Below are 239897 nucleotides of genomic sequence, written 5' to 3'. Positions count from 1 at the left end.
ATGTGCTGACATTTTGCTGATATTGTTATGAGTTGTTGCATTGTTCATGTGTAACTATTGAACAGATCTTTGCACTCCCAGCACATCCATTGATGTCCTTCGGCATGTTGCCAGAGTGGATCCAGACTGTGCTTCAACATTTCTTCAGCTTCTCTATGATTTGGAAAAACATCATACCATCTACCAAAACCTTTGATAGTGTATTGCCAAAATCTGAAATGCTATTTTCCCCTGTACATCAACCAAGCTTAAATATGGCTGTTTCCAGAAAGGTTAATGTTTGCATGGTCTTAAAATGTATGTGCATGTTGAAATACCCAAGGTTTATCTTCGTACTTTTTGATACAATGTATTCATTTTTGGTTTGATTTTTTAAATGACCTTTGATATGAAAGTAGGGGATTTGTTGAAATAAAAAAATAATAATTGTTGAAACATTTATAAATAAAGGAAACAGTATTGAACTATGTTGACAGCTCCATCCATGCTTAAGAGCTTGGACATCCTTGATTTGAATTTCGCTGTTGACTAGTTTGTTGCCCGATTTCTGTTCCATGGCCAGACTTTGAAATCTGCAGTCGTTTCTACTATAACATTTTGTATGAGTTTAAGTCCTTAAATAAAAAATAAAAAATGAACTCAAATGATACAGATTTGTGGTTTATTAGATATTTCAATTGTCCTGGAAATCTGCATGTTACGTTTTAACTACACACATATCAACAATCTCCTTAAAGATGATGATATCTACAGCAGCATGTGTTTTCCTTTTGATTGATGATGTTACAGTCTTATATTGATCAAAGCATGAAACTACAGGAGAGGCAAGGTGAATCAGGGTTCCACCTGTCTGGAGGATTTCTGGGATCTGATTGACTGGTTCGTGTAATGTGGGCGGAGTTTAATAGGATGATTGGGAAGAGTGCACTTGCAGCGAGAGCAAGACTTCTAGAAGTAGACTGATAACAGATATCACGCTCAGTACTTCTGTAAACTTTACAACACCTTGCACATGATATTTTAGACTATAATTTATTTGAATGTTTTTTTTCTTTTTTTTTCTCAGTATTTTCAACATCTTACTGCTATTTGAGAGTTAACTGCATTGGAAGAACACTGGTTTTAAAAGATGTGGTTCATTTTATCAATTTTTGCACTGGTTAAAGCTTTACATGCAGACTTCTCTGAAACAGGATCTGGTGCTCCGGACTCAGGTAAGAACAGAACGGAAACACTTCACCTGCCGTTGCGTGTAGTGTAAACAAAACATTTAGCATTCTCATATCATAATAAGTTGACGGTGTTTTAATGCAATTTAAAATCAGATTAAGGGGCATTCACCTTACTAACTGACACACTTTACTTTTTATTAACTAATTGACAAACTTAAATGAACATACAGGTGATGAAGAACCAGACTTCTGATAATTCGTGGTAGGTCTGAAATTCGCTCATAATGCAAAAGATGCTCTTATGCACAATCGGTCCTTGCATAGTTTATGGACATGTTTGATAATTTCAATATAACATTTTAACTGTTTGCATTCTCCAGTGCAGTTTTGTCGTGTAGTACTATCCACATTATCCCGAGGGGGCGATGTAGTAACGCTTATAAATGTTGCTATTATTCTCTAATTGTACATTAACTTTTTTTTTTTTTTTTTTTTTTTTCGTTTTGAAGCTAAATCACTTAGTATTAAAATATAAAAACTATTACACACTAGACTATTCCAAATAATATTTTTGCAGTTTGTACACTCTGTTGTTGGTAAAGCTCATAGCACGATTGTCCTGTCAACAACTGTTGAACATATTTCTTAGTGAAAGCCATAACCACATTTCTATAATTTCACATTTCAAAGAACCACAAGTTCTTTAAATTTTTTCCAGATATCCGTTCCACAGTCCTATACCACCATGTCACAATTTGTGCTTAAAAATGTCCATATGTGAAAGGAATCTGATTTGGTTTTTCCAAATGAGCTTGTGTTACAACTGTTTCTCATGGGCCCTATTTCAGCCACCTGTCTTCTCAATGGTGGGAGAACGTTACAGATAATCTGGGGATTATTAGAGTGGGTCTGCACAACATAACTGAAGAGTTCAGAGATGATTGAGAATGGTCAGGGCTCTGTATTATTGTTTTTGGGACATGTTCTAGTTTTACTTGAAATTTGGAACACATTTTGCTTTTATTTGGTCATGTGTACCACTTTGATCATGTCTAACTTTCAGAATGTGCAGATGTCTTTTTAAAAGCCCCATCTGATCACAGAACTGTCTTGTCTATAGGCAGAATCATTTATCTTGTCATTTTATAGTCTCAGCCTCAGACGTCACGCCCACGGAACGTTGGCTAAACGTCTGATGCATATGGTACACTTAACTGGAAACACTTCAGGAATGTCGAAGTCGTCATCTGATTGGTTGAATTTTATCGGATTTCCGGGGGGCGCGAGTGTCGCGTTTATTTTCGGTCCGCCTGGAAACAAAGCGCAGACGTGTAATTGCGTTTCCTACTGATTTACTCGGTGTTTTGATCAGATGTGGTAATGCAGACGCAATTGTTGTTATACGTGCACAAACAGATCAATGACTTACTGCTTGTTTTCTTCTCCTTCTTTGATTTTCTATGCTGACTGACTTGTTGCAGTCTATGGTTGCACGCCGATCTGTTGTTGTGGGGACATTTCCACGCAACGAAACGTGACACTGAACGAAACGAACTGTAATTGGTTGTTTGACATGTCGGTCAAACGGCCTTATGGGCGGGCCTTGGCCAAAGAAAGCTGCTATGAATTCCAGACCTTCAGCCATCAGTCTGAAGGTCTGGCTACGCGAGACTAGTCATTTTATGACTTTTTGGCAAGATCTTCAACAGGAGGTCAATTACTGTTTGATCTCAAACAATGAAAATTAAAAAGTAAAAAAAAAATACAATATGTTTAATTTGTACAATATGTTGAACTTCTACCAAAGCTGAATAAGTTCAGATAAATATTTAATTCCCTCTCATGTTAAAATAAAAATGTTTGGGGTTGATTTTTTTTAAGGATTCTTTAAATAGAATGTTCAAGAATAGAATTTTTTGAATGTAACATTATGTAATGTAATGTATTTACTGTCACTTTTAATCAATTTAACTAATTTCTTTTAACTAATAACATTTATTTCTGAAAAAAATCTGTCTGACCCCAAATGTTGGATGGTAGGTTATACGTTATACTCCCATTGAAAATGATTAGACAAAGAACCGCAGGGTAAAGAAAAAGGTCATAATATTGTTCTAAACATATTTTTCCTCAAACACTGTGTAACATCTTTTACTGTATTCTAATATCTCTCAGCCAGTATTATCCAAGCATGTCCCTACTCCATCATTACAGTGAGAACATCAGCTGTGTGCATGATGTCACAGTGTTAATAGACGGATTGCCTGTCAAATGCGAGGTTATGGTCTGTTTGCTCTGAACACAGTGCTTTCTTTCTTTTCATTTTGACTGTAAATCAAAGCTCTGGTACGTCTGTCTCTGTGAGGTGGCTTCAGGCAGGGAGCCATAGTGGCATATATAATTAATGTTGTCCCTGATTGATAACCAAGGCTTTTGGTGAGCAGCCAGGCTGAAACAAGCCGCCTAAACCAGGCCGTAGCATTACTGTACAGTAAGGACATTGCAGGCTGGCAGTCTGGGCTGCAGCCATGCAGACTAGACCTAATCTGGACAAGTGTTACTCTTATCACATCACATCAGTAGCCAAGAAGTAGAGAGCTGAATCTGTGCCTTAGTAAAATAGCACATGATTTCACTTAGCTATGGTTTTAAACTATGAGAGATTTCTGGATTTTATCACTGTAAAAGCTAAGAAAAGATTCCATTATATGGAATTAGAGGTTCGGATTTGTATAGATTTGCAGCACTCTGAGTTGCTCTCTATAATATTAAGTTTCTTTCTTTCTTTCTTTCTTTCTTTCTTTCTTTCTTTCTTTCTTTCTTTCTTTCTTTCTTTCTTTCTTTCTTTCTTTCTTTCTTTCTTTCTTTCTTGAAACACAAAACAATGTGATTTTAAGATCTTGCCTCTCAGAATTTTAACCTGCTTGATATGAAATATCTACATTAAAGACAACTAACATTATGTGCTCTGACCCACAACTGTTAACTTACGTTATCCACACCAGTATTTCGCTAAATATTTGTTTCTAAAATCATTAATGTACAGGAAGTATTTTGTTTCTATTAATTTCCTTCAGAGGCATGAACAAATCTTAAATAAAGAGCCTTGAACTCTCTCTCTCATGGTGAAAGCACGGGATTGCAAAGACATTGAGTATGTGGGAGTGAGCAGTAACCTTTGCAATTTCCTTTCCCATGGAAACAGTGACTTCTCCAGTTCTTCAGGATTGTGGGTAGTGTAGTGCTTGTCTAGTAATTTGGAAATTAAATACGATTAAAAAAAAATAAAAAAATAAAAAATGAAATTGACCATGATGTCATATGCAGAATCATGTACTCTACCATCATTTAACATTGTCAGAGTTTATAGTATATGTTTGTTTTGGAAGGACTATACATTATTGCTAAAAATCAATCTCTCAATGGAGAAAATGTTTAGGCAGTACTAGGTTTGTTGCAGTTGTTGCGGTACTAGGGTCTAGGACAGTGGTTCTCAACCTTTTTTACACCAAAGCCCCCAGTTGCCCACAACAGTATTTGAGGGTCCCATGACTTTTCCTGTTGTTTGTGATTTAATGAATAAAGATAAAGAAAAAAGGTTTTGCCCAGAACAGAACCATAACGCCAATCCAAACTGTATGCTAATTGTCAATCATCTTTGATGAATAAAGTCGCGATGAAACTGAAGAAGTGATCTATCGATTTAAATTGTATATCTAAGTGTAGCGTATTATCAAAAAAGGAAAAAATGTAGGAAGTGGCCATGGTTGCTTCTATGCATTGGTTGTTGATTGGATTTTGAGATTGCATTCAGAAATGGAGACAGATGACCATGAGCTTTAAGCGGACTAAATGATTGGAGAAATCCTGCTTACCTCACCAGAGAGAAGTGGAAGATATGACATTTTGATTAAAAATTAAGAATTTAAATAATAATAATAATAATAAAAAACATACATGGATGAATTGTTCACAATAAGATCTATAACAGAAAATGAATTCATTTCATTTCATACCGACTTCTGTAGCCTCAGTGGTGCTTTGATGGCTCACAGGTCTGTATAGCGATGATGTCACATTTCACTAAGATCATTTGATATGTTACGGTAAGTGTTGCGATATGTTGCCAACGTCCCTATTAATATAAATGTCAAAATTGTGTGGGTCCCGCTTATTTTTTTCCTTCCACTTACCATGGATTGGAATCCTGTGGGCGCCCCTGGACGTTTCTGACGCCAGTCATTCGGCTCTCAAAACACTGATTTGATTAGTGAGAAATTCACTCTTAAAGCAACATTTGGCAGAATTTCAGTGTGCGGTTGATTTGTGGCTGGTGGACAGGAACAGGCCTGTTAACTCTGTAAGGAAAGTCAGAGTGGATAATGACGCTCTTTGGGGTTTCTTGGCACTGTCTTTCCTTCAGGGAAGCCTTTAAGTTCTGTCTTCCATGCTGCTTTGAGATTGCTTTATTACATGAATCCATTGAGACATATGCCTATCAGACCTGTCAAGTTAAGTCAAGTCTGTTTCATGTGATGTAACATTTTTTGTAGTCTGTGTACTGCATATCAGTTAGTTACTGTGGATTTGTATTCTGGACAATCCATTTCTCTGAGCCGATATATTACCTGCTTCATGTCGACTAAAGATCTTGTCTTGGAACATTTTGAGATGGTGCGATAGTTGACGGAAAGCAAATGCTCTCACCTTAAAAGAATGACATTTTGAGCGTTTTCCATCAATTCCAGTTGTTTTGTCATGACTTGTCTGGCAGTTGGAGAGTTATTGCGTTTGTTTTGAGAACTGCGAGAATGAGAGATTCATGTCTAGAAGGGCTTAAGTTAGGGCAACAGTGGTGTTAAAGTAATACTTAAAATATCCCACTATGTGACACATCAGAGACATTATATTTGGCAGCAAAATGCTTGCAATTTCTTGCAGCACCTGTAAGTATTGTGAAATCTTTTCTCATACAACATTCTGGATCATATTAACCCTTGTGCATCAATTAAAAAAAGTTAGGTCCAACTGTCATAAACATTTTAAGCTTGGGAGCACAGACTTTGGTCTCATTTTAAAGAAGACCCGTGGCAGATCTTGCTGAAGTAAAAAAAAATTAAGTAAAACCCCAAAAAAGTTATATAGGTTTAAGTTTCTGAAAATGATTTATGAACATTATTTTATATAAAATTTATATTTTATGAAACATGTTGAACTCTAAAACGGCTAGAAAATCAAAGCCTTAAATCTAAACATGTTGTGTTCCAAATTTGAGGTTGATAATCTTTCGGCAAGATGTTGTTTGGGTGCAGCAACAGATTTTCCCCATTAGAGACCAGCAAAACTCCAGTGGTGCACACAGTGGTTGGATTTGTTATTTGCAGTTGAGTTTTTCTCTCTCAAATATTACAAACACACACGCACACACACACATTTTTTTTTATTACACACATACAAACCACACTCTGACATCCATACCAACACACCCACACAATTATCGTTGCATAATTTATCCAATTGGCTCTATAATATGCCAAAGCAAAAAAACAGGAATAGAGTTAAATGGCCCTGGGATTAAAAATTGCAGTTTAAATGGGTTTCAATGCAGACATTTTTGTCCAAAAGGCGCTAAGAGGAACTATTTTGTGTACCCAGTGCAAAATAGATTTTTTAAAGGAAATGGGGGTGGAATAGTAAAATTCTAATAAAAATATATACACAACTGTGCCAAATTTTATGCAGTTAGCATTAACACAGACAAAATGATAAAAAAAAATAAAAAAAACTGAAAAAGACAAATATGTCCATAAGGATGCACAAGGGTTAACTAAAACACTTTATAACACAATTATTATTATTTGTTTGTCCCTTTATTTTTATTATTAATTAATTATACTTCATAATTTAATTAAAATATTTTCATCATTATTGCACAGAAGTATGGCGCACTTTTCTAAACTTTTTTCAAAGAACATTACAACACAAACCTAACCAATCGAATAAGAGAGGGGGAGAAAAATAAAGAAAGAAACGGATTATGTATAAAAGAAGAGCATTACGATCATACCATATCAAAAAAATAAAAATAATAATTACCTAAAGGAGTATCAATATTATCAAGATATTGGGTCCAGATACAGTATGATGCAAAGCTTCAGTTAACAAATGAATAAAACAGATGATTTTAAAATGTCTCTTTGTGTTTAATATTGCCATGGTGAACATAAAGGCCTGGTTTCACAGACGGACCTTAGATTTAGCCAGGATTAGGCTTTAGTTAAATTAGGACATTTAAGTTACTTTTATAAATGTGCCTTTAAAAATATTATTGGTATGAATCTTGACAAAAAACTTGACATTTTTTAACGTATATCAGTACACATTGCTTTCAGTTAAAACAGCTGTCTGGGAATATTTTATGCCTGGTCTGTGAAACCGGGCAATACACTTCCATACATATTTAGTTAGCATTTTATGCTTTTTAAATAATTATGATTTATTGCATATTTTAAAGATTATTCTGTGAAGTTTAGCAATTTTTCAAATGAATTCACATTACATTTTCTTAAAATCTGCTTTTCCATTGTAATTCTGTTCTTTTAAATTAGGCCAGATGGTGATATGTATAACGTACCGTACGATGTCCTGTACTATGCGACATTTATGAAAAGCCCTTCAGTTCTTCACTTCTATCCTTTGCGCTTTTATTCATCGTCAGGGTCGATGCATTGTTGAATTGAATCCAACAAGATACCAATCCAAAAGGGGTTTGGGATTGATGTTGGGCAAGTGGCCAGGAGTCTCTTTGATAAACTTCTATCAGCCTGTATGCATCCTGTGTGTTCATTAGGAGCTGGAATGTGTACCTTACTGTAACTGTACCACATCCTATAGAGAGCTGATACCTTGTCCTTCATCACAGAATGTGCCCAGACTAACCTACAGCCAGAGCTGTCACCACTGCAGCGCAGCAGAGCTCTGGGGTTACTGGTCAAGGGGAACCATGTATGAAAGGACACTATTTCCTTATTTCAATATCATCCAGTAGTACTTCTTTTTTTATAGCCATCAGTGTTTTCTGTAATGAGTGCGTTGTCTGTGTGGAGAAATGAATCAAATGACACAAAATTGTTAGGGATAGTTTACCAAAATAATAAAAGTTCTGTCATCATTCACTAACCCTTTTGTCTTTTTGAAATGTTTGTGATTCCGCCCTGGCGCCCTCTTTTTATGAAATAAGATGATTTAAAAGTTTTGCTGGAACATCTTTGGTCTTTTGATCACACAAAGCTATTGAATGGTTTCAAGAAAATGAAATATAGCAAATGTGTATGGTTTATGGTGTTTGTTGTTGTTGTTTTGTCCTTTGCAAAGCTTGACAGTCAACGTTCCTACTTCTGTTAGTTGTATGGAAAAAAGAGGAGCCTGGGTATTCTGATATTTCTGTGAAATAAGAGAAAGTCATATGGGAATGCAATGAGGTTGTGTGGATGAGGACAGATTTGAACTTTCCTTGACAATGGAATGCATAGAAATCTGGAGAAATGCATTTTCTACAGGTTGACAAGGTAAATACTGTGTAAGAGTGATAATGAGTTGTGAATTTACTGCCTGATGTCAGTAAGTGTTTTCACCTCGGCTTCCTGCCGTGCAACATCTTGAATTCTCTTCCATTCTGTGTGTTCTGACATGAATCCCTGAGGAGTTGGGGAAAGAAACTAGAGTAAACAATTTATCACCTTGATTTTTCAACCATCGCTATAACCAGGTTGTTTAGCTTGTGTTCAGCTTTTGTTCACAGTTCTATAAAATATATTATTCCACTTGACTGATTGAGTCTCACTATTTTATGTTTGACCAACATTTTCACAGCTTAACATGGAAACATGAACTCAGAACTGCTATTAAAGTAGGCTGATATCAAGACGTTTGTGACAAATTCAGAAATAAATGATTGTGTGGAAAAACTGAAAGATTAACTAATTACTGTCATTATTCACAAAAGGGAAACTATATCTGTGTGTAATGCCACCTGTGAAAATACTCATTCGATCCCTCAGAGCTCAGACATGACCGTATCAGAAATTGCTCCTATTATTTTCTTGATTCAGACTCAAACTGTCATTACAAATCTGACATTGAGATTCATGTAGCCCAAGTTATTTCCACATAATCTCCACCACATAATGCTATTAAACACAATATATATTGAACTGACATTTCTATAAAGTCCACAATACCAAAGTTCCCATTGTTGAAGAAACAGCCACAGACGAACTGAGTGAAAAACTGAGGCAAAGACGTTTCTCTGATTTAGGCGCCCCAGAGGAACATAATGCTATCAGCACAGGCCAGCATGGAAAAAGGAAAGATTGAATGCCTTTCAAAACATCCTGAAACTCTGTGAATCTTGATCATGGAGCCATTCCTAATTCCTTAATGTGTTTCCTAATTGCCTTAACAGGATAGAGCTTACAGTAAGTGTGTTTACGGAACAATGCTTCACAGGTTTTAATGAGTCTTCCTCACTCTCTGTCTGCCACACGCCAGACCCCATTTAATATTATGTGGGCCAGTTCATGTTTTTAGAAGTTCATGCTGTTGATTTGCCAATCTTCACTCATTCAGAAGTGTGCATCATTTAGCCATTATCCCTGCTGAAATAATTGTTCTGCTGGCCCAGACTGGTTTTTGTTGTTTTGGTGTTGGGCGAACAGCAGTCTTTCTGATAAATATGGTTGACATATTGGAATATTAAGTAATTACTGGTACTTCTATGGTTGCTTTTCATTTTAAGATTTTGATTACCCAGGGTCACCCTGCAATATTAAAATATTTTTCCACCTTCAAGAGGTTAGTTTTAGGTGAAGGAGACAGAATGTCCTGAAGATGCCAATGTGGGTTAGGATGCTGTTGATTTACCATTGTTCGGTGAGCTTTCATAGGCAAAATCCAGTCATTTCAATAGGAATCCACATGATCTGGAATTTTGCATAAGGGTGAAAGATTTCCCCTCACAGATTTCGCAATGGGTTTAAGTTGGTCATGTGGATTCAGTAATGCAGAGGCCATTTTCTAAGAAATCACCACTATAGTGAAATTGTTTACTTTTAAGAATTAATTTGGGTGTCAGGCGGTGTCCCATCTTCAACCTCGTAATGAATGGGATAAAAACTCTCAGTCCTTCTCTGATTACACTTCACAGTACAATTGGAAGAAAGGAAACCGCTTAGGAAATGGAGTCTCATCCCTCTTTATTCCATAATTGCTACCGCAAGACTTTTGTTAAGCGAACCGTCCATGTAAATGAAACACAAACCCGCACAAGGGGGGCTAATTGGACATAAATGGGAAATAAATGTAGCCAAACAACAGACCTGAATCTGGGTGCACGCTATGAATGGACTTTTGGAAATTACAGATTGGCATTCAACATTCAGTTCCTGTAGAAACAACAGAGAGGAAATTTGAGAAGGAAGGGGGAAAAAAAAGTTTTAAATAGTGTTTCTTATTTTTAAAAGTGTTTCATATATTTTTTGAACACTAATGCAACTACAGTTAGTTTCAGTAAGCCAAGTGATGTTTTGCTGACTCGTACAGTAAATGTGTTTTTGTTGTCATACAATGTAAACATATCTTATTGTATGTGTGTATGTGCAACTTTTAAAGGCTTTTTATTTTGAGGGGTGTTTGTGACATTTACCAGCAACTTTAAATCTTCAGACATTAGTAAAGATTTTCCAGTTTTGTCTCAAAGAAATCTTTGCATCTTTTTGTTGACTAATATCAATGTCATAAGTGAAATCATAATAAAATATATAATATAATAATAAAATAATAAAATATGTTAGTGGAATTAAATAGTATATTTGATATACAAATCTATCTATGTTGCATTCAATTGTTTTATGGGATTTTTAAGAGACTTTAACTTGTTGAACATTGCACACAAGTGAAATGAAACATTTCATATGTTTCATATAGTATGACTATATAACAAACAATATATAATTTTACAAAGAGGTAAAATATTTGAGATTATAATATTTATTTTCATTTTTGATGTTATGACAGTCAAGCGTAATTTTCCCTGTGACAATTCTCATAACTGTCCAGATTTTTTAAATAATTCTCATTATTCTTATTAGAATTCTCACTAAAATACTGTAATGCAATGATTGTACAAACAATTGTAAATACTTCCGAATTTAATTTTTTATTTTTTTTTTACAAAAATGCCTGGATGAAATCTCCCACGGATGTCACATTTCATCCTTTGTGTAAGCAAAACAGAACACTGATATGTACATGGATATTAATGACTGTGTCTGATGAATGCTTGTTCAGCTGTGCTCTAGGAGGAGGCACTGACCCTTTACAGACTTCATCTTAGACCATTTTGTGGCTTTTCTAAACATTAGAGACATGGTGTGGGGTGAGTTAGTCATAGATCATCATACATTGGGGAGAACAAGTATTTGATCCACTGCCGATTTTGCAGGTTTTCCCACTTACAAAGCATGTAGAAGTCTGTAATTTTTATCATAGGTACTCTGCAACTGTGAGTGACGGAATCTAAAACAAAAATCTTATCCGGGAGGACCTTCTCCAGATCCTTCAGGTTTCGGCGCTGTCGCTGGGCAATACGGACTTTCAGCTCCCTCCAAAGATTTTCTATTGGGTTCAGGTCTGGAGACTGGCTAGGCCACTCCAGGACCTTGAGATGCTTCTTATGGAGCCACTCCTTAGTTGCCCTGGCTGTGTGTTTCGGGTCGTTGTCATGCTGGAAGACCCAGCCACGACCCATCTTCAATGCTCTTACTGAGGGAAGGAGGTTGTTGGCCAAGATCTCGCGATACATGGCCCCATCCATCCTCCCCTCAATACGGGGCAGTTGTCCTGTCCCCTTTGCAGAAAAGCATCCCCAAAGAATGATGTTTCCACCTCCATGCTTCACGGCTGGGATGGTGTTCGTGGGGTTGTACTCATCCTTCTTCTTCCTCCAAACACGGCGAGTGGAGTTTAGACCAAAAAGCTCTATTTTTGTCTCATCAGACCACATGACCTTCTCCCATTCCTCCTCTTGATCATCCAGATGGTCATTGGCAAACTTCAGATGGGCCTGGACATGTGCTGGCTTGAGCAGGGGGACCTTGCATGCGCTGCAGGATTTTAATCCATGACGGCGTAGTGTGTTACTAATGGTTTTCTTTGAGACTGTGGTCCCAGCTCTCTTCAGGTCATTGACCAGATCCTGCCTTGTAGTTCTGGGCTGATCCCTCACCTTCCTCATGATCATTGATGCCCCACGAGGTGAGATCTTGCATGGTGCCCCAGACCGAGGGAGATTGACGACATCTTGAACTTCTTCCATTTTCTAATAATTGCGCCAACAGTTGTTGCCTTCTCACCAAGCTGCTTGCCTATTGTCCTGTAGCCCATCCCAGCCTTGTGCAGGTCTACAATTTTATCCCCGATGTCCTTACACAGCTCTCTGGTCTTGGCCATTGTGGAGAGGTTGGAGTCTGTTTGATTGAGTGTGTGGACAGGTGTCTTTTATACAGGTAATGAGTTCAAACAGGTGCAGTTAATACAGGTAATGAGTGGAGAACAGGAGGGCTTCTTAAACTAACAGGTCTGTGAGAGCCGGAATTCTTACTGGTTGGTAGGTGATCAAATACTTATGTCATGCAATAAAATGCAAATTAATTACTTAAAAATCATACAATGTGATTTTCTGGATTTTTGTTTTAGATTCTGTCACGCACAGTCAAAAATTACAGACTTCTACATGCTTTGTAAGTGGGAAAACCTGTGTATCAAATACTTGTTCTCCCCACTGTATGTCGACAATGAATACCTGAAAAACACAATTACCACAAGCCAAGGTGGGAAAGAGAATGTCAGTTTTGCACATGGTCTCAAGATGTTAGATGATTTCTCTCTTTTAACCTGCTCAAGTCACTCCATTTTCTTTGAAAGTGATGCACTCTTCTGATCTGGCTCCTCTCTAACCCCACAGAAATCATATTGAGCTGTTTAAAGTCTTGTGTTACAGCCATGTGGTCTGTATGTTATGGGGTGTTGCACGTATCTCTTTGAAGTCCTGCAAAACTGTCACTGAAAAAAAAAAAACCGTTAATCAATGTTTGCATAATCCTAAACTCAACTTTTTAAGTGACTTATAAACTATCTTTTTCCATTATATCAGTACAATCAATTCATATTTTACTCAATAAAATGCAAAAATGTTATGATACGAGTAACACAAACATTTGTTTGACTGTATTAGCGAGGACATCTCACTCATAGACTTCCATTGTTTTTTTAGTATGTAAGGTCACCTAACCTGACCCCCTACCCCTAAACATAAACCTAACCTAAACATTGGTTCATTTTTTACTAGTTAGGTCCGGCTAACTAGTTGGTGGTCAACAGGTTTCGTAATTTCAATTTCAACGTAATTTTTTTAATAGTGAGGATATTTTGGACCTCAAAACCAACCTCCACACACACACACACACGCACTTGTTGGGTTTTCATGTTTTATGGGGACTTTCCAGAGGTGTAATGTTTTATAGTGTACAAACTGTATATTCTATCCCCTACCGATCACAGAACGCTTTTTGCATCATTACATTTTCAAAAAACGTTTTTACTTTAAATGTATGACATTCTCTAATCTCTTACTCATGAAGACAAACACCTCCTCAGACCACCCAATCATAAGATTAAACAACAATAGCATTGCAAGAGCAAGGAAATAAATAAAATAAGTAATAAAAAAACATAAAATGTTTAAATGGTGAATCAAATAAAAATATGAATAAAGGGTTAATAATAAATTAAATGACTGCATAAATGACTAATGATTATAAAATGAAATCATATAAAAAATAAAACACAACACGGCATTTATGCATTTATGCATTCCTAGAGTAACACACACATGTTGTTATTGAATTCAATAATATCAATTATTGATATTGTAATCCTTAGATCCTACAAACTGTTTAAATACTTTCAGGGTCACTGTGCATAGGCCACATTAGATGTAGCTTCTGAAACACCTTTGCAGTGTAAAATAAAATAAGTTGCGTGACCCTTGTAGTGTGTGTGGCTAGACGTGTATTCTGGTTTAGTGTGCTTGTGGTATGTAGAGAACGGTGGCATGTGCACCTTTCATCAGGTTATCAGCTCATGTGTGAGTGGAGTCTGCTACTTATGGTCACGCTGCTTGCAGGACTATGAGTGATGACTGAAGCCTGAATGCAGTGAGCGTTAAAAAGCCCTTTTCACCATGAATGAAACAAGAGAAGAAGGCCACAGCTAAAGAGGAAATACTCTTAACGGAAATCTCTAATCCGGTTGTAAGGTCAATGTATCATGTCTTGAAATCTGTCTTGTGAAGATCAAATCATACAGTGCTTTGCCATATATGGCTATTGAGATTTGGTTTTATGTAGAGGTTAAATATACAGTGAGTTATTTCTGAATTCTTTTCAACATTCATGGAAATGAGCTGTCATTTTTTTAAATAGATTTTTTTTTTGTCTATTTGAATAGCGGGAACAACTTTGAGTCTGATTTCCAATGAAAACAGAAACATTGCGTCATCTTGCTTTTATAGTTGGTGTGTATTTTGTCTATCCAAGACCTTTTATTTTTTGGTTTGGAAGGATGACCTTCCATTGTTAGATGTACTTAAGGTGGAAGGGAAAATGAAGACTCTTTAGGGTTTCCTTGAACATGTTGTGCAGGCGAGGTATGGAAAGTTAATCAAGGACTTGCTCTCTTCACCCTTGATGTCCTATGGGGATCAGGTGGGGAAAATGCAGCCCTCCACGGGAATGCTTCACCCCAGAATCATCCATCAGCAATGGCCCTGACTGCGTCTGTGCACGATGGTGTAGGGTCGTTTGTGGATAGAGTTTCGAAGCGGAAAGTCACTTTACGTAAGCCCTGGAGATTTGGACAGTTTGAGACTTGCCCTTTTTCCCATAATAGGCTAAAACAAGTCAGCTAGAATGTGAATACATCGATGATGCAACATTTGAATGTCCTAATGTTCCGTCATTATTTTTCACTAATAAATGCAGTATCATGAACATGAATGAAGTGTGCCACTTGATTTAAGTAATTTGTTTCTGTGCAGGTCACTTGCTGAATTTATTCAAATGTCTTTAAAGACCTTTTTCCTTTTCTGTTTCGAGAACAGAAAAACTTATCCATGTAAACTTTGTGTCTTGTGTTTTTGCAGGGGGGTTCAACACACATCTGAGTCTCTTTACACAAAGGGTGGATTTACTTGAGCAGCTCTCAGGCTTAGTACCAGCCAGCAGGAACGTGACCCTTTATGAGGAGGAACAGGGATGTCCAGTGCTGGACATTGGCCTATATTCCACACTCACTATGCCCACCCAGAAAGCATTTGGATCAAGGTTTGACATTTATTTGTTTGTTTGTTTATTTAAAATGTATTTATTTAAAAATTAATTGTCAATTTTTCATTTAAATTAGATTAAAAGGTTAAATTAAATTATCTTAAATACATTTACACTTCTGTTCAATTGTCAGTATTTTTATTTATTTATTTATTTTGTTAGAAATCAATACTTTCAGCAATGATGCATTAAATTGATCAAAAGTGACAGTAAAGACTTTTGCATTGTTACAAAAAAATAATCTTATTTCAAATAAATGCTTTTCTTTTGACATTTCTGTTCATCAAAGAATCCTGAAAAATGTATCATGGTATACTATTAAGCAGCTCAACCATTTTAAACTGTGATAATAATAATACTACATGTTTCTTGAGCACCAAATCAGAATATTAGAACGATTGCTGAAGGATCATGTGACTGAAGACTGGAGTAATGGCTGCTGAAATCTCTAGGAATACATTTCATTTTAAAATATATTAAAATAGAAAACAGTTATTTTAAATTGTAGTAATATTTCACAATATTACTGTTTTTACTGTATTTTTGATCAAATAAATGCAGCCTTGGTGAGCATAAGACAAAAACTTTAAACAATTGTACCGATCCCAAACGTGTATGGTTTTTAAGTTCTCTCAATTATAATGAAATCGTTTTTGTCTTGATACTTAAAGTGTCCATGTGTTTTCATAGCTTTGCAGATGAATTCAGCGTGCTGATTCAAATGCGGAGCTCTCAGGATGTGGACCGAAGTGTGTTGACTTTGCTGAACTTCTATAATCACATTTTACTCCAGATCCGTACAAGCCCACACAGCATCACCTTCATCACCACCCAGCAGCGTGACTATGAGTACAAACACCATTTAACACATGGCGCTAATCACTAAGCTTTCCCCACTACTGAAATAACATTGATCTTATAATAGTGTACTTGAAACCCCATTATGTTGTCAGCTGTCTTTTGAACATCGGGTGTTTTCCTCTGACATCAGGTTTACAGTGTCAGGACTGTCTGACTCGCAGTGGCACTGGATCTCATTTGGGGTTGCATTTGAATGGCTGGCTGTGTATGTGGACTGTGTGCTGGTGGAGAAAGTGAGCTGGATGTACCCTTACATGGGCATCACTACAGATGGCCTGCTGATGGTGGGCGGCATCCTGGAGGGGTTTGAGACACCCTTTGAGGTATTGTTCATTTGTCATATGCAAGAAGAGTATGGAAAGAGGATAGACAGGTACTGTATGTCAGTGTCAAGACTGATGCTTGGGCAACCACCCTTTCCTAATGTCATTGATTAAAGACTCTAAATATGTCATACTACAACACAGTGGTTTAGGAGAATGTTTATTAAAGAAACTAGAGCTATCCTGCTAATGTAGGACTAGCAATGCGTCATGGGAAACATGTCTGCCTGCCACACCACTTTGCTTCACAGCTGTGAAAACCATCATCTCAATGGCTTTAACTTAAAAATGAATGGTCAAACTCTATGCCAGGAGTTACAGTAAGTTTTTTTTAATCATGGTGACTGTGGAATCAAGTTCACAATTCATCCTAAATCAATGAGGCATGTGAGTGAACGTTTGACCAACACTCTTGTGAAATCAATGCTCAGCTAATGGGTTGTTATGTGGATGATGTCATAGCCCAGATTTGTCTGTGAAGTCTGTGTCTGTCTTCACAGGGAGAGCTGAGACAAATGACCTTCATAATGGGAGATGCTAATGCTGCCAAGGATCATTGTGCTCTTCATCAGTATATGTGTGAACCTTTGAAAGGACGCAGCTTTCTTAAGACAGAAAGTAGCACTGAGGTAGAGTTGTGGACTTGCTGTACTTGAAAGCAGTTACATGAACTGGATTTTTGTAATATTCTTTAAGTTGATGTCTTTTTTCTTTAAAGTGCTAATCTTGTCAATGAAATTACTACTATGCATCATAGACAATTAAACAATTGTTATTAAAACATACTGTTAACTAAAATACGACAAGAAAAAACAGCACCAAGATATTAACAATGCACTAAAAATGTGTTAAGGAGAAAATTCTAGAAAGATTTGATCATTTAAAATGGTCAGTCATAGTCAGCAATGTTAGAGATAGATGTAAAATGTTTGAACCTTTGGTTTAATTTTGCCCTTAGCAAAATTGCAAAAAAAACTGTAATTTTAGTCAGTTTTTTTCTAAAATGCATTCCAAGATGACAAAAATATTGAACTTGACATGACAATATATATACTAAATTTAAAGGATATTTTTGTCTAAAGACAAAATATATGACTAAATGGGAAAAAAACTGCTCCTATCCAAATATAACTGGAAATACACAACTTTGCCTGAAAAATGTGTGAACTGATGCTCTGTTGGTCTTTCATTGCTCTGGAGTTTGTGGCGGGACAATCTGTGTCTGCTGACCAATGGTAGATGGGGGGAGTGTTTGGGAAGTCTTTTTTTTTTTTTTGTGATTGAATTTGGTGATGCTGTTGGAAAAGTAATTACTCGCTTCACCTTTAATTAAGGTAAAATCTTGACCACTGAAAGTAATGTGTTTTAGTGACATCTTGTTTTCCTCTGTTTACCTACAGAGCCCTTTGTTGTCCTCAGCTGGCTCAACAGTAGACAGAACTTTCTCATCAGATCCCTCCACTGGCACTGACGATACTGCCAATATTCGTTCAGTTCCAGGGTTCAGGCCTGATCCCAGAGAATCACATGGCTTGGTAAGAGACATTCCAATGTTAATTAGAGATTCCAAATAGTCAGTTTACAAGCAATATGTGTATGAATTATAGCATAAAACCTCAGATAAACACAGCCACAGTGAGTAATTATGTAGCTATGAATAGACAAAGCCTGTGTACAATATGGGAAGAATGAACATCAGCTGGACAAGAGAGATGGATGACTTTAAAGGTCAAGAAATTGAATAAATGAGAAAGAAAGGATCACTCTGACTTCTCATTTGTCCTCATAAAGCTGTTGCTGTATTTTCCTACACGGTGAGGGTGATGATGAATTATCATCATGGGAACGGTCTTTTTTTCAGCACGGTGCTGTAACAGAGAGGAGCTGTGCTGAGATGGTTGGCCATTTTTGATAAACGCCCCGTCTGGGAGAGTAAGACCGGGTAGCCTGTGAGATCGCTAGTGTACTTCAGGAACAGCTCCAAAGCTTGGGAAGCGTCTGGAAAGTCATTAGACACCTTATTTGCTTTTGCACTGTGCACTGCTGGACATTCTTTTAGAAGTTTACCAGGCTTATGTTTCACATACTGTACATTATGATTTGATTGTTAAAGACTGCAGTCTGCACCTCAAAAGCTTATGTTTAATATTCAACCTGCAGTATTTTGCTAGACACTGCCTGCATATTAACTGGCTGTGGGTGTGCGGCCACTTTACGTAATGTTGTCTGTTATCAGCTGAATAGATTTTAATACACTACTGGAGGACAATACTGCCACACTTGACAAAATACCTCCCCTAAACACCAGGCAATGTGCTGAATTGTGGTCGATATAATCCTAGATCTTTTTTTTTTTTACTTGATCATTCCTGTATGGAGTAATTATAGATGAGACAGAGGAACTGTGGGAGTTCTGTTCTGCACATGTCCGTCAGCACAGCATGGAAATGTTCCTGGAAATGTTTGTCATCCATTTATTCTGGCCTCATAAATGTTAGACATATTATTACTATCTCTGCACTGTAATTTAGTGCACCCCTCTGAAGTTTATTTTTTAATATACAGCCTGAGATATTCTCATGGTTTCATTAAAAAAATAACATAAACACATATACAGTGAGGTCCAAAAGTTCACAGTAAATTCTGAGATCATATTCATATTGTAACATGCAGTTCTTGTCTGTTTAGTTTAATTGTATTTTTTTGTTATGTTCCCTGATCTGCTTTTCCTGAGTTCTGTTCCCTAGTTAGTTTCCTTATTATTTAGTTATTAATTAGCTCTTTACCTGCTCTGTTTGACCTTCATTACCCTGTCTGTGTATTTAAAGTCCCCCCTGTGGTAAAAATCAAATGTTGTTTATATGTTTTCTATGTGGTGTTTTTAATGTGCTTTAAGACAAACCATGTGCAAATTCATAATACAACACCATTGCTGAGTATTTTCTCCTTAAAACTGCACTGAAAAAAAGACAAAAACGTGGTTTGAAATCGCTGGTGTTTCTGACGTCACAAACTACCTTGTAACCAATCATGTCAACGTGCCGCTGGGCTTTAGCATATCATTAACAGCGAACTAGCAAGGGAGTCTCGAGAGATGCCAGGTTATCCCGGTATATTTTTTTGTTGATATGAAAAATTGGGTAGTATAGTATAGTGGGTGTATATAATATATATTACAATCTTATGATGAACTATATGCCTTTCTCCTTTTATATGCCTGACGTTCTGAGTTGTTCAAAGCGTTTCTGTTGATTGTTAGAAGGCTGAGATGGCGAACGGGAACAGTTTTGTGTAACATTAGCAACACATTATTAGCTGTTTGATAACATAGTCAAGCAAAAGGCTAATCATATTAATTACCGTTATGTGTCCGACGTTGTAAAGAGCGATACCATTGCGTTACCTCAGTAAGTTGGCCGAGTGAATCTGTGAGCTGACATGGGTGGAGGTGGGACTAATTAGCATATTAATTGATCTGCATATACTAAATGAAGCAAGGGTGTAGGGTTGCATTCAAGCTATTTTAAGGCATAAAAAATTTAAATATGTAATTTTGGTCGGCGCCAATAGCCTCGACATGTAGCGCCGTTGTGCTTCGGGCGACCTGAGTTCGAGTCCCGGCTCGTGGACCTTTCCCGATTCTGTCCCCCCTCTCTCTCTCTCCCACCTCACTTCCTGTATAGCTACTGTCCTATCCTAATAAAAGGCAAAAACGCCAAAAATGAATCTTAATAAAAGAAAAAATGTCATTTTGATGATAAAAAATTAGTTTTAAGGGATACAATTATTGACTACAGAGGGACTTTAAGCCCTTAGTTTCCTCAGTTCATTGTCTGGTATTGTTTGTGTTATTATTGGTTGTATAATCTTTCTCCTGAGTTTTCTTGTGCCTGTTGGATTTAGTTATAAAATAATATTTCCTCACATCCTTAATTGTCAGATAATCAGATAATATACAATTTCAAATACAGTAATGTAATTTGTAATTTATAAGAAATAAATGCTAAAAAGCTTTCTAGTGTGAACCACAATATATACGTGCACACTGAATATGTTTGGTGAAGAGACCATCTCCCATCACTTCTTGTGGTTACTGCTGCTTGATTAATTAGGCTATGTGGAATCATGGCTTCCAACACCCACCACCAGTGAAATTGTGAAAACCTCAGAGTCAGGGTCCCACAGGAAAGTCAGGCAACAGAGTTTTCATCTGTGATTGATCTCCTTGAGTTACCTCTGTAACCATGGCAGCCATTACCACTAATCATCTCTGTTTAAATGACCTTGTGGTCACACAGCATCCCACTGCTTTGATTCTGAGAGCTGGAGGTCTGCTTAAAAACTTGCTTTGAATCAAACTAACCCCATCAAGTGTATTTCTGGAACAAATTGTCATTTCTGATGGATGGTTGTTCATCAGTGCTTTCATAAATCTGTCTCTTCTTTGCTGCTTTCTCAGTTGTCTGAATGTGTTTTTTATTTGTCACTGTTCAGCAGTGATGGAGAAATCATTTGTGTTTATGGAAAATCTAAAGTAGCTTCTAATTTGGTTTTAAAACTGGCTTTGTCTGATCTGAAGTTTCCATGCATGTCCTCTTTGCCTTTCTTATCTATCAAGTTATAAAAATGACAAAAAGTGCCATGAATGTAGTGCCATATTTGACTCATATGCTCATTTTCCAAGTCTTTGTTTGAGGAAAAACACTGAAATTTGTCCATTGGTATTTGGTAATCTTCTCCAACATAGCTCTCAAATGTCATTCATGTTCACATACTGTATAATATGGCATGTCAAAGGCTTGACCTCAATAGGCTAATGCCAAACGCTTTTGGTTCTTGTGTCTTATAACCAATTTGTGTATTTAAAATTGGTTAACTTGGATTTAACAGCTACAGCGGAGGGAATTTGAGCTTTCTGTTAGTAACAGAAGACTTATATTGCACATGGGTCATATGGAGCAATTTTATGCAATGATACTTTTATGGTGTGTTTCTGTCATTTTTGTACAACCTTTGCTCACCGTTGACTTTTGTTGTATGGAGAATAGCAGCACAAACATTCTGCTAAATATCTTATTTTGTGTTCCATGGAAGAAACAAGTCGTAAGAAAAGACACGAATTATGTTATGACACGAAGAAAGTTTCTTTCACTTTAAGTCATCTTTGAGCGCTCCCTCCTTAAAAGCCATCAGTTTTATCCAATTTTCTATTAATTTAAGCCAATATTGCAAAGAATGTACACTACCGTTAAAAAGTCAGCGGGATTTTTAAAAAAGAAATTATTTTTTCAGCAAGGATGCATTAAATAGATTTAACATTCTATAAAAATAAAAAAAAAGACTTTCAAAAGCATTTAAAAAATCTTAATAACCCCAAACAATTGGACAAATGTCCTCAATCTCCTTCAAAACGACCTAATAGCCCATTTTCTTCTGCAGACATAATTCAAATAGGACACTACAAGTGGCTATTGTACATTTTATTTGGATGCTGTTCATCTTAATGGCTGCCTGAAGGTTTAGTTGGCTTGAGTGTGTGAAGCCTGGGCACAGCTCCTGTGTCTGGGAGGTTCTCTCTCTGGGAGGGCACTTGGAGAAAGCCTGCACTGTCTGGGAGCTTTAGCAGGGATACAGCGACTGTGGTGCAGTGTGTATCTCCAGCAATCATGGTGTGCTGTGCCTGTATGGGATGTTACCTTGTACTAGATCTCCTTCTGCTTGGATTGCATGTGGAATTGCATGTGGAGGGCAAATGGAAAGCCATGGTATGAAACAAATACATGTCTTTCCTTTTGAATTGTGCTTCATTTCATTATTCATTATTAGATGGTCAGATTTTATTTGGATATTTTAGGGCAAGTATCACCTAAACCAACATGATGTTTTTGGTAGCAGTTTACTTAAAGTTTTTATGTATGTACATTATAAAGGTATTCATAATGTACATTATAACAAATTATATTTTTTCATAAATAATTGTAACCAAAGTTAAAATGCATTATAATATTTGCAGATTCCTTGTTTTTTTATGTGTGTGTGTGTGTGTTTTAATGCATTTTACTTTCTAAAGGTGTAACATAAGTATTATAATGTATTATAACTGGTTACAATTATTCATGTGACCATACAATGCATTATGTGGTACATTGCAAGGCATAATTAAAATATTAAAAATACTTTTTTAATGCATTATATATAAAGACTTTAAGTAAAGTGTTACCAATTTTTTATGTTCTGTTTTTATCTAATTATACATTTGTCTTCTTTAATTCTAAAGACAGAAAGTGCAAATGTATAAATCAGACTGTATTGTTTGAGCTTGGACGGCTCTTGTATGAGCTGACGTGTCTACACATAACTTTTGTAAGATTGGATTTAGATCTCTTTGCCCAGTCGCTACATGAATCAACAATGGAGACTTTCCCATGAACAGGGGTAAACTAAGAGGGTAAATGGGCTGGAAACTACAGGTTGAGTGGAAGTTTAAGGAGATTGTAAGACACCAATAAAATTGGAGGTCAACAACTTGTTAAGTGAGTGTTTATTGTTTTTGTCCAGATAATCTGATTGACCTGAGGTGCTGAGGTCATTGGTAGCCAACTAAACTGTATACTCTATAGTTGTTTTCTTCTTTACCAATTTCACCATGATTTCCTTTCTGATGATCCACAAAAACGTTCTGATTGATTTTCTTGATGGGAGTGTCTGGTTAGACCAGCTGGGTCCTTCAACACATGACTTGCAAGGATTTCCCTCATACCTGTGTCTTAACTTTTGATTTATGGCATCTCTTCTCATTCACTTTTGGTGAACACTGATAATATCCTGCTCGGGGCCTTGGATTCCAAGCTCTGACATTGTATTTCATCATTTTCCAGTCTCTGCAAACCTCCAGAATGAGTTAGTAGTTATGACTTCACTTCAGTTTTAGGTCTTTAGCACCATAGACTATTGGTTTGATTCAGTTTAACGGTCTTTGTCAAGTACTGTACAGAGTCAATGAAATCACATATAACCAGAAGTGTCATTGTTAGATAGCATATAAATAAATTATGGTAAAGTACAAATGACAGAGTAGTGCAAATTGTCATTGTACCACAGAAAAAGTTTCCCTCAAGTTTACACAGGTGTCCTGGTTCATACCTGTCCAAAGGTGTATTTCATTGCTTAGTTTGACAACCAAAATAACTTTTATCTTAATTTTAAACAATGCATCTATAGTTTGAAATCTTACAAGCATTTTTTTGTGAAATGTTTTGCTTGGAAAGTGAGTTTGTACTATATTGTGTGTGAATAAATATTAAAATAAATGTCCCTTGGGTTGATATTTTGTTATGTAAATGCAAATTTGCTGCTCAAGAAACATTTCTTAAGTGATAATTATCAATGTTGAAAACACTTGTGCTGCTACATATTTTTGTGAAAACTCTGATTCTTTGAAGAATAGAAAGTTTTAGAAGGGGGTAGCACCTTTTGGTGTTTTATTCTAGAAACGAATTAATGTAAATCTTTAACATGTAATATGCTCCTCCGTTACCATTTGAATTATCTAGTAGCTCACTTCCTCTCAAACATCCCACTGGCGTATCTTCTGAACAAAGTGTAATTGTGTCTTGTAGCATGTGGTTCTGCTCCAGCTTCTCTCACAGGAGTTGTTCCAGTGTTCGGTACAGTTCCAGCCAAAGATGTAACCTGTAGCACTGAGGAGGGTAAAACAATTATTTGGGGAGCTGTGTCACCCTTGAGAGGATCAAGTGTCCCTCTCATCTGAGGCAGCCGCCTTACAGTGTTAAGTGCCTGACTGCTCTTTCTCTGTAGCTTATTGTTAGAGGAAGAGAGGAGGACAGTGGGATGGAGCCTCTGGGTCTCTGAGCTCAGAATCACATGTAGGCCATTTCCCTTATCGTAATTGATAATCTTTTCATTCAGTGCATTATTCACTTAATTTTCATGGTACCTCATTTAGTGATCATCTGGCGCTTGTGTCCTGGTTTGAAAAGAAAATGCAGAAAGGATGCTCAACTGGACCGTGTCTGGTTGTATGCCCAGTTAAAATGCTGTTCTCCATAATTTGATGAATAACTGCTGCCATAATTAATAGAAAAGGTACACAGATATCTCTTTTAAATGGAATTTGGTTTTCCTTCTGCTTTCTCTTGACAGTAATATAGCAATCATTATTTGCAACAGCTAAGTAGCTCTGACTTTAGTGAATAAGGTGCAAGCATGTTTGTGCTGAAAGGAATGATAATGAATTGATTTAAATGACAGTGCAACATTGCACCCGGTTAAACTAGATTGTAGATGATTAATGAGGACAATGGGTTTTTGTGCTGAAATGTTTAATGGAATAGCCCCTTAGTGTTTTGCTAATGTATCTTGTATGCCATGCAAAAATGTCCTCACAGTCTATCTCTTGTATTATTTTGTTCTCTTCCAGAATTCCAGCGTCTCTTCCCAGAATGAAGATCTTCATAGTAAATGGGACATTTCGTCTTATCCGAACAGAACTTCAAAGCATTCAGTTCGTGGCTTTGTAGTGGTGGATGAGTCTGACCGACTCAAGTCTCCCACCATCAGCACACATAGCAGGTATAAGGACACTATTGACAAAAAGATTCAGTCCACCACCTTCAAATCATCAGATGAGAACTTCACCTCTCAAAAAATGAAAACAGATTTGGGTGAAGGCCACCTGGAGCGGCTCCCTTTGAAGCCCTCTGGGGACACAGCTGACCTGGATTCTGTTTTGAATGTGAAGACATCAGCCAGTCAAAAGGATCTTGTCAGGCCGACAGTCCATCCTGATTTAAACCAGCTGACTGAAGAAGGTTTCTTACTTCCTTCAAAGAGCTTCTCTGGGTACTCCCGTAAAGTAGTTAAACAGCCTTTGGTTGATGTTCACTCAAAAAAAGGGTATAAAATGCTAGTAGGCAGTGGACAAGCTGACTACAAGCACACAAGCAAGGAACAAGTTGCACTTAAACATGGTGATGTTATATTAGGCATGGATGGAAGGAGATACAGGCTTCTCAGTGGACCTCCAGGGCCTGTTGGACCACCAGGGAAAAGAGTGAGTTACCACAACTAAAATCCTGATGAAATGAGGTGAAATCACATGCTCTCAGGGCAGCTGATAATACTTAAGTGATATTCTTTCTGTAAAATGTGCCAAATTGAAAATCTGAATCCAAAAAACTTCCCCCTCATGGTGACTAAATAGATTCAACTTGTTTATATGAAGAGTATCATTTGTATTTATGTAATAGAAACAATCTTATGTTTATTATATTGGTGAATCTCTCTCGTTTAAATTAATTAGATGAGTTAATTAAGAGTTGAAATTATTTAATAATTTTACAAGTATATTCTTGAAAATAGTCCATTAGAATGTACAAAACAATTGGTTGAGCAATATAAGATAAACACTGCAACACAAATACAGTACACTAATATCAATACTGAAGTCCTCTGAGATCATTTTCACTACAATTGATAAATGAGACTAGCCTGGTTAAAACCAGACCATTCTCATTAGTAACTGAGTTATGGTCTGGCAAAGCTTCATTAATAACTCATTTCCAAAGGGGCGTCACTAACGGACGTCGCTCAAATGCCTCTGGGCGCAATTGGATAGACCTAAAAGCAATCAGAGCGATCGTCATCGTGTAAAGCCATATGCTGCGTCCCAATTCGCCTAAGTTACACTACGCCATAAAAGTATGTACTCTTTTTGTGAAGAAAAGGTATTTACTTTTGAATGTGTAGCAAAAAAGTAGGCAAGCTTTGGGACATACTACTTCGTCATCTTTATCGGACGGATCTGTCGCGTGCATCCTGTCACGTAAACTGCCCTGTCAATCATCTTGTCACAGTTAAAATCCTCTATTAAATCTAATTTAATTTCCTACCGTTTCAGAGAGAAATGTAGTAGCACGTTCATCTGCCAGTGGGTCTTTCATGGAGACTGTCCTGATGTGTTTGCAATTTGAATATAATAATGCATTTAAAAGTTGGTGCGCTTCACCAACGGACGTCGCTCAAATGCCTCTGGGCGCAATTGAATAGACCTAAAACCAATCAGAGCGATCGTCATCGTGTAAAGCCCGCCTCAGCGTTTCTGATTGGTGCCTCGATTTGGACGGATTCGAAATCGGCTTGAATGGGCTCTTTGCCAGACTACTTGCAGAGCAAATCTAAATTTGCCGGAAGTTTGTCTGGGTTTTCCCAGGCTAAAATGAGACAGAAGATGGCACCATTTGCGTCATTCTGCGTGGCGAAATGTTTCACCCCTACGTGAAATTCCCGATTGTGCCGATTCCTATTGAAATGACTGGATTACGATTTCTGCGCTAAATATGATTGCACCTTGCTGCGATTGACCAATCAGAATCAAGTATTCCAGAATGGACAATAGTCTTGGCAGTAAAATGAGCTAGGAACTATTTTGGAATACTTCATTGCCGAAAGCTGAATGTTATATAATCATTCCCTCTCTTAGTGGAGTTTAACGGAACATTCATTTGATCATCCTTCACATCAGTAACATTACACTACTACAGCTGCCCTTTTCTGAATTGTAACCTCCTTGCATGAAACCAAAATATCAGGCCTGTAGTTCTTTCAGTTCTAAAGCTGCTCTTTGCTTAAGGTTTGAGGTCTGGCAGCACTACGAATTGGCATGTCTAAGAGTGTCACATTACGTAATATACATAAGATTAAAAAGAGCATGGACCTATAAATATTAATTAACTCATGAGTCTTATGGTTTCACAAAGTCTTTTGCTTCTGCTGTTTCGTGATTTCCATGCTTATATTTGAAAATGAAAAGCAATCCTCTATAAACTTAGCATGATGGTTGATGACAGTAACCTCACACTTTTCTGTGGTGAAATGCTTTGATAAATGCCAAAGTCCCATGCTTCTGCTTCATATTTAGGACTCTAAGATTGCTGTTTTTGTTTGCACAGGGGTGTGCAGGTAAAAGCGGCTTTATTGGATACAAAGGCGATAAGGTGAGGAAAAACACTTCTTTAAATACTACATTGCAGTGTTCTGTGAAGATGACACTGATTTGACCTGTATGTCTCGACAGGGTTCTCCAGGACTCAGAGGAGCAGATGGGTCGAGAGGTATACCAGGACTCCCAGGTCCACCGGGACTCCCAGCCCTCTACCTTTGGAGGAACACAGAGGAGGATTGGGCTGCATTCAGGGTAGGCCTCAACAGTCTGACTAGCCTTAAAGATATAACACAAATTCTATGTGCCACAGTTTAAATGCCTGGTACAAAAATATTGAAGCTGAATTAGTATAAATTAGATGAATCTAGGTATTAGTCGATTATACTGCCCATCCTTACCAAAGCTGAACATGGTCCAGTGAGCCACCGCCCTGTGTCTTTGAAAGCTGTTGGAAGACCTAGTCTTTCTGTGTTCCTGCCAGACCTTGTATTCTATCTATTTGTGACTCTCTATTTTTGAGCATGTAATTAAATGTAATTGTAAAACCACAGGTTTGACCTCCCTGTAGATTCTCATAACTCGAAACAGTTGTGAATATCTGCTTGTGATTGTGCAGCGGCAACTTGGCATTATGTAATGTTTTTTTTTTTTTTTTTTTTTGGAGCATGTCCAAATGTTGTTCCTCGTCATTTGGCACAATCCTGGATTATGATTGATGAGTTTAGTCCTCCAAAGAGTCGTTGTGTGTATAAATTGAGCCATGGGTGGTAGGAGAGGGAGTTGTACCTTTCTGAAAGAGTGAGACTTTATGTACATTCTAAGATGCTGTTGCTTTAGACCATCTTTTTGTGATTCGTGATTTGGGGTGTTTTATTTTTAATAAAAAAAAAAAAAATTACATTCAATTTAATTATTTAAATGAAAAAGTCTTTACTGTATGTGAATTTTTTTTAGCTTAGATAATTGTGGAAACTATATAAGTGCTTCAATATGGATGATCATTTCCTATGGTGTAATGTATAATTTGGCTATTGTTTCGGAAAATTATGTCAATTTCTTTTGTACATATTTTTGGCAGAAAATATCGGCCCAATTTTCCATATAAATCTTCACTACATTGTCATGGTTTAATAAATATATAAATTATGTTTAGATATTTTGTTGGCTTTTTCCCTCAGATTTTTGTCACCATGATCAGTGATAAAAATTATTTGGAAAAAGGCCAAAACATATTTAAAGATTATTTAGTTAGTTACTTAGTTAGTTTAGGTCATTACATTTATTACAATGTCTAAATGTTCAGTGTACACTAAGGTTTTTGATGGTCATCTAGGCAAGTGCACTGGGAGGTCCGATTCCCCAGCTTCTCTTAAACTCACCTTCTCTGGACCAGGAGTGAGCCGAACCCTTGCCCTGGTGCCAATTGAGCACGTGCCAAGACAAATGTTGTATAAAGGCGGCCAGGGTGATTTAATAACAGTGTGACAGAGACTGTGTGTCTATGTGGGTTCGAGGCCTTTGCTTTTCCAGCCCACACTGTAGAGACAGCATACACTGTCCTTCAGTTCTTCTCCTCTATTTGAACAGGAGAGATGCCTTTCAACACTCCCTGGTTTGTTTTCTTATTGAGATGAATTGAAACATACAGGCATTAAGTGTTATTAGAGCTCAGATTGAGGATTTGTTGTTTAGAAGAGTTTTCTCCCTCTTAATACTAGTCAGGTACAGTGTTCCTCATCACCTCGCGAATGCAGTCTGAATTGTATTTATGCATTCGTGCAGAGGCTGGGTCCAAAACTGTTTGCTCATTTAATATTCACTACATAGTGAATGCCAAAATGAGTGAATTGAGACAGCTTAAACAGTCAAATAGATGCAAATAAATAAAATAAATTATATTTGGAATTTGTTTTGTTTTTTCAGTGTTCATTTTAATTTTAGTATTTTTTATATGCCTTTATAATTTTATTAGCTTTAATTTATCTTCATTTTAGTTTTTATTTTGTTTAATCTTTATTTAAAATTAACGAAAACAATTTTATGGTTTACTATTTAGTAATTTTACTTTACTATTTAACATATATGTTTGAAACTAGCAGTATGTATGTATGTGTGTGTGTGTGTGTATATATATATATGTGTGTGTGTGTGTGTGTGTGTGTGCGTGTGTGTGTGTGTGTGTGTGTGTGTGTATATATATATGTGTGTGTATATACATATATGTACTGGTCCCATATATACATATTGTATTTATATACAGGTGCTGGTCATAAAATTAGAATATTATCAAAAGGTTGATTTATTTCAAGAATTCAACTTAACAGGTGGAACTAATATATTATATAGACTCATTACATGCAAAGTGAGATATTTCAAGCCTTTATTTGTTATAATTTTGATGATTATGGCTTCCAGCTCATAAACCCCACGAAAACAGGATTTCAAAAAATTAGAATATTACATGAAATCACACAGTAATTACACAGTGATACCATGGTCATTGAACCAGGTTTTGGTTATTTTGGCAGTATGGGCAGGTGCAAATCCTGCTGGAAAATGAAGGAAGCATGAAGTGCTCTGAAAATGTCCTGGTAGACGGCTGCGTTGACTCTGGATTTAATAAAGCACAGTGGACCAAAGTCCTCTTTTCTTGATGAGAGCAAATTTTGCATCTCATTTGGAAACCAAGGTCCCAGAGTCTGGAGGAAGAATGGAGAGGCACACAATCCAAGATGCTTGAAGTCCAGTGTGAAGTTTCCACAGTCTGTGTTGGTTTGGGGAGCCATGTCATCGGCTGGTGTTGGTCCACTGTGCTGTCCACTCAACGCAGCCGTCTACCAGGACATTTTCAGAGCACTTCATGCTTCCTTCAGCAGACAAGCTTTATGGAGATGCTGACTTCATTTTCCAGCAGGATTTGCACCTGCCCACACTGCCAAAAGAACCAAAACCTGGTTCAATGACCATGGTATCACTGTGTAATTACTGTGTGATTTCATGTAATATTCTAATTTTCTGGGATTTTGATTTTGTGGGTTTCATAAGCTGTAAGCCATAATCATCAAAATGATAACAAATAAAGGCTTGAAATATCTCACTTTGCATGTAATGAGTCTATATAATATATTAGTTTCACCTGTTAAGTTGAATTCTTGAAATAAATCAACTTTTTGATGATATTCTAATTTTATGACCAGCACCTGTATATGTGACCCTGGATCACAAAACCAGTCACAAGTCGCACGGGTATATTTGTAGCAATAGCCAACAATACATTGTATGGGTCAAAATTAACGATTTTTCTTTTATGCCAAAAATCATTAGGATATTAAGTAAAGATCATGTTCCATGAAGATATTTTGTAAATTTCCTACCGTAAATATAAAACATTTATTTTTGTGAGTGAATGCAGCACAATCGTGAACATAAATGGACAACTTTAAAGGCGATTTTCTCAATATTTCGATTTTTTTGCACCCTCAGATTCCAGGTTTTCCAATAGCTGTATCTTGGCCAAATATTGTCCTATCTTAACAAATCATACATCAATGGAAAGCTTATTTATTCAGCTTTTCGTGATGTATAAAAGACTGGTTTTGTGGTGCAGGGTCACATATATAATATACTACCAGTCAAAAGTTTTGGATCGGTAAGATTTTTTATGTTTTTAAAAGCAGTCTTTTCTGCTTACCATGGCTGCATTTATTTGATTAAAAATACAAAAAAAATAATAATATTGAGTAATATTGTTAAATATTATGACAATTTAAAATAGCTGTTTTCTATTTTAATATATTTTAAAATGTAATTTATTCCTGTGATCTTCAACCTGAATTTTCTGCATCATTACTCCAGTCATCAGTGTCACATGATCCGAAAAGCATTTCAGAAAGCATTCTAATATGCGGATTTGATGCTCAAAAAAACATTCATTATTATTATAAATGTTGAACAGTTGTGTACAATTTTTTTTTTCAGGATTCTTTGATGAATAGAAAGTTCAAAAGAACAGCATATAATCTTTTGTAACATTATACATGTCTGTACTGTAACTTCTGATCAATTAAATTCACCCCAAACTTTTGAACGGTAGTGTTTAATGTTACAAAAGCTTTCTATTTCAGATAAATGCTGTTCTTTTGGACTTTATACGCTTCAAAGAATCCTGAAATAAACTGTTTTCGACATTGGCAATAATGAGAAATGTTTCTTGAGCATCAAATCATCATATTAGAATGATTTCTGAAGAATCATGTAACACTGAAGACTGGAGTAATGATTGAGTAATGAAAACATTAAAAATCTTACCGATCCAAAACTTTTGACCGGTAGTGTATATATTATTTGACTGTTCAAACTGCCTGTCAACCGAAGCTCTGATAAAGTATGTGACATTCATTCATCTGTTTGTTTTTTAGCGAACATCTTATTATCAGTTGCTAGCAGCTGGATGGCCTGTAAGTATTTTAAATTGGAATCAATTAGTAAAACATAATTATATAATAGGCACATGGTCTCTCTTACTAAACCCTTTCCTTCGGATGTCCCGCAGAGAGAGAGGGGACACCCTGGACCAATGGGTGAGACAGGGAGACCTGGTTTACCTGTGAGTAAACATAATCAAACACACAGAACACAATTAATGAAGACTGAACTGTTACAGTACACATTACTTGCCTGTGTTGCAGAGTATGAAAGGATATTACAATGACCACCAACTATATTGAGGGTCATTGTGCATCTTTGACTAGTACTGTTTATGGTAAGAATATTACATGTTGGAATATAGAGTTCTGTGGTTAATTGTTGTATTTCTGAAGGGATTACCTGGAGACCCAGGCCAGATAGGACCACCAGGACGTAGAGGCGATATGGTAATTATTCCTAACTAGTACAATATCTTTGCTTGTGTGCGTGTATATGTTCAGAATAGCAATGAAAGTTCTATGGTATCTTCAACAGCAGTTAAATGTTACTGAGGCACACTACTGTTCAAAAGTTTTTGAGAGAAATCTCTTAGGCTCACTAAGGCAAAAATACAGTAAAAAAAGTAATATTGTGTAATGTTATTGCAATTTAAGATGACAGTTTTTTTATTTTAATATTTTAAAAAATGTAATTAATCCTGTGATGGCAAAGCTGAATTTTCAGCAGTCTTCAGTGTCACATGATCCTTCAGAAATCATTTGAATATGCTGATCTGGTGCTCAAGAAACGTAATTTCTTCTTATTAACGATGTTAAAATAAGTTGTGCTGCTTAATATTTTTGTGGAAACCATAATGAATTTGTTTTTTCAAAATTATTTTATGAATAGAAAGTTCAAAAGAACAGCATTTATTTGAAATATAATTTGTTTGTAACAATTTTAAAGTCTTCTTTGATGAATATGTAATTTCTTTTAAAAAAAAGAAAAAAGAAACTATTGAACGTTAGTGTAGATTTATGCAAAGCGTCTACAGAGTTGAGTTACAAGCAAGCACTTTCTAACAGGGTGACATGGGACCAAAGGGTGTTCGAGGCCGAGCAGGGACTCAAGGAAAAGATGGAAAGAACGGGCCGGATGGGGTGGCTGGATCTCCAGGGGTTCCTGGCCTACAGGTGAGACTGAGGGCATGGGATGTCAATAGTATAGCTTTTGTAGTACCGGTAGTTGTAGTAGTAGTAAAAGTGCAAGTTGGGACACAAGTGTGGGTATGTTAGTGCTTTTGGATAGATTCTGTAAAGCTATAAATTGTGGCTGTGTAACATATGACCTTAAATTGCGGAAAACCATATGCAGTATATTTCTGGTTGTGGTTCAAGGGTCCTCGTGGTTACAAAGGTGACACAGCGCCCCCTGGTGACAAAGGAGATGAGGTACAACATGAGAATACACTCCCCTGTATCTGTCTCATACACATATTTTTTAATATACTTTTGTACATAAAGCAGTTTTCCTCCCTTCATGAGTAGGGTTTTCCTGGTGCTCCTGGCCCCAGAGGAGACAAAGGACAGGCTGGCCAAAAGGTAAGAAAAGTCTGCACCTGAAATATTTATAATATTTTTTTTTGTGTGTGTGTACAAATTCAACACACATTCTGCCCCCTAGTGGACCAGGATGGGAAACTACCACTAAAAGACATGTCTTGTTATTGACAAATGTGAGAATGGTTACGCTTTTGTTATTTTCATTTTTGGGTGTTGATTTTTTTATTATTATTATTTTTAAAGGGCGCAAAAGGAGAAATTGGGTTTACTGGATTTTCTGGTCCTCCAGTAAGTAAATTATACACCCCCACCATCACCCCCCCACACACACACGTACATTATTCTTGTACTGTTAATTTTTGTTGTTGTTGTTTTTTGTTTGTTTAGGGATCTGTTGGTTTACAAGGTGTTGAGGGGATCCCTGGACCACCCGGTCCAAAGGTGAGTTAATTGAATTAACTTTTGTAATAATCATCATGTCATCATGCTTCAATAAATAACAATTTATTAAAATGAATATTGAATAATAATAACAATAATAACTCACAATTTATTTTTATATTGATATTGACAGTATAAACCATTTTATTTTCTTAGGGTGATCCAGGAAATGATGGAAAACGTGGTCCTCCAGGGACAGTGGTGAGTCACAAATAATCTGTTTATCTATTTAGACATAAGTAATCTGTTCAACTTTAATAAGAAAGAATAACTGCTCCCAAATGAAACATGATTCAAAGAAATTACATTTTTCAAGATTTCAAATAGTCAGAAGTGCTTTAACAGAGGAATCACCCTTATTCAGCTATTTATGGATACTACTTAAGAATGCTCAGTTATGCATTTATGTGTCTTGCCAGGGAGCACCAGGTGCTACAGGATTCGTTGGCGCTCAAGGTGTCAATGGCTCAGAAGTAAGTGATTGAGATGAGACTTGCTTGCTGAATTTGTAGTGAAATCTTGTACAAACCATTAAAGTATGGCAACATTATCTGACTATGTCGCCTACAAATCCAGAGCCGGACAGTAACGGAGTACATTTACTTGAGTACAGTACTTAAGTACAATTTTGAGGGATCTGTACTTTACTCGAGTATCATTTTTGGGGAGTACTCATGACTTTACTCAAGTACATTTGAGAGGCAAATATTGTACTCTTTACTCCACTACACTTCTATCCATAACTGTGAGTACCCGTTACTACTACTTCTAAAAAAAAAAAAATTAAAAAAAAAGGAAAAAAGAAACATCTCGGAAACCCTCAATTTGTTGTTTCCCTCTCAAATGTGATTGGATTGTGCAGGCGCCACTGATTGGGACAGCCTATCAGCAATCACCTTCAGCTTTCCGCCAAAGTCAACTCCATGGTCAGATTTAGATAAGAGACGAAACCATGGATGAAACAATGGATGAAGATGCAGCAGGTCCATCCCGGGATGCAATATTTTTTTCCCCAGGATGGTAGGGGAAGACTCATGAATATTCATTAGGGAAGTCATCCCTGATTGGTCTTAACCCCAGTGACGGGTAGGTTTAGGGGTAGGTCATCAGACCAATCAGGGATGACTTCCCTAATGAATATTCATGAGTCTTCCCCTACCATCCTGGGAAAAAAATATTGCATCCCGGGAATGTGCCAACCCGTGGCCCCACCTCGCCAGACTATTTAAATTTTCTGAACAAGTTAATGATAGTTTTCGCTTCAAGTGTTTGCTGTGTTTACCAATGTAAGCACTGTGGCAGTAGTAATGCAATATTTAGAAAATGTACTCTTGATACTCAAGTACTTTTAAAAACAAGTACTTTAGTACTTTTACTTAAGTAGACATCTGACTGTAGTACTTTTATTTGTACTTGAGTAAATTTTAGCAAGGGGTATCTGTACTTTTACTCAAGTAATGTAGCTGTGTACTCTGTCCGCCTCTGTACAAATCTTGAAATCTGATTGGAAGCTGTTGATTAACCAAAACACTTTTGCTGTTACAGGGGGACGTTGGACCTGCTGGCCCTGTGGGGCGGAAGGGCCCTCAGGTATACTGACATTTTATTGTGTCATGGCTTCTTGAAGCCTGTTCTTACAGAATGATCAGAGGCTGAAATAATATGAAACCTGTTCTGACCGTTCCTCTTAGGGGCCTAGAGGGATCGAGGGAAATAGAGGTCCACCTGGTCATCCAGGGTCACAGGTCAATTTCACCATGTAGACTAGCAATGTTATTAAAGTAGAAAAAACATACAAATAGGGGTCTTTTGTGACATTTAACATTGTTCATCGGTGTTTGCTTTTTTTTTCACAGGGACTACTAGGTCAGGGTGGTCCACAGGGTCTCAAAGGTGACCAAGTAAGTTATGAAACCATGTACATGTGTGTATGTACAAAATGGGAACTCATTATCTGTCATAAACATAATCTGTCATGTACAATAACATGTTGTGTTTATGAAATGGATGCTCTAGATGGTTTTTGTTTGTGGACAGGGACCAGTTGGTCCAGTGGGTATCAGAGGGCTACAAGGCATTGAAGGGCCCATGGTGAGTCAGTTTCTCATATACTGAATGTAATCTATAGGAAAACACTTATAAACTCATACGACAGACCTTCAGCAACCAATATAACAAATTTAATGCACTGTATATGTGTTGTAGGGGTGGAGCCGAACCCGAATACGGTATTCGGAAAGGCACAAATAATGTGTTTTTTACGAATACTTATTTCGAACAAATACTTAAAAAATATTTGTATTCGGGAACAAGAAAAACTTTATATCAAAAAGCTGCGTTTCCTCCGGCTGTAAATCCACTTGTTGATAAGAAAGGAGGAAATGACACGGAAATATTTTGGATTAGGTTAATGTCACGTTGCCATAAGGGGTCGTTCACGTTGCCATAAGGGGTCGATTTCAAATGTAGGCGCGCGGCAAGCGCGCTCGTTTTTCCAGGCGCGCCTATGTTGGTTGCATAGCAACGACAGACGCGGTGCGAACTGCGCTCTCCATGATGACGAGGAAGTATCAGCAAAGAATTAATTGATTTCTAGCCCTTGCATTAGCTTTAGATATATTTATGGAGATGAGAAATGAAATAAAAAGCCGTCATCATGTCATTAATATCAGTCCATCAGAAAAGCTGTTCTAGGCTTATTCTTGGCTGGATAACTCTTAGCAGGTTTAAAAAGCCCTTTTAAAATTAAATATGAATGCAGTTTTAGATTAAATAAAAGTACAGCCAAGTCAAATAAAACACGTTTTATCTCCTGTATTTGGTAACACTACAATAAGATACCATTCATTAACATTACTTAATGTGCATCTAACATCAACACATTGAGTGAACAATATATTTTTACAACATTAATTAATGTTTGTGAATGTTATTTAATACAAACACTTGATTGGTCATGTTTGTTCACTTCAGTCATTGTGCATTAAATAATGTTAACATAAATAATGTTAACTTTTGATTTTAAAAATGTATTTTTAAATGAACCCCAAGGAGAAAAATTGCGACAGTATATAACTATTGTTTATTGTTAGGTCATTTTATCTAATGTTATCTAACAAATTGAATCTTATTGTAAAGTGTTTTTAATACTACAGTTTCCATCTTTGTAACCGTGATATACACTTTAATATATGTAAATTTAATCTAAATTAAGCTTTGGTACCGAAATTGGTACCGAGAACCGTGGATTTTCACTGGTATTGGTACCGAATACTGAAATTTTGGTACCGTGACAACACTAGTAGCTCTGTTAGCTCGGTAATTTAGACAATAGGCTGTTGACAGAGTAACGTTAACGTAGGTAATGGCTGTTATGTTATTTTCTTTTCAATGACATTCCTTGTTACATGTTCATTGCTGGATTTATGGAAAAACATCAACCAATATTGCATATCCATAATTATTATAATGGATATAATTAAATAATACTTACAATATAACGTAAATTAGAAGTGTAACGCAAAAAAAATGGATTTTTACACCTATTTTGAATTTTACTCGAATACAAATACAAATACAAATAGTTTTCCCCCCTCAACAAATACAAATACAGATACAAATACTGGCTGCTTTGCACACCCCTAATGTGTTGTATACATTTTAATTCTGATTAACATGCTAGAGATGTACATTTAGATTGATTCAAGTCACTTTGTCTTTAAAGGGGATCTATTATGCAAAATTAACTTTTACATGGTGTTTGAACACTGATGTGTCTCCACAGTGTGTGTAAACAACCAGCCTATAATGGTAAAAATCCTCCCACAAATCAGAAGCAGTGTCTGAAAATCCGCTGTTCCAGATTTCCCCCTACTGTGACCTCACAGTCGGGACAAGCCCTCCCGTGACTGGTGACGATCTGTCCTATTAGCATAGATCCTGCCCGGAGTGAGCCGCACATATTCCGCCATGTTTATATCCTCGCTATAGCACCTATTGATAATGTCTGCGCCACATAAACATGACAAATGTTCTGTTTTTGGATGTACCAATGAACATAAGCGTCTCCATAGATTTCCAGCATCTGAGCCACTAAGGACACCGTAGATTTATTTTATTTTTGAAGGAAATGTGCTGAAGAAATTAGGTAAAGTCTTATATGTCTGTGCAAATCATTTTACCACCAGACTGCATCACAAATGAGGGGCAGTTCAATGCTGGATTTGCACAAAAGTTGATTCTGAAAAATTGGTCGATAACAACATCCTACTATAGTTCCCACATGAGCACCTGTACAACAATTTATAGATGATGATAATGGAACATGCTAATCAATAAGTTGAATAAAGTTAAAGGAGCTGTATGTAAGAAATGTATTTCAATTAATCATAAAATGGCCCTGATATGTCACTAGACATTAAGAAATCATGTTAATTTCAAATACTTATATCACTGACAACAGTAGTCCGGCCAGGATATTGTCATTTAAAAAGTGAAGTTGCAGCCCTCAACTGATGTTGATGTTGTCATGTTGTGTTTTGGCCTGATGCCCCACCCTCCACCCATCTACCAATCACAAAGTCAGTAGTGTTTCAGCATCCGGGTTGCCAGCTCTGCTCTAGTTACCACAGCTGCAGCTACAAACGTTCCTGCTGGATCCTGCAGCCTATCTGGCAACCTCGAGTCAGGGGGGAGGGGGAGGGGATACACCGCTCTACAGTAATTTGAAAGTGATTGCAGTACCAGTTTTGGGCACAATCTTACATACAGCTCCTTTAACTCCACATCAACTACATAAATTCCTCAACTAACCATTCAGAAACATCCTGTTGCATTCTAAAATTTGTAACTTCTTCCCGAGTCTCTCCATCTGTGTCCAACTCCGGTTTGAACATACAAGGCCGAACATTTTGGCTGCGTGAGGATCTCCAGTTTTGTTGTTGTCTGTTGCTGGATTATCTGAAGCAGGAACTGTAAAGGCTCCACCCTCTTCTAGAAAGGGGGCGGGGAGCAGCAGCTCATTTGCATTTAAAGGTACACACACGGAAACAGCGTATTTTTGCTCACACTCAATAAGAGCAAACTAGACATGCTATAATAAATGATCTGTGGGGAATTTTTGGCTGAAACATCACAGACACATTCTGGGGACACAAGAGACTTATATTACATCTTGTAAAAAGGGGCATAATAGAACCCCTTTAAAACGGAATTAAATTTCACACAGCCATATTGCAATCCTAGCTGCTGTTGTGCTCTGGCAGGCTAGAAACATGCTTTCTATGCAGATGAAAAAGAAAAACTGAAACCATTTTTTGGGAATACATAATATAAATAGGCTCTTTCTATTGTTTTTTGTCTGATTATATTTCTGAAAAATAGCCTAGAATGCAAAAAAAATCTTTCAGTTAGGAGTCAATGATTACTATCTATCTATCTATTTATTCATTTGTATTAATTTGTCATGTTCCTCATTTTTTTTATTAATTTTGTTTTATTTTTTTTAGGGTATGACTGGACATCCAGGTCCAAAAGGCTTTCCAGGTGTCACAGTAAGATATCTGATTCAAATCTCACTGTATGTTTCTTTGACATTAAGAGTCAATTTTGTAAAATATGTTATTTATCATGTATTACCTCACTAATTAGTGCCTCTGATTCAGGGCTATCAGGGCCCGTATGGAGAGAAGGGTGACGGAGGACCCAAGGGGAAAAAAGTAATCTCTGGCAGCACCACAATACATTCAAAAGTTATGAAGATTTAAATGCATACTTGAAGGATTCATAAAATGTTCAATTTATGATTGTACTGTATGTCTTTAGGGACCACAAGGAGCACCAGGGATCATGGGTCCTCAGGGAGTGAGGGGCCAATCAGGCCTTCTTGGCTTACCTGGTGTCAGAGGTCAGCCAGGTGCTCCAGGTATCCAGGTACAATGGCAGAGAGACTTCCCTATAACATGCCTTACATCATATGCATTGGTGAAACAAGCAGATAGACTCATAGGCAGAACTAAAGCATTACAGGCATAATATTTGACAATTGAGGTTCAAAAGAAGATTTCATGGCAAATTACATCGTTTTTCTCTCACAATTTTCCCCTAAAGGGTATAGATGGTGAAGTGGGTCCTCAGGGAATGCTTGGAAAAGAGGGTCAAAAGGTCAGAGTGGTTTATGACTTTCAGGTGGAGATATCGCACTAAAAACATTCTTATAGCTCACCCTTTTACATCAACCCAACTGTGATCTTTCAAAATGAGAGCTACTCTTAAAAAACAATGTTGCCCAAAGGTCCTTTCATTGTGTCCTATTAAAACATGCACCTAAATCAATACCTATTCTTCTTTCTTTCTTTCTTTCTTCCTTTCTTTTTTAAACATAGGGCAGTAGGGGTGAACCTGGTGGTATTGGAAGAACAGGACCCATAGGATCCAGAGTAAATTTACTATTTGTTTCATATAAAGATGCATCAAATTGTATTTTTTTTTTTTTTTTTATAATTAAAATGTAAAAAATATATATATATATTATCTAAGAAAAAAAGTTGATGATGGAAAAAGTCACAATAATTTGAGAAATATGATTGGTGATATCCATATTATGTCATATACATACATTTATTTAATAAAATTGTATATACATTTATTTAATAAATTAATAAAAGCTTATATAAATATATGTAGTGAATTTGATATATATAATAAACTTTTATTAAACTTTTCTTAAATAAATGTACAGTTTTGGTCTCTGATTTATTCATATGTTTTATTTTATGGTTAAGTTAGATATTAAACACCGTGTATTATGAATAAGCTAAATTTGAAGTCGTTGTTCTCTATCATTTGATCACATTCACCTATTTTATTATTTTCAGGGTCGAGCTGGCCAACATGGTCCCCCTGGTATACCTGGAATAGTGGTAAGAGAATTGAATGAGTAAAAGCAGTCAAGATTTATACTTTTCATATATATCATATATACTTTTGCTATTTTTGCAGGGTTTACAAGGTCAAGTTGGAGCTGAGGGACCAGAAGGAAAGCCTGGTACACAGGTTCCCATTTCATACATTTAATATCAAGTTTTTTTTTTTTTTTTATATCAGTTATAGTGCTTTACCATTACTGCAAAGTAAGACATCACATTTTTGAGTTATAAATGTTTTTTTTGTTCTGTGCTGATTTTCTTTATGTGCCTTGCAGGGTGTTTCTGGTTCTGTTGGAGACCCAGGTGATAAAGGACCTGATGTATGTTTCTTATCAACAACTAAAATATTCTATGAATTTTAGACAATATAGAAAACTGCTTCTATAATAAAAGCTTGCAAAACCTGGTTAATAATAATAGCAGATGGTTGATACAGGCATGTCAAGGTCAGACTGACCTGAAAAAGGTTAGAAGATCATAGACTATTAAACTTAAAAAGGTCGTTAACAAGTCTGTTGGGTTGTTCTTTGTTTCAGCATGACAGCAAGAGTTGGAAACAGAGTTTGTAGTCAGATATAGTGTTAAAATGGTATATGTCCGACTTAAATTGTATATATTATTGCAAATTATAGCTATAATCTGCATAACAGTTTAAGTGAAAAGTTTAATTGAATAAGTAGCGTGAATTTCAGCATTAATTTAATCTCTCTTAAGCTGCATGAACTCTACAACTTTGTGTAAAATGTGATTATCATGTGATCCGGCATGATTTCAGAATGATCCAAAGATCATCTTGTGCTTCAGTGGAAGAAAGAATATTTTAATCTGAAAAGAGTCAACAGGGTCAATGTCACAAAATTGATTAGTAACCTAGAAATAGTGCAGAATCCTAAATATTAATTTTACATCAAACGATATTCACTGTGGACTGTTTCACAATTTGTTTTTATTTTATGTCATACATGATATTTTCTGTAATCTTTGTCATCTGAAGGGCCTGAGGGGCATGATTGGAGAGCCAGGAAAACAAGGCCCTCCAGGCTCACAGGTAAGCATAACAACAGGACAAACTGATCAAATTTTAAAAAGATTATTGCAAGTAGACTATGGAAGTTTGTTTCCGCCACAGAATAAAAAATAAAAAAGGTAATTGCAATTTTTTATCTCGGAATTCTGACTCTTTTTTTTTTTTCTCACAATTGCGATTTATAGTCAGAATTGCGTGATATAAAGTCTCATTTGCGTGTTATAAAGTCAGAATTGTGAGAAATAAACTCGCCAATCTGACTTTTTTTCTCAGAATTGCATGTTTATATCTCTCAATTCTGACTTTATAACACGCAATTGGGAGATTATAAATTCATAATTGTATGATATAAAGTCGCAATTGCGTGTTATAAAGTCAGAATTGCGAGATATACACTTGTAATTGCGAGAAAAAGTCCGGATTGCGAGTTTATTTCTCGCTAATGTGTGTGTTTATATCTTGTAATACTGACTTTATAACACGCAATTGAGACTTTATATCATGCAATTCTGACTTTATATCTCATAATTCTTAGAAATAAAACTCTCAATTGTGAGATAAAAAAGTCGCAATTATCTTTTCAAATGTTTTATTCTGTTGAGGAAACAAGCTTCCATAGTAGACAAACTCTTAAAATGAAATGTAAAATATTGTTCGTGTTTCATATTCCTTACCATCACATAATTTGAAATTCAGAACTATTTTTATTCTTAAACACATCACATCACAAGTTACGCTTTTCATTACTACAGTAGCTCAAGGTTTCTCCTCTCATTAGGGTCCACTTGGACGACCAGGCCAAGATGGCATCCAAGGCCCACCCGGTGAGAAGGTAAGCCTCAGAGCTTCATATTGCTGTCAGAACATTAATAATGTAAATAATACACATGTATCATTACTGTGTGTGTTTGTTATCAGGGCTTTACTGGAAAACCTGGCATTGCAGGTGCTCAGGGGCCTGTAGGCATGTATGTAAGTGGCACTATCCCGCATAAACCAGTCTGGACTGACTAAAAAATCATGATCTGTTTGTTGTAGCATGGATTTGATGATATGCTGTTCTTGCTCTCAGGGTTATCCGGGAGCCATCGGCCTTCGTGGGCGGCCAGGTCACATAGGAGAGAGGGTTAGAACTCTCTGCTGTAAATATTTTACAATGAATATTTCTCTGATCATTCTGGATGTTGTATCATGTATTGTGTGAATGTGCAACTGCAGGGTGAATCTGGCATCAGGGGACCTCTTGGTCCACCAGGGCAGAGAGGGCCATCGGTAAGTTAAATTTTATGTCAACTGATAAATATCATTAATGTTATGACATCTTGGTCACTTCTTCTCTTCTTCTCTAAAACAATTGTTACCATGTTAACCTTCTAAGGGTTTACCAGGCCTGCCTGGTGAGAGGGGCCCACGTGGACCACTGGTAAAGCGACTTCCCCATCACAGAGACTAGATGTATTTTGAAACTTTAATAACACTGTTTTTATATTCAGAGAGGTTATCCTTAATGTTTCCAACATTTTTTTAGGGTCGCCAAGGGGAAACAGGACCTGCTGGTTTGCAAGGAGTGCCTGTATGTAGCCCTCAGTTTGAAGCATACATTTAGTTTTTTCTGAAGCAGAAATAAAAAATAAAAATAAAAAAAACAGTAAATAAAGTGTGTGTATATGTTTTATAAGCCCCAAATCAGCATATTATAATGATTTCTGAAGGATTATGTGAAAGTGAAGACCGAAGTAATGAAAATTCAGCATTGCCATTACAGGAATAAAGGACATTTTAAAATATGTAAATACATTAAAATAGAATACAGTTTGGTAAAATTGTAATATTTCACAATATTTCTGTTTTATATATAATGTTGTACATTAATTCATGTGTGTATATATTTGTCAATTCAGGGGCACTCAGGATTGCCAGGGCCTGAAGGTGTAACTGGAAAGCAAGGCCCCCCAGGGAACCAGGGGCCTCAAGGGCCACAGGGAAAACAAGGACCAATTGGATTACCAGTGAGTGGGTACCTCTCATTTTGATTGCATTTTTAGGCTAGCTTTTAAAAAAGGATGTAGCAATTCTGAGCTTGTATCTGAGATTCTGATCACATTCTGCTATTCTTGAGGGCTCACCGGGAACAAGTGGAATGGTTGGTCGAGTAGGAGAAAAAGGAGAGCAGGTATTGTAAGCATTTCAGTCTCTTAAAACAAGTTACACAAAACATATGATTAAGCATTTACTTTATAATGCTATCCTTTAGGGATTACCAGGACCTCCTGGTGACCCTGGATCTTTTGGATTAGATGGACCACAGGTCAGTTCATTTCAATATATGCAGAATTATCTGCTGATATGAGATGTCTTGTTTGTGTTCCCTGTATCAACTTCTTGGGCAGATTTCCAAAAATGCAAGCAATTTGATCTCTGGTTCAGTATGTTTTTTTAACAAAGATAGGGGAATGTTTTGATATAGGGAACATTTACATAGCATAAGTGCTGGAGATCTTTGTTGAAATGCTATACATCAGCTACCCCTTCTTGTTTTAGTAAAATTCATAATTAATTAACAACGTTTTAACACACTTCTCTCTTCATAGGGACATCCTGGTCCAGTTGGTTTTGAGGGTTCATCAGGGCCAAAAGGGGGATGTGTAAGTGCCAAATATTGATGCTGGTTCATTTACATCCCACAAAACTTTATCATGGAGTCTATCAGCTTCCTCTCCAAGCTTTTTCAAGTCAGATGATTTTACTAGGGTATTTGATTTAAGGGATCACCTGGAGCCATTGGAAAGCCTGGTCCAAATGGATCTCCGGGAGAACACGGGCCTCAGGGCTCTCAGGGGGTGCAGGGTGCACCAGGACCACGTGGCAAAGAGGTCAGTGTCATACATTGATTACCTGAGGCTTCAAGTCCTGTTAGTAAGCTACACTACCATTTAAAAGTTGTTTATTTTGTTTATTTTTAACATAAATTAATCATTTTATTTAAAAAGAATGCAACGCGTTTATTCAAAAGAGTAAAGACATATATAAGATTATTAAAGATTTCTATTTCAAATAAATGCCATTTTTTGAATGTTTTAGGGTTCAGGTTAGTAGAATAAGTTGACGTACTTGCATAGTTACTCATAGTCAGTAGAATGTCTGTTGGGGAACCATCAAAATAAAGTGTTAGCAGATATTAAACAGACAATCTACTAATACTCTAAAGCAGAATAAAGTGTTACCAATATAATAAGCAGCTCAACTGTTTTCAACATTGATGATAAGAAATGTTTCTTGAGCACCAAATCAGCATACTAGAACGATTTCTAAAGGATCATGTGACACTGAAGACTGAAATAAAGACCGATGGAAATATAGCTTTGCCATTCCATTAATTAATTACACTTTAAAACATATTCAAATAGAAATAGTGATTTTAAATTGTAATAACTTTTCACAGTATTACTGTTTTACAGCAATTTTTTTTTTGATCACATAAATGCAGTTCCCTTTCAGTCGAGAATGTCACCGCGGTTGAGGGCGAAAAAGTGAGTGCTTCACTGTTTCAGTTCACTGAAACTGTGTTGCCGTGATCATTCCCTGTGTGCTCCGGCACTGGTGACGGGTCCCATTTCCTGAAAGAGCAACACGGGTGTGAGTGTGTCTTTTTCAAGATGCCATTCCATCCGTGCGTTTCTGGGTGCGGTAAGGCTCTGTCCCCCTCTGACGGTCATGAAAGCTGCATCATGAGGAGACAGCGTTGGTCAGCGTTCCCTCTGGGAGACAGCGTTGCCCGAGCCGGATCCAGAGATGTCAGCTATGCTGAAAAAGGCAGCCGAGGGGGTAGGGCTCGTGTGGAACGAACCACCGTGTCCCGAGCCGTCTCGGTTGGATGATTGGTTCATCGGAGCGGGCCGGTCTGGTTCTCAGCCTGCCGCTCCGGTGCCATTCTTTCCTGAAGTGCATGAGGAGTTGACGAAGGCATGGATGGCACCTTTCTCTGCCAGAAACCGTCTGAGTAGCTCCTCCCCCCTCCCTACCCTTGATGGAGGAGCGGCTAAGGGATATGAGGTGATCCCTCCGGTGGAGCGGTCAGTCGCGATGCAGCTGTGTCCGTCGACCGCTGCCTCTTGAAGGGGAATCCTCGTCTCCCCTCTAAGGCCTGTAAGTTCTCGTCCGCTCTGACGGGCAAGGCTTACAAAGCCTGTGGGCAAGCTGCTTCTTCTTGGCATGCCATGGCGCTCCTGCAGGTCCATCAGGCCCAGGCGCTCATGAACATGCACGAGGGTAGTCCAGACCGTGAACTCATGGGTGAGCTCCGCACTGCTACCGATCTTGCCCTCCGGGGTACGAAGGTTGCAGCTCACGCGGTCAGTCTGGCGATGTCCACCCTTGTGGTCCAGGAGCGCCATCTCTGGCTCAACCTGGCGGACATGAGAGAAGCGGACAAGGTTCGGTTCCTGGACTCTCCCATTTCGCAGGTTGGGTTGTTTGGCGACGTGGTAGAGAGCTTTGCCCAGCAGTTCTCTGCCGCCCAGAAGCAGACGGAGGCCATCCGGCACATCCTGCCCCGACGGCCTGCTGCTGCCTCCAACCGGTCATCGGAGGCAGATCCTCCGCCTGCTCGTCGCCGAGGGCGTCCATCTGCAGCCGCCTCCGCTCCCGCTGGACCACCGCAGCAGCCTCCACCCAGGTCTCAGCGTGAAGCCAGCCGCAGAAGGGGCGCCCCGTCTGCTTCAGGCGCTACCAAGCCAGGTGGCAAGCGACAGCGGAAACGCTGACCTGAGCGGACCACCCAGGGATGGAGGGTTGCTCTGGGAGATGGTCACTGATCCACTCCCTTCATCTGGTGGAGGGCCGGGTGAAGCTTTTTTTGTTTTATGTGTGTGTCTGTTCCGCCGCTGGCTCTCAAAAAAGTGGAGCCAGCCTTCAGCCCCCTCTTGTTCGGCAGCCGGCAGCTAGGTGCGTTCGAGGACCCAGTCATCCACCTTCTCACGCATCCCCTGCCACCCAGTGGAGTCAGGTAATTGTTGCACTGCACACTCAGATCCCGCTTCGGGCCGCCTTTGTGCCTCTCGAGCCGGATCCTGTCCTCTACCTCGCTGCCACACCTCGGGTACGTCTGTGGTTCCCTGGCCCCTGGTCCAGTTTTCTTGAAGTCTAAAACGCTTCCAACCGATGCCCAGCCTGGCCCAATTCGGTACCTTCAGACCCGGCTTGCAATTAATTTCGCTCGGCTTCCGCCAGGCTCAGTGATATTCATCATACCTAGGTGTTGAGCAGAAATGCTCCTAAAATAATTTTTTAGTGAGTTCCATCACACCAAGATGTTGAGCAGAGCTCCTGTCCTGTGTGTGTGCGCTGCAGTCTTACTGGCGAAGGACGCGTGCTAGCCGTTCCCTCCAGCCGGTATGGAGTTTGGCTTCAGAGCCCGTACTTCATTGTACCCTTATTATGTGGTGGGTTACGACCATCTTGGTTCTGTGCCAACTGATACGGGCCCTTTTTCGAAAGCCTCCGTTCACTTGTAAACACAGACTTGCATTTTTCAATGCCTCGTCCCCAAGCTTGGTCTGCAGCGTTCGACCTGAAAGATGTGTACTTCAGATCTCTATCCTTCCGCTCCACAGGCTTACTGTGTTCTTGCGTTCGAAGATACGAAGTATCAGTACATGGTCCTACCCTTCGAGTGCTCCATAGCCAGTTGGGTCTTCAGGTCAACTGTGAAAGAGTAATCTCGCCCAAATGCCGAGTATCTATTTTCTAGTATGCAGGTGGTCTCGGTCTAGCGCATCTCTCAAGTGAGGTGTGCCAGCTCAGTGCTATTCAGAAGTGAGAAAGGGTTCCACTGAAACTTTCAGAGGCTCCTGGGGCATATGGCAGACGCAGCCACACGGAGTCCCGAGGTGGCCGTGGCAGAGTGACATGCTCCATGTAGGAAAACAAACACCCTGGCCTGTCGCCAAACCCTCAGTCCATAAGCAGACCTTTGTTTCCCCGGGCTAGTGGCTCCTGGAACAAGTGTCCTCCAAATGTTGGCTGAGGGGCCACGTATAAAGGGCATGCAGTAACAGAGATCTGGGCGCCCTCTGACTGCATTGGAATTCGTTTCCTCGAGTTGCTTACAGTCCCTCGCTTCGAGACACTGCTGCTCAGCGAGCTTGTACTGTTCTGACAACATTGCGACCGTCGAGCTGCGCTCCCCTTGCATGTTGCAACTCGCCCACCACCTCCTCCTTGGAGTCAGAAGCTTCTAAGATTGCTTCATTCCACCTATTTTTTCTGGCCTGCACAATCGTGCCGCTCACAAGCCTCATGACAGCCTCCGGCCCAGATACAGTGGAGACTCCATCCCCAGCTGGCCAGCTGTTTCGGACCACTTCGGGGCTGCACAGCCACGTCTGTTGCCCCTCCGGACTCGTCCTACGCCAGTTGTTTCTTCTCTTGTCTGAGTATCCCTCAACAAAGACTCTGGCCACAGCTGGCCCTGGGCCCGCAGAAATGCGTTCCCCAGTGAGCCTTCTTGCACTATGGTGCTAAAATCAGGAAGAGATGGAACAGGTTTTGTTAAGTTGCTCCTCATTGGCCAACCAACCTCCTCTCGACAGCCTTCCTGACACATTCCTCTGAGCACATTCTCAGGGATGGGGCACGATGGCACCCGCGTCTAGACCTTGGAAAGTTCCAGGTCTGGTTCTAGTAAGAACGGGACGTGGAGGTTCTGGTCTATCGCAAGAATTGTTATGCAGTAGAGACCATCACTTCTGTGAGCACCCTCTAGAAAGACGTTTGCTCCTCTAATAGAAGTCGAACCTGTTCGTTGAACCGAGTCTTCTCTCTGTGAGGAGATCCCGAAGGTGTTCGATCACTTCAGTGCTCCCTTTAAAAACTGCTTGTGGTTGGAGTGAGGGTTGTCCCCTCCACCTCAAAATGTTGTGGCTTCTACATTGGCGCACATCATGAGGCAGTGGATTCAAATCCAAGTGGAGTGCGATTTGATCGTCAGGTCCCTGAGGCGAGCAAGGAGATATATCCGCCTTGCGTCCCCTCCTTACCCTCTTGGGTCTTCTTCTCTGGTGCTACTGCACTGCAGAGACTGCCCCTGAGCCATCGCAGGCAGTGAGTTAAAAAAATCAGTTTTTTAAGAAACAGTTCTCCTGCTCGCATGGTCTCCACTAGAGGGTAGGGACTTGCTAGCTTTCGGTCAACGAGGTGTGCCTGGAATTCGGGCCGGCTAACTCTCACAAGTTGAGACCCCGGTCTGAATGTGTGCCCAAGGTTCCTACCTCTCCTATGGACCAGGTGGTGAGCATGCAAGCACTGCCCTGGAGGAGGCAGACCCAGCCCTGGCTTTCTCTGTCCGTCCGCCTCAGTGCGGTTTTACATGATCAGAGTGCAAAGACTAGACCTTAGCATGTGTCGAACTGTTGCTTCCCGTGGGCTCCCTTCACATGAAGCTAGTTCACTGTAAGCACAGTTCGAAGTGTCGGCTTGCTGCGCCATTCCCCTCCTATGGACTGGATATGTGCGCAAATTTGCTCCAGTTGAGTTCCCTCTTAAACTGAACCCTGTTGAGTTCCTCCATACCCTTCGGCATCGGACGTGGCGGAGCGTCCGAAGCCAGGCCTATCACTCGTATGCACTGGTGGAACCTGTGTTAGGCTGGGTCCATATGTTGTGATCCCTACAGCGATCCCATATGTGTATTATTCCACGGTACGGCTCCCTGCGGTGAGCCCGTGTCTTCCCTCGGCAGAGCTTCCTCTGCCGTCACTGTTGGTTGATCCTCCCCCCTGTTATAGGCTGGAGTCATCCCAGTGACATTCCATATGTTGTACTGCCCGGTCATCTGCCCAGTCCATATGTGTATCCCCCACATGTTACCTCCCTTCGGGCAGGATGTGGTTCCGCAGCGTCCCTTCCTTCCTTGTCAGGGTATGCTTTCCCAGTGGTCCTGTGGAACAGCAGTCGACTTCCCTGGCCTAAGCCTCGCCGTTCTCCGCCTCAGAGTTGCGGGGGGACTTGAGGCTTTTACCCAGGCACTGGAAGGTGGCAGCTCTAGTGGCGTTTTCCAGGGTTGAAGATCCCATTCAGTCGACGTAGTCCCTTTGCCACTATAGCTGGACCACTGCTGACCAAGTTCTCACGGCTCCTAAGCATAAAGCAACTAGTGTGTGCATCCACTTCCGTATTTATACCTGCTCCGCAGGGCAGAGTGTGTGATGCAAATCACGCACGCAAAATTTCATTTGCTCGTGCTCGCATGCTCAAAGACAATTGGCTCCCTAGCGTGATCCTATTCAGTCGACGTCGACTACGTCCTCCGTTCCCTCCTTCAGGGAACGGTGGGTTGCATACGCAACCAGGACATTTTGGTGAACATAAAAAACGTATTTTCAAAAAATCATATCGACCCCAAATTTTTAACGGTAGTGTGTGTATCATAAAAGTCCTCATTCATTTAAAATGCATTGCAATAAGTTATAAGGAGTATGATATTTCATATCCAGGGAGGTATCGGACATCCAGGTGATATTGGAGACCCGGGACCTAAAGGAAAAAAGGTAAAATAATTTCAATATATGGTTATTAAGTAAAATGTCATTAAATGTACTGTAGAGGTCTGTACACTGACCAGTTGCTACAAAAAGTAAAGTAGCTACATTTTTATTCACTCAGGGTGACCCTGGACATCGAGGATTCTCTGGACAACAAGGCCCACCTGGATTTTTGGGGGATAGAGGAGAGCGAGGAGTGAAGGGGAATAAAGGCTACATTGGACCACTAGTTAGTAATTTCACTGAAAAAATCATGTTTCTGTTGGGCAGACCCTTCGTCTGCCTAGCTATTACACACTGCTAATATGTATTAGTTGTAATTCATAGTGTAAAGTCCTTTGAATAATGATCATCTCTTCACCAGGGTCAGAATGGTTTGATGGGAAAGTCTGGTCCGTCTGGTTTGATGGGTCTAGAGGTATGCATTTTATTTAAGATGCATACAACCTAAATCAACTTATGTGATTGTAGTTTTTGATGGACATGATTTTTGTAATTTTTGCTGTTGGATGATTGAGTCTATAAGTTGTCTTTAAATGCAGGGTTTGATAGGTCTTCGGGGACCACCAGGAGCAAATGGTTCACCAGGCCTAAAGGTATTACTTCCTATTCTTCCTTAAGTTTCTTTCATCAATGTTCCTTGTAATAGATCAGGATTACCCTTATACATTTCCTAATGTAACAGACTTGCTCTTTGTTTCAAAAGGGAGAAACTGGATCACCTGGGCCAACTGGCTATCCAGGAGATCAAGGCAGCCGGGTAAAATCAATGGCTGTTTTCCATATTAAAACCGTTTGGGTCAAATAACCTCTCAAATGCATATACAAGTGAACTGTAAACGCCAGATACACCACAATAGTTTCAATGCCCTTTTTTGCATACATATTAGCTGCTATCCAAGATTACAGGGACTGAGGGCAACCCCCAATGTTAAATTAAAGTCATTACGTTTTATTTTTCATCTACAGGGGATGGCTGGGCAGAAAGGCTTACAAGGGGTTATGGGAAAGACAGGACCTCAGGTTAGTACAGCTAACCATTTCAAGGTAAATTCCGGTTACATTGCTTTTTTCAGGGGATAAATAATACTCTTATTGCAGGGAACCATGGGTCCCAAAGGCCCCGTAGGCTTATTGGGCCCAAAGGGTACGCCGGGACAAGTAGGACCTAAAGGTGAACCAGGAAGACAAGGACCTCCCGGGCAGATGGTGAGGCTCTGAATTAAATGAAAACTTTTATAATGAGTGACTGATGTATGTTTGGTGTCAACTGATGACTCTCTCTTTTGTACAGGGACCACCGGGTCTCCCTGGTACTAAAGGACCCTCTGCATCACCAGGAAAGGAGGTAGAATTTCTAAATAAAATGGTCCAAATTGTTATTTAAATACAGAAACTGGCCTGTAGTTATATTAAAGGTGCAGTGAGCAATTTCTGAGAAACACTGTTGATATTTGAAATGCACACTCAAACAAACACACCTCTGCCATCATTGCTCCGCCCCCCAAAATAACAAACACGCTCTGCAACACGGGCAACCACATAAAGCTGCTGCATCAGACAGCTCACACAATATGAAAGAATCAGCTGTGATTCAACAGCAACAACAGCAGCATACAACAGCATATCTTGGTTCTGTGCAACAGCAAAATAACAATGTTACTCATACCCACGTATCGAGCAGAAACAAAGCAACCTTGACTTCGGTTTTCAGGCCTTCCTGCTCTCTAATGTCTCTCCAGCGCTAAAAAGCTTTTCCAATATTAACACAGGTTATAGCTCTTGCCTGATCATAACCCTTCTTCTTCCAAATATATTCCTCTGACCTTTTTCTCTTTGGCAATATCTCAACCATCTCTCTTTCTACAGACTTTCTACAAATTTCCTGCTTTCTCACTCTCTCTCCGCCCCTATCATGAGTATATACGCCCCCTACTGCTGATGGGCTACGAGAGTGTTTTTGGTGCTCCATAGATCGGAGATCCACTGTTTTTTCTCCTGTTTACACAGCCAAGACTATGTACAAACACAATACATTTTTTTCAGCACTCACACACAGAACAGACATCTAGCAAATATTCACAAAATTGTTTGTTTAGGTGTTTATTAAAATTTCTCACACTGTAAAAAAGTTTTTTTTTAATGATTTGTTATCACAACTTTTTATCTTCAACTTAGAAAATTAGTGTGGTTCAGATAACACAATATTTTGAGTTTTATTAAACCAATCTCCTTAATTGTATTAACTCAAATTTTTTTATTTCAATGAACTCAAAAAATGTAAGGAAACCAGGTAACTTTAAGTTAATTAAGTTAGTTTAATATTATGTTAAATATAAAATATATCAGTTTTTTTTTTTTGCATATTATCACAATTCAGCAATACACTAAATGTATATGTATGTATGTATGTGTATAGTATTTATTTCATGTTTTTTTTGTTTGTTTGTTTTGCATTTAAATGCTTTTCACTGTTATTTTCAGGGACTTCCAGGTGAAATGGGTGTTGATGGCCCTGTTGGCCCAGCTGGACCACAAGTTAGTATTTGTATTTGTATGAAAATATCTCTATCAGGAACTAAATGGTAATATTCTTTCGCTGCCTGAAGATCAGGTATTATGCATTATTTATGTTTAAATGCTTTAGGGTCCAAAGGGCAAATCTGGGCCTCAGGGAAGGGAGGGACCAAAAGGTCAGAAGGTCAGTGTAGTCTAAATCTCTTTTCATCATATGTTATGATTGAATTTGTAATCTAATACCATTACATTCACTCTGTTTTTTCAGCTGCTCTATTAATTATTCAGGTGCTCTATTAATTTCTAAAGTCTTATATACTTTTCCAATTTTTCAGGGAAATAATGGTCAAGATGGACCTCCTGGAAAGATTGGACATGCTGGGAAAAGAGTAAGTACTGTGAAAAGGTTTGTTAGGGTTTGAAGGAAACATTTTCAGGATTTAAAGTACAATTTGAGTCATTCTTTCACTCTTAGGGGAAAAAAGGAAAAGCTGGTCAGAGGGGTCTCAGAGGACATATAGGCGAGAAGGTACTCATTTATTCATTGCTCATTTTTAGATGTTAAGTAACCTGTAAAGGCATAATGCTTTCCACAATTTATAATACGTTAAACCAGCTTTTGTTTTATGTGTAACAGGGTCATAAGGGAGCACTGGGAAAGACTGGACCTTCTGGCAGACCAGGACAATATGTAAATGAATACACAAATTTCCCTCATCGGGTTTTATAAATTCATAAAGATAATGTGAATATTTATTAGTGGTCTACATGTATTGTTTCAGGGTTTACCTGGAATTCGAGGCGAGAAAGGAGAGAGTGGTGAAAAGGGCTTTGAGGTTTGGGCATTAATGAAAATGTCATATTAGACCTGGTAGAGAGTCAAAACTGAGAACCTTGAGGCTTACTCTTCTTTCTGTCCAAAGGGAGAGAAGGGGGAAATTGGGCCACTTGGTCCTCCAGGGGGAGATGGACTGAAGGTACCTTCATTCATCTCAATCAAACACTAGAAACTTAAATCATTTCAGAGGGGAGGGGAAACAGACTCAAGGCACCTAATAGTATTTTGTGTACATACTGTAAGTACATTTTCCTTGTTTGCAGTGGCTGAATATCTGTTTATTTATTTCAGGGGGAGCAGGGCCTGCATGGGGAGAAAGGGAGACATGGGCCAAAGGGAGAGCAGGTGACATTTTAGATATGCATGTAATCATACAATGAGACTGTTGGCATGTAGAAAATAGAGTAATTTGTGTCACTTTTAGGGGGATATTGGCCCAACAGGTCAAAGAGGAACCCCAGGTCTACCAGGGCTGCCTGTAAGTTATCATCTCTTTCAGGTTTTGATTTAGATTTTTTAAATGCTGCACAGGTTTGCACAAAATATTATTCTCAAATAATTGGCTAAATTCCAAAATATTGCATTGGTCTTTTAAAATGTCATATTTTTTACTCTACTGTTCAAAAGTTTGGAGTAAGTTTTTTTTTAATGTTTTTGAAAAAAAAAAAAATCTAATGCTCAGAAGATCAAATAATCAGTAAAAGCTGTAACATTGTGAAATATTAAAATAACTGTGTTCTATTTTAAATTGTAATATATTCCTGTGATGGCAAAGCTGAATTTTCAGTCGCCATTATTCCAGTCTTTAGTGTCACATGATCTTTCAGAAAACATGTCAAACATGTTTTGTTACAACAGGAAACATTTTTTCAGAATTCTTTGATGAATATAAAGTTCAAAAGAAAAACATTTATTTGAAATGAAAATCTTTTGTAAGAATGTAAATGTCAAGAATCAAAATCAATTTAATGTGTCCTTACCAAATAAATGTATAAAAAAAATCTTACTAATCCCAAGCTTTTGAACGGTAGTGTACATTTAGAACAAAGTAAATATTTGAAAAATGACAAAAAAATAATAATAAAAAAAGTGCATTTAATGCACTAAGATTTCACTATGTCCATTTTGCTCCCTCTACAGGGCCTGTTTGGAGTAAAGGTTTGGAACAAACATTTAAATACAGACATTCATTAATACAAATTGTTCTCTTATCTAGTTCACTTTTGCAATTAATATTTGTTGATGATGAAATGTGTTTTATTCAACTTTTTCAGGGTTTAAAAGGATATCTAGGACTTACTGGTCCAAAAGGAGAGAAAGGAACTCCTGTGAGTTTGACAGTACTCATTTACATTACCTGAGCGATATATGTAAAATATTTCATTAATGCCTGTGATGTAGTAACTATAATAGTGCTGTTTATTTTAGGGCCCACCAGGTCTTCCAGGTCCACCGGGCTTATCTCTAAACCTTACAATGACTCAGATAAAAGTAAGCAGCTGATGATTGATTTTACATTTTTTATTTTTTTTATTTTTTCAGGATCCATTCATCATATCACATGTATTTAAACCTAACATAACTAACAATTAACATAATTACACAGGTTTAAACTTGATTGTAATGTGACAATATTTTTTGGTTCTCACAAATCAGGACCTCATGTACCTCTCCGACAAGCACAACTATCCACTTATTAGGACCTTGCTAGACTCCCTTCAGCAAGATCTGCGATTCTTCATAGATCCTCCAGACGGCACTAAGCAACATCCGGCCACCACCTGCTTGGAGCTGATGCTCAGTCATCCTAACTTAACAAGTGGTCAGGGTCATTCTTACGAATGTTATTGCTAGTCTGTAGATATGGATACTTATGGTACTTATTGTTAATGATTTTTATTTGACTGTTCTTGTCTCAGGAATGTATTATATCGACCCAAATCAGGGCAGTTCTGCTGATGCTTTGCTGGTATATTGTAACTTCAGTGCAGGTGGACAAACATGTTTGTCACCCCTGCAGCCACAGGTAAAGTTACAATTTTCATCAGCATTTCGATGAATATAAAATGTCTTGTCACTTTTGATCAATTTAATGCATCCTTGCTGAATAAAACTATTATTATTATTTTTTTTAAATCTTACTGACCCCACATTAAAGGTAGGGTAGGCAATTTCGGACAGGCTAGCAATAGCAAGCTAGCCTTAAATGCATAAGATCCCACCCTCACTTAAGATCGCTCTCCAAAGCCTCTCCTCCTTCAAAACACATGAACACAGCGCCTGCAAATTGCATGAGACGAGAGACGGCGTTAAATTCCCTCATGTCTCAAAGCACATAACACTACAATAATAATGAACGTAAACAGAGCTCTTACTCGTGCCACCTGACTGCTGCAGATTCATTTCGGTGTTGACATAGAAATGCATAAATCCGAGTCCTCTCGTAATTATGGTTACGACATGGTGTGAACGCAGCATAAGTTCGTTGTTTTGGCTCAGGAGGAACTGTAAAAGGTAGCTCTGTTTGTTTGTGGCGCTCTGTGTCTACAACTCTGCATAGCCTTGCAGAACGCACTAGTGACGTGTGATGTCTGCGAGGTATGGAAATACATATGTTGACAGGCTGGTAGGACATCATATCATGGTCCTGTGACTTCTTCAGAAGCTACAGTATATGTATATGTATTATTGATTGCTATCAGGATGTGAAGAGAGTTTCAACCAGTATAACAAAATATATTAATTTTGGGGTTGCCTACCCTACTATTTAATCTTATGACAAGTTTAATTTTGTTTAATTCATATTTGGCTGATAATGAGACACCTCTCTGCTTTAGATACCCATGAGATCCTGGCTCAAAGATGCCATGTCAGACTCATTTACTTGGTTGAGCACTATAGATGGCGGCTTTCAGGTATGTTATTTGATCAGAACCAATAACCAGAATATCCTCCTGCCATCATGTCCCGCCCCTGAGTAAATCTTTACTTTATAGTTTGATTACACTGAAACTGGTGCGGTACAAATGAGATTCCTACGACTGAACAGCAAGATTGCCAAGCAGAACATCACATTTTCATGCCAGCCAAACACCCACCAGGGCTCCAATGAAAGAGAGATTAAGTTCCTTGCCGACTCAAGAAGACAGAGCTTCTTGGGAACATTACTGGATTGTGAAGTAAGACAACTGTAACTAAGTTATAATGGATTACATTGCTGGCCACTTAAATTTATTATGTCCCCTTTCTGTCTGTGTTTAGCATACAGAGGCGCTGGATACAGGCCCTCGGGAGTCTGTGTTCCAGTTTGAGACCGAAGACCTGGAGCTTTTACCAATTAGAGATGTGGCTTTATTTGGCCACAGCGACACAACAGAAGAGTTTCAGTTTACTGTAGGACACGTCTGCTTCAGCTAAAACATAAACAATCTCTCATTTGAGGGCTGTTCTGCAGAGCTCTTACTGAGTAGCTCTCTGCTGAGGAAATCAGGACGTTCTTTACTCTACTGTTCTCCATCTGCTGTGGGAATGGAGGTTCCTAATGAAGTTTTCACCTTCAGTTTACAGTGTACCTTCAGTACAATGAACTGGTTTGTTGTCTGTTGGCAACAGTAATCTGGTGCACAACTTCTCATGAGGAGTTGTAAAATATTGTTGTATATTGTTTGCAATGTTTTTTTTTTCTTCTTTTAAATAACTGATTATTTATATGATGTCTTGATGTTACTCTTGTCACATTCACTTCCACAAACCATGATTTCTTTAAAAAAAACTTTAATTCAGGTTTTGTTGCACCTTATGACAAAGATCACTGTGATATACACTGCATGGCCAAAAGTTTGTTTGACACTTTTAACACCAAGCTGTGTTGTCACTATTGGTCATGTGGTGTATGTGGCGCCCAAATCTGGTACTATTTAAACAATGTGCCTCAAACGTATATCAGGCACTGCTTGTGAAGATTATAACATGAATTACTTACAAAGCTGTCAGACAGTTGCTGTGAGCCCATTGCTCATGGTGGAATTTGTTATATCTCAATCAACAAATTATGATGACCATTATTAAATAAGTGTCAGTTGTTCTTGTGTGCAAAATACAAAAACAGTCCCATTAAAAAATACAATTTAGGTCATTGTAAAGTAACACATTGCAATCTGTTTTAATAACAAACTGATTTTATTCAAATGAGTGTGTTTTTTTATTATTGTGGAGTAGCCTATGCCAAAAAAAAAAAAAAAAAAAAAGTATAAACAAGTCCTGGAGGATTTTTTCTCCGGATTACTTTATGAATTTAGGGTGCATTCAGCTTTAATTATAATAACTGTATTTTTGAGCTTATACAGAAGGGAAGTGCATATCAATTTCTGCAGGACTGGTCTGGCTCATTCAAATGTACTGATTTGTACATGCATTTACTGAATTAGACTGCTAATGTAAAATGTTTTGCAAATACAACTTTACTAAAGTAAAACTAAGATAAAAACATAAATATATAGACGGCTAAATATAAAATATGAGTTTATTATATTATACACTACCAATTAAATAGTTATTTTTTGTTATCTTTAAGATTTTTTTTTAAATGCAAGGCTGCATTTATTTGATCAAAATACATTCATATATGTTCATTCACCTAAACTCCAGTGACCATTTCAGTGTAGTGTAAACCTGTAGGCTTGTGTGGTAAATAATAAATAATACCAAAATGAGTTTTTAGGTTTCTATGTTTGTCGCCCTCTGGAGGATTATTTGGAAAAGCCACAAGTTGCTGCTACTAGTGTAAGTGTACAGTTCAACACGCCTCCTTACAGCTGGATGTGTATTCGTCTCCAGGAAATCACTTGAAACATCAGCTAAGAAAATGGCTGCAATATGATCCAGTTAACGTTAATCCTTCACGGTTTTCAAACGTGTCTTTCGAAAGTCGCATGGTATTCGCCACTTAGGTAAAGTTGGTTTTATATTCGCACATTCGCACTTTCACATCTCAATAACAAGCGCAATAAAGCACATTTTTGCTAAATAAAAGCAGCTACATGATCTTTAGGACAAAGATGGTGAACTACAACACTCTCCACAATCAATCAAAACGGGCAAATATTGTTTTAATGGCATACAAAGTTGCGACTGTTCACTGAACATTCAATGTGTGTGGTAAAGAAGATTAGGGACCGTCTAAAAAGGTCTATTTTTTTCCATTGTGTGCAAACAGACAACTACATTTTTGCAAAGTACAGATGTACCAGCAAATCTCTCTCACATTATGTGTTCTAATGCTATTGATTGCACTTTAGCAACAATAAAAAATGCATTATAATTAGGAAACCTGCCTCACTTTACATAATGTACATAAATATTTTTAGAATAAAATTACATTAATTCACCAAAGGGATTTTTTACTATCCGAAGGTTGTAGCATGTTCCTAGTGACCACACTGACTTGCTACAGGTGAAATTTTGACAAAAAGTCCCTTACTGTACATACAGTTGACAAATATGTTTTTTTTTTTAATTACTGTAATTCACCCTAAGTATTTTTTCGTGTTCCAAAGGCTGTAGTGTTTTCCTACAGACCACACTGACCTACTACAGGTGAAATTTGGACAAAAAGTCCCTTACTGTACGTACAGTTGACAAATTATGTTTTTTTTTAAATTACTGTAATTCACCCTAAGTATTTTTTCGTGTTCCAAAGGGTGTAGTGCTTTCCTAGTGACCACACCGACTTACTACAGGTGAAATTTTGACAACAGTGTACAATTATCAAATATGTTTATGTAATGAGCATATTATTACATATGTTTATTACATGTTTTTGAAATAAACTGTAAATCACCTATAGAGTTTTTTATATATATCCCAAAGGTTGTAGTACTTTCCTACAGACCAGACTGACTTACTACAGGTGAAATTTTGACTATAACTCCCTTACTGTACGTACAATTATCAAATAAGTTTATGAAAAAATTACTGTAATTCACCTAAAGTATTTGTTCATGTTCCAAAGGCTGTAGTGCTTTCCTAGTGACCAGACTGACTTACTACAGGTGGAATTTTGACAATATCTCCTTTACTGTACGTACAATAAACAAATAAGTTTAAGAAAAAATTACAGTAATTCCCCTAAAGTATTTTTTCATGTTCCAAAGGCTGTAGTGCTTCCCTAGTGATCAGACTGACATACTACAGGTGGAATTTTGACAATACCTCCCTTACTGTACGTACAATAAACAAATACATTTAAGAAAAAATTACAGTAATTCCCCTAAAGTATTTTTTCCTGTTCCAAAGGCTGTAGTGCTTTCCTAGTGACCACACTGACTTACTCCAGGTGGAATTTTGACAATACCTCCTTTACTGTACGTACAATAATCAAATATGTTTATGAAAAAATGACTGTTATTCCGCTAAAGTATTTTTTCCTGTTCCAAAGGCTGTAGTGCTTCCCTAGTGATCAGACTGACTTACTACAGGTGGAATTTTGACAATACCTCATTTACTGTACGTACAATAAACAAATGTTCAAGAAAAAATTACAGTAATTCCCCTAAAGTATTTTTTCATGTTCCAAAGGCTGTAGTGCTTTCCTAGTGACCACACTGACTTACTACAGGTGGAATTTTGACAATACCTCCTTTACTGTACGTACAATAATCAAATATGTTTATAAAAAATTTACTGTAATTCACCTAAAGTATTTTTTCCTGTTCCAAAGGCTGTAGTGCTTTCCTAGTGACCAGACTGAGTTACTACACATGCATTTTTGACAATACCTCCTTTACTGTACGTACAATAATCAAATATGTTTATGAAAAAATGACTGTTATTCCCCTAAAGTATTTTTTCCTGTTCCAAAGGCTGTAGTGCTTCCCTAGTGATCAGACTGACTTACTCCAGGTGGAATTTTGACAATATCTCCTTTACTGTACGTACAATAAACAAATAAGTTTAAGAAAAAATTACAGTAATTCCCCTAAAGTATTTTTTCATGTTCCAAAGGCTGTAGTGCTTCCCTAGTGATCAGACTGACATACTACAGGTGGAATTTTGACAATACCTCCCTTACTGTACGTACAATAAACAAATACATTTAAGAAAAAATTACAGTAATTCCCCTAAAGTATTTTTTCCTGTTCCAAAGGCTGTAGTGCTTTCCTAGTGACCACACTGACTTACTACAGGTGGAATTTTGACAATACCTCCTTTACTGTACGTACAATAATCAAATATGTTTATAAAAAATTTACTGTAATTCACCTAAAGTATTTTTTCCTGTTCCAAAGGCTGTAGTGCTTTCCTAGTGACCAGACTGAGTTACTACACATGCATTTTTGACAATACCTCCTTTACTGTACGTACAATAATCAAATATGTTTATGAAAAAATGACTGTTATTCCCCTAAAGTATTTTTTCCTGTTCCAAAGGCTGTAGTGCTTCCCTAGTGATCAGACTGACTTACTACAGGTGGAATTTTGACAATACCTAATTTACTGTACGTACAATAAACAAATGTTCAAGAAAAAATTACAGTAATTCCCCTAAACTATTTTTTCATGTTCCAAAGGCTGTAGTGCTTTCCTAGTGACCACACTGACTTACTACAGGTGGAATTTTGACAATACCTCCTTTACTGTACGTACAATAATCAAATATGTTTATAAAAAATTTACTGTAATTCACCTAAAGTATTTTTTCCTGTTCCAAAGGCTGTAGTGCTTTCCTAGTGACCAGACTGAGTTACTACACATGCATTTTTGACAATACCTCCTTTACTGTACGTACAATAATCAAATATGTTTATGAAAAAATGACTGTTATTCCCCTAAAGTATTTTTTCCTGTTCCAAAGACTTGTAGTGCTTCCCTAGTGATCAGACTGACTTACTACAGGTGGAATTTTGACAATACCTCATTTACTGTACGTACAATAAACAAATGTTCAAGAAAAAAATACAGTAATTCCCCTAAAGTATTTTTTCATGTTCAAAAGGCTGTAGTGCTTTCCTAGTGACTTACTCCAGGTGGAATTTTGACAATACCTCCTTTACTGTACGTACAATAAACAAATAAGTTTAAGAAAAAATTACAGTAATTCACCTAAAGTATTTTTTCCTGTTCCAAAGGCTGTAGTGCTTTCCTAGTGACCAGACTGACTTACTACAGGTGGAATTTTGACAATATCTCCTTTACTGTACGTACAATAAACAAATAAGTTTAAGAAAAACTTACAGTAATTCCCCTAAAGTATTTTTTCATGTTCCAAAGGCTGTAGTGCTTTCCTAGTGATCAGACCGACTTACTACAGGTGGAATTTTGACAATACCTCTTTTACTGTACGTACAATAAACAAATAAGTTTAAGAAAAACTTACAGTAATTCCCCTAAAGTATTTTTTCATGTTCCAAAGGCTGTAGTGCTTCCCTAGTGATCAGACCGACTTACTACAGGTGGAATTTTGACAATACCTCTTTTACTGTACGTACAATAAACAAATAAGTTTAAGAAAAACTTACAGTAATTCCCCTAAAGTATTTTTTCATGTTCCAAAGGCTGTAGTGCTTCCCTAGTGATCAGACCGACTTACTACAGGTGGAATTTTGACAATATCTCCTTTACTGTACGTACAATAAACAAATAAGTTTAAGAAAAACTTACAGTAATTCCCCTAAAGTATTTTTTCATGTTCCAAAGGCTGTAGTGCTTTCCTAGTGACCACACTGACTTACTCCAGGTGGAATTTTGACAATACCTCCTTTACTGTACGTACAATAAACAAATAAGTTCAAGAAAAAATTACAGTAATTCCCCTAAAGTATTTTTTCCTGTTCCAAAGGCTGTAGTGCTTTCCTAGTGACCACACTGACTTACTACAGGTGGAATTTTGACAATACCTCCTTTACTGTACGTTCAGTATACAAATATTAATTAAAAATAAATTACAGTAATTCACCTATAGTGTTTTTTAGATATTCCAAAGGTTGTAGTGCTTTCATAGTGATCAGACTGACTTACTACTTGTTAAATACTGCCAATACCTTACTGTAAGTATAGTACAAACATATTATTATTAAAAAGTTACTGTAATTTCTCCTTTTTTCATGTTCCAAAGGTTATAGTATGTTCCCAGTGATCGCTCTACTCAATTAACTTTGATAAATGTATTAGGTAAAAGTATGTATTAGAACTGCTGTTCCTTGTACAACACAATTCTTTCATTGATTAAAAATAGCAGATATTTTAGGTTAATAATATTTTCAATGTTATAAATAAGCAACGCCCTTATTGTAATTATTCAAGTTACGTTTTTGTTATGAAGTCCTGAAGAAGTGGATTCTGGAACACACTGCTGCTTCAATGTATATCTAATGAGTGATTATAATCAAGGTATTAATCAATAGTTTTCCTTCTATATATCAAATGAGTTGAATGACTTCTCTAGGCTTATGAGATTTTACTTTTGTTATATACAGTGAGGAAAATAAGTATTTGAACACCCTGCTATTTTGCAAGTTCTCCCACTTGGAAATCATGGAGGGGTCTGAAATTGTCATCGTAGGTGCATGTCCACTGTGAGAGACATAATCTAAAAAAGAAAAACCAAAAATCACAATATATGATTTTTTAACTATTTATTTGTATGATACAGCTGCAAATAAGTATTTGAACACCTGTCTATCAGCTAGAATTCTGACCCTCAAAGACCTGTTAGTCTGCCTTTAAAATGTCCACCTCCACTCCATTTATTATCCTAAATTAGATGCACCTGTTTGAGGTCGTTAGCTGCATAAAGACACCTGTCCACCCCATACAATCAGTAAGAATCCAGCTACTAACATGGCTAAGACCAAAGAGCTGTCCAAAGACACTAGAGACAAAATTGTACATCTCCACAAGGCTGGAAAGGGCTACGGGGAAATTGCCAAGCAGCTTGGTGAAAAAAGGTCCACTGTTGGAGCAATCATTAGAAAATGGAAGGAGCTAAACATGACTGTCAATCTCCCTCGGACTGGGGCTCCATGCAAGATCTCACCTCGTGGGGTCTCAATGATCCTAAGAAAGGTGAGAAATCAGCCCAGAACTACACAGGAGGAGCTGGTCAATGACCTGAAAAGAGCTGGGACCACCGTTTCCAAGGTTACTGTTGGTAATACACTAAGACGTCATGGTTTGAAATCATGCATGGCACGGAAGGTTCCCCTGCTTAAACCAGCACATGTCAAGGCCCGTCTTAAGTTTGCCAATGACCATTTGGATGATCCAGAGGAGTCATGGGAGAAAGTCATGTGGTCAGATGAGACCAAAATAGAACTTTTTGGTCATAATTCCACTAAACGTGTTTGGAGGAAGAAGAATGATGAGTACCATCCCAAGAACACCATCCCTACTGTGAAGCATTGGGGTGGTAGCATCATGCTTTGGGGGTGTTTTTCTGCACATGGTACAGGGCGACTGCACTGTATTAAGGAGAGGATGACCGGGGCCATGTATTGCAAGATTTTGGGGAACAACCTCCTTCCCTCAGTTAGAGCATTGAAGGCTGGGTCTTCCAACATGACAATGACCCGAAGCACACAGCCAGGATAACCAAGGAGTGGCTCTGTAAGAAGCATATCAAGGTTCTGGCGTGGCCTAGCCAGTCTCCAGACCTAAACCCAATAGAGAATCTTTGGAGGGAGCTCAAACTCCGTGTTTCTCAGCGACAGCCCAGAAACCTGACTGATCTAGAGAAGATCTGTGTGGAGGAGTGGGCCAAAATCCCTCCTGCAGTGTGTGCAAACCTGGTGAAAAACTACAGGAAACGTTTGACCTCTGTAATTGCAAACAAAGGCTACTGTACCAAATATTAACATTGATTTTCTCAGGTGTTCAAATACTTATTTGCAGCTGTATCATACAAATAAATAGTTAAAAAATCATACATTGTGATTTCTGGATTTTTTTTTTAGATTATGTCTCTCACAGTGGACATGCACCTACGATGACAATTTCAGACCCCTCCATGATTTCTAAGTGGGAGAACTTGCAAAATAGCAGGGTGTTCAAATACTTATTTTCCTCACTGTAAATTATCAGTGTGATTATCGAAAATGTTATTTCATGTATCATTTAAATATAAGTCTGTATTTGATATCTGAGGTGTAACGTAAGGGTCTGGCCCATGCCCGGAATGCAGTAACAGTGCTTGCTCATTTAGCCTGGCTTCCAGAGATGAAATATGGACTTCTTTAACAGGTGTCACTACATCCATCTGCTTTTCTAGGCTACCCTGATAGCAATGGTCTCAGGAGTCATTGAAACCTATAGTTGACAGACCATTTCTTAGTTAAAGTCTTTACTTTACAGTTAGATTTAAAGTATCCTCTCCTTGAGATAAATGACATGTTATATTAATGTTTTGAGAAGACTCTCCTCCTCACCAAATCCAATCTTGAAGAAACTGTGTCTGTGTGTGTTAGTATTCTTGGTTACATGTTAAGGAACAAGTGGAAATATAGCTGCAAGCAGCGATACGGGGCCAAGCCCCTGAAGCAGCAGTAAGAGCAGTAATAGTAAAAACAGCAGAAATTGAAGAAAAAAGAGCTGGTTTAGAAGTATAGGTGAAAATGAACTCATAATGAACAGAAGTTCAGATGAGAATGAACATATAATGAAGAAGATATATATATTAATCCAAAAGGAAGAAAGATTAATACAACGTTGAATAATAAAGGAATCGACATGACACAACATTACACACAATTGTTTTTAAATCATCCCACGCGGGGCTCAAACCCATTATCTCTGGGTCAGATACCTGTCACTCATATCATTAGCCACTGGGAAGTTGCGTGTTTGGCAAGATGAAGAAGGTCCAGTAGTTCAAGTGAGAAGCAATTCAAAATGAATAATTTTTGTATAAATTTACTGCATGCTGTATTTATTGAGTTCGCTCACATATAGACACCATGTCTGGAACAGAAGCAACTTTTACACCACAATACCTCTTGCGGTCTGGGAATGAGCCACACAGGATTCAAACCCACAACCGGAATGGTTCAGGGCTCGCGGCATGTGGTTTAGCAGCTTGCACCACTCAGATGACGCTGTCTTACCAAGCTGCCAAGGAGAGGCTTAAGTGTAAGAATGAGCACACAAAGGCATGTTAACCAGATTAGTTAAGTTAGCAAGTTAAGTTAGCTTAATGCTAATGTAGTTTATGGTTATCCTGATAGCTGAAGAGCCACATTAGAAAGAATGGCATCAGGTTAGCATGCTAACCAATTAGCATGCTAAGCTAACTACCATAAGGCAACAAATACAGGTCAAATTTGGAGAAATGTATATCAGGAACGATAGCAAAAATAAAAAATCTGTTCAGTCACTTCAGTGTGGCTTGGTCCAAAGATCATCTGAGCCAATTTTTGTAAAAATTGAACAAAATTTGAATGAGGAGTAGCACAAAAAAATGAACACTGTACTTTTCAAAATGGCCACTACTGTAATCGGCAGAGTCTTAATATAAGATATATGACAAAGCTTAGACCTTGGTGAAGGGTATAATTGCTGTGATTTTTGTAAATGTAAGGGGAAGCGGCCTACTTTTGATCACTGGTTCTGATTCTTGACTTCTGCCTGATGAAACTGCAAACATTCTTCAGTAAAATTTCCTTTAATTTATTATAATTCTGACTCTTGTCTTAAATTGAGTGCACTTCTAACTCCTGGTCCTAATAAATCATATCTGGTCCTTGGGTCTTTAACTGTAAGTCCCAAAATACAGATATACAGTGGTAATCCATATTGAAACAAGGACAATAAAGCAGAAGTTTCAGCAGATATTCTTTTGATGTTCCACTGTTTAAGGTACACAGTGAGCACAACCATTGGGCATCTTTTTTCAGGTAGCTTGTCTGGTGATAGTCCAATGCAGCATACATTGGGTACCATCTTTGGCACTGTTCACGTTGGTAAACATGACAAGGATTAATTATGTAACAAACCACTAACAGTTATAGTTATGTGTGTTAACCAATTACATAATGCAATGAATAAATATTGAATAAAATGTTCAATTGCTTAAATATTTTTGTTTACCCAAAGTAGTCCTGACTGGAAACATTTGAAAAAATTGTATTCAAACACACACATTTGTTTTACTTAAACTTTTATGTCACTTCTCTAAAAGAAAATATAGTAAAGTAAAAAGTACTTGACAAAACAATCAGTTAAAGGGTTTATGATAATATAAGAACAACTTAAACCAAGAGAGGATCAACAACAGCAAAATTTTAAAGAGGTGATATTGAAATTTTACTCTAACCACAAGGAATTAATTAAAACTTTTATGTATAATCTCAGTGGAACAATTAGAAAGATAATAGAAATAAAACAGTGCACTGTACAGTATCTTGAATGCCTCCATGATCTTGCTGTTCGTTATCTGTCAGATTTGCTGCACCAATGCATACAGGTTCAGTCACTACTGTTAATAATAATGTAGCCCCTATTAATGTACTACAACCTTAAACAAACAAAACCCCCTTTAGTGAATTACAGTTAGTATATATATTATTATGTAAAACAGTATTATTAGGTATTGTCAAAATTTCACCTGGAGTAAGTCAGTGTGGTCACTAGGAAAGCACTACAATCTTTGGAATATATATATAAAAAACACTATAGGTGAATTACAGTTTATTACATAAGCATATGTAATAAACACATGTAATAATGTTTATTACATAAAAATATTTGATAATTGTACAGTAAAGGAGGTATTGTCAAAATTTCACCTGTAGTAAGTCGGTGTGGTCACTAGGAAAGCACTACACCCTTTGGAACACGAAAAAATACTTAGGGTGAATTACAGTAATTTAAAAAAAAACATATTTGTCAACTGTACGTACAGTAAGGGACTTTTTGTCAAAATTTCACCTGTAGTAAGTCAGCCTGGTCTGTAGGAAAACACTACAGCCTTTGGAACATGAAAAAATACTTTAGGGGAATTACTGTAATTTTTTCTTAAACGTATTTGTTTATTGTACATACAGTAAAGGAGGTATTGTCAAAATTCCACCTGTAGTAAGTCGATCTGATCACTAGGAAAGCACTACAGCCTTTGGAACATGAAAAAATATTTTAGGGGAATTACTGTAATTTTTTCTTGAACTTATTTGTTTATTGAACGTACAGTAAAGGAGGTATTGTCAAAATTCCACCTGTAGTAAGTCAGTGTGGTCACTAGGAAAGCACTACAGCCTTTGGAACATGAAAAAATACTTTAGGGGAATTACTGTAATTTTTTCTTAAATGTATTTGTTTATTGTACGTACAGTAAAGGAGGTATTGTCAAAATTCCACCTGTAGTAAGTCGGTCTGATCACTAGGAAAGCACTACAGCCTTTGGAACATGAAAAAATACTTTAGGGGAATTACTGTAATTTTTTCTTGAACTTATTTGTTTATTGTACGTACAGTAAAGGAGGTATTGTCAAAATTCCACCTGTAGTAAGTCAGTGTGGTCACTAGGAAAGCACTACAGCCTTTGGAACATGAAAAAATACTTTAGGGGAATTACTGTAATTTTTTCTTGAACTTATTTGTTTATTGTACGTACAGTAAAGGAGGTATTGTCAAAATTCCACCTGTAGTAAGTCAGTGTGGTCACTAGGAAAGCACTACGGCCTTTGGAACATGAAAAAATAGTTTAGGGGAATAACTGTAATTTTTTCTTAAACTTATTTGTTTATTGTACGTACAGTAAGGGAGTTATTGTCCAAATTTCACCTGGTGTAAGTCAGTGTGGTCACTAGGAAAGCACTACAGCCTTTGAAACAGGAAAAAATAGTTTAGGGGAATTACAGTAATTTTTTCTTGGACTTATTTGTTTATTGTACGTACAGTAAGGGAGTTATTGTCCAAATTTCACCTGTAGTAAGTCAGTGTGGTCACTAGGAAAGCACTACAGCCTTTGGAACAGGAAAAAATACTTTAGGGGAATTACTGTAATTTTTTCTTAAACTTATTTGTTTATTGTACGTACAGTAAAGGAGGTATTGTCAAAATTCCACCTGTAGTAAGTCAGTGTGGTCACTAGGAAAGCACTACAGCCTTTGGAACATGAAAAAATACTTTAGGGGAATTACTGTAATTTTTTCTTGAACTTATTTGTTTATTGTACGTACAGTAAAGGAGGTATTGTCAAAATTCCACCTGTAGTAAGTCAGTCTGATCACTAGGAAAGCACTACGGCCTTTGGAACATGAAAAAATACTTTAGGGGAATTACTGTAATTTTTTCTTAAACTTATTTGTTTATTGTACGTACAGTAAGGGAGTTATTGTCCAAATTTCACCTGTAGTAAGTCAGTGTGGTCACTAGGAAAGCACTACAGCCTTTGAAACAGGAAAAAATAGTTTAGGGGAATTACAGTAATTTTTTCTTGGACTTATTTGTTTATTGTACGTACAGTAAGGGAGTTATTGTCCAAATTTCACCTGGAGTAAGTCAGTGTGGTCACTAGGAAAGCACTACAGCCTTTGGAACATGAAAAAATACTTTAGGGGAATTACTGTAATTTTTTCTTGAACTTATTTGTTTATTGTACGTACAGTAAAGGAGGTATTGTCAAAATTCCACCTGTAGTAAGTCAGTGTGGTCACTAGGAAAGCACTACAGCCTTTGAAACATGAAAAAATACTTTAGGGGAATTACTGTAATTTTTTCTTAAACTTATTTGTTTATTGTACGTACAGTAAGGGAGTTATTGTCCAAATTTCACCTGGAGTAAGTCAGTGTGGTCACTAGGAAAGCACTACAGCCTTTGGAACATGAAAAAATACTTTAGGGGAATTACTGTAATTTTTTCTTAAACTTATTTGTTTATTGTACGTACAGTAAGGGAGTTATTGTCCAAATTTCACCTGGAGTAAGTCAGTGTGGTCACTAGGAAAGCACTACAGCCTTTGAAACAGGAAAAAATAGTTTAGGGGAATTACAGTAATTTTTTTGGAAACGTATTCGTTTATTGTACGTACAGTAAGGGAGTTATTGTCAACATTCCACCTGTAGTAAGTCAGTCTGATCACTAGGAAAGTACTACAACCATTGAATATAAATATAAAAACACACTATAGGTGAATTACAGTTTATTACAAAAACACATGTAATAATGTTTATTACATAGATATATTTGATAATTGTACAGTTATTGTCCAAATTCCACCTGGAGTAAGTCAGTGTGGTCACTAGGAAAGCACTACAGCCTTTGGAACAGGAAAAAATGATTTGATTATTGTACTGTTTGGGGTGGGGTACAGTTGTAAGACCCAAGACCAGATATGATGACAGAAGACCAGGAGTCGTGAAATTCAATCAAATAAGTAAAATTTTACTGAAGAATAGTTTGCAGTTAAATTGGTAGAGCCAGCGTCAAAGTCACGAGAAGGTCGCAAGCCAACTCTACCTTACAAACAAATCTCACACAATTATACCTTTTTCAAGGACATGCATTACATAATCGTTTACTTCTGATTGGCTAAGAGAACATAAAGTCTAAACAATAATACATTTTTGATAGCTAAGTGGGTATATCGCCGTTAATCAGAATATTTGTCGTCCATTTCCGAGATTTAAGTCCGTGGTAACCTTCTTCCAGGGTCCAAGAATGTTGTATATCACAAAGTTCTGAACCTGCAAAGAATAAAAAATGCACACACACACACAACACTGCCTGACAAACAACAGTTCTCTTTGAGGCTGAAGAAGGCCTGAGCTCATTATCAGAAGAGCAGTCCACCTAAACAGGCTGATAAAACATTTCACTCCAGGAAAGCAGGAACGATAATATGCCCCTTTACTCCACTCCCTAAAGAAATACACGAGATGTTCACTTGATGAAAATAAGGTGAAATTATGTATAAATTGACCCTCAAACTTATACAAGTCAACTAAGACAGATATATAGATGAAGATATGTGGATATTGTTGTGAAATATGCAATTATTCTATTGTAATAATGGCTTGTTGTATATGAAGTATTTATGGGTCATAGTAAACCACAATTGTAACTAATAAAAAAGTGGTTTTATAATGAAAGGTACCATAAGTAGTTGTTAAACAATTTATTAAGAAAGTGTTTACTGCACTGTAAAAAAAGAAAAGTTGACTTAACTTAAAATTATAAGGCAACTTGCTGCAGATTTTTTGAGTTGACTCAACTAAAACATCTCTATAGTTGAGTTGACTCGACTATAACATCTCCAGCTGAGTAAACTCTATTAGTTGAGTCAACTCAAAAAATCTGTGCAGCAAGTTGCCTTAGAATTTTAAGTTTAGTCAACTTTTCTTTTACAGTGTGTAAAACACTTGTATTAATAATCATTGTAACCATATATTGAGAAAATAGTTTATTAAGAAAAACACCTGAACTTGTTTTATAAATATTTTTATTATGAAAATGTTTTTTAAAGAAAAGCATACCACACTGAAGGTTGTAAGCATTTATTAAGCAGATGATGGTGGCAGAGTAGAGAGGAATTGAAAATGTATTAGAAAGAGCTTTGCAAAAGAAAGGAGAAAAATGCCATCATTACCGTCTATGTGTTGCGGACGAGATACAGAAGATACAGCCATGATGGAAAGGTCCAGAAAAAGAGGACAAAGAGACGAAGAGTTTTATATGTGAAAGTCCTAAGGGGTCTTCCAGAAATAATGACAGTTCAAGATTTTGTGTTTGACCAATTGGCTGTAAAACACTGAATGTATGCAGATGGAGTTTCCAGGAGTCCCAAGACAATCCCAAGACAATTGTCATCAAAAGGCCCCTTGCATGTGAACACAACCCAAAGGCACACACTGGAATGCACCTAAAAGAAAATGAATACAGAAATGATTAGGATACTACTTGATTGTTGAATTTTTAATAAGAATAAAGTAATCATTCAAAAGGATATATATAATTTAATTGAAGAAACAGGGGATTCTGACCCCAACCTTTCAGTACGTACAGTAAGGGAGGTATTGTCAAAATTTCACCTGTAGTAAGTCAGTGTGGGATAGTGTAAGTCAATAAGAAAGCACTACAGGCTTTGGAACAGGAAAAATACTTTAGGGGAATTACTGTAATTTTTTTAAAATTAATATTTGTATACTGAACGTACAGTAAGGGAGATACTGTGAAAATTCCACCTGTAGTAAGTCAGTCTGGTCAGTAGGAACATACTACAACCTTTGGAACATGAAAAAATCTCTTTGGTGAATAATTGTAACTTTTACATAAAACATTTTTGCGTACTGTATGTACAATAGCCTACACAAAAGTACACTTAAGCAGTCTAGGTGAATACACAGCAAATATCAAACCTGAAACTATTTTAATTTTTTTTTAAACTTGACTATGTTCATAGTGAAGGTCTTACATGATCAAGTCTGCAACTTGGGTATTGCTTTTTATATTTGCTTCGTATATTTGTGGTGTTCTGCGTTCAATATCTTGTGAGCTGAATATTGTTACTTCACAAATAACATTGTTTTAATATTTAAATCTTCTTCTTAAAATGAGCTTTCCTTCGGGTTTGCACTTTGCAGATGGTCCCTTCTTAGCAGCCTGCGCATAGAGATCAATGTATTTTGTCCAGTGAGAAGGAAAGATCGTTTTGAGGAAAATTATGTTGTAGCTTCTGATGTTTAATCTGTAGTTATATGTGATAGGTGTTTTGTGTAGCAACGACGTTTAGTTCACGAGTTACTGAACGCAGAAGTCCGCGAATGTGCGAATATGCGAATATAAAACCAACTTTACCTAAGTGTATTCGCCACAGGTTTTTGTGAGTGTGACTGATCGCCGGTGAGCTCTAGGCCCTTCAGTGATGCCTCGGACCGTCGTGAGATCCTGAGCCGACCAGAGCTCCGCTCCACACAGCTGGAGCCTCGACATACTTCAGGAAGAGAGGTGAACGAGTTTGTATGATGTCTGCGCTTAAGCCCACACAAGTCAGAGAAATGTAGCCAAGTGTGAGATTTATTGTGTCACTAAATCGAGAAACTGGACTGTTTTTGTTCTAAATAAAATATAAATACTTTTAAGGGTTATTTAGACCAGACGTAATTTTAAGTCAGGTTTTAGTCAGCGAGAAAGCGTTGTCTGACAGTTGGCTCATCTGGCTGCCGAGAACCGGTTCTAAATAACAGTTCCTCGATTCAGACTAATTTATATTTATGGAATTCTGCCTCTGTGGTGGAAATACCGTACTGAAATACTCTGACTTTGTTTTCTGAACTATTTATTCGCTCGACGATGATATGAGAACGAATGACTCTTTTAAGTCGGTTCTTTTGAACGAATCAAACATCCTCGAAGTGGTTGCTGAATAGAATCAATCAGTCAACGATTGAAATATGCTACCCGTTTCTGTTTGTTTAGTATTTTTATTATAATATAGTTAGATATTTTTATTATAATGTGTAGTTAGATAATTAGATTGGTTGGACAATATGTGTCTTTTGATGTCAATTATTAACAGGGTCTCATCAGCTGATGGTATGAAGCAGTTTTAGACTTGCTCCGTAAATGAAATATAAATATTTTATGTTAATTAAAATACTTAATAATTTATTTATGCCATCGACGTCTGTAAAGTGTCAAATGTGAACGTTATAAACGTTTTTCTGTGTCATCAGTACTGTATGTGCCAGTCTGCTGCCCACGCAGCTACTGTCAGCACGGACTGTGTCTCAACACCTAGTGAACTGCCTATGTAGACAGCACTTTTAAACGTTATAGTCAACCCAGAGATATTGTACAGGTAGGCAGCTTTCTTGGTTTTGAGAAAGCTTGTTTTCTCTCTCTGTACACAGAGACCTGGTCACTGAGTTTATGAACAGTCTGGAGAGAGACAGGGAATCATGCTTTCACCATCAAGAAGGGATTTTGTATCTCTGACTCTCAGTGAAGGCGGCAGCTACACCAACAGCAAGCAGTGGCGCCGGCAGTCCTGCTGGAGGGTGAGTTCAACATTCAAGTCATTTATTTATTTACATGATGGTTTTATCTATTAGTAGCTTTGAGGTCCATCTGTATAGTGTAATGTTTTTGCTTAGTAGCATTTGATTGCAAAGATCTGATGATTCTACGATCACCTCGGCTTTTTGTCCAGAAATGGAAACAGCTGTCCAGATTGCAGCGCAGCCTGATTCTGTTTACATTGATGCTGTTGCTGGTTTGTGGAATCGCCACATCTCCCACTCTCATTGAACACTGGAGAGGTGAGCCACTATACCCCCCCCCCCCCCCCCCCCCCACCCCCCCAAAAAAAACCCTATCGAAACTAATAAATTGTCTTTTTGAAGCTTTAAAATTGCAATGTAACAGAAGTAGAGAGAGATCTTTTCTTCCATTTTGTGTTGTACATCCAAGCAAAACAACAGATTATGGGAAAGAAAAAAGATTTAGGGCAGGGACTTGCTTCTATCCATCAGTTGTTGATTGAATGGAGGCCGATCTGAATGCAAGCTTTGCAGTAGGTTGTAAGAAAGGGATGGGGCTTAAGTGAACTAAATGATTAGAGGAAACCGGAATATGTCACCATAGAGAAGCCAGATCCAGTTTTGACATTTTGATTAAAAAAAATATCGTTCACAATAAGATGTATAACATGCATTTACAAAATGCCAACTTTAACATAATATCTCTATTAAGGTTTGATTGAGAAGCTTATTATACCTCCTCTGTGTTCATGTTTCTCAGGTGATCAAGTTGGGGGGAACAGGAACGATGGGAAACTGCAATTTGTTGTTGACCTGAAAAATGAGTACAGGTCCATTCTTCCTGAGCCGCCCTCTGAGGTTAGTGTGACCCATTTGTTTCTTGCTTGCTTTTTGGATGCCCTCGTTTTATGAGTAACCCGATAACTCAAGGTTACAGGCTGTGCTTTGTGCTGCTTTTTGCAGTTTGTGGCAGTAACCTATGTTTTCCTCCTGAAACACAGAGAAAGGACTACCGTAGACGTGGACCTCCTATCTTGCAGAACCGTTTGCAAATCAAAACGAATGTTTCAGGTCTGTTGGGAGAAGAAAATCATGGACCGGACCTGAAGAATGCAGATAAAGGATCAGAGGGAGGAAAGCCGGTCATTAGGTTTGATCATTAGATTTTAAATGTCAACTGTGCTGAAACACAACAGCATGTGCATTTTGTCTGAGTATAGAGGACTAGATATTCCTGTGGTTTGTTTATTATTATCATTATTATTTATTTCTTACATGATTGTAGTTGGCGTGGAGCAGTGATAAAAGAAGAGCAGGCCTCTGATACTGACACCAAAGACACAGAAAACCAAGATGGCCCAGCATCATTAGCACGTGGTTTGTTATTTTGTCAAGAGTCAGTTGCTAAATCTATTAATACTTTCTAAATAAAAACACATTTTATGTAGCTGATCTGCCTGAATGAATTTGTTTATTTTTCTGGATTGCACTGAAGCAGCTGTTTCCTGTGTTTTTGTTGCTTTTAGCTGAGAGCAGGCTGGAGGCTGTGAGAGAAGCTTTTAGACATGCCTGGAAGGGCTACAAAGACTTTGCTTGGGGTCATGATGAGCTCAAACCAATCTCTAAATCATATGGAGAGTGGTTTGGACTTGGACTGACCCTAATTGATGCTCTGGACACCATGTGGATCTTGGGTCTCAAAGAGGGTAATTTAGCTTGCTAGAGAAAATACATTACAGAAGCCTACACAGAACAATTTTTTTTTTCTGTCTCCTTTTCTCAAGATCCAAAATGCCTTGTGGCATGGACTGGAAAAATCCAGTCCAAGTCAAAAGGCATTAAATAAATAAATAAATAAATCTTATTTATATACAGTATATATTAGGGCTGTCAGCCCTAACGCGTTAACTTATGCGATTAATTTAATATTTCTTAATGTTTTAAAATAATTTAAGGCAAATAAATTACTTAAGCATGTGAAATTGCATCATTAACGTAATTTACGGCACACGGTTAGATGATCTTAGAAGTTAGGAGTTTATCACAGTGATCCAGTAAGCGAATTCATTAAAAAAACAATCAGTCCAAAACAGCGCTAATGTAAAGAAAACCAGGCTGAATACATCAGAGATGGCAGAGAGAATAGAGACTCACTTTGCGTTTTCAGTGAATTATTCATTCCAGGTTGTTTCACTTTAAAACATGAGCTCTGTCAAATTCTGTGATTGTTTCTAAAGAGCGCGAGCCCTCACACATCGCACTGTGTGAAATACAGACGGAACGTCAAAATATCCCACTGCTGTATGGCCAGGTGATGCGTAAACTACGTTTCTCGATTGGATAAAGCAAACCAGCGTCTCGCTAGTTACGTTTTGATGGATGAGGATTGGAATCAAGGTAAAGACGATTGCAGTGACATACAGGAGTCGTACAGTAAGTACTCGTGACGTGAGTCCGTTATATTTATGCGCAGACAAACCGTGCATGTGCGCTCTTGATGCACTGATAGCACGATGTATTTATGCACAGACACATTTCAGTACATTAATGTTGTTTCCACACACATTCAGGATAATGCTTTGATTTGTCATCATGTCATGTGTATGTTGATGTGTTTAGTAATTATGAATGGATCCGTGTACTGTAGTAGGTAATATATGCAGTCAGGTCAAGGTGTTTGGTTTATGTTTTTTTGGCATCTCCATGTGGTCCTGTTCGGTATTGACTTGTCTAAAATATAAACAAGCTCTTGCGCTGTACACGTATGTCTGTAATGTGAAAGTGATAGTGTGTAAAGTGATTCTCTGATAGCGTAACAGAGTCACAGTTTTTACACTTTTTTGGGAAATCAACCAACTGACTTAAAGGTACAATATGTAATGTACTTTCAATTGTGTACTTACATTATCCTAAATGTTTCCAAGAATTAGCAAATTCAGAGAAATTCACAATTTTAAATAGTGCCCGTCACTTGTCGCCTGTCACTGACGTAATATCCGTGTTATCCCTGGTTTCCGCTTGTACTGCCATAGTAACCATGGCGACAGACGTGGACAACTGCGTTACGTCTAGCGGCACGCTCACGCTGTTGTTTTTTCGTTCAAACATTATGGACCATGGCAAGCAGACTTTGGGACAGAAGTATAAATAAAACGAGGATCAATATCGGCGTGGCGTTTTCGCAATGCCGAGAGCTCCACAACAAATTTGGACTTGACAGAGCTTCGCGACTTGACAGAGACGCCGCTCTTGCATGTACTTTATTAGACAGGTGAGCAAATGTACATAAAACGAATCAATGTTATATAGCTCAACATGATGAAATGTTAGAATATGATCAGTATGTTATTCTAATGTTGATCTAGCTTCCTGCTAGTCTCATACAGCCAACAAACTAACACATAGAATAACATAACTTTCAACACACTCAAGTGCAGTTTAGTATGATAGTGTAGCGTTAGACCAAGTGAAACAGCGCTGTGTTACCTCACAAGTTTAATTTGACAAATAAACTGACCTTTGTGAGTATTAATTCAGCACTTGCGGCTAGTTCGGTAGAATGAAATGTCCTTATTCCTTTATATCCGTGGGACTCGCGTGTGGTGCTGATATCTGTCTCTTATTAGCAATCGCGCCCAGCTTCATAACACAGTCACGTTAAAAAACATGAATGTTTTCACTCATCCATAAACATTATTAGATCCTTCGGCATCACGACAAGTTCCATGATTCCGCTTATCACTGCGTCATCAATCTACGCCTTTGTTATTGTAAGAGGTTAGCGCCCCCTAGCGGCAAAAACAATTACATATTGTAGCTTTAATAATAGCTATATGTGAATGCATTTTTTTTCTTATCCCATCTTAAAATGAAGACATTGACATACATCGGAAAAAAAATACACTTCAACTTCACCTACTCATTTTATGATGTACCCTGAAGTTGTTTACTGTGTATGTGATGTGGCTTACTTAATTTACATAAATGTTTTTGACAGAGTTTGCAGAGGCCAGGGAGTGGGTGGCCAAAGAGCTCTCCTTCGATAAAAACGTGGATGTTAATCTTTTCGAGAGCACTATTCGTATCCTGGGTGGCCTTCTAAGTACTTACCATCTGACCGGAGACCTCATGTTCCTGGATAAAGCTGTGAGTAAGAAGTAAACCCCCACCCCCGGTAGCTCAAAACATCTCTTCTCCCTGTTACTATGTTCTGGTGATTGGATGCTATTTTTACCTCGTTAATAATTTTTTCAGAAAGATATTGGCTCCAGGCTAATGCCCGCCTTCAACACTGCCTCTAAAATCCCCTATTCTGATGTGAATATTGGGAAGGGAACGGCTCATCCTCCGCGATGGACTTCAGACAGCACCGTAGCTGAGGTCACTAGCATTCAGCTGGAGTTCAGAGAGCTCAGCCGACTCACTGGAGACACCAAATACAAGGTGGATGGATAATCTTTCACAATTAAGACCATTTAAACAATTCTGTTCTCATTAGAACAAGTGGTTTCTTATCATCCATGGCTTTCTTTCTGTAGCTTGCTGTGATGGAGGTGATGCAGCAGGTGCATAAACTGGACGGAAAGAAAGATGGGCTGGTGCCGATGTTTATAAATACCAACAACGGGCTGTTCACCCATCAGGGCATTTACACGCTGGGCGCCAGGGCTGACAGCTACTATGAGTATCTGCTGAAGCAGTGGATACAGGGAGGCAAGACAGAGAACGAGTGAGTCGATGGGTCATGTGTGTTTGGACGTTATAGTTTATTCCTCACGGGGTTGGGTCAATACCAGAATTTTGGCTTTGGAATGATGACAGCTTGTTAATAACACACACATACATATAAATAAATAAATATATATATATATATATTTATATTTATATATATATTTATATTTATATATATATATATATTTATATTTATATATATATATATATATATATATATATATATATATATATATATATATATATATATATATGCTTAATCGCATGCAATTAATTTTTTACAGTTTAACACGTAAAAAATATTTAACGCAGCATCCGTTTTTTCAAAGTCATCCTTTGGCTATATATATTTTTAGATATATATGCATGTTTGTATTGCTGTAGCTTTTTTATGTATTAAAATTATTTTGGGTTCCCATGTGTTCAGATTGTTAGATGACTACCTGCTGGCTGTGGAAGGGGTGAAGAAGAACCTGCTGAACAAGTCTATTCCTAAAGGCCTTACATTTGTAGGAGAGTTGTCCCATGGACACTTCAGTCCCAAAATGGTATGTTTGTTCTCGAAGAATAACAAGACCTTCAAGTTCAGAAGAGTCAAATAGCTCATCTAGCCCCTTTTTTCTCCTTTCTTGTTTCTTTTAGGACCATTTGGTATGTTTCTTACCAGGCACTCTGGCACTGGGGGCACATTATGGCCTTCCTGCTGATCATATGGAGCTGGCAAAACAGCTGATGGAGACCTGCTACCAGATGTATGCCCAGATGGAGACAGGTCTGAGCCCGGAGATAGTTCATTTCAACATGCATGAGGGGAGCACAAAGGATGTAAATGTAAAGGTGAGCTGACGAAGAGCTTTAAGTTTTCACTACTCTCAGCAGTTGTGAAACATATGTTTGTTTGAGTATGTGAAATGAAACGGTCTTTATGATTTTGTAATATCTTGCAGATGGCTGACCGGCACAACCTTCTGCGGCCAGAGACCGTGGAAAGCCTCTTCTACTTGTACAGATTCACCCAGGATAAGAAGTACCAGCAGTGGGGCTGGGAGATCCTACAGAACTTCAATAAGTACACAAGGGTATGTGAGACAGTGAGAAACTGTTGCCTTGAGGTGTTTTTAGAACATGCAAAATAGTGGAAGGAAGATGTGTCCAAATTTACATGTTTTCCATTCAAAATAGTATGCAAGATTCAAAAAAAATGTAAATGAATTCATAGAAAATAGTTTGCCAAAGGTGTCCAGACGGTGTACTGTTTCTGTTGGATTTTTGAAGTGTGTGCCTCTGAATTCTTTTCAGATAATATTGCCCACAACCCATCGCTCAGTTGAAGTTTTTCAACTATTACAGCAGGTTTTAAATGTATGTTTTTTAATGTAAATGTTAATAAATGTAGTTAAATGTTAATTGTTTACTGTTCAAAAGTCAAGTCGTTTTAAAAAAAGAAATGAATACTTTTATTCAGCAAGGATGCATTAAGTTGATCAAAAGTGACAGTAAAAACATTTTATAATATTAAAAAAGATATTTAAAATAATTGCTGCTCTTTTGAATTTTCTATCGGTCATATAATCATGAAAAAAACACACGGTTTCCACAAAAATATTGAGTAGCACGACTGTTTTCAACATTGATAATAAGAAATGTTTCTTAAACAGCAGATCAGCATATTAGAATGATTTCTGAAGATTTAAGTAATGGCTGCTATAATTTTTTTTTATTTTTTTTTATTGCAATAATATTTCACAATATATTAAAAAAAAGTCTGTATTTTTGATCAAATATGTGTTTTTTTTTTTTTTTTTAAGTGTAGTGTATATGCAAATGCAACAGAGGGTTTTTTAGTATAAAGATGCAGTTTTATGATGTGGCAGTTTGTCCCTGTACTTAGTATGCACGTTATCAGAAAAGTGCATAATTCTAGTGAGTAACAGAACTGTAAAAGAAATATCAGGGAATTTTACAAGTGTTTTTTTTTTTTTTTTTTTTTTCAGGAAAATTAATTGAAATAAATAATCTCAAAAGGTTATAGAAAATTTACTTAAACACCCTTATCCATTCATCATGAAAAACCATGGAAAGTTATTGGTTAGAAAATGCCTTAAGATTGTTTTTCATACTGGCTCAAAGCCAAACCTTGGTGCTCTGTCAGAATGAAAATGTGATATTATTGGCTCAGTTCTGACTTTCATATGTCAGATATATTGTTACTTGGCTTCTCATATTTGGCTTGGTTTATACAAACATTGCCTTGCTCCTTTTCCAAATGTGCTTTCACTTTCTCTCTCCGCATTTCTGAACTTAACATTCAGCATTCAGTTCATATCAACAGTTTACAAGGATGTTAGCAAACAACTCTGTTCTGACTCATGTGTCCCTCTCCCCACAGGTTCCCACTGGAGGTTATACATCCATAAACAACGTCTGTGACCCGTCCTATCCCAGCCCTCGAGACAAGATGGAGAGCTTCTTCCTGGGTGAGACGCTCAAATACTTCTACCTGCTGTTTTCCGAGGACCCCGACCTTATCAGCTTAGACAAGTACGTCTTCAACACTGAGGCCCATCCTCTGCCCATATGGCCACAAGCAGAGTGATGGACCCACAAGCACACGTGCGTAACCAAACACACCTCTCTCAGGGCCGTGAACACATTTGATATCCAAACTGCCGTCTTTTTCTACACTAGGAACTCTTTTTGCAATTGAAAGTCACTTTCTGGTGAAATAATTAGAGCCATGACAAAAATCTGTTTGTAGGTGCGTAGTTTCTGAGTGTACTAGTGATCTGTATGTTTCTATTAATAGAGTTTCTCTATTTATGCTTCTATGATACTTTGACCAGCTGGGCTGCTAAGTTAGCCCACTGAATCAGTATGTGCAGTCTCTCAGCCCAAGCACACAGACAAACAAACAAAACGTTCATACTGTGAAACCTTATGGGGACTGCAAGCACTTTATGGTGTTTTTTGGGGGTTTTAGTGTGTGTGTGTGTATATTTTCTTTTAATGAAAGAACCACTGCTGTTTTTGTTGTGGGGAGTCTATTTAGCTTTGTAAATTAGTTTTTCTTTGCATCATAATTATTTCCATGGTTTTATTTGTTTTCCAGAGCATTTGGAATATGTGGTTACACTGTACAATAAGGTCTCATTTGTTAACATTAGTTAAAGCAGTAACTAACATGAACTAACAATGAACAATACATTCTTGCAGCATTTATTAACTTTTGTTAGTTAGTTAATAAAAATGTACATGTTCATGTTAGTTCACTGTAGCCTGGTAATACCAAACTCTGCTACTTCGCTTTGCTTTGTAGACAGAGTCTGGCATGGCATAATTGAAAAGTGTTTTCTTTCTCGCGGGGGGGCGCTTGTCTGAAGTTTAAAATCATTGGTTACCCGTAAGCCAATCACATGACGTTTGGTTATGGCGTGTGTTATGCGCATGCTCAGCCGCATCTAACTTCCACTGTAAACACATGTATGATGCGAAAACAAAACCATCGAGCGAAATACCGGAGTGAACATGGCTGTGAACGACTTTTGCAGATTATGTGAAGTAAATCTATGCATCCACGGTACAATCAGCGTCTACGTCACGGCTCTCAGCCCGCCCTCTGTTCGTTGATTGGCCCGGTCGTCCGAAGGCCGCTGGAAAACTGAAAGATAGGCTGCTTTCTCAGACTGACTACAGAAGCGAAATGAAATTGAGCGGAAGTAGGAAGTCTGACGTAGTCAGGCTAAGTTCACTGTGCATTAACTATTAACAGATACAACTTTTGATCTTAAAAAATGTATGTTAAGATTAACATTAATATCAGTAAATGCTGTAGAAGTATTGTACATTGTTAGTTCTGGCTTACTAATGTAGTTAACTAATGTTAACAAATGAAACCTTATTGTAAAGTACAGAGTTATCAGACAGCATTGTATCATTTTCTTAAAATTTGTGTTATTATTAATTAATTTGAATATTTCTCTTTTGTTTTGAGCCTAAAACCCCATTCTTGCTGTGAAGGATGTTAATGCCATTCCTGTGAATAGGAGAAATGTACATGTTTGTGTTGAGTTTGGTGTTAGTTAGAGGGTTTATTATTTTATATATTAAAAATCTCCTTTTGATGTTAAAACTCGCTAGCAGGTGGTCATATGAACCATTATTATTGTTATTAGATTTTTATTCAATTTTGTCCTATTTTTTTGTGGTTGCAGGATTATAAGTCTTTTAATGGAGCATTAATCAAGCACAATGTTGTTTTTTCCCCCAAAAAAAATAAATAAGGGTCTATAATATATTATGGCACATGTAGTTATCTCACTCTTTCGCGGGACCTGTGTCTGTAGTATTTTCACGTGTATGATGAACTTTTAACATACGGTATTGGTAGAATATTTTGTGAAATGTGAACAATTGGATTTTGTTTTTTGGGGTTGTTTTTTGTAGAATCTTCAAAATTCCAAATGTTTTATGCAGGAAGACAAATGGAATGTTTAAGTTATTCATTCTTCTCTGCTGATTGCAGATCAGTTTGTGGCCAGAGTTTAAATAGAATAGAATGTACAGGATGTCTTAAGGTTACTGATAACATGCAGGGCTACCAACTTTTTGACCATCAAAGAATAGACCTGCTGTTTACACCGATCACAAATGTATTATGTCATTGTATTCGAAAAGCTGGTTGAACATTACGTCTCACTGTGCAGAATCTTACAGTAATATTATCCAGAGGTTCGTTTAGGTAGTATACATTACAGCTGTTCATCAAGGGCTGAGCATTGACTGGTGTTCTGTTCCACGTGTGCCTTTACATACAGAGCAATGATGACAAATGACTATTTTCAGTCCTGAGAATCAAGTTTTTATGAGAAATCAATCTATTTTAATCATCTCATTCCTGTTGTGAAGCTATTTATGATTCTTTTTTTTGTGAATAAATACTTGTGATTATTTATAAAACTGTGTAAGCGATAAATTAACTTGCTATCTGTATGACATTTCTGGGTATTTTTTCTCTCGTGTGAGAAATTGAAGAAAGCTTGCTTGTGTATCTCAGATTAAAATGAAGGGCTTTTCATGCCTCACTCTCAATTGTTGTGCAAATGTCTTAAATTATCATCTGCCTCATGCATATTGACAAATCAACATAGTTCTGAATCATTCATTCACCAAAGACGTGCCATGAATTTCAAAGAATATTCAAAATCGGGGGCAATAATAATGTGGTACAGCTGTACATATTCCTTTGAATTACCACAACTCAATCTGGCAATTTGTAAATGATGATTTTAGACACAAGAGCGAGCTTGTACATAATGAAAATGTTTTTGTTTTCTTTTTATTGACAAATTAATATTTCTGGAATATATCTTTTTAATGTCCATTTCTGTGGAAAATAAATGGATTTATTCCATATTTTACAAGTTCACAAATGTTGAAATAAATTGTACATTAAATAACACATGATGGCTCCTTCCTTGCTGCCTTCACCCATTGAGCAATGATTTCAGACTCCTTCTTACGAGCCACAATCACAGACTCGGGATCAGCAGGGTTGGACTCCCTGGGGAAAAAAAGAAAGAAAGTAGGAAGCATGGTCAGGTGACATAGCCAAATCTAACATTTCAATAGTAGCATAAATCTGATTTTTTTTTTTTTTTTTTTTTTTTTTTTGCATATTCAGATAGGTTTCTGAAAGTCTGGACAGCAAAAAAAATAAAATAAATAATGATTGTGATTTTCAACAGATGTGTCGGGATGCTCTGGCTGCTCAAATCAGATTTCAAATGGCTTTTTGCATCACTCTTATGATAACGTCAAAACCGGTGACGGAAATGCCGGAAGTATTCAAACGGTATGTCCAAAGATTTTGGCCGGTACATTATATACCATTCTTCTCTGTCGCTGATTTTTTCATGTGCGAGGGAGGAGACTGGTATATATTGTGATGTTCTGTGCTGTAGTCATGGCCGAAATCTTTGGGTTCTGCACTGTGACTAAATAGGGCGAGATGATGCACCTCCATTTTTCCTGCATCCGTTTTGAAAGCCTTATCACATACGTGTGTACACCTACGTCATTACCAAAGCAACCCATGCAGATAGGTTGGTTATGTCTGGACACACAAATATCAGTTGATTACTTGCAATTAACAGTGCAGACAGTCTGCCTGAAAAGATCTGATTTGAAAAAAAAAAAAAAAATCCAATTTGCCTGCAGTCCAATTTGCCGCACCTTAAATCCAGATGATGAGCTCCCTCTGGTATGTTGATAGCAATCAATGATGGGCTGAGTGTCTTCCTGATCTACAGGCGAAAATAATTCCATTAAATGTTTTACAGAGAAGAGCAACAAAATAGCCTTTACTTGTAAACAGAACAAAGAATTAAAAAAGTGCACTCAGTGTAACAAGGGAATTACTGAAATGAAGTATTCTGATCATTTTTAATAGTAGGGAAAAAAAACAGTGCACCTTTATATTTAAATAATACATTTACAAAGTTTTAAAAGTGAAACTTACCCCTCCATTTGCCCAAGGATCAAGATCCCCATTGGAAAATATGATATTGCTTGCAGTGGAGAGATCTAGAAGAGATAATTAAAATGGATGCAACATTTAGCTCCCAGTTCACTGCAAACATCGATGAATATTAAAAGGATAGCAAAGACAAGTGGATCCTGATGCATAATCATGAGGTACATTTTTTTAATGAAAAACCAAACTATTCCACAGTTTGGTAGTTCTAGCTTACCTTGTCCCCAGAACTGGGTCTTGAGCCACCCTGGCCGTGGCAGCACCCCCCATCTCTTTGAGCAGTACTGTTCCCTCTGCTGCTCGGTGAATGTCATCGCTGGGAACATGTCTGTCACATTGTTACTCTCATAGCACATCTCGATCTCAGTGCAGGCCTAAAAAAGATTTTTATATAAAGACATTGTTATATATGATTACAAGTGAATATTCCAATGAAACCTAATGCATCAGAGAGAACTGCAAACTTTATTTAAAAAAAAAAATAATTCTTTAAAAATCACAGAGTCAAGTATTTGGACTGAATAGAGTGCTGCAAAAATGAGTCCTAAAAGCTGGAAATGAGTTAGCATTTTGAACTTCCGGTTCCATTGTCCTGAAGTCATTGGGTTTTTTGAATGTGTTTAAATGCCGGAAATGAGGTCTGAGGTCACAATATATTTCCATGTTTTATTCTACGACAAAATATATCATTAATACCCACCACTCGTTATATTTTTAAGGTTTTAAATGTCTTGAAAAAGGACTAAAGGAAAAAGGGTTGTGTGGAGCATTAAACATCATCGCACCGTGTAAATAAAGATTGAAAGCACTGCCGATAGCTTAGTGGTGTTGATAAAGTCATGTGACGTTTGTTTATAGTCGAACTTTAGCTTTCTACATCTGGGGATTGTTTAAATTTCAAAATTCATTTAAAGTTATGTTAAGTTGTGAAGGTTATCTTGATGAACAAAACGTGTAAGAATCATAAACTTGTTTGTGTTATGCAGAAAAAAATCCTATTGGCTTTTTAGCAAGGGAACCAGGGTGATGCTAACTTCCAGGCTGGCCTACAAAATTATATCATACCTGCAGGCACTCTATAGTCTCAAAATAAATGCTTTCCTTAAGACTTGTGTGATTAGCATAAACGTGAAATTACGTTTATGATATTCTCTAATCATTAATCAAGGCTCTAATATTACAGTGAACCTTCAGCAATAACCAAAAACTAGTATTCAGGGTTTAGTGAGAACTAATCTAGGTACCTGGTAATCCCACGCGTTGCTGTTAAAGCCAAGGCCACAGCCGGTGGGGTCGGCACACTCCACATAGAGACTGTACAGGTCATAACATGTGAGCTGTCCAGTGGAATTATACACAATGCCTGTGGGGGGGGGGGGGTAAGAACAAAATTAATGCCTTGTCAGGACCAGAGGGATTACAAAAAAAAGAAAATGAAATCGAAATCTGTGCAAAGCTGCGGTCATTTACCAACAGTATCTCTGAGTGCCGACATAAGATCAGTGCCATTCAGCATGATTTCACACGCCACCTGTCAAAGTAAAAAGTACTGAACTTTATCTTTAAGACACATCAGTGTGTCCAACTGCAGGAACTGCACTAGTAAGCCATTTTAAATGGAACCAGATGGGGTGAAATGGTTTCATTTGCTATAAGCATCAGGGAAACATTTGTTTAACACCATTAGCTTTTGCTTTCTGCATTAAAGCCTTTCAGTGGCAGCAAGCTTTTATTTTTCATGCTATCCCCTTCCCATTTGGTGACGGAGTTTTCAAAATTCACGCTAGTGACGAGTCCAGTACCTTCACAGGGAAGGCTGGCATGCTGCCCATGAAATGAGTGCTGTAGGGATAATCCAACATGGCCAACATGGTGAAGGCGTTGCGTAAGAGTCCGTTCAGCTGATGAATGTCCTTTGGGGTGGAGGGAGCTTTACACAGCGAGAAAGCAGACTGGATGCGGCTGTAGTCTATGGATTATGAACAAAGAGCATGAGAATGAAACAAAGGCAGTGTAATGGTTAAGCATCCTGAGCGAATGGCTACGGATACCTTTCTGCTGTGCCAAAGCGTTTAGCTTCTGGAAAGCTCCTTTCACCGCATCTCTGCAGGCAGGGTTAATCTTCTGGAAATCCTGAACAAGCAAACAGAACACATCAATATTACTCCAATACAAAATCAAATCCTCTTTTATTTAGAAAAATTGTTTTAAAGGCATGTTTTAAAGACAAAGTGCCTTAAAGGAAAGGAAAGGAAAGGAATTTAATATGAACTTACAGCAGTGACATCCCGGAAAAACTGTGTAGAGTCTCCAAGACCTGCGGTGGACAGGATGGGAGCGCTAGCGGCTAACGCACCAGCAACAATATTCGGGTACCTGATTCTCATGTAAACGCTCAACATTCCTCCATAGCTGACATAAAAACAGACATAATAATAATAATATAGCAAATAATATCTAAATGTTATTATTAGTAATTATTATTGCATCATATAAAATTACTATTAGTTATGATGATTTTTAATTAATTTAATAATAATTAAATATTATGTAGCCAGTTGGGGTATGGATATTTATATGTATATGTGTGTGTGTGTGTGTGTGTGTGTGTGTGTGTGTGTGTGTGTGTGTGTGTGTGTGTCAGGGGATGAAGGGTAAATATAAAGCTGACTGAGACCCTCTACCTTCCACCAAAGACGATGACGGGACATGTCTGAGCTCCCAGTTCCTTCTTTAGCTCTGTGATCATGACCGCATAGTCAGCCAGGGCCTGCTCCACTGTCAACAGCCCCACCTCAGGGATATTAAATGAATCCTTCCCAAACGGAAGAGATTCTCCATAATATCTCTAGTGTTTAAATCAAAGGTAAACATTAATGGACAGGTATACACTCAAAAACACAGTGAAAACAGCAATGTTTTGTAAAAAATATTACAATTTTAAATAACTTCATACATTTTATACTTTAATTTATTCCTGTGATAGCAAAGCTGAGCGTTACTTTTCAGCATCATTACTCCAGTCTTCAGTGTCACATGATCCTTCAGAAATCCTTTTAGTATGCTGATAAGGTCCTTAAGAAACTATTATGATTATTATTAGTTGAAAACAGTTGTGGGTTTTTTTTTTTTTTTTTTTTTTTTTTTGGAAACCATGATACACTTCCATTCAAAGGTTTGTGGTAAATAATTTTTTACTTAAATTAATAGAGCTAGGACACATTATTTTGATCAAAAGTGACAGTAAAGACATTTATAATTTTACAAAAGATTCATGTTTCAAATAAATGCTGTTCATTGAACTTTCTTTTCATCAAAGAATCCTGAATTTCTTTTTATCATGGTTACCACAAAATTGAGCACAGATAATAATTGCGAATAATTAAGCACCAAATCAGCAATGATTTCTGAAGGATCATGTGACAATGACATAATGAAGTCATGGCGGCTGAAAAATTCACCTATGCCATCAGAAGAATAAATTACATTTTAAAATATATTCATATATAAAACTTAGAATTTGAAATTGTAATAATATTTCACAATAAATGTTTTTTTTTTACTGTATTTTTGATCAAATAGATGCAGTCTCTGTGAGCATAAGGGACCTCTCTCAAAAACATCTTAATCTGAATTATTTCAAACTTCTGACCAGTAGTGTAGATTGTTTGACTGCATAAAGTGGACATCTACGCTTTTCTAATGTCTAACTTCCTCCATGGTCATATGATTGAACATGAAATCTTACGTGCTCAGCAAATATCACCAGGGCTCCCTGCACTGCTGCCAGCTCCGTGATGAAGCCTGAATTCCGTGCAAACTCCCATATGTCCCCCTCATTGCCAGTGTAGAAGAAAATGGGTCCATAGCCTTTCTTCCAGTACTGATCTAGAATAAACACATATTGCACTCAGTATGAATATAATTTAAAAAGATAAAGTTAAGACTAAGAGTATGACAGTGTGGCAGATTACCTGTAATAAGGTAACGCTGATTATATGTGCCATTGCCAAGGCTGTTGTAATTGAAGTGGTCTAAAATCTGTTTAAAATACATTTCCTTGAAATCAGCAGCAAGGTCTCTGTGAGATGGGATGACCTCATTATTGAGCTTTTCCTTAAAAGAAAGAAAGAAAATTCCAAAGAACAGTAAGGAATAACAGAGCAAAGAATGGTAGAAACTGTATGAAAACAACTGGAACAGCCTTTCAGTAACAATACAATTTCAAAATAGATACAACTACAGATCAGAACTTACCACGGATAAACGTGTCTCAGCCTTTCCACCGAGGATCAGCAACATGAATCCAAGGAAAAGTAACCGTGCAGCCATTCTCACAAAGACCCCATAGATCAAGTCAGAAATCCAGTGGAGAGTAAAGAAATCTTTACAGCCTAGTATTGATTATCATGTGATCACATAACTGTCATGTGACTTGTGTGTCATCTATAAACGTTACTGACAGTCGCTTATCTCTGTGGGATTAAAAGTACATGATTTACACCGTTTTTAAGTTAAAGGTTGTCTAAGCAATAAACCGAGCAATTTCGCAGTTTAACAATAATTGACACAATAATAGTTTCAGTCAGAGAGTAAAAGTCAGGAACCATTTCAAAGTAAAAGTCTTCATGCATTTAAATAAGTGACAGTCAAAATGAGCGGATTAGCCTATTATTAATACTATTATTATTATTTGTATTATAAAATGCGTAAAAACAGGACCTATATAGAAGGATACATAAATAAATACATCTTGTGGAATCCATAAGTGAAATCAATTTAATGGCTTTCTTGCCAATATGTTTCAATGGTTACACAAGTGTGCACTAATGTAAAAAGAAATCCAGGAACTATACGGTTATCCGGACCACACCTATTTGGGTAGGGTTGGGGTTAGGTTAACCGTATAGTACATTTACGTGTGGTCCGGATAACCGTAGTACCGAAATGGAAATAACAGCAATATATTAATAACAACCTCTAAATCATGTTATCCAATATATATATATATATATATATATATATATCAATTTTCAATACCTGTTATGAGCAGGAAAAACTGTAAATTGCAAATGTGGCCCATTGTGGATCGAACATCTCAATCATTACATCAGTTAGTCCAAACCTGAAGGCTATTCGTGGTTGTATGAGGGGACTTTGTTTATTGAATCAGTTCACTGGGATTAGGTTTGTTCAGTAAGCATTTTCTGCAGTTTACATCGCTACGCCAGTAGGTGGAAACACGTGCCTATTATATTTTATGAGTGAGTTTTTTAATCATTCAAATTAGCATTAAATAAAATGGATTCATTCACAAACCCCAAATCGTTCCCTAACTAATCACAATACCAACTTTTCTAACACTCACACTCAAAAAAGTGCTCATGGGCATTCATTGGATGACCATAAATCACTCTTTTTAGATCAATTAAAATAATATACATTTATAAGCGGATGTATTTTTGTTTTTTGGAAGAAATGTAAATTGCCTAGGTTGTACATGTAATGAGAGTGAATTTACTTGGATTAATGACTGAAATTTAAGTTTGTGGCCTGACCCCGCCTACTGCGCATGTCACTGAGAGCTGTGGACTGCATGCAAGGAACTTTTTTGCTGCCATTCGAGAACTTTCGACGGATAGCCTACTGCTTATGTAATACAGTTCAGTTTGATTTTAAGGAAAATTACATTAGGTCAATGTAATCCAGTTCAGTTTGATTTTAAGGAAAATTACATTAGGTAGGCTAAATGTAATCCAGTTCAGTTTGATTTTAAGGAAAATTACATTAGGTCAGTGTAATACAGTTCAGTTTGATTTTAAGGAAAATTACATTAGGTCAATGTAAGTTCAGTTTGATTTTAAGAAAAATTACATTAGGTCAATGTAATTGTGATAATTCAAATAGAAATAGTTTGTTTACATCCAACAGACATGATTACATACAGCTTTATTAATGTAATAATTTTATGTGTAAATTTGCCACATGATTAATATACATTCAACTGATGAGGTATTTTTTTGAGTGATAAGCCAGTAAACAAGAACAGGAATAAAACTTGTAATTCTACTACTATGTAGTTCTATAACATGTAATTCATAGCCTAGAACTGTCTTCTGGGTTTTAGGACTACAAACTGAACAGCTCAATATACTATAGTGACAGTGACTTGGAATTTGTCCTCTGCATCACATAGCCCTACATTAGGAGCAGTGAATAGTAAAGACACACACTGCAAACCGTGGGCAGTGCGGCACCTGGGTAGAGATTGGGGGTTGCTCAAGGGCACCTCAGTCATGGGAATTGAGGGTGGTATTGAGGGTGGAAGAGAACGCAGTTCATTCTCAGTATTTTTTCCCTGCCGGTATTAAGAATCGAACCGGCAACCTTCGGGTTACAAGTCTGTAGGCTAACAAGTCTGACAACAGATGCTGTTTTAAATACAGAGCGTTGGAGGAGCCCTTGATGGATTATTTACAAAAGTAAATAGCGCAATTGACTGTAAATAATATATGCAGATAACACTGGAGGTTAAATGAAAGTAGATCTGCACATTCCTAGATATTTCACTTGTATCTCAGATAATACTTTTTATACTTTTACATTTGAATATGTACTTTTTACATATATCTTAAATTTATATGTGGAAATAATAAACTCCAAACCACATAATGTGTCCCCAATTAATCCACATAATGTGTCTCCATTTTGTAGAAAGCAAATGTTTATTTTATTTTATTTATTTCTGAAGATACTGCGGAATGAAATGTAATTATAACCTTAAGGCCTCGTTTGCTGTGGGGGGGAAAAATGGTAAAAAGCAATACTGGGATTTCCTCCCTCCAATCTTTTTCTTAACTGCTTCCCTATTAAAATAAGTGTCAGGTGAAAACTAAATGCTTTCTGGTAGTGTAAATCTTGGCCAGACCAACTTTAATGTTCTGTCCTTAGGGTTCTGATTATAAATGTGTTAGTGTGCGCAGTGTCTTTCTTCTATTTCCTTGACTTACTCAACAGCTTATTGTTTAATTGAACCATTGTGTACGTGCCCTACCTGCTGCTCAACAAGTCTCTCTCTCTCTCTCTTGGGAATGCAGGACTTCCTGATGGCATGGAAAGAGGGCGGAACCACAACTGTGTGTCCCACTACAAATATCACTTCCTTGTGAGTCAACTATGAGTTCTGGCTTACACCTGTTCAGGAGCAGCACTCTTATTCATGATCGAACACTTCTAGAAAACAATTCAAGTTCCAGACTTATCTCTTGTTGGTTTCTTTACAGTGGTAAGTATCGGCCATTATACTATTATTAGGTTTTGCTTTTATGATTTTATTGCCTTAAAACAACCTGTTTAGTCTCACCTGTACTTGTAGGCAGCTGTCAGATTATTTTTGTTCCAAGCTATTAGTGATCAAGATTGGCTGTTTTCTCAGTACAACTTGGTATTAATCCATTAATCTCTATTTTAATTAATATAGCGATTATAAAAAATAACATTTGATCCTATTTGTTTTGTTCTAGAGGGCCATGCTGTACATAGAGTTGATCAGGCTGTGGGATGAGGCCGTACAGGCAATAGACAGCCGGGACTGGCTGGGCGCTCTCACTAAACTCAACCAGATCACAGAACACAACTGTCGCACTATGTTTGTGGTCGCTTCGACACACATCGCCCTGGGTCAAGTGGATTTGGCCATCAAGGTACATCCACAGTCTTGGTATTTCTAAATGATAGAAATGCAGGATATCGTATACTCCATTACAGTTGTCTTAAGTTGTTAAATAGCATTTGCTATAGCTTTAGTTCAGGGGTTTTCATTCTTTTAGATGCCACTGATCCCCAAATATAATTATCCTTGTGCAAGGGACCCTCATCCTAAAATATATTAAGGAAGTACTGTATAAAAACTATGTATTACTATGTCTTATAAAGACCCAGTTGATACTGTGAAAATCAATAATATAAATGTGTAAAATATTATTTGGAAAATATTTAGTTTGTATTACTTTTTTGTTCTACTCACTATAGTACAGTATAAAAATAAATAAAATATATATTTTTATATATTTTAATGTATTTTTTATTACTTTTTATTTATTTTAATCTTATTTATATTTATTATTAATTTATTTTTAGTTTTCAGTTTTCTTCAGCTCCTTTTCCCCTAGTACTTGCCCCCTGGGGGTCCCAGACCCCTGTTTAAAAACACATTAGTTAATAAGTTGGGTCTTTTCAAGTTCGCAAAAAGATATAATGAGGAAATATGAATGGTAAAGGGCATGATTATTATGTTTTAGTTAGATAAAAAGGTGGACATTTTGAGATGTCTTATACAATGTCATTTGATAGGCTCTCGATCAGGCAATCGCAAAGGATTGCTGTCTTGCTGTGGGATTTTTTCAGAGGTCTGCTGTTCATATGATGGCAAACAGGTGAGAAATATTTTGTTTTCATACTGTAGATCTCTATGAATCTGTCTGACTAGTCTGTCTGGAAATCCACAGCGTGATGCAACACAAACATTGATTGTTTAAAGTTGATGTTCTGGACAATTGATGCACTTTCATCTGACACTGCCTTTTTGTTCTCTTGCTCTCTCCATTTCTCATTGTCTTTCTCTCATTTTTCTTTATCTATGTCACCTTTTCTAACACCAGACTGGAGGAGGCATTGTCTGATTGTATATGGGCTCAGAAATACATGAGGGAAAACCCTGTCATTGACTACAAACAGCTGGGTCTTCGCTTTAAACTGTACAGCTGGCAGGTCAGAACATAAGCATATTTCTGTCTGATTGTGTGTGTGTGTGGGGGGTGGGGGGGGGGGGGGGGGGGTAAGACATAAAATCTATAAAAGTATGATTGTCTGTGTTTAGTGTGCATGTTTTATTTGGTAGCGTTTCAATTCGGGAAATTGTTGACATTTTCTGTCTTTCCTTATGTCAACTCTGCCATTAAACATGAACTTTGGTGGAGTTCACCTGCACAGATAGCTATCACAAGGCCTCTTTGAGGGCTGAGTGAAAAAGCTCCATATTATGCAATGTCAAATGCCAGGCTGAAAAATGATAAGACATTCAGCATTCCTCAGGTTAGCCTGAACAGATGAAGCAACCTTTCTGTTCCTCAAATGCATATTGGTTGAAAAACAGAAGAGTTTCATAGAGGCTATGTATGACCACCACAACATGCAAAATGTTTACCACTTGTCCGTCTTTAGACATAAGTGCACATCTTATGTATTATAGTTATGGGTTTATGCGATTTAATAGAAATAACTCCTCATTATTCACTGGGTGATGGAATGGAAGGTCCTACTCAAAGAAATTATTCATTTTACAGATTCTGAAGACGGTACACTCAAAAATATTTTTAAGTCTTTTTTCAAGATTTAAAATTCCATCAAATTGAACTGAATAATCTTTAAATATTATTCATAATATGAACTAAGTTTTTTATTTATTTAATTTTTTTATTTACTAAGAGTAAGAAAACTAGAGCTTAATAAATCATTTTTAATGGAAACAGTCTTAATGGATCAAGGGAATGAACCATTTAGTTTATGTTTTAAGCACTTTTTTTTTTTTTTACTTAATTCATAATATGAATAATATGTAAGGATTATTCATTTCACTTTGATGGAATTTTACTTTTAATTGAAATGCGTATAAATCTTGAAAAAAGGCTTACATTTTTAGTAGTAACAAAAAAGACCACAGCCGGAGGTCTAACTGTTAGTTAATACACTACCAGTCAAAAGTTTTGAATAGGTCATTTTTTAAATGTTTTTAAAAGAAGTCTCTTCTGCTCTCCAAGGCTGCATTTATTTGATTAAAAATACCAAAAAAAACATAAAAACCCCCCCAAAAAAACAGTAATATTGTGAAATATTATTACAATGTAAAGCAGCTGTTATTTAATGTGAATATATAGTAAAGTGTAATTTATTTGTGTGATCAAAGCTGAATTTTCAGCATCATTACTTCAGTCTTCAGTGTCACATGATCCTTCAGAAATCATTCTAATATGATGAGTTGATGCTCAACAAACATTCATTGTTATTATCAATGTTGAATATCAATGTTGTGTACATTTTTATTTCAGGATTCTTTGATGAATAGAAAGTTCAAAAGGACAGCATTTATTTGAAATAAAAATATTTTGTAACATTAGAAATGTCTTTAGTGTCTTTTGACAAATTAATTGAATGCATCCTTGCTGAATAAAACTGACCCCAAATTTTGAACAGTAGTGTATATTCTTTTGTTGTCCTGATATGATATAATGCAGAGTGTGTACAACTTGTGTGGGTTTGTTCACTTATAGGTCCTTTATAATGCAGCAGCCATTCACTCTAGACTGCAACAATGGGACAAAGCCAGGGACATTTTACAGGCGGCCTCACAGGAGAGAGGAGCGGGCCGAAGCAACCTAATAGACACAGCTCTAGAGGCCATTTCTGTAAGATCTATGTGATACTTATAATAAGAAAATCCAAAGAGAAGGCTGAAAAGCATTTTCATAGTGCATGACATCCACCACTACATTTTTATTGCCCTTTTACTGATAATTTATCACTGGACGCAGTGGTTTGTAACGATCTCTGAAGTCTGTTTTCAGAGAACAACACTCCACTAAATGTAATGTAATGTTTCTGTCCAATTTATTCTCAGAGGAGAGAGGGTTTAGAGCCTATCCTGGTGCCCGAGGGTGAAGTGTTCCGTCCCAGGAAACAGGAGGTAGATCAGCTTAAACCGAGGGACTTCTTGGGTGAAGCAAAGGTAACTCACATTATTCAAAGACATGCCTTTTTTTTCCAGTTGTTTCTGATGTACTGGATGAGGAGGAAGGATGAGGATTTTTACAAATATTTTTCACTCTCAATTTCTACCCGATAAAATATTTATATAACTAAAAAAAAAAATTGTATATTCAGAAAATGTATAAAAATGCCCATGGGGTTTTATTAATGATTTTATTAACAACATTTTATTTTTTCTATAACATTTCCAGATCTAGAAGTCACACTCATATTTCTTTAAAAAAACATTATCGAGGAGGTGAATTGAAATAAGAAATTATTTATTAATTTTAACTTATTTTAATGCTTGTTTGTCTTTATTTCAAATAATTTTAAGCCGTCATGAGAAACTTATAAGTTTGCTGAGGCCCCCTAGTGGTTCCCAGCCCTCTGGCAGAGAACAGTTGAAAATCTGTTAAAAATCTAGAAATATATGCATGTAAGAACTTAAAAGCTGCCCCAAAAAAAGAATGCATCTGCAGGTCTCCCCTGTTCATTTGATATAAAAACTGACTGTATTCATAAACATTATAATTCTGCACTAAAAGCACTATACAATAAATGTGACAAATGTTCACTGAAACTAAACTCTTCTTCTCTCAGGTCATCACTTCTTTGATTCCGAACGATGACTTCAGGGGCTTTGATCCTCTCAGACCACAGGTAAAGTTACCGCCTGTGATGCTACAACCTCAACATTTTGTCCTGCTATTTTCACTGGCTTTTTGTTTCTAAACTAAACTCCACTGATTATGTATGTTCCTGCAGAAACCAGGGTACTATGAGCCAAAGGTAGTCGTCGGCCAGTAAGTATTCAATATTCAGAACATATTAAAGACTGTTACAAGACCGGCTTAATCCACTGAGATAATATACGATGTGTAATTCCTGCATAGGGACTCTCGTTACATGGTAATGAAGAGTGCTTATGTGGCAAAAGGGGCAGGGGAGCTAACAGTGCCTGCTGGAGCAGAAGTGTTTGTGTACAGTGATGACGACAAGGACGGGCTGGCGGTAGTCATTTACGATGGAAAGGTGGGATACTCTTTCATTCGAGATGTGAAGGATGATTACTGAGGATTTGTATTGATATGGAGGCACATTGAATGTTTGTCCTCTATGACAATCTTGTGACATAAGGATTACTGTTTCCAGGTCAAAGCTTACTTGTTTAAATTGGGAATCTTATCTCAACACCCATTTATAATCACTATTTATTCATATCATATTTAAGAAAAACTGTTTAAAATGGTGTACACTACAATCTCCGGGCTCACGACGTCCTGGACACGTATATTTTAACGATTTATAAAAGATGAATCATCAGAGATTTCTGTTTAGAAGTAAAGGTTAGGATCATTTTTTTCAGTAGTATTACAGCACATGGTCACCTGAAAACGGATCAGACTTAAGCAGATATTCTTGCTTTCTAACTATGTTTCTGACATTCACAAAGTGGCAACATCAATGTGTGATTTAAAACTGATAACAAAATATAGAATAACACCTGGGCTATTTCTTCTTCTTTTTTTTACTTTTAAATGTCAGAGAGGTCTTGTTCCCAATTCCCTGCTTGAACCGATGGGCAAGAAAAACAAGGGTAAATTCAAGCGAATTGTAAGTGTTCTACTTTTTTAACCTCCTCGTATGACCTCTTTCATTTCTCACAGTTTGTGCTTTATGGGTTTTAATAGGGTTCTGTTATTTGCCAAGGCTCATCCAGCCTTTCTCATAGATGTGTTGAGCTTGGTGGTAAAATGCTGAATTTTATGAATGCAGGCAGCTGTTTAATTCTAGTTAAAAATGTGTTTACACACTTTGCTTTGCCTCATCACTCTTTGTTACTTTCAGTATCGTTCTAAAGGAAAATAGCATTCATGAAAATAAAAATGATTTAATGATCTCTTCTTCCAGAGATGTGATGTTTAATTGTGCAAGGGATCTACATTCCCTTGTTTTGCATACTGTAGGAGCAGTGACCTTGTTCTTCAGCCTCTGATGTACAATATCTGAATCAAAGTTGTTATAGGCAGTAACATACTGAGTGCTTTTCTCTGCATATTACTTTGAAGGAACTCGCCAATGGCATCCCACACCCACCAGCCCTAAAACCCCCAAATCGACCCCAATTTCCATCTCAACGTTCACTAGGTACAGAAAATTAATAGTTAATAACTAAAGTTGTTTTTTATTATTATAGAATTATTATAAAATGTATATCATTATACAAAATAAAGAAAATATAATTTTCGAAACTCAATATCTAATATCTAAATATAATAAAAATGTTCTAATAAAAAAATGCAGTGTAATGTTACGTGATGCAGTTATCATTTCCTGTCCCTCCTTCAACTGTCCTAAAAATAAAATGATTGTACCAGTATTCTGAAGAATGCAAGTTTCATCCTCTCTTCTGTAGAGCTGAACCCGTCCTGTGCCTGTGCTACCCACACATCTCCTCCAACGACCAGCAACTCCACCCACGTCCCTACGCAGCAGGTGAGTAAGAAAACACACTTGAAAAAGATGAAAGAATGCTCACCTTTTAGCAGGACAAATCAGCGATCCCTTTAGTAAATACAGTAACTTATTTCAACCACATAATCAGTTTTTGCCAGGAATTATCTTTCTAATTTTCCACCGATAATTAGAAGCTAATTTAAATGATTTGCATTCATTAAAAATGAACAAATTTGAACAGTCTATAAACATGGGTTGTCCATACTTTAACATTTGGTGCCCCCTAATCTTGAATATTTGGTTAGATCCTCACAGTGCTTATATCTTATATACTTCTGAAAATTCATTTTTGTCAAGCCTGAAAGCCAACATTTCTGACAGTATCATGTACTGTAGATGGAAATAGAAGCAGAGCATGATTAATGCAGTGGCCGTCATGGTTGATCTTTTGTGTGAGATGAGATCTTTTGAATGAGTTTTGTGACTCAGACAAGAAGTGGAGTGGAGTGTTGAGGCAGCAGGCCTTTGATTTGGCCTGATTCAGTCAGAAATACACCCAAGGGAGCAAAAAAGAACGCTGGAAATTTGAAGAGGAGACTATTTAAGGCCACTGCCTGCTAGAGAAACCCGATTACCTTACGACAAAACTTGTATTTGAATTTCCCAATGCCTTGTGCACATGATCGAATCTTGTAATGGAAAAAGGGAACTCTGGGAGGTGGGGGAGGAAAGAAAAACGTTCCTTTGTCTATCATTTTCATGTTCTTGTTTTATAACTTTATTCGCTTGGCTTATACTTATGATCGGTTAAAAGCAAAAATCTGATGTATCTCTGTAACCTCAGATGTGACCCCCATTTTTCAGGCCCAAACTTCACCCCAGGACTCTGGATCAGTCGTAGTCAAGGTGCACTATACGTGCACCATCGCTCTGAGAGTCCCTTTAGAAACTCCTTTCCGGGATCTGCAAGAGAAAATCGCACAGAAATTAGGACAGCCTGTGACGAACATTCGCCTCAGGTAATATTGCAAACCTGCAGTCTGGCTGACCTGCTTTTAGTTGCCATAAATTCCCAGCATTTAAGTATGTTAGAACTCTGGTCACATTTTTTTTTTATTGAAAACCCCCCACACCATCCTTAACGCATAATATTATACTTCCTCTCACAGACACAGAAGATATGGCACCAGAGTACTAACGCCACTAAATGGTGACGATGGACTGGATAGCTTAGAGGGTGTGGCTGAATCAGGACGTGCCCAAATCTGGTGTCAGGTAACCTTACGAATTACCATTTTTGATTGACAGCTCTCAATACAGCCTGTTAAAGGAGATTAATTGTGTGGAATTTTTGCACTACTACTGTCGCCAAATGGAATTGTTTTCTAAAAGGTTCCCCATGCTCACCGGTGTCTGCAATTGGTCATATTGTGTCACCCAAAAATTCACACAAATGGTTGAGCTAGTGTCTGTATGTTTAAACAGAGCAGATTTTGATAGCACCAAATAGTGTTTACACTATTTTAAGAAATCAACCTATGAATGGTTTCATTGTTTATTAGGAAGTCATTTCCTCACCATTCCATTACCTTAAACTTTGTTCTATTACAAATTAATTTTTAATATTTTGCAACTTTCTTTCCCCCCCCCCCCATCTCGTCCCAAGAACGAGGACCCTCTGGCCAACAGGACCATTCTTTATCAGATGGTGGCACTATATGACTACAATTCACAAGGCCCAGAGGATTTGGAATTCAGTGAAGGCGACACAATTGACATCCTCAGTGAAGGTATGTAAACACAGGGGTGTCTTTTCTTTATTATTAGAGAATAAGAATGTTTATATGTGGTGTGTTTTGCACACCAGTGTTGGGGTAATAAAAGTATTTTTCTTTTTTTCTCTCTCCATTTTGCAGTGAATGAGGAGTGGCTAGAAGGGCACATTGCTGGAAAAATCGGCATCTTCCCTAGAAGTTTTGCTCATCGGGATACAGAGAGCATCAGTGGGGCATCAACAGATTGAAACAGCCTCTAAACATCTACAGTGGCCATATTAGCGTTCAATCATTAAGAACTTTCTTATGTGCAGCGACAGTATAGAGGCATCCATCTGCCAAAATTAATGACAGTATTTATCAGAAGTTTTGTTTTCTTTATACCAAATTGTGCCTTCTCTTTACTGCTATTTCTATGAACATGATCATAATAGCTTTTGAAAAATGATATCAAATTAATTTATCCTCTCCATAATTGTTTATGTTCTAAAGGTATTTAAAAAATAATTTTTCATTATAACATTTTTCATGATTTATTTTTCCATTTACTTGAATGCATGCTTTTAACAGGAAAATAATGTCATTTGGGAATGCAAGCTGTTTAAAATATATGTATATTGGTACTGGAACACCTGTGTGAATTTGACGCCAAACTGGAAACTCTTGGCTTTCTTTACAGAGTGAGTTCATTTAATATTAATAGAAAAGAGAGAATTTCTGGTACTTTTTAAGATCACAAAACAGGGCAGCTAGAGGCCAAATCCAGAGTTTAAAACAGTGCTCCATATGTCAGTTTCAATTTACATCATTAGCATCCACCTCTTATTAAAGGGATACTTCACCGATTAGCATTAAGCTTTGTATCAGTAGAAACCTGGTAGTATTTTCGAATGACCGTGCTTCCCTCCCTCATGTCCCCCTGAGACGAGAGATTTCTGTATTGTGTGTCTGGCAAAAAAACCTCCGATGACGCAAAAATCGTCATTTTGTATCATCGGAGGCTTTTTTGGCCAGAGGCTAGAGACTACAGCCAGTAGTAGGAGCTAGTTCCGCATGTTTTCAACCCGTGGGATCTCACGATAAAACGGCGTCTTTTCAGTTTCGAGTCAACTAGTAGCCTAGTTGTATCATTTCTTCCAATACTGCCCTCTGTAACTAGTAGGCGTGGCTTGGGAGTGGCCTTGTAGGGCCGCGAAGCAAGTGCATTCTGGGAGTTGTTGTCTTTCATCCACATGAGCCAAAAATACATTTTCTGGCTTTTCTCAGTCTAGAAGGCACCAACTTCAAAAATAATTTCACATTTCTACTACATAAATGACCCAATTTAAATACACATTAATCTTCCCAGCGGTGAAATAAATTTAACCTGCAGCTGAAACGGTATCTATATACAAACTGAACAGCAGTGCAGCAGAAGGATTTAACTTGCATCACACCTACACTGCTGTTCGGACTTGGTCATATGTCATAAAATGGCTCTTAAATACCCCCTGTCCTGTAGTGAGAGCTGAATACACCTCAGTAAGGTATCCATAATGCAGTGTTTAATAGCATGGTGTGCTCTGTCAGACTGGGCACTGAGGCATGACACTGCAGCACACGATCCCTCTGCTCTTTTATATTGCTGTAATTATGGGTTTGGCAGAGCCCAGCGTGACGCACATTTCCCTCAATTCCCATTAAACATTCTGCTATTAATCAAAGCCGTACCGCATTCTGACTCAACGTTAACCGATCAGTTATTCCCCATACCTTCTGTACCTGGTTTATATTTGTTGAAGAGTGAAAATTTGTGTTGCATTTATGAGCTGTTGTAAAAGACATCGAATAAGTGTCAGAGAGTTATTAAGTTTAACATGTTTAAGTGTGAAAACGACCGTCTGTCTGTTTTTTATAGGGGATGTAACGTAAGTGAACTGTATTTTGGTCTTTATGTAGTGCAGCCAACGGCGGTAATTTAATGGCCTTGACAGCATAACCTGTCGTAAAAGTTACTTGTTTATTCAGTGCATCGCTCGCTCGGCACTCAAAAGATTATGTGGGACTCTTTATCCAGAAAGTGGAGAGCATAAACCGACCAACTATGGTGGTGCATGGAGAAATCTGGATTCTCGGATTTAAGTCAAGAGAACAGGAATTACTGAAATTAGGTTAAACCATCCTAACCACAGTTTTATTAGATCACTCTCTCAAACGTGTACATGTCGAGAGAAAGAAAGGAAAGGGAAAGATATAGTATTTCAGCACCTAATTGGATTACTTTTGAGCATGTTTGGTTGGTGAGTCTGGATTATGTGTGATTTACAGCTGAGGTGTAATACACTCTCTTCTGCAATGCATAAAGATCAGTGAGCATCTCTATTGTCTCATTTAGGCCCATTAATTGTTCATTAATTTCTGCCACCATGCTCTGATGCCAAGAGCTGTAATTGCAAATTAACAATGAATTTGACTCCTTTGCTCCAATGCCATCATCGTAAATGGCTGTAAATAAGTGGGTTGGAGATCCAGAATGATGAAGAAAGTTTAGTTGAGAGAGTTTATAAATGTGTTTAGTCTCATTTCGATCTTAAATGTACCTTTTTAAATCACTAATTTAGCTACTGATGTGATTGTAATTTATTTTATTTTAATTAGTCTTATTCTCTAATTTTATTATGCTGCACTCTTTGTTTCATTTGAATTATTGTTTTATTTATTAAAGTCAACATGAAATCAAAATGGTCAATTCTCTTTTTATGGAATATTGCAGTATTTATTAAATGATTTATTCATGTGTGTCATTATATGAAAAAAAATGAATGTGCCCTTGTAACGAAATCTGTTCTCTTTTCTGATGATGTGTTTACCGACGCGAGGGCGGGACAACCTGTCACTCACATGAGATCACAGTAATAGCAACCCACAACCGTCCAATCAATTCCCTTCAAGTCCCGCCCTACATATTTTTCTTGTTCCAGAAGAGTTTCACTTGGATATATGTAACAATAAGGAAAAAAAGATGATTGCGACTTCCGTTTCATGCTAATTTTAATGTACAGCCATGCTGTCAATACTTTGCCAAAACTAATACACTTTGTTGCTGTTGTGCCAGTAAATCAACTCGCTATGCACTTGATTTAGTATCTCAAGTAAACACTGTTTTTAAAAGGTGCTATATAAATAAAGCTTTACTTAGTTACATTGAAAATGAATTGGGTCAATGCAGACATAGACTTGAAAAGGATGAGGTTAAATAAAGCCTTAAAGGGAGCAACGGTTTGTCCATATAAGATTATTAACAGCTCTCGGAGAGACTATGGTTTGTGTACTGAAGGTAGTGGATGTCTGCTGACAGGCCTTTCTAATTCCTCTTTATGAGCTTAGAGGATGACACGTGTGTTTGAACTGAGCTTCCACAGCAGCTGAAATCCAAAGTCTGGCCTAAAACCTTGCTGGTTGCCTTTTTAGCACATCAGACAGCATAGACTGGACCAATATATTAAGGATAATTATTATTGTTTATACAAAACAATTCATGGACTGCCCTGAATGTACAGTATGGATTATGCAGCTTTTCTCAGCAGATGCATTATCTGACACAGCATCTGTGAGAGAGAGAGCAGAGCTGCAGTTTAAGATGTGATATTACTCTCTGCAGACACAAAGGATTAGAGACCTTGTATAAATGGAGCAATCCCAAATGAAGCACACACATATCCAAACACATGCCCTCGTTTTGTAAATCTGTTCAAAACAGCTCCTCTTAACTTGGGATAAGACATCAACTGAAAGATTGAAATGTAAGGGGCTTTAAAAAATCATCTGATCTGAAATGTGTGTTTTTTTTAAGTGTTCCAAAGGAAAACGTCAATCAGAATCAAATTTATTTTTCACTAATTATGACTGAAAAATGTATTTAGGTCAATATGTTTTTCTTGATTTAATGGCTCTCTGAAATACTTGATTCTGATTTATTTTGATTGCGGAATATATTTCTGATCTCTAAATGGGATGTTCCACCATTGCTCTTAGCATCATACTGGCACAACTTTCAGGTTTAATTGCAGATTGATTATAATGCATACATTAATAATATGTAATGGATATTAAATTGTATTACTTGTTGCGTAGCAAAGGACTATCTTTCTGAGCAGAAACTTAAGGCTAATCTACAAGATACATGGATTCATTACAGCCGATTCATTACAGCTGAAATCAGCATGCTTTATTTATTTGGGGTATTTAGTAGTTTTGCTTCGAAATAAAAGGGACAATCATGGACAGCCAGTACTGATTGTCCTGTGTTTTATTTTGCAATACTGACAGACTGGCTCCACATGATCCCCTATAAACATATCACACGTAGAGGATCTGCACATATCTGTAAAGTTGAGATCAAGTTCGACTGTTTACCCTGTAAGAAACACTTGCCATTACGAACTTTTACGTTATGGCCCTAAGTGCGCAATGCTCTTTGGAAACGACTTTTCAATTGATAAACGTCAATAGCCCGGCGGACCTTGAACATTAAAAATAGCTCACGCGCAGGAAAGATGTGGTTTTGTTTGTCCAAATGCGTTCCTAGTTGTTTGTTCCTAAGCAACAGAGGCGCATCGCGCTTGCGTCATTTCCTCCGGAGCGCCTGTGTCGGTATCTCACAACGGACTCAGTAGTAGCGACAAGAAATCCGAGCGAGCCACACTGAACACGCGCGCTCCTCTTTTTAGCGCGGCTGCCAAACTTGAAACGTCCGTGCTGTTTTTTCTTTTCTTTCTCGTTGCAGGACGTCTCACAGCCAGTTTCTTTTCGTATAATGTGTTACCAAAAGGATTAAAGTCACTATTACGGACATCAAATCCTCGCGGGACTTAATTAGGGTTTGTTGTTTTCCTCTGGAAGAACAGTGGACTTTTTCCACTATAGCATTTAAAGTGCCCATTAAACAAATTTAATTCATGATCAAAAGTTTCGAAACTGTATTGCACTAATTATTCTGCCATTTTTCTGTATCGTTGTTATTTTGTGAGCGCGCGCTCTCAAACGAGGACTTAACTCAGCATGACACGTCTCACCACAGGTTTAACGCACGAATCGCGCTGCATTTCTGTTTTTAACAAGAGACACTGACCGTGCTCCGTTCCTAATGCCTGATGTGAAATCTCCCTGTCGTTTTGAGGTGTCTGAGAATGAGCACGGATCTGGAGCGCGCTTCTCTCAAGTCGGGCGCGAACTCGCTGGGCTCCGGTGGCCGCGCGCTCTCCGTTAACGTCAAGAAGTTGCACAACGCGCTCAACGTGCTGCTCAACGACTTCGAAAGGGAGCAGTTCATCCACTGCCTCAACATTTACCACGCCAAGCGCAATGTATTCGATCTCGTGCAGACTCTCAAAGTCATTCTCAACACATCCAACAAGCGCCAACTTTTACCCATGCTGCGCCTGGTCATACCCCGGTCGGACCAGCTGCTGTTCGACCAGTACACGTCGGAAGGGCTTTATCTGAAAACGGATCTGCTGACAGGCAGTATCAAGCACGAGTGCTCGGAAGACATCAGCAGCACAAACGCGCATGCAGGAGCATCCCCGGTGCACTTTCTGCGCGAGTACGAGCAGGCCGGTCCCAGTCATGGATCTGTGCGCGCGGCTCCTGTTTTCAGCACCGCAGTTGAGGGGACAGCGCCGGCGCTGATGCAGGAAGCGCCTGATGAAATCCGCCAAGTTACGCTGAAAAGGAGCAAGAGCCACGAAGGTCTGGGATTCAGCATACGGGGTGGGTCAGAGCATGGAGTTGGTATCTATGTATCTTTGGTGGAGCCGGGATCATCCGCTGAGAAAGAGGGGCTGAGAGTTGGAGACCAGATCATGAAAGTCAATAACATGGTGTTTGACCGAGTCACTCACGGAGAGGCAGTCAAGGTGATGTGTGTTCTCTATGTTTGTGTGTTCACTGTAAAAATAAAAAGACACTTGATGCACCATTTTGTGTTTATCAGACTGCCACACTACTGGAAACTTCTAGAAATCTTCTAGAACCCTTACCAAAAAGGGCAGTTCTCTGATAAGTTACTGCAAAAACTCTAAAATCTGTCAATGATTCCTCCAGTAAACCCATTATAAGGGAAGGGTTTTGATGCACTTGCACTTGAGATTTTTGGTCATTCACAGGTTTCAACTTCTGGTAATCATGGAGAAAGATTCTCAATGAAAATCATGAGAAAAAAATAAATAAAAAATAATAATATATATATATATATATATATATAGAGAGAGAGAGAGAGAGAGAGAGAGAGATAGATAGATGTGTACACAATCAAAGAGAGTCACTCACAGTAATAAAAAAAGGACAAAAGAAAATAAAGTAAAAGAGCAATAAGAGCAGGTATGCAAAAATGACAGTGACTTATACATTGTGTACAGATGGTTAAACAACCCTGACATAGTTCTATTGAAATTATTAAAGAAATTATAATTTCAGTTTAACAATGCAAAATATATCCTTGTGTACGCATACCCCTGGTTGGTAATCACTGCTCTAGAGGGATCGGCAGTCTGTGCAATCCCAATTGGTGCTTCAAGTATCTTTTTATTTATACGTATTTTATAAGTATCCTTTTTTGTACCAAAGAGTCCAATTTGCTTCCCCTTACCTCATCCTGTAAAGTCCTTAACCAGTGTCATAGCCCTGCAGAAAAATCTTTGGCCGCAGTCCCAGTCAGAGTCACTGGCTTTAGCAGGGCTAAAATCAATTTTTTATTTATTTTGCCCACTTAATTACACAGAGCTGAGCACTAACTTTTGGCCTCAACCCCAAACTGGCCACTCGTAGTGTGACTAAATCTCATTTGCTCTCTTCTCTTCGCATGGTCTTAATCTTGACCTTTTCTTTTAACACATTTGCTCTCATTCCCCATGTGTCCACATGTAATATCGGAAAATTGGATAATTGACTCAAAACACGCCACTGGAGCTGGTCCTGGTCTCAGGCTTTGTGAAAATAATTGGAGGTATTGGTGTTCGAACAACTGTAATGTTCAGTTAGACATATGCTGAAATTTGCCTGTGGTGGAATCTCTTATCATCTCTAATTTTAGTTCTAGATTTGAGAGTTAAATCATAGGTTACATAACAATTGATGCTTGTACAGATGAAGAGCAATGACAGGCAGCCAACTCACTCTTACTTTCCTCTCCTCTTTGCTCGCTCATTCTCTCTCTCTGTTTTTGACTATTTGTGTGGGCAGCTCATTCTATGTTTTTTTTTTTTATCTTTTGAGCATTCACGTTAGACTGCTGAGGGAAGTGTGGCGTTCTTTTGTATCATCCTTGCTTTGTTGTACTGCCTGTCGCAATCTTGTTTGCCTGTCAGAATTGAATCCACAAGCTAAAAAAAGCACACAGCAAAAAACAATGTGAGTCAAATAGGCTAGTTGTATGGAAGCTAAGGGCCTGACGCCTGTTGTGAAGCTTTATTTTGTGAGTCAGTCTGTCTTGATTGCAGGTTCCATATGGATGGATTAAAAGTGATTGACCATGTTTACTCAAAGTGTCAGCCTGAAAGAAATTTATCGCATTGGCTGTATAGTTTACCGTAAGGCTGAGGTGTGAATTGAGTTGATTTGACATTATCAGAGTTGTTAACATAATATCTTATGGAAGATAACATGGCCTTCGGCTTTAAGGCAAGCTTGCCCACATTGCTTTTATTCTGGGCAAGAACCACTAATTGGTCTGACCAACATGTTAACTGACCAACCAGATGGATTGTCACAATATGAGCCATGCAAATACAAAAATATGTGTTAACACAATAATTGTTATATAATACACATACATTATTACTATTATACAGTTAAAAAAAATGCATTTAAGAAAAAATTAAATTATACAAAAATTGTACTATAATTATTATTATACAATTAAAATACAAAAATTGCATTTAAGATAAAACAACAGTAATAATAATAATAAAACATTTTACAATATGGGTGCATTAATATGCATTAATTCATGCTTAACTAATGCACCGATAATCACGTGTTAATGTAATTCATGACTCATGAAGAACTAAACCATTTATTAATGATTACTGCATTAGCAACTAATGAAGATTCTATATGATTAATAGATTAAGTTGAGTAATGTAACCGTTGGTGACAGAAGACGGACCAAAAGAAGCTGCGGTTTTCTTTTTGGTGTGTATTTTTTTTTCTTTTTTTTTTTGGTTTCTTTTCCCCCTTGGATCTGCCAGCGGTCAAACTGTTATGCCTGGAGCAGAGAAACCGTTCGCTTATGGATCACACCCAGGATTTCCTCGACCTGGTGTGCCTGACGCACTATAGGCCTGCAGATGACTCGCTCAGCGTATTTTACCACACTGGCCTGAGCGAGCAGACGAAGGCACGTCTGCCAGCGAATGGTCCTCGGGGGATTTCGCCGCATACATGGAGTGGGTGCTGGTGATGAATGGACTGGATTTCACAGTCGGCCCAGAGGAGGACACCATCCCCTCTCCCGACTCAGAGTCCAGCCTGAAACCATCCTGTGAGATGGACACTACGCCTTGAACCAAACGCAGCCAGCACAAGAAGTAGCAACTGAGCCCGAGTACACGTCTGGCCAGGTGTTTGCAGCGTCTTGTGCATGCCATAGGGTTCTAAAAATGTGGCGCTTAAGTCAAAATAAGTTTAAACTTTTAAAAAACACTGACATGCGCCTTGCGTTTTTAACCACAAAACACATTCTGTGTGAATGGCCCATAACTGATCGAAAGAGAACCATTCTTATTCACTGTTGTTATTTAAGCAGACAGTTTGCATCATACATTCAGTTTAACAGCATTAACAGCAAGCCAAAGAGGGCAACGTTTCAACTGAACTATATGCATTTTATTCACTCACATTATGTTCTTGCTCCGTCGATGCAATAAATACACGTTCTTAAATGAGCAAGGTTTTCTAGCGTATTTCAACTGCTCATGGTATGACCCATTTTAATGGTGGCCAAATTACACTTTAAAGTCAGTCAGCTAAAAAAAAATATATTTATATTTACAAGTAAATAAGTAGATACATATTCGTGAAGATACATTAAACTCCCCGTTATTCGCACATTGATACTGTAAGCTACCTATTTTCGCTTGTGTGATCATCAGCCTCTGCTTTTCTGCTACAGACTGAAAGCCATCTCGTGAGTGTATAATGCAGTCTGCCTCAGATTGTTTTTAATCAATTCCTAAATCATAAAAAAAACAGATCTGTGCCTAAATTAGGATTGGGTGGGCAAGGCAGACATTTGAGTGGGCTCAGCCCACCCCTTCCCATGCCTAGTTCTGGTACAGCAAAGAGTGCTCAGATTTGGCTTTCTTTAGGGCAGTATATTTATATTATCCCAAATAAAAGATCAATACACCCTTTATTAAACCACTTTGTTGGGTTTAACGCATCCTCACAGGTGTCTGAGAAATGCTGAATTTTTCATTCAATTCTAAATTAACAGTTCTTTTTGCGAGCAGCACCATAGACAATAGTTTTTCTGAGCACGCAAAACGTTTCTTGTGCTCACGTGAAAGTCTGTGTTTTTTTATATTTGCAAATGTCCGTTTAGGGGCTCCATACAATAATAATATTTATGGCTGACTTAATGTCTTCATTTTTAAATGTTGAACCATCAAGCTATTAACTCGAGAGATTGAGATCTTGCGGAGAACCATTTAACATTTATTTTATTTTGGTTAATCGTGCAGCCCTAGCTTTTCAAAATAATTATAATTTTTATAGCGATAGTTAGTTGCAAATGTGCTCATCCATTGGTCCAAAAGTAATAAATTATGATTTTATGAACATAACTCTGGAAACAAGACTGATTACACTTTTCTAAATAGTAAATGTTGATGTTGTGCCTGAATTCCAGCAGTTCTTCCAGTGCCATCTTTCCACGCTAATTGCCGTAGTTCCGGTTTTCGTGCCAAGCTAATAGGGGTGTTCAGAGCCAATCCTGTTGGGATACCTGCTCTCATTTATTAATTGGATCCATTTTGCTTCCCGTTAGGAGCTGAATAATTCATAAAATCGTTTAATTAAACAGACAGTGTTTAAGCTGGAGAACACACTCATAGCTGCCTCAACTGTGAGCCTTGATTAGTTCTGACAGAGAGTTTGGCATGTGGTGAGATGCGTCAATGGGTGGGAAACAATAAATCAAAGGATTAAATCGGCTCCAGGGATTCGTTTATTTCATTTAATCACTGCTTGAATTGTCTTTCCATAGCCTATACTCCAATTTAGTATGATTACTCTTAGACTCAGTAGAAGGATCACAGCCTAGCAAAAAATACACTCAAATCCTGTTAAGTCATCCAAATCTGAATAACTAGAGATTGATCATTTGTTTTAAAGTGATCTTCTGAATAACAGGGGATTTGACAAAGAAGTAGCCTACAGCTGGCAAAGTCACATTGTCTGCTCTCTCTGTTGGAGTCTCACCCCTATTGACCTGCCAGTCTTAAGCAATTATTCTCAATGACAAATTGTGCTGGCAATGCAAATAATGGTGACACAGCTGCTTGTACTCCTCTGTATATCAAGCCTTATCTTGATTCCCTATATTTATCTCTTTCACTCGATCTCTGTCAGTAGAATTACCAGTAAGCACTGAGACTTTCCATGTCTTGTGAATAGCTAACAACCCCTCATCCCACTTCTAACACATAGTACATGAGCCCAAAACAATGTGCACTCCATATCTGATGGCTCTGGAACAAATACTCAACTGCACTGTTGCACATTGGGCATTTTATAAGAGGGAAAGTCAGAGATAATGCAATGAGAGATAGTTTGTGGTTATGTAAATGTCAGAATAATGAAAAGCTGATTTGCTTTACCAACCACTGAGGATCATCAAAGACAGAAGTGGTGAATGGGTCGGTGAAAGATAAGATGGTTCAATTTATCTAGGCAAGAGAGATGTTTTTTTTTTTTTGTCATAGCTTGAAGGAAGAGAGGGAGAGTGAGAGATATTGAGAGGGGAGGGGCAGATGGTGATGGGAATGGAGTTTTACACAGTCCATCTGCTGTACTGTCATGGAGATTTTAAAAGGCCAAACGGATGCCGGAGGACCGATAGATGTAGAGTCAATTAGAGACTTCTTCCTCCCTCAGTTTTAGCTGAGAGGCTTCAAGAAGGAGACTTGTATAGAGTAGACTGTAAGTATGAATAAATAACTTATTTCTAAATCGAGAACTTGTATGAACGTTAAAGCTTGACAATGTGATAATTCTAAATTATTCACCACCACAAGCTCGTCTCATGGGGCAATGGGAATGTCAAAGACTTTTGGTTAGGATTGGAACCATGTTGAAATCACAGTGAGTCTGCACCATGGGAATTTAACTTGTTCATTACAATTACCTTCTTGTGGAGCATGAACGTTTGGAGTTTGTAGTCATAGACTGCCTGTGTATGCACCTTCAGCGTTCCTGCTGGGTTTGAATGAAATAGTCGATCATCGCTCTGTCTTTCTTTCTTGTTTGCACGCTTGTGTATGCCCTGTTTCTCCTTCTGCCTCTTGTTATCCCTGGAGAATGACTACATCTCACCCCATCTCACTCTGCACTCATTTAGAATACAAATTCCACCGTTCACTCTTACTTCAATCATTGTGCTTCATTATTTTCCAATACAATTTTAAACATGTTTGGTATTGGCAGTTAAAATAAATATCCTTTCTTAACAGACAGTGATGATGAGTAATAATTATTATGTCATGTCAATGAATTTGGCTCATATTTCGCTTTGCTGTTACAAACTTATGGAGTTACAAATGTCCTTAGGAGCTATTTGTGCGATAGAGAATATTGGTAGAACTGCTGTTAAAACCTTACTGTAACACTACTAACCTTGAAGACATAGTCACCCAAAAGTCAAAATTCTGTCATCATTTATTTACTCACCTTTATGTAATTGAGAATTATTTTCTTCCTTTGTTAAAACACAAAATATTAATATAAGACATTTTCCAAAATCTCTGAGCCGCTCTTTTCCATACAATGGGCCTAATTTATAAAAAAACATTTATACATTTACACAAAATATTTGTTCTGCTCATGTTTTTATGAATAAATGAAATCATACAGTGACCAGTGTTTCTAGCTTTGTGTGACAAGCAGGCCAAAATGTAAGCTTTTATTCACTGATAATCTTTTCCCAATCTGCTCTGAAATAGTTTTAGTGCATATGCTTATTAAAAAAACATTGTTTTTTTTAATTCCTTGAATGAATTAATTTAGCATGAATGAGGATGTCAGGAGTTTAAGCTGACATCTAATATAGAAAATAGATTTTGTTTAATAATTTTAGTCGCTACATAATTCCCAAACTACAATTTGTGCAATTAATGGAAACTATAATGCAAAATGAAAAGGTGTGTCCAAACGTTTGTCTGGTAGTGTAAATGTAGTTTATTTAATTATTGCTTTCCAAAGTTGTATAATTAAAACTGTGGGTGTTTTATAATAACAGACTGAGATGCATTACTCATCTGTAGCCTCACTGATGAGCTGTTCTGCTTTTTATCTAAAGCTCTATCTAACAGAACAATTTTTCATTGTCTGAAATAAAGCACTGCAACCAGATATACCATTCGACCTCTGTCGTGACACTTGCTGCCTGTTTAAATTTCTTTCTGTTTATGTTTGCTTCACTTTGATCTCTCTCTATTCAAGCCCCAAAAACAGCAATTACCACAGCGAGGACAGCAGTTTCGTACTGATGGGTTGGTAAAGTTGTCTACTATTGTTGCTACCCGCTGGCCTTGACAGATATTAGATCAATCTCGCTGCATGCAGATGTCTGATTCAAGGTATCAGAACGTGTCTCACTGCTGCCCTTGGGAATGACATATACTCCATCTGTACTAAGTGCCTGTCTGTGCATATGCTGCATATGCTGCATTTGCTGCACTGAATCATGTCATTGAATCAACAGTGAAGCACATTTCTTTATGAGATGACGGTTTGCTTGCGAGGATACACAGTAGCCCTGTTTTTATTGGAACTGAATTGAAAAGACTGATTTTAAGGCAAGAACCCATAAGAGAGACCAAGAGCAATTGCAAATGGTGGACAAAGGTAATTCTCCATGCATACTGAAGGTGACAGCAAATTTACATGGTCTCTTATTTACCATATTACCAGTTCTATGTGCTAAACTAGTTTTTTTTATTCTAATTTTTAACCCAATACTTTTTAGAGCAGAAAAAGCTCTCAGGCGTCTACCTGAATGAATATAGAACAGTTTTCATTTCTTTCTAACTAAGGAGGTCTTACAAAGGAGAGGGAGAGGGAGTTATGCATTAGCATTTCCGTTTGTCTCAGTGGTAATTGTTCTGGAAAATTATGTCAGAATATATGGTTTGATGGCTGTCAATTGGGAATTATTGGGAATTTTGTCTATTATTTTTTTAGAGGCCATACCATATTTCTCCAGTGCTGTTGAGTGATGGTGTACTGAACACATCCATAATCATAATTTATATTGATGGTAATAGCTGCTATCAGTGTTTTAATGGAGTGTGCACCTTTTATTTGCTTGTCTTCTCACTGCGTTGTCACAGTTAATGAAACAATAAACAAGCAAATTAAAATATTGGCAACCTAGGTGACTCATATACGCTCTGTGATTCTCAAATCTCTTCTTTTAAAGTACGAGGAGAGTTGGAAATAAATAAATCTCTCTTGTTCCTCAGGCTTCATAGTGAATAACCTTTGTGCTATTAGCTCCTGTTGGGCAGGTTTGTCATGTTTTTTCAGCTGCTAAAAATGAACATACAGTATGTGGTATGCCGCCCCTGTGAACATAACATGATTATATTTATCTCACCCACCTTTGCTGCCTTCAAACTTTTCAAGTGAGATATTTTTGTGCCTCCTTGGAGGCATACGGTCTTCTCTTGACCTTTTACATTCTGGGTCTTGAAATTTGAAAAGTTCTCTGCCTTTCCTTCAACACAATAATAGCTCACCAACCAGATTTACAGAGAATGAGTGACATATGAAGTAGTGAGTGCTTGGCAAATGAGAACAGAAATTAATCTGAGAGGAAAGAATTGCTCTTTTAATGGCAGGTTTAGTGCTTCAATGTCCCTAAATATCTTTATATAAGACATTTAGTTCCATCAGAGCGTTTTAGTGATAAACTAATCTGACAGAAGGATGGGTGAAAAGTATGTTCAAAAAGTTCCTCATGTTAAAGAGTGAAGGTTGTCTTTTCTTGACATTTTTCAATGTTGTGCTTCAGACCTAGTTTTTTACTGTTTAATGGTGTTTCTAGGTCTGATGTCTTCAGGGGGTAGTGCACATATTGCAAAGCTTTCACGGACTGTTCTGAAACTGTCCACGGATCCCTGTGGTTTAGGACACTGAAACTGCGATAGAAAATACTGTGCTTAATTATTAATCCCCTGTAAAACTGAATTACAGTGCTGTTTATACCCTGGTTTGGTTCCAACTGGACCGCAAGGCATAATGGCAACGGTAACATCATTTTATGGTTTCTACAGATTAAAGTGAGCAGCGTGTCAGAACAACAGAGTTGTACACCACAAGTGTACAGTGTTTTTGTGAGTGAATGCAGCACAATCGCATGGACAACTTTAAAGGCAATTTTCTCAATATGTCGATTTTTTTGCACCCTCAGATTCCAGATTTTCAATAGTTGTATCTCGGCCAAATATTGTCCTATCCTAACAAACCATACATCGATGGAAATCTTATTTATTCAGCTTTCAGATTATGTATAAATCTCAATTTCCAAAAATCTAAGCGCCAAACACGCTTCGTTCAAGCACTTTCTGTTCTGTGCGCATTGCTTCTCTTTCCCGCTCAAGCGCTACAAGAGCTGCAGATGAACAGTAGCAGAAACACAGTGAGCAGCAAAACAGATTGATATTTTTGCTAAAACATTGCAGAAAAAATACAAATGTTTATTTTTATGTCATACACATATGACTCAGACTGTACAAATAAACACGTTTTTTTGGCAAGAAATGTTTTCATCTTCACCAAGCATTATTAATCAGCATGTTAAGATCATTTCATAATAAACAATGTTATTATGGGGGAAATTATTTGTAGATGGCAAGGAAAGATAACTAAAATTTAACTGAAATTATTAGTTAACTTTGTTTTCATGATGAGGGTGTTTTGATTATTATGTACATTTTTTTTTTTTTTTTTTGTAGATGCTTATTTTAAGAAAAATATAAAAATGGTCCAGACTCCAAAAGGAAAACCCTGAACCCTCATACAGTATCTTTTCTGTCACGATCCTCCCGCTGCGAAGGAAATAGACCGGACCTCTTGAAACTTTAATTGAATACCCCTGCAGTAACTTCATATCATCATGATTTTCTTTAAATGTATGCAACCTTCAGAGATTTTGTAAAAAAAAATAAAAAAAATAAAAACCTTCCTCCCTTCATATAAATATGTCCTCTGTGTTTGTGGACTTTTGTTTTACTTCATTTTTTCCGTCCCATGTTCCTTTTTGTAGTCATTTTGTAGTTTTTTCACTTGATTGTCTTCCCCAGGCATGTTTTGTTAACTCATTGTCTTGTTAAGCTTGTTTAGCCCTGTGTATACAGTATAATAGCCCTTGTGTTTCTCCCGTTGCTTTGTCAGTTGTTGAATGTAATGGTTGCCATTCTTCTCATGGTTATGTTCCTTTGGTCCTTGCGTTCATTGTTATTTGTTTACTTTGATACGTTTTTTTTTTTTTTTAAACGTGCATTTAGGTCCTTGACTCTGCCTGCTTTATCCTGCTCCCCACACATAACAACATGAAAACTGCCATTTTTGGCTGGAAATTTTGAGCCAGTCTTCTGAACCATAAATTGCATGTGACTAATAGTGCCCTTCATGTAAGGTTGGAAATATTGTAATTACGAGTTCTGAGCACATGAATGGCTTATCACTCGTCTTTGCCCATGTGCATGCGTAACCGTTTTCACAGGTTCACGTTTTTGAAATTTGCATAATTGTAGGCTAATCGTTTCAAAACCCATTTTCAAAAACTTATTTCAAAGTTTGTGTTTCTCAGGCAACCAAAACGCCTTTGTTGTGTAAATGACTGGCCAGAAAGAACAAAAAGTTTTCTGTTTTCAGATGAAACCGGTGTCGTGTAAACGCCCCTAAATTAATAACCAATGATTTTTACAACGGAAATGAATCAATGCTGAACTTACTTAAACTGGACAATGACTTTCTTCTAGATCTGCTGTACAGCTAAAACAATCTTTGGTGCATTCATTTCCTGTTATCACTGTAAAGCTGCTTTGAAACAATCTATAATGTAAAAAGCGCTATATAAATAAAGGTGACTTGACTTGACTTTCATGGTTTGCTCTATGTTACACAAATATTTAGTTTTAATACCATGTAGCCAAATAAGTTATAAAAATGTATGATTTTGAATTCGTATGTAGATATTTGGATTTATTGTTCAGAATGTACATATTCTTTTTTCAAGGCTTTTTCCAAAGTTATGTTTCCGACTTCAGTGACATGTCGTAATAACATATGCCCAAGACCTGCACAGTCCCAAACCTTTTACTAGTGACATTTACATTTACATTTAGTCATTTAGCAGACGCTTTTATCCAAAGCGACTTACAAGTTAGGACTAGATTAAGCGAGTCATCATGAAGAGGCAAAAAACAAAAGCAACGCAAGAAGTGCTCAAGATACGAAGTTCAGGCATTATTCAGAGTAGCATAAGCCCAATAAGTGAGGTTTTAGAGGGAAAGTTTTTTTTTATTTTTTTTATTTTTTTTATGAGGTTAAGTGCTCACGGAAGAGATGGGTTTTCAGCTGTCTTTTGAAGGTTGTCAGGGATTCTGTATTCCGGATGAGGGTGGGGAGAGCGTTCCACCAGCATGGAACTGTGAATGAGTGAATAGTGACTATCCTGAACTGTGAATGAAAGGTGGCAGACTGAGAAAAATATAAATGCAATTCATGTGTATACGTATTACATTTACCCCCGGTTTCACAAACAAGGCTTAAGCCTATTTACAGACTAAAAAAACGGCATGTCTGAGCTTATTTAACTGAAAGCAACTTGCACTGACATATCTTAATATGTCACTGACATAGTTTTTTTTTTTTCTAAAGCACGTTTATAAAAGCTACTTAAATGTCCTAATTGAACTAAGGTCTAATCCTGGCTTAAACTAAGCCCTGTCTGATTATTATTAATGTTTAAAAAAAATGTCAGGATTCTTTGATGAATAGGAAGTTCAAAGGAGATTTATCTGGAAAAAAAAGAAGCTTTTGTAACATTATAAATGTCTTTACTGTCACTTTTGATTCATTTAATGCATCCTTGCTGAATAAAAGTAGGCTATTACTTTCTTTAATTTCTTTCAATTGTAGTGTATAATGTTACAAAAGCTTATTCAGATAAATGCTATTGTTTTGAACTATGGTTTGTGTGTAATGTGACTTTTTTTGTATGACCTTAAAATTCGTTTTAGAATTAAATTGTACATAAATAGGTTAAGCAAAACAAATGTGTTTATGTCTGAGATCCTTTTAAACACATACAAACCTGAAATGACATACTGTGTGATACAGTACAAAATTTTTGAGTGTCCCTTATTTTCCTGTAAATAACCACAATTGTCCCGTATTTTTCTTTTCTGAAGTTGGTAACCCTATATACAGCATCTACCAGGAGGGGCAAACATGGCTATGCTAACTTGCCAAACCTTGTCCATTTTGGTTGTAAACTCATCACCATAATTTTAAAATCCTTTTACTGTCAGTTTTTAATGTTTGCGACCATGGAAGCAGATTTGTATTGCTTAGAATGAGTAAGCAGACCTGTCTATGTTAAAAGCGGTGAGGTCATTGTCTAATCATCGCCGGCTGTGTCACCACTCGTTATATCCAGGTCACCACAGGTCTCAGTTGGTATCTGTTCGGGTGGCTGGAAAGGAGCGTGGAATAGGATTGTTATACATTCTTATCAGAAGAAGGCTGCGTCTGCTGAGGCTCAGCACAGAAATGTCAGATGTGTCCTCTACCTTTGTGATAAAGAGACACTGGCTTTTGGTTTATTCACTAAAGCCCTGTCAGACATTTTTGTTCTCACTCTCCCTCTCCTATCTGCCTACATCTCTCTGTTTCTCACCTTTTGTGTTTGTTACTCTTTTGCTGAAGTTTGAAGAATTAGCTCAGACTGGTATGTTGGCTCTGGGAAGCTGTAGGCCCCAATATACACTCGCTTAGGGGTAAAAAGGAGTTGTTGAATCGTGTGTTTTTTTCAGGATTCTTTTATGAACAGAAAGTTCAAAAATATTTAGTCATCTTATAGATGACAAAATATAGTCATCTTGATAATTATATGCAGTCATGCAAATGCAGCTCTAATCTACTTGAATGGGTAAGACTAAAATTTTCACAATTGTTTATTAAGATCATATTCCAATAACATGTTTTAAATCAGGAATAAAATCAGACACAACTTGGTATTGTATAGCGTGCTGCTTTAGCTCAAATCACTCAAAGGTTGATTCATCTAATGTTCATGCATGTTCTAGAGTAAACAAACAGGTGATTGGCTCTTTTAGCTGTAAGGCGGGAATTCCATTCCCATAGTCGCTATATTGAGCTGTGTTTTGCTCTTTTAAGCTCTAAGTCGGGACCACAGCTGCCATTTTTAGTGCTACCATTTCTCTCATTTAAAGTATCCTCCCTGTATAATGTTTCTGGTATGGTTAACTAGTTTGAAGTTTGATGAAATGATAAATCTGTGGGACATCTGAAAAACCTGTTATTTTAGAAAATACATTATGAACCCTCTTACTCTTTCTCAAGATAGAATAATGTGACTCATCCGCTGTACTGTACATCCACACAGCACTGAGTCTCTCTCTTATTCTGCCTCTCTTACTCAATGGCTCTAAACTCCCCACATTCTGCCTGTTATGTAAGAGATCTGCTCGGTAGCTCTGGTAGCTGTCCGTGTTGTTGTTTTAGCACACTGAGGTGTTATGTAGCTGACCACATTTGGTCAAGTGCTCCATTCAGAGGCTGCAGATGAAACGCTCCACACGGATTTACAGGTTTGGTGCTTGTATTTTTAGCCCCCTGCTAAAAATACGTGTTTTGCTCAAAAGTGTTTGTGTGAGCGGTTTTAAACCAGGGCACACATGCCATTGTTCATAATTCATGCAGCAGCGGTTAGAAAATGCAACACTGAATGTGTTGTTCCGCTCCAATTAAACATTTATGTTAATCTATGTAGATCCAGGTGCTTCTCTGTGAGCGAGCCAGAGGGATTTCATTCACTAGCATGGCTCTGTCTGCTCCTACATTTATGCCAATTAATGCTTTTTGTCTAGATTTTGAGAAGCCTTCTGTAGATCGAAATGTTCTGCAGATGTCTGTATTTATTATAGGCTAAATGTCCTTACTTGTAATCTTTGTAGTTTATATACAGATGTTATACTTCTGGATCATTTGATGTCAGTGTCACCGAGCCTGAGGAACAAACTCCAAAGAGAATCAGTTGCTATTGTTCATGTTCTGTCTGTAGCACTGACTCCAGCAAGCCTGCCTCTCAATGCCTGTATTTCTCTTTATTCTCCTTTTTCTTCTCTGTCTGCTTTGAGAAAGCACAAAAACAAAGTGATATCTGTATCTGCAGTCGCACTGATTTTTTTTTTAACTCCCCACCCCAATGAGACATCCAGCTCTGTCCCTATAAAGCATATTAAATGTCAAAGATGGATGTCTGTGGACATTTTCATAGATGAGAGCAGTTCAGGGAGGTGGTGGGACTGATTTACATGGCTGGAGCCAACCCACAAGAGACCTGCACTAGAGTCTGTGAGATCTTTTTTTGGACTTGTTTGGCTCGTACATGCCATGAATGGAGAATTAACTCTCCAGCAGGTCAAATCACTATGGAGTCTTTAGGAGAAGAATATTACAGCTGAGATATAACCCAGCTTTTGTTTTAAAGCTGCAGTGTGTAATTTCGGCTCGTAATGTAAGCGTTTATCAATGGGTCATTTCATTTTCATTGATCGGCCACTATGACTGAATATTGGTAAAGTGTTTACAATTTTCAATGAACCCAATCTATGAATGACTTTCATATTTTAGTTTTATTATATTTATTTGTGTATTTATATTTTTATTTTATTATATTTCAAATTATTAATTAAAATCTATCTATTTTGTTCTGTTTTGGTTTCGTTTTCATTCTATTCCTGATTGTCAGCGTTCCCTGTCATTATTACTGTAGTTACCTTGGTTGCTGATTTGAGTTCCACACCTGTTCACTGTTACGTTGATTATTGCATTTATTAACCCTTGGTTTTCTCAGTTCGGTGTTCTCTATTGTTTTGTGTTATTAAAAAGACTTTTGGAATTCATTCTGATTTGTGCATCTTCATCTACATGTGACAGATACTGAAAAAGTCTGTTAAAATTCTATACTATTTTATCTAAATAAATAAAAATCTATCATTATAATTATAATGTAGGCTATGTAAAATGGATAGCCTATACAATGTTATTACATTATTATTGTTTTTAAAGATGAGCTTTAAGTGATTGTTAGATGACACTGGCAAAGGTAATCTAATTTTTTTTTTAAATGAATTAAAAATCTCTAATATTGTGCATTCCTATTAATGACTAATTTGGAGGCAGGACTAACAATTTATTTATTCATATCCTCTTCAGTCCCCTTTTTGTCGCTTCCTTTATTGTCCTCATCTATCGGTTTTCTGTTCACAGGTGTTGAAAGGTTCTAAGAAGCTCTCCATGTCAGTCTGTTCTATGGGACGGATCCCAGGTGGTTATGTTACCAATCACGTGTACACATGGGTGGACCCTCAGGGCCGCAGTGTGTCCCCGCCCCCAGACCTGGTGGACCAGCGTGGCTCAGGAGGAAGACACTCGGACATCCAGCAACTTGGACACTCACACATACGCCACGAGGATGCTGAGAAGAAGGTGAGTTTAAAGAGAGTTTATGATGACAGATTAATTGGAACTTAAGGCAATTTAAAATTCAAGAGCGAAGTTGTAAGTGTTAAACATCTGCGGCTTTTCCCTCTACGTTTTATTCTGCTCAGTTTATTCATATTAGAAATGACAGCTCTAACAAGTGTAGAAATGAGTATAATGCTCCAGTGATTCCTCTCTGCTAACTGCAAACCAGCTCTGCAGGATTTTTCTCTATAGGTGCATTAACACACACACACACACACACGTGCGCGCACACACACATTCATCAACTTTGCTCACTAAGCCCTCTCACACCTTCATCCCAAATTCTGCCTCTTCAGCTAAAAACACCCAAAGGACAGCAGTCACCCATCACAACACTGCCGACAAGGTCCAAAATCGTTGCCACCAGATGCAAGTTACAGTACGAAACACAACGTCTGTCATGACTCAAGTGACTAACAACTTTTATCCTAGTGAAAAATGTATCAGAGGTTTTTATTGCATATCTAAAAGTTTTTTTTCCCCCATAATCCTAAATGTTTTTTTGACCATGTGGCATTATATATGTGAAATACTATATTCTAATAAAAGTATGCATAGATAAATCACAATGTGCCAGATTTTTGTACAGTTTCTGTAAAGAAACAAGATAAAAATAGCTTAATTTTGTACCTTAACAGCCTCTAAAATCAATTGCAAACCTACAAAGCCATTAACTTATACAAAGAGATTTTCACTCATAATAACTGTCTAAACTCCAGACAGTGGTTAATTCAACAACAAAAACTGTTTGTTTCTTGAGATTGAATTATGGATGATTCGAGATTCAAGCCCTAATTACAAGCACTGACAGTGATCTATATGTTTTGGATGGAGGCAGTGGAGCATGTTAGCTGCAGTGATTCTTTAGCGGGAGTCGGTGCTGTTGTGACTTGGCTTTGGGGCTGCTAATAAAGAGTATTTCGGGAACATTTTAGGCCAGACTCACCTGAAATGATCTTTATGTCAGTGTGATTGATATGACCCATCTGAATTATCATCTGGGTTCAGATGAACTAGCCAAATCCATTACCCATTTATCACACTACGTGTAATGCATGAGGTATAAATAAGGATGTTTGTTTACTAATCTAATCCCGTTTATAATATATGTACTGTATGTTTAATAATATATGTAGCACTGTCTGCAGAGCTGGCCTTTAATGCCATGAGAGACACTATGAATTCAAACTAGAACCTTCCAGTAAGCAGTCCATTAGGCTACATCAGACACATATATAATGGCAGAGAAGGTCAGAAACTGGCTGCTTCATATGAAACCTTTCATTTTGCTACAGATTCACAAAGAATCTACCCTCATAGTTAGTCTGAATAAAGCTGAGGACAATTATATCTGGATTTTGTGAATATGTTGATTGTTTTAGTGCTAAACGATGCAAGACAAATGAGAACTAATAAAACATAATCACCACGCAGATCAAACCTGCAGTCAAGTTCACAGAGAGGTAATAAACAAAGCTTTATTTGATTTGTTGATAATTGTTCATTGGGGTTTGGATGCCGCAGTGGTTGGTTGTGCTGAATCCCAGACTTGAATCTTATTGGTATTTCATTCAGCTCGAACATCACTAGAATTCTGATGGGTTGGTGAGTCAGTTTATAGTCCTCTTCAATGCCTCAGCATTTACCTTTAGTAATGGGGCATCCATAATGGGCAAAATGAATTGTGCAGTCACATTCTCAACTCAAGGGTAAATATCCCACCCACTACCTTAATAATCCACTGTGTCCTATGTGTCTGTTTAAAGCGCTAGATACCTGCTGCTTGGGGGTAATGGTGTGGCTAATTTCAGTGTGGTCTTTCATTTCTTTCAATATATGTGCAATATAGTCACTGTATGGGTGTTTCTTAATTTTTAGACACTTCATGTCCCAGATTTGAACTTTTCTTTTTGTTTTATGAAGGTCACATTAAGCTTCTATAACTTTGTCAAATTATGTAAAATGTGTGAGTATATTATTTAATTGTATCTATTTATTAAGGTGCCAACTATAAAATGAGTTGGCTGTTTTATTTCATAAATTATGAAAATAAAATGTTCATCACTGTCATTTTGACCAAATAATTCTTGAAGCACAATGCCTCATTTGGGATTGGGACACTGTGGCTATTTTCATTACCTTCAGAATAGTAAATAAGTAAATAAATAAATCACAATTTTCAGTGATGCATCTATATTCACTGTTGGATATTGTTAGTGAACAAAAGTGCCCAAAGTTAAAGAAACACCCATATTTGTGTCCAATTACACTAGATTACAGATGGGAAAAAAATATACATACATACAGAATAAATATAATACACTTTTGTTAATGCAGCCACAGTATAGCCACAATGAAAGTGTGCAAGTTTGCGGAGTTTGGAATCTGAAATAAATCTGTTTATTTATAAATAACAATTTGTAGCTGTGATTTAAGCATTGAATCCAACAGAAACTCCAGCATTATCTGTAAGTTTTGAAATGTTTATGACAGACATCACTGCTGTTTTTCACCTCATTTGTATAAAGTTGAACTTTTTGACAGTCTCAACCCTTTCTCCGCTGTAAATTTCGCAATATCCCGTGGGAGCCATAGTGCTCGGCTCCTGTGGAGAATGAATTGGACATGTGTGGTTAGATTGCTTTAGGAGCTTTGCAATTGTGAGGACTTGTTAGTGTATGCATAAACAAGTGAAATGAACAAAATAATATATGTGTGTGTGTGTGTGCTCCCCAGGTGAACATCTCACTGGATGACGGGCGATCTTTGGGTCTGATGATCCGTGGGGGTGCTGAGTATTCTCTGGGCATCTATATCACTGGAGTGGACCGAGGGTCTGCTGCAGAGTACAGTGGACTAAAGGTAAATTGTCCCGAGTCACAATTTGAGAACTTGGCTTTGCAAATCTTAGACTATTTTAGAGCCCACTTTGGCTTTATCGCAATCCTTTGTCCCTTGACTCGGACGTGAGCTGAGTCCTTTTTTTCAGTCTAAATCACAGCATAGCTTCTCTTTTGGGTGGGAGCAGTGTGCAGTGATTTGTTACTAAGGTTGCGAGGGAATAAAGTGGAAAACAACTCATTTACTGAGTGCAGAATTTACATGCCACCTGACATCTGACAGGAAAGTTAATGTTTGAAACTGCAAGTCATTGTGTTTTGACTGGAAATATTCTTCACCTGCTTGCTTAAAACGAACACATTGTTTCAGACATATTGACATCTGATTTTTAGTTTTTTGAAAAGCTGCTACCAGCCAAAAGTATTGCTCGGGTTCGGCATGTCCGCATTTAGTGTATCTAATTCAATTTGTGGTGTGAGTATATTGGTTGAGGCGGCCCGTGCCAAACTGGAAAATGTGGAAACAAAGCGGCACTAAATCCAAAGCTGGCCTCATAAAAGATTGAACGGGCTCTTAACATTTTGGCACCAGTACATGGACAGAAAGATGAAAGATGCTTCTTATTTCTCCAGTCAGCTGGAGAATGGGCCGGCCAGGCTTTTTGGAAAATATGAAATGCCTGAGTCTTCATCATAGCATCAGTTTTGCTTTAATCTGTTGAGATTAATTGTTTTGCTCATAATGTTGTGTTTTTTAATTTTTTTATTTTTTTAGTCCAGACTTCTTGCTCAATCTTTGGCTCTCTTTGTATCCTTATGTGCTTGAGTTATTCAGTGATTGGGCTTCAGCAACTACCTCTGCCTCGGAGACAGATAAATATTTTACGTCACCTTTTTGGTAATGCAGCTCTGTGATTCTGCATGTCCACAACCGTTCATTTGTATTCTCGCTGCTTTGTTTCATGGCAAAAATATTAACAGAAGGGTTTATTTGTAATCGTCTCATGTCAGGGCTGGTGTTTACTTTTGCTGGTGATAATGAGTTAGACATTTCTTATAATTTGGCAGGATAGTGAGACAACATATCATTAAGACTATCTTGTTGAATTTATTCAGCATCAGAATGGTGATATAGTGTATCTGAACAGAAATGACGAGGATCACTAGTCTGAAGATGTAAATGTGAAGGATTTAGACAGTGATGACAGATGGTTAGCCTAGGTAAAACTAGAACATATATAGACCAACAGTGTCAGTGTTGTGTAGGTTAGCATGGCTGTTGGTAACACTTTAGAATAATAGTTTGTCATTAATAGTATGCAGGAACTAATGCAGGAAAAATTAGTAGTATTACACTAACACTTCAGCTACTATGAATAACTAATATGGAAAAAAACTTTACTAATCAGTAAGTAATATCAAATTTAGGACTGAGATAGTTCAATATTAGGTAATCAATAATTACTGATAATTATTAATAATAGGTAATCAATAATAATTAATAATTATTAATAACTATCTATTACCAATTAATTACTGATCATAACACTATTGTGTGTCTGAGACATAATCAGTCATCCTTTTTACTCTGAATATAGTCATGAAATGCATCACTAGATACTCAAGTGTTGCCTAGTCACTCTGCAGGAACTACTAGTGATCTGGACCATTGATTACATATTGATTACCTGTTTACTCACTGGCGGTAGATGCTGCAATTACACCATCTGGCTGCAAAGAGCATCTTTCTCCAATAACGTCCATTCGACAATTACATATATGCTGATATGTTATTATTTTAGACCCCGCCTAGTGGTTTGGGACTGTTATTGTGGTGCCATTGCCCGATCAGGGCTGTCATGACATTTTACGTTTCATTTTCCTTCTGCTCTAGAGCAGGGGTTTTCAAAATGGGGTATGTGGAAGATGGAAAGGAATGCTAAAGGGTCAATTATTTGTTTTTATATTATGTATATATATTTTTTTGTGAGTTATTTTTTTGTGAGTTTATTCAGATCTGCATCCTGAGCACACATGGTAACTATTATATTTTGACTATTAAATATATAATTGCTATTATGACTATTAAATGACTCTTGAAAGGTGAAAACCATTTTGTCTGCTGATATTTTGATCATCTTATAAAAAAGGGCTCTTGCACAACCAAGACATACAAAAACACTTGCACTTATAGCACATGCTATGAATGTCACCGAAATTTCTACCTCCGTACAGCAGCTTTCCCAGAAGTAGCTGGGAGACGGTCCTAATTTTTTCCATTTAATTGCATAATGCAATTATCGGCCCCAACAATTATGAGTCTTTCCTTGAGGTGGATTTGAACCTTAATGTATTGCAAGAACACATAAATCTCCCACTGAGCTCAACAGTGTTCTGTGTGGTGCACAACTGTTGATGTTCTGCTCTAATGGAAAGAGGTGGTTGAGATCAGGAGATGAAAGATTGACTGCTTATTTTTTGGAGAGGCTTTTCATTTTGCTTTCTCTATAATTGTTTGGGTTTTAGTGAAAGTGTGCTTCTTCATTTGTACCTCTCATCAGTGGACCAGAGGTTCCACTCCACAATGAACCCCTCTAAACCCCAGTCTCCTCTTCAATAAGAAATAAATAAAAAACTCTCTTTCTTATAGCTGGTAGAAGCAGAACTAAATAAGCCCGGAGATGAAAGGACTCTAGACACACTTACCATGAATGAAGTGCTTGATTAAAGTTTAAAGGAACACTCCACCCATTTGCATTAAGCTTTGCAATGTTAGAAACCCAGTCATACTATTGAATGGTCGTGCAACATTTTCTCATTTTCCCCTGAGACGAGAGAAATCTGTATTTACCTCTTTACACTTCCTCCTACAATGACGCAAAAATCGTCATTTTGCGTCATTGTCAGAGGAAGTGTAAGAGGGGGGGATTTCTGTTAAGACTACAAGCACTAGTTCCCACCCTTTCAAACCCGCCCATAGGGGGTTGGACCTAATGCGCTAACAGACCTATCACAGATCAGTGCGTTTGATTTCACCGGCAGAAACCTGCATGTCCGGCCGTCGAGATAGTCCAAAATGTCCGGGATTCGGCTTTGCTTTCTACGGTCGCCATTCATTGTACATGCACACCTTTTGTTTCAATCTAACTGAATTCATTCCAATTGGTGAATCTGAATGTAGTGTTTACATGAACGCTAAACAAGTGATCGGTTGATGTGCGTTTTAACATTGCTAAGAAAATACCCGCTCCTCCGTGAGAGATAGCCCACGAGACCGGTGCGTCTCACAGGCGCCGCTCATCAGTAATCACGCCACTGCTTTTGCGTTATACAGTCGCCATTCATCATGTTTACTGTGGCGAGTAGGACGAGGCTAGGGCCGCGGGAGAAAGACGCGAGGTCGGTGGCGTGATCGGTTGATGTGCGTTTTACCATTGCTAAGAAAATACCCGCTCCTCCGTGAGAGATACGAGACCATTGCCTCACAGGTGTCGGTCATCAGTAATCACGCCACCGGCCTCGCGTCGTTCTCCTGCGGCCCTAGTCTCGTCCTGCTCGCCACAGTAAACACAATGAATGGCGACTGTAGAACGCAAAAGCCGAATCCTGGACATTTTGTGCGATCTCAAAAACCCGGGCAGACTCACGGAGACTAGTTAGCTTTATTGTTTACAACTGCTCTCTAACCGGTAGGCGTGGCTTGGGAGTGGCCTCGTAGAGCAGCGAAGCAAGTGCATTCTGGGAGTTGTTGTCTTTCATCCACATGAGCCAAAAATACATTTTCTGGCTTTTCTCAGTCTAGAAAGCTCCAAATTCAAATAATTTCACATTTCTTCTACATAAATGACCCAATTTAAATACACAATCATCTTTACAGAGGTGGAGTATCCCTTTAAAGAGCTGTGAGAATCAGAGGTAAAGGTTTTGTTGTGTCTTAATCAAAATATTTATTGCGCAAGTAAGAAAAAACAAATGATTACAATTTGAAAATATCTGTTCTATATTTTAATGTATTTTAAAATGTATATTATTCATGTGATGGCAAAACAGCATTTTCAGCATCATTTCTCCAGTCTTCAGTGTCACATGATCCTTCAGAAATCATTCTAATATGCTGATTTGGAGCTTAAGTAACATTTATTTTTATTATCAATGTTGAAAACAATTGTGTGTTTTTTTTGTAGAAATCATGGTACATATTTTTCATGCTTCTATGATGAATTCAATAGAACAGCATTTATTTGAATTAGAATATATTTATTATATGTGTATTTATTTATTATTATTGATACATTTATTCAATTAAAGTATTTCTTCTTTTTTTTATCGTACTGACCCCATTTCTGAAAGATAATGTGTATGTAATATAGTACAAAACAGTCTTCCTCAATGTAGACTGTGGCGAGCAGGACGAGTGGCGTGATTACTGATGAGCGACACCTGCGCAACGCACCGGTCTCGGATCTCTCACGGAGGAGTGGAAGCATAAAAGGAGGAGCGACGACAGTGAAGAACGAGAGAGGCCAGGCCTGGATTTGTGTGAGGAGCTGCTGTCTTCATTTTGTATTGGTTTACTTATTTATTAAAGTTTGTTTGAATGTTTGCCGGTTCCCGCCTCCTTCTTCACATAACAACGAACGTTGTTACATAGACATTTTCCACAAAATTTTGGATCCTCCTGCTAATTTTGTTTTTCTTCTGGCAAAACTATGGCCTTTGAACTCATTCTATAACTGCTTTCTTCTGAACCGCATTTCACTTCAAGCAGCCACCCTCACCCCCAAAAGCCTTTTCTCTGTCAGTTTAACTCAGAGCCACGTAGATTAAACTTCAGCTGCGCTGGAGGTAAAACTGACTGATGGCTCGGCATCTGTCCCATCTGCATAGCTCAACACTGGGCCTAATTAATGTCCGTTCCCCTTGGAGATGAGCTGGGCTCACCTGGATCTGTGGCGGACGTTCGTCAGACACATTTTTCTGTACCTCACTGCTGATGGTGCCCAGTGCATCTGTAGCTGACAGATGGATGTGTGAGGCCCGCACAATGTGTTTTTATATATGAGGAGGGACTAAAGGGACTCTAAAGCCTGTATAATAGCTTTGTTTTTAGTCTTTTATGGTTGTTTCATTTAGATCCACCAGGAGAAAACTGCCAGAGGCAACCGATGATGGAAAAAAAGCTTAAAAAATTGCCTAGTGAGAAGCCTCACAAGAACTTATATCAGTCATGTCTATAGTCCTGCACAGTTATTGCTCCTTAATGTGTTAAAGTGTTCATAAAGTAGAATGAGGCAAGATTAAGCTTGCTTTCTCTGCATGGACACATTTGCTTTAAATAACACATATACTGGCCCCAAAATGTCAGGGGCTGTACAAAACATTTTATCTTACCACTAAGAGTTCTCCTAAATAGCAGTAAAAGTTCTTAGGTAAGAGTTTCCACTTAAAACCTATTCACAAAGCTGCTGAGACCAACTTTTACTAAGGAACAGAGAGAAATCTTGAAAATCAAGCGTAGCGTTAGTTCTGGCAGGTCACGTTAGTCAAGCTTGCATCAGCAGACTCTCAGCTGATCCACGTCTACCTATAGGAATACGACGTCTATTGCAGGATCCATATATAAGCTCCTTCAGTATTTCAACAGCAATCGCGTTACTCAGGAGCTAATTACCCTCCTCCATCCCCAGCTCCTCCTCTCATCAGTCAGGATTTGTCATTCTGATTCCCCTTTGAATCAGACTAAATTCTCGAATTATGTTGTACATCAAAATATTGAATTAATGATATCTGCAATACATTCATGTTGGTTCTGTTCTGTTTACCCTAAGGGGGGTTATTGCTGCTCTCCCTGCTCTTATCCATGCTAGGCTGCATGGATGCGCAGCGAGTTCTTGCCATGAACAGAACCATACCGCCAATCCAAACTATATACTAATTGTCAATCGTATTTGACGATAGTGGTCCTGACGGAAATCAAGCTTTTAATGTTGTTTATATGTCTATTTGGTGTTTTTAATATGCTTTAAGATAAACCATGTGCAAATTCAAAAGTCAACACGACAACACCATTGCTGATTATTTTCTCCTTAAAACTGCAGCAAACCAAAGACAGTCTCAAAAATGCAGTTTTTGGTGTCAATTACAAACCAATTCAAGCCTGATTCAGACCCTGACAATGTTAACAAACAAGAGGATTGTGCATTACAGATTTCATGCACAGACTTTGCAAGCACGGATTTCACAGGATGTTTCAGAATGGTATGTTTTTTTTGTATTTTTCTTATAGATATGATGTTATCCACCATTTAATCATATTTGTCGGAGAACGTCTCGGATTACTTGACGTAACATTGGTTCCCTGAGAGGAGGGAAAGTGATAGGCTAGCTCATGGCTTGAGGAAAATTCTTTGAAATCCTGAAGCCTGATTGAATCGCGCTATTGCATTGCACTAGCCAATGTCGCTTGAACGCTGGCACAGTGGGCTGGCTCAACCGCTATGTAAGCAGTGACTGTGCCTAGCGCCGTGAAATCTCAGAATATTTCGACTAAACAACTACAGTCACCGACTTTCAGGTTTTTACACGGCGATCCACGCAGTGTCTCATTTCCTCCTCTCAGGGCACCAAGGTTACGTCAAGTAACCCGAGACGTTCCCTTTCGAGTCGGTTTCTCGACACTGCGGGATAGCTCACATTTTGGGGAACGTATAAAATCCCCGCCGTGTAAAAACAGCATCATCCCTCAAGTCTACGTGAGTTGATACGGGAAGAAACACACATGTCTCAGCAGGTGAATGTCAATGATACGTGAGCGGACCTGGTATTTTTGTGCAGTTTTAAAAAAAATGTGCTTATAGTTTATTTTTTAAATAAATACCACTTTTATTATTTGATTATTGATTCAGTCTCTAAAAAAGTTGAAAAGTACCCAGAACAGAGCTTAAGCTGCACTTAAGCTGCTTAAGTGTCTAGGTTCATTCTGGTAATGCATATGAACATGTAATGCATGTCTCATTGTGTTATTTTAATGTTTTGCCCTGTCAGCTGTTTAACCACACAGCATATGCTTTTGCACATTTGTGTGCTACATGTTTGATGTTAGTGATTGTCCCCAAAGGATTAATAAAGTATATACAGTAGTTATGTAGAGCAGTAGAGGGCTATTAGAGGAGAGTGGGATGGAGGGACAGCAGAGTGGTAGAGAAAGTGGTGTAATGGTGCAGAGGGTGGAGGAGTAGAATAGAGGGATGCAGGGTGCAGTGGAGCGTTGGAGATTGTGATAAAGGGAAAGAAAGGTTGGTAGAAGAATGCCAGTGGTTTCCCTTCTGGGAATAAATGAATGATCCTTGAGTTCCTGGAGCCCCCCCCATTCTCTCTCCCTCTCTCTCTCTCTCTCTCTCTCTCTCTCTCACACACACACACACACACAGAGTATCGCTTTCTACTCCAGTGAGTTATGGTGCGTTCTAGCTGCTGACTCCACTGCATGAAGAACGTTTGCACCGAGAGGAAGAAACAGACACACATCGATAACTAATTTCTCTTTATTATTTATCCTTTGCTGAGGAGAACAAAAGGAGGAAATTAAGTGGTTTGGACCAGTTATGGAAGACATGTTGGGCAAACAAAAATCATGTTAGTCAATAATTAGAATTATTATTATTTTTACAGTAAAAGGAACAAGACTCTCCAAGGTAATTTTTTCTTCTTATGGAGTAAAATGTCAGAAGAAGACAACCTACTCCCCAGTTTAAACACTGGTTTGCATTCCAGAAACTGTAAATATCCTGGATTTTTCTGCTCTCTCTCTCTCTCTCTCTCTCTCTCTCTTTTTTTTTTACATATGCCTCATGAAAAAAGTAAAAGTCTTAGTTTAGTTGAGTATGCAGCACAGACTTGAAATGCAGGGAATATGCTGTAAATCAACAGACTCCAGAAAAACAAAATTTTCACTAAACAGTTACAGAATTACTGTTTATTGCTTGTTTTATCCCTGAAATGGGATGGAAGGACAGCAGAGTGGTGGAAAAAGTGGTGTAATGTTGCAGAGGGTGGAGGTGTATATATTCTAGCCTACATACACCCAATGTATTCCAGCCTCTCCTGTACAGTATATCAGTGCAGAAGTTTGTCACACTATAAGAAATAGTTCACCTATGCAAATGTTATCATTATTTACATGATTTATTTTTCAAGAATGTTTATTGAGCTTTCCCCCCCATACAACAATAATTTATTGACCATATCTATCAATCTCCAAAAAACTACAAAAATAACAGCAAATAGGTTTGGAAAGATATGATGGAGAGTAAATAATTTCAAGAAAGAATTTCAACTTTTTGGTAAACTAATGAATTTATGAAGTGAGGCATTGTAATGTGAAAAGATTTAGAGCAAGGAAGGTATCTAGAGTTATACCAGCACAGTAAAACAATAGTCATTGATTGTTGTCCCACTGTGCTGAACTGCTCAGAGAGTTTTTCATGAATGATGTTCATTACATTGATTTGCAGAACATCACTAATATTCTGCTATGGCCAAGTAGGTTTAATGATAGCATATTGAGCTCTTTTATCTGTTGCTTGTAACTGAATAATTTCCAGTCAGTGCGTCTTCTCTTTATCTCCATTATCCACGGCCTCACTTCCTCTGTCAGTCGGTTACTGAGGGAATTTGGCAAAGAGACAGATGATATTCATAAATGACTGTCTACCTGCCACATTTTACAACAACAATTGCTATGGCGATACAGATTAAATTATTTCATGTACAAATCATGCTGAAAGGATGGCTTGTTTATCATTTATAAGGCTTAATTGAAATTTCTATGTGTGATTTTGCTCTTTCAAACGTGGTTCCTGTGGTGCGTGGGCTCTGCACTGGTGTGCCAGGCATTGTTGCATTCATTTCATTTATTTCATTTTGTCTCATCTGGAGTGTTAGATCTCTGAAGTCTCTCTCTTTTTCCATCTTTGTAGGTAGGGGATCAGATTCTGGAGGTCAATGGACGTAGTTTCCGGAGCATTTGTCATGATGAGGCCGTGCAGATTTTGAAGAATTCCAGCCACATGCTGATGACCATAAAGGACGTGGGACGGCTGCCTCATGCACGCACTGTGGTGGATGAGACCAAATGGATCCCTAGTGCACAGATTGCTGAGAGCTCGGCCAATAGCAACACCCAGAGGTGAAGCTTCATTATATTTTTTCCAATAGGGAAAAAAATTGTTTTTCTCTTCCATAGCTCATCTTTGGAGCTCAAGAGACTTAATTGAGGTTTCATTTTTGATTCATTTAAAGCTGAAGTACGTCATTTAATATGCCACCAAAATGGAATTGTATCATCAAATGGAATTGCTAACTCAAACCATTGGCTAGTGTTGCTGTGTCGGGCTGTTTGGGCTGAAAAAAAGTGCAGTGCTTTGATAGAGCCACAGAGCCACTCGCTTACTTATAGTATAAACTTTGCCTCAGATGTGTCTCCCGAGATTCCTCAAGAGAGATAAAAACAGATAAAATGAGACAATTGTTGACCTACAGTGAGAGTATACACCTATAAAATTGGATGCCATAGATGGCATAGACCAGATACTGTAATGCAGTTTTGGAGGAATTTTAATAGAAGTGTTTGATTCATATTGTCTCTGATTTTTTAATAAAGTCTAAAATAAAGTCTCTGTAAGAGTGTACAGAGATTGTTGAAAGCTCTTCTGAAACTCTAGAAGAAACGCATGAGAGATTACTAGAGTTTTCTCGGGATTATACCCATTTCCTCCCATGACTTGGATGGAGTCTAACTAGGATGGAGATTTGAGCTAACACCACTTGATGATCTTTTACCTAATGTAATTTAGACAATTATGTGGAAATTATTTAATTTCTTTCCATTACTGTAATAGCTCCACTTTATGCAATATTCAGCTTTCCTCTGAAATTTGGCTGTGGTCTCGCTCCTTTACTAAATTATACTCAGGTCAGTGAGTCCATACAGATTGTTGGATTGAAAGAGGGAATCTAAATATAGCAGTGAGATGATTTTAAAGCTAGATATAGACGCTATTGTTAGATGACATGCCCTAGGCAGTGATGGTTGAAGTTTATGTATGCTAGTGGGATGACAGTAGCACTATGACTCACAGCAGGGATCTCTCAATGCTCTCTCAATGGCCCAAATGGAAATGGGCTGATTGGGATCTCTGGAGGGTGTGCTCATTTCTAAAGTGCTCCCCTGGAAATCTGGCAAGGTGCCTTTTAGTTCCACGCTTCATTAGTCTTGTCTTCTAAAATCTGAGTAAAACTGCATTTTGATCACTGGTGTCCGGATTTTCCTTCGTATCTGCTCATGATAAGGGCACTGCATGATATGAAACTCAAATATTACAATGTATATCCTGTCGGTCATCACAAAATAAACCCATTCATGGTGATCAGTACCTTAATGTGAAGTATCCCACTTGTTATATGACACTTGCCAAATAAATGTAAATTCTTTTACATTAAATATTGATTTGAAATTATTTTATTATCTTACTGGTCATAAAGCTAATACAAATAGTTCATTATAATAGAAAACCAACCTGCTTAGCAACAAGATGACAATGTAGCAATATTACAATATTAATTATTAATCTGCAATCCAAGTTACTTTTTTTTCCTGCTCACTAATCTTGTTGATTCACAGTATGGTTCCAATTAAGAAAAGAGAAATCATGGAGTGATACGAGAGATATGAAATGGTGGTGCAATGGACAACAGTTACATTTTGACTACTTAATTACTCATTGAGATTTCCTAATTAGAATCAAGTACTGCAGAAAGCTTTGAAATAATAAAATATGTCTGTTTATGCACTTTCAAATGTATTCATTCCATACTCAAAATCTCTCACTTCTCACAGTGTTCTATCTGTTGATGTCGGAGCTGGAAGTTCAGGAAAGGTGAGGTACAAAATGCACTAACATTTTTGAATTCTAACTGTTTAGATTTCATTTGATTTCTCTTTAATATGTCTAACCGCATGCCATTTTATGGTTTTATTTCCAAGTAATGAGTCTAAGAAATAGGAATACAAAAATCTAATATTAAGGTCAGTGTGATATTGAAAATATGAATGTATTGGCTTGACATCATATTCTTTTGCAGTCTATCCAGAGATCAGAGCAATCAAGCTTTTTTAGTGTGCAAATTGAATAAACACTGCTATCTCAGAGCAAACACACTATAGCAAAAAAGTGTGTGTGCTTTGTGTCTATGCTAACAGTGTGTCCCATCACAACACATGGTTTATTGTCTTTTTGAGATTTTATCTGATGGTTGTTAATGGATTGTCTTTGCACAGCTTTAAGGCCGTGATCTCTGTCTAACGCATACACATCACTCCATTACTGAGTACAAAGGACAGATCTGAGCTGGGAGACATCAGACTGCTCTCATTGTGTGAAGGACCTGTCTCATCTGCTGAAGACAGGGAGGAACACTTGCATCCTGCTGGGCAAAGCTCTCTTAGGGTTTGAGTGGCCTTCCCTGAGCTGTGGAGCACACATGATGTTTATCCACATGGTATATTTTACATATAGGGTGACTAAAGAATGGTTAGAGGACCCCGTGGAAGAGAAGGCGACAGGGAAATTACAGCATCTGCCATTTTTTGAATGATTGTCACTTATTTAATTCAACCTTCCATCCCAAAAATGAGCTTTTGAAGTGAATGTCTTCCTTTACTGGAAATGATTATGGAGTTTGATGGCAGGAGCTTGTGTGTCCTTATCTTCTCTTGTAACACTTTTCAATTCTATTTCCCATTCCGCACATTCCAAGTCATGTCAGTGGACTTTGGCACAAGTGCAGGAATTCTGAGACCCATTTATGTGCAAGGTGACCTACAGGATTGAGAAGGATCTTCACTGAAGTAGTATTATAAATATATAGAGGATTGAGCCATTATCGGTAGCAGAGAAATAGAAGCGTCAGTCAAGAGACCTCGAAATACAGCCCCACTCACACAGTTTAACAGCGATAAACAAAGAAATTGTTTTTTCACAGTCATATTAAGCTTATAGTTGTATATTACTTTATGCTGTGGAGGAAGGTGATTTCTCAAACTTTGTTGTCTTTTTTGGGGATCCCATGGTCATGGAAAGCCTGAAATATCAGGGAAATCTTAAGCATTACTAGGCGACAGGCTTTCTTAATAAATGTAAAGTTATTCATAAATTAATACAATAATTAAATTAAATCAATTAATAAAATGTTGGAAGAAATCAAGGAAAATGTATAGAGAATTGTTCAATCTGTGCTCAGATGTAAATAATTTAATTGGCTAGAATTTGTGGTTTGTGCAGTGATTTTTTTTTATAATCCTCATGAAAATACCTTGGTTATGGGGACCCTGTTCATTGGCTTTAAAGGGATAGCCACCCCCCCCACCCCCCAACCCCAGCCAAAAAAAATTTTTTTTATCATTTACTTACATTCATGGTCATTACCAACCAAACCAGATCAGAAGTCTAATCCAGAGCACCTGTACCTACATCAACAGCAACTTGGAGGAGTTTGAAATTCAGATTTTGTCTTATTTACATCATGACAATAGTAACCGCCGCACTGGACTACTACGTCTTCTGACACAGTGGCAGAAACTTAGGAGGCTGGCATGCGCTGCTTTTTTCCTTGGTGTCATCCCTGCCGGTCTCAAAACATGTCTCCATTGTATTGTAATTTTCTGCTCAACTGACTCAACAACACAACCTTGTTTCTGCAGTGACTTTCAGCATGTTTCCTACAAAACGTCTCACATGTTTACATTTTACGTGGCGTGATAAAGTGACATAAACCACGCAAAATCCGATTAGAACGGTCAGACTGAAGCGGATTTCCAGAAATGCTGATACTAATAGGATTTCAAACCACATATAAATGTAGCTCAAAACTGATTTGTAAAAAGCATGTTTCATGTGATTTTTATTTTGCCATTCACAGTTGCTTAGAGGGTTAGTTCACCCAAAAATGAAAATTCTGTCAGTAATTACTCACCCTCATGTTGTTCCAACCCCGTAAGACCTTCGTTCATCTTCGGAACACAAATTAAGATATTTTTGATTAAATCTGAGAGCTGGATCACTCCTCCATAGGCTTCTAAGGGATTATAACTTGCTGGCCCAGAAGACATCGTTAATATAGTCCAAGTGACTACAGTGGCTCAATCTTAAGTTTATAAAGCGACGAGAATACTTTTTGTGCGCAGATTTACTACGTGAAAAAACTCGAGGCCCAGAGAGAAGGAAATGAATAGTGGAATAAAGTCGTTATTTTGGGTTTTTTTTGCGCACAAAAAGTATTCTCATCGCTTTATAATCTTAAGATTGAGCCACTGTAGTCACTTGGACTATATTAATGATGTCTTTAATACATTTTCTGGGCCAGCAAGTTATAATGTCTTAGAAGCCTATGGAGGAGTGAGACAGCTCTCAGATTTAATCAAAAATATCTTAATTTGTGTTCCGAAAATGAACGAAGGTCTTACAGGGTTGGAACAACATGAGGGTGAGTAATTACTGACAGAATTTTCATTTTTGGGTGAACTAACCCTTTAATATGATCGGATTCCATTCAAATATGCACAAAAATCTGATTTGAACTGACAGTCTGAACGAGGCTTGAGCCACAACTCTGAATCATATACACACTTATAACTGATTTAAACACATGTTGTTTTGCAGATAAATGTAGATTAAAAGCTTTTTTCAAATGAAGCCATTGATTTATTCAGAGCAGCCACTATGTTTCCTCTCACAGTAATTAGCTAGATCATCATTGTGGATTGGAGAGGCATTCATTGTAACTCAGACGATTACAGTCAGAACTGCTTTAGGCTTACACAATTACATTTGAATGAGGACAGGAAAATAGATGCATCGATCAATGCTGAAACATAAATTAAGCGATAATTTATTTGCTAATTTGTTGTTAATCCTTGTGCTAAAAAGGCAACATAGTCATCCTTCGTTGTATTCAAAGTGTGGAGTTAGGGAACTTAAAGGACTAAAGAGGAAAGATTGGTTCTGAGACAATCAGATCTTTTCTATGTTTTCTGGATTCAAATTGTATTTTGACTCAGTAACCTTAAGCTGTTTGTTTAGCTTGTTTGGTCGCACGTAAATAACCCCTCTCAGTCCCAAACAAACTGCTTTAGGCTGGGCTGCCCGCTGCCCTCCCCTCATGTCTCCTGTGCCTCAGGCCTGGCATGCTTTTATTTTGTTGGAATGAACCAGAGTCTTCCATCATTCAGCGGGCAAGCGAGAGGGCCGTGTCCTTCTTGAAGGCTTCACGGAACAGATACAATACAAGCTGTCCATCATGTGTAGCCTGAAGAATCAGAGCTTCAACAAGCCTGAGCAAACCACTTCAAATAGGACTTAAGTAGGTCACTCATAATACACCTGGTTGAACACTATTGTGTACCCGGCGTGCCAGTCCCCCCTCCTTGTCTGCGTTAGTAGGTTTATTGTTGACTACTTTTTTTATGATGTACATATTATGGAAAAAAAGACTTGTTTTGATTTATTGGAGTTTTTTTTTATTTTTTATGTTTTAGCAAATCTATAGCCTACACAGAACACAATGTGTAGTGTTAAATTTCAGAGAATTTGCTCTAAAATTAAAATTACTAGTTTAAATGAGCCTGAATGACTTTATTGTCTTTAGTGGATTACAAAAGGTTAATTTTTAAAGAATATCCTTGCCACTTTATTCAATATTCAAAGTGTTGGAGAGGAGCATGTTAATCTAATCCTGCAAATTACAACACAAGAAAAAGTATTAAAAAACAAAACGATAGATAGATAGATAGATAGATAGATAGATAGATAGATAGATAGATAGATAGATAGATAGTAGGGATGTGCAAAGCAGCCGATATTTGTATCTGTATTTGTATTTGTTGAGGGGGGAAAAGTATTTGTATTTGTATTTGTATTCGAGTAAAATTCTAAATAGGTGTAAAAATCCATTTTTTTTGCGTTACACTTCTAATACACTTCAGGTTCCAGAACAGGAACCTGCTGTAAACCAGATTTTAAACTGAGTCAGGCCCGTTTATTGTAACTTAATTGTTGCTTTTAAATTTTCCTGTATAATAAATTAAATGAATGAATTTACTTTATAGTGTAAGTATTCTTTAATTATATCCATTATAATAATTATGGATATGCAATATTGGTTGATGTTTTTCCTTAAATCCAGCAATGAACATGTAACAACGAATGTCATTAAAAAAAAAAAAACATAACAGCCATTACCTACGTTAACGTTACTCTGTCAACAGCCTTGTCTAAATTACCGAGCTAACAGAGCTACTAGTGTTGTCACGGTACCAAAATTTTAGTATTCGGTACTAATACCAGTGAAAATCCACGGTTCTCGGTACCAATTTCCGTACCAAAGCTTAATTTAGATTAAGTTTACATATATTAAAGTGTATATCACGGTTACAAAGATGGAAACTGTAGTATTAAAAACACTTTACAATAAGATTCCATTTGTTAGATAACATTAGATAAAATGACCTAACAATAAACAATAGTTATACTGTCGCAATTATTCTCCTTGGGGTTAATTTAAAAATACATTTTTAAAATCAAAAGTTAACATTATTTATGTTAACATTATTTAATGCACAATGAATGAAGTGAACAAACATCACCAATCAAGTGTATGTATTAAATAACATTCACAAACATTAATTAATGTTGTAAAAATATATTGTTCACTCAATGTGTTGATGTTAGACAACGCATTAAGTAATGTTAATGAATAGTATCTTATTGTAGCGTTACCAAACTATACAGGAGATAAAACGTGTTTTATTTGACTTGACTGTACTTTTATTTAATCTAAAACTGCATTCATATTTCATTTTAAAAGGGCTTTTTAAACCTGTTAAGAGTTATCCAGCCAAGAATAAGCCTAGAACTGCTTTTCTGACGGACTGATATTAATAACATAATGACGGCTTTTTATTTCACTTCTCATCTCCATAAATATAAAGCTAATGCAAGGGCTAGAAATCAATTAATATTGGCTCTTTCCTCCTTTCTTATCAACAAGTGGATTTACAGCCACCACATCAGCAGCACCGCCGGTCAGGAAACACAGCTTTTTGAAATAAATTTTTACTTGTTCCCGAATACAAATATTTTTAAAGTATTTGTTCGAAATAAGTATTCGTAAAAAACACATTATTTGTGCCTTTCCGAATACCGTATTCGGGTTCGGCTCCACCCCTAATAGATAGATATGAATATTCTTCAAAAATGTACCTTTTGTTTCACTAAAGGAAACAAATTACTGTTTAAAATGGTTAGTGAGATTTGTTTTAAATTGCAATTGATCAATTGTGACAGTAAAGACTTTTATAATGTTACAAAAGATTTCAAATAAATATTTCTATTAATCAAAGAATCCAAAAAAATATTGTGGTTTCCAAAACAAATATTAAGCAGCAAAACTGTTTTCAACATTGATAATAATAAGATAATAATAATAATAATAATGATGCTGAAAATTCAGCTTTGCCACCACAGGAATAAAAATAGTTAAAAGAATAGTTCGATATTTCTCAGTTCAGCAATAGTCCTTGGTGGAACTGAGACTGGTAATGTGTGTTTGTTGTGGGGGATGAGTCGGTCATAGGGTGCTTATGTACAGGTATGTGCATTGAAACTACAGAGTTAATCTGTCCGAGGGAATCTTATCCTGAGTTATTGATTAAGGCTGGCAAAGTGGAACACCAAGGGACCGTTTTAGTGATCAGGACTGTGGATCAGCAATATCCAGGAATGAGTGCAGTAATGAGGGATGGATGGGACTCCTGGCATTATCAGACTATAGGCTCTCTGAGATAAAGTGCAAAGCAGCTTGCCAAATATAACCTTCATATAAGATGAGATTTTGTTGTTGTTGGTTAATATGAATGTTTAAAATGTGGGTTTTGAAAATTTATTTCTACAAGCTATAAGGTTTTTATTGCAAATTATATAATTTCCTTTGAGTGCAATTCAAACTTTGGATTTCTGGACACTCGGCCTCATAATTTATAAGATGTGCTTAAATCCCCCTAAATGTGATTGTTTGATGATTTACCAAATCTTTGTTGTGCGATTACTTATAGCATCCACCCATGACAAATTGGTGTTTAAGAAACATTTATGGTTATTATTATTATTAGTTGAAATGGTTGTGCAGTTTTTTTTTCTTTTTGGCTCCATAGCTATTGAAATATCTATTGAAATATTTCTGTATACATATCAGTTCTGAATACACAAGCATGTTTTTCCCACTTCTCTTCTTCAAAAACATTTGCTTGCATGCTTTTCAGTTTGCATACTTGGCATGCTTTAACATATTTTCATGCCAGTTTTTTTCTTTATAAATTTAGATTTGTTTTTTCACTTAAATGTATGATTAAAACCATTGAATTTGGTTTCAAATGTGATCGCACATACATTTTATAAATTGAGGGCTCAGGTGTCAGCTGCTTTAATACACTGTTAGCATAAGCACTCTACATTGCAACTAATAACCAGCTTTTCTCTGTTATCTATACAGCAATCACATTGGTTAGTAACTTTATAATGTAAAGTTTGACATGTACTTTCTGATGGCAGCAGGATGAAAATTAGCACTTTGTAGAACACTGAACAGAGGCAAAAGACGTGATAATTCAATAATTAAGCTGTCTGTGTTACAGCCATACATATTTCATACTGAGTATTTTGAGTCTGATCATGAACTGGTCTGAAGAAGTTTGTACCACTGATCATGTGTGAGTAGAGAAAGAGAATAGGAAATCCTTGAGGAAGGGAAAGACATTCCTATTTTTCTTCAAATGAAAGCACTCAAGGACAGATGCAACTAAATACAAAAAAATATTGATTTCGCAAGCAAAGCACAGTGCTTGTCAGAGCAAACCCGTCTCTTCTCTGTCTGTCTCATTCTCATTCTCTTTCCCTGATCTTTATCTTTCTTTCCCTTTTTATTTGATGTCACTTTAATAGCACATACACTACCGTTCCAAAGGTTTAGGGTGTTTTTGAAAGAAGTTTCTTATGCTCACCAAGGCTACACGTATTTGATCACAGATATAGTATAGTAAAAACAATAATTACAATATAAAATAACTTTTCTATTTAAAATATTTAAAAATGTAATTTCATTTAAGGGGATTCTCTGATTTATAGAAAATTAAAGAGAACAGCATTTATATGAAATATTATTGTTTTATAACAATGTAAAAGTGTTTATATCAGTTTACATCCTTGCTGAATAAAAGTATTAATTTCTTCTTTAAAAAAAAAAAATCAAACTTTTGAACGATAGTGTGTATTCATATATTATATTCGCATATTCTCTTACACATAAGTATTGTTTTTTCCTGCTGTCTGATTCTATATCAGACCCTTTTTTTAAGTTACGACCCACCAGTTGAGAGCCACTCTGCTTCGTTGTTGAACGGATGTGTCCCTATTTTCTCTCACACTGACCTATATTGAAGGTTTGTGTATCGAATGTCTTTAAAAATGTTTCTTTTCTGAAGATTCTTTTTTTCTCACTGTACGTCATTAGCTAGATACCTGGGGGCATAGATATACTATGCTTGGTTTTTCAATGTTTGTTGTTTTTTTTATAGCACCTGCAGATATAGAGGCAGGGAGAGTGAGAGAGGTGAAGCTGGTTGACAGATACTGGAGTTATTGTGATGTAGGTCTGATTAAGGAGAACGTCTAAAAGTAGAAATCAGAGGAGAGGCATGTTTTCAGAAGGAAAGGTGCATGACTAGTTCAATAAGAGAGAGAGAGACAGAGAGAGAGCAAGTTTGTTACCCCAGGGGATGTAGCATTACATATTAGACATGGCTGACTGGTGAGGTCTCGGAGATGCAGTCCTGCAGCTGCTATTCTCTCTTTCCCATGAGTGCCTGCCGCCCACACACTGACCTGACCTGAACATGCACATTACATCAGTTCATATCAACTACATGGAGTGACTAATGATTGCACAACTATTTAATATCAATGTAGCACTACATGCCACTTTGCTTGTTTTCACTTGTGAAAATAAATTAATAACCTTGGCTGTATTTAAAACAGAAGCCAGCTGCCTGCCCAGACGTCAAAGGCAGTGTTTTAATATAAGATACCTCCTAAGGGTTTCAGACAGGCTTCTGAGGCACCATAAAATCATGCACATTATATATATATATATAAAAAAAATCATGAGCTTATTTAGTGACTGCAATGCTAATTTGTCAATAGAAATCGGTTAACTTGAAAAAAGGATATTTGTAAATGTTCACTTTTTCATGCATGCATGAATGTATGTTTAATGTCAAACTCTTACATTTAATCAATAAATTCAATTAGAATAATAAGACACTATAGGAAGTGGCATTTAGATGAATTTACAGATTTTACACAGACTGTTTAATCGGCTTAGACATGTTAGACATGCTATAAATAACACTATTTTGAATATTTAAATATGAAATATATTTAAAAAAATGATATATAAAACTAAAACTTCCAGTAAGTGGTGGCAAGTCTGTGTATTAATGAATGAGCCATTGAATCATCCATTAAAACAATTTGTGGGTCATTAGACAGGGTTGTTATAGTTACCTAAAACTTACAGAGTAGGCAATTTCGTAGCAGCCAGCAATAGCAAGCTAGCTTTAAAAGCTTGAGATCCCACCCTCCTTTTATATTGAACATGAACGCGCACAGTGCCTGCAAATCGTCACGTCTCAAAGCAGTTAACATAACAATAATACTGAACGTAAAAATCTTACAGAGCTCTAGTTGTACCACCTGACTGCTGCAGATTAGTTTCGGCGTTTATAGTGTTGTTGACATAGAAACGCATAAATCCGAGTCTGAGTAGGTGAACAGCTCTGGGTAGAAAGTCACGGGTTACCATCTCGTAATTACGGTTACGACATGCCGTGAGCGCAGCATAAGCTCGTTGTTTTAGTTCAGGAGGAACTGTATTAACTGTGCTGATGATGTGTGATGTCTGTGTGAGCAGGGTGCACTCAGGTATGGAAATACATATGTTGACAGGCAGGATATCGGTCCTGAGACTTCCACAGAAGATATATGTACATGTTTTAATATTTAGACCACTTCTATTATTGATTGCTATCAGGATCTGAAGAGAGTTTCAACCAGTATACCAAAAAGTGTTTATAAAACAAATTGCTTACACTACCTTTAAACAAAAAATTTTTTGAAATAAAATAAACATTAACTGAATTAAAATAACATATAAAGTCCTTAATATTAGTTTATTTCACCGAGCAACAATTCTCATTGTCAATTAGTTTAACTTGATGTAAAGCTCTAATAGCATTTCAATAATACTAAAATAACATGGCTTATTTAGAAATTAAGCAAGTGGCTGTCTTTATAAATGTGTTGTTGAATCACTCGCTCAAATGATTTCTTCATAAACACAGATTCACTTAATAATGAAATACCACTGTGTGTTTCTCTGAGATGCAGTGAAGGATGCAGTTGAAAGGATATGATAAAAATTCAAACAAATGAAGGCATCTTTGTAGACTTGACAACAAGAGGTTTCACACTCCTGTACAACATCACAGTTCATGTAGACACACCCTCTACTGTTTTATCTTCTCTCTTTTGCAGTCAGTCTGTTGTAAAGGTGTTATGCCAGCGGTCGGAGTGGTACGCGCAGGAGCGTGGAACTCGCTGGAGGAACAGGCGTACATGCTTCTAACAGAGACAGAGAGACAGACCATGGGCTACTACATTCAAGAGTACCAGCGCGCACACATCGGGGTAGAGCCTCTGGCCATGGCCTTGTTTGAACTGTTCAACACACACGCCAAGGTTAGGCTGACAGCAAAGAATTGCTAACAAACCATAGTGCCATTGTCTATGCCAGCTTAAAAAAACTCTTAGCTTGATAGCTAGCACTGTATTCAAATGAAAAATGCATCATATTTTGGATGATTTCAGGTTTTTCATTTAATGATCTCTTGGCTGTTCCTGCTTCCCAGCTGTCCTTGCTGGCTGAGGTGCGGACTCTGATCGCTGCGCAGGACCTGGAGCGATTCGACGGGCAGGTGTTACATCGTGAGATGGAGGCGTGGAGAGCTCGGCACGCCGGCCCGGGCCTTCTGCACCCTGATTCTATCTCCGTCACCCATCCAGAGGGCCACGTTCCTTCTGTTTGCCAGCTGACCCCTGCAGTCCCCGGCTACAACAAGGCACGTGGATGTGGTTTTGTGCAGTGCTGGGGATATTAGCATGCACTGGTGGACGAAATTAAAGTACAAGGGCTGGATTCATGAAAATCTTGAAGTTTATATGAATGTGAAGTTCTCAAATATTTTCTTAAGAACATCTTTATTTTTTTCTTAAGAAGAAAATGAAAGGCCTTTGTGTTATTTGATTGAAAGGCAGGTATTGCTCCAAATGAAACACCTCAAAGCCCGTCTTTTTGCACTGCCTGCAGATTACCGTAGGTACCATAATGAGTGCGCAGACTATTTTCGTAAGACTGGCTTGACGGGAGTTAATCACTCAGCATCATGTTTTTAATGCACCGTGTCAAGTTAAAATAGTTATTTTAAAAGAGCCTGTCTCAAGATGCAGTGGTCTTTCCCATTCATTTGTGCTCTCTCTGTCTTGCGCTCTCTCTAAAGTGAATGTGTCCTGTATCTGTGTGCTGCCTCGCTAGTTGTAGCTAGAGTGAACGCATCAAGTGTACGTGCAAATGATCGATTGGTGTCATGTCAGAGTACTCATCCAGATATTCATGGTAGTATTGTATTATATTGTAATGCTTAATATTTGAAACAACCCAATAATTTCAATAAACATCATAAGACAGGTTGGAGGTTAACCTAACTTTAAGTTATTTACGAGGAATTTTAAGAACATTCTTCTCAGGAATATGAATACATCTTAAAGATATCAGTAAGATATTACATGTTTTTGAAAGAGCCAAAGTACAATACAAAATACATCAAAAGTAGTGATGCATAAAAACTATATTAATATAATATAACATTTATGTATTTGCGTTCAATCCTCATGCTCATAATGCCTATTTGAAGGAAGAGCTAACTTTGTTCAGACTGTTTTCTACTGTGCCTGCATTTAATGGTCTGATCTGTTGTGTCTTGGTAATTTCATGATTTGATTCCAAACATTATTATGAATTGTAAATCTCACTCGACGCAAGCTGGCATTTGAGCTGAACTGATGAGAAAGGCTTAGAAATGAAGAGCTGCCTCTCAAGTGGAGCGTGAATGTCTTAAACACAAACATATTTTTGATTGTATTTCGTTCTGGAGTGATTGTTGCTGTGTACAACCAAGTCATTTCAGTGATTGTTTATGCTTTTTGCTTTGCTTTTTTAGGGTGAGTGCAGGTTGGATGGGAATTTGATGCCACTTGAGAGTCTAAATTCTCTTCCTGATGTTGCTCTGGTGAGTTGATTATATTTTTTGTTGTGTGTCTACATGCTGTTAGATTGGATTAAACAAACGTTTTGTGGAGTAAAATAAGCCAACGTTATAATGGTTTTTGTATTTTATATTTGTGTGTAACAAGGAAGATTTAGGGCTAGGAAAACAAAACATTTATCCCTGCAATACAAAGACTGCAATACAAAGACTGTTAATGTTTCTAACTCATACGGCTGTATTTTTTTTTTATCTCAAAGATCAATATAACAGTCTCATAGTTTGTAATTTAGTAGAGGTTGTGTATATAAACTGTACAGTATGCCTCTACTTGACCTCTTTGTAAATTAAGAATATACAGCATATGCACCCATTAAAGTTAATCCAAAAAATAAAATTGAAAAAGGCACAAAACTCAAAGAAATAATACTAAAAGCAACATATACACTACTGTTCAAAAGTTAGGGTTTGGTAAGATTTTGAAAGGTTGTGAAAGTAGTCAAAATACAGTAAACAAATAATACAATTAAAATACTGTTTTCTATTTGAAAATATTTTATAATGCAATTTATCCCTGTGATGTAAAACTGAATTTTCAGCATCATTACTCCAGTCTTCAGTGTCACATGATCATTCAGAAATCATTCTATACTGATTTGGTGCTAAAGAAACATTTCTTATTATCAATGTTTAGAACTATTATTCTGTTTAATATATTTGTGGAAACTGATTAAAAGAATAGCATTGAAATATATATATTTTTTGTAAAGATACAAAAGTCTTCAGTGTCACTTTTGGTTAATTTACTGCATCCTTTCTGAATAAAAGTATTAATTTCTTTTTTTTTTAAAAAGGCTGATCCCAAACTTTTGAACGGTAGTGTGATTAATTTAATATACAAAAATAAATAAATATATATATATATATATATATATATATATATATATATATATATATATGCTTTCACTTTCAGTAGTTGACTCAACATTGCAAACCTTTACATTGTATTCAATGTAATTTTACACTGCCCTAAAATATGGGGTATCATTTACTAGTCAAAAGAGCTTGTTGCACCATTTATGTCAGTTACTTTGATTTAGCAGAAAATGCATGGTGACATCATAAAATGTGCCGTTAGGTTTTTAAATCAGAACACCCATGTGATAGATTTCCTTTTTATCTACAGTCAAAATAAAGTTTGAATTTGTCAAGTTCAATAGTTTTTTTTTTATTCCACATTTTCTTGTTCTTATTTGATTAAGCATCAGTAGCTCAACATTAACTCTAGTAATCATAAACTATTATCTTGGATGAATCCCAAATTGACCGTCTTGTTATAAACATTTGCTTGTGCTAAATTGATGTACACTGACAACTCTATTATCTGTTAATTTCATAATGTGCTGACTTTTGGGAAGGAAATGTCACCTTTAAAAGCTTTAAAATGTCAGAATGTGTTTTTTTTTTCCCTCTCAGCATTATCATTACCTCCCTCAATGATAATGGATCCTTTAATTGCCTGTCTTAGTATTTGCAAGCGCCTGTGAGGAGATAAATATGGACAATACGTTTATGTTTTATTTCAGGATAAGGTGCAGCCGTCATCTGAGTCACCCCCCTCGTTCAAGCCTCCCCCTCCACCTATTCGACATGCCAGCCCAAAAAGTCAAACCAAACGGCCTTCGTCTAAGCTGTCCCAGACCAACCTGCTCTTTACTGCCCCCTGTAGGCGGCACCAAGAAAACCACACCCACAATCACTCGCACTCGCCCTGCTCTACTCACAACTCCCCGTGTACCATCCACCACACCACTTCCACCTGCTCTGTCCATCACACTCCTCCACCCTGCTCTCACCATCACAGCTCTCCACGGCCATCATCCTATCACGCTAGCCCTTCCTCCGGACCGCCGTGTAGAGATCTGGTTCAGTTTCTGATGAGCAGGCATGCGGCGGGGCTCTCCCCACACCCAGAGTCTCCAAATCGTTCTCGAGAGGGCACCCCAGTGATCTCTCCCCGCTCCTCTCCGTCCCAATCGCCTTCACTGCGAATGCCTGCACCGCCTCCCTGTAGCCCAGAGAAGCTCGAGGGCTCCCCATCTCACAGCTGCGGTGCCACCCAGAACAGCCCACTACACCCTGAGCCGGAGACGGCAGAGGAAAGACTCCAGCCCCAGCTACGAGGTGAAGGCACTCTGAAATTATGGGCCCTATTTTAACGATCTAAGCTCATGGTCTAAAGCGCACAGCGCAAGTGCACTTAGGGCGTGTCCGAATGGGAAATGAGAAAAATGGTTGGCGCACACGGTGCATGGTCTAAAAGGGTTGTCCCTATTCTCTTAATGAGTAATGGGTGTATTTTGGGCGTAACGTGCAATAAACCAATCAGAGTCTCATCTCAAATTCCCTTTAAAATCCAGTTGCGTTCACGCCATGGCGGATTCGGAAAGCGGAAAAGCTGAACACTTCTCTAGTGAGGAAACGGATCTGCTCGTGCATGAGGTTAAAGCGCACGAGCTGACCATCTATAGGCTCACATTACTAATGCGCTCTTTAAAAAAAAAATAATACTGCGCCATTGACTTATGACTTTAGACCAGGTTTTTGTTGGGCAATGGCGCAGTCTTATTTCAGTAGTCTCAAAATAGCAACGCACCAACAATGCGCCCGAACACACCTCGTTTTCAGACCAGCATGCCCATGGGCGTACAAATGGGCACAAATGTATTTGCTATTTAAATAACGTGGCGCAGGACGTGAAAATTATAACTGCGTCGGCTGAAACTAGCAAAAAGCACTTGAGTCGCGCCTGGCGCCGCATTGCGCCAAGTATATTTATAAGTATATGCACTATATCTTAAAGGGATAGTTTACCCAAAAATGAAAATTCTGTCATCATTGACTACGTTTACATGTGCACCAATACTGCGATTTTTTCCAGTTATCAGAGTAAGGACTTAATCGTAGTAAGATGTTTCCATGACAGAGCAAACCTCTTTACTCCCATTTACATGCAATTTTCATTATTCTGATCATGCTAAGAAGTGTGATTATTTTTACCGCCATTATTAATAGGAGTATTGTATTTACATGAGGTAAAGTTTAATCACAATATTGCCAAAAACCCATTATAATAGCATTTTATGAGTATATGAGTGTGCATGTAATGCATTTCAAACCTGTAATCACTTTTTTCTGTGGAACACAAAAGCAGACATGGCCAACAAACAGTTTTGGTTAACTTTCATTAAAGGTGCATTGTGTAATATTTAGGAGAATCTGTAGACAGAAATGCAATATAATATACATAACTATGTTTTCAGTGTTGTATAAAGACCTTACATAATGAACCGTTATGTTTTTATTACCTTAGAATGAGCCATTTCTATCTACATACACCGCGGGTCCCCTTACATTGAAATCCATTTTGCGCCAACATGTTTCTACAGTGGCCCTAAACGGACAAACTACTTAAAACTACTTTAAATACACAAGATAACAAGGGGCTAACATGGGACAGGTGAAGGTGATTAATAGAAACAAATGAGAGTAACTATGGAAAAAAACAAGGTACAAAGCAAACATGAACTAAAAACAGGAATAGAACACAAACAATAGGAAGAGAACACAAACAATAGGAACAGAAAACACGTCCTTAAAAACAAGACAGGGGTCATGACAATAATTTTACACATTATTATAATTATCGTTTTTTCACAAGAAATGTAATTTAAAGTTCGGTTGGTATCCACAGAGCATTTTTGGTTGTGATGTTTATTTTACTGTATCTGTTATATAATAAATAGAAAAAATTAACTGCACAGTTTAGGTCCTGCTGTTAAATTTTAAGATTAATATTTTTGAAACGTATCAAGTTAGAATTTTTCCTGTATAATGTACAGAATTAGTTAGTGTGAGAATGTCTTTCATACACAAGCAAAATGGACATTATAATGGAAATATACCAAAATGAATCACAATCGAACTGAATCAGGGAATCTCTATCGATACCCAGCCCTGTTGAATACGCATTACAAAAAATGGCTTTAGATGTCAATATAAAGATAAAAGAAGGTATCTAGGCTTTAATCTATCAAATGGCAGGATACCTTATTACAGAATGCACATAGGGGTCAGGTGGCATCTCATTCATTTGAAATAATTAGTCACACTAATTTAACATGCTAAATTGACAGCCATAGTAGGTACATCTAAACTTTGATGAAGTTCAGCACTTAGGGAATTCATCCAGCTGTATAACTCTTTTCGGATTCAGCTAATGTGTGAGGTTCACATAAATTCTGAATGCAGACCTCTAATCTCCGAAAGCTAAATTGTGTGGTTATTTATGGCTTTGTGTGCTCATTTGTCTATATTCCCAGGAGCCACCCTGTCCCAGCTGTCAGACAGCGGACAGACTCTGAGCGAGGACAGTGGAGTGGATATCGCAGAGGCTGGAGGGTTGAGTAAGGACAGCAGCCCGCGACCAGGCAAACCTCCCTTCCTGCAGGTCATAGGTGACACACGCAGAGCGGAAGGACCCGCACAGGCCTCCGCAAAACAGGTGAGAGAGCAGCGACAAGTTCTGTTGTTGATATCATATATCATATAAGCAACTGTTAAACAGATGCGTATATGTCTTAATGTCACATTGTAGGGATTGAATCTCGTTTGTCCTGCTGCTGTTTAAGGAGAGTTTTGATTTTTCTTCATTCATGTTAAACTCTCTTGTCTTCCTCCTCCACATTCCTTGAAATCTCTGTCTTTTTTGTCTTCTTGAGTGTGATGTCTAAAGTAGCATCCATTTTGTTCATTGTTTTAGATGGGAATAATGGAGCCTATATTTGTACGGGTGCCCAAATGTGCCAGTACACTGGGTATTGCTGTTGAAGGGGGTGCCAACACCAGACAGCCTCTGCCACGCATTGCGACCATACAGGTGGGTCAGAATGGGTTCAAGTTCAAAACGACGGCTAAGAAATCTGAAAATAATAGCTGTGTTCCCAACCTTGATGAACTGTCTAATTAGCATGTTGTGGCATCATTACATGATGGCTGTTCCACAAGGAAGGAAGCATAGTTAATTATTGTTTTTTGCCTAAATCTAAGGCAGTATCTATTGTGGCGAAGGCAATCCCAGAATGCATAGCACACAAGATCATTGAAAATATCATATAAATGTTTTGAACGGTAGTGTATTACATCAAAATTTATTATTAAAAATAGTTAATTCTAATTAAAAATGAAATATTTTACTACAAATGCATGAATGTTATGTTATGTAATGTAATGTAGAATATCATATTGTTAGCTTAGCATCACGATACTCTGTTGAAATCAAGTATGAGTCTAATCTGCTTTGCACTTCAAAAGAAGTTGTTTCCTATAACATTCCAAATCAGTAACTTATGAGCTTCCATTAAAAATAAAAAAACTTCTTATATACTGTAGCTAATAGTCTAGAAAGCTAGGTAGCTTGCTGCTGTAAGTTTTGGTGCAGAGCTATAAAGTATGATGATTAAACATTCTGTAGTGTTTAAACTCAGCCACATAGAAATTGTGTGCTGTAACAAATTGAAATGTTAACATAAAAGTATCACAAAGTCTTAGAATTACTATTCCTAGAAAGTACCTTTTGTTCCACTAACGGAAAGGGTAGCTAATGTACTGTGAAGGTCTGACATTACACCCATCAAGGTGCAATATACAGTTATAACTTATATAATGTGTTTTCAGAAAGCTTTTAAAAGCTGTTCTTTCATATACACATGAAAAGCATTCAGTAAAACCTGCTTATTCATCATATGACTAAAATAGCTCGGCATGACAAAACAACTCCAATTTTCATATTAGAAATTACTCATGGCACTGTTAATATTTCCCTATTAGATAGACCCCTGTGCATTTAGCAGTGTTAAGATGCTAGATTAGTCTTTAGTCATAATGTTACTGGAAGTTTTAAATGTAAAGGAGCCGGTTTGTTTTCCTCTCATTTCTTTTATGACCTTTATTCCAGCAACTGTTAGTGTTAACATAGTGCATTAGCATATTCAGGACCCGTTTCTGTGTGCTTACTTCTGTCAGTGCTGTGTTCACTCGACATGAAGGTGAGAGATTTCCCCTTTAGCGCAAAGTGGCTTTGCACAGAAATATGTTTGCTTGCATATTTAAACCTGATGGGGATCAAGCATCTTGTGATATTCCTATAGCTTTAGGAGATGAAAAAATATGAAATTAACATAACTTGCGTCTAATAGCGTTTATAGAGATGTCCAATACTGCTAAATGAGGAGAAAGTGCTTTAGCGGTGTTCTTTGTTGATTGTTGGAGTATCCTTGAAATTTGCATAGAATGTCAGTTTACATAACCAGCATGTGTAAATCTCATCATTGGAAATGTCACAGAAGAGCACAGCCTGTCACAGACCCATCTGGACATGTTCCATAATTAAAAGTGCAGAATATTTTTTTCTCCAGAATATGTCCTGAGACATCACACCTGTTTTTGTTTTTGTTTTTTTGACAGACCTAAGAGTTTGGGGAGCAGCCTACTTTTTTAAGACAATCAGACGCTATGTCTGTTACAACACTCCCTTATTTGTTGGCTAGTCTATCAGAAACAGCAACTGGATTATACTTTTAGAGAGTCAACTGTATACATTCTACTAACTCTAAGTAACTTTGCAACTACATGTTATCTAACTCTTATTAATTTGCAACTACTTGTCAACTCACTCTTGTTAGAGCATTGGTAGACTGTTAAGTTAGGGTTAAGGCCCTGATTTACTTCAACTGATGTGACGTCATTTCGAACAAAATCAGGCCGAAACAAAGTTCGTTTGTTCGTTCGAAACAGCTTGACAATTTTCCGGAAAGATTCGCTTCGGCTGATAAACCCCTTTGTACTAATATTGGTCCGTGGTGATTATGTAATAGGTAGGTGTGCGACCAGGCTCCGCCTTCTTTCATGTGGAAAGTCGGTCGAGATCAGACGTCCGCGAGTGAAAACATGAACACACTGGAGAGATGCTTTATAGTAGAAAATTAAATTGTACTTCTGATGAAAAGAGACACTGATACAGTTTTTCATGTTTAATACAGTAAAGCTGCTTGATTTTAAGCTTTGTATTGTATAAAGTGATATATAAATAAACGTGACTTGAGTGCCGTAGAGCTCGTGGAAACAACCACTTTGCTATGATCAGATGCCTTTATTATGCTTTTTTAAAACGCTTGCTGTTTTTTTAGTTTTGTTGTGTGTTTATTTTGTTATTGAGAGGAAAGCGCACAGCACATATTTACATATTCATATAAACGCCACTCTCAACTGTGTGGGCAGTGTCAGGTGTTCGATAACAGTATATCGCTGCTAACCTATTTCGAACTTCGTTTTACCCCTAAACAAAGAACGAAAAAGAACTTCACAGCGAGTATATCAGGGCCTTTAGGGTTAGTAGAATAAGTTGCCATGTACTTGCAAAAGTTTATTGTAGTCAGTAGAATGTCTGTTGGGGGAAAAATGTTAGCAGATTTTAAGCAGACAGTTTATTAATACTCTAATCACTGGTAGTTGATGTACTACTAGTGTAGAATATCAAAAATGGACCGAAATAAAGTGTTACCAGCAACTGTGAAGAGAAAGTGCTGTTTTAAAGAGCTGTTTGATACAGAATATTCCTCTGCTGATTTTATTGTCTTGAAATGGCTGACCTTCAAAGGAAAGAGAAATAGCTCTGATTTTGAATTAATGAATAGTAAATAGGTGTCAGGGTTGGGTGAAGGAATGAGGTGAGGACTCATTAAATAAAATAAAAACTATCCCATGGGGGAAAACAAGACCAGTATGTGGACAAAGCAGTCCTGGACATGGTAACCGGATCGGATCAGATCAGATCAGATTGGGCAGGGCAGGGCAGGGCAGGGCAGGGCAGGGCAGGGCAGGGCAGGAACGGTATATATAAAACGATGAACTGGCACAGGAAGGAAAACACAAGGAGAATAAATAGGGAGAGCAAACAAAGCAAGTCACGAGGAGGACAGGTGGGGCAAATTAACCAATAATCAGATAACAAGATGGGCGGGGTTAGACAATCGACAGGAGATCACATGGCACATAGAAACAAACATGAAAAGCCATGTGCTCACACCAAACAATGGCCAGTGAACACAATCTCACCGACTGCGTCCACACAGAACATGACAACACGAACCGCGCTACACCGAACACAACACACATGCGGATAGAAGAGTGTGCAGCCCAAGCGAACTCAAAAGCACTCACAAAAAACAAGACAGAGCGCACAGGGAATGAGCGAATGCTGATCCCGTGTACGCACAACAGAAGATAAACACACAGAGCATGAATGTCTGAACCACGACACAGAACCAACACCAAACTAGACCGAAGTGCCAGGATACAAACATCACACTCTGCACACAAAACAACTCACACGGACAGAAGAGCATACGACCAGAGCGAACTCAGAACCGCACGCTCAAGACAGCTCAAAACAGACATACCAGGGTAATGCTTATATATCTCGATGTGACATGACATATTCAGAGTTTTGGGGGGGAAAAAAAGTGCTGTTGATTATTTCAAAGACAAAAGAGGAATAAATTCTAATCATTATGGTTTTTCAAAGAAGCATTTTTAAAGCATGTTAGAGTGAGATCTCATTTGCTGTCTGACACTGTTATGTACCGAATCCAACCTAAAAGTACACATGGCACAATGAACCGATGTCATTGGTGTAACCATGGCTACCGCTCTTCCGGACTCCTTAAGATCCACTTTGATTCTTATCAAATGTTCATTATGAGAGCAATCACTATTCAGTCTTTAATCAGACATTTACAGCTCGTGTCATGTTGAGTTATTGTAATACTAATAAATTAAAAAAAATAAAATAAAAATTCAATTAAATCAGATCCCAGTAGGATTATATGACTGTGGCAGCGCTTACATGGTGTGACCATTATAATGCCTGATTGCGGACTGGAGATTGTTGGCCCAAATGTAGCAGGGCTATTAGACTGCGATCAGACCAGCCTCCCTCCAGCTGAACAAAAGATGACAACCAGAACGCTCATCTTGGTTATCTCTTTCTACCTGTCCTTGGGCACTTTATCTTTATACTATGACTGACAGGAGGTCAGCTAATGACCTCTCAATATAAAGTGCCACATCGGAGAGAACAAGCGCTCATTTTCTCCCCCATTTCCCACTTGTCTTATCTCTCACACTTTTGATAGATGGTCTCTCTCTTTCGTAAAGTTTGCGACTTTCTTTGCTTATTTCTCTCTCTTTCTTTCTCTTTCTGTCTTCCAGAAGGGGGGCTCTGTGCATATCTCTGGGCAGTTACGGGTGGGTCAGGTGATTCTGGAGGTGAATGGCGTGTCACTTAAAGGAATGGAGCACCGGGACGCGACTCGAGTCATTGCGGAAGCTTTTAAGACCAAAGACAAAGACCATGTCGACTTTTTGATTGCCGATTTCAACTCTGCTCTGTAGAAGTCGTCCCTTTGAGTTTCACTCGACGGCACTGCAAAGACCTGGCACTTTACGTCACATCCGCACAGAGGGGCCGAATGAGTCACGCTTGTCATATCTGAGTCACGATTAGCTTCACACCCGCCACGTCTGTGTTCTCGCTACAACAGCGACCAGCCATCACACATTTACTGTATTAACAAGGTATGTTCCAGTGGATGATCTGGTCAAATGTTTGACAGGACAAAATCAGGGTCATGTCAAGTCTGTCAAATCTGTGGCACCTTGTGGTCTGTTCAATGAAGTTTATACACACACACTACCGTTAAAGTTTGGGGTCGGAAAGATTGTTTGATGTTTTTTAAAGAAGTCTCTAATGTTTACCAAGGATGCATTTATTGGATCAAAAATACTGTAAAAACCATAATATTGTGAGAAATTATTACAATTTAAAATAACTTTTATATTTTAATATATTTTAAAATCAAATTAATTTATTCCTGTAATTTATTCCTTTAATTAATTTATTCCTCTGATCAGTCTGAATTTTCAGAATCATTACTCTAGTCTTCAGTGTCACATGATCATTCAGAAATCATTCTGATATGTTTTTATTGCTTTTTGATTTGGTGCTCAAGAAACATTTCTTATTATAATCAATGTTGAAAAATGTTGTGCTCCTTAATATTTGTGAAAATACAGATATAAATTAAAAAATAATAAATTCTGACCCCAAACTTTTGAATAGAATTATGTGTATCATCAAAGTCACTCATCAATTCCAATTCATATGTATTGTTGATAATACTATCATAATTGCTATTAAATAATTAAGTTTTCTTATACATGTGTGTATATATATATATATATATATATATACATACATACACACACAGCCCTCCTTTATAATAAAAAATGGGTTTTCTTTCAAAAGAAGATTACGTATCACTTTGATAATATTATAAATTGGCATAGTCATTGTTTTGGAGGTGCTTTGTTACTCTTTCTTGATTCTGAAGGTTTTTCGTATATATGTAGTAGTGAAGTACTGAAGTGGAATGATATACTGTACACTACGGAGTGATATTAATATACTACTACTATCATATCTGACTGGACGATCAGAATTATTCCTGGAAAGACGGAGTGAGCGAGGAGGAGGAGTTATCTCATTGTTTTCTCTTTAGCTTTTTCCCTCTTTTTCTTTCCCTCTCTCTCTCTCTCTCTCTCTCTCTCTCTCTCTCTCTCTCTCTCTCTCTCTCTCTCTCTCACACACACACACACACACACTGATTTTTCTTAGTCCTCTCTTATGTCAGTGTGCTTACTTCAGAGATGGGTTATAGAGAGGTATAATCAAGATGTGTATAGCAATATTTTTTGAAGAGATCAGATGTTCAGTGTTTCAATTATATGTAAATGCATGGCTCCTGATTATGCAACATACAGAGAGTTATTGTACATAGGTAAAATAATGTAAAGCTGTATATATTTTATTTATGTAATATATATTTTTTGCACATACTGTTGATATAATGTTTTCAATGACTACATCAAAAACATAAAAACCCTCAAGTATGAAACCAAAACATCACATAGTATAGAAACATATAAGCATATACGTTTTTCAACCCCAAAGGATGTTGTCTTTCCTTCAGATGTTTTATTCACACACCACCGTTATGCAGATAGTCTGTCTTTAAGTTTATAAAGATCTTCTTTTTGTTTGTTTGTCGCTTGTCATTTGTTGTATTGCAATGTGAAAAAAATAATATTGTAACTTTACAGGAACTGTAATATTGTAGGCTGATTACAGAGCAATACCTTATAGAGGCAGTACACGGTCCGAGGGTATCAATATTATGCCTGAAATATTTATGATTTATGCCAAACTGGAAAAGAGACTTAAATAAATATTTAAAGACTGAATTATATTACTAGTTTATTCACATTTTCATTACTTGGTTAAATCATGTTGTTATTACTTATTACCTAAAAAGTGTTGATGTCTGTTCATTTGACTCTCTTCTCTGGTGAAGTTGTGTTGGTGCCCTCATGTGTTCAAATTAAGGTTTGAAGTAATTGCAAGACAGTACTACAGTACATTAACTGCTTATATTTTTCATTGATTTAATTAAGTGAACTTTTTGCAATTAATTTGACACCATTAAAGTCTTGCATATCATTTTAATTATTTATATATTTTAAATGTACCTTTTTTTTTTTAAGGAAACGTAACATTTAAGTTTGAAACTGTCTATTAACTTTAATATATTGTTTGGCATTGAAGGTCACCAACAGCAATGATTGATGATCTCAATATTATAATTTAATTTAAAATATTTGAATTTAATATTATAATGTATATTTTCAATAATATTATGAGAAATACCCTAATGTGTGATTGCATGGCATAAAAACTCATGGCATAAAAACTCAATCAAATGTTTAATAGAAGCCAGTTTATTTTATTATATGCACAAGACAGTGTTTTGCACTTCATAACCTCTGATGTGTTAAACATGTTAAATAATTTAAATATGGGATACATATTGTATATTTACACTGCATGAATATGTAATCTTAGAGTAAATAAATAACGGATTACAACATAAAAAGCAATCATACTACATTACTGCACAAGGAACAGTCATTTTGTGCTTACCGAAGATGTAAAACAATGTCTAAAAGAACAGAATATCAAAGAGGGAGGCTTTACTAAAATGAAAAAACTATATATATATAAAACTAGTAACTATAATTTCCTAACCACAAGATTAAAAGCGTTTGATATAATTACAAAGGGACATCCAACATTAACATGATCATTACACAACAGACACAATCATGCTTGGCAGACACACCAGACCACTGCATAGCAGGCCAAACTACTTCTCAAACTCAATTTGTGTTGCTGAACATTGAGAGTATTTAAATAATCTATCATTTTTGTTTCAGTGACACTCAAGTCGACTGGTCCCATGTTACCAACAATGCATAATGACACCTAAATTGTTTGTTGATAATGACATGTGCACGTTCCCTTTATATATTTCAGTTAGTTAACAAACTTTGATACTTTGGCTCATATTTAGGTGATTATGAATGGTACAGAGGCTACTTGCTTATATGTAATAATATACTTCACTATAGCCTATTGCTGACAAGACAGACTGCCTGAAATTAGCCGGAGTGTAGAAACAATGTATAGGTGTGTGAGTTAAGGAAGATTCCGTTTTAGTTGGATCATGTCACTGAGGATGTCAGAATAGTGAGGGAGGGCGATGATGTCATCACATTCTAAAAGGAGAGAAAGAGAAAACGAGTTGTTGCGGTGAATGAAAATATATGAGGTGTCAATGTTACAGTGAATGAAAAGATATCTACGTAATTAAAAGTGTTAAATGCAATGCTTAAGATGTCAGCGGTTATTTTTAATAGATAGTAAAATATCGGACCTTGTTTCTTGTCTTCGTCACTAATCTTCTGCGGGAATCTGGTCCTCAGGGGCCGCGTTGGGGTCCAGGAAGTCTGGGTGCTGCAGATGCTTTAGGTATTTAATGGGAGTGATGGTGTGGGTGGAGCCTGTGTGAGAGGTCATTAACATGATCAGGGCTTTTATTGTGACAAAAAAAAAAACAACAAAACTGAATCATTAAACTACCACAATTAAAACCATTAACTTGCATTGTGGGGGTGGTTAAATGCAGTTTACTAATCATCACAGATGACTCTGATCAGTAAACCTTTATCTTTTTTGTCACTCACTGCACTGTATATTGATTTCAAGGCATAACCCATGTGTCCCACAGCGGAATGCTTTCAGTGCTCAATAATTCATATTTAAGGTCAGCAAAAAATATGGACTACAGTTTTTAATTGTTTTTGAAAAAAGTCTCTTATGCTTACCCAGGCAGCATTTATTGAAAAATACAAAAATACAGTAAAAACAGTAATATTGTTATTTATTCCTGTGATGGCAAAGCTGATTTTCAGCAGTCATTACTCTAGTTTTCAGTGTCACATGATCCCTCAGAAATCAGTCTAATATGCTGATTTTGTGGACACCATGATACATGATTTTTTTTCTGCATTCTTTTATGAATAAAAAATCCAAAAGAATGGCAATTATTTGAAATAGAATCTTTATAAAAATGTAAAAGCCTTTAATATCATGTTTAGTCAATTTAATGCATCCTTGCTAAGTAATAGAAGTATTAATTTCTTTAAAAAAAAATAAAAAAATACTTACTGACCCCAAACTTTTGAATGATATAAGTGTATTAAGTTAATATATCACCTGGAATTTTAAAAGTCACAATCACACAGCCATAAAAAGAGGAGCAGGATTGTGTAATGCTGTCTGCTCTAATAGTTGTCTCTGAAATGATGAGTCATTGGCAATTTTGAGGTGTGAAATGACCCTTTAGCACTGCAACCCACCGATAAGAGCTTCCCATTTGCCGTTGGCCTGCGTGACCTCATAGACGCAGCGCATCTCGCTGTAGGTCAAACCCCCAACGATGAAGACGATGATGCGTGGGCCGTTGCGTATCTCTCCTGGGCTCTTGTTCTTATGCCAGTTCCCATAACGAGCACTGAAAATGTACAACAGTAGTATTATCACTGGATATTTCAGTAGATTTTAATAAGAAGATGTTTGTGCAGCTAATCCTACCTAGAAGCTGTGGATGCTGTTTTTGAGGATGCTGTGCGGGTGGAGATGTAAGGATACTGTTTTGGGTCAAGTTTATCTTCAATGGCATCCTATCATAATGTAAGTAGGAGAAATGAAATTAAAATAATGTTGACATATCCAAAGTGAGGCAAGTACTGTTGGTTTAGCTCACCTCCATGATGTCTTTAACCAGCGGAGTCCATCGGGAGAGCTGGTACGTTTGCTCACTGATTCTTTCCTTGCGGTCAGATTTCTTCCCCTTGCGTGTGGTTGTTTGCTTTGGATTCATATTTAAAACATTATGCATTTTGACCTCAGACATTATGATTAGTGATGCACCTAAGTGTGGATGAATAAATCAATAACTGCATGGCTGATATATTCAATTCTGTCCACAAACAGAATAGAAGTTGAACAAGTGAAGTCTACAAGTGAATTTTCTATGTGAAAAGATGTAACAGAAACAGTGTAATTAAATGACTAGTGTTATTAAAGATTAAGAGAGTACAAAGTGTTATATGAATAAATAAAAAAAATAGGTGGAAATGAGTGTCCACAATTAAATGTCCAATACTGCAATACTTAAAGTTTTAAGGGTCTGTAATTTTTTCCTTTTTTTTGACTAAATTAATATTTTTATTCAGCAAGGTTGCATTAAATTGATTAAAAGTGACAGTTAAGATATTAATACGGTTACAAATGATTTCTATTCCAAATAATGTGCTGTTCTATTCATCAAAGAAAAAAGAAAACAGCACTGTTTTCAAAATGAATAATAATAAGAAATGTTTCTTGAGCACCATCAGCATATTTGAATGATTTCTGAAGGATCATGTGACACTGAAAACTGTGTAATGGCTGCTGAAAATTCAGCTTTGCTATCACAAAAATACATTACATTATAAAATATATTCAAATAGAAACTATATGGCAGAGGGGGGGATTTTCAGTTAATAGTGTCATTGATTTTGGAGCTTATCAGTATAAATTACCTACATTTTTAATTTGTATGGGAAACAAGCTTAGATATTCTGCAAAAAAACTCCTTTGTGTTCATTTTGTGTTTGTAAAAAACAAATCATGCTGAGTTTAAGCGACATGAGGGTGAGTAAGTGATGACTGAATTTTTTTGGGGGGGGGGGGGCTGAACGCCCCTTTGGCTGCATCCATGGTGTCTGTCTATTCTGTGAGGTCATATGAATAAAGAACAGTTTGTGTAGATCAGCTGACCTCTGAAATGATGGGAATCCCCATATGGGCCATATTAGAGATGATGTCACTGTCCTCTGGAGGAATCTGAGCATGCTGGAGGAGCTTACACAGATTCTCCTCTGACACACCTATGAGACACACACATAGTCAGCCAGGAATAATTATACATAATTATACACACAATTATAGAGTTTGAACTGGATCTAGATCCGTGAAGCCCAGCATTATAACAGTTTTGCTCACTGTTGTGTGATATTTGTAATGACTGTGTACAAACTGTACATGTCAAACGTACCACCCCCATCTCACCCACACACAACAAAACAAAACAGAGATAGAATCCAAAACATTGGCCCTTTTTAGGTTCCCTCACCGTTCTTGAGGAAGATGTAGAGCAGGATGATGCGGATTTTGTCCGTGATGGTGACGTTGGCATCCAGTAGGATGGGTACAATGGCTCTCATGGGGTCTTTGATCTTCTCACCCTCCGCATCTGTGCCCAAAGCTAGATCCTAGGACAGAGCACATAAACACTATTAACATTCATTAATATGTCGAATTAAGCAGACAGATCGATCAAAGAAAAGCGTTACCTGCTCAACACGGCACAGTTTGTCCACTGAGCCCTGGTAATGCTTCATACAGTCTTCTGCTAAGTGCAGGTGAGTTGAATACTGCAAGATTACACGGCCACCATAAGAAAGATGAGCAATATTGGCTTGATTATCATTCAATTCCTATAAAAGGTGTAAATTATTGCAGTACCTTGCTCAACTCTTTCTGGTACTGTGGCATCTTTTTAAGCATTTGGGAGAGCTCTTTCATGGTGGTCTGTAAGAAAAAAAAAAGGTTGTTAGTTATTGTTATTACATGGCTTGGTTGAATTCCAATGTAGAATGCCGTCTGTTATTTCTTGATAACAGACCGCTGCTAAGTATAACACACCGTTGCCATGAAAAACAGAGCGTTGCTATGGACGCAGGATTATAACCGTAGAGACGGAACGGACTATTTTCTTTAGCGGAAGCAATACAATCGTTTTTAAATCAATAAACTCCTTTTTAAATCAATATTTTGTGTCAGATTATTGATTTATTTGGTAGGTAGCCATGTAATAAGCGGGTAAGGTAGCCTCCGCTTCGCGTCGGGGTCCTGATCAGCCTGTCGGGGTTGTATTCGCTATAACAACCGCCTCGCTCTACATTATCCCTTACTTACAGTTATTGGCAATAATCAAGAAACTGCTGTTAAGGTTTGATCACTGATAAATAACACACCTTCTCTCCTGTGTTCATCTTTTTGCTGGCAGAGAAGTCCTTAAGTGATTTAGTCACAGCCCTAAAAGAGAGAAACAGATCAACTAATGTATTTTATAGTTATGCGATACAGTTTTGAAAATGTCACTGTCATTTTGATTTTCAGATACTGTCATTTTGATTGGTTCATAATTATTTCTTTCTTTGAAAATCAACCTAGTTTTATGCTGTTTCTATTTTTTAGCTTATATATATATATATACACACACATTTATAATCAAAATTATTCAACCCCCATTGCAAATCAGGTTTATTGGCAAAATGTACAGACTTTCAGCTGTTTGCAATGTACATATGAAACAAAGTAATTGAAATAGCTCAACATAACGAGTTTCAAGTGTTTTCCCCAAATTCAACTGAAAATGCAACTTTTAATGACTTCCGCTCTCTCATAATTATTTACAAAATTATTAACTCCAATTTTAAGTTTGGAATATTTATAATTTAGATCAGTACGATTTATTTATTTATTAAATTGATCTAAAGTAACAGTAAAGACTCTCATAGGCCCAGTTTCACAGACAGGGCTTTGTTCAATTAGGGCATTTAAGTAGCTTTTATAAACGTGCCTTACAAAAAAACAACATTACTGGTGTGCATCTTGAGACAAAACAAAGGCACAGACATATTTTAAGATATATCAGTGCAAGTTGCTTTCAGTTAAAACAGCTCAAACATGCATTTTAGTCTGGGACTGCACTTAAGCCTTGTCTGTGAAACCAGGGGATAATGATACGTTTTCAACATTGATAATAATAAAAATGTTTTTTGAACAGCAAATCAGAAAATTAGACTTACGTTGACACCTCTGCTATGTGTTTATGTCTCAGAGTCATCCACAGGTCGTCATCTTCATCCAACAGCACCTCTTTCATACGAGTGTCACCCATTCCACTGGTCTCATACCTGACAGACACACAAACATGCACCTTCGATGTCAGTAAATTTCTACCATACACATGTACAGTGTGATGATGGAAGGAGTTATTAACATCATCAAAGGTGAAACACTTGAACTTGACCGAGGGTCAGTTTAAATGATCTGAGTGACCTTAGAGCAGTATATAGATCATTTACAAACAGCTGGAGATGAGATATTACTTGTAGACATCATTCTCAATGGGCAGGAGGTCATAGGCCATGGCCTGAAATGTGAGCTCGTGTAGAATTGGTGAGACAGGGTCAAAACCTCGATCCAGAATCAATAGCTGGGAACGTGCTTTATCAGGTCCCTGTGAAAGAGAGAGAAAAAAGAAAAAGACAAAGATAGAGCACAAAACAGTAAAGCAAATGATTGAAGTTGGACAGTGAGAAATTAAGGTCACTGGTGCAAGACAGAAGCAGTTTATTTTTATCATTCGAGACAAAATATTGTGCTACAAGCTATTAGACTCACCTCTCCCAAAGTGGGGTCATCTGCTTTAAAACCATCCAGTTTATCCTGAAGCATCTGGGCCAGAACTGCATTGTCTTTGTACTCTCTGAAAACACAGCAACACATACTCAATCATGATGCTACCTGCTACTGGCCATTAACGCTCACTGTACATTGTAAATTGTTTTTTAAAGTTGTAAATAAAAAAGATTATTGAAGCATGTTTTACAAGAAAATACTATTTCAGTCTTTCTACTTCAAAATTAATTTAATTTCAATGTGTTACTTGCCTTTTCTAGCTATTTATAATTTATCCTACATAAAAAAATAATAATAATCAGTGTAGATGAAATCTATTCACAGGACACTTTCTAATCTGTTATATCTTATTTTTTAAATAACAGTTTGCTTATGTTTATTATTGTCTTTGCAGAAGGCTAATAATGTTTGGAGTCACATTACAGATATGTGGAAGCAAATAGTGTTTATGAGAAAGTAAGTTTGACAGTGAAAGTAAGTTCTTCCTCTCTCACCCTCTGTATCTAACAGCTGGGTACTCCTTCAGTGTGGAGCACAAGGTGGCTATTTGCTCGGCTAAACGCTCCAACACCTGGTTCTTTACATCAGCTTTAAACGGACTGTAGAAATCCTGGAAGGCTTCTGAGTTGTCCACTGAGAACACCTGAGGACAACATACCAACAATAGATAAATGCCTCTGTAACATACAGATTTATAGTTTTATTCATAATGTCTCAGATCTTCAATGTGATTCAAATGCATGGTTAATGGTGCAACTGGACTCAGGAGCTGCATCGAATACTGTCTAGTAGGTACTACAATTTGTTTGAAACTTAGGCCTACTTCATGGCTATTAAAAAAAGTATGTTCTATATGATACAACCAATAATTAGATGTAAAGTGTTCATCAGATGCCCACTTCAGGATCTCATCATAAGTAGGTACTTTCCACCTACTGTTTTATGAATACTATGAATTCAGACATACTACTCATCTGCTTGTCACATAATATATAAAAGGGAAGTACGCATATCCGGATGCAGGGAGGGTCTTTCTCTAAAAAAACATGGTTACAAATATACAGTATGTTTGCTAACAGTGTTGGGGTAACATGATTTTTAGCTGGTTTGAATGCGTATTTTGTCGTGGTTTAAAAAATTAAATAAATATTAATCAATAATAATATATTTAAGATATCTTACAGATATCTCTTGGAAGTGTGCTGAGGCCCCCTAGTGGGTTCCGACCCCCTGGAGGAGAACCCCTGCATTAAATTAATTGGAATAAATAAATACATAAAAATAAAAAGGCCCTTATAAACAACCTCGCTGCTGTATGTTTGTCCATGAGAATTTAAGCCAAAAGTGAAGCAGGAATGAATGTTAATATTGCCAGTAAGTAACACATTGTATATGGCTGTTACTGTCCCATAATCCTCTTTCACAACAATAACTCATTAATATGTCACCTGCCTCACTTCTCCCTGTATATATGTGCTGTGTCCTGTACACTCTGCATGTTTGAACAGAAACATGGTAGTCCGACTTATCTACAGCCACATAAAAAGTAGACTATCCTCTTTCCTTCCCTCAGATTGACCTATAATCCATATCAGCGCTGTATCTCTCTCCTTGTCCTAACACACTAGCCTCAACATACTGCCCCATCTGTCACATGAACATAACCCCATTGACATCCAATCAAATTCCAAATCCACGCTCTCTGTCATTGGCTGCCCAGTGACTCATTGATGGGGCGTTAGCCAATGGGGAGCGGGATTAGGGTTGGTATAGGGAGGGCTGATTCAGCCACTCGTCAGGATTAATTATAAATGGCAACAACAGAGGATTGGAGGCACAGGGACGGCCTGACTAAAGCTGCTCTTGAATGTTCTGGCATGATACATGAGTTTACCACCCTTCCCCCACACCTCCATACTTCCACATAAGCATCATCCGTTCTCTCTCAGGTCCTAGGAGGTCCCAGGGTCGCATGTAAATGCTCTCACCTGTGATTCATAGGGCAGGAAGGCGATGTTAATCTCAGTCAGTGTCTTTATGGATTTAGAGGCACGGGATTTACTTATCAAGTTGAACATAGTGTCTGGGATTGCTGAATAATAAAAAAATAAAAACAGAGACTGAGTGAGATACATATTCTAGATAAATATCTAGTAGACGTGGTAGAAAACAGTTGCTGCAGTCCAAAAAACACTCACTGTCTGAGAAGAACACGTGTGCCCCTCTGTATATGGGATTCCGGGGATCTCTGAAGTCATTGATGAGTCCCTCAACTGACTGTTGAAAACAGACAAATATATATTATTGATTGATATTATTGATCTGCCTGCACTGACACCATTATATGAGAACTGAACTAAGCTGGACGATGACATCACAGTTTTCTCCAGACTGGCTATATATATATAAATGAACTGAATTATTAACTTTTTTACAACAAAAATGAACCATCACTGAACTTACTTAAGCTGGACTCTGACACTATTTTCTTCTAGAAACAAACTTTGTTGCATTATTCTCCTGTTATCACTTTTAAGCTGCTTATATAAATAAAGATGACTTGACTTGATATAAAATATATATTATTTATATTTATAAAAAAAATATATAGCCTATATGCACTACCGTTCAAATGTTTGGGGTAAGTAAGATTTGTTCATATTTTTGAAAGAAGTCTTTTATGTTAAACAAGGCTGTAAAAACTGTAATATTGTGATATTTGATCAATTTGATAATTTTAATATATTTTAAAATGTAATTTATTCTTGTGATGGCAAAGCTGAATTTTCAGGACTCATAACTCCAGTCTTCAGTGTCACATGATCCTTCAGAAATCATTCTAAAATGCTGATTTGGTACTCAAGAAACATTTATTATTATTATTATTAAAGTTGAAAACAGTTCTGCAGGTTAAGAAAATTGTGAATGTTGGAATATGATATGAACTCCTGTATAAGCTCTGTTTTAACATAAGACTGAATGAGACAACTGGTTACCTCATCAGATGGAGTGATGAGATATATGGCTTCCATGGTAGGAAGAGGCTCACGGCGCTTGGTTATGTCCTCAACAACTGGAGAAAAAAACAAAAGGTTATGGAAGAAAGTACATTTGAACTTGCAATGTGAATTTGTTCTACAGGAATAAAACTCACTTGTGATTCCCTCAGACATAATGTCTGTCATTTTACAGCATGATGAGATCATTCTCATGCTGAGCTTGTCCACCACCAAAACCTGAGGGAGAACAGCACACTGTACATAATCCATGAACAGCACACATGTGATCAAGCAACAAAATGACAACAACCAGGCTTTAAAGACCAGTGTAACACAGCGTGTTGTGTTTTGAATGTTGGTTGCCGACATGGAATGCTGCTGTGCCAATTTAATTCTAGTTTAGGATGGTCATTTAAGCGAAGAAGGTCTAATTTGACATCTTTTAATTTAATCTAATTGAAGTTTATTTCAAGATTATTTTTTATTATTATACTGCACAGACTAAATGAAGATTGTTTTGACTTCACAAACAAATGCTGTATATGACTACAAAAACTGTCATCAATCAATCTTTCATAATGTTTAACTGTTCACAATGCTTAATGTTCTTCAGCAGAAATGAGGGTGATGTTCACGTGTACCTTCCACTCTCCCTTCTTCTTCACCTTCTTAATGACATCATTCATAATCTCTGTAAGACAAAAAACAAAGAAAAACGAAATTCATTTCTGCAAAATGGAGATAGCAGAATAGACAAAGAACAGGGAGAATAGCAAATACATTTAGCATTGCAAGAGATGATGTAAATCAAAAGACAAGATCACAGGAACCTTCCCAAAAGTGTGCTTTCAGCATCACAAGAAAAGGCTTCATTAAAGGAAGAACTTATAAATAAAGACTGTAAAACAAAGTCTCAAGATTTCTAGCTTAGGTTCTTACCAAAGTAACTGTATAATGCTGCAAGATATATGTTAAGAATTCATCTCAAATAGTGATACCATTGACTGAGACAGATCCAAACAAAGATATTTTCAGATTGAGACTCCAGATCATAAAAGCTCATTTAAAATCTGGAAAAGCAAACAATATAGTTGGTACAGGTGTGTGATGATGTCTGTCATAATCTAAATATATCTGAAAGGTGTGTGCCAAAGCAGTGCATAATCATAGACTCTAACAGATGTTGTCACACACACACACACACACACACACACACACACACACACACACACACACACACACACACACACACACACACACACACACACACACACACACACACACACACACACACACACACAGTCCACTAACTGCAGAGTTTGCCAGAAGTGTCAGGTAGAGGTGTTGCTAAGTCTAAATCTTTTTTCGTCTACAGCACCATACTCTCTAAAAAACACGGCTCTGGGCTGAATTTATTATATTTTATAACGGTACATTCATATTAAGGTTTACTGCATAGCATCACCTTTGTGAAGGATAAGTATACATGTATATATATATATATATAAAATATTTTTTCATTCTTGATTCAGGTTTCATAATATAAACTAATGTTAACAAACAGAACCTTATTATAAAGTGTTACCAAAATTATTATAATTATTATCAAGTTAATTTTAATTTCAACATTTAGTACATTATTAAAATCAAAAGTTGTACCTGTTAATAGTATTTAATGGACCTGCACTAACATGAACTTAACAATGAACAGTTGTATTTTTATTAACTAATATTAACAAAGATTAATAAATACATATGGGGAGTTATGTCTTGTTTGTTCTGTTTTTGATTTTGACATTTAGTTCGTTTTTAGATCAGATTCCTTTGTCTGGGTTCTTTAGCTTGTTGCCATGGTTTTTCATTGATTGATTGAGTTGTATCACCTTTGTGTCTCATTTCTTTGATTTGTTTGCTTTTGTATATAATCCCTGTGTTTTTTTCTGTTTATTGTCTGATCCTGTTTGTGTGTACTGGTTGTTCTGGTCATGTTTTGCCGGGGTTTTTTTTTTTTTTTTTTTACCTTTTGAGTTTTGTAAATAAAATCAACTGCCTGCATTTGGATCCAGTGCTTTTCACCTCTTGCTTCAACTGTGCATGACACATAATCATTCATTTCTATTTATTTCTATTTATCAATAGCGTATTGTCTTATTTATTTTCATGACTACTTTCCCATATTGAGTGTTATTATTGTTTATTTGTTTTATTGCCCAAATTAAATAGCTTCTTGGATTTAAAAATAAGTTGTATGAAATTATTAAAAAAAAAAAAAAAAATCAAATCTAGAGCCCGACCGATATATCGGCGGGCCGATATTATCGGCCAATATTAGGCATTTTCCTAACTATCGGTATCGGCATTTATAATGGCCGATAAATTAATATTTAAAAAAATTCAGCGTGCAGTGATTTATGTAAGGATGGCGCTGCCAATAAAGCACCTAAAAGCTGTCACAAAGAACTGGCAAAAGTGGCAAAAAATAACGGCCGCGTCCGGTGTAGAGTAGACACAGTGTTAAAGCTCATTCTGCTACGTTACAACATCAAGCAATATTCCAATAATTTATATAATTATAACACTTTATATAGGGCCATTTTGCATTGAGAGTAGCCTAGTTTCACGTTTAGTACATTTTGCTTACTACTTATTTAAAATAGTATAAAACTACTGTACATATGTAATTATGAACGTTTTCATTATGATATTATTAATTTTACTTTACTAAAAAGATCTGAGTTCTTCCTCCACTGGTAGATATTAGAGAAATTAAGATTAAAAATAGAAGATAAGGTTTTGTCAGTGACACTTTTGATATATTTATTGATACAAGTTATGTTTTAAATAACGTGACTAAATTAAAAGACAAAGTCGTTAGTGAAGATTATGCAACAGTATTTAGAATATAATATAATATAAAATGCAATGCAAACTAGTTTGGTTACAGCTCAAATTCTCATTCTATCATTCACCCTGCCTCCATTGCATATCTTTGTCACACAAGTGTTTGATCACCACATTTGAGTGATCATTGCAAAACGTTTATATATTTATTCTGTTTATACTGTGTATTCTATATACAGTACCCATCAAAAGTTTGTACACACCAATTGGAAAGTGTGTCCAAACTTACTGTACTATAATACACATAAATAATATTGCTACTGTATTATAATATACACATAAATAATATCGGCCGATATATCGGTATCTGGCTTTTTTTATCTGTATCGGCATCGGCGCCCAAAAATCCATATCGGTCGGGCTCTAATCAAATCCACTATCCATGTCATTTATGGCAGCAGAAAAGAAAATGATCAACTTTATTTGTTAGTTTAAATTATATATATTCAGTGGTGAGAGAGACCCAGCAATCACCGGCCTAATCTCTTCCCAATCCTCTTACAGCACCATCCTCTCTATTTTTGTTCTTCCTCTGTTTCTCTTTCTCTTGCTCTTTGTCACTCTTTTTTTTTCTCACTCAGTCTCTCTTTGCATCTCTTCCACTGGATGTGAGCACGGTGGACCTTAATCATTTTTACTGCCCCCCTAAAAATCTCCATTGAATAGCAAGATCCCAAACGCAACAGCTTCCTGCAGTCATATAACACATTTCACAGCTATTGACGCTGGATCTGTCAGTTCTGACACCCAGAGGTGTTGTTGCATTTAAATAAACTTGTGATGAATCTCACACCCTATTACTGAAATTGTCGAACAACAAATCAGCATCCAGTCTGACAAAATAACTGTCTATAAAAAACATTGCTGGTGAGATGTGTGATTAATATTTAAAGGGTGGGAACCGGATTGAAAGCTTTAGGTACAGATTGAAAACTTAACCTACTGATAGATTAAGAATCAGATATTGATAGTTCAAACCAATATGTCTGAAAACATGACTCGAAAACACCCTCCAGCAGAATTTCTGATGCATTGCTTGATCTTCACATGTGCCAAAGTAACAAACACTCACACCTGATAATTGGTGATGTTTTTCTCAGAATCTCTAAGATTTAATAAACAGCAGCACTGTATATGGCAGCAGAAACAACATAAATGAATGACACATGCATATGATTTAAAAAAAGAAAGAAGAAGAAAGAGTGAATTATGAACATCTGAAAATCTCATTAATCATCATGGTTGCATTTAGGACCAGAAAGTAACCAGTTGCATTCAGGATATCATGCTGGATAGATAGATAGATAGATAGATAGATAGATAGATAGATAGATAGATAGATAGATAGATAGATAGATAGATAGATAGATAAAAATAGTGAAACACCTTTAGATGTAGCCTACATATAGCAAATTCAACCATTAACATCTAACACCAAAGCCATGTTTAATAGCTTTTCAAAGAACAATTGTTTGTCTGTATTCTTTGTAGGCTATAATTCAGGCCTATTTTTTCCACTCTTTGTGCTTCCACGCAAACCGCCCCTCTAGATCCTTAATCCCACAGGACTACACAGATTAGTGTGTATCTCCAATGCTTGTGTGCTTTTAGCAACATTACAATCATTCATTTGCATAGTGCAAAAAACAAAACAAAAATGACACTGATTAATATAATCTTATAATATAATAGAAAAGCATGTGTTCATTTTGAAGAATAAGGATTTAAGAAGAGCAGTGTTGTTGTTGGAGGTTTAGACTGTTAGTGAATAGCCTATTGTAATACTTAATAATGAAGCATTTCAACACACACACATTTCTATGGAAATGTCAATAATTCCACAAATTAGAAAATATCTGAAACATTACATTCAAAAACGTCAGTGATTTTTGCCCTAAAACAACTTCAGCAAAACATTTCTTACTTTCTCCGACAATCGCTTTGAGTCCCAGAGATGTCATCGTGCGTCCTGCTATCCTCTGCTGCTGGATTGGAGTCTGGAGTCTGGACTCAGTGTGCGCGCGCTCAGAGCTACAGTTGGTGTAAATGGGATGTGTTGCTTGCGTCGATGCCTAATCCCACTACACGCCTCCGCAGTTTCTCTATTGACATGTGCATGTGTGCATATTAAGCTTAGCCTTCCAGCAGCTTCTATCATGTTTTGACGAAGCCCTGACTGTTTTTGTGAGCCTCGAGCTATTAATGTTTTGGGGTATTGCATATAGTTATGAATCAATATGAAAGCAAAATATTTGAATTTAACGTCATGAAATATTAACATGAATAATGTGCACGAGAATGATTTTACAATGTATTTATAGTCGGGCTAAGAAATAAAGGAAATATTTACAGAAAAAGACCACTAGTATCCACTAGAGGGCGACTTCGTCTTGTTTTATTCTACCTAACACAAGTAGCTGTTTCAGAGATGCTTCACTCATTTAAACAATTTTAATGAAAATGTCTTTAAAACTCTCTACAAAACGACAGCCTATTATTCTATACATGAAAGGAACAGAAATAGGGGTTTGCATTTATCTTTCCTCTATCAGTAAAAAATAGGTTAATAATAGTCATATTGTTAGAATGAGTTAAATTATATTGGATGATTTGTTTACAGTATTAATTGCACACATTTGTAATGCCTTTATACATGTGTTTATTTAGATTTTATTTTTGTTATGTCCTGTCTATTTTGTCGGCACCTGCATTAGACTCTTATGGATCATCCCAGTGATTCGATTAGGCTATTTTGAATCTGATCAATATAGGCTATTTTCACCTCCGTTTCGTTAGTGCTTGACTTCAGTTAAGCTATTGAAAAAAGACAACAACAACAACAACAATAAACTTTATAATTAAGAATTTCAGAAATGATTTAATTGTTTTGTGTCATGTGTTATCCATACACATTCACGACGAGATTCCTCGTTTATTCAGTTCGTTGACTTGCGAAATATCATCAGTGGGGGGGGCGTGTTTTTTCAGTTTTTCTCGTCAGTCTTTGAAAGCACGCGTTTCCAAAAGTGAACAATTTTTTTTTTCTGAACCAGTGAGTGCATAGACGTTGATGGGAACGATTCGTTCACTTTGCTCTAAAAAAATAAAAAATAAATATAAAAAAATAAATAAAAAAATCGTTTTTAGAATAAACGTAGAGTCCAGATTTATGTAACCCCGCCTTCAGCACGCTCATGTGTCTCCCAAAGACAAGTGTGTTTTGACGCTGAAACCGAGCACAGGGTCTGTGCTTCAAGCGGGACTAAAGAAGCCTTAAATCAAGAGTTTTGGAAAACTGAGCCTTCAGGAATCCAGCACGGTACCTGTCAACTTTATATGTAACTCCAACCACCTCTTACTGCGTTCAAACTACTCGAGTAAAAAGGGAGGAGCCGCTTGAGTCAACTCCAGTTTATATCTTATCATAAGAAACCAGCGCCCAACTGCTGCTACTGCACAGCTGCTCCTCTGAGCTCTTCGATCCAGACCAATTTGCCTTATAACAGCGGCGCGATGGGAGATTTGATCTCAACTCACCTGGATGAAGGCAAACGGGAGGTTATAACAGGTAACGTTAAGCGCTCTAATGGGAGAGAATCAGTGACGGTATGTAAAATATGGTGTTGCGAAAGTGTTGTTGCAATGCAATTTCAGTTAAGGCCAGTGCCAGGGTTTTGGGTGAAAGGGGTTTACATTCCGCCCCAAAAAGAAAACGTGTGGGATAATAAACTTTATTTATATATTTTGCTATTCCCTCAAAGCACTTTGCTGCGACGTGGCACAACATTTCCTGTTACTTTTTACAAGTTTTGAATTACATATAGATATATTGCATAAATATTGCATCAGTAAGATAATAAAAGTGATTTCACTGTGTAAACAAAAAACAAAGAGGATTCAAATCATCGCTTTGCTATTAGAATCTACAAGATGAATGTGAGCTGCGCAACCTAACTATTGTTGATATCTCATAAATCATGAAATCTAAAATGAAGTGAAGTCTAAATGAATTTGTATGGGTGGAAAGGTGGCCTGAATCTCTTCAGAGCTCTCTGGTCAGGTGTGGTTAGGGTGGAACAGGTTTAAATAAATGCTGACTGGATTATTAGTAGATTTCCTAGGAGTGCCAGAAGTTAGGGGCAAATTGATTTTAAAGTGCAGTTTTGTTCTAACCTTATAAAACAAGGCATATACTGTACTACATTTATGCTCAAAAAATGATCAACATGAACAATTAAGACTATTAACTAGTCATATTGCATCAAATTCTAATGTAGTTGTACATAATGCAATATGGTCAGCCTAAGATGAGATTCGTGAAGTTTCATGAGTTGTTGGATATGTTTTTCAGTGCTGATTTCAGTTGTTGTTGTTGTTGTTTTGTTTTTTTGTTGTTTTTTTGGCTGTTGTTTTCAATCAAAAACCATTTCATATTAGCAATACTTTCTAGGACAGTAAATACAGGTATTTGAGAGCTACAGGTCACTGTGCTGTCTAAAGAGGCACTGAACCCAAATAATCCATACCTAGACTAGAATCCAGGCCTAGAATCGAATATTATAAAATAGCCTATATAAAATGTTAAAAATCAGAGGAATGCACTAAGTGGACATTTTAAATGTCATTTATTTTTTATTTTTGTAAGAATAAGTTAAATAATGTTTTACTTACTAATTTAGTTAGTCTGGAAAAAAATCGTCTGACTGGAATGTCAGTGTCACTTACTGTGGAAAATCAGAAGCACATAATTTGTTTTTTACTTTTTTTTTTGAAACAATGTAAGAATAATTTAAATAAAGTTTTACTTATTGATTATCCCTTTCAATATCATTTGATGAAATCGCCTTTGGGAAGGGCAAGAGAGAACTGTTAACTTTCCATCTTCCCTGCTTTTGCACATTTTAAGAAAAAGCACATATCAGATATGGAATCTCAGGAATGCATGGGGAGCCTAACAGCAGTAAGGAGGCTGTCTGGATGATCTGTCATGCTCAACATTTGGATAACCTTTGTTCAGGAGGTCATGTATGCTTAAATTATTATTATTATTTTTTTTAAAAGCTAATTCATAGAGGATGCTGTCAGACAATAATACGTCTACAGTAGGCTGGTTTCTTTAGACCCTTTTCACAATTGGATGACTCCCTCTTTACTGACAAGGAAAAGGTGAGGGCAAAGTCCTACATCGTTTTTTTCCTTGCGTCATCTTCCTGTAGTCTATAGAATGGATAAAGTCATCTTCTCAAAATAGTGGGTGGGGATTGGGAATAGAATGACCTCAGCACTTCCTGTCTCAATTTTTTTTAGCAATCTGCTTATCTTTGAGTTTACAATGACTGACAGCTTTATGTGCTGAACATGTTTATTTTACATTGTATCTCATAAGGTTTATGATATTGTTTTGTTTGTTGAAGCATGTTTTGGGGTCAAATATTCCATCTTGAGGTGATGGTGAAGTTGGAGCCATTTTGGCAAGCAAATTACACTGTTTTGAGTAGTTGGGGGGGATGAGGGGGATCTTGCAGGAAATGCTTTAATGGAATGTTCGTGGAAGGGGAAGTCGTGGAACATTAATAGCGGGATTCTTCTAAACAGAGCATGTTTGTAATAGAGCTTTGTAGAGAGGTCATAGTGCACAATCCACCCCACACTTACTTCCTATGTTTGTGTTTGTCTGTTAGTCCTCTCATATTGCTAATGCTCCACAGAATGTCATCCACAGAACTGACTGGAATTTAGTCAAAAATGGAAGTTTGTCCAGAGTTGGTCTGAAAAATCATCTAGCTGGAATGTCAGTTTCACTGTGGGAAACAAGAAGCATAGATTTTGAAATCAAATTAAGGCATATCGTATGCTTATTCCTCAGAACTCAGAACAAGATTTTTGCTCAAGGGTTTATGTGACTCCATCATTAGCCAGTGTAGGTTTAAATGGGAATTTTCCATGATGAACATCAGCCTTGCTTAGTGTTGGACTCAGCACCAATGAGGCTCTCAGGACAATTAAAACATATGTTGAGCACAGCATGTTTATAAATCACATCCCATCATGCTTCACTTACTGTAGCAACAGATCCTCGAATAACACTGCAATCTGATCAAAGTATACCATCGTAATCTTTTTCATCATATGCTAAATTCAAGTGTATTGTGCTAAAAGAAAAACAGCATATTGCTTTATCTGCTCTCATAAAACTTTAAAGTGTATTGTGCTATAATTTATTTTAGTTTATTTATTATAGTTATGGCCTTGCTGCTGTGTTGCTCCTCAAGCAAGGCATGTATCAGTTGCTAAATTCCCCCTTGTCAGATTTTATATCAGCTGTACTTAATCCCAGTTTTCCATGAATGCAAAAAGCTCACTCCTTGTACTGTATAATCAAACAATATCATTTATCTCAAGTGTTTGAGCTGTCAAATGCAAAACCCATATGTTAGAAAATGTTGATGGAATGTTTTATAAACTAGACGAGGAGCACATTATGTTGAATATGTGCAGTATTTGATGACAAGCTATTGAATTATTGAAAATGTAATGCACGTGAGATGGTAATGTGGCCATGACACGAAGAAGGCTGTGCATTCAATTTTCAATAATTTAGCTTCTGCGGTCCACATATACCAAAGAAAATGTAATGCTGAATGAAAAATATTGTATATACACAATACCTTTCAGAAGTTTGGAAAGAAATGAATCCTTTTATCCAATAAGGATGTGTTAAATTGATCAAAAGTGATTGTAAAAAACTGTACATTGTTACAAACATTTCTGTTTCAAATAAATACTTCTATTTTGAACCTTCTATACATCAACGATTCCTGAAAGAGTGCATCACAGAATATATAAAAATATCAAATATCAGGATGATTTCTGAAGGTTTCTGAGGGTTTCATTATCATGCTCTTCTTTAAAGGATAAAACGGGACCGTGACCAGTGATTTGGGTGATTTGGGTGATTTGGGATTTCCTGCTAGAAAAGCGTGAATGACTCCAGCAGACAGGTTTTGCTGAGTTTGTATGATTGTAACACGTAAAGAAAGTTAAGAATTAATCATTGAAATGAGATTTCTTATTGCACTATAGAAGTGTAATTGAGTTGCTCTGTGATATAGTTTGTTTCATTGGGTAATGAAGTGCAAGCACAACATCTTCAGTGTGAGGCTTCAGAGTTTCTCTTTGAAGTGGCTGCTATACGGTAACGTAATTTGATTTGCTTTTGAGCTTGTAATGAAATTAAAAAGGGAACAAGGAGTGGCACCAAGTATCACATGAGACTCATTCAGTGAATGACTCATAAACAAGCAGCACTCACAAACACACACTCACAAAAGGTCTCAGTCTTAGACATTCACATGAACATACACATGCCCTTGTCTTGTGGTTTCTTCCAGACCCGGGCCCTGGGTTACTCTCATTAAACCTCTCAAAGTAATTTGCTCTGTTAGCACCCTTTTTTCATTCTAAATCATACATTTGTGAATTATTTCACACATCACATAGCAGAGAATGTTCTACAAGTTCCCCATGGTCATGGACAGCTTAGAATGTCCAGGCATGGGAAAATCATTGGTCAGAAAATGTGGGAACACTTGGTACTGGATTCCAAAGAGATGTTTTTATCTTTTCTATTGCCATGTTACCTTTCCCCTTCCCAGTACTTTCAGAGCATATTCTCATTAGCTATGTTTTCATCCACCTGTTTTTATGCACATTTTTAAGTGCATAAAAAACACAGGATGATAAAGCCAAGATGGGCATAAATTCTAAAAATCTGCATTTAAAAAATGTGGCAGAGATTATTTGTTTAATAATCTTGTCAGAAGATGATGGAAACACATTTACTGAATAAATCCCTTGATGCACAAAAAAAAAGAAAATAATTTGCCTCAACAGATGTGATTGGTTCACTGGTTAGTGCAGTTATCCAATCTCATTGCACACCATCTTCAATGTTAAGTCATTCTGAAATGCCTGGGTCAAAGTCTGTAATCGAAATGATTTGCTATAATGACCTCCCAGAACTCACACAATTGCATTCTCAAACATCAGGCATCCGAACGCAAGATAACTTGGCAGCGTTTATTGCATTTTGTCTGTACGTCTTTTATGATGTACAAAAAAGAGCCACAGTGCTTTCCCTGATTGCAGCAACTTCCATTTTTATTACAGATGTTCTCTTGAACACGTGGGATGAGAAACAATTCTTTATTCGCAAATGTTTAATGCAGCATATTCTTTTTTGCATGTTAAATTCGCAACATCGTCTATAGTATAGCTATAGTCAGTACCAGGATCTGAGCTCCCAGATTTCCCTCAGAAGAGCTTTCACTCTGTCTGCTCTGACATGGACACATTCCAAAGAAACTTCCTTTTCCTTTCCCCCCCACCCCCCTGAAGACCAACTGCCCCCTGTGTGGTCAGCATGATGGTATTGTAATTATCTTCCACTAGTGGAACTGCTCTTTAAAGGGTTAGTTCACCCAAAAATGAAAATTCTGTCAGTAATTACTCACCCTCATGTTGTTCCAACCCCGTAAGACCTTCGTTCATCTTCGGAACACAAATTAAGATATTTTTTATTAAATCTGAGAGCTGGATCACGCCTCCATAGGCTTCTAAGACATTATAACTTGCTGGCTCAGAAAATGTATTAAAGACATCGTTAATATAGTCCAAGTGACTACAGTGGCTCAATCTTAAGTTTATAAAGCGACGAGAATACTTTTTGTGCGCAAAAAAACAACAAAAATAACGACTTTATTCCACTATTCATTTCCTTCTCTCTGGGCCTCAAGTTATTTCACGTAGCAACACAGACGCGCTACGCTATTACACTACGTGAAATAACTCGAGGCCCAGAGAGAAGGAAATGAATAGTGGAATAAAGTCGTTATTTTTGTTTTTTTGCGCACAAAAAGTATTCTCGTCGCTTGATAAACTTAAGATTGAGCCACTGTAGTCACTTGGACTATATTAACGATGTCTTTAATACATTTTCTGGGCCAGCAAGTTATAATGTCTTAGAAGCCTATGGAGGCGTGATCCAGCTCTCGGATTTAATCAAAAATATCTTAATTTGTGTTCCGAAGATGAACGAAGGTCTTACGGGGTTGGAACAACATGAGGGTGAGTAATTACTGACAGAATTTTCATTTTTGGGTGAACTAACCCTTTAAGTGTCCGTCTCCAAACCTCCACATTACCAAAGCAGAGCTTGGCAAGATTTTATTCCCACCATCAGACTCATGCACATTACTGAGATGTTTGTTTTGGTGTCGAAATCTGTGCCTGAGAAAAGCGTGCTTCATTTGTTGGATTTGTGTTGAGACATGGATTGTGAAATATTGTGTGAGTGTGCATTTGGCATGGCAGCGGAGCATTTGGGGATCTGCCCCAGGATGTTTGTTTAAGATTGATGACTGATCAGTGCGCAAATTGCCCAGCCTTTACAGTCAGCTCTGTTCCCACCATCACCGTCTATACTTGTATAATAGCTGAACTACACTACCCATAATCCTGAAACGCTCAGTGTCTTTAATAATCTGCCCATCAAAGAAGACGCTGTTACTGTAGAAACGCAAATTGTGCCAAAGTTTTTGCTTCAAAATAAAGTTTTTGTTTAATTTCAGCTTTTTTTCAATTAATTAATTTTAGTCTTCATCAGCTATAACACTGCATTAGGTACAATTCATATTTCATAGCATTCTTGGCACGTAAGATCATCACGTATTTTCCTTTGCCTCTAATATTGTACTTTTTAAAACAATGCAGATGGTCAGGGTGACCTTATTCTCAGCCTCCTTGGCTACTTTTTCACATTCCTCTCTGTTAAGTACTGCCTGCACAACTGCCTAATGGCTTTAGCAGTTCATTTAATTATATTCTCTGGCTTTATGGGGCAAATATGATGGATTGAGAGTTGGTTGGGAGAAATCATAAGCAGAGCTCAGCTCCAGAGACTTTAAATTTCTGCAGTGTAGTGTAGTGTAGTAGACCATATACATTCAGAGAGGGAACATTTTAGGGTGTTTCTGTGTGCATTTGACTTGGCAGACTGAAGTATGTAAATGCTAAACGTCAGGTCTGTTTATAATTTGCTTTGATGGGAACTTTTGATGTTAATGATCCTGTTGAACTTCAGCATTAAGCTGTATGGATCTGATTTGTTGCAGTCTCTCCCTGTATGAAACATAATTTTTATGAGTTATACAAATCAAATATAACATTGAAATATCTTACTGTTATTTCCAATTGTCATCTTTATTTTAAGAACTGGAGTTATTTTTAATGTGCAGGTGATCTCTCTGACTTAAGTCTAACCTCAATATGCAATAGATAACTAAGTTTTACCTTTATTCTCTTCTCTTTGACCATCACTAAGTGCTTTATTTTTCATGCCTCTCTTTACTTTAATGGCATCGTTACATTGTAAGCGAACGGACAGGAATGTTGTTGTTTTTTCTGTTCTCTTTCCTCAAATCTTTCCAAGAGACTGAATGCCTCCAAAGTTTTACAACAAGCCCTACATAGTCATTTGGAAAACATCCCGCCAGAAAGCAGTCAATAATGGAGTTGCCTTTGTTCCTGTGCCAACTGCAGTGTTGATCTGCTTTTACATGCATGTGAAGGACAATTCAGTAAAGCTCAAACATTGTAATCTCCACTTCTGATCAGATACACGGAGCTCAGTGTGAATTGCTGTTAATGTTTCAATGGCCATTGACTTATTGTACCACAACTGTCTGTTGTACAGCTGCAGCTGCTTACAGTACGTCTAAAATCTTAATATAACTGCCTTTCACGTGATTTGTTATTGCGTCACATTTTATCATTGTTTAATTAGGGCCCGAGCACCAATGGTGCGAGGACCCTCTTGGAATTGCTCTGTTTATTGTTTAGTATTATTTAATATTATTATTATAAAATGTTTTTTACATTTATTTTCATTTGATACTATTTGAATCAACGTATTTGGCTTTAGTAAAATGCTTACTATGTAAAATATATGCAGTATATATGCAGTATAATATGCAATATATGCAGATATGCAGTATAATATGCAATATATGCAGATATGCAGTATAAAACTGTTTAAAATCAGAAATGCTGTGTTTGTATTTTTGTCAATGGCCTCGCATTAAAGGTAGGGTAGGCAATTTCAGAGAGGCTAACAATAGCAAGCTAACTTTAAAAGCATGAGATCCCTCTTTGGAGTGTCTCCAAATCCATGCCTCCTTCAAAACACATGAACGCACACAGCAGAGTCTGCAAAGCGTCATGAGAGACGGCGTTAAATTATCTCATGTCTCAAAGCACATAACATTACTATTAGGGCTGCCTTTGATTTAAAGATTTCTCTAGTCGATTAGTAGTCGTTCATTTAAGCGATAAGTCGACTAATCGCACGTATATTAATAAGCCATAAACAGTATCTCACAAAAGTTAGTACACCCCTAACATTTCAGCAAACATTTTAGTATATCTTCTCAAGGGATAATACTATAGAAATTAAACTTGGATATATTTTAGAGTAGTCAATGTGCTGCTTGTATAGCAGTATATATGTACAGTACTGTCCTCTGAAAATAACTCAACATACAGCCATTATTGTCAAAATAGCTGCCAACAAAAGTGAGTACACCCTAAGTGATAATAGCTGTACGTCGTTTAACCATGCGAAGCCACATCTCCTATTCATCATGTTCATGTTTTTGTCTGCTTGACATGACCATACAAATTTGTGTATCTTGTATTAGAGTTACAATTTGTGCTTTGAGTACAATTCTCTCATACTGACCACTGGATGTTAAACATGGCACCTCATGGCAAAGAACTCTCTAAGGATCTGAGAATTAGAATTCTTGCTCTCCAGACAGATGGCCTAGGCTATAAGAAGATTGGTAACACCCTGAAACTGAGTTACAGTTCCACTCGGAACAGGCCTCGCAAGGGTCAATCAAAGAAGTTGAGTCCTCATGCTGTGCGTCAGGTGCAGAAGCTGGCTTCAAAAAACAGATGCATGAGTGCTGCCAGCATTGCTTTAGAGGTTGCAGAAGCGGAAGGTCAGCTTGTCAGTGCTCAGACCATACACCGCACACTGCAACAAGTTGGTTTGCATGGCCGTCGTTCCAGAAGGAAGCCTCTTCTGAAGCTGGCTCACAAGAAAGCTCACAAAAAGTTTGCTGAAAGCAACCTGTCCAAGAGCATTAATTACTGGAACCATGTCCTGTGGTCTGATGAGACTAAGATAAACTTGTTTGGCTCAGATGGTGTCCAGAATGTGTGGCGATGCCCTGGTGAGGAGTACCAAGAAAATTGTGTCTTGCCTACAGTCAAGCATGGTGGTGGTAGCATCATGGTCTGGGGCTGCATGAGTGCTGCTGGTACCGGGGAACTGTGTTCCATTGAGGGAAACATGGATTCCAACATGTACTGTGACATTCTGAAGCAGATCATGATGCCCTCCCTTCAGAAACTGGGCCGAACGGCATGATAACGACCCCAAACACACCGCCAAGATGACAACTGCCTTGCTGAGGAAGCTGAAGGTGAAGGTGATGGAGTGGCCAAGTATTTCTCCAAACCTAATTTCCAGCTAATTGGATTTCCAGCCTAACATACTGTAATTACCACAAGGACCCACTTTTAACAATCTGTCCCTCACGGACTCCTTTGATTTTTTTGGGGGGATTTTTTTAACTAAGGATTAGTCGAATATGAGGGGGCAGCCCTAATTACAATAATAATGAATGTAAACAACTTACAGAGCTCTTACTTGTACCACCTGACTGCTGCAGGTTCATTTCGGTGTTGATAGTGTTGACATAGAAACGCATAAATCCGAGGCCGTGAACAGCTCTAGGTAGAACGTCACGGGTTGCCATCTCGTAATTCATAGTTCATAGTTCAACATAGTTGTGACATGGTGTAAACGCAGCATAAGCTCGTTGTTTTGGTTCAAGAGGAACTGTAAAAGATGGCTGCTGTTTGTTTTTGGCGCTCGGTGACTGTCTGTCTACAACTCTGCATACTAGCCTCATGAAGTGCGCGGAGGTATGGAAAAACATATGTTGAGACAGACAGGTCGGACTGAATGCAGTGATTGGGCGAACATTTTTTAGTTCTGAGACTTCCACAGAAGATATATGTACATGGTTTAACATTTAGACCACTTCTATTATTGATTGCTATTAGGATGTGAAGAGAGTTTCAACCAGTAGAACAAAAACTGTTTATAAAACAATGTTGTCAATCATTTTATTCTAAGTTTTTGATGTCACTTCACTCCAGGGTTCCTTCTCCATTATCCATCCTTCCTATGAAAAAAAGTAACAGGGTTTACTTTTTAGCTACTCGTGACACGAAAATTTCATGTCGATATGCCTTTGTAGAGAAACAGTGTTGGTTAAGCAATTATGTTATGCTTGCATATATTTTACAACTGTTTTGTTGATAGTTGCATATATACCAGTATATTTGTGAGTCCATTATTGTTGGGTATGTTAATTTTTTGTGTGTGTGTCCTTTTTTTTTTTTTAGCACGGACAGGGGAGCTGATGGGAGATTTTGGTCGGCTATATGAACAGCAGTATGCAGTCGCTCTCTTTAACCAGATGCGCTATGACGTAGAGGGTGGAGGAGGCCCTCAGCCTCAGCTCCTGCACAGGAAGGTAAAGCTCTGCCTTTTTCTATTCCTCTTTTTTTAGCTGTATTTGTCTTTTTCTTTTTTTTTCTTTTCTTTTTTTGAGGAGCAAGTGAAACTGTTTAAATCAGGGTAATTTCTCCCAGAACTGATGGTCTGTAATGTCAAATAGCAAAGTGGAATTGGGGATAATTACTCTGTTTGAACAAATGCAGACTTGTTTATTTGAAATGTGTAGTATTATCACAGTATGACCTTGTAAAGATGTGCGCTTTTAAAGATTAACGCTTTTTATTCGTTAATCGGGGTGTATGTGCGTGTATGTCTGTAGACTGAGACATTGGGTGGGCAAAGTAAACATAAATTAAGTACTTCCAGTCTTAACATCTCTCTACATAATGTATAATTAGGTACTGGGTCCTCACTGAAAATAGAGGGACATCTCTCTCTCTCTCTCTCTCTCTCTCTCTCTCTCTCTCTCTCTCTTTCTCTTTCTCTTTCTCTTTCTCTTTCTCTTTCTCTTTCTCTTTCTCTTTCTCTTTCTCTTTCTCTTTCTCTTTCTCTTTCTCTTTCTCTTTCTCTTTCTCTTTCTCTTTCTCTCTTTGAACCACACTTAAATTCTTCTGTTTCCTTCATAGGTGCCTCTTGAGAATAAGTCCATCTTTTCGGGGACTTTGTTTCAGTATCTAGAAGAGAACAAAAAATGGCGGAATCGTTTTCTCTTTATTCCTGACTCCTATAACATCAACTATTATGATAACAAACAGGTAATGAAATATTTCAGTTTAATATTAAATATTTCAGTTTTAATATATATATATATATATATATATATATATATATATATATATATATATATATAAAGAATATTTTTGTGTGTAAAGTACATGTTTGATGATTCCAGAAGTTTTACTAATTAAACAAATAGTTTTTATTTAATAAGATTAATGAATGACAAAATAAATGAATAATATATGAGTTATATAAGTCATATATGCTGAAATGTCCTTCTATATATACTTTATCTGTTTCGGTTGATTTAGGCCCATGATAGAGGGCTGCATTCTAAAGGCACCATCAACTGTGCTGGCTACAGGGTCTTGACTTCTATGGAGGAATATCTCGAGCTCCTTAACACCAGCCTACCAGGTCAGTCAAAAGGAGAGAGTGGAAAATGAGAAAGAAAGATGGGAAAACCTCAGGGAGGAATGAGAGTTCTTAAAGGAATGTTCATAATGGAAAGTTCTATAAAGAAAGCTCTATAAAAGTCACTGGCTTACTGGTTTTCCTTGGGTCACATTGTCATGACAATGAAGTTGAAAGATTAGATAACTTTACATAGACAAGGTCTGTAAGCGATTCTGTCACACAAGACTCTTGTAAACACGTATAATGTTTAAGTCATGTGGTTCTGACATTTAAAACCATACGTGTTTATTACCCAGCCCTGTGTACTTGCACTGTAAGTATATATATATATTTATTGTATTGAACCTGCAGCCTGTATTTTAAATAAATGGAGAGTAATGTTGAGCCAGAGTCCAGATAAGAAGTGATGAAAAGGAGTGTGAAGAAATGCACTGTGATCTTTGTATGTTGTACAGCTGTGATCATGATGGCTGTAGAGATCTTCTCATCGGGCCATATTTAATAGAATATTATTGAATCATGCAACATGCGTTTTCCAGGTGTAAAAGCTAAAGTTGGCAGTTCTCCATTCCTGAAATGTGCGACGCAGTTTCCCCTCATCCTCTGGCACCCTTATGCTCGCCACTACTATTTCTGCATGGTGACCGAGAAGGAGCAGCAGAAGTGGAACGCCGTCTTTCAAGACTGCGTCCGACACACCAACAATGGTGAGCCTTAACCCTGTTGTTAAAAGGATCATACTAATTTCAAGTTTGAGACATCCAAGTTTCCACGTTCCCCTCTGTCACTTTAACACCCGGACACATATTCAAGGCATGACTCTTTCATTACGGTTATTGCTATTCTTTTGTTTGTTAGAATAAGCTGCATTCAAACTTGCTAGATTAACTGATGTGTTATTTCATTAATCACCTCTTTTAGACATCCTTTTATCAAAAAGGAAACTCGAGCGGAACGTTTGGCACGGTTGACTGTAGTCATTTGGCCTGTTTGATAATAGAAAGAATTTAACCGCTCAAGGCTGTAAAAAGAGTCCGATGAGATCATAGGGAAAGCTGGAGATGTGCTGCCATCATTCATTCCCTGTGTGTGAGAGCTCTATGACTGTTTATTCTGTAGAGCTTATGTAACTTTATATAATTAGCAGAAACTATAGTATTTTATCGTGAAATGTCTCTTTCTATGTTTTGTTTATGCCAATTAAACCATTTATTTGTTGTATAATTCTAGTCAAAGTCAATTCCCAGACAAACATTTCGGTTATATTTCTTGACGATATGCTTGCATTTAAGTTTATAAATCTTTCTCAAAGAATTTGCTTGTGTAAATCTAGTTACACCATGCCTAAAGGCTGCTAGAAGGTTCATTGTTACTGTGAGAGTTTCCCTCTTTCACAGCGATGTCACTGTCAGATTACTTGATAACCTGTTTGTCAAGCCACTAAAAACAAGTGCATACTTGTCTATTTAAAGGATATTTTAAGATTGTTAAACTTATTGAGGTTATGTCAACTGGTTGGTGGGCCCTTATGGTTTTGCACTGATAAAAAATATCCTGTTAAATTCAACGTTAAAAATTCTATGACAACGTTTCAGTTATTGTGGGATGACATATTTGTGCCTATGAATTTACTGATGTAATGTTAATTTACCAAGCTGCTTGAACTACAAAAATCAGCTTTTCATCTTAGAATGTAACCACCATAATAATACAGGGAGTACAAAGCCACATGATGACGAGTTCATCGGAAATGGTCTTTTCATAAAACATGACCAATATGTTTATATTGGCCACCATCAGGGAAAACACATGACACTAAAGTAATCATTAATTAAAATAACAGAAAATGGAACTCAAACTCAACATGCCATATACACATTACTGATGACAAAAATAAGAAACTAAATTATTTATTCAAAATATAATCATATGTGATTTATATTTTGTCACATTATCTCTCACACACACACACACACACACACACACACACTCTATATTGTAATTCATAGTTTTTACTTCCACAACCCACAAATGTGTATATATATCTGTGTCTCATAGACGACTCATGATAGCTTCTACGTCTACTAGAGCTGTTTTCTCTCTGCTGTAGTCCAGATTCCAGAGTGGTCACAGCTGGGGCTGTCAACCCATAATTCAGTTTGGATGGGAGGCTGCCGGGAGGGGAATGCACACTTGCGGCGAGGGCAGTAATGTCCCCTGGGCTATTAAGGCGGCCATCTAAAAGTGTGTGTGTGTGTGCGTTAGAGTTAGCCAAATCCCTGCTGTGTGTAGTATGTTCTGAATGCAAGCACATCTGCAGAGCCCCTTTTTCCCCAAATAAGGGCTGGTTCAGTTCTGGTTAAGTTCTTTGCTATTCATTAGTCAGTTTTTGATGTTCTCTGACATATTTAAAATGTGTTAGACTCTGTAATGTTCTATTCTCACTGTTTGGTAAGAAGGTTAAATGTTAGCAGAGACTGCGCTTCTAGAGTGGTGAGTGGTGACATTGACCATTTTGACATCACATAATAAAGAGGAATCTCCTCTCTCTCTCGCTCTTTCTCTCACGTGCTCTCTCTCTGTCTCTATCACAGATACTAATAGGAGTGGATAAGTGGTTTTATTTTTTGGCTTTTGATGATGCATAAACCCGTTGTGCTTAATTTCTGGAATTAATCTAAACACAGATACTGAACTGTTTAAGCAGTATTGATTGCAGAACAAAATGTAATGTTCTTTGCATGTACCTGGCCCCTGCAGTTTAAGGCAAACTCTGCAGAAGGAGTGTAGGTTTGAATCACGTAATGGGCTGCTATTCATAATTTGACCACTGATGTAATTGCCCTTCCCTTTTACCTGTCAAAATCACACGTTCATTATGTAAGTACTGTAATTATGTTAAGTACTGTCCTGGTACAGTCATTATTTTTGTGAGCTTGTTGTGAGTGGCAGCTTTTCCTGCAATCCTTCCTCAAATCTACTTTGCCACAGCAAAAGTAATCAGTTAAGTTAACCTGAGTTGCCAATGAGAGTTTGCAGTCCAAATTTAATGTTAAGAGATAAAGACAGTACCTTGAAATGATGGAAAGAATCATCTTTCTAAATGACTCGTATAAGCCAGTTATTTTTAATAAATTAAAAACATACAGCATAAAGTGTTGTCCGATTCACAGACATGACTCAAATAACTCTAAATTCACAAACACTCAGAAACTCATGATTTACTTTGAATCAAGTTTGAATCAGTCTGACAAATCCTTCATTAAATGAACTCACTGAACTGCAAATTATTATTACTTTCAGTGACGTCTGTCTTGAAGCAAAGCAAGCTTTGAGTAGCCTTCTCAAAAATGTTAAAGCTTAAATCATTATCATTGCTGACTGATTAACCATGACAACATGATGTAAAAGATGCATTTGGAGCATTTTTTTTTTTTTAAATAAATCACGTTTTAATTAATATATTGTTCATTAAATTAAAATATTGTTTAAAACATTTGGGTTATTAGAAAATGTTCCTTAATCAAAACACATGTTTCTTTTTTTTTTTTTTGCATGACTATAAACAGGGCGTACATGAACTTTTTTGCTTATCAGCCACTGTGGCTAATGGTTTTAGTGGTTGTGGCTAGTTACTAGCCACTGAGCATTTTCACTGGCCACAATTTTGACATCAGTACCATGGGGAAAAACTGCCATATTATAGATATTTTTAATATTATCTCATAATTTGGCAGCAGGGCTGCTGTCACTTTAAGTCCTAAAGCACAGACCTATAATACTGTTTATGTTCACTTAAAACATAACTGACTGTATTAATGTGAATACTCACCAAGACTAGCGTTTTGACATTACAGTATTTTGTGTGTATTTGAATGTTTAAGCACAATAAGCAGCGAAGAAAAACACAATATTTGTAGATACAGTATATATCGAAAAATCTATATTTTTGACAACACTACATTGCGCTTAGTTTATTATTTCAGATGCCTTTTTAAAAGACTACAATTGAAAAATGTATATATTATATATAAAATTAAACCCGCCAAAGTGGCAGTAGGAGTGACTGCGCTACACGGCATGCTGAAATCCACCCGCATTTGGCGGGTGTTAATGTCAAGCCCTGACTATAAATATTATACATAAATTAAAGTCAATAAAATGTAGTTAAGTAGACTAATGTCTCTTTATTTATATGACATTAGATGGCTCTAACAGATGTTTTTTTTTTATTGTGTTGGGTAATGCAAGTTTATTTGGCACAACTTCTGCTGAGGATTAAAGCATCTAAACAGAAAACAGGAGCCAGGCACATGTCTTCGATATGGTCGTGGTAAGCATTGTGTTGGATCGGTGTTGGTTCAAATTGCACTTCACTAGCTCTCTATTAAGAGCTAAATGTTATGTGTAACTCAATATATTAAGCTGCTTGTAACAGCTAATCTGTTTCCCAAAAGGTGGCAGGACTCTAGGATCCAGGAACATGCAGTGCTCCAACAGGACAGTGTTATTCTGTGAATGAATACCCAGAGGAGTAAACCCAAGCATGCATGAACAGAGTTAGATCAGGGCTGGATCCTGACAAGTCTTAGCTTGTTTTTGGAAGTGCATCATTTAGACCGTTTAATCCTAAGGCTGTCAAAGCAATCCATCCTTCTACGGTACTTTACTAGACGTTAGGGTTGGGTATCGTTTGGGTTTTTTAAACGATACAGGTGGCAAATCGATATTTTTAAAACGGTACCGGTGCCTGAACCGATACTTCAAAAAAAGAGCCACAAAACGATGGTGAATGACATTAAAGAACAGCTTTTTTTTATTTAATTTAAAAAAAAATAAAAAATCCATTTTACAATAATATTAAAAAAGTTCAAGTATACTTAAATATATTAATATAATTAAAAACAAAACTCAACAAATTTATATAACAAATTCACAATAAAACCTAAGCCACCTAACCCAACTACAATAATTGAACACTAAATAAGTTACAGTACTAATAACAGCAAAGTAGTCGGTATTCTTGGTATGCCAGCTTCAAGTTTCAGCAATTCTTTTGCAGAAATATGACCAAAATTGCCTTCTCTGGCAAAATATAACACCTCTCCTGACTTATTGCATGTCCTGCACAAGGTGACCGTTATTTTAGAACGCATCACCTTATTATTTCCATGGCGATGCGTCACGTTTCTCACGTGACACACCACAGCCAATAGTAATAATGCGCGATGGGCGCCGCCATGTTAGTTTGCGGAAAATTGGATTTGTCGGATTTACAACACGTCAATTCATCCTCTTCTCCCAAAATAAATGAAAGTAAGTGACCAGTGAACTGGGAGAACAATAGATTAAACTATATAGTTAACTATAAAATGTGTATCTGATATGAATAAAACACAGTCAAATTATAATTTAAAGTATTATTATTTCACGCTTCCATACATCAATGTGTGTTTAACAAACTATAAATGTATTTTTTTTGCTAGTACTTATGTGCATTTTAATGCCTGAAACCTAAAATAAACATTATGTGGTTGAAAACACTGAATCGTTGTGATATGTGAAAAGTGCTGACTTAGTGCGTCAATCTCTGGCTCAGCGCCAGCCAAAGCACGAAAGCACGTTTGTATGTAGCAGTTGATCGTGTGATGCACTGAATATTTCAATCGACAGCTCAGGCATTTAAGTGGCACCGAAATCTGCGTTCTGATTCAGTCCAGGTACATACCGGTTATATAGGTACAGTTTTGGTACCCAACCCTAGACATTGCTGCAAGTATACTGGCTGGTTGACTTTATGTGAGCCTGTGCTGTCATGAGCAATCTGTTTGGACTGGCGAGCCAGTAAAGTCTGGTATGCGACGGCAATTAATTGAACCATTCTGTCCTTTTTGTTCTTCTGATCTTCCCTGTGTGATTTTTGGCTTGGGCGAGGGAGGCTTTAATGTCTAAAAAGGAGCAGTGCAGCCTCTGGGCAGGTCACAAATCTTACTTTGCTGTAAATTGTGTTATTTATGGTCATGAGGTGGCCTACATGAAGTAGCTAGACTGTGACTCACATCCCACTTTAAGGGGGGGTGGGGGTTATAAAACTATGCAAATTTTATACTTTAAAGAATGGGATTTTCTTCATCTATGGTTTAAAAATATGTTTCCCAACTAGGGTACCCCCAGTTCATCTCGGCCTTTTCCACCACTGTATATGGTACGTGTCAATCTTGGAAAGGTTTTATTGGTCAACCTAACAGGTTTACAGGCATGTTAATGAATTGAGTCCAGGTGGTTTAAAACCTCTCCAGTGTCCAGACACAAAGTTGCTCTTTGAAAGCCTATTAAATGTCACCGTAAAGGCCTTAGTGACAACCTGAAAGAAACTACACAAATATGAAGAAATAGTCAGAATAATTTGAATTTCTGAACACTTAAACACGAGTATTTACACAAAGTTACTTGATGACTGAAAGGGATAAAAATGTGAAACCTCATAGTTTGAACTTGGTGTTATCTGAACCAAGTCTCCTGTTGTGCAAGGTATTTACCAGCTCATTGGTGTCATTAGGCCATGGTGCGTAAAGAGGAATTTATTTTCACCAAAGATCCTCATTTTTCTCTCATTGTACTTTGATCAGCTGGTGTTTTTGGACTTGAGATCAGTTGTTTTCGTGGCGACCATGCCAGAATAAGCGACCCGTAACGCTTGTTCTCTTGTTTTTGCATAACACCTCTCAGGTTCTCCCCACGTGTTCATAAATATGCTTGCCCATGTGTGGATTATTTTATTTTATTTTTTTATTATATAGGTTTTATTATATATATATTGCTTGAAAAAACAGCTTGTAATGCTTGTCTTTTTATTTTTGCTTAACATCTCTCTCCACGTTCAAAAATATTCTTGAATATGTGTGCATTTTTTTTTATTATTCTTTTTATTACGTCTAAATAAACTGTTATTCTCTCGTTTTTGCATAAAAAATCTCTGGCTCTTCCCACGTGTTCATAAATGCGCTTGCTCATGTGTGCATGCACTCACAAAGGCATCAAGCTGTGCTGATGTGGAGTGCTGTACTTCCTGTCTGTTCTCCTCCAGCCCCCCACACCCAGCCTGCTTGAACTTCCTGTCTTTGTAAGGGTTCAGGCACTCGTGCACACATACTGTATGTACAGGAGGCTTTTGCCATATGTGGACTTTTAGAGTGTCATCATAACTGACATGGGCTATAGATTTGAACAGCAGCTTGTCAAACTGTCTCAAAAACCATGTCAGATTCATACTTCAGCTGGATGAGTCCCCTATGACTCTTCAGTTTACTGTGGCAACTATAGCATTGTTTAGGGAACTACCATGGTAACTGATGAGGCAATGCTTCCTGTTGACCACGGTGACAAAAGCAGATTGAAGTCTGTGGTTTGATGGGAAAATTTGATGTATATATAAATATGACCCTTCTTTCATTGTGTGTCACCTCTTTGTTTCACTTCTCTAAATTGAGAGGAACTGTACCATGTTATTATTATGTCATTCTATTCAGAAATGAATGTTTATGGTGTTTGATTCTTGATTGTTAAAGTTTTTGGTCATTTTCTGGGATATATTGAGTATGATGATGATGTTCTCTTCTCAGGACTGCCTGAAGAATGTAAAGTTCAGACCCCGGCATTCACAGACGCAGTGCGACTTTATCGGCAGGCCCATGGTCATTATGGAACCTGGGACATGATGTGTGGGACGCCTCCACAGGTAAAAACACACTTGTGCTTGTATGTATCCTAGGCAGCTCTTGCAAGATCCTTTTTGTTCTTGAACAGGAGTTCTCAACCTATTTTCTTTGGAGATATTTGAATTTATTTATTTTACATATCACTCCACCCAAGTAGCATTGCTTAGCCTTCTGAGAATATAGTTCCCAGTATGTATATGGTTAGAAGATGGCTGTGTCTCATGTGACCTTGTTATTTGTACACGCTACATGTAAATAGGAAAATGTTGGCGTTATTTTGTCACTTATTGGGAGCAGTATGCTAGCTGGAGCCATTTACCTCCAGTCTTTGTGCTAAGCTAGGCTAGCAGTGGGTGCGTCAGACAGAGTTACGGCACGCACGGAGATGAAAAGGGTATGTGTGGACTTATCTAACTCTGGGGGATACTGTGAATAAGCTAAAGTCCCAAAAAGTCGGCGTGTTCCTTCAAACAATGTGCTAAAAAAAAACAATCAATCCAGTTATCTAGTGATCTTACATCAAGGTTGGGAACAGTAGTACCGTAAATTTCTCTTCTTTTTTTTTGAGTGAAAAAAGACATTTAGGTTGGTGGAAAATGTGTCACCGTTATTGTTTGGGCCATAATAGAATAGCATGAAGGTCAGAGCTAAATTGATTCACAGGACGTGAACCATTTCAAATCGTGGTGTCCCTGTAGAAAACTTTTTGTGTAGCATCAGAGAAAGAGGATGGTAGGGTGGGCTGTATAAGTGTCTATCAGCTTTACTTTATAAAATATTGAAATTGATGTAGATATCTATTGAAAATAGATACTCATATTAAAAGAAGAAAATTATTCTGCATTAACATTTATACAGACAACTCTGACCGAATGAGTGGAGAAACAGAATATAAACAGTGTTAAAGGAATCTGACCTTGCTTGGCAGGGAGATCTTTTGTCATTGTGATTTGGAACTCTGTAACATTAATTATTTATACTTTGGCTAATTAGCCAGCTCTATCATATAATCTGATAAAGAAATGTATTGGAAGTATAAAGCTAAAAAATGTAGCATGTCATTGTTTAGCATGTGGTCCTCCTGGCAGCATCACAGTAGTATTGTTTTTTTCTTTTCTTGAGTTGTGAAACGGCATTGTTTTCTCTTTTGAGCAAGTAAAAAAGAAAGAAAGAAAGAAAGAAAGAAAGAAAAAAAACAGAGATATATCATGTGAAAGACGCAGGAGTGTGACCTCCAGTAACTTGACTCTAGATTTGTAGGGAACAGATTAGCCATGTTCACAATATTTATATATCTGAATAATAGAGATTAAGCCTACACAGGTTTATTTTTCTTGTAAGGCGGTAACAAAAGTCCTCTAGGTTTTCGGGGGAAGTCACAATAAATGGTTTAATGGTATATGATCAGTGTCCAGACCAGTCTGGCAGTAGTAATTTTTTTATTGTGCTTCAGACAAGAATATATTGGCAATGAGTTAATGTAGCCTCCAGGCCTATATGATCCAGATCTGTCACTCAAACACATACTGTTGACTTTATCAGTTTTCAGAAATTATTTTTATGCTGGTTTTCAAGAAATGCACGTTAGTGTTTCATACCCATTCTGTTGTTTTCCGATCATATTTTCAGATCCTCGCCAACTTAGTCATGGAGACCCTCCTCCCTGAGATGAGAGACCTCATCACCCCAAAACTGAAGGGCAAGATGCATGAGAGACAGAGGAATTGGATGTTGGTACGTCATTCGTTTGAGAAAAACAAATGTTTAATAAACAAGTAAATCAATTTTACAGTTATTTTACAGTAAAAGTGTGATACTAGGATTTACCGCTACTTATTTACTCTACTACTTGTTATTAATGCTTATAGGGAGACTTTGCATGGGATGCAACTTTTTTATTTTATTATAGAGAATTATATGTGGGTCTTTACTGTACCTCTGTGGCAGTATCCCAGAAGCACTGTAAGGTCTTTTTAGGAGGATATATGGCCGGTTGCATAAACTGCTTAGACTAGTCTTACAAGTTAATCATCTAGTTTTTTCTTCAAGACTGGTTGCACAAAAGATAGATTGGTCTAATTTAAATCTGAAAGTAAGACCATTACCCCTTGGTTAACACAGAGACTGTTTGTGCAACTGGCCCCTGGACTTTCTATTCTACAATAACCTGGATGTATTACAATGGCTTATGTCTGATTTGTGGTCAGATATCAGATGCAGTGTACGGGCTGGTTCAGAGCCAGGCTCAGGCGCAATATGAAGCAGTAGTGCAGAGCTGTGAAGCAGGACGCCCCCCACTGGAAACCACCATCCGCACAGACATGGACCAGATCATCAATTCCAAAGAACATGTGACCAGCAAAATAAGAGGTAGCTTTAATTGGTGATTTATTCCTTTATTTATCTTTATCAAGTGACACAAATAGGACACTTGTGACTTATCCGGAAATAAAACTCACAGACGTTTATCCGAGGAAAACTGACATCAGATCATATCAGGTTTCTGGTGATTCACTTTCAAGGAAATTTATTTAAAAGGGGTTGTGAAAGAAGGCAGACGACAAATGACATTTTTACAGCTTATTGATAAATGAGGTTGATGTACATCATGATAGTATTCCTCTGAAATCACTGACGCATATTTTTCTGCTTATCCTTTCCTTCATTTTTTTTAAATCAATATAAATATTGTATATATTTTGTATTTATTTTAATATTTAGATAATCTAGCACTAACGTAGAGGGATAGCGATAGATTATGGCAAAGATTTAACCCTTTAAAACACAATGCCTTGAGGTTAGTTGTTGTGCACCTGAAAGGATAGCAGATTTTTTTAAGTAATATAATCATATTTATACTATATTTAACTACACACTATAATGTTGTGATCCCTAAAGTCACTTTAACCTTTTTACTTATTCCTCTCAGAAAAAGGAAAACTTTACTAATATGTACATTTAATACTAATATGCAACATTTCGGGGTAAATAAGATACAAATCTGTACTGTTTTGAAAGGGTACAGCTTTTGTTTTTGTTTTGTTTTTTGGAGAGAGGATCACTACATCACTACATTTGGTTGTTTATTCTCTCTCTCTTTTTAGTAGTTTTAATGTTATAGTATTTATAATATCATCCATAACATGAAAATAATTATTGGCTTATTGTATTGGCCAGATTTTGCATATCAGTGCATCCCTAACCTTTAATCATTATGCAGTTGATTTTTTTCTATTTTTTTTTTTTTTCTATTTGTCTGTAGGTCTTGTGCTGCCCAAGGCAGAGAAGCTTCTGAAGGTGAGCATCGAGCCGTACATCAGCTCAATCCTGGAAGCACTGATGGAGCCCACCAGCAGAGGCTTCTTCGAGGTGCGAGACTTGTTCTTCAGAGAGCTGGTGGACATGAGCAAGAACCTCCTCAATGATGGCAACAAGGAAAAACTCGGGGAGGTAACGAATTAAAAGTTGAACTGGATTGTGTATTATTTTTTTGTCCCCCTCCTGACACTGTTATGGAATCTTGTTTCCGCCACGGAATAAAACAATTTAAAAGATAATTGCAACTTTTTATCTCACAATTCTGGCTTTTTTTCTCTGCCAATTGTGAGATATAAACTCGCAATTGCTAGTTTACATTGTCAGAGTTGCTGGATGTAAACTCGCAATTCTGACTTTTGTTCTCGCAATTGTAAGTTTGTTTTTCTCGCAATTCTTTTTTCAGAATTGAAATATAAACTCGCAATTGCGAGTTATGAAGTCCAATTCTGAGGGGGGAAAAAAGATTTTGACTTTATTACTCGCAATTATGGCTTTATATCTTGCAATTCTGACTTTATTACTCGCTATTGCAAGTTTATATCACGCGATTCTGAAAAAAAGGTCAGAATTGCGAGATGTAAACCTATTGTTAACCAATAGGTTGCATGAGTCATGAAAAACTTTTAACATCACTTAAAACTCTTTTGTCTTTGGTGTCCAGCACATGGAGAAGATCTCCATGCTAGCCTTCCATCCTGTAAAGATGCAGAGCTGCTATGAGAGGATGGAGACTCTGAGTTTAGAGGGACTGCAGCAGCGCTTTGACGTTTCCAGCCCCTCTGTGTTTGTCCAGAGAGCCCAAATCCTAATGCGAGAGGTCAGTCATCTTTGAACCAAGAACAGCAGCAAACTCAGAAGAATTTCCTTCTATAAACTACCAACACTAATACTGGCAAGTACTGTAAAACATGCAAATAACTCAGATGTGTGGTACATGTTTGTACTTTGTTGCTAGTACCGCACATCTTAGTTATTTGCATGCATTTATGCAATCAAGATGGTTTTACACTGCAGCAGTTTTGAAGAAGTGTCTCTGTAAGGGGGGGGCTTTGTGCTTTTGTAGGTAAAACAAGCGGTTTGTGTGTGTCTATGTGCCGCTTCATGAGTTTGGTTTGCGGTTTTGTTGTGTATGAAACTGAGGAGGTATGTTCTGTTGTGGTAAAGATGTTAAACCTCATTTTGGTCACTAAATTACATAGCTACAGTTTTAAAGACTAGCATATGACTGCTGATTGTGAGCACAAGAACACCATTCATTAGCACTTTATATAAAATACAGTTTTGCTACAGAGACACATAATTTCAGAGCACAGGGAGTGAAGAAACAAGACTTAACTTGAATTGTGAATTATCAAAATAATGTTGATCCACCCTTTCTGTGTGGTGAAATATGCCCCCTTGTGGCAATATGGATTAACAGATGTTAGTCGCTTATGAAATCTCTGTTGTCTTTTTTGAAAAGTAATTTGTCTATGTCCATTTATTTCCATGAATCCATGGACTTGAAATCATGCACTTGCTGACTTTATAAACCCAAAAAGAACGACTCCAAAACAATTGCCTAATTTCTAGGAGACGCATGAAAATGATATGGGGGGAATTAGGGGGGAAAATCTGGGCAAAATGTGTGTAGTGAATCCCAGACTTAGGCATATGTCCATCTGTTTTATGCAGCAAATGGATGATGCGGTGTACACATTTGAGCAGCTCCTGCACCAGAGTTTGGAAGGCCAGGAAGGGGAGGATCTCTGCAAAACTATCCAGCGCTGTCAGGATCGTGTCATCAAGGTGAAACAGAAACAGTCCATCTACGGATCTGCACATCATATCTTTTTGAACCAGCAGGTCCTTATTTGATATTAATAAATGTGTACCATTTTTATTTTTTAAATGCGATCCCTAGAAATATGACTATGACAGCAGCACGGTTCGTAAGAAGTTCTTCAGAGAGGCTCTTCTGCAGATATTCATCCCCTATATGCTGAAACAGCTCTCCCCATCATGCTCTGCTGTAAGTCCTGTCTCTGTTAATGCAATAATTCTTCTTATAATATACAACTACTCATAATAATACAAGTTATTGTGTTGTTTTCGCAGGAACTCCCTCGTTTCCAGGAGCTCATTTTTGAGGATTTCTCTCGTTTCATTCTGGTGGAGAACATCTTTGAGGAAGTGGTGCTGCACACGGTGATGAAAGATATAATGATGGGTAAGACTTAAAAGAATGAGACCGTACAACCCAAACTATTAAAACGTTTAAAGTCACGATGTAAAGGAAGTAGCAGCAAATGTTTTATTCCATATTGTGACGTACATCCAAGCAAAACTAGTAAGATTATTGAAAAAGTAAACAGGGACTGGGTTCCATCCATTGGTTTTTGATTGGATGGAGGAAGATCTTAATGGGAGCTTGCGGTCGATTATAAGAAAGGACGGGGACTAACCCTGTAAAGCCTTGACATATGAAATGATGAATGGCAGTTTATTGAACCTTTAGACAATTTTTTTTTTTTAAAGTTTGAATATGTGTATAATTGTAACATATAGTGAGAATAAGGAGCTCACACTCAAGGAAAAAAACACCTACATTTTTGTCAGACCCAAACTGAGCAAAAATATGCAATTTGGTCCAGTTGTTATTTATATGGCCAGTAGATAAGATGAAATTCTGATAGCTTATAATGTAAATTAATGAGAAAAGTATAGCAGACTGCTTGCATAAAGTCATAAATATCAGTTGTCACTCTATAACTCCCTGTAATATCTTGGTAAGATGTATTATGATATTTAATATTTAAATGCTTAGTTTTATGATCAAAGCTCTGTTGTTTTCATTGCAATACAATAAACGTTCCTCATAAACCTGATGGATCATATTTGATGTTTACATTTTAACATGATTTCCCCAAATCGTTAAAAAATATGATAATGAAGTAAACCTAAGTTACTTCAGTCAAGTAAACATTTATCTTGAAATATTACCAATGAAATATTTTATATTATAAAGTTACGTTTAATTCATAAAAATCTTTAGAGATTTCACAGCAAAAAGACACGTGTACCATGAAGGAATTACACTAAAAGGGCTTTTACTTGAGTGCAGAAGGCATTTAGAAGATGATGTACATCAGGCTTTTCAGAAAAGTTTTGATCATGGTGATATTTTAGAGGGGCCTTCTGGAAAAGTCCAGCATACTGTAACGTCACCATCGAACGATTCTGACATTTTAATAAAAAGAACTAAAATGTGCACAGATGAATCATTCACAATAAAATCCGTTTAGAAAAAAATCATAATCAAATCAAAGGTACATAAAAGGAATCAAATCATAGAAATCAAATCATATCCTCCTACCTAAGATCTCACAAACTTTCACATAGTACCTTTATGCAAGCATGCGTGGTCTTATCAACATTTCTTCTGTTTCCAGCTGTGAAGGAAGCAGCCGTCCAGAGGAGACACAACCTGTACCGAGACAGCATCGTTTTGACCAACAGCGACCCTAACCTTCTCCTGCTGGGGGAGAACCCTCCTATCGACTGGGCTGAGGAGTACGGAGGAGGCCAAGAGGAGGCGGATGGAGAGAGCGCAGGAGATCATGAGGCTCAGAAGAGGCGCAGAATGAAGCAGGTGGTCTCCATGATCCAGCTGGAAGGCACCCCCTCAATGCTGCCCAATGAGTCGTGCCTGGAAGTGCCCGCCGTGGAGAACATTCCAGAGGAGGAGACGGAGGTACGTTCAGATGCCTCATTATCCCAAAAGTCAGAGAGGCAAGTGCCCAACGGAACCAAAGAGGATGTGAACAGAAATGCGGTTGAGGAGAAACCGCCAACAAACAGAAGTACACTAAAAGAGGAAGAAAGCACAACAGAAAAGTCACTGCTGGACACAGAGAGCAAGTCAGCCGTAGACTGTGCCATACAGGAAATCAAGAACGCAGTACAGGAAGAGGAACATGAGCTCAGGACACAGAAAGCTGCAGAGTCATCATCCTCAAAAGAGGAATCTGCAGCTGAGGAGGTAGATGCCGCCCATAATTGCCAAGAAGGGGCACGACTAAACCAAGCAGACACAAACAAAGATACACCTTCAAGCACAGATCAGAAGCCTTTGGATTCACCAGTAAGGGAAGTGGAAGTCATGTCGGCATCGGAACAACAGGAAAATCACATTACGGCAAGCACTCAAGACTCCCACATGGAAAAAACCATCGCTTCATCACAGCAGGGTGACAGCGGATTCCAGTTGCCCGCTAATGAAGCAGAAGGGGAGGAGCATCAGACGGCAAAGGAGGAGTGCAGTGACTCCGAAACGGTTGAGGACACTGGGAAGGGAGAAAGTGCACATATGGATCACCAGTGAAATATCTCATAACTCTATTCATTTATTGTGTTTGTGCCTGTAAACAGTGAGTAAATGTATCACCCACTGCTCTTAAAAGACTTTTGAATGAGTGACAGGAGCTTTTTTTTTTTTGTCTGTAAACACTTACGTCCCACTACTCTTGACTGTATAGACATTTATTGTCTATTTTAACGTCCTTGTCTTTTTACGTGTGCACTGTCACAGTTTTTGCACTTAAAAAAATGTCACTCTCAGAGCTGGGCTCGGTTATATAAACACACCTTTGGTCAAAATGTCTTCATCTTTCTGTTCATAAATATGATATCCACTTTGATTAGAAATATCAGTTGCTATTTTAGTAGCTTTTCATTTTTGTGTGGTGCAGAATAACAGACTACAGAAGCATGATGCTTTTGATGCCTCAATGGTGCCTTATTTAAATTTGTCACATCTGATGCTTATTGCTTGTGATACAGTACCTGCCTTGCCAGAATTCAAACTACAGTATAAAGAAACTGATTTTTTTCTTCATCATTTTGATGCAGAGGTCTGTTTTATGCTTAATTTTTTGAAAATGACACAAGGAAGTCTGAGTTTTGTGCACTTACCTTGTTGCTGGAACGCCAAACAAGCTGCTTCTAGTTTAAGTGTTGCTTACATTGGTGCAGCTGGTACAGTAAGCATTATTTTCTTAAACACTGCCATCATTTGTTATTTACAGAAGTGGCTGCATTTTTTTTTTCCTCCTTTACCAGTTCAAACTAGTACAACTGACCATATAAGGCATTTTCCTTATGGTGCTTTTCCCTTTTTTTTTTTTCTTTTTTTTTTTGGTAATTGCATGTCAGTATCTTCTGAATCACACATGCACTGTAGTATCTTTAGATAATGCAGAGGATACTGCGTAAAGGTTGTGGGTCCTAGTGGAGATATGTGTCATGTTATGATGCTTTGATTTCTGTACAGGTCACTTTTGAAAAGGGGAATCCAGGAAATGAGTACCATCCAATTCATATTCACATCAGTACAACGCCACTGTTAGGGAACCAGAAAGTTATGTTAAGTATTTGTATTTCAAATTGAAATGACAAGCAAATTATTGATGTGCAAAATGTGTTTTCTATATATCTGGCCACAACAGCTTCCTATTCTCTTTCTTGCTGTTTTTAAAGTACAGTTTTATCTATGAAATGTCAACTGCTTTAAATTTTAATGAACGCAATTGGATATTTTTATTTATTAGTTACAGCACGTGGTACTATACTGTATCTTAACCTTTTTTTGTATCCTGCACAAATCCTTCTTTTTTTTGTTTTGTTTTTTTGTTTGTTTCATCGTTATCTTTTGGAAAATAAACAATAATTACATAATCACTGACAGTTTATGTTTGTTGTTGTTGTTTGCTGAAAGTGAATAGTGTTGAATGTAGCAACTTTGTAGAAGAATGAATAAAACATACGAAAATGTGGCATGATGTCGCTATGTGTCACACCACCAGGCGGCAGTGCAAGCGCTTGTTTTGTTACCTGAGCGCGTAGGGATGAACTTAATAGTGATACATTTGAATCAACTTCAAAGGGAACGATTCGGAAAAAAATACGATTCGTTCATGAATCCTGAAAAATGTATCACTGGATCCAAAAAAAATATTAAGCAGCACAACTGTTTCCACCATTGATAATAATAACCGAGTATCAAATTAGCATATTAGATGATTTCTGAAGGATCATGTGACAATTAAGACTGGTGGCTGATGAAAATTGAGCTTCGCATCACAGAAATAAATTATATTTTAAAGTATATTCAAATAGAAGACCATTATTTAAAATTTTAATACAATTTCACAATATTGCTGTTTTTTCTGTATTTTTTATCAAATAAATGCAGGCTTGATGAGTATAAGAGACTTTTTTTTCAAAAAAGTTAAAAATAGTAATGTTTCCAAACTTTCCAAAACATTTAATAGGCTATATACACACACACACACATTTGTAAATACATTTTATATCTATATTGAAAATGATCAGCTGCTTGACATATAACCTGAGAATGTTGTAACATTTTAACATTTCGCTTTAATTAACACAAATGAACGTCAACTCTTGCCTTTGGCGTTATCCCCCCACAATGTTATTATCCCCAACATGCGCCTGTTATAATGACAATTCTTTATTTTTGATGGAACCGAAAAAATATCCAGACGTGATGACGACATTGTTCTGCGTAGGCTGAGCGCTCAAGCTCGGGTATTTTCCCCGCTCGCTCGCTCACTCGCTCGCTCAGAGAGAGATCTCATCATCATTTCTCCGTCACGCAGCGCACGGGCGGGCACCAGCATCAGCATCAGCGGTGGATGCGCAGCACTGGATGATCCCGCGCACCGTAAATATATCCTGACCACTACATATTTGAGTGTCATTGTACAGAAATTACAGGCACAGGTTTCCCAAAACTGTGGGACGGGGGAATGATAAACCCCGGATCCCCCGGGCCGTTGTACTGTTCGTAAGGATGCGATCACTGAGCCGACCGTGGGCCTCGCTACTCACCGAGGCTTTCCTCATCACAACAGTCGCCGTCAGCGCTGCAATGGCAGGTAAGACACGTTTCATTCGTGCCATTGACGTGCGTCGTGATGCCAGACCGGTGTCTTGGGTTAACGGTCACTGGGTATTCATATAGCTCAAAACAGCCACATAGAGAGGATGTATGTTGTATATTTTGCTTCCTCTGTACACATGTGCACTGCAAGTGTTTGTTAAAGTCATAATTGGACTATACTGTACAAGAATGTGTTCGCTCACATTCAGCGACTAAAGGACCCTTTTAAAGGAGTTCAGGCTTAGATTCTGTTTGAATCTGTCTTTGATTTGAATGAAATATTCTGCTGTTTGAAAAAAACAATCAAAACTCAATAATGAGATGTAATAAATGTTAATGATGCAGGATGAAAGAACAACTGATCTGCTCTCTGACGCAAGTGGGATAGATATGGAACCCCTGTCATCCACATTTGTGTCCATTTTGGGAAATGGGTGCACTCATATTTAGTTTTGATGTCATGCCTATAGGCTAAATGACAGTCGTTCCTCTCCAGTTTGAGACGTGTCTCTTTGTGTCCCAATCAAAGATTTTGCGTTAATGTCCGATAGCGTCATACTGCTCACCCAGGGGCTCCTCTTTAACACTTTGTTGTTGTGTAATGGAAACTGGCAATCAGCAGTTAGGAACTCCAGACACCTCTTCTGCCACTCAGGTCTGGGCTATAAATAAGAACAATAAGAATGTAGAACATGACGGTCACTAGAGTCCCCCAAACCTATTGGGCCAAAGACACTTTCAACTCAAGGAAAAACTGAACAACAAAAGTCTTTTGTTCACTCTGCAAGACCAATTCATAACTTGTACATATTTAATTCTTGTGTATTTATTTATTTATTTAATTTTTTTGCAGCAGAATACACCACCAAAAAAGTACCATTGTATTACATGTTGTTTTGAACTAATGCGGTGGTATTCTTTGCGGAAAATTGGAGTACCATGGTATAAAATAATCATTCAGTAGTAACATACTATTAGGAGTATATAAATGTAATATATTGGTTTTCATCTGATAACAGTTTTCTTTTCTTATTTGTATCAGTTGATATTGAATATATATATATCTGCTGTTGCTATTGTGCATGCTCATTTCCCCTTATAATTATTGTCAAGACTAATAGTTTAATAACATTGTTATACGTAATCTCTAGCTAATCTCAGAATGAATCCGTTTTTCAATCTGTACATTACGATGTTGTGATGCCAAAATTCACCTATTTCTTTTTCGAATATTATCTTTCATGCAGTGTGTAATATAACTGTCTGTGAATGTAAACGGTCTGCAAAGTTGTAAAGTCGAAAGTGCACGATAAATAAAGTTATTGTCTCTCAAAAGTAAGAATCGACTCTGAACCACCTAAACGAGTCGTCCGGAGTTCTAGTCTTACTTCCGTTACCTGCAAACGTAACGTAGTAAAACATTTGCATAATACCACCTATGGTCTTCATTGCCTGTCCACGAACAACGTCTACTTTGACCCGCCCTTCAAACAGTGTTTTGTGTCGAGAAGATGCTGTGTTCTGAGCTGTGACAGCAAATATGTATTTTCACTTCCAAAGGATGAGGATGTGAATAATCAGTGGTTAGAATTAATTTTTTACAGTGATACCACAGCACTATAATCCCAACCTTTCCTGTCATTTTACTGACGACTGCTTTGTAAATCTCGGCGAGTTCAAAGCAGGATTCGCAAAACGCTTGTCCATGAAAGATTTATTTGTACATATAAGTTTATTTGAACCAACTTGCTTCTCAGAATCACAACCTGTAAGTATGATGAATAATTGATTTTTATATTTTCTATTGAGTGTATTAAATACGTAGTTTTGTGTGTTATGTTGTGTAAACCCAGTACAGTATTACTCTCTTACTCAAATAGTTCTGCTAATCAGCTGTGGGCCACTATTATCTGCAATTGTGTCAAATAATGCAGATTGTCTTACTTGGAGTAATGATAAATGTTTGTGCTTGGCTAATGTCTTTACCCGGTAGACCAATCACAACAGACTAAGCCATCTGACCAATCAGAGCATAGTAGGAGGGGTTAGGGAGACTGAATCTTAGAATTGCTTCAAACTAATCATTTGAGAATTTTTGAGAAATGAGGTGATATTAAATGCATATTATGAGAAAATTATTATTATTTTTTTTTAACCTGATACATGTAAACCTGTAGCAGGAGACACTATCTTTTTTGTGTTGCAGTATTTAGGCTTAGTCAACACATCACCAGCAAACAATCTGTCAAAAAAAGATGAAAGAAGAGAGCTGAGAGCTTAAGCTGCATAAAGTGATTTGACCATGGTGGATGATATTTAACCAGAAGCAAGGCCATTTTATGAAGGCTTTTGGAGGTTGCCAGGGCTTTGCTCACACTATATAGGAGCTGTGAAGTCGATAATTGACCATCTAATGAGAATGTTTAAGTAACCTTCAAAAATGAGCACTGCAAATGGTTCTTCTTTCAGAGAACTTGTATAGAGGCTGTTATCCAACCACAGAGAGATAATATAGATCATTCGTATGCAGAGAGAAAGGGTATAGATGTTGCTATTGCAAGAGATAGGGATGAAAAGAATATATATATATATATATATATATATATATATATATATATAGGTGACTGCCAGTTCTAGATAAGGATTTTAAGGGCTAGAATATCTGACTATTTTCACAGTATAAATATTTAAACTAAACATATTTAAAACAAGATTAATATACTTGAGAATCAAAATTCCATTGTAGAAAATTCATTACATTAAATTTTCCTACCCCATAGTTTTTCTTGTTTTACACGTAAACCTCACTAAATTATATTAAAAAAAAATGTTATTATTAATATGTGACCCTGGACCACAAAACCAGTCACATGGGTCAATTTTTTGAAATTTGAGACTTTATAAATTTGATTTTTATTCAATTTGATACATTCCATTGATGTATGGTTTGTTAGGGTAGGGCAATATTTGGTCGAGATACAACTATTTGAAAATCTGGAATCTGAGGGTGCAAAAAAATCGAAACATTGAGAAAATTGCCTTTAGAGTTGACATTTATGTTCGTGATTCTGCTGCATTCACTCACAAAAATAAATGTTTGATATATTTATGGTAGGAAATTTACAAAATATCTTCATGGAACATGATCTTTACTTAATATCCTAATGATTTTTGCCATAAAAGAAAAATCGAGAATTTTGACCTATACAATATATTGTTAGCTATTGCCACAAATATACCCTTGTGACTTGTGACAGGCTTTGTGATCCAGGGTCACATGCTAAATCATTTGCATAAGGGCTAATTTTGTTCTAGGGTTCATTTTATCTGTACTATGTGTCTATCATACACAATTTTACAGTGTATGAAATGCATTTTAGAATTGACACGTGACTCAAGGCCTTTATTTAAGCCATTAAAGACATTAAATTAAGTTATTTCTGTCTGAGTCTGTCTTCCTGATGCTTTTTGTTGATGTTGCCTCCTGTGCAAAATACTCTGATTTAATGCCTGCAGAGCACAGTCACGTCAGACCTAAGCTGCCGTGAAACAGGGTGAGATGTTTTAAGCAGCGCGTCGGCTTGACTGTAATCCTCGTGTGCTTGCGTGTGAGACTTCAAATTGTTCTGTCATTTTAATCTCACTTTAAAGCAGATGCCTAAAACCTAAAATTGACTCCAAAAAACTGTGAGAGTTAAGAGATCTGTCATCAAGTTCAGCGTCTTTCTCTCATTTTCTATAATCTTTGTGTATATTTTAACAACAGGAGTGATGTCTGGTATAATAATTCAGTTGTTCTGTCACCCTCGCTGCATTCTTTCGATGTAATAAAGGGGCACAATAGAGAGATGTGTTATTGAAACACAAAGGTTACAGCTGCCACTCGAGTTGCACATAGAAATCATCCTTCATGAATATTTTCAAGCTGTCTCTCGTCTTACGCTGCTTTCTTTCACTCTCAGATGTTATTATCTCAGATGTTATTATTCTCTCTTTTTTCTCTGTTCTCTCCTCTCTTGCGCGCTTAAATTTCTTTGTGCTCTGCTTTCTGTATTATTTGTTTTTGCTTGTCTTTTTCTGTTTTCTCTCTTTTAACTTTCAGAGACCCAATGCAGCAAAATTGCCATTTGCCAAATTGCTACATGTTTGAGTATTTAAAAAATACCTATTCTTCGCTAAATATGGGTTAACAGCAGCTCACACTCTGAAACGGACCATAGCAGCATGCTTGGCAGGGTAATATTTACAATTGGTTTCTCCCAGCATGCCACAAGTCACAAACATGGTCATTGACTATTGACACCATTGAATACATTTTTTATAATTGAAAATTTTATTAAACATCTTTCTATCTGTGCTTAAGTCAGATGTTCTCAGTGACATACACCACCCGACAGGCCGACCGGCACCCTTAGAAATGATTTGATGCAGTGCAGTGCATGTGTGAAATCTGTCTGGCTCCTTTTTGAAGGATCAATACAGTGTCTGTAGAGAGGCTGAAGTGCTGCACATGTGTCGTGTAAGGTCATGCTCACCTGAGAATACACTGTCTCCTGGTTTGAACCACGATGGTCTAGCGGTCTCTGCAGTCCATATTTCCTTGTGAACATATTCTATATTAAGCTTAGTCAAGGACAGAGAGAGATAGTTGTTTTGCATTGTTCATAAATTCACTTTTTTCTTTAATCCCATATTGGTGCTCTCTTATTGAGTCAGTAATACATACAATGATGCAAATGTCATGTTTTACTGAACATTATTGATTAATTGGATAATTTAATTTCCCCTCTAATTGACACAATGGATTTCATCTCATTACTAATTTAGAGACAAGACTGGCCACCTAAATTCTGCCCTGAACAAGACAAATGTATTCATACATGAGCACCAATTTGAGGCCAGGAAGCAGATGGTGATGTAAGAATGTGAGGTGGCTAAAAAGGAAGATTTCATTTAAATTTTTTATGTTATTCACAGTTCATTGCGACAGCAGCTGATGAAAGAATGCTATTTTTGTACGAACAATCTGAGGGGGCAGGCTCAACCAATGACATGAAAAGTGTTTGAAATTTATTTGAATCAGTACTTATTTTTGAAATTCTGTTGAAATGCTCAGTCAACATTCAAGTTCAACTTTTCATATCATAAGGAATTTAAACATACGTTTTTTTTTTTTTTTAAGAAATATAATTACTTTTTTATTCAGCAAGTATGCATTTAATTGATCAAAAGTGTCAGTAAAGACATAATGTTACAAAAGATTTCTGTTTCAATTAAATTCGGTTCAAAGAATCCTGAACAACAACAAAAATTGTGGTTTCCACAAATATATTAAGCAGCACAACAGTTCAAGGAGAAATGTTACTTGAGAACCAAATCAGCATATTAGAATGATTTCTGAAGGATCATGTGAACATGAATACAGGCGTAATGATGCTGATAATTCAGCTTTGCCATCACAGGAATAAATTACCTTTTAAAATGTTTTAAAATAGAAAACAGTTATTTTAATTGTTTTTACTTTATTTTTGATCAAATAAATGCTGCCTTGATGAACATAACAGACTTTGTAATTGTAATGTGTAACATCCCATCCTTTTTTCTCGATACATGTTTTTTTTTCTTCACTTTTCTGTACAGTACTTTAACCATTCCTTCAGTATGTGATTTTAATTCTTTAACAGTTTGCAGGGAAAAGGATTAACATTAGCATAAAACATCAAGTGGAAACAGGGAAAATACATAAATGATGAGAAGTGACTGGATTAGATTTGCCCAGTGCTCTTATGAGTCATCAATTGGACTGTTTATTTACTCGCTGTTATATTATTTTTAACATTTCAAAAATAAGTTTATTTTTGGGACATTTCACGATGAGAGAATTCAAGGCGCTCAACACCTCCAAAAAAGAGAAACTCTACCCCGCAGCTGTGTTTTTCTCTCTGTGCCCTCCTCAGTCAGCCTGTCATGTCACATAAAACACAAAGTTCTTGAGAGTGACAGCATGCAGTCCACTGTACCTCAACATAGTTTGCCATGTTTTTCAAACGCATTGAGAAGCAAGTGTACAGTTTTGAAAGACTTTCTTAGCCTGGCATGAATAAAAACATCATTCCTTTTTCTGTTGTGTTCACTGTTCACTGAATGGTGTTGCTAGGCGAATGATAATTCACAAGAATGTCAGCTGAAGTTCACTGGAAAAATAGCGGCAATATAAAAGAGATGTACGTAGATGTGTTGCAACTGTATGAAGCATTCATGGATTTGTCGGACCACCCTAAATAGACAAACATGCATAAGGTATCTTTAAAACACCGCAGGCCAAGTAGTAAGACATATATGACAAGCAACTAATAGACATGTAAATGTGCAGCATCAATGCATCATAGGACTCTATTTATTGTTCACTGATGGATAGCAACTTCATTCAGTTTGTCCACTTATTCTGAGGACCCACAGAGAATGAGTTCTGTATAAATAGCAAGTGACACGCTGAAGCTCACAAAAACACTCTGCTCTCATTAATTTTATTTAATTTTAATTTTTTATATTGTAATATTTATCATGTGGTTAAATGGTTATATTTTATTCTTGACAGATCTTTACCTTCATTCTCAAACTAGATGTACCTCTTTGGCCACATTTACATTACATGGTTCAGGTGACCCCATTTTTTCCTCCCATGATGTAGCACAGATCAGATATGACCCACGAGCGTGTAAGCAGATAAAAAAAAAAAGCATTCATATGCGGAAATAAATCGGATATGAATTGGATACGTGCATTTGCGTCTGCCATGTAAGCGGACAGATCGGATGCGGACTGTCAGTGCGAGTCGTATGTCATTGGAAAAGCGACTGTGGACACCAACCGCGATCACATGACTTTTCAATGTCTCAAAGTCTCAACCCTGCAGAGTCATGCTGAAGTTTTATGTCTTTTGAGCCTTCAGTGCGAAGATACAGCGAAAATATAGAGTACATGTGGTGTTAAAATCAATATGCCACAAACAGCTCGGCCTCATATTGTCCTTCTGTCAGAGATATTTTCAGTCTGTTTCAGTCTGTTCTGGATGAGTTAAATCTTTAATCTGAAGCAAAACCAGCATGACTGGGTCACCTTGAGGCATGTCTGAACCATGGCCAGACGCTGACACTTTCCACCCTCAGCGGAGCCGCTTTGGCCTTTGTTGGCAGGAGCAGGATGGAGTGAGAGATGATAGTGGTGCTCCATAGCAGTGATGTGTGTGTGTGCGTGCGTGTGTGTGTGTGTGTGTGCTTGGAAGTATGTATTAGATTTGCTTGCAACACAGATTACTGTGGATCTATTTCGCTTCGCTTCTAATCACATTCTTACAAAATTCCAACAGAACTTCTTATCTGGACTTAGTATCTACATATTTTAAATATTAACTAGTCAGTTGGTTGTCTGAAAGACTAATTAGCTCATCTGTATTATGAAAGCCCTGTATAATGAGTGGTTTAAAGGATGTGCTATTCTGTTCATAAACAGCTGGATGGAATGAAAACTTTTTTTTCCATGTTTATTTTTGAGGCGCAACTTGCACCGCTCAAGACTGTCAAAACAGTGTGAGTTTGTATCTATAGTATCCTTCAGTCACATGGTTTGATTAAGATGGTAACATGCAGATGCATGTTTGATAGTCATCTCCATCTCATTCGAGGAAGTGATGATTTCTTATCATGTTAAATTGATAGCTAGGGATTTTTAGACAAATGGATTGTTGTGTTCAAGAGTGATAAAGAGCAGTAAAATGTGTTTGTGCAACAGTGTAGATAAATGTGTCTGTATGTGTGATTGAGAGACTGTCGAATAAAAAACCTGATGCCCCTCTGTTAATGAGATTAAGATCTGACAAACAACAGAGAGAAGTTCGGCTTTAAACCCTCATGTCCATCTCTGCATCACCTCCAGCACAGTGACAATGTGGGATTCTGGTAAAAACCATCACTGCTGATGCTTTATAGGTTTAATGAGTCACTTCTTCACATTTACGCACTTAATGTGCAGTTCCAGTAAAAAGCAAATTGCAAGGCAATGACTGTTGTTTTGAGAATTTGTAATCAATAGCGTTTAATAATGTGAGACAGATTTATAGATGAGTCTGAAAACGATGTGGTCAGTAAAGCTTTTATTATAAATAATGACTATTAATGAGACAGTCAATAAATACATCTAGGCATGATGCACAGTTCTTTAATACTGCACTCTTTTGAGCTTCATTATTTTTTTTAAATAATACTATTTTTATAACATCTTCTCAATTGTTTGGTCAGTTTTCTTGAATCTCTCCCCTGACTCGCTCTGGTTCGGAAGAGTTCGTCTCCGCCCCCTTTTCAGCTACTGCATTGGCAGTGACTCACACCTGATTATGTCACACTTACTCTGTTGCCATAGCTGTTGTTATGGAAACAGCAGCCAAGGTTTCAGTGGCAAAGGCTTTCAGAATTAGAACTCAATAAAGAAATAAGCCACTTGAGGCTGCATTACAATGATTTTACTATGCATATATAAAGTGTTCTAATAGGCACAACATGCAATGCAATGCATGCAATGTTAAAATCACTGTAACACATGACTGTGAATTGCTTTTATTGTATTCATAAAATGGTAAGAAGAACAGGAATAGTTAGGATAGCAAAATAACTGAAGTGTCCATCTTCATCTGACAATGGCAAAAATGCTAAAGCTGATTAAAAAATTTGTTCCATTTGTTTGCCTGGTAAATGCCTGAAATCGGTTCCTAAAAATATATTTTTCAAATATTGTTTGGCGCCGATAGCCTCGTGGGCAGAGCACAGACATATAGCGCCGTTGCACTTTGGGTGACCTAGTTTGAGTCCCAGCTCTTGGACCTTTCCCGATCCTGTCCCCCCCCCCTCTCTCTCTCTCTCTCTCTCCCTCCCACTTCACTTCCTGTCTACTCACTGTCCTATCACAATAAAGGCAAAAACAGCAAAAAATAATCACACCTTGACGTGCATAAAACAGAACATAATGGGCTATTCTCAAGCTGATTTTGATATAAATTCATCTGTGCTCAATGTATTGTGTTAGGCTCTCACTATCTGTGTAAATAATAGGGCAAAAATGCATGCATGCAATTTGTTTCAAATCGGGAAGCATTTTTAAACTGCCAATAAAATGCATTTTTACTGGAAAATTAAATGTTTCATTTGTTTTTTTTATTATTATTTGATTTATGTTATGTCAGTTCACAATTAGGAAATCTAAATGTCAATGGAACTTTCAACTACATTTAAAGTTAAATGCATTATGCTTCCCATAGACTTCAGGGAGTTTGAGGAGCAGTCGCATTTCTACATACATTTCTCTATGTGTATCTCATCACACATCCGTAGATATCGCCATCCGTCCATGTTTACATTCAACATGATTAAATATCAAAATGTGCTGCACACTTGCTGCTGTTTTTAAATGTCAGTTTGTGTTTGTGCATCTGTTAAAGTTTACGCATCTGTTTATATTTTCGACCAGTTTCCCCTTTCGCTTGAGACCTGTTTTGGGGGCTGTTCACAATTCACACTGAACATGTTTGGGTTTGAACGCAGCTCAAGCATTCAGAATTCAGTGTCAGAACTACAGTAAATGTGGATGAGAAACTTTAAATAAAAGATTTGCTGTTAATATTTGATGAAGGATGAATATAATGATTATTTATTATTCATATCTCCCTGCTGAATACCAACAAAAGAATGAACAGCTGAGTTGTGTGTACCATTACAAGCTCCACCAACATTGTTTGTTAGAATGATAAAACACTTTTGGTGTTATAATGAACATTTGTTCAGTATGGATCCCTGCTGACAAACAGTGGGAGACACACAACACGACTACTTTGTTGTTTTCTGACATAATCTGATACTTGTGGGTGTTGGATCTCCTCTGCACTTTAACCTGCTGCCCCAGTTCTGCCCTCAGCTGCAGTGCCCACTTAGCACTGCTGTTTTATTCTTAAGCTCTCCTTCATAACATTAACAAGACACAATAGACTAGCTCAAAGAAAGATATGCTAACATGAGCAGGCTGATTACTGTTAGTTGTTCATCCAATTATTCTGTGTGACGAAGAGCCTTGACATGTTCTTGTTGTATCAGTGGATGCCAAACAATGTTGTGTCTAATATTTGAGGATCACTTAAGCTGCAGCTGGATTGCTTTGGGGCATTTCGAAAATAGACATACTAACTGAGAGAGTCAAGAGAATTTTGTTAATCCACTGGCATCTTTTTTTATATAATTTTAAGATAAGGTAAAGCAATATATATATATATATTTTTTTTATTATTATTATTATTATTTTTTATTATTATTATTATTATTATTTTGCAGTCATAGATTCCTGCTGCCTCTTACAAAAGTCGGATAAATAAATGTCTCAATAGACTTTATATTTAAGCAGCAGTCAGGTCACTGTGGTCAGTGGAAAAATATTGGTCATTCATGTTAGGCAATTATCACAAAATATCACAAAAAAACCCAACAAGGTCAACAGAACCTCAACGGAAAGCGGAGTGGGTCATTCATGGGTCTTTATCTTTTCTGTCTTAGTTGTGGGACATTGTCCTCGGAGTCTGGACTGTGCCCGGGAGCGACGGCACTTCTGCCAGCCTGGTTCTTCACATTGCGGCCCATGCCTAGACCCATTCATGGAGAACAAACGAGGGAAGTGTGTGGTCAGGAGAAGAAATCACTCTGGTGAGTACTGTCAACATCAGACTGAGTCGTACAAAAAGTATCTTTCAAGTCAGTTCACTTGGCAGCCGTATTTTCAACAGCTCCGGGAAGCATGCAAGACCAACTTTTATGGATAGGGAAAAACAGAAATCTGAAAAAAACTGCTTGCCTAAGTCACATTTAGATAACATTACAAATCAGCAACCAAATCTGACATTAAATGTCCCGTGAATGTAGTTTATTATGCTCAAATAGCGTTAAAAATGCGTATACTTCAGGTTGGCCCATGTGCATGTGCATTCCCAAGCACAATGTTTAAGCACACTGACGGTTTCTATGCAAACCAGAACTTCTAATGCAGTGGCTTTACCAATTTGCGATTGGCTTTTTTCTTTAGAAGGTGAGACTTATGCCGCCATATTGGTATTTAGACAGTCTTTCGTGATTTTACAGAGTATTACTGCACAGGGTTTACAGGGTTTGTGTTGGAAAATATCTTTGACTGAAAAAATCACTGCAAGTTGTTTTCAAGACTGCTACAGTGCTGATCTGATACGTAGTGGTTCAAAATGTAAGGAAGCATTTTTAGGCTTCTCCATCAATAGCTTTTGCATATGCATATGCATTGAACTGCAGTGGAAGACCTCTCACTCCTTGCAACCTTCCAGTCTGGCTTCCCTCTCCCCCTTTTCCACCCACACATTGCTGCAGAATGCAACAGGGAGGAGGGGGGCTAGTGAAATACCTCAGCCAGTCTCTTTCTACACTGCAGTGGTAGGAATTGACAAATGCTTGTGTAAACCCACTTAGCTTTAACCATACCAACAAGCAGCCTTTAGATGTAAATATCCCCAAGTGTTTCATTTTCGTTTTCAGCTTCCGGTTTGTAGCAAAAAAAAAGTTAATTTTGACCACAGCCTTGAGGATTATCGATCAGTAATTTTCCAGTGTTGCCGTAGGAGGTCAGTGCTGTTGACACCTAATCGATAGCACTCAACAGGCAGGAGCATGAACAGCACCCTTTCCTTCTCCCTCTTTTAACTCTCTCTTTCTTTTTTAAAGTTTATTTAGAAGACCTTAGAGGCATCACATATTTTTCAGAGACCCTGTTGCTCTTTGGCTTATGCCAAAGCCTTTGGGTCTCCTTTTCTAATCGTGTTTTATGCACAGACATTTTGATTATTTCAAAACTTGTGTGTGCATGGTTTCACATCAATTGATGATTGATCTATAAATTTGCATCTTAACTCTTTCCCTGCCATTGACAGGTTAACTAGTCATTTATGAGAAAACGCTTCCCAGCCAATGACATGTTTTTACGGCTTTCCATGTTATCACTGTTATAATGTGTAGGGGGCGCTATTATGCATCTCCTGAACGAGTACAATATCTCCAGATCAAAACACAGGCAAAAAAGCAGCAGAAACTAGCGATCTCATATGTAAGCAGATGCATATGAAAATAACAATAAACAGCATATAAATCAAAATGGCCTTATGTTACTCGAAAGGAATGCCGACCCAGGAAGTGCTATAGGACTGTGCAAGCTTTGGCGGTGTTTATGGACTCGATCTACTCCATCTATGTTTTGATCATCGTACTGAATCAGATCCAGAAAACGGGATTTTCTCAATTCTCAATGTTGCCTTTTTCTTTCTTTTTTTATAAAACGTACCCACGTTCCAGTGTAAAAAAAGAAGAAGAATGCATTAAGCAAGAATAAAAACAGATTTTTTTTTTTTTAAAGCAGAGGGTCTTTCTTGTGATATATCGCATGTTCAGATATTCATACAACAAAATATTCTGGGGGCCATGAAATGTTTGTGAAAATGGCCAAAAACGCCTTTTTTACAAACCGATGGCAGGGAAAGAGTTAATTATAAATGTATTAAATAAAAAATGAAATAAAACTTAAAACCGACTCAAACCACATGTACGGGTTTGCAAACGTCCTGGTGCTCTTAAAGAATGGGTTAAACTGAATTTATTTTATTTATATACTTAGATGTGTTTTTTTTTTATAAATATTATTATTATTATTTATTACAAATCAAATAAGTAATTATTCTTATTTTAGAATAACAAAAATCATGTCTATTGTATCTTGATCTGGGATAGGTGCACTAAGGTTAAGTGTTTTTTTGTTTCAGCTGGCTTTGAGATTCACACACTTGACCTTACTCAAAGATTTTGCCATGTTTGATCTCAGGAAGTGAGTGAGGAATGGCTGTACAAGAGAGGTTGTGCGGGAAGCCCTTATATGGTGATGATTAGAGCGTGTGATATGCAATTTACTAACTGCTGGTTAGTGATCCTTCACAGAATAGTCATTGACATTACAATGAGGGACATGAAAACCTTTTCAAATAAGTGGGAATACTTTTACGCAATTAGTGAATTAGGACTCTCATAAATATGCAATTACTGATTAATCATGATTCCTGTGTCAATACGTCCACACACGGGTTTACATACAAATACAGCCGTACAGGAGTACACATGGCTAGTGTCACAGTCTGGTCCAACGATGAGGAAGACGGATCCGAAAAAGTTCAATAACATAAAGTATTTATTAAATAAAACAGAAACAAGTAATCCACAGAAGAGAATGATCAGCGTAACAGCATGTAAAACACAACAATACCAGACAAAGCCTGAGAACTAATGAGGAACTTAAATGATGAACCAAATGCAGACAGATGTGCTCATTAAATGTAAGTCCATGACAACTGATAAATGGCGGGAAACTAGAACAAAGGAAAGAGGTAACAATAAATGACAAACTAAAAACCCATAAAAACGAAACCAAAGCTAAACTGAACATAATGGTGACAGCTATGAGACCCAATAGCAATGTTTCCATCACCCTGTTTTAATGCGCATTTTGAAGTATCGCATCAGAAACGAGTGATGGAAACGCCAAGTTTAGAGGGAAAAATCCCTTAATTAACAAAAAAGTTTTTACGCTCACTTGAGGTGGTTTTTGACTTTTGCGAAAAAGGGTAAATGTGAATAATGGTTGATGGAAATGCATTTACAGAATAAATTCTGACAAAGTGAACTTTAAACCCACGAGACTAATCGTCTGTTTCCACTGATGGTGTTTTATTTAATGTTGATTACTAGGTTACCAATACCATCGTCATCTGCTAGAACAACTTGATGGAAATGCACCTTATACCTTTTTATATATATATGTATATATATATATATATATATATATATAGTTTTTGCAAACTTTGAAAAGATTTGCTTTACGTTTGGATGGAAACCTAGATACTGTCTTTTAACTTACTAAGAGCTCTAATTGCACATAGTTCTTCAGTTATGTTGCATTCAATAAATAATTGTATGATTCACTATTTACATAGAACATAGAGTTCAGTTTAGAGGCTTTTCTGTAAAAAGCAAGTGGCTGATTTCAGTTTTATTAGTGTAGTTTTTTTTAATTTATGTGTTTAATTATGTGCTTGTTAATGCATTTAATTATGCAAGTATACACTTTTGGAGCTTTCTATTTGAAATGCAGATTATCTAGTCTGTATAGGCCTATTAATGAAATTCCAAGGTCACTAGACAAAAATGCATCCCTTAAATGTGTAGTCCACGTCAAACTAAAGCTGTTTTTTTCCATGTTATTTGGAGTGGAAAATATATAATCTGACACTATTAAGTAAATTTATCTCGCTCTGGTAAGAATAGAACATTCATGGTTGGCTTAAGCATCTTTTTCTCTCTCACATACACAAACACATACACACCCTCTCTCTCTCTCAAACACTCAATCTGTCATTTCTCTTATTCTGCTTGTGAAGTTGTTGCTCTTGGCACTTTCCCAGTTGTTGCTGTGGTGACGGATTTCATTCATGAATCTGTGGAGTCCCCTCCCCCTATCTCTCCCTGCCCCTGCCTGTACGCCCTACTGCCCACATACGCATAGCAGCACCACACAACAAACCAACTGACCAAATCCACCTACAGTACACACACTGCAGTATACACACACACATGCACACGCAGCTAACACGATATTACACAAGCTCATAAACACTTAAGCACACACATTTTTGGTTTGTGTCACGATGAATAATTTTTAAATGCACATAAATATGTGTGCTATGAGTACAGCATACACATTCCACCCAATGGAATACAAACTATGCCAAGATGGCATATTCCTTGGTGCATTATTATTAAATTTACCTTATCAGAAGTTGCCACTTTAGTTAGTTCTGTAACTGACCTGTTACTGTTTTCTAGCTCAGAGCAACAGCTTTAACTCTAACATAACTTGGAAGTAGGCTATATGGACACTGTTCAATGTGCGTTCGAAAGTTTGGGGTCTGTAATTTTTATTTATTTATTATTATTCAGTAAGGTTGCATTCAATTGAAAAAAGTGACAGTAAATAAATTTTTAATGTTACAAAAGATTTCTATTTCACAAAAAAATACTTCCATAAAAATATTAATCAGCACAACTGTTTTCAACATTGATAGCAGTAAATCAGCATATTAGAATGAGTTTTGCATTCACTGAAATATATTATATTTTAAAACCGAAAACCGTTAATATATTATATATTATATTATTAATAACCATAATATTTTATAATATTACTGTTTTCACTGTTGATCAAATAAATACAGCCTTGGAGAGCATAAGAGACTTCTTTCAAAAACATTAGAAAATTACAGACCCAAACTTTTGAATGCTAGTGTAAGTACTGCAAATTTTCCATTATTCTTTCTCTTCATCCTCCCTCTCTCTCCCTTTGTGACTCTCATGTTTCTCTTTCACTCTTTCTTTCCCAAGCAGCCAAGGTCAACCATCTCCCAGAGCTGGATGAAGAGATAGACATTCTGTCCTCCATCATCAGCAGACACAGAGAATCAGAGATGAAGCACTTAGGTAAGACATGTGGATCCCACTATTCAAGGGGGGATCAGTGGGATAGTTCACCCAAAAATGAAAATTATGTTATCATTTACTCACCCTCATGTCATTCCAAACCTGTATGACTTACTTTCTTCTGTGAAACATAAAAGGACAAAGGACATACAAGCTCAGACAGCGAACATGACTGTCAGGTCCATATTACTTGTGCACTATATTCCAGATTTTCTGAATCCATACAAAAGCTTTCTGTGAGGAACAAATTTCAGTCTTTATATTCAAACTGACACACTGCAGTTCACGTCACACACACGAGAAGTAATGGTGTTTGGTGCTGATGATGTCATGTCAGGTCTGCCATGAATCATCTAAAAGCCTCGGGACTACAGATGAAAATTAGCATCTATGCTATAATCTGGCTCATTTACAGTCTGTACAGAAGTGTAAGATTGTTCATTAATGTGCACTGTCCCGAATAAATAAATAAAAGAAAAGAAAATAAATATTTGGTGAAGATTATCAGTGAATAATGACTTTATTTTTGCTCTATTCCTCACAAAAATCTATTGTATGGCTTCAAAAGATAATATTTATGTACGTCTACATGTATGGTCTTTATTTTTCTCTATTTTGGAGCTTGACAGCTGCGGACTCTTTTGTATGGGAAAAAAAGGTACATAAAATGTCACCTTTTGTGTCTCACAGAAAAATAATATCATGTCGATTACAACAAAATTACGGTGAGAAAATAACAAAATGAATTGTTTTGGTAAACTGTCCCTTTAAAAGAGTGCTGCCATAATTTGGCACCCTCTTATCTAAATTTGAGGTATTTCTTATGGACGGGTGTTTCCGCCAAAAAATCCTGATTATTAATTACCTGTTTTATTTTTTGTATTCTGTTGCGGAAACAAGGCTTCCATACTTTCTTGAACATTGTTAATTCAGTACTTTCCATTCAGACTTGACAGTTTTTCTTTTTGTATTTTCCTTATGTTCTTCAGCCCCCTCTCCAGCTGCTCCCAAAGTCCCTGAAGATTCCTGGCCGAGCAGTCATCACAGAGCAGAAGCATCTTCTACCTCTGCTACATCAGAACAGCCTCTGACAAGTGTCCTGACCACTGCCTCCTCCACCACCAGCCCAGCCTCACACGCTCCTGTGCACAGCGCCCCCTTTATCATCCCGTACCCCTCTGAGGACCACTCCTTCATCAGTGAGTTATATCTTGTTTGTTGATGTTTATAAAGATATAAGAGTTTGTGGACCTTCCTTTTCCTTCTATACCTTTTTCATGACATACTCCTTTTTGTTTTTTCTCCTTTAGTATTTTTGGGTGTGTTTCTCATGGTGGGCTCTGTAGCTATGGTCTTGACAGGAGTGTGTTGGGTCAGGTGAGATTTTGCATGATTTACATGCCAGTCTGACTTATATTTTGGACTTTCTCAGTAATGAACTTAAAAAACCTGTAAGAGAAAGATTGTACAGCTCTAATGTACATTTTAGTGCATTAGCCTATACACTACCGTTCACATTTTTTTAAAAGAAATTGCTACTTTTATTCAGCAAGGATGCAATAAATTGATCAGAAATGACAGTAAAGACATTTATAATGTTAATAAAGTTTTCTATTCCTAATAAATGCTCACGGTTTCCACAATGTATCACGTATCCACAAAATAAGCAGCTTGACTGTTTTCAACTTTGATAATAAGAAGAAATGTTTCTTGAACACTAAATCAGCATATTAAAATTGTTTCTGAAGGATCACGTGACAAAAAGGGGAAAAAAGACAAATTCAGCTTTGCCATCACAAGAATAAATTGCATTTTAAAAAATATATTAAAATAGAAAACAGTTACAGTTAAGTGTGTGAATCTCAAACAGTTTACAGTATTTTAAATCTAATAATTGCAGCCTTGGTGAATATAAGACACTTCTTTTAACAACACAAAATGACTCCAAGCTTTTGAATGGTTGAGTTGATGAACTCTTGCAACTGACGCTGTCATCTTTCTTCTTAGGATGCAGAGAGGCAATCGTCTGGCCCAGAAGGTCGATTATCCTGCTTTTGGGTTGATGGGTCCAAATTCTTATGATAGTGGCATGGTGAGTAGAGCATATGTACACATAAAAAACAAAGTGACATCCAGGCATGTGTCTTATTGTTCACACGCTCTTCTATTATTCTAATATTAGACTGGAGATAAAACACTTGCCCAGAGTGCCCAGATGTACCACTTTCAGCTTCAGAAGCAGCAAATGATGTCACTCAAGTGAGTAGTCAGCAAATAGCATTAATAAACTTCTGTCTCATTAACTGCCTATCAACATTTCCCACCAATACTCAGCTTGCCTGTTTTAGAGAATGATAATAAAGTTAATAAGAAATGTTACGTAAGCACCAAATACAACATATAAGAATGATTTCTGAATGATCATGTGACACTGAAGACTGGAGTAATGCCTGCTGAAAATTCATCCTTGCCATCACAAGAATAAATTTAAATTAAAAATATATTTAAAATAGAAGTTGTTATTAATATTAGTAATAATATTTCACAATGTTGGTGTTTTAACTGTATTTGTGAACCAACAATTGCAACCTTGATGAGCATAAGAGACTTTTTTCAAAAATATAAAAAATTCTTAACGTCCCCAAACTTTTGAATGGTTGGACAATATATATGTTCTTCATCTACTCCATCTAAATTTGAAAGCAGAAAACAATACTTCTATACCACAATCATTTAACACATGTAGGCTTATAAACCATTGTAATATTATAAATCATACACGCCCAACTTTCTTGTAAAGAAATAAAATGGAAAATATAATTTAACAAATAATAAAGAAACAATTTTTGTTGTTGTTGTTATTTTATGTGTATATTTTAAAAATAGGTAGGACTGAATAGGTAAAATAAAATAAAATAAATGGTATTATTTACAATTTTATTCACAACTTAGTGGCATGGCTTCTGTGTCTTGTTATCCTCATGCAGACAGCGGAGTGATTCCAAGATTCCAGAGTCGGGAGCCACTTCGGATGAGGAAAATGAAGATGGAGACTTCACTGTGTATGAGTGCCCTGGACTTGCCCCAGTAAGAGAGCAATGCTTAATTATTCTTAATGTGTGACAGATTGCATCTATAGCCGCTTTTCAACCTTCAGGCCGAACGGTTCTAAGAACAGTAAGGAAGGTTTGTATTTCTACCGTGCTGGTAGAATGCGTATAGTGACGTCGCAACTCAGGATCGGTCTCTTGTCTGTTGCCTGGCTACCAGTTTCTCTGTAGCTGAATGAATGATGAAACTAAAAGAAATATCTGATCATCCTCCATAACAGTCGCTATTGACATCTCATATTGTCTGTAAACACACAAAATTACACTTGAAGCAAAATTACATTCCAAAGATCGGCCGTTATCCATACCGGCTGGGCCGGATCGGCACGGAATGGAACGGTTAAGCAGAGTACGCTTTGGCCCGACGGTGTAAAAACGGCTTATGTTTGTTGTGTTTGCGTATGAGAGAGATCTTCACTAACACTATCATGAATCATGCCTCCTGCAGGTGTAATGGATGGTAGTATATGTCACCCACAATGCTGCAGTATGAGGACTCCCATAGTGACGTGGTGTTTGAACGTTTCTTTTTCTTTCCAGACCGGGGAAATGGAAGTGAAGAATCCACTGTTCGATGACTCCACCTTTCATCTTCACCTGCAGAAGAGTTACAACTAAATGCGAGAACTCAGAGGACGCATCGCGTCACGCACAAAAAAAACAACACGCATGAATTCACAATTGTGTGCTTTCCTCATCTGATCCATTCAGGCAAGGTCACGAAGGTCATTTGCTCTTGCATCGTGGTTCGTATGGACATTTGAGGGCAGTTTTTCTTTTTTTTGTGTGCTGTCAAATACAAGATGGCAGCCTCTATCCGTGAGCGAGCTGAAACAGAATGCATTGAAACACTGTCAGAAATAATTTGCTTTGTTAAATTGATTCACACGTACACAAGCATCCTTTCTGAAGACCAGCCCCTTTGGACCAGGACACTGCGCTCTAGAACCTTTCAGTGTAATGGCAGATGTGTAAAACATTGCATGGGATTTCTGACGAAGAGTTACACCCATCCTATATAATCATGCACAGTTCGTGTCTCTTTCCTTAAGTCTTCTAGACCTGTTTGATAGTAATGTCCGCTATAAATACAAGGGACTGGGCGTCCTCTGTGCTCTCAAAAAGCTTGAACGTGTTCTTGATACCGGCTCAAGACTCACTTAATATCAGGTCATTGCTGAGTTCTGTTATGACGTCTTCTGTAGTATATTGTGAATACTGTGCAATGGAAAGGAATCTTGTTTATAGAATTACTCGTTTGAACATACCTTGCCTGCAAACACTAGTCATATTTAGAATGGACGTGGAAGATGAAGCCCCTTGAGGAGCAACGTAAATTATACAATTAGCATATTTTATGTTTTCTTCTACCAAATTTGTCTGTGACTGTATTTTTTAAAATACCAATGGTGGTTTTACTATTTTTTTATAATTGTGCTCACAAGATTAACCCTAAATGATATTATGTAGCCTCTGTATAATCAGAATGGTCCTACTATGCATGATTTGAAGCTGTGTAAAAATGAAGAAAGTCAGTGTGCAGTTCTGGTTCATTTATGGAACATAAACACATATGAAATTGGATTTTTTAAATCAAACCCAGCCAAAAAAGACCTGATTCGCAGCGTAACACACTGTATATAGCTGCTATTGTGTACAGGCCAGGATTCTCTGATCTAAATCACTAACGGTGACGTGATATAGTTTGATTCTAGAGCGTGTCGCTCGCTGTTGTTTCTCAGGAAACCTGCCAACAGTAGCCAGTTTCTGTACAGAATTTTCTGTCATTTCTGCAGGGGATCCCTTCAGGTTCCTCTATATCTTGTACCTTTGAATCTTCTAGTCAAAAACTGCGACAGTGTCGTCAGTCTATCAATGTTGCATTAAAGCAAAGCAAAGCCACTTAAAATTAGAAATGCTTTAGGTCTAGTGCCTGCTCTAACAACTGTCTGTTCTATTAGACAGTAATTGTGGGGATGCTAACTTTGACATGACCTACAGTTTTCCACACAAAAAAAACATTGGTCCACTGAAACTTTTTCAGCTACTGAGATGCCTGACATGCATGTAAAGATTGAATATATAAAGAGGAAATAAATATTTATATCAGCTCAAATAGTGTCCCGTCTTCACTGATATCAAACCTACCAGATGTTTTGTGTACATGTAAAAACATTTACAGACAAACAACATGAGACACCTGAAACATAAAAATGAGTTTATTTTATGTGCCTTTTTCAAAGGGCATTTCAGTATAAGGCAATTCAACCTGTATACATAAGTCTTTATTAAATGATTTACAGTGTTTACATATTCTGACTTTATGTAGACAGTAATATGCTAGCATACACTTTTAAGCAATAGCTGTGCTCATCATTTGTACAAACTCCAGAAGGTCAGCAAAACAATTTGATAAATAATGGCTATTTAATGTCACTTGTGATATTTTGAATGTCATGTCATTGCTTTTCCACTGGGTTGACAATTTTTTCCATGAAAATGACGTTGTAATTTACCGGGTCGACAATAAAGATAATGAATGGACGATCGAATCTGTAAACTGGTCATTTACTGCGGGATAAATCTATTCCAAAGTCTAGCCTTTCTATTCCTTCCTCATCTACATCAAACGTATTTCAAATAAAAGTGAATGTATTTAAAAATAGGCTCTAAATGAATTTAACATTACATTTACAAATTCACTTTTTTCAACTGCAACTTTCAGCTGCTCCATCTTCTCAAAGAACTCAGGAAGTGGTTTTGATTTGTCGCTTACATACACCTCCATGTCCACCCTTCTTTTTGAAGGTATTTTGCACTTCTTCAGTGTTGAAGATGGAGCTGTCATGGCCGAAGCTCCTGAGAAGCTGCTGTTCAAATTATAGTTTTCAAATAGTAGCAAATTTTCATTTAATTTATTATATTGAAAATACATTACAGTTACATGAGAACAAAATAAGAAGGCTTACTTACTTGCACTCACAATGCCTGTCCTCGAGCTGAGCCTTGTTATCTGATCTTATCAGAAAATACCTGAGAGATTGTGAACAAACATAAATTATTAACAAACAATAGTATAAAATGTTGTAATCAAGAGTCAGCAAAATAATGGCACAACAGTTGTTAAATCATGGCCACCTGCTGGCAAATGTTGTTATGACATCTTGAATGTCATCACTGTTTTTCTGCAGGGTTGAAAGAATTTCCAAAGAAGCCTGCCTTTTTTTCATTTCTTTTTTTCTTTCTTTTTTTTTTCACCGACGACTGTGAACAACCACAAAAGTACAAAATATACGAGGTACCTTTACATAATTTTATGTATTTTTAGTCTATAATTCATCTTGTGAAAACATAAATATTCCACCTCTGCAGAACTATAAAGCCAATGTTCTTAAGTTTGGTGATAAAACAACCTTTACTCTGTTTACTTTTTATTTTACTCTGCAAAGAAAACTATTTTTAACTACTAAGAATGTACTCAGATCAGTGCAATAAATAACAGTTTGCCAGTATCAGTGGTTACCACATTGATGAGATGACAGCTGATACGTAATTGATATAGTATTCACCATCATTTTCAAACTGATTCCATTTTTTATTAAATGTACATATTATATAGTACAGTGCATTTTAATATTAATTTCAATTTGAAACGTGTAGTTTACCAACAAATATGTATAATACTCAGCTATATTTTTTTTAAATAGCACAATTCTAGTGACCTATCGATAACAGTTCACTTGCATTGCATTGATACCTGACGCTATGGGGAAAACCCTTTCTCAGAAAATACTGAAGCCTGATTGAATCACGTCTGTGCAACTGCAGAGACCAATGGTGTCTCAGCGTGCCCAGTGGGCGAGCCCAAATCCTCTCCCATGCAGCTACCCAGTGAGTTATCGAGTGAGTTAACTCATGCGTAAAAGAGCAAATTCCTGCAACGTTTGTTGCAAAATGTAACACCACAAATGTGGCACATGCAGGGCACCTTGTTTGGAGGATCCAATGAAGATGACAGCTGGTCCCTGCTTCAGATATGGAGGAATGGTCGAAACCCCACTGAGGATTCTGTCACCCTGCCACAGAACGAGCCAGACGATTCCCGCCCGGACTGGACTCCAAGCTCATCTGAGTCCTCTCCAAGGCTGTCCAGGAGCTGGGGTTAGATCCCATTTTTTTCCAAGTGGTGCACGGAGAGCTGACAAAGACGTGGCAAGCCCCCTATTTGGCTAGCGTCCATCCTTCAGTTTCATCCCCCCTCACCTCTATTGATGGCGTGGAACAGAAGGGATATGACGGAATCACGACCCTGTAACTTATGATGTTGCGTCAATCCTCTCCAAGAGAGAGGACGACATGGGACCTATCCACAGCCCTCAGGGCCGTTCGCATCCTTAGGCCTGCAATGTCCCATTGGAGTGAAGGCCCACTCCACCAGGGGAACTGTCTCTTCCTGGGTTTGGTCGAGCAGAGTGTCTATAAGCGACATATGCGCGAAGGCTAGTTGGTCTTCACACTCTACAACTGCCAGGTTCTATAACCTGGACGTCCCTGCACTTCAGGCTCGGATCCTGTCTGCTTATGGACTAGCTAGACCAGTGGTTCTCAACCTTTTTTGGGCTAGCGCCCCCTATCCAATGTCCAGGTCCCAGAACGCCCCCCCTCCCAGAACGAGTGAGAGTTAACAGATGAAATAAGAACAAAATTGTAATTTATTAATACAATTGAACTATACTCCACAGTGATTAATCCAAAAAACAAGCTATAAACTGCATTGGCATAGCAATACCAATGTTTCTCACAGGATTTTTGGCATTCTAGGGGGGTTTGGGGGCATGCACCCCCGTAAGAAAATGTTGTGCATTTTAATGTTAAATTCATTCATCTGGTGCACTTTGAGAGTTCAAAATTAAAAGCTCCAACCCATATTCAGTGTGCAAATTAAACAAAGAAAAATTCAAACCTCTTTCAGTTGTGTCTGTCTACATTACTACATAATAATAGTTATAATATTAATCCCATGACAGTAATAGCCATATATTGTAAAACAAATGCACTGAAAAATAAAGGACGGTCATTAAAGCAGTAATGTTTGCACTTAGGTTTTATTACGCATTTAGGAGAGTATTGCAAGAAGCTGCTTACATTAACCTTACTTTCGAAAAATAAATAAATACAATCATGATTGTTCATGAAAAATTATGTTAGAATTGGCCTAAAATACCTTGGTATCAGCTTGTTTTCGTCAGTGGTATAATTAATACAATTACAATTAATTTGGTTTGTCGTGATTAATTTGTGTTCATAATCAGTAATATATATATATATATATATATATATATATATATATATATATATATATATATATATATATATATATATATTCTAATAAGAATAAACACATATGAACAATTAAATTATTATTGTATTATTCATTATTTTTATATCTTGAAACTACCCAAGCAGCGTTTCACGCTCAGATGTGACGGCGGAATTAATACATTACCAAAATGTGATTGCAGAATATATTTAAATTATCCATCAAATTGTCATTTTCTCCTTACTGTCTTGCGAGTTAACAATAATGCCTGACCAGTAAATTACTTGGTGAACAAAGAAAACATTTTGGCATTAGGGATTGGAATTAGTTAATGCCTAAAAATTTAAAAGTTTTACCTTATAAATAGAATTTAGTTTAATTTTAAATTTCGTCGCCAGAGTGAATGGGAACATGATTTATTGAAAATATTTGAAAAAATATAAGTGTTTCTTAAGTCAATACTTTTTAATGGCTTGTCAACTTTCCAATCCTCCGCTGTGTGATTCTAGTCAGTGCTGGATTCTAGGCACCACCGGATTGTTGTCAGCCGAAACACATTTTTGAGCACGTGAATGCTGATTCTTGTCAGCGCTGGATTCTAGTCAGTGCTTCATTTTGAGTGTGGATGGAGCTTAACTTGCATCAGTTTAAAGAACATATTTTTTTGCCTTTTATTATGATAGGACAGTATAGTATCAAGACAGTTTGACGAACCGGGACTTGAACTCAAGTTGTAACAAGCTGAAAAACAATATATACCTGTGCAGAGTGTACTAACCACTAGGTTATTGGGTTTAGTAATTAACTACAATGTGATACATATTAGAACCTCACTGTGTAAGAAACATAGGGGGAACAGAATCCGACGGCAAATAGTTCAGCTGTCGAAATCCGTTCCCCCACTCCCATTATGAGAGGGGTTGATGTAATGGTTTAAAAAATGCTGATTTTATTTTTGTGTGTGGATGGAGCTGAACTTGCATCAGTTTCAAGAATATATTTTTTGCCTTTTATTATGATAGGACAGTATAGTATCAAGAAAGTCTGACGAACCGGGACTTGAACTCGGGTCGCCCAAAGCTAAAAAAAAGAAATTGTTGAGGCACTGACCACTAGGCTATTAAAGCTAATGATTTGCTGCCATGTGACAAATCTTAGAACCTCATTGTGTAAGAAACATAGGGGGAACAGAATCCGACGGCATATAGTTCAGCTGTCGAAATCCGTTCCCCCACCCCAATGATGAGAGATGTTGATGTATCGGCTTAAAACATGCTTATTCTATTCTGTGTGTGGATGGAGCTTAAACAGCATCAATTTGATAAATATTAGAACCTCAGTGTGTCAGAAATATGGGGGGAACAGAATCCGACGGCAAAAAAAACTGCTGTCGGAATCCGTTCCCCCACTCCCATTATGAGAGATGTTGATGTAATGGCTTAAAAAAATGCTGATTTTATTTTTGTGTGTGGATGGAGCTTAACTTGCATCAGTTTAAAGAATATATTTTTTTGCCTTTTATTATGATAGGACAGTATAGTATCAAGAAAGTTTGACGAACCGGGACTTGAACTCGGGTCGCCCAAAGCTAAAAAAAAAAATTGTTGAGGCACTGACCGCTAGGCTATTAAAGGTAGCGATTTCTTGTCATGTGACAAATCTTAGAACCTTATTGTGCAATAAACATAGGGGGAACAGAATCCGACGGCATATAGTTCAGCTGTCGAAATCCGTTCCCCCACCCCAATGATGAGAGATGTTGATGTATCGGCTTAAAACATGCTTATTCTATTCTGTGTGTGGATGGAGCTTAAACAGCGTCAATTTGATAAATATTAGAACCTCAGTGTGTCAGAAATATGGGGGAACAGAATCCGACGGCAAAAAAAACAGCTGTCGGAAACCGTTCCCCCACTCCCATTATGAGAGGTGTTGATGTAATGGCTTAAAAAATGCTGCTTTTATTTTTGTGTGTGGATGGAGCTTAACTTGCATCAGTTTAAAGAATATTTTTTTTGTCTTTTATTATGATAGAACAGTATAGTATCAAGAAAGTTTGACGAACTGGGACTTGAACTCGGGTTGTAACAAGCTGAAAAACAATGTATGTTAGTGCAGAGTGTACTGACCACTAGGCTATTGGGTTTAGTAATTAACTACAATGTGATACATATTAGAACCTCATTGTGTAAGAAACATAGGGGGAACAGAATCCGACGGCAAATAGTTCAGCTGTCGAAATCCGTTCCCCCACCCCAGTGATGAGAGATGTTGATGTATCGGCTTAAAACATGCTTATTCTATTCTGTGTGTGGATGGAGCTTAAACAGCATCAATTTGATCAATATTAGAACCTCAGTGTGTCAGAAATATGGGGGAACAGAATCCGACGGCAAAAAAAACAGCTGTCGGAATCCGTTCCCCCACTCCCATTATGAGAGATGTTGATGTAATGGCTTAAAAAAATGCTGCTTTTATTTTTGTGTGTGGATGGAGCTTAACTTGCATCAGTTTAAAGAATATATATTTTTTGCCTTTTATTATGATAGGACAGTATAGTATCACGAAAGTTTGACGAACCGGGACTTGAACTCGGGTCGCCCAAAGCTAAAAAAAAAAATTGTCAAGGCACTGACCGCTAGGCTATTAAGGCTAGAGGTTTGTTGTCATGTGACAATTCTTAGAACCTTATTGTGTAATAAACATAGGGGGAACAGAATCCGACGGCAAATAGTTCAGCTGTCGAAATCCGTTCCCCCACCCCAATGATGAGAGATGTTGATGTATCGGCTTAAAACATGCTTATTCTATTCTGTGTGTGGATGGAGCTTAAACAGCATCAATTTGATAAATATTAGAACCTCAGTGTGTCAGAAATATGGGGGAACATAATCCGACGGCAAGAAAAACAGCTGTCGGAATCCGTTCCCCCACTCCCATTATGAGAGGTGTTGATGTAATGGCTTAAAAAAATGCTGCTTTTATTTTTGTGTGTGGATGGAGCTTAACTTGCATCAGTTTAAAGAATATATTTTTTTTTGCCTTTTATTATGATAGGACAGTATAGTATCAAGAAAGTTTGACGAACCGGGACTTGAACTTGGGTTGTAACAAGCTGAAAAACAATGTATGTTAGTGCAGAGTGTACTGACCACTAGGCTATTGGGTTTATTAATTAACTACAATGTGATACATATTAGAACCTCATTGTGTAAGAAACATAGGGCGAACAGAATCCGACGGCAAATAGTTCAGCTGTCGAAATCCGTTCCCCCACCCCAGTGATGAGAGATGTTGATGTATCGGCTTAAAACATGCTTATTCTATTCTGTGTGTGGATGGAGCTTAAACAGCATCAATTTGATAAATATTAGAACCTCAGTGTGTCAGAAATATGGGGGAACAGAATCCGACGGCAAAAAAATTGTTGAGGCACTGACCGCTAGGCTATTAAAGGTAGTAATTTCGTGTCATGTGACAAATCTTAGAACCTTATTGTGTAATAAACATAGGGGGAACAGAATCCGACGGCATATAGTTCAGCTGTCGAAATCCGTTCCCCCACCCCAATGATGTGAGATGTTGATGTATCGGCTTAAAACATGCTTATTCTATTCTGTGTGTGGATGGAGCTTAAACAGCATCAATTTGATAAATATTAGAACCTCAGTGTGTCCGAAATATGGGGGGAATAGAATCCGACGGCAAAAAAAAACAGCTGTCAGAATTCGTTCCCCCACTCCCATTATGAGAGGTGTTGATGTAATGGCTTAAAAAAATGCTGATTTTATTTTTGTGTGTGGATGGAGCTTAACTTGCATCAGTTTAAAGAATATATTTTTTTTGCCTTTTATTATGATAGGACAGTATAGTATCAAAAAAAGTTTGACGAACCGGGACTTGAACTTGGGTTGTAACAAGCTGAAAAACAACGTATGTTTGTGCAGAGTGTACTGACCACTAGGCTATTGGGTTTAGTAATTAACTACAATGTGATACATATTAGAACCTCATTGTGTAAGAAACATAGGGGGAACAGAATCCGACGGCAAATAGTTCAGCTGTCGAAATCCGTTCCCCCACCCCAGTGATGAGAGATGTTGATGTATCGGCTTAAAACATGCTTATTCTATTCTGTGTGTGGATGGAGCTTAAACAGCATCAATTTGATAAATATTAGAACCTCAGTGTGTCAGAAATATGGGGGGAACAGAATCCGACGGCAAAAAAAACAGCTGTCGGAATCCGTTCCCCCACTCCCATTATGAGAGGTGTTGATGTAATGGCTTAAAAAATGCTGATTTTATTTTTGTGTGTGGATGGAGCTTAACTTGCATCAGTTTAAAGAATATTTTTTTTGTCTTTTATTATGATAAGACAGTATAGTATCAAGAAAGTCTGACGAACCGGGACTTGAACTCGGGTTGTAACAAGCTGAAAAACAATGTATGTTAGTGCAGAGTGTACTGACCACTAGGCTATTGGGTTTAGTAATTAACTACAATGTGATACATATTAGAACCTCATTGTGTAAGAAACATAGGGGGAACAGAATCCGACGGCATATAGTTCAGCTGTCGAAATCCGTTCCCCCACCCCAATGATGAGAGATGTTTATGTATCGGCTTAAAACATGCTTATTCTATTCTGTGTGTGGATGGAGCTTAAACAGCATCAATTTGATCAATATTAGAACCTCAGTGTGTCAGAAATATGGGGGGAATAGAATCCGACGGCAAAAAAAACAGCTGTCGGAATTCGTTCCCCCACTCCCATTATGAGAGGTGTTGATGTAATGGCTTAAAAAAATGCTGATTTTATTTTTGTGTGTGGATGGAGCTTAACTTGCATCAGTTTAAAGAATATATTTTTTTTGCCTTTTATTATGATAGGACAGTATAGTATTAAAAAAAGTTTGACGAACCGGGACTTGAACTTGGGTTGTAACAAGCTGAAAAACAATGTATGTCAGTGCAGAGTGTACTGACCACTAGGCTATTGGGTTTAGTAATTAACTACAATGTGATACATATTAGAACCTCATTGTGTAAGAAACATAGGGGGAACAGAATCCGACGGCAAATAGTTCAGCTGTCGAAATCCGTTCCCCCACCCCAGTGATGAGAGATGTTGATGTATCGGCTTAAAACATGCTTATTCTATTCTGTGTGTGGATGGAGCTTAAACAGCATCAATTTGATCAATATTAGAACCTCAGTGTGTCAGAAATATGGGGGAACAGAATCCGACGGCAAAAAAAACAGCTGTCGGAATCCGTTCCCCCACTCCCATTTTGAGAGGTGTTGATGTAATGGCTTAAAAAAATGCTGCTTTTATTTTTGTGTGTGGAAGGAGCTTAACTTGCATCAGTTTAAAGAATATATTTTTTTTGCCTTTTATTATGATAGGGCAGTATAGTATCAAGAAAGTTTGACGAACCGGGACTTGAACTCGGGTCGCCCAAAGCTAAAAAAAAAAATTGTTGAGGCACTGACCGCTAGGCTATTAAAAGTAGAGATTTCGTGTCATGTGACAATTCTTAGAACCTTATTGTGTAATAAACATAGGGGGAACAGAATCCGACGGCATATAGTTCAGCTGTCGAAATCCGTTCCCCCACCCCAATGATGAGAGATGTTGATGCATCGGCTTAAAACATGCTTATTCTATTCTGTGTGTGGATGGAGCTTAAACAGCATCAATTTGATAAATTTTAGAACCTCAGTGTGTCATAAATATTGGGGGAACAGAATCCGACGGCAAAAAAAACAGCTGTCGGAATCCGTTCCCCCACTCCCATTATGAGAGGTGTTGATGTAATGGCTTAAAAAATGCTGATTTTATTTTTGTGTGTGGATGGAGCTTAACTTGCATCAGTTTAAAGAATATTTTTTTTGTCTTTTATTATGATAAGACAGTATAGTATCAAGAAAGTCTGACGAACCGGGACTTGAACTCGGGTTGTAACAAGCTGAAAAACAACGTATGTTAGTGCAGAGTGTACTGACCACTAGGCTATTGGGTTTAGTAATTAACTACAATGTGATACATATTAGAACCTCATTGTGTAAGAAACATAGGGGGAACAGAATCCGACGGCATATAGTTCAGCTGTCGAAATCCGTTCCCCCACCCCAATGATGAGAGATGTTGATGTATCGGCTTAAAACATGCTTATTCTATTCTGTGTGTGGATGGAGCTTAAACAGCATCAATTTGATCAATATTAGAACCTCAGTGTGTCAGAAATATGGGGGGAACAGAATCCGACGGCAAAAAAAACTGCTGTCGGAATCCGTTCCCCCACTCCCATTATGAGAGATGTTGATGTAATGGATTAAAAAAATGCTGATTTTATTTTTGTGTGTGGATGGAGCTTAACTTGCATCAGTTTAAAGAATATATTTTTTTGCCTTTTATTATGATAGGACAGTATAGTATCAAGAAAGTTTGACGAACCGGGACTTGAACTCGGGTCGCCCAAAGCTAAAAATAAAAATTGTCAAGGTACTGACCGCTAGGCTATTAAGGCTAGAGGTTTGTTGTCATGTGACAAATCTTAGAACCTTATTGTGTAATAAACATAGGGGGAACAGAATCCGACGGCAAATAGTTCAGCTGTCGAAATCCGTTCCCCCACCCCAATGATGAGAGATGTTGATGTATCGGCTTAAAACATGCTTATTCTATTCTGTGTGTGGATGGAGCTTAAACAGCATCAATTTGATAAATATTAGAACCTCAGTGTGTCAGAAATATGGGGGAACAGAATCCGACGGCAAGAAAAACAGCTGTCGGAATCCGTTCCCCCACTCCCATTATGAGAGGTGTTGATGTAATGGCTTAAAAAATGCTGAATTTATTTTTGTGTGTGGATGGAGCTTAACTTGCATCAGTTTAAAGAATATTTTTTTTGTCTTTTATTATGATAAGACAGTATAGTATCAAGAAAGTCTGACGAACCGGGACTTGAACTCGGGTTGTAACAAGCTGAAAAACAACGTATGTTAGTGCAGAGTGTACTGACCACTAGGCTATTGGGTTTAGTAATTAACTACAATGTGATACATATTAGAACCTCATTGTGTAAGAAACATAGGGGGAACAGAATCCGACGGCAAATAGTTCAGCTGTCGAAATCCGTTCCCCCACCCCAGTGATGAGAGATGTTGATGTATCGGCTTAAAACATGCTTATTCTATTCTGTGTGTGGATGGAGCTTAAACAGCATCAATTTGATCAATATTAGAACATCAGTGTGTCAGAAATATGGGGGAACAGAATCCGACGGCAAAAAAAACAGCTGTCGGAATCCGTTCCCCCACTCCCATTTTGAGAGGTGTTGATGTAATGGCTTAAAAAAATGCTGCTTTTATTTTTGTGTGTGGATGGAGCTTAACTTGCATCAGTTTAAAGAATTTTTTTTTTTTGCCTTTTATTATGATAGGACAGTATAGTATCAAGAAAGTTTGACGAACCGGGACTTGAACTCGGGTCGCCCAAAGCTAAAAAAAATTGTAGAGGCACTGACCGCTAGGCTATTAAGGCTAGAGGTTTGTTGTCATGTGACAAATCTTAGAACCTTATTGTGTAATAAACATAGGGGGAACAGAATCCGACGGCAAATAGTTCAGCTGTCGAAATCCGTTCCCCCACCCCAATGATGAGAGATGTTGATGTATCGGCTTAAAACATGCTTATTCTATTCTGTGTGTGGATGGAGCTTAAACAGCATCAATTTGATAAATATTAGAACCTCAGTGTGTCAGAAATATGGGGGAACAGAATCCGACGGCAAAAAAAACAGCTGTCGGAATCCGTTCCCCTCCCATTATGAGAGGTGTTGATGTAATGGCTTAAAAAAATGCTGCTTTTATTTTTGTGTGTGGATGGAGCTTAACTTGCATCAGTTTAAAGAATATATTTTTTTTGCCTTTTATTATGATAGGACAGTATAGTATCAAGAAAGTTTGACGAACCGGGACTTGAACTCGGGTCGCCTAAAGCTAAAAAAAAAATTGTTGAGGCACTGACCGCTAGGCTATTAAAGGTAGTGATTTCGTGTCATGTGACAAATCTTAGAACCTTATTGTGTAAGAAACATAGGTGGAACAGAATCCGACGGCATATAGTTCAGCTGTCGAAATCCGTTCCCCCACCCCAATGATGAGAGATGTTGATGTATCGGCTTAAAACATGCTTATTCTATTCTGTGTGTGGATGGAGCTTAAACAGCATCAATTTGATAAATATTAGAACCTCAGTGTGTCAGAAATATGGGGGGAACAGAATCCGACGGCAAAAAAAACAGCTGTCGGAATCCGTTCCCCAACTCCCATTATGAGAGGTGTTGATGTAATGGCTTAAAAAATGCTGCTTTTATTTTTGTGTGTGGATGGAGCTTAACTTGCATCAGTTTAAAGAATATTTTTTTTGTCTTTTATTATGATAAGACAGTATAGTATCAAGAAAGTTTGACGAACCGGGACTTGAACTCGGGTTGTAACAAGCTGAAAAACAATGTATGTTAGTGCAGAGTGTATTAACCAATAGACTATTGGGTTTAGTAATTAACTACAACGTGATACATATTAGAACCTCATTGTGTAAGAAACATAGGGGGAACAGAATCCGACGGCAAATAGTTCAGCTGTCGAAATCCGTTCCCCCACCCCAGTGATGAGAGATGTTGATGTATCGGCTTAAAACATGCTTATTCTATTCTGTGTGTGGATGGAGCTTAAACAACATCAATTTGATAAATATTAGAACCTCAGTGTGTCAGAAATATGGGGGGAACAGAATCCGACGGCAAAAAAAACAGCTGTCGGAATCCGTTCCCCAACTCCCATTATGAGAGGTGTTGATGTAATGGCTTAAAAAATGCTGCTTTTATTTTTGTGTGTGGATGGAGCTTAACTTGCATCAGTTTAAAGAATATTTTTTTTTGTCTTTTATTATGATAAGACAGTATAGTATCAAGAAAGTTTGACGAACCGGGACTTGAACTCGGGTTGTAACAAGCTGAAAAACAATGTATGTTAGTGCAGAGTGTATTGACCAATAGACTATTGGGTTTAGTAATTAACTACAACGTGATACATATTAGAACCTCATTGTGTAAGAAACATAGGGGGAACAGAATCCGACGGCAAATAGTTCAGCTGTCGAAATCCGTTCCCCCACCCCAGTGATGAGAGATGTTGATGTATCGGCTTAAAACATGCTTATTCTATTCTGTGTGTGGATGGAGCTTAAACAGCATCAATTTGATCAATATTAGAACCTCAGTGTGTCAGAAATATGGGGGAACAGAATCCGACGGCAAAAAACCCAGCTGTCGGAATCCGTTCCCCCACTCCCATTATGCGAGGTGTTGATGTAATGGCTTAAAAAAATGCTGCTTTTATTTTTGTGTGTGGATGGAGCTTAACTTGCATCAGTTTAAAGAATATATTTTTTTTGCCTTTTATTATGATAGGACAGTATAGTATCAAGAAAGTTTGACGAACCGGGACTTGAACTCGGGTCGCCCAAAGCTAAAAAAAAAAAAATGTTGAAGCACTGACCACTAGGCTATTAAGGCTAGAGGTTTGTTGTCATGTGACAAATCTTAGAACCTTATTGTGTAATAAACATAGGGGGAACAGAATCCTACGACATATAGTTCAGCTGTCGAAATCCGTTCCCCCACCCCAATGATTAGAGATGTTGATGTTTCGGCTTAAAACATGCTTATTCTATTCTGTGTGTGGATGGAGCTTAAACAACATCAATTTGATAAATATTAGAACCTCAGTGTGTCAGAAATATGGGGGGAACAGAATCCGACGGCAAAAAAAACAGCTGTCGGAATCCGTTCCCCCACTCCCATTATGAGAGGTGTTGATGTAATGGCTTAAAAAATGCTGATTTTATTTTTGTGTGTGTGTCAGGGAACAAGGCAGTGAGGCAAGAGGACACAGGAGACTGTTTTTAAAAAAAGGAGGGTTTATTACCCAAAATATTGAAAAAGTTACATAAGGACCTAATTTAATAACTAGGCCTTAAAAAGAGGTCAACAAAAAAGTAACTGAACATAGGCTCAAATACATAGACTCATAACACAAGGTTAACTGAACAAAAAACTGACCTGCCACAAAGACACAGAAGGGAGCTTATATAATGGCTTGACAAAACCAAATAACATAGAAGGGGTAAACAAACTAACACTTGAAAACTCAAGAGCTAACTAAGGACAAAATCCCCCCTGGCACATGGTGAGACATGGTATGGCCTAATGAGCTGGCTCCCGGATATAGGTCTCCTCAGCCCTTAGCCCTCAGAATATAAACGTGAGATTAGTCCTAATTGCTTGAATGACTACTAGTCTAGAAAAATCTTTAGTTTATGGCAACTCTAATCAATAGCCTACATTTAATATTTGACATTATTTAATTAGTAATTAGTATCCAGCTCTTTACATTAAATTAGTTGAGTTAGCATAATTAGTTAATGAACTAATAAAATAATAAAATAAAGTTTAAATTAAGATACTAACCATATATTATATATCATTGCTTATTCCACCACACAACGGACTGTTTATAAGGTGACAATCCGTTATACATGTGAAGATTGTAGGCTGTATCTTGAAGATTTTTGTATTGTATTGTATCTTCAGTTATAAAGACGAAGACTGAAATTTCGTTAATTAAACAACATAAGAACACAATGTTAAAAAAAACAACTTATAGGCTATGTTCTGTTAGATGTATTTTGATTACTTTTTGTTATATCTCAAGGTAATGAAGATATAGCTATATTATAAGCTAGCCTATTAACAAAAATAAATATTATAATATAAAAAAAGTATAGGCCTATATAAAATATATTTTAAAAAAGGGCCTCATTGATTAATTTTGCCTGATTGGGGGCTACTATTTGCTTAAGCTTTTTGAACGTAGAAGTGTGATAAAGGCGTGATTTTATGTGGATAAAGGCATATTTTGTACATGACTACACGTCCTTATAAGGCCAAGAAAATATGTGGTTTTAATGACATAACATCTCGTTATTACGAGAAAAAGATAAGATGTCGTTATTACGACATATGGCGGCATAATAATGTCAATAATCGCGAGAGGAAATGAGATCCGCACACGCGCACATTACCAGGAACTCAATAGTCACTTTGTAATTCATTTGTGTTTTATGACTTTAATAGAAAAAATTCTGAAAGTTGTTTTCTTTTCTGCAGGTAATGTACTTGAACGCGTCAACCAACAACCGTGCATCAACTGCCTATAGCTTCTTCCTAGAGGCAACTCAAAGACATGGAGTGCCTTCAAGGTAAATTCATAGAAGAAACCCCAAAAAATATATAGCTGCAAGCAGCAATACGGGGCCAAGCCGCTGAAAGGCCTGTAGCACAATGCGGAGCCAGAAGAGCAAAAACAGCAGAAATTGAATGTACTATTAACACTATCTGCTAACATTTAAAATTGTAAATATATTTGAACAATCATCAACCGTTTCAATCGTGACTTATACAACCAGTTAAATTAATGTAATTGAAAATATGAATTCAAATAAATTTACATTCTTTAATGTCACTAAAGCATATATACACAAGTATCAGAGTGAAGGTCTTGGATGCAATTATGTTGTGACAGGAAAGACCAGAATCCACAAAACATTAACTGCATAATATACATGTAATGCACAGTATTCTCATGATATGCATTACTATACAAAATGCACAATTACAAATACAGAATACATTTTAAAAATTCATATACATTTTAAATGTTGCAATGATTCTTTGAGCAGTTCCTGTTGCAGTACAAGTAACAAAGCAGTGACTGGACACAAGCAGTCAGGGGCGTAGTTTGTGTGTGTGTGTGTGTGTGGGGGGGGGGGGGGGGGGGGGTTGTATTTAAATCTTTAAATCTATGCATTACAACCCCCCCAATATTTATACCATGATCACATGAAAAATATGCGGACCCAAACTTCAACCCCCCCAATGTTCAAACCAAATCTACACCCTTGCAAGCAGTACGAGGATAGTCCACCCAAAACATGAGCATTCTCTCATCATTTACTCTCCTTCATGCCATCCCAGATGTATATGACTTTCTTCTTGACATAAACATAGACAAAGATATTTAAGGAAATAATCCATCTCTGTGAGTCCATAATACAAGTGGATTGTAACCCATGTACGTAAGATTTTTAATAGTTAAAACAGTTTACATTATTAGTATTTCTTTTATCTAGCCTATTGTTTTACTTCAGAAGGCATTGACTCATCCACTGAGGTCGCATGGATTACCGTCACGCTCACTGTGTGTGTTTTTTAAAGCGTCTTTAGGACTCACAGAGATGGATTACTTTCCTTACAATCTTAA

The 239897-nt window shown here is 37.2% G+C and overlaps 8 protein-coding genes and 1 long non-coding RNA gene across 11 annotated transcripts; 7 read left to right on the top strand and 2 right to left on the bottom strand.

Moving 5' to 3' along the window:
- Nucleotides 1–36237: 36237 nt before the first annotated feature.
- LOC311083626 lies at nucleotides 36238–39891 on the top strand. Its single transcript, XR_014606332.1, has 3 exons — nucleotides 36238–36264; nucleotides 39681–39725; nucleotides 39837–39891. It is a non-coding gene; the product is annotated as an uncharacterized lncRNA (long non-coding RNA).
- Nucleotides 39892–41070: 1179 nt separating this feature from the next.
- Nucleotides 41071–58206, top strand: LOC311083752 (uncharacterized protein). The gene is made up of 38 exons (XM_084115508.1): nucleotides 41071–41419; nucleotides 42094–42147; nucleotides 42905–42958; nucleotides 43045–43098; nucleotides 43199–43252; nucleotides 43345–43398; nucleotides 43505–43549; nucleotides 43655–43699; nucleotides 44028–44135; nucleotides 44246–44299; nucleotides 44381–44434; nucleotides 44718–44771; nucleotides 44892–44999; nucleotides 50619–50672; nucleotides 50788–50895; nucleotides 51031–51084; nucleotides 51209–51262; nucleotides 51373–51426; nucleotides 51636–51689; nucleotides 51768–51875; nucleotides 51961–52014; nucleotides 53151–53204; nucleotides 53314–53367; nucleotides 53519–53572; nucleotides 53659–53712; nucleotides 53821–53874; nucleotides 53966–54019; nucleotides 54107–54160; nucleotides 54313–54366; nucleotides 54446–54499; nucleotides 55162–55179; nucleotides 55296–55349; nucleotides 55450–55512; nucleotides 55678–55843; nucleotides 55941–56047; nucleotides 56859–56936; nucleotides 57018–57200; nucleotides 57283–58206. Exons 2-38 carry the CDS (start codon nucleotides 42106–42108, stop codon nucleotides 57436–57438), a joined length of 2577 nt encoding a protein of 858 aa, XP_083971634.1. The 5' UTR covers nucleotides 41071–41419; nucleotides 42094–42105; the 3' UTR covers nucleotides 57439–58206.
- Nucleotides 58207–58791: 585 nt separating this feature from the next.
- On the top strand, nucleotides 58792–84178 carry man1b1b (mannosidase, alpha, class 1B, member 1b). Its single transcript, XM_084113494.1, has 15 exons — nucleotides 58792–58970; nucleotides 72825–72955; nucleotides 73861–74007; nucleotides 74160–74268; nucleotides 74750–74847; nucleotides 74991–75139; nucleotides 75275–75366; nucleotides 75516–75695; nucleotides 77987–78135; nucleotides 78244–78432; nucleotides 78528–78718; nucleotides 79148–79268; nucleotides 79363–79557; nucleotides 79668–79799; nucleotides 81110–84178. The coding sequence occupies exons 3-15, from the start codon at nucleotides 73909–73911 to the stop codon at nucleotides 81314–81316; spliced, it is 1911 nt and encodes a 636-aa protein (XP_083969620.1). The 5' UTR covers nucleotides 58792–58970; nucleotides 72825–72955; nucleotides 73861–73908; the 3' UTR covers nucleotides 81317–84178.
- dpp7 (dipeptidyl-peptidase 7) lies at nucleotides 84020–89846 on the bottom strand. The gene is made up of 13 exons (XM_084113495.1): nucleotides 89510–89846; nucleotides 89227–89368; nucleotides 89001–89140; nucleotides 87937–88100; nucleotides 87529–87664; nucleotides 87304–87385; nucleotides 87055–87221; nucleotides 86723–86783; nucleotides 86497–86615; nucleotides 85470–85626; nucleotides 85238–85302; nucleotides 84952–85022; nucleotides 84020–84280 (listed from the first exon to the last, which is right to left on the bottom strand). The coding sequence occupies exons 1-13, from the start codon at nucleotides 89582–89584 to the stop codon at nucleotides 84169–84171; spliced, it is 1491 nt and encodes a 496-aa protein (XP_083969621.1). The 5' UTR covers nucleotides 89585–89846; the 3' UTR covers nucleotides 84020–84168.
- Nucleotides 89847–92397: 2551 nt separating this feature from the next.
- noxa1 (NADPH oxidase activator 1) lies at nucleotides 92398–103007 on the top strand. The gene is made up of 16 exons (XM_084114517.1): nucleotides 92398–92537; nucleotides 92776–92955; nucleotides 93605–93687; nucleotides 93913–94021; nucleotides 95581–95715; nucleotides 95928–96035; nucleotides 96659–96718; nucleotides 96824–96861; nucleotides 96952–97090; nucleotides 97604–97672; nucleotides 98128–98206; nucleotides 98475–98554; nucleotides 99380–99534; nucleotides 99685–99790; nucleotides 100182–100305; nucleotides 100432–103007. The coding sequence occupies exons 2-16, from the start codon at nucleotides 92782–92784 to the stop codon at nucleotides 100536–100538; spliced, it is 1566 nt and encodes a 521-aa protein (XP_083970643.1). The 5' UTR covers nucleotides 92398–92537; nucleotides 92776–92781; the 3' UTR covers nucleotides 100539–103007.
- Nucleotides 103008–104943: 1936 nt separating this feature from the next.
- On the top strand, nucleotides 104944–158351 carry whrnb (whirlin b). The gene is made up of 12 exons (XM_084115719.1): nucleotides 104944–106187; nucleotides 121075–121293; nucleotides 124069–124194; nucleotides 133151–133359; nucleotides 135070–135109; nucleotides 144875–145078; nucleotides 145249–145458; nucleotides 146617–146685; nucleotides 148248–148845; nucleotides 151044–151225; nucleotides 151484–151600; nucleotides 155992–158351. The coding sequence occupies exons 1-12, from the start codon at nucleotides 105459–105461 to the stop codon at nucleotides 156172–156174; spliced, it is 2886 nt and encodes a 961-aa protein (XP_083971845.1). The 5' UTR covers nucleotides 104944–105458; the 3' UTR covers nucleotides 156175–158351.
- A 244-nt stretch (nucleotides 158352–158595) lies between these two features.
- Nucleotides 158596–172753, bottom strand: stxbp1b (syntaxin binding protein 1b). Its single transcript, XM_084115720.1, has 20 exons — nucleotides 172598–172753; nucleotides 168414–168463; nucleotides 167928–168009; nucleotides 167770–167846; nucleotides 166972–167050; nucleotides 166762–166865; nucleotides 165268–165416; nucleotides 164756–164840; nucleotides 164461–164591; nucleotides 164158–164265; nucleotides 163321–163381; nucleotides 162809–162874; nucleotides 162637–162717; nucleotides 162417–162555; nucleotides 162062–162171; nucleotides 161004–161108; nucleotides 160832–160920; nucleotides 160597–160751; nucleotides 159612–159738; nucleotides 158596–159453 (listed from the first exon to the last, which is right to left on the bottom strand). Exons 1-19 carry the CDS (start codon nucleotides 172632–172634, stop codon nucleotides 159632–159634), a joined length of 1815 nt encoding a protein of 604 aa, XP_083971846.1. The 5' UTR covers nucleotides 172635–172753; the 3' UTR covers nucleotides 158596–159453; nucleotides 159612–159631.
- A 1099-nt stretch (nucleotides 172754–173852) lies between these two features.
- On the top strand, nucleotides 173853–202218 carry niban2b (niban apoptosis regulator 2b). Of its 2 annotated transcripts, XM_084115425.1 has the most exons (14): nucleotides 173853–174241; nucleotides 184213–184343; nucleotides 184954–185082; nucleotides 185359–185464; nucleotides 186004–186171; nucleotides 193087–193202; nucleotides 194812–194916; nucleotides 195390–195552; nucleotides 196445–196632; nucleotides 197162–197317; nucleotides 198175–198288; nucleotides 198404–198511; nucleotides 198598–198709; nucleotides 199932–202218. In XM_084115425.1, exons 1-14 carry the CDS (start codon nucleotides 174187–174189, stop codon nucleotides 200861–200863), a joined length of 2583 nt encoding a protein of 860 aa, XP_083971551.1. In that variant the 5' UTR covers nucleotides 173853–174186; the 3' UTR covers nucleotides 200864–202218. The 2 variants fall into 2 exon arrangements, with proteins under 2 accessions (XP_083971551.1, XP_083971552.1); XM_084115426.1 differs by lacking the exons at nucleotides 173853–174241; nucleotides 184213–184343; nucleotides 184954–185082; nucleotides 185359–185464; nucleotides 186004–186171 and adding an exon at nucleotides 190678–190780.
- An 892-nt stretch (nucleotides 202219–203110) lies between these two features.
- Nucleotides 203111–224301, top strand: npdc1b (neural proliferation, differentiation and control, 1b). 2 transcript variants are annotated; one of them, XM_084115689.1, is made up of 9 exons: nucleotides 203111–203441; nucleotides 214039–214185; nucleotides 218983–219075; nucleotides 220065–220274; nucleotides 220386–220452; nucleotides 221083–221167; nucleotides 221258–221334; nucleotides 222063–222162; nucleotides 222726–224301. In XM_084115689.1, the coding sequence occupies exons 1-9, from the start codon at nucleotides 203357–203359 to the stop codon at nucleotides 222801–222803; spliced, it is 942 nt and encodes a 313-aa protein (XP_083971815.1). In that variant the 5' UTR covers nucleotides 203111–203356; the 3' UTR covers nucleotides 222804–224301. The 2 variants fall into 2 exon arrangements, with proteins under 2 accessions (XP_083971815.1, XP_083971814.1); XM_084115688.1 differs by having other exon boundaries at nucleotides 203115–203441; nucleotides 218980–219075.
- Nucleotides 224302–239897: the final 15596 nt, after the last annotated feature.

The sequence above is a fragment of the Abramis brama genome (genome assembly GCF_963993115.1).
Source record: "Abramis brama genome assembly, chromosome: 5".
Classification (NCBI taxonomy): Eukaryota; Metazoa; Chordata; class Actinopteri; order Cypriniformes; family Leuciscidae; genus Abramis; species Abramis brama.
The sequence above is the reverse complement of the archived record's forward strand: the minus strand, read 5'-3'. Positions and strand labels throughout refer to the sequence as shown.

Bases quoted from the DNA above. Each gene is read 5' to 3' on its own strand.
- LOC311083752 (XM_084115508.1), top strand. From the start codon at position 42,106: ATGATTGGAGAGCCAGGAAAACAAGGCCCTCCAGGCTCACAG. The intron at 51,263-51,372 runs GTATTACTTCCT...TTGTTTCAAAAG, and splicing joins ATGGTTCACCAGGCCTAAAG to GGAGAAACTGGATCACCTGG. The intron at 55,513-55,677 runs GTAAGCAGCTGA...CTCACAAATCAG, and splicing joins TTACAATGACTCAGATAAAA to GACCTCATGTACCTCTCCGA.
- man1b1b (XM_084113494.1), top strand. From the start codon at position 73,909: ATGCTTTCACCATCAAGAAGGGATTTTGTATCTCTGACTCTCAGTGAA. The intron at 75,696-77,986 runs GTAATTTAGCTT...TGTTTTTGACAG, and splicing joins GATCTTGGGTCTCAAAGAGG to AGTTTGCAGAGGCCAGGGAG. The intron at 78,433-78,527 runs GTGGATGGATAA...TTCTTTCTGTAG, and splicing joins CTGGAGACACCAAATACAAG to CTTGCTGTGATGGAGGTGAT.
- dpp7 (XM_084113495.1), bottom strand. From the start codon at position 89,584: ATGGCTGCACGGTTACTTTTCCTTGGATTCATGTTGCTGATCCTCGGT. The intron at 89,369-89,509 runs GTAAGTTCTGAT...CTTTCTTTTAAG, and splicing joins CTGAGACACGTTTATCCGTG to GAAAAGCTCAATAATGAGGT. The intron at 88,101-89,000 runs GTAAGATTTCAT...TTTAAACACTAG, and splicing joins TGGTGATATTTGCTGAGCAC to AGATATTATGGAGAATCTCT.
- noxa1 (XM_084114517.1), top strand. From the start codon at position 92,782: ATGCTGTACATAGAGTTGATCAGGCTGTGGGATGAGGCCGTACAGGCA. The intron at 95,716-95,927 runs GTAAGATCTATG...ATTTATTCTCAG, and splicing joins CAGCTCTAGAGGCCATTTCT to AGGAGAGAGGGTTTAGAGCC. The intron at 98,207-98,474 runs GTACAGAAAATT...TCTCTTCTGTAG, and splicing joins TCCATCTCAACGTTCACTAG to AGCTGAACCCGTCCTGTGCC.
- whrnb (XM_084115719.1), top strand. From the start codon at position 105,459: ATGAGCACGGATCTGGAGCGCGCTTCTCTCAAGTCGGGCGCGAACTCG. The intron at 121,294-124,068 runs GTGAGTTTAAAG...TGTGCTCCCCAG, and splicing joins ACGAGGATGCTGAGAAGAAG to GTGAACATCTCACTGGATGA. The intron at 151,601-155,991 runs GTGGGTCAGAAT...TCTGTCTTCCAG, and splicing joins CACGCATTGCGACCATACAG to AAGGGGGGCTCTGTGCATAT.
- stxbp1b (XM_084115720.1), bottom strand. From the start codon at position 172,634: ATGACATCTCTGGGACTCAAAGCGATTGTCGGAGAAA. The intron at 165,417-166,761 runs GTGAGAGCATTT...TGTTGTCCTCAG, and splicing joins TCCTGCCCTATGAATCACAG to GTGTTCTCAGTGGACAACTC. The intron at 164,592-164,755 runs GTGAGTCTAATA...TCTCTTTCACAG, and splicing joins ATGACCCCACTTTGGGAGAG to GGACCTGATAAAGCACGTTC.
- niban2b (XM_084115425.1), top strand. From the start codon at position 174,187: ATGGGAGATTTGATCTCAACTCACCTGGATGAAGGCAAACGGGAGGTT. The intron at 193,203-194,811 runs GTAAAAACACAC...TCATATTTTCAG, and splicing joins TGTGTGGGACGCCTCCACAG to ATCCTCGCCAACTTAGTCAT. The intron at 194,917-195,389 runs GTACGTCATTCG...ATTTGTGGTCAG, and splicing joins GACAGAGGAATTGGATGTTG to ATATCAGATGCAGTGTACGG.
- npdc1b (XM_084115688.1), top strand. From the start codon at position 203,357: ATGCGATCACTGAGCCGACCGTGGGCCTCGCTACTCACCGAGGCTTTC. The intron at 221,335-222,062 runs GTGAGTAGTCAG...ATCCTCATGCAG, and splicing joins CAGCAAATGATGTCACTCAA to ACAGCGGAGTGATTCCAAGA. The intron at 222,163-222,725 runs GTAAGAGAGCAA...TTTTCTTTCCAG, and splicing joins AGTGCCCTGGACTTGCCCCA to ACCGGGGAAATGGAAGTGAA.